The following is a 248812-nucleotide window of genomic DNA, read 5'->3' as shown; positions in this document are numbered from 1 at the left end:
AATCCCCTTAATTCCTGGTGCTCCAGGCTCAGCCCGACTGGCTCCCAGCCCCATGGAAAGGCTGGAGGCAGGGATGTGGGTGGAGGTGAAGGGTCTCGGCAGCACCCAGCCTGCAAAGGGGGTAATTTGGCGAGAAACACTAATGATTTTTAATGCAATTTGGCCACGGATGTTTTTAGCTTAGAAAGCCCCAGTTGGAAGCAACCCGTGGGAAGGCACTAGATGGCACCAAAGCCAGAGGATACGGGCTCCGGGCTGCCATCACACGCTCCACTGCATTCCCCAGAATGGGGGAAAAGTGTCCCCAAAACCAGGCAAAAAGGCCCGTGGATGTGAAAAGACCAAATTTTTTGTTTTTCCTAACCATGCTGGACTCTGTCACCTGGGCTGGATCCTGCCCATGCAGCCAGCATCCATCCCGCGGCGGGGAAACGGGCCCCAGGAGTTGCAAAAGAAATGGAACCATCCGGATGTAACGCCGAAATTAAATCACCCAGCTGTGATTTCGAAGTAATTAGCCACCGGATGGGGTCCGATGGAGAGTAATTTCTCCGGATTTCCAGCCTGGGATCTGTCAATGCGGACAGGGGTCATCGACCTTGCCTTACTTTTGGCTAGCGCAAAGCCACCTTGAAAGCCAGGAGCGGGTTTCACAGATGAAATATTGCAACGTCCTCGATTAGCGGCAGAAATCGCGGAGATTTGCAGGAAGGCTGCAGCTGAGCGTGTTGCCAGGAGAGGGTTTTCCTTTCGCCCAGACTCTCACACTGGCCACAGTCGCCTCCCAAAGCCACTGGTGTGATGCTGCAATGGGGAAAACATTGAGGGGGACCAGCAAGTAAAGTGCACCAAAACCTCTTCTCCCCCAAAATTCGGGCAGGATGGAGGAGAAAGGATGAGTTTTGGGTCATTCTTCTTGAAAAACGGCGATGTGCAATATCCTAAAGCTCAATTCTTGCCTGCTCCAGAGGGAGGCACAGAGTCAACGTTGAGGATGTGCAGTTAAAAGTATAACTCGAAGGATGCATTTAATCAACCCCAATATCCCACTCCAAACTCAGCGCAGTGAAACATTTTGCTCCCATTTGCAACAACTATCACGTGTCAGAAAAAATAACTTTATTTGGTAGGCTGCCATACCCACGCAAATGGAGAATTAAATTCCTCGAAGCAAAATAATTCAATTTTAGCAAAATAATGAGACATAAATGGGAGCATCGCAACCCCCTCTCCCCCTTGCTGCAATAAATTGTGTTCCTTTTAAACCAAAATCCCCGCTCTCAGGGGAAGAGGAAAAACTGCCTCCCGCTTTCTTCAGGAGAAAGTCCCGGACTGTATATTTGGAATCTGCTCTGGCAAAATAGGGGCACGGTGTTTTCTTACTCATCTCCCACATAGTTGACTTTGGATGTGAGGTTTTTACCTGTTTTCTTGTTTTCTCCCCATAAAACTGGAAAATTGGAATGCTGAAGAGAATGCATAATGATTTTCTCTACCTCGCCTCTCTCATTTTTGGACAAAAGGAAAAAAAGGGGGTAAAAGGCAGCAGAGAGAAAATTATGGGGAGGCAGAAAATAAAGAAGCCAAATAGATTAAGCTTCAGGGTAAATAAATCTCAAATAAAGCCCTGTCATGAACCAGGAACCCCCCACCTTCTGGCTCCCCACCTGGGTTTGGGTTGTTGTTGCTCCCAGGCACGGTACGATGCTGGAGAGATTTCTCCTCCCTCTTCACCTCTGTCCATTCTTCATTTTGCCTTTAATTTTTCCACCTTCGCTTTTCCCTGTAGGTTTTCCTCTTCAGAGCTGGTCTTCCCAAGCCCAAGAGGCTTTTTGTCTCCCCCCATCTAAGACTTGAGACCCTCAAAACCCCAGACCTGCTCTTCTTAATGGGGTTTTTGAGACCCACCACCCTTGCCCTAGAAGCACCATCACAGATCCAGCCGGGGCCACGCCGTGGTTGCATCACTGTTGACGTCAACACGTGCTCCCGAGGAAATCGCTATCCAAAATGTAGCTGAAGATCAGAAAATAATCAAAGGCTCCGATTGTCATCCAGCAAAGAGATCACGCCGTCCACATGCTTCATCCCTACCAGGAGCGAGGCATCGGATCTTTTCATGACATCAATCCCATTGCTCCCCATCAAGCTGTAAAGTGGCCTCTGGGGGTGTGAGATGTCCGTCTTGAGCAAAGCATGAAACTGGCTCTGAAACTACCAGAAAAAGTCCTTCACCAGGGTTTCTTGCTGTCCTTGGCCAAAAAACCGCGAAGTTTGAAGGATGCTGGCTCATCAGTTTTTGAGCTGGCTGATCCTATCACAATTTCCCAAAGGATTTAGGGCCACAAAGATTTTTCAGAGGATTTTTGCTGTGAGGACAGGCTGGCAGAGTTGGGGTTGTGCAGCCTGGAGAAGAGAAGGCTCCAGGGAGACCTTAGAGCCCCCTCAGAGACCCTTAAGTTTCCTTCCAGCCCAAACCATTCTATGATTTCACCCAGCTTGGTTTTGCACAGAAGGTGAAAAATCGTGTATCCCATCAAAATTACCAAGGGCTTTGAAGCGGGCGGAGGGTGAGTGCCAGGTCTGAAACAAGCTGAGAGTTACGGTCAGCCCCAGACCTGCCCGAGGATGGCGGCTAATGTTCCATATGTGCCCCAGAACTTCTCAACTGCTCTGTATCACATTTATATTTATTGAATATCCTCCGTCCCACCTTCCCCATGGGACCAAGGGGGTGAGACATCCCCAGTGCCCCGATGCCTGCAGCATCTTCCAAACATCTACTCATTAGGTACACTGGTAGCACATGTGACACCCATGAAGCTGCAGAGCACCACACTGAAGAAGAATTTATGTGTTAATATTTGAACTTGGGGCAAAAATGGAAGGATGCCCCAAACTGGGGGTGCTGGGACCCCAAAAGCTGCATTGGGGGGCACAAGCCATGTGGGTGGGAGGAAGCCAAGGCCTAATTTTAACGTCAGCCTGTGCCTGTGGCATCTGCGTGACATGCAAAGACCCAGTGATGGATCGGATGTCCCAGGGCGGGGTGGGACGGGACATGAGCGGATAAAAAGCAACGGCAGCGAGGGCTGAGCCCTGTGAAATACCCGTGACAACTGCCATGGTGGGGATGGGGGCTGCGGGAGCAGCTGCCCAAGGCAACCAGAGCCAGTGGCGGGGCTGCAGACCCCGGCCTGGGGCCAGGGGCAGCCTCAGGGGACCACGGAGGGGACACTGGGGTGATTTGCAGGGTCCATGCGCCTCCTGGGAGTCCCCCATCCTGCAGCCATGGTGGGGATGGGTGAGTGGAGGCAAGGTGGAAACCTCTCCTGGGTTGATTCACGCATGGGTTTAGCTATGTTACCCCCTGCAGTTTTTTTAAAGCTTAAAGGTAAGTCCCTTCGTAGGGTAGGCTTAGTACAGATCAAGCAAATTGCACCTTGCTACTGGAAAGGATTTCTTGCTACTGGTGGAAATGGGTGGAAAGCGGAAATTTTTCCATGCTGCACCACAAATGGGAAGCATTTTGTTACAGCCTAAGCACGGAAAAAAACCCAAACCAACCAACCAACAAGTTTGCTTCTTCATAGACTCATGGAATGGTTTGAGTTGGAAGGGACCTTAAAGACCATCCAGTTCCAACCCCCTGCCCTGGGCAGGGACACCTCCCACCAGCCCAGGTTGCTCCAAGCCCCGGCCAACCTGGCCTTGAACCCCTCCAGGGATGGGGCAGCCACAGCTTCTCTGGGCAACCTGGGCCAGGGGCTCACCACCCTCCCAGCAAAGAATTTCTTCCTCAGATCTCATCTCAATCTCCCCTCTTCCAGTTTAAAACTGTGACCCCTCATCCTATGGCTCCCCTCCCTGCTCCAGAGTCCCTCCCCAGCTTTCCTGGAGCCCCTTGAGGGACTGGAAGGGGCTGGAAGGTCTCCCCGGAGCCTTCTCTTCTCCAGGCTGAACCCCCCCAGCTCTCTCAGCCTGTCCTCCCAGCAGAGGGGCTCCAGCCCTCCCAGCATCTCCGGGGCCTCCTCTGGCCCCGCTCCAACAGCTCCGTGTCCTTCTGCTGTTGGTGCCCCAGAGCTGGAGGCAGCACTGCAGGGGGGTCTCCCCAGAGCGGGGCAGAGGGGCAGAATCCCCCCCTCGCCCTGCTGGCCACACTGCTGGGGATGCAGCCCAGGCTGCGGGGTGTTTCTGGGCTGCCAGCACACACTGTCAGAAGAACCCTTATTTAGGGACAACAGTGAAAATTTACCTAAAAATGGCCCCTTTTGCGTGGCAGTCACAGCTCTGAAGGCAGCCACGAGAGCACCTGGATCAGGTCAACCCTTCCCACTCCGCCGGCCTGTGGGGCTGGGAGGGGAAGGGTTAAACAGCCCCAGGTTGCCAAGCCCTTGTTTTAATTCCCATGAGGAAAAAAAATTAAAGTAAAAAAAAAAAACCAAAACCAACACACAAAATAAATCCAAACGCAATAATCCGGCCGAACAAATCCACTGCAGATATAGGTTAGGAGGCTGCTGAGCGCTCCAACCTGCCAGATGCAAGGGGTGGATAAACTGGGGATTAAGGGGCTCCCCAGGGCCGGTGGTGGTGGGGGGGAACTCGGCAAAGCCCTCCCCCGGCAATGGCCAGCGGGGAAAAGCCGACAAAAAATCCCTTTGCAATGGGTAAAATGCTCCCCCGAGGCCCTGTGCCATGACAGAACCCGGGGCCCGGCACCATGACAGGGCCCGGCGCCCTTGACAGAACCCGGCGCCATGACAGAACCCCTCTCCTGCACAACGGCGCCCTCCCCGCCTCATTAAAACCAATTTAAATAAATAGGGATGAGCTTTAGTTGGGTGGTTTTGTGTGGTTTTTTGTTGTGTTTTGTTTTTTTTTTTGGGGGGGGTGGGGGTGGGAGGGGTGATTGTCCTTCTTTAAGGCCCGGGGGAGGGGGGGTGTCTCTGCCCCTGGAGGAGACGGCCCCGGGCCCCGCCGGGAGCCATCTTGGGGCAGCGGGGGGCGTCTGTCAGGAGCCGGGCGGTGGGAGGGGGACGAGGAAGGACGGGGACGGGCGTGGGGCCCGACCTGACCTCTGTTCCCCGCAGGCAGTGCGGGGTGTGGGGGGGTGTGTGTATGGGGGTGTGTGTGGGTGTGTGTGTGTCCACTGTGTCTGTGTGTGTCTGCATGTGTGTGTGTGTCTGCGTGTCTCTGTGTATGTCTGTGTATCTCTGTGTGTCCCTTTATGTCTGTGTGTCCGTGTATGTCTCTGTGTCTATGTGTGTGTGAGTGTCTGTGTGTGTCTGTGTCCGTGTCTGTGTGTCTGTGTCCGTGTGTCTGAGTGTGTCTGTGTCTCTGTGTGTCTGTGTGTCTGTGTCCGTGTCTGTGTGTTTGTGTCTCTGTGTGTGTGTGTCTGTCTGTGTCTATCTGTGTCTGTGTCTGTGTCTCTGTGTGTCCGTGTGTCTGTGTCTGTGTGTTTGTGTCTGTGTGTGTCTCTGTGTGTGTCTCTGTGTATCTCTCTCTGTGTCTGTGTGTGTCTCAGTGTGTCTGTGTCTCTGTGTGTCCCTGTCTCTGTGTGTTTGTGTGTCTGTCTGTGTCTGTGTGTGTCTGAGTGTGTCTGTCTCTTTGTGTCCATGTGTGTGTGTCTGTGTCTGTGTGTTTGTGTCTCTGTGTGTCTGTGTGTGTGTGTGTCTGTCTGTGTGTGTCTTGAGTGTGTCTGTGTCTCTGTGTGTCCGTGTGTGTGTGTCTGTGTCCGTGTGTTTGTGTCTCTGTGTGTCTCTGTGTGTCCGTGTGTCTGTGTCCGTGTCTGTGTGTTTGTGTCTCTGTGTGTGTGTCTGTCTGTGTCTATCTGTGTCTGTGTCTGTGTCTCTGTGTGTCCGTGTGCGTGTCGGTGTGTTTGTGTCTGTGTGTGTCTCTGTGTGTGTCTCTGTGTATCTCTCTCTGTGTCTGTGTGTGTCTCAGTGTGTCTGTGTCTCTTTGTGTCTGTGTGTGTGTGTCTGTGTCTGTGTCTGTGTGTTTGTGTCTCTGTGTGTCTGTGTGTGTGTGTGTCTGTCTGTGTGTGTCTTGAGTGTGTCTGTGTCTCTGTGTGTCCGTGTGTGTGTGTCTGTGTCCGTGTGTTTGTGTCTCTGTGTGTCTCTGTGTCTGTGTGTGTGTGTCTGTGTCTGTGTGTGTCTGAGTGTGTCTGTGTGTGTGTGTCTGTCTGTGTCTGTGTGTGTCTGAGTGTGTCTGTGTCTCTGTGTGTCCGTGTGTGTGTGTCTGTGTCCGTGTGTTTGTGTCTCTGTGTGTCCGTGTGTGTGTGTGTCTGTGTCCGTGTGTTTGTGTCTCTGTGTGTCCCTGTCTCTGTGTGTTTGTGTGTCTGTCTGTGTCTGTGTGTGTCTGAGTGTGTCTGTCTCTTTGTGTCCGTGTGTGCGTGTCTGTGTCTGTGTGTTTGTGTCTCTGTGTCTGTGTGTGTCTTGAGTGTGTCTGTGTCTCTGTGTGTCCGTGTGTGTGTGTCTGTGTCCGTGTGTTTGTGTCTCTGTGTGTCTCTGTGTCTGTGTGTGTGTCTGTGTGCCTGTGTCTGTGTGTGTCTGTGTCTGTGTCTCTGTGTGTCCGTGTGCGTGTCGGTGTGTTTGTGTCTGTGTGTGTCTCTGTGTGTGTCTCTGTGTATCTCTCTCTGTGTCTGTGTGTGTCTCAGTGTGTCTGTGTCTCTGTGTGTCCCTGTCTCTGTGTGTGTGTCTGTGTTTGTGTGTCTCTGCCCGTGTGTCTGTGTGTCGGTGTCTGTCGGTGTCTCTGTGTGTGTGTGTGCATGCATGTGTGCCTCTGGTTGCACATGTGCACAGGACTGTGCGTGTACATGGAGTGTGCACACACGCTGACCTGCGCGCCTCTGCCGCGCACGTGTGCACACGTGTGACCGTGCTGTCACACCCGCCTGTGTGCATGGCTGTCTCTGTGTCTACACGCGCAGTGCGGGGGTGCACACGCACGTGTCTGCTTGTGCACAGTCGTGCATGCACGTCTCTGCACACATATGTACACACACACGTGAGCCTGTGTGTGCATGCTGAGTGTGCACGCGTACGTACATGCATGCACACATGTACCTGTGTGCACACATGTATGTACACGCATGCACATTGCACGCTGTGTGGGCACACGTTTTTACACACATGCAAACATACAGTGTGCGTGCATGTATGCACACACATGCACACGTTACGTATATGCATACATATGCACGCATGCACACATGTATGCACACACATGCAGGAGTATGTTGTGTGTGCACATGTATGTACACATACACGAGCGCACGTGCACACACATATGTACATGCATGCAAACGCGCATGCAGTGTGTGCACACGTCTGTACATGCCTGCAAACGCTCACCCCAGTGCGCAACCGTATGTACACGGACACACGCGTACGTGCACGCATGCACATGTGCACCCGTGTGAGCAGGCGTATGTACACGTGTGCACACATGTAACCTTTGTGCGCACGCGCATATACAGGCACGCACATGCACGTACACACATGAACACATGTGTAGCTATGCACACATGCACACACCCATGTGCACATGTATGTACATGCATGCACGCATGTATGCTGTGTGATCACATGCATGTCCATGCACGCACATGTATGTACATATATGCACGCAATATACACACACATGCACACATACGTTCACGCACCCACACATACACACACGCACATGTATGTGCATGCACACACACATATGTACATGTATGCACACGGACGCATATGTATGTACACGTATGCACACAGATGCATATGCATGCACAGGTATGTACACACACGCACACATATGTACATGCACGCATACATATGTTCACGCATGCACATATATGCATACACACACGTAGGCACACGCATGTGCACACAAGCACACACACATATATGCATGCACACACGCATGTACATATATGCACACATATGTACGTGTGCGCACATATATGTACACATATGCACATGGACACATACACACATGCATATTCATGCATGCACACGTACGTACACGCAAACACACATGCACATGCATGTGTACGTACCCAGACATGTGTACACACAGATGCATACACACGTACACGTATGTACACACACGCATGTGCATGCACACATATGTACACACACGCATACATACGCTCACACACGGACACATATGTACATGCAGGCACATGTACGTACACACAAGCATATGCACACACATGCATGCACACACATGCACACATATATACATGCAGACACACGCATGTACACATATGCACACATGCACACACACGTATGTACACACAGATGCATATGCATGCACATGTATGTACGCACATGTATGCATATGCACAGACACGTATGTATATGTATGCACACGGCTGCATACACACACACATATATTCACGCACGCAGGCATATGTACACGCACACACATATGTACACGTATGTGCATGCACACAGACGTATGTACACGGACTCACACATGCACAGACGCACACGCATGCACAGGTATGCACGTGCACTCACATGCATGTTCATGCACACACACACATATCTACATCCATGTACACATATACGCACATGCATATTCACGTACCCACACATATGTGCATGTACTTCTATGTACATGCACGCATATATACACATGCACACGGACGCACACGTATGCACATAGATGCACATGCACGCACACATATGTACACACGCATAAGTATGTTCACGCATGCACACATACGTACGTACACACACATGTATGTACAGGCAGGCACACGTATATGCATGCACATGCACACGCATGTGTGCACACAGACGCATACACATGCACACGTATATTCACACACGCACGTGTACGTACACGCACACACGTATGTACATGTATGTGCATGCATGCACACACGTATGTACACGCACACATGTATGTACACACACGCATATGTGTACATACGTGTATGTACATACACGCATACACACGCAGTCGCACGTATGTTCGCACACCCACATGTGCACGCGCACACGTGTACACGTTTATACACGCACGCACACATATGTACAGATGTGCACACAGACGCATCCGCACGCACACGTATGTACGCGCAGCCATACGTATGCTCACGCACACACACGTCTATGCACACGTATGTACACGCAGCCACACGCACGCACATGTATGTGCACACACGCACACGCATGTACACGTATGGACACATACGTACATGTATGTGCACGCAGGCACACGTACGTTCACGCACGCGCATGTACACGCGCACACACATATGTACACGTATGTGCACGCACACACACGTGTGCGCACGGACGCACACGCACGCCCCCGGCTGCACACGCACGCACGCGTATGCACACGCACAGGCACGCGCACGCCCGGTCCTCTCCGCAGGCTGCGCGCGCCCCCGCCGCCTTCCCGCGCCCGCCCCGCCCCCCGCCCTGCCCCCGCCTCTCCCATTGGCTGGGGGGCGTGTCCCTCCGCGGGCGGCGCCCCGCCATTGGCGGCCGCCGTCTTTGTGTGCCGGCGGAGCGGGCGGCCGCCACTCGCCGCCGCGTCGGAGGGGCCGGCGGGACCGGGCCGGGCCGCGCCGCTCCGCGCCACAAAGGCCGCAGCATGGTCCTGGTGCACGTCGGCTACCTGGTGCTGCCCGTCTTCGGCTCCGTGCGCAACAGAGGTACCGCGCGGGGCCGCGGGTTCGCGTCCCGGGGCGGGGGGGAAGAGTCTGTGTGGCTGGGGGCGGGGGGGAGGAATCTGTGTGGGATGGCGGCCGCCCGGCGGGCTCGGCCCGGGCTCCCTCAGGTCGGCGGTTGGGGCGAGCCCGCCTCGCGCCCCCTCAGCCCCCTCCCCAGCGCTGCCCCTTGAGGGGGGTGTGTGTGTGTGTGTATTTCCCGCCCCACCCCCCCGGGGCCGCCCCGGCGCTTGCCCCGCTCCTGCCTCCAGCAAGTGCTTCGGTAGATCCATTTTCCTTTTTGTTTATTATATATTTTTTTTAAATTTTATTTTACTTTTTGATTTAACCCCCCCCCCATCCCGTTCCCCACCCCTCCCACCCCGTCTCGCCGTGTAGCCTAGCCACCAGGCCATCTCAGCCTAGCGGTAGACGATAACAGCCATTTTTGTACCTTCATCCTGTTTAGCTGAGTACATTGCACTGTAAATTCCTGTTAAGTGGATTCATTTTGCTGTGGTCGTGGGGTCCAGAGTCTCCTGGCCCTCCCCTCACCCCCCCCCCCCCCATTCCCCAAATTGCGGCTGAACACCCCCCCCCCAAAAAAAAAAACCCACAAGGAACGGCAATTGGCCTTAATGCGAAAAACAAAATTGTGAAAGGAGTTGGGGAGTAAGAGGATGGGGGTTGAATACACCCCCCCCCACCCCCTCCCCCCAAAAAACCGCGGCCAGCAGAGGGGTGCAGCCCCCCTGTCCCCGGGGCGGTGGCAGCGCAGCGTGTCCCCGCTCGCCCGGCCGGCACCACGCTCCGTCCCGCTCCGCCACAAGTGTCCCATCCCCTTCCCGCAACGTCCAGCGTGGCCGACGTCCTTCCCCCCCCACCCCCCCCAACACACACACACACACACACACGCACCCCTCCACCCCCCAAAAATACCCGATTGCGAAAAGAGACGACTGGCAAAATGGGTTTCCATTAAACAGGGATAACATTTTTTTCTGCTGTGCTAAATTACTTCCTGTTCTTATTTTGTGGGTAATTTTCTGTATCGAATATCCTTTGGTTGTGTATCTCCACCTTTTTTCTTGTACTAAAACTAAAGCATGGTCTGTATTTTTTTACATTACCTAGTTTCTGATGTAAATCTCTCTGTAGAGACATACCCTGCTGAAATGTAATGTGCTGTAGCCTATACATCTGCTCAGTGTACGCTGCTTTTGTTCTGTTGCCCTTCCATAGCATGGTGGGCCTTGCCTTTTTGTATTGTGTGCATGATGACATTGTTACACACGATTCCACTAATACTAATATACGATCTCTCAATAAAGAAACTAGTTTTCCTATATTAACCTAGTGTGCTTTTTCTATTGCTGTTTTCCCATTTATTGTCGTATCCTGCTGTTTAGATTTTTTCCTTGCTTTCCCCCATCGTGAGGTATGAGTGAGTGGATATTTTCCCCTCTGTAGTGCAGATATGGGGGCTTTTTAGTACATTATTTTTTTTTTTTTCCTCGTATCCCATATCTACCCTCAGCATTAGTCTGTGTGTACATACTCCTTTAGACGCACGGTCCGTATTACCGTTGTGCCGATGCAGAGTTCTGTTTTACCGCAGAATAGCAAAAAAAAAAAAAGGTGTAAAAAAAAAAAAAAAAAAAAAAAAACCAAAAAACCCCAAGCCCTCATTATTAATCAACAAAAGATAAGATATTTGATGAAGGGTCTGCCGCTTATTTCATTCTAGTTACAACATTACACATTCCTTACCAGACTAATACCAAAACGAGAGGGATGACCTCCGGATGGATGGGGGGAATTATTATTTTATCTTTTTTTAAAGCTGATTAACAGGAGGTAAATTAACCTGGAGGTAAAAAAAAAAAAAATTCCTTTAATCTATTAGCTGTATATTTAAACGTATACATATATATGTGAGTGCCCTGCCCACCATCTGCTCGGCGAGAAGTTGCTGTGCCTGGGTCCTGCATGCTATAAATATCTTCACTAGACCCTTGCAAGGCAGGGCTCCTAAAACCATCCCAGCTGCTAATGTTGTAACTACACATATATATATATATTTTTATTTTTTTGTTCTCCCCTGCTTGAAGCCTCCAGGCCTAATAACCCGCTTTGGTTGAAAGAGCAAACTCTGGGGTTGGGAGAAAGTCACCGGGAACCTTAAAAATTTTGGAAGCAGAGGGGAGGGATGGACAACCCAATTGCGGTCAGCGAGCGATTTTTTTATTTTATTTTTTTTTTTTTTTTTGCTGCAGCTGCAGAGCGATAATAATAATAATACTCGGTCACCTCTCCTCGTTCCTGCACCAGACCTCCTTTCCCAGGTCTGCAAAATGGTCCTGTAAAACCTCCCAGTTTGGGCTCGGATGCCAGCAGAAACTGCTGGGGGGTGGCGGTGGGGGGGGAGTCAGGGCTCCCAAAAGTAGGAGATGGCGCTGGGGTTGGGGAGCGGAGGGGGTGGAGGAGGAGGAGTGTGGTGGAGAAGGGGGGGGCGGGGGCGGTGAGGGGGAGCATCTTGTCTTAATTCCATTTCCACAAAAGGTGGGGAGGCACAGGACTGGTGATTTGTCTTTAATGAGAGGAAGACAAATTCAGCAGGTTTCCCACCCGCCCCGCTTAAAATTTCACCAGGAGCCGCTTGCGAACAGAACCAGAAGCCAGTGGCCCCAGCAGCCCCCCCCGCAAGAGACCCATCATTTTGCAAGGCCATGCCTTTCCGCCTCCCCCTTAGCTTTACCCTCACTTTGGTTGTTGGTTGGTTTTTGTTGTTTTTTTTGTTTTTTTTTTTTAAAATTTCTTTTTAAACGTTTTTTGTTGTTGTTTATATATTTCCTTCTCCATATTTCCTTTTTTCCGTCTATCTCGATGACTGTTTGGCCACCCTGTTTTTCCCCCCCTCCTCCCCCCCCCCCCCCCCCAACCGCCTTGGATGTAGTGTATGCTGTGGCCCTTTGTTCTCGCTCCATCCTCGCCCCCCCGGGGCCAGCGAGCCCCCTGCCTGACACATGTCCCCATACGCGTCCCCAGGAGGGAGGCTGTGCTTCTCGCTTGCATGAAGGGAGACATGCATGCCTGTTGGGGCTGATCATTTTCCAATGTGATTTGTTTTTTTTTTTTCTCCTTTCCTTTATTTTATTTTGATCTTTTATTTATTTATTTATTTATTTACTTACTTATTTTAAAAATTCAACCCCCCGCAATGAGATTTTGAGTCGTGGCGTGGAAGAAAAAAAACAAAAAACAAACAAACAAACAAAAAAAAAAAACCAAAACAAAAAACCCCAACCCCCCGAATCCCTACCCCAAACCGAAACCCCGACACGGATAAACCCCTCTGAAACGTGCAGCTGCCCCCTTTGTTAGGAGCGACGGATTCACCGCAGCGAGCGGAATGCTCACCCCCTCCACTCCCCCCAGATCTTCTGCAAATTAGCGCTAATACGGAGCACAAACTGTTTGGTCAATATACTCTTGAGGATACCTCGGTAATCTAATAATAATAACACCACAGAAAAGCTGCTGGGTTAATGGCAACTCATGCTAAGCAATTTATCATCTGCATCATATTTTGACCTGTCTTGTTAGAAACAAGTTCTTACGAGAGGAAACATTCCGCCCCCCCCCCGCCCCGCAACCCCTCCACCTCCCAGCCTTAGTAACCACCAGGCTTTCATAGCTCATAATCCATCCACAGTTTAATGATTTAATTCCTTTGACGCTCCCGAGTCTTGAAAAGCCACCTGGTACGATGAAAATAATTATTTTTTCATATATATATATATATATTATTTTTTTTTTAAATTTTAGCATTGCGGGCTGAGGAAATCCAAGAGGAGTCACGTGCGCTGGGTGCGGAGGCACATGCAGTGATTTCTGTAAAGCCTCTACACCTCTCCAGCACCGACCGGTATTCCCGGGCTCCTCTCACTAACAGGGAGACAGATAATCCCAAACATGCACAAAACAGACTCTATATATTCGTTTATGTAAGGGTCGTGTGAAGGTTTTACACACCCGTGTGCATTTAATGACGCCAAATGGGAGCTGGACCCACCTGTCTCTCTCACACGGGGGTTAGGGCCGGTGTCACCATTTCCACCGTTTTTTAAGAAAAAGATAACACAAATAGCGGTCGCATTTTGCTCAGATTGGGAATTATCAGCAAAGTCTTAAGGAAAGCTGATCTGGATTTACCTTGCTGCGCGCAGATCCGGCCCCGCGGAAATGGGTTATTTAAGAACCGGTGAGTTGGTGCCCGAGCGAGAAAAGCAAACGCAGCTGCGAAGCTCGGGGCCGGGGGGGGGGGGGGGGGGACGTGGTGGGATTTGGGGGGGTGTTCGCCACAAAACCCAGGAGCTGCTCTGGTTGCTGGGGGGGACAAGGCGGTGGGGACACGATCCGGCATCACTCGGGGTGTCCCGGACAGAGCGTGGGGTGCCAAACCGGAGGGGGGCGAGAGCCGTAGGCGCCAGGACGCTGCCGTAACCACCGCGGTCCTCGCCGAGTCCTCCTCTGTGAACCTCCTGGAAGGACTTTCCTAGAGTAAGTCTGACCTTCCTTTTTTTGTTGTTGACGTTTTAAACCCTGCCGGTAATTTGGGGAGCGCCTCGTTAGCTGGAAAAGGGGAGGATGGAGCACGGCTGGGGCAGGCGCAGGAGCCCCGTCCTCCCAAACCTGTAGGAGAAATTCCCCCCGCCAAGTGCCACGGGGACATCCAAGACGGACACTCATCCCTCTCCACCCACCAGACGGAGGATGGTCGCAACCGCTGGAGGTGCAGGGGTGGAAGGAGAGGGCAGGACAGCTCTTTCTGGGGCTCTGCCAGGTTGTGAGGGCACGGGCATCCCCTCCAGCCCCTTTATGTGCTGGTTTAAACCCAAACTGTGCTGCCTCGTGTCAAAACTGGAGACACCTTATCTCTAGAGGTGTCCAAAAAGGAACACGTGCTGCAGCAGGTCAGCAGAGAAAAGCCTTTCTCACCCTTAACCTGGGAATGCTCATTTTAGGAAGCGTTAAATAAATATGCCAGAAATGCAAAGGGGGGACTTTGCAAAAGGTCTTCTCCTACACCTACATCATCTTTGATATCTGTAACCTGCAAGACCAGAGTTGGTTTGGCAGCTGGGAGAGGTGTGACAGCACCGCCAAATGTCACGTGAGACTCGGACATTTGGCGGTATTTGGGGTGTTTCTACATAAACCCGCAGCTCCCGGAGCCAGGCGATAGCTCAAGGCTTTAGTGTATAAAGTAGAGCCTCAAATTGCTGTTTATGGCAAATTTGATGCTCCAAACTCAAAAGTCAGCTACAGCGCTCTGGAGGTCGGTGGTTTGGGAAGGAGAAGGGCGATGTGCGTCTGCGGTGGGGCCAGGGCAGGGACCTGCAGGTGGGCAGCGAGAGCGGGGCCGAGCCCCAACGGGGAAAATGATAATTTTCTGCCTTTTGGGGTTCAATGTGGGGAGACGGAGTAGGTCGATCTGCAGTCGGGGTTGCAGTTTCCCGAATGGCTCCGTGTGGGACCCCATGGGAGACCCCCCCCCCAGTTTAATCCTGCCGTGGTCTTGTCTTACTCCTAAACCTTCTTAGGGAGAAACTCAGGTCTTTGGGGAGCAGCTAAATTCTCCCTCTAAAATAAAATAAACCACCTTTCAGCTGGAGTGACAGATCCTGGTGGTGGCAGGGACCAGGCTCCTGTGCCGGTCAGCTGAAGGTGGGCAGCAGCCAGGAGGAAGGGAAAGCAAACCCATGTCTGCTCCATGCCTCCCCACCGCCTTGGCTTGACCCTTCCTGCTGCTCCTCTGCTCAGTTTTGCAGTCTCCCAGGACCTTTCCTCACCCATTTTCCTGCCTGCTGGTCCTTTACATTCCCCAGCCCCAGCTGGGTTGGGCTGGTTGGCACGTGCTATGGTGGATCTCTCTTGGTAAGTGTCCTTAACCACCCTTGTTTTCTCTCCCTCCCTTTTAAGGCTGTAAAATGTGCCTGCAGGGAAGTTGCCCGTGTGTGGTCTGTAGCTCTTTAATTAAGATTATCGCTTTGGTTTGAGTGAATAAAACTCAGTGGGGTCAGGAGGAAAGCAGATGCTGGAAGCGGTGGAGATGCAGGTTATGGGGAGAGGCAATAAGGGGCGGCTTGGTACCTGTGGGCTGGGACCCTACGACGTGAGGGTGTACCTGTGGGGAGATGGTTGGATGAGGATTTCAGTAGCTCGGAGAAGGACCTGGCTGTCTCCATCTCTCACACCGCATCCCTGTGCTCCTGGTCGCTCGCAGTGTCTGCCCTGCCTGGAGGTGACACCTGGAGGTGTGAGTGACCATTGGCTTAGATGGAGCCACTGGCCATTGCTCTTTTTCCCTGGAGGGCTCAAGTGATGTTGTGGAGCTGTTACCATGTGTTCCTCCTCCACCTCCTTCCCCAGATGGTACAAGGAATGGCTGTTTCCCTAAACAAGGAGAAAGCCAGGCCATGGGTACCTTCTGGGACTTCTTTGAAGGGACCCTGAGCGGGGCTGTGGTGGAACTGGACATCCCCCCTGGCCACACGTCCAGGCACCCAACATTGGGGCTGAGTTAGGAGCTGCTCCGAAAACCTGCTCTTGTCTTTTTCTTCAGGCTTGAGAAGGTCTCTAAAAGACATTCAGAAACACGGTCCCTTGGGCATCCATCGTGCTGCGTCTGCTCCCCGCATTGGGCTCCTCCAGTGGAGGGTGGGATTGGGAAACCTCCCCATAGCAAATGTGCTTCGTGTTATGTCTCTGGGTTTTCTCATTCTCCTGGTGGCATCTGACTCTTCCTTCAGCCACACTGGTAGCTCAAGGTACTGGTGTATCCAAAGGGATCTTGGGTTTTTTAGAAGCTGTGGGTGCATGAGGAGGCACCACACATAAGCACTTGCCCAACCAACCTGTTTCCATGGTACGTCTGCTTAAAAATTGCTACAGACAAAAGGAAGCTTTCTCCTCTCTTTCTTTGGTAGCAAAGGAGGTGCCTGTTCCCCTGTGGCATTGGGTAGGACCTCATTTGTGCTCCTTGGGGCAGGATGTTTGTCTGGTCCATTCAGGGCTGATCATCATCAGCTGGTGGCAGCTGAGACTTAAATAGACTCTCCTGTGAGCCCCAACCCTCCACGAGGAGCAGCTGGAGGCAGAAATGGGCTGTGGGTTCACGGTGGAGGTGCCTATGTGTGGGATCGGACACCAAGCTGGAAAGGTCTGAGCTCGTTTATACCTGCGTAAATCCAAAATAAGTCCTCAAATTTTAAGACTTGCTTGGCTTTTACACCGGGATGAGTAAAATGGGAATCTAGTTTGACATGGGTTGTTTGTTTTGGGGTTGGTTTTTTTTTTGGAAAAAAAAAAACCCCACCATAATTGGCAGTAAATTGATCACGATCTAAAGGTATTTTGTTTGCACGAGGGTTTGGCGATGCAGTTATCTTTGCAAGACCGTCGGCGTGTTTTCTGCCCTGACGTGGCATTTGCTGGCCCGCTTGAGCAGGAGCTTTTTAAATCTGAAGGTGACAGGGCTGCTCATGCTTCGGGAGAGGTGTCTGTCAAGCCTGGCAGCTTCCACATCCTCCAGGCGGAAAATACCATGTCTCTAATTTGCCCAACAGGAAAGGAGCTGTAAATCTCGTGCAGATTACCGCACTTGTTGTTGTGGTTTTGCTTAAATCCACATTTCTCTTTCTTGTAGCCCGGCCTTTAATATTAATATCTTTAATTTCATTTATAAATTCACTTATCAGCTTTCATTAGTCATCCCGTTAATGATCCCAGGCAAGAAATTTGTCATTTGACGTCAAAAGGCAGATTAAGGGACTTCTAGAGCCTTGGGAAACGGCTTCATGCTGCACCGGAATTATAGCGGTTGGCATATGAGGCTAAATACTATGTATAATTTGCATCTGCTGCTCAGGGGATGAGTGATTATTTTATATATTTAGCAGAAAACAAGAGCGTTTCTTAATCGTGAATGGCGTTACATTTCCTGCAAACTCTGCAGTCTCATGAATCACTGGGCTACGAGCACCTCGTTTGCCGGCGTGCCTGGTCTCGCGTTACCGCGGTGGTAAACCCTGGAGGGTCGGATCCTGACAGCTCGCCTCCTCCTTGGGGGGAGTCTTACCGCACGAGCCGCTAATTGAAAGTAAGAAGTTCCCTCAGCGTTAGGAGCTGGAAGGGACGGGGAGTGGATTGAGCTTTGCTCGGCCAAGATTGAGCGCCTTTGGTCTCTGCTCTCCCTGAGACGTGAGGGTGTTGGTAGGGTTTGGAGACGGGCGTGCGTGAAAATGGCAGGGGTGGGTGGGGGGAAATCACAATATTTGCTCAAAACGTCAAGAAAAGAGTAGGGTTGGAGTGAAAACAGACGAGATGTAGCATCCCCAGGCACCGGTCCATTCAGGTCCGTCACGATGTGGCTTTATAGATGTTAGGAGCAACCAGCGTGTTGGGAGCAGCCTTATCTTGTCCAGCCGTTATTTGTGATATCCCTCAAATTTCCGGGGGCGGAGATAAGGAAGGAGGAGGCTTTCCGCGCAGCGCTAGCACGACATGAGTGGCCTTGGGGTTACAAGGGTTTTTTTTGTTAATAGTGAATGTCTTAAGTTGCGTGTAACCCTATAAAAAAGGGGTCTTCTCCCACACTGGCCACCTGCAAAGCCCCTCAGCAGCCCTCAATTCCCCCCTCTGGGCAGGGCTTCCTTTGAGATCGATGGGCTGCAGGCAGCTCTCCATGAGGCTGAACAGAGAAGACTTTACCCATCATGTACCAAAAGCACTTACCGAGCTGGTTTTGCTCAGCCCTTGTTGGCCTGAGTGGAAAATGTCGGTATGATCCCGAGGTAGTGGTTGTATCGCACGTCAAGTGCTGCGCTGGGAGGGTCTGGAGGTAAACGACCAACCTGGCCAGGGGCTGCAGACTGACCTACGCCATCTGGCATTTTGATTATCGGCGTGTGAATCTGGCCTGGGTGGGAAATGGTGGCATGGGTGAATCTAGGTGGGCCCCTCACCACAGGAAAGACCTTCAGGGGCTGGAGCGTGTCCAGAGAAGGGCAACGGAGCTGGTGAGGGGTCTGGAGCACATGCCTGGTGAGGAGCGGCTGAGGGAGCTGGGGGTGTTCAGCCTGGAGAAAAGGGGGCCGAGGGGAGACCTTCTCGCTCTCTGCAGCTCCCTGAAAGGAGGGGGTAGCCAGGGGGGGTCGGTCTCTGCTCCCAAGGAACAAGCAATAGGACAAGAGGAAACGGCCTCAAGGTGTGCCAGGGGAGGTTTAGATGGGATATTAGGAAAATTTTCTACACCGAAAGGGTTATCAGACTTTGGAAGAGGCTGCCCAGGGCAGTGGTGGAACCACCATCCCTGGAGGGATTTAAAAGCCGGGCAGACGTGGTGCTGAGGGACATGGGTTAGTGGTGGTTTCTGTCAGTCTTAGGTTGATCACTGGACTCAATGATCTGAAAGGTCCCTTCCAACCTAGATGATTCTATGATTCTGTTCTTTGGGGCTGCCAGAGGTTGTGGGGAGATGGAGCCCCTCAACCTCCTGTCTGCAAGGATGAAAGGTGACCCATGTCCCAGGGAATGAAATACCTTCCTACTCTTACCAAAACAGCAGCAAAACCTATTGTCCATCATTAATCTGTTGGTCGGCTCTCTGCCTGACTCCTTCCTGCGTTAAATTAACGAGCAGTGGCCGGACTCTTGTCTCTGAGGTAGCTCCTTGAAGCTATGAGCTGAAAAAATAGCAATTTGATTGCAATATGGAGGATTGTTGCACAGGAATCGGGCCCCAGAGCAAGGGATGTCGGGTCCCCATGGCAGCAGGGGACAGCATGGGCGAGCGGTGGGTGGTGGACCAGAAGATCAGTTGGTGGCACTTCTATTGACATGAGTTGCTGAGCACTAGAGCTACATGAAAACAGAGATATCTGCTTTGGATGATGATGATTATTTTCTGATTCACTTGCTGAAATTTTTTTTTTCCTGGTTTTATATTGTCTTTGAGGTTTTTCAGCAAAATGGGGGGTGGGGGGTGGGGCAGGCTTTTAAATGGTTCATTTGAAGTGAGATGAAATAGGCCACAGCCCCAGAAGTGAGATGCTGTCTTATGGCAGAAAACGAAACCCCGTCAACTGGATGCAGGGAATAAAACCCATTCGTCGTAATCTTTCAGTTGGGTTTTTCGTACAGAAACGTTTCACCTAAACATAATTATCTTTTTTTTTTTTTTTTCCTATCTGAGAGGTAGGTTCAGTGTTTTTCACTCACTTGGAAAGCATGCAATGGTTAGGAGGAGACTGCCCCAGTCCTCCATGTTCTTGTATGGTGAAACCACATTGTGCCTCTAGTGTGCGCAGGAATTTTTTTAATCAACAGAAAGTGCTTCAATGCCTGAGATGTGTCTTGGAGAAGCAAAGGCTGTGTTCCTGGTGCAGGAGGTGGCAAAATGTAGTTGGCCCCTTACAATGCCATGTCAGGCCCTGCCTCTCCTTCCTTCTCACCTCTCTTGGCAACAGGGGTGGGTTTCCAGGCTTGCGAAGACCGGAGGTGGTTTCCAAAATGAAAACGAGACCTGAGATCTCAAATGGGATGTGCAACCACTGCTTTGCTCCTCACCAGGCTCACCCACCTGAGTGACTTCAGCCTGCAGAGACAATTAGCGACTTCTCCGTGGCCTTGTTTGATTTGAGGAGGAAAATCTGTCTGGCACGTGTGATTACAAACTTTCCGGTGGAAATCCTGGATGTTTTGCCAAAGGAGACCACCATAGAAGTAGCCTGGAGATAAGGACATACCATCCTGCCCTGGGTCATTTGCAAGGAGAGCCCTGTATTGACAGATTCAAATGGGACGTGATGCCGTCCAGGTGCTGCTTCTATAGGGTGTGGGGGTGTTCTGGGGAAGGAAAATATTACCAGAAGGTAGTTACAAGCTTAGAAAAATCGGACGTGGACCAAAGCAGTTCCTCCTGAAAGGAGTTGGGGTGCTGCTGGGGAGGATGGACTATGTTTGTTGTGTGTCCAGCGTAACTCCGTCCTTCCTGTAGCAAGCAATTTTGAGCCCCATTAACAAAACCAAGGGCCAGACCTCAACAACATCGAGGAAGCTCATAGCAGTTTTGGGGATATGTTACACTGGCTTGTGTGTTCGTCCAAACCGTGTGTGACCAGCTGTGCTGAACCCTGTCCTTGCCCTAGGGTTCCTTATCCACAGCCCAGCATCTCTCATTGGACCTTTTTCTATTGGAAACCAAGCAATAAGGGGAGTTTTTTTCAGCCTGGACTGACCTCGATGCTGGCAGACCTAGGCTTAGACCCATCCTCTGGCTCTCTGCAGAGACACAGCATTTGCTGCTCTTCAGCAAATGCATTATGAGGCTGGTTTTATGCCACTTGAGAAGTCCTCCTGGCTAGCACTGCTGTTGGCATTACCTTCGCTTGACTTCTTCACCTTTACCTCTCTCTTTTCCCACTGTATTTTTAAATGTTTGCCATGTCTTCCCCCGTGGATATGATGGGTTTTTTTGAATTGCTCCACCCTCACGTTCATTCCCCAGGCACCAAAGTCTTCCTCAGGGCTGGTGTTGCCTCCAGGGCTCAAACCCTTGGAAACTCTTGAGATGCTCAAGCACGCTGATCTGGTGTGTGTTGGTGGAGTGGAGGGTGAGGCACTGCTGTCCATGGGATAGCATGGCCAGAAGATGGAGGACCTCCTTGGGACCTCTGTATGGGCTGAAGGTGAAGGGATGAGGAGGCTGAAGAACACTGCGTCAGGAGATGGCTGTGTCTGACGCTGTAATAACTGGTGTTGGGAAGGCAGCGATGGGGAGGTCTATCTCATAACTGGAGTACTACCTTTAAAGCATGGTCACGTTGGTCATTTGGCTGGGGGCAAGGAGCATCATGATGTGGTGGTGCTGATTGGGCTGTAGGTACACATCCCTCATCCAGCTTCACTTCTAGAAAATATTGCTTTTAGAGGGATGGTGGTTTTGTTGGATGCTTTGCAGAAAATACGTGTGCAAAATACCTGCTCAACCATCACGTTGATTGGGGAGCGCTGGTGCCTCTCCTCTCCCCCCACCTCCTGATTTTGGTGCACCGGTACAACTGGTCACAGCTTTCTGGCCCCACAGTGGGAATGGGCCCCTTCCCAATGCCCTGCAATTCAAATGGGGAAACAGGGGGATGGACATGCTTTGCAGAAACCCAACTCACTGGTAGCGTCCCTTGGGGGGAGGTGACATCCAGGCCGGCGCGAGAGCCAAAGGGCATCGAAGAAGTGCTGGGACCCTCCTGCGATCCAGGGCTGGGCAGGTGGATGGTGCAGGGGAGGAGGGATGGACCAGGGCACACAACATCTAACCCCGCTTGGAGCTGCCACCTCTGCAGAGGACTTTAGGGAGTCCTCTCCAAAAGCAGCCCATTGGAGGTAAGTTCAATGGAGTGAGTTGGCACCCTGAGCCAAAACGCTCCTCTCCAGCCCATGAACAGACCCAGCTCCTGGTCACTTTTTTTCAGCATAAAAAATAAGTCTGTTTCTAGTGATGTCATGATGCATGCACTTTTGCATCACGCCAGGGAGCTGGAGCTTTGAGAAAGTCAGCAAATATAATGAGATTTTGTGATTTAAAAAAAAAAATAATAGAAAAAAGGGATAAAAGCCCACAACAGTAACATGAAAATGCAAAATGTTTGCCAAGGTTCAGACACCAAAAGCCAATGAAAAGGTGCTTTGTTCGTATCGATGCCTGCCATGAGGGGTCTGCTCCTCACGTCTCCTGGGATTTTGGGGTTGGCGGTGGTGCAGTCCTTTAAGCTGTAGGAGTTGCTTTCTCTCTCCAAAGGGCAAGGCCTAAAATTCCTGGCAGATGCGCATCTGCGGGAGCAGTTTTAGCTGAGCTCTGGTGTGGAAATGCTGGGTGATGGTGAAGAAAGGGTGGCAGGACACAGCAGGAAGCCTGGGAGGCTCTCGGCAGCGGGTGATGGACTAGGAAGTCAAGGAAAAGCAGCAATGTACAGAAAGAGATCCTACACCGTGGGCTGGGGATGCTCGTCGGTGCAGCTTGGTTACGGCTAGGAGAACTGTGGGTCTCTCCACCGCGTCCAAGCTGGGCAGGGGCTGGGGGTGGCCATTGCCTGGTGTCCATGATATTAAGAGAAAAGGAGACCTTTGTCAAGCAAAGACTTTTGTCAGCTGCTCTGAAGGGTTGGCCACTTTGGTTGAATGAGCGACCACTTGTCATGGGGGAAATGGGACGTTCAGGAGCGTGGTGACCCTGCCAAAGCTGCACCTGTAATACCACGGCATCTCTGCTTTTAAAACGACAGGCAGGATAACGCTCGTGGGGCTCTGCACTGCTGTGCTGCTACCCCAAAACCCTGAGAGAAGAAATCCATATACTCCATTAGATCAGGAGAGCAAATGACCTGAACCCAGGGGCCCCAGGGTTTGCCATCTGTATGGCTTTTGTTGTTTCTCTAAAAAAATAAGAATAACCCCACTGTATCAGAATCAGAAATCAAGATTCCCTCACCCAGCTTTCTGTGTGGGGGCGTTCAGGGCTTGGGGACTGCCCGCAGGCATCTCTTTGGGGCTAGATGTTTGCAGATCTGCCAAGTCTTGGACATCTTCTGAGCCAGCCAGCACCTCCTAATGGGTCTTGGTTTGATTTGCTTGCCTCAAAATGCTCCGTCTGAAGGCAGGAACAGGATTAGATGCTTTGTAGTCTGTGTTTCTCAAAAACACGAGAGAAATTTTAGAAGAGGAGCGTGCAGCTCGGCCGGTGTTCTAGAGGGACCAGGCTTTAATTAACGTCGCTGAGAAGTTCAGATCCCAACTTTAATTCCTTTTTGTTTGTAAGTGGGAGCTCTGAGGAGTCAACAGATTTTGTGGCTTGAACAGATGATATTATTTTTCTTTTTTCCCCCCAGAGCTGGGTTGAATCTGAAATACGCCTTTGTAATTGCAGTTCTTCTCTCTTCTACTTGATGTCTGCCAGAACCACCATCCAACGGACATTACATGGGTTAGTGGTATTCATGCAGCATTATTTCAGCTCAGGCAGAAGTCTTCTCCTGGATTCAGCGGTTAGTGCTGTGAAAAATCTTGTAATCTTTTTCTGCTCTCTCTAGAGGTTCAGCTATGCTGTGAACTGACAATATAAATGGAAAATGCGCAGCTAGGATTATTTTCATGCCAGTCTTTGTGCGAAGTCTGTGCTCCTCGTGATGCAGAAGTGCTGTGCACTGCACCACTCTCTGCGTGTGTGCATTTACAAGCACATCCCTTGCAGGGGTAGAGGAGACTTTTCCATGTTCTTGGTGCGTTCAGAGCTGTAATGCAGAGGGACGTACCCAGCTGCCCCAGAAGATGCTCTTCTATTTTAACAGCACCTTCCACTGGTCGATAGAGTTGCAGAATAACTCATCTGGGATGAGAGACCTCTGAAGGCCTCCAGCCAAGCCTCCTGCTCAGGACAGGGCTGTCTTCACAGTTATTGGGTGTCTCAGGGTCTTGACCATTCAAGGATGGAGATAGCAGCACCTCGGTGGAGCCTGCTCTCTGGCCAGCAGTCCCTGGGTGTACACCCACTCTGGATGGGCAGTCAGATGGCATGGGCAGGGGTGCAGATGTGCTTTCCCCTGCCATAAAATTCAACATTGGACACTTCCCTTCCATTCTGCACCAGGGTCATCCCCTCCAAACAAAGGGACTTTCCCTGGCCAGGGAGATCCACTTCCATGGCCACATCTGCATGGGGAAGATCCCAGACCACCATGGGTCTGGTCCATGGCCAAGCAGCTGGGCTGTGTCCAACACCCAGAGCAGAAACAGGCTCTCCCCAAAGTGCTGGACATGCTTCTGCTTACCCAAATGGCACGTATGGGTCCAGGTGGGCAGCGGGCACAACGTGCTGACCCTCAGCTCCATAGTTCCCTTGGACCTTCTGGTCTTCCCTAAGGTTGAGTAAGTGCTTTTGGTCTCCCACCTTCATTTCTCCATCCGTACAACGCACCAGTGCCCGTCTCGCAGGTCACAAGGTGTAAAATTCAGGGAACAAGGAAAATGCGGATCATTCTGCTCCTTTATAGGTACAATTCCTGGGAAAACGTAAATGTTGCTGTGGAAAAGGGGATTTCTGGTTTTCATCCTCCTTCCTGTGGTCGCTTTTGAGGAGGTGTGTTACAGGAGATGTCTGAAGAATTGTACTCAGCCATAGAAACTTGGTCAGATGTCTCTGCTTCCTTCAAGAAATAGGTTTAGGAATTAAACAGAAAGGTGACAAAGCTGAGATTTTTTATTTTTTTTTGGATGAAAAATAAACACCTCAATTCCTTCTTTGTGTCATATATGTATATATTTAAGAATGATTTTAGCATTATTTTGTTTTAATCCCCGGGGGTGGAGGGCATTTTCCCAAGGTAGTAGCGGGAAGAGTGACTCAGAACACACCTCCTTTATCAAATATGCTTAAAAATAACGGTCTGGGGGAAAACCTGGTGCTGACACTAACTGTATGACTTCCTTATCTAGCTGCTCTGATCAATAGGTTTGCTTTCCCCGTGTAGCTGACAGATCTTGACTTTTCGAGTCCGGTAGCGACTTTTTGCAATGCCAGCTGCTTCAGGGCCGTGGAGACTTGTGGCCACTTCTCAATAGCAGGGGATTTGCCGAAGTAAATCAGATCTGGAGTCACTGAGAGGGAATTAATGAGAAATGCTTTGATGTTAGTTTCACAGTTGCTTTAATAGGCATAACTATGCTATTAAACTGATCTGCCTGTATTTAACTCTTATTTGTACTTGAGTGGAATCAATGTTTTTCTTTAGGAAGGATGAATTTTACAGAGTAAAAGAGATATTCTAAAACTCCCAAATGCCTCACCTATAATGACATGACAGCTTGCAGCCTGAAACCCAGACTCCTTATACTGCCTTAAAGTCCTATTTCATCCCCTTCCCCACCTCCTCTTCCCCCACACCCCAATTACACTTCCGAAATGGCTCTGACACGATGGTGTCGGGCACACAGCTGGTTAGACCTAGGGTGGCCACACACAACTAAAATTGTCCTCTTGCTTCAGCAGAGCAACTCCTGACTTCAACCCGAATCAGCTTCTTCTCCGTGTTGTTGTGTTACGTGGTGGAGAACACCCTCACCCTGACACCTAAATGGGACTTTGATAAATTAAGGCTCTATAAGAAGCTGCAGCTTGTACTGGGCTGGTATAGACATGAGCTGGTTGCACCCTTAGATTTGGGTTAGTTGTGCTACAGGGTAGAAAAAGCGTTTTCTGATGTCTTTTTAGTGGTAGGTCCTCCTGTAGTGGTCATACCGCTATATGACAGCCATATAGATACTGTCACGAGCGACATTAGCTAATGCCACTTTGTTGTAGAAGCAGAGAGAGAAGCTGCAGGTGAGGTGGGCCACCTGCCGTGGGGCCATGCCAGGAGGGCATGGGCAGATGATGGTTGATCACCCGCGTTGCTCGCTTTCCTGCTGTGTTGACCACCAGCTCCTCAAAGCTGCTTCCCAGCTGGGCACAGACGCCAAGGCGGAGGGGCAGTGATGGTGGCTGTTGGGCGGTGAAAAGCGGGAGGAGGGATAGACCCAACAGATCGGGGTGAGCTTGTCCAGATCCAGTGTCCATGAGTCCAGCAAGGACCTCGTAACATCTCTAAATCCGCTGCACTGTCTTTGTGGCAGGCAGTGGGATGAAAAACCTTTATTCCTGCTTATAAAGCGAGGGGTAGAAATTCACAGCTGGGGGCGAAGGCTGGAAACTGAGACAGAACTGTGTTGAAATCTGTTTCTTGCTTTTAGGATTATTTTTTTTTTGTGGATTTTTTCTTTTCTCCCCCCCCCCCCCCCCCCCCAACTTCTTGCCTCCGTCTTTCTTTACTGAAACTCCTGCAGATTTGTCACAGGTCAGAAAAACTTAAGGCACGGTTTTGTAGAAGATGAATGGACTTTTAAAATCAATTTTGCGGTCCCTGGTGTCGGTGGGGTGCCAATCACTCTGTGCTGGTGCTGCCCGGTTCCTCTGCCGGTATCATTAGGAGGCACGGGCAGCATTCGTTACAGGGAGGCTGAGTCTCGCCGCCTGTTAATGGAATTGAGCTGCCTGACCTTAACCTGTGACTGATATTTAATTTGAAGTTTCTCTGGACACCAGCAGGCTGTAACGGAAACAATACAGGCCCAGCGACGCAAAGCCTTAGCCCCGAGAAGAAAGCAAAATAAATTAAATTTAGTAATTAGTAAAAATCCTTGGGTCCTCGAGGTCACACTTGGAACTGAAAAAAAGTGTATTTTTTTTCCACTTTGCAACTCCACGGGTCCCTGGTAGTGTCTTGTGCGCTGTGTGAAGAAGTGTGGTACAGTCTATTCGTGCTGGACTGGTGGGAAATTTTGATGCACCTGCTCAGATGGGTCCATCTCCAGCCCCATAAGTCATCTCCATCACCATCTCCTTTGCTTCGCCGAGACGCACAGGAGAGAGACCCTGTACCCCTGAGACACTCATCCATGGGGTTTCTCCTGATGCACCCATCATCCCATGGGGTCACTCCTTTCAGGTGTGTTACCTGCAGTGATTGGGCTCTCTACGGTCCCCATCTGGCCTTGGGGATGGTGACCTGCTGAAAATCCATGGGTAACCAGAGTGGATGTGGTCACCCCCGTCACAGTTGCATTCCTTGCTGTGGTGGTAATTGCAGGCAGCGTGTGGATTTGATATGATATACCGGGGACTGGGGAGTTTGCACTGATTTGGGATGCTCCCTCGGTGAGGTTGTCCACTGTTGAGAACATCTGTGCAACCGGGTCAGAAGCTGGGCTGGTGGGGGCTGTTTTCCTCCTGTCCTGTGGGATTTTCGAGACTGTAGGAAGAAGTACAAACCTCTGCCCGTGACTCAGGGCTTTGGGCTCTGGCTGGGACCCAGCACTGGCCAGTTCCTGCCAAAGATAAAGGGTACAAGTAGGCGTACGGGCTGGGACCATCAACCAGGTTTATTGCCCGTTCCCCTCTCCCCGTGAGCCACACTTGCCCCTTGGTGCCACAGGGCAGGCAGGCGAGGTACAAGCAGGCGGTTCCCAGCACGGGAAAGGTAAAATTGGAGAACGAGCCCACCATCCCAGCTGTTTGGCAGGGAAGAGCGTGGTCCCATCTGTAGTCCGGAGCAGATGAAGGTGTCTCTCTGGAGCCTGAAGGAAGCTCTGAGCTGGCACGGTGCCAGCTAAAAGATTGAATTACAATTTCCTAAATGTCTCCTGAACATCTAGGGCCACAACGTTGTAAAAGGTGCTCTGTCATCCTTGGGGAAGGAAAGGTCTAAGGAAAGGAGTGATATACGCAGACAAAGCCGAGCTATCTCATGGTCTGTAAATCTGCTGCCCACCTCCCTGGGGCTGACCCATCGCCCTCTGGGATGAGCCTTCCTGCTCCTGGTCATGTGTGTCCGTGGTTTGCAGGGCAGAAAACTGCCTGCTGCTGGGAAAAATGGTTCACGTAAGGCAAAAAAGGTGTATCTAGGCTGCTGGTGGTAGAAACTCAGCCCTGTTGGTCTTCTTTGGTTCATCTTACTCGCAACGGTAACGCGCTGATCGGCATGAGAGCCCTGTGTGCAGTGGTATCTGTAAATGCCCTGCAAGCATGGGGTGATGTGGGAGACCTCGGCTGGTCACAGGGGAAAAGGGGGCTTCAGTCCCTGAAGCATCACCAAGAGGCAGTGGGGAAGGGAACAGTGTGTCAGTGACTTGCGCTTGTACAAACACCTTTTCATGGGAGACGTGCAGAGGAGAGGGTCTGGTCCTGGGTCCACCATCCACCACTTCTGCCCAGGACAGCTTTGTCCTCTGCACAGGTCCCATCTCCTCCTCTGTAAAACAGGGTGCGTATTTACCAGCCCGGTTCTCGCTGCGCTGGGTAAGTGTCCCTCCATGCCATTTAAGTACGGAAACAACTAATTTGAGTGTGCCGTGATTCACCACAGCACGAAAAGTCGGCTTGAGGGCCCTGCGGAGGAACCGAAATCAAACAGATTTCAGATGGTCGCACAAATCAAGCTGAAAGGTCATAACAACATCAAGCAGGAGGTCGTGTGTGGCACTGCAAGCCTCTGCTAAATATCAGCCAAAGATTAGTCCATCCTCTCTGAAAGGCCAAGAGCTATAAAGGCTCCTCCGAGTTCCTTCTGCCGCACGTTCAAACTCACGGCATCTAAAAATGGCACAAGCCCCCTGTGAAAGAGAGATGCAACTTCAGGAACAGCAAATTCAAAGGGAAATGTCAGGCTGGTGAGCTATAAGAGAATGAATTTAGAAAATTCTTAGATTTTATTATTTGTTTCTTTTAAAGCCAAAAGGGACTTGTAGATCGTGTGGCTAGCGCTAATTAATCTGTCGTTTTGCCAAGCATTGTCATCCCAGTTTAATCGGCAGCTGTGAAACAGAGCGTTGTCCATCTGCCAGCCTCCTGTCCCGGCTTCTGGGGATGGCCTCAATGGATGGACAACCGTTTTGAAAGATGAGTTTCCGGGGTGGGAGGAAAGCTTGAGCTAGTCTGAGATTGATTAACTGCTTGTTTAGGTCCCCCAGGAGGTGGGAATGGTCAGTCCCATGTGGTTGCATCTCCTTGGCCATGTCTGGATGTCCATTAGGTGCATCACCACATCCCGTATTTGTTTGAAAATCTGCTCTTTTAAAGGTTTCGTCTGACGTAAAAGTTGCCCATGCAGGGACTGTGCTAGAGACAAATTTCCTCTGGGAAAAGCAGAGTCAAAGCATCAGTTTAACCAGGGGATAGACTTGTGGAAAGAGCTCAACAAGGCTGCAGGCTTCTCCACAAGGCCACCAACCTTCTCCTAACAGAGTTATGCTAATTACCTGGCAAATGCCTCGGTGCTTGTGCTGACATGGATGGCTGGTCTAACTGGGTTCAGTAATTCTCCCCAGACCAACGTCTGGTGTCTGACACCGGGTCTCCCACAACCTCCAGAGGTCCAAGAGCAGCACGTGGAGGAGCACAGATGAACCTCACACCCATTAAAACCACTAAAAGCCCATACAAGACACCCTGCAAACATGAAATAACCCATCGGCATGACAGAAATTTCACCTTATATGTGGCAGACGGTGACTGATCCTGAAAACATGTGGGTGGATGCATCAGTTAAGTTAAAAAGTTCCTGGTGTGCAGAAAGCCCTGGGGACACATGCTTTCCCTACCACAGCATCCCTCCTCCTTCCTCCTCCGGTGACACCTCACCACCTCCAGTCATTGCCATTATTTGGATTTATGGGGCACTTAGCCAGCCCTATAAACAACAATTTACAGGTGATTCTGCAACTTGTAACCGAAAACCTCTTCTTTATTTTGTTGTCTCTGTTAAGAGCAGCCCCAGGAGCCGAATTCCCTCCTAAAGCCAGTTTTGTTTCTCAACGGCAAGGCTGGCTTTGGAAAGCAAGATAACGGTGGCAACCTGGTGCTGCTAATGGGCTTCTCCAAGGGGGTTTGCTGGTCCAGGGGGCTGAGGGCTGCGTAGCCTGCCCGTCCGTACCTGCTGTGCTTGCTGGCTATGCAGAATGGCAGCGTGTGGGTTTCCAAGGTGGATGCGAGAAAAACAACATCCACGTGAGAGAGGAGAAATGTTTCTGTCTGAGCGAGCTCGGCAAAACCACTGTCAGGAATGGTAAAAATCATAATGGGAGGTCAGCTCAGGTCCTCACTCTCCTTCGTGTGGTGGGAGGAGGCAATTCTCCGCAAGAAAATGGTGAAGGGAGATAAACTCAACTGTCTCTACCTTGGTAACCCTCCCTCCGGGTGTCTTAAGGCCACCTGGTTTGACTTGTCCCCTGCCAAGATGCACTTTCTTCTCCTAGCAGCTGCTCCAGGTCCCTGATGCTCTCCATCCCACGACCTGCCCATCACGTCCAACCAAGGGGTCAATACGGTGTGAGACGCAGCCCCGTTTCCCACCCTGCGATGCCCAGTTTAGGTCTGCCTGAACTAATTAGATGGGGAGCAGACTGCTGGGGGTTGTGTTTTGCTCGAAGGAGAGAGCAGACTTTGCTGCCGGGGTCCTTCTCCTCCTCCCCTGCATCCTCCTCATCTGCTCGAGCCTCCCATTCCTCCCGCAGCAGCTGGAGAAGACATGAAGCCAGGGGTTGCAGGTATGCGTATGAACTTCCCTCGTCCCCTGGCGTGGTTCATTCTGGATTTGTTGGTAGTTTCTGCATCTTTAATATTCGCATGGATTAATCTCCATTAATCTGCAACAGATTTTCTGTTTTAGTTGGGTTTGCTTCTTCAAACTAGTTTAACGACTGGTACCCCATTGCCTTTAAATCTGAAAGAAAAATAAAAGCGGGAAGACCTTGCTGTGGTTGGAGGTAGCTTTGGATGCAGCGTTGCAATTTATCCACTGAAAAATTCCTGCAATGGCCTCACTGAAGCAGGAGGATGCTTCTTCCTTGGGTGCAATTGCTATTTCATGTCAGAGAAGTTTCACATGAGTGACTTCTTGCCGAGACATCTCCTACGTGCTTTATAATGTGGCTTGTGTTGCTCAAGGACAGATGGCCCAAAATGCACCTGTATATTTAGGAGTTTTTCTTTCTTTCTTTCTTTCACTCCTTCATTCAGTAAGTCACCTGGATCCTGTGCAAATCCATACCTTATGTGGGCTGTCCCATTCCTCCTGCAGACTACACGTACGCAGGGCTGGCAGCAGGCTGGAACCTTTTGGGACAAGGGGTGGGCTCTGCCCCCTGCCTGGCTTCCAGCCAGCAAATTCCCCATATTTCTCTTGCAAGTAATTCTTCTCTGGGTCTGCTGGGATTTGGGAAGGCTGAATCATGGGATGAGCGCATGGGCAGGCTCTGTGAGTGCTGTTGGGTTGCAAGCCCGGCGCTGAGATGAAGAGCTTGGTGGGAGGCTGTTTTGGGGAAAAATTTCCAACCCTGTAGAGTTACCTTCAATCCCCCTCCCAGCAAATGGGAATGTGGTTCAGAGGGAACAATGGGTGGATCCCTGCCCCAAGGAAAGAACAGAGGGCTGGAGCACGACTCCTGTGAAGACAGGCTGAGAGAGTTGGGGTTGTTCAGCCTGGAGAAGAGAAAGCTCTGGGGAGACCTTATAGTGGCCTTCCAGTACCTGAAGGGGGCCTACAGGAAATCTGGGGAGGGACTCTGGATCAGGGAGGGGAGCCATAGGACAAGGGAGAACAGTTTTAAACTGGAAGAGGGGAGATTCAGATGAGATATTGGGAAGAAATTCTTTGGGGTGAGGGTGGTGAGACACTGGCCCAGGTTGCCCAGAGAAGCTGCGGCTGCCCCATCCCTGGAGGGGTTCAAGGCCAGGTTGGCCGGGGCTTGGAGCAACCTGGTCTGGTGGGAGGTGTCCCTGCCCAGGGCAGGGGGTGGAACTAGATGATCTTTAAGGTCCATTCCGACTCAAACCATTCTGTGATTCTATGACATTTTCCTAAAGTAACATCTGCAGATTCCTCCTCAGGCCACATTGCATGACCCTAACCCAACATCATCCCAGCTTCCTGTACCGGTGCAACGTTCCCATACCCGGCAGCTCCCCGCTGCCTCCTGCAAAAAATTCAACCCTGGAGACAAAGCATTCAGATAACGGCACAAGCTGGACAGTAGCCCGGTGTCCCACTGGGGATCCTCCGATGTCTGGAACTGACCATATGAGCAAAATCACCGCTATTTCGCTCTACTCCAGCTGAGGTAGACTTTTGAAGGGCGGCCAAGCCCTTGGGCTGGGGGTGTGGGGAGTCTCCTTGGCTTTTGGCCAGTGGAAAGTAGAGCAAAGTCTGAGTTTGGGGTAAATCTGAAAGTGCTAAAATCCCAGCAGATAGCTGAAGAAAACCAATGTTCACCCAGGGGCTGCTTAGATAGCGCTGGGCTGCAATAACTGCCTGAACTCTAGAGAAGTGGGATGTCACAGGGGCGCAATTAAAACAGCAATCCATACTCAAAACATTACCGACATTGATTAAAGAGCTCGGGGAATTTTGCCGTGTTTTAACTCTTCCTGAACAGCAAGCTTCATATGTCAAAGATCGAATAATCTGGCGCTGAGAGTCATCCCCGGAAATCTCTGGCTGCAATGCTGGCATTGTGCTGGGCGAAGGACATTGATCCTGTTAAAGAGCAGATATTTAAAAGGCAAGATATTTGAGAAATGGCATTGTGAGCTGTGTGTATCTATAAAAAAAAAACTGCCATCATTCAGTATAAGCTGCTGTTCCAAAATTATCGGAAGGTAAGAAAAAAAAAATCCCACACATTTTTCTTTTCCCATTTTACATGCTTAAGCCAAAAAAAAAAAAAAAGGCTTATGAGATTTAAGCTATTTATTACCAAATAAAACTACATCTGGGCCGTGTCTTTCTGTGCCAAGTTTTGGCCTCCTGAGAGCACAAACATAGAGAGTTACGAGCCCCTCGAAAATAAGGTTGATGATGGAAACATTGACTTAGTCTTAACTCTCTCAGGGATGCCAGACGCTTGTTGGGGTATTTCAGAAGCTGGTTACAGGGAAATGAGATGCTGCCTGTGATGTGGAGACGTACCTGCAGCATCCCACCTGGTCGCTGCCAGGCTGCCTGCAGCCCTGCAGGATATCCTTGATGGAATAAGCAGGAACCTAGTTTCCTATTCCCATTGTGGTGGAAAAGTGAGCCCCTTGCCATCAGCCTCCTTTGACTTCGGCAGGAGGGGGAAATACCCGCAAGCGGGTGGTTTTTCATGCCGGAAGGGACAGCTGTTATCACCTTCTCCATCCCAAAATTAATTCCTGCCCAAGTGAGGGGACGTCCTTTAGGAAACCATCCAGCCCGGGCTTTACCTTTCTGCTGTGGGGACACAGGTCTCCTGCAGTGCCTCCCTCCAGGGTGGTGCATGGCACCCTTGGGCTTCTCTCCAAGCCTCCATCCTGGCTTTGGCATCAATATAAGGGGCTTATTGCTCCCAAGGGACCCCGCCTCCTGCTTTTTATAGAGCAAACACTTGTGCCTTCAGATGCTGCTGGGGCTCTGGGAGCTCATGGTTTGCTGATTACCAAAAATTACTTTCCTTCGGATAGCCTGCCACCTGCAAATAGGACCTGCATGGTTTTTCTTAGATGGATGGCTTTACATTTAGCCCTATAAAATACATATTTCTTGTTCTCTGGGTAGAGTTTTCCCTTATATGTTATTACAGCAGGGCTTAGCAGCACTAACTCATGCCAGGACCTCATGCAGAAATGTAAAGAACTATTTCCACATTGAGAAACTGACGTTTTACTTGTACTTTAAACACAGCTCACTCTCTCCTGGAGTGACACATACCTATAAAGTTTGGGATATTAAGTTTAATAGGGAACAGGCTTCCAGGATCTTTGATTTTTAGCTACAGACTTCTTATTCATGGAGCATAAAAGGGTAATTGCCAGAAAGTGGCGCAGCAGGACTTGCGGTAGCTGGGGTTTTCCCAAACCTGAGTTCAAGTCAGTTCAGCCTAAAGCGCCGCTGAGCTGCCCTGACCCGTGCCAGCTCGCTGCCAGCATCTCATGCAGCTTCTCTTCAGCCTTGGTCCTTGGGATGGACCGTGGTCCCAGCTGCTGCCGCGGTGCTGGGGGTGCAAACAGGTCCCTGCACAGCACCTCCAACCAGCGCGCAGTGATGGTCTAACCTCCAAAGTCCTTTAGGTTAATTAAATGAAGAGGTCCAGTGGGGACTGGGAGCTTGCAGGAGCTCCACAGGTGCAAGCCCCCATGCTGAGGGCTGCTCTTGGACCAGCTGGTGAGCTCATGGGCTCAGGATAGGACCTTATAATGCTGTACTAGGACTTGCTAACTTTGTTGAATTTGCTGCATCCCATGGACCCACCTACCAAGACCATTTCTTCTCTCAAGAAATAATCTTAATTTTTTGTACCTTGGCATTTGTATGACGTTCCTGTATTCTGTATATTGTCACTTGGAAGAAGCGTGAACTGATGAACGGCTCCAGCCTTCTGCCTTGCGGTGTTAGGAGGGGCACTTTTTTGGTGTGGTTTTTGGGTAGTGTCTGAAAAAATGGAGGGGGGCAGAACAGTATATTGGCTTCCCTGGGCAGTGGGTACCACAGATGCTGTAGTGTTGCCCTCCTGGCCCTGCTGAGGGTCTCCTGCAGCCTGGTAAATGCTGTGCACAGCACCTGGCATGTCTCCGCAAGGTTTAGGAGGAAATCCAGAAGGTGACCTGCAACGTGGGATCAACCGATCCCTTTGTAAGCAGATGTCCCATGTCCTGACTCTCTTCCTTACCTCTCACCGCTACGAACTTTATTAGCCCTCAGCATTAACAGTGGCAGTAATGACATACCCAGCACTTGCCACCTCCCTTTCTTTAATAGCCAGCCTGACTTCTTGCTGCTCCCCAGGGCTGCACTCTCTCCGTGAGAGCAGACAGCTGGTTTTGGTGGCACATTTCTGCAGATGTTAGGAGAAACAAAACTCGGAGCTGTGCTCGGCTGTCAAAAAGTTCTGGCTTTTTGTGGTTGATTTGCCGGAGAGCCAGCAAAGAAGAAAGGCTGGACTGCAAAACATCCCCCATCCAGCCTGATGTGCTATTCCCAGAAAGGGTGAAACACTCCACCGGCTTCCCAAACCCGCCCCTCAAATCACTGCCACTCACTCTGGAGCTGTGTGGACGTGTTGGGTGGCATCTCCCACCTCCGGGCTTAAGCCGCAGGTAAATAAATCCAGCAGGAAAACCCAGCTGGTTATTACAGTCCCGTTTAAAACACGGGGTGGGGGCAAAATCAAGGCGTGCAAAATGGAGATGGATGGGATTGATGCAAGTAACCCCTCCCCAAAACATCCTCCTCTATGTTTGTAGGACAGGTTTCAAACGCTGCTCTCATCTCTCCTTAGCAGGGAGGTTTAAAGCAGCTCAGGCAAACTGTGCCCAAAAAAGCACCTTTCCCCCTCCTTGATGAGAGCGGTATGGAAATCGCTGGAAATCCCTACGGACAGGGTAGACAAGGTCCATGGAGGGGAGAGGGCTGGCACCAATGCTGCTGGTCCTCACCCCAAAGCTGCGGAGGAGGGAGGGGATGTTGGGACACAGGACTGGGGTGCTGCCGCTGCACCCCCACAGCCTTGCGGGGCAGAGCAGTCCCATCCCCTGGGCTGTGCCAGGACCGGGGATAAGCCCTGGATTCCGAATGCCTGCGGGGTACGGGTATACTGAAGGACTCTGCTCCTCTCTGAGCCGTCGTGGCGTGGAATGGGTTGACGCTGAGCAGATGCAAGTTTGAGACCCTGTGGTATCACGAAGCCATTTGCCTAAGCAGAGACAAGAAACAGCTGAGAGCATTGGCTCTTCCCATTAATGCCTTTTCCGGAGAAGGGTTACAGTTGCATTTGGATTTTAGACTCTCCAGGTCTGGCAGCATTTGGCTGCAGGGTTTTGGTTTGGGCTGTCACAGAATTAAGAGGCTTCGTGAGCGATGCAGCACAACACTTGAGAGCCTTCCAGGTCCTTGCAATATCTAGCTGGGTTTTTTCCCCCCATGGTTTTGGCTTTTTTCCCCCCATGGTTTTGGCTTTTTGCCTATTTCTGGATGTTCTGCGTATAGTTACTGGTAGGAGGGAGCTGCTGCAAGCCCCCCAGCCAGTCATTAGGAGCAGTTAAGAGTGTTTTGAGGCAGGTGTTGAGCACTTCCAAATGTCTGGGGAGGGCTTTGGACACTGTGAAAGCAAGGAAGCCTTGGAAACCCAAGTATTGAATTTCCCTTTCCAAACAACTGGCTGCAGCATATCGCTGCCTGTCAAAGTCGAAGGCTCCTGCGTGCACAAGTCAGCACGTTTTTACATTCCCAAGGGCAGGGATAGGGGTGGCTCCAAGTGCTTCCCCATTGCTCTCTGCAGGCAGAGCCAAGTAACAGACCGCTGTCACGTCAGGATTTTTTTTCTTTTTAAATTGAGGATGAATTCCTTCCCCTTGTTAATTTTCCCATTTCCAGGCTGGGGACTAATTCACGTTGCTATAACACCTTGTTAGTAATGTATAACTACAAAAAGATGAGCTTTCTTACCTCCTTTGACCAAAGGGGCCCCTGGCCCCTTCCAACGCCCTTGTCAACTTTTTTTTTTTTTAATTGGGCTAACAGTCCAAACGCTGGTGAAGAGCCGTCGAGCACAGGCACAGGTTTATTTTCCCAATAAACTGGGTAAATCTCCAACGCTGTTTGCCTTCCCCATCGTACGGCACGTAAAATGGGCTTGGGTTACACATAGGAGCTGGCTGGGGTGATGGTGGGGGAGAAGGGGTGGGTGAGCACCCCGGGATGCATGGCTGATGGGCCGAGCCCCGATAATTGCCTTCGAGTTCAGGTACCAGCCAAATCCTCTCTGCCCTTGGCAGTGCTGGCGTTTCGCTCGGGCATAAGCCCTGCGAACGGCCGAGCAGCCCAAAAATGCTGGTGAGACCTGAGATGTGACCCCTGCTTTCAGAGCAGGATTTGAGGGTATAAGCGGTTCCTGTCGACCGTTCCTTCTCCATCCTTTCCAATGCCTTCAGACCAAAAAGAGACAAAAAATATCACAGGGGGGTTTTGCAACATCTCCAAAGCTGGGTTTCCTCCAGCACCCTTTCCTGGCACACACACACAGAGCTGGGCCCAAAACCAAGAGAAACGGGACAGTTTGGGGAGGAAGAGCTGGGCTGGGTGGGAAACATCATGCCAGGCTGCAGGGGCCACCCATCCCTCCAGGCATGAGAGAGCCTGGGACGGGAGGAGTGAAACTGGGGCCATTAAATCTCAGGAAACATTTTCTTTCATCGTGATTTGGCTTTTTTTTTTGTGTGTGTGTGTGATGATCCAAAAATCATAAATACACCCTTGAATGCCGTACATGAGAATAAAGCTATAATTAAAACAGAGTGCGAAGTATAAAAGCAAAAAGACGGATTTAAGTGTAGCAACGCTGCCGAAGTGTTTCTCCTTCTTCCTCGGAAAATATTGCTGAATTCAACACATTCCTGTGAAACATCATCTTCAACAAAATTTTTTTCTTTTCCCCCCTGAAGCTAGCGGGAAAGTGTTGCAGGATAAAACCCCTCAGCCTGTATAAACAGCCGTCTCTCTCCTGAGATGGATCCAGGCTGCCCAGCCGTATGCCAGCACCAGCTCTCGCTGCTCCCCATCCCCACCGCTCAGCATCCCTTCAGCCCCGACGTAAATATGCTGATAAACGCTGGTTGTTGCCAGTTGTAAGAGGGTTTTTGTTTTTGTTGTTGTTGTTGTTGAATGCTGAGCCTAGGCTCTGGAAGGAGTCCCACCTTGGCTTTTTTTGGGTGCATCAGGGCTGCACGTGGCTTCACCCCATGGTGTGCAGGAGAGGAGATGCTCCTCTCAGTGTTAGGGACCGTGGGCGTGTGTATGGGCCTGTGCCCCAGCCATGCAGCAATTAATGAGAGGCTTCGTTAGGGTGAGAGGATGTTGAATGGGGATTGTACAAGCAGGCAGGGGCAATCTGCAGTCTCCGAGATCTGTGTTTATGTGTTTTTCAGGATGAGCTGGGCTGTGTTTTGCCGTCCATAGAGGCAGGGTGCAATAAGGGCTATTGGGTGGCAGTGACCACTGAATGGTGATGAGGGAGCCCATCTCAGCTCTGGTCCCCTAAACCCCTTTGCAGCCCTTTTCCATCAAATGTACAAAACTCTGAGCAGGAGGATGAAAAAACCTCAAAAACCTCATGTTTCCACCCAGGACCCAACCATGCTCCACCAACCACCATGGATCAGCCCTTTGCCCACCACCAGGGCTCCATCCTGACTTGGTCCCTGTCACTGCACAGCCTGGCCAAGCGAATAAGGCAAATGAAAACGCTCTTTATCCATCTCTAACGTGTGCCGGGGCTGCTCCTTGCCCGGCCACGGGCTGTTGCTGGGGTCTGCTACCCGTTGCATGGCACTAGACACGTGGGACGGGATGTCAGGCTGCACCCTGGGCTGGGTTTGAGCCGGCTGCCTATTAATTTTGGCACAGTTCTTCCCCTTTGCTAAATGAAATGAGAAAGCTGTTGGGGAAGGTGCTGAAAGCGAGACAGATTCCTTCCCGTCGGATACATTTTTCCCAAATTCTTTCCTCCTCCTCTTCCATCCTCCCTGCCCCAATCTCCTCGCCCTGCAGTTTGGTGTCTTATAATTGGAGTGAGACGGCATGTTACCTCCCTCTGTGCAAGACCGCTAGGTTTTTACGCAGCTGAATATACCATGGGTTTGGCTTGGGGGTTTATTTGTTTAATTTTTTTTTTTGTTTTCCAGGTGTGTTGTCACCCCTCATTTCCTGTTAACAAGTCAATTTAACTCATTTAGCAAGGGTATATTCACAAATAATTTGCAAAGGGTTAAGACGTGGTTGACAGCGCCAGGCAATTAGTAGCTTGTTTGTAAAACGCAGTCCTTCTCCATGTGCCACGTGAAGCAGGAGCTGCTCCCGCAATTTATACTGTATACTATCGGGGTGGATGCTAACTTCCCACCGCGCTCCTGTCTCCAAGGGGAATTTTAATGCACATCCAGGGAAACAAGCTGCAGGCGCCTGGGCTATTAAAAGCCTGGCGGGCTCTGGTTTATGGGGTTTATCTGCCATCCCAGGGCAGGAGGAGGGGTTGTGGGGGCTCTAATCAGGGCAAAACGGCCGAGAGGTCGCGGCTCCAGACCCTTGCCCCGCTCCGGCTCAAGGGGCAGATCTTCCATGCCTGCAAAATCTGTCAGTGAGTGAAGGCAGGGCTCTCCGGGAGCTGCTGTCTCGCCTCCCTCTCCGCCGTGATGGGATCGAGAGGTATAAATAGCCCCAGCCTCCCTTCTCTCCCCCTCAGCTCGCACACTGACCGCCAATGCCTCCGCAAAGCCGGCCAGGTTGCCTTACCCAGGGGAAAAATTCACATGCATCGCAGGCAGTTTAACAGCATAAGGCAGGTTTTGTTTTCTTTTCGGAGGTGGCGGCGCTCCCTGGGCTGCAGCTGTCTGCTCCAGATCCCTATCCCCAGCGCCAGCTCCGGGCCTCATCCCGTGTCCCTTCCCAGTAGCCCAATCACTTCAAAAATATCGCTGCCATGAGGAAAGGAGGTGGAAATGAATTGTTCTGCTGTCTGGGTTTTTCTTTGGATAAAGCCTCTAGCATCCCCTGTCTCTCTGCAGGGTTTACCCGGGGGCTTTGCATCTCCGATATGGGTCGGTGTTTAATGAGCACATGGATCCCTCGAGCCTTTCTGGGTGAAATAATGGTGGAGGGGTAAATTTGTATGTGCATATGCATAGTCAAATCCTGACTGATGCTAAAGGAGACTCCCCAGTGACAGAAATACCCAGTAAGTTTCTGTGACTCGGTCACATACCAACTTGCAAAAATATAAGAACTTGTCATTTACGGGGTTCACCTAGGGGAACAAAGGAATTGTGAGCATTTCGTTTAATGAAAAAAAGTCCAGGCTGCTTCAGATAATGTGTAGAAACAATAAATATAACCGTCGAACTGAGGAAAAAAAAAAAAAAACAAACCAAAAAAAACAAAAGAAAAAGGGCCAGGGCACCGCTGAGGTGTGTGGCTGTGGGCAATAGAGCAGACCCAGCTCTGTGGGGGTCCTTGGCGTTGCGGCGCGAAGCCGCAGCATCTTTCGCGGCAGCGGAGGTGAGACGGACCAGTTGGGGCAGCTGCTGACCTGCACTCGTGTTCTGGCAGTGGTAGGAATTAGTGAAGCCCCGATTCCTTCATCCCTGGTGCTGGCCTTGGCTTTGGGATGTGGCAGAAGAAGCCGAGGGGGGGTGGGTGCAGCACCTATCAGTGTCACACAAGTCAGGGAGGTGTTGCTGGTGCTCACCTGAAAGCACAAGGTGGATGGAGCTTCCCTGACCCATGGTCCTATACCATCATGCTGTGCCATAGACTCTTTTGGGGCAGGCTTGGCCCCAGGCATGTCAGGGGACCACGTCGCTCCTCTTTTCCACCCTGCAGGGAGCTTGCCCAAGACCCGTTTCACATCTCCACCGGATTCTACCTTTGCATCCATATGTTGTCACTTTTTAGAGCTGGATTAGCCAGGCTCAGGCATTAGCTGCTTTTGTGGCTTAGCAGAGGCCAGGGGGTTGTAAGGCAACAAGGGTTGTCCAAGATGGGAGCGTGGGTGGGTGGCAGGCTGAGAAAGACAGTAGACCTTGCAAATGTCTCTGGTCAACAGAAGAGCATGAGGAGCTAATATGGAGATGGAGAGGAAAGGCAAAGAAGGGGGGGAAACATGCCCCTGCTCCGTTTAGGTCCTTGCATTGGGACAGAAGTCTCTGATCAGTGTCCAAATTACATTTGGCCTCAACCAATGTGAGACTACACAAAACTGAAGTAAGCCGTCTGCTTTGCTAACACAGAAGTGACGCATTGCTCATCTCAGAGCCGCTGATCTGATGTTGCTCTGATCTGTCATCATCTGCCACAGCAACAGGATTTAAATGAAAGTAAGAAGCAACAGGACCAGAAAAGAAGTATTTCTGGCTGGTGGGCAGCCTGACAATGAGCCCAGAGAAATCAGTCCTCCGTGGCTCCAGAGATGAGCAGCTGGAGCTACTCATGCCACCCGGAGGAGCACATCAATGAGCCTCAGGCAGCAGGGCAGACCCTGTCCTCCTGACCATCAGGCTGGACATGGGAACGAGTGTTTCCAGGTCGCCCCCAGGTCAATAGCCTCTCAGGGCTGGTGAGGACTGAATTGCCTCTGCAGCAAGGACACTGGGCTTCTCCCTCCCTCTTCAGCTGGAGGAGACAAGTGTTTGCTGCAAAGACCACTGAAGCTATTGAACCTGTTAGGTGCCCTTGGGGTAGTCCATAAATAACCATCCAAGATCTGGCTGACCCCTCATCCTGCAAAATTGAAGTATAATCCTGCTGTAGGATGAAGACCAAAACTCTGGAGCTCATTGAGTGGGGAGAAGGTCTCTGCCTTGCCAATCCCAGAGCAACATCGCCTTCCTGCAGCCACCACTGGGGCAGGTGGTGGGGAATGTGGCTCATGGAGGATGCAATTAGTGGGAGCTTGATAGGCATAGTTTCCAACTTCATCGTCTTTGCTGCAGAAATGTCCTCAAAGCTTAGGTAATGAAAATGTCAGCCCTGCCCTTGCTCTGGGGAGTGAAAACAAAAGATGGAGTGGTGTACCTGGACTGGCTTTTAGTCAGGGATTGCTCTCTGCTGTGTCAGACATTACTGCCCAGGCAAAAAGCAGATTAAATCCCTGAATCATATTTTCTTGAAACATTTTATGGGCAATGCTTGTTTCTTCCAATGCAAATGTGACCTAGAACCCAACTGTGGCTTGGGAAAGAGAAAGAAGAAGTGCTAACGGAGTAATCATTAACAGACACTGCTAATGCGAGATCCTCCATCACGTTGCATAGGGTTGAGTGTCTGCGAGCCAGCTTCTGGTGCTGGTCAAGGTGAGTTACGTGGAGTGAGGGTGCTCAGCTGGTGTCAGCAGGGTGACGCTGGATTTGCCTGGTGTACGCAAGGTCAACATGCGGACTTGGAAAGTAGTCTCCACCAAGGCCCCTTGTGGCTATATCCGATGAACAGAAGAGGGTAAACTTGCAAACAGATAACTCAGAGCTTGAATGTTCTGTTGTGCACCGTTATTTGCTTGCCAGGGCTTTCTGGGCTCCAGCAGTACCATGCTTGGCAGGGACTGTCTCTTTGTTGTGCAAGCTGGTTCGGTTATGCCGGCTGTATGATTTGATGACTGCTAATAAGCAGAATTTGCTGAAGTATTCCCCAAAGTCTTTGCTTCGCTGTCAAAATCCTCATCAGCAATTGGATTAGTTGTAGGGAATGAACAATTACAGCGCAAGATAGTGAATTATGTTAAGACAAATTGATGGGGTTTGTTTAATCATATGGTCTCGGTCACATTTTGATAGCATTTTTCCTATGGAGGGAAATGCATCATTGCATCAGTAGGTACCAGGAAAAATACTAAAAAATGCTTGTTTTAATTGACTGGTGCCTCAAAATAAGGCAAATCAACTCTCTGTGCCAAAACAAAATGGCTTTTACTTTAGGTTACGTTGGCTCTGCACAGGCCCTGCAACCCTTCCTGACCAGACACCAGACACAAAGTTTGCACTTTCTGGACCTCAGGGAAGAGTATGATGAAATTCCTTGCAAGGACTGTCTTGATGTGGCAGGAAAAATTCAAGTCAAAACTTTCAAGACGATCTGCCCACCCTGTGCTCTCTAGTTCATCATGGTTTAGGCATTAAAGGTCCTTCAGACGTTTTGCTAAATCAGGCTAAGGCCTCCCAACGTACAGCAAAAGGCTGGAAATCCTTGGCCAAGGTTGCACCAGGCATCAAGAGACGAGAGATGCAGAGGACGAGAGACTGGCTTTACTTATGTGCTACAAAATCCGTTCCAGTAAATGTGGGGGAATATCACTAAGCTTCATTGTCTTGTATCCTCCTAAGCCAGTTTTGTCTGAAATACAAGCAAACTGCTGCCTGGTGGGATGGGCTGGTGTGTTTGGGTGTGCAGGAGGATTGGCACGTTGTCTTCAGGTGCCGTGAAGACCTGGAGGTGTAAAATGGCTCACCCGTGACTTGCTGCAGCTGTTTTCCATTGGGAGGACCCATGGCCATCAGAGGTTGAGCAATTCACCATGAGTCGCTCTGCAAGCACCCAGCAAACCCAGCAGTTAGGAGGCATCTCCCTGTGATTGGGGTGTTGCTCAGCTTGAGCAATGGGCAGCACAGGATCCCTATTTAATTACTCAGCCTTTACCTGTAGGTGGGGTACGGTGAACTGGGACCGATGGCAGCAAATACAACTTGCAGTACTGGGGATGGGGTACATGGACGGTTCACGGGTCTGGGTTTGCAGCTCCCTCTTTGGGGAACAGTGTATCTGATCCCACCTCCTCTGGTATTAATTAATAGGGTAGACAAATAATGCTGTTATCTGGCAGCGTGAGAAATGACCGCCTTAAAAAGTTCTGTTGGGTGGCATTTGTTACTCACTGCCTCTCAGAAGGGCTCTAGGGAGGATTAGTTGTATTTAAGAGACGTTATGTGTAACTACTTATGCACAGTTTTGAAAACTTCTCCTTTCTGTAAGGTCTTCTCCTGTTGTTTCTCTTCCTGGCATCTGGCTTTCTTTGTGCATCTCCCGTGTCCATACGGACGTGAACAGAAAGTGGTCAGGGCTCCCTGAGCTGCTGGGATGGGCTGGCCCTGCCTGCTGGGGGAAGGGAGATGTAAGCAGAAGGCATCTGGGTGAAGAAGGCATCATGGGCACGTCTGGCCTGTGTCTTGGGATGACGCTCAGTGTCTTTTGCTGCTGTTGTTCCTGGATTAAAAAAAAAAAAAAGAGGAGTTTTTAGGGAGATGAGATGTTCAAAAGACTGCATAAGAGGTTAGGTGTCCTATCCTGAAGCTAATCCTCAGCAAAAAGGTGTTTCTAATAGTCTCATTCGAGTCTCATCCTTCACCTCTGAGCTGCCTCTCTCCCTAGTTTGAGCCAAAAAATTTTCTGTGATGCCTGTAAATGCTCTGGGAATGTAGGAATTAACATGCCGGATTGGGCCAAGGCCCTATCCAAGCAAGGATCTTGAGGGAGGTGCAAGCCAGTGCCAGATGTTTTGCAAAAAGCCTCCCCTACGGATATCTTTCACACCTCATTTCTTCCTCATTCCCACCAGTTTCATGGCTGGTCTCACAGCAATCCGTGTTGTGTTTCCCGCAGCCACTCTCTGCCTGCACGCAGCTCACCAGGACCGGCTATTGAAGGGGCTCAGCAAAGACCCATGGTCTTAATCCCGGCTCTCAGAGGTGGAAGGTGTCTCATCCATGTCCTGCAGTCAGCAAGGGACACTTTCTTAGAGCAGAGATTATTTCCCTGCCTATGAAACATTTTAAGACAGGCGAAGAAATACCTTGAATTGCATGGAAAGTCTGTGAGGTTTGAAAACTTTGATGAGCTCATAACCCATGTAAACATATTTTAGAAAACACTTTTTTTTTTTCCTTTTTTAATATGTCAAGGCTTTTTCATAGAATCACAGAATGGTTAGGGTTGGAAGGGACCTTTCAAGGCCATCTAGTCCAACCCCCCTGCCATGAGCAGGGACATCTTCAACTAGACTGGGTTGCTCAGAGCCCCGTCCAACCTGGCCTGGAATGTTTCCTGGGATGGGGCATCTCCCACCTCTCTGGGCAACCTGGGCCAGTGTCTCACCACTCTCAAAGTAAAACATCGCTTCTTATATCTAGTCTGAATCTACTCTCTTTTAGTTTAAAACCATTACCCCTTGTCCCATCGCTGCAGGCCCTGCTAAAATTGTTGTTCTTTTTCTCTTTAAGACAGGCAAACCAAAACAAGCTGAAGCCGTTTTCATCAGTATACACTTCATTTTGGAGCCAAAAAGTCGCTTTGAACCCAAACCCATGTTTTGGTTCTAATGTTTTTTGGAGGAGAAAAACCACTAGTCAAAATCATCATTTTTCCATGGAATTCATATTAACTGACCTGTTTTCTTTTTTTAAATCCTTCTGGCAGAGGAGAGAAAGAACTGTTTGCCCAATTCTTGCCCTGGATGGGCAACCACCAGGCTGGGGTGCCCTGGCCACCGCTGGCCCTCGTGACGGCCGTGCTCTTCTCTTCCAGGTGCTCCTTTTCAAAGGTCTCAGCATCCCCATGCTACCTCCTGCCGGCACTTCCACCTGGGTCCCCAGCCTCAGCTCTCCGCCGACTTCACCCTGCCTCACGCGGTGCAGCCCCAGCCGGGGCTGACCCCCCACATGGCCCCCGCGCACCAGCACAGTGGTCCCCTGCACCAGCCCCTGGCGCCGGTGCCAGCCCTGCCCTTCCAGGACGTGGCCGGACCCTCCTTCCTACCTCAGGCGCTTCACCAGCAATACCTCCTCCAGCAGCAGCTCCTCGAGGCACAGCACCGCCGGCTCATGCCCCATCCCAGGTAAGGGGGTCTTACTCTTCCTAAAGGACGCTGAGAAGCTACAACAGGCTCACTTCAGCGAAGCGGTTTCTGCAAAGCCCCATCAGTATGCGCTGGTAACGTCGGGTTTTCTTCACAAGTTCATCTGTGTACCCCTAAAATGCATCCACCAGAAGGTGGTGCAGGGCAGGTTGCACCTGCAGATATGTGTTTTGCATGAGGATCCATACCGTGCTCATCTAGTATGTCCCAAGGTCGCCTATCATAAGCAGGACTAGAGCAGTGATCGTCCCCCTGTATTCGGCACTGGTGTGTTCATTTTTGGGCCCCTCATGACAAGAAAGACACACTTTGAGCGTGTCCAGAGAAGGGCAACGGAGCTGGTGAGGGGTCTGGAGCACAAGTCTGGTGAGGAGCGGCTGAGGGAGCTGGGGGTGTTCAGCCTGGAGAAAAGGAGGCTGAGGGGAGACCTTCTCGCTCTCTGCAGCTCCCTGAAAGGAGGGGGTAGCCAGGGGGGGTCGGTCTCTTCTCCCAAGGAACAGAAGATAGGACAAGAGGAAACGGCCTCAAGTTGTGCCAGGGGAGGTTTAGGATGGATATTAGGAAAAATTTTTACACTGAAAGGGTTGTCAAGCATTGGAACAGGCTGCCCAGGAAGTGGTTGAGTCACCATCCCTGGAGGTATTTAAAAGCCGGGCAGACGTGGTGCTGAGGGACACGGTTTAGTGGTGGTTTTTGTCAGTGTTAGGTTGATCGTTGGACTTGATCTGAAAGGTCCCTTCCAACCTAGGCAATTCTATGATTCTGTGATTCTATTATTGTAGGAGAATCATGGTAGTAACACCTTGGTCTTGCAGTCAACCTGTTCTGCATGGCAGAGAGAGCAATAGACTCCAAAAGTCTGCATGGCAGAGAGAGCAAATAGCACAAGCCACCTCCATGTAGCTGCTGTTTCAAAACCATGTAAAAGACGGTATCCACCTCTTCCAACAGGTTTTGCACGTGAAGAGCTTGCTCCTCTGGGTCTAGGTAGCCTTCCCAGATCTATGAGGGAAAGATGCCATTGACCTGCATCACGTTCAATCATGGAAAGTAGCCTAAATTCAGCCTGGGCTGATGACTTCAGAGAGAATTGCTGTAACTCAGCAGCGGTGGAAGTGGATGCCTGGCCTTGTCCTGATTGTGTTTCTTGAGAGAGGGGTTTAGATAGCACGTAGGAGAGGAGTGCTTTTTTTGGAAACATATGGAAGCTATTTGTGGGTTGTACCCATGGATCAAGAATCAGAGGATGAGTCTTTGCGATAATGCTTCATTTGGAAAGAATGCTATAGACGGAAAACACTTTCTTTCCATACACTTTCTGTCTGAAAATTGTGTGTTCTTATCCTTGTTTTGTTTTACATAAGCTGGATTTTAGGTGGATTTAATGATTAGTTAATAATTGGGTAGCAAATATGTGCAGGGCTGAGGCACTGATGATACAAGTGTTTATCTCTTAGTCATAAGCTGAATTAAAATAAAAGCAGGGAGCACAATTCCACACAGAAGCTGCTTTGGTAAACGCTGTCAGTGTTCCGTTTGCGAGTGGGTTGTGGTGTGGAAATGGGCAGGGACGCCTTGCCTGGTCCCACAGCCTGCCTCTGAAAGCACAGCTGCATTGGAGGAGGGTGTCAGAAACCTTACAGGTGTGGGGCATGACGTCCCAGTAATGGGATTCTGGGTTGCGCCTTTAAAAGTGAAGCCTCTGAGCTGTGGCTGCAAGAAAAATTCTTTATCTAATAGTTCCCTGCTCCATTTGCTCTAGTGTTTTCCCGTAGATTTACTTTGCCGTGGCTCCGCTGGTAAGCAGGGACTTGATAAGGAGCAAGGGGTATGAGCCTGTTTGTGGTGCGAACGCTGCTTGTGCAGCCACCTTGTCTCTCTTCAGATGTGAACGCCGATCAAGCAGGACGTGCTCTTCCCCTGAGTAGTTCAAATGGGCAATAATCACAAAAAGAGGCTCAAATCCTTAGAAAAACCTTGCTGTATTTTCTACCACTTTCCTTTCCCTGCCTGCAAAGGCAGCCGAGCCAGGGGAGAAGGAGCTGGATCCCAGCCTGGCCTGTCCATCATCCAGAGAAATGTTGGCAAAGGCCAGCGAGAGTAAATTCTGCTTTCAGTTACTCCTGAGTAATCGTGTTATGAATGAGGTTCCCCAGGAGTTTATGGACTGCACGGGGAGGCGAGACAACCTGCAGCTTCTTTACGATGATGGATAACGGCTGAACCAGGGAGACATTTTATCTTGTGTGTTGTTTATGGCGCTGACAGTGGAGAAAAAGCAAGTAGTGCAAATGGCACAATGCTTCTAAGGAAGTTGTTTGGTTTCCTCTTTTTCTCTCCGTGTTGCCACCAAAGAGCATCTCCTGTAACCTGAGCATATGTGGATGGTGCAGGGGCTGAGTTGGAGGTCTGCCTTATGTCCGTGGTGACCACGAGTAAATGACATTGCTCTGGGTTCCTCCTCCCATCATCCCTGACACCTGCCTGGGCTCTTTTCTCTTGGACACATATTCACAAGCCCAACCGTTTGGGCTTTCGCCTTGTGTATTGACACGAGCTCGGAGCAGGAGCCGAAGGTACCAGTGTCCCCTCCATGGCTAACTCTCTTGCTGGTCTCCTCCTCCCCGCAGGCGGGCTCAAGAGCGCATGTCCGTTCAGCCTCACCGCCTACACCCCAGCTTTGACTTCAGCCACCAACTGCAAACTCCACAACCCATGGGACCCCAGCCCAGGTATTTGGCAGAAGGCACAGACTGGTAAGTCTTCCACATTTCCCTTGTGCGTTGAATGAGGTGGTTAAAAAGTCCTGGGGAGGCTGCAAGGGTTGGTGAATGTCATCACGGATCAATGCTTTCATGAAAGCTAATGGTGCAGCTTAGCAGATACAGTGTGGGGAGCGTGCAAAGGGAAGACTCAACTCTGGGAGGGCCATGGGTGCGTGCTAAAGCCTTTATACATGTATATGATAACATCGAGGCATCCATATTGCCCAAAACTCTACATCCATGGATGTAGAGCGCAGACATTAGTCTTCCTCCAGGGGCTTTTCCTGCTGCAGGGCACAGCCAGGGTCTTTTTCCTGTAGACCAACGTCTCTGCCTGAACTAGATCTTCTGCTGACCACCAGGCACTCAAAAAAAAATAGCCACAACTTTTTCTGTGGTCTAAATTAGGGAGCATGGTGCGGCCCTGCCCCGCAGGGTGGCGTGAATGAATTAATAGCTGTTAATCGTTCTCCCACTGTAGTGTTCGATACCCTGGAAAAGCTGAGCAGAGAATTGATCGTTTCATTTTCAGAGCAGGTTTTGAGCTCTCATGCAGTTAATGAGGTACTGGGCACTGCTTGGAAGAATAAGAAAATAAAAACATACTTCTGAAGAGCTGCTTGTTAGCTGAGCAAAGTCCATTCTGTGCACTGAGTGGAAAAAATAGCATGTGAACATGTAATTAGAGACAATCGCAATGTGTATGCACAAGGGGACCGAAATAAAATGTCACAGGAAATCTTAATTATGGCATTTCCTAACATCTGAGCACTTCGCTCTGCAAACGGAGAGTCCTTTCAACACAGGGGGAATGTGTTCCCCCTCCGGGGTAATAACATGCAACCTAAAATATGGCCAGATCCTTCTGCCATTTTCTTCTCAGGTGTTCCCATTACTGGCACCACTGCGAGCTGAATTTGGCCGGGATGACATTGTTCAGATCAGTTTGCAAAGCGGTTCACGTACCATCTGGATAGAGCCATTCTTTCTGCCTCTCTTTCGGCGCAGAGCGTTTAATTATAATCATTAGAAGGATCTGATAAAACACTGCTTTACCTTCCCCTCCTCCTCCCTCCTTTCCCCCCATGTGTTGCTCCATCACCTTGTAAAACCTAAGGAGAGGGGATGACAGAAATCATACTCTGTGTGTATATATTTGGGTGACTCACTTCCCCTCGGGGCACACGTACAGTTTTGCCCAGTGGCAGATATAAAATCTTTCTTCTAATGTGTTACTACCGCACGAGCAGCAGCGGGGCTGGCTCGGAGGCAGTAGGTGTAGGCACCGTCGCGGGAAGTGGGGACAGAAGGAAGATCTGAGGGTGATCAGTCATCTCGGACAGCCCAACCTCGATGAAAATCTTCTGGTGAAGAAGAAGTAAACTCACATTCGGTTCCTTAAATCATCTTCTGCATATGCATTTAGTGAGCATCATCCAACCTGCTACCTGGGTCCTTAGCTTTCACTTTTTGGTTGTGTGTACCATAGGCATCCCAGCTCTTGAACCTCACATCTGAGCATGAAGATGCTGTCCATGTAGCACAGGCTAGAAGGTGATGGTTGGTTTTGGTTTTCTGCAGTTAATATGCTCTGCTTGTTCACTCACAAACCCTGAGAAAACACCGTTCCATGTGGTGTTCTGCTGTGGGCCCTTCTGTGGACCCACAGCATCACTTCGGGAGCCTCAATATCCGATTTTAAGGCGCTAGACGCACCGGTGCACAAACAGTTCCGCAGTGCTCTTATGGCAACTACTCATGCAAGTTAACAATGGATGTTCATCTTTGAGTGATCCTTTCGGTCCTTGATCTCAAAGCACTCTGTGGATTATTGCATCTGTTTTGCAGACAGGGAATATGGGAAGGCAGGGACAAACCGGTCAATGCATCAGGCCAGTGGCAGGGCTGGGAATGGACCCAGTTTCCTCGTTTCCAGTCGAGCCTTCCATCCACCTAGGAACAGTCTGCATCAATTGGATAAATATCCAAAATTGTGACACGGGAGCTGGAAAATGCCCAGTCCTGTGGATTCTCACCCTGGTTGTGCTCCTGCCAGTCGCCTGCTGTGTTTTATCTTCTGCCAAGTTTTGTCTGTCTGGCACCTGGCTAGCACAGGGCCAGCAAAGACAGTCCCTCTCTTGGTTTCAGCTTGGTGTGGGGGTCTTATTAGGGGGTTCTAGAGTACTGGAGCTGCTGCCTGGTTCACAGGCTGTTCCGGGTAAAGGATTTCTGCATTTGCTGTTCCCTCACGTTCGTTACCTGCTGTTGGGCAGAAGCAGTCCCACAGCTGCTGGAGGACACGTCTGGGTTGCTCCTAACAAGCCGTGGAGCTCGCTGCCGCTGTCCTCTGCCCAGGGGAAGGGAAGTTCGAGGCTGAAATGGGAAGCCACCCCTGTGCTCTAATTAGCTTAGCTTTGGCAAATGTGAAGACAATGGTTATTAGAGCGCCGGCTTTTGTAATTATGCTAAAGTGAATGACGTTCAAAGCACTTGTTTGCTGAGGGACCCTTTGGCTGGAGAGACGAGGGATCAGCTAATTGGATTACAGATGGAGATGTTGTGTTAGGTCTCCTCCCGCCCCCTCCACACGGCGCGGGGACGGAGTTGCAGTTTGTCTCCGTGCGCTGGATTGGGCAGAGCTGTGGCACTTGCCGGGATCTTGGTCATATGAAGTCCTGGGATTGAGCTGAGTTGTTTTTCTGGGGGGACGAAGCACCCAAACTCACCAGCTCTGTTTGCCTGGGCCAGGCTGCCTGCGGGAAGTGGCACCATCAGGGATGTCCTGCTTCATTGGCATTGGCCCGCTGGCTGTGTGACACCATTTGCTACAGCAGTCTAATCCAGAAATGTCTTAAAACCTTTACATTTTCTGTGCAAACAGCAGCTCTGGAGTTCCCTGAGGCTGGATTCAGGCAAGGTGCAGTCTCCCTTGTCACCCCAAGTCCTACCATGACCTGGGCTGGGAGACCTCCAAGGAGTGCACAGGCACATCAAAAAGCCCCCAGATGGTTCCTAGCTGGCTCCTAACAACTACCCAGAACGGTTCATCAGTGTGTCCCCTGACTAATTTGTTGTATTCCTGCAAAATATTCAAGGCAAAATGTAATTGTTTGCAGTGATGGCAGCACAGGGAGGACCTGGTCTGGTCGGGTTGAGTTACTGAGCCTGGGCATCAATTGGAGCCACCAAAATGCTCTTGCTTTGAAACTCGCAAGCTGCATCTCTGCAGCTCTTGACCCCGGCTAACACAAATGCTAACTGGCAGAAAAAACCACCCTCACACTCCTTCATGAGGGCTTGGTGGGCATTGGAGGAAACTCCCTTCCAAGCAGCAGCATCACCCCAGGCTGAGGGACCCACAGCAGCCCAGAGCCCACCAGTGGAGGTTGCCCTGTGGGCATGATCTGACTTGCTCTAAGCCATGCCATCGAAACCGTGCAGTCAAAGCCGTATCTTCATCCTCATGCCCACAGGGACCTCAGTGTCGATGCGGGGCTGACTCACGCCCAGTTCCAGGTCCGGCCGGTCCCTCAGCCCTATCAGCATTACTTAGCTACACCTCGGATGCACCATTTCCCCAGGAGCACATCCTCGACACAGATGGTAAGTGAAACGCTTTTACCGAGAAATGTTTTATGCATTGTCTGCCAGAAGGCAGTCAAAATAAAGGCTGCTATCTTTCTATCACCTGTCTTCTGCGAATCCCACTTATCTCCGGCCGTGGGAGGGAGTGTCTGAAAGGATAATGTTGCATCATTGCACTCTGGATTAGAGAAAGGAAAGAAAAGCTCAGCTGCTCTGGAAAGATTCAGTCCACCACAAGCTGGTCTGCAAAACCTGGGCAGGATGTGAGAGACTCAGCAGTCATTACAAATAACATTATTAATACTGGAACAAATTGTGGGCTCCCTGCATGAAGAAGGATCGGCCGTGTGTGGCTCCCTGTCCCTCAGCCCTGAGGACCGTCCCTCATCGCATCGTTGCCCTTGAAGCCGTCCGTAAAGGTTTTGCATGACCTTTACACAGGTGGAGGTGGGGTCTGAGGAGAAGACGGGCTGACTGGGGTCATTTGCTGGGTGCTGCGTTTGGAGCAGAGCCATGCAGAGCACCGCTAATCCTTAAAGCATCCTCAGAAACCTTGCCACGTTTTTTTTTTTTAATCTCGTGCCCATAGCCAGACCCTGACACCTGCGTACTACAGCGAGCCTTAAAGAAATCAAAGCTTGGATGAAGAGAAATCCACCCATTTAAAAATATATAAAATCCTTCTTTAAGCTAATCCATGTGGAGAGCTTGGAACCGTGGTGTTATAGCAACAGGAATTATTATAACAGATAGTTTATTCAGAAGAAGCGCATGTCTTTAAGTTATCATTTATAGGAGATCTATTTAATAAAAACTTTTTTTTTTTTTGTTATTAAAAGGCTTCCATTGGGGAAGGTGTCAGTGTGCTCTTTCACTTTGAATTTTTAAAGCACTAAATTTGAATCGGGGTACACGAGGGATTTCTATATGCAAGTAGATGCGGCTTTATTCTTCTCCCTCACTTCTCGCAGGTTGTTCACGAAATCAGAAATTACCCTTATCCTCAGCTCCAGCTACTTGCTCTTCAGGGACTGAACCCAAGCAGGCACACGTCCGCTGTGCGGGAGAGCTATGAAGTACGTCTCTTGGGAACTGGAATTGTTATTAAATTTTTAAGTGCTGGGATTCTACGCAAGCTCTAGCATAAACTTGTAAGGCTGTTTTGTGGCATGCCAGCGGCACTGAGTCTTGCAGAAATTTTAATAATAACTGGGAGGCAAAGGGGTTGGGGGTGGTGGGGGTTGGTAAAAGACGGTTTACTCCAGGGTGCCCCGTTCTGGCTCGGGTTGACCCTGTCTCCCTTCAAGTCTGTGAACAAAGTGCGCCAGTTCTACAGGGCTTTGCTTCCCAGCCTGTCAAATGGAGCTCAAATTCCTCCTTAATTTCTGAAATATTGGGTCTCCAGCTCTCTGCCTTTGAACGCTTAGTTATTGGTCCAAGAACCAGCGGTCAGATCCACCATCAAAGCACAACTGATTTGATGAGGTGGTGAGCCCCTGGCCCAGGTTGCCCAGAGAAGCTGTGGCTGCCCCATCCCTGGAGGTGTTCAAGGCCAGGTTGGACGGGGCTTGGAGCAACCTGGTGTGGTGGGAGGTGTCCCTGCCCAGGGCAGGGGGGTTGGAACTAGATGATTTTTAAAGATCCCTTCCAACCCAAGCCATTCTATGATTCCATGATTTGGGTTTGATGTGCATTTCCACTGAGGAAAAGACAGAAGGGAGCCTTGGTTCCCAGCAGGTAGGGTGAGCTGGTGGGACCTTGTGCCCCGGGAACAATGCTGATGGTGCTTTGCTGCTGTTCCTGCACTGTAGGAGCTGCTGCAGCTGGAGGACAGGCTGGGCAGCGTGAGCCGGGGTGCCGTCCAGAACACCATCGAGAGGTTCACCTTCCCCCACAAGTACAAGAAGGTGAGCACCCCAAAACCGCGGCATGGCTGCCACCCCCTCTCAGTTGGCAAAGGGTTGCGGGCACAGAGCGGACAGAAGGAAGGACTTTGGTGGGTCTCAGTCCTCAGGGTTGGCAAGCCGGCACCGTCAATATTCCCCAAAATGGGGGAAGAGTGTAAAATTCAGAATTGGTGCTTTAATATCTTGTGGGGCTCCTGGGCTGAAGCGGTGGTGTAGCTCAGCTGGCTGTTTCTCACTTCTAGGCTAGGAAGCTGCGGGCCAAATTTTCAAAAGGGTCTCAACCTTCTCCCACCCAGCGGGTGCAATTTCCCCCCTGTCCGCACCTGGTAAGAAAGTGCACACACCAAGGGGGCTTCGTGCATGCAAACCCACCCCATTCTGCATGGAAGCGGCGCTGCCCGCACGCTCTGCCGTGAGGGCGCTGGCTCCATGGCTTGGGGGAGCTTGTCCTCCCCTCCTTTTGCAAGAGGTGTCTCCTCTGTTGGAGCTGATCTCCTGCCCATAAGGAAATGGGTGCCATTTTTTTGGGTCGTGCTAAATAGAAAATGGGAAAAGTGCTTGTTTGCATATTAATTTCATATGTTGGTCATCCCTGGCTGGGCAGTAACAAGTAGGGACATTACATTGCCCAAGTTGGAAGTGAGTCAACTCCTGCTGCGCATTTCCTCTGACTGCATCTCCAGTGGATCCAGAAAAATGATATTAATAGGAATGGATGGGGGGACAGGGAGAGAAAATGGGAGAGCTGACAGACTAAGCACCGTCCCATGGCGCAGTGTGGGGCTGGGCCAGTAGCCAAGCCAGCATGGGGCACAGTGGTTGCCCTTCCCGGCAGCGGTGGCCCCCCATGCTTTGGGGTCAAGAGGAGAAGCCTCCAGAAAAGGACACTGTGGGGCCATCCCCACTGCAAGGAGGATGGAGGAGGTGGCGGGGGGCTGTGTGAGGGCAGCAGAGCACAGGCTGCTCCTTGAGGCACTACCACTAACCCCAGGAGGAGACATGCCGACCAGCAGCATGTTGGTGGCTACTTTGGCTGGGCTGTCTTCCCCAGGCTGGAGGATCTGGCTGATAGAAGAAGCTCATGTTATTTGCCTTCCTGCAACTACCCAGGCTTGGGAGAGCGTTAAAAAGCCAAGTCCTAATCAAATTATGTCTTTAACCTTGCTGCAGAGAAGACCACAGGAGGGCAAAGCTGAACCAGATGATGGAGAGGAGTCGGACACCGATGAGAAATGCACAATCTGTCTGTCCATGCTTGAAGATGGAGAAGACGTCAGGTACGATCCTTCCATCTCCTCCTCTGCCTCTCAACGCCATTTGAGTTGTGTTTACTGGGATTAATGATACCATGTGTGGTGGGTTTGTCCCTGTCCTTGTCCTGACAAACTCACTTGGGCTGTTGCAGGGTCTGGGAAACCAAATGCCATTTAGATGGATATTGATATCAGCTGTAGGTGGGAAGAGCTCTGCAGCAGCAGGAAGGTGAAGTTTTTATAGTATCTCCTGGGTGTGGTTCACCTGCTTCAAGGCTGTGCCAATGAGCCAGGTGGCAAGTGTCAGAGAAGGATGTGTCCTAGGTCTCAGACAGCCATCTGGAGCTCAGGGACGTCAACGTCTGAGCTTGACAGATAGAATGACCAAAGTACGATAAAATGAGTGTACACATGAAGTCCCAGAGAGTTTGGCTTGCAGCCAGGATGGAGCTGCTTTACTGTAGAACAAGTGAGATTACTCCACCCGCATGGTCACAGGCACCATCCTAAGCCAACAACAAAACCCCAGTTGTCCCTCACGGATGTCCCCAGGCTCTTGGCTGGGTCAAATCTCTGCTTGTGACAGAGGATGGGGACAAGCAATTGCAAGGGGTTGAGCTACCACGGCTGAAGAAGCTGCAAGTGGGCAGTGCAGCTGCACACGGTCCGTCTCCTCACCCTTTAATTGCCTTAAACCACCAAGAATATCTCCGATCCTCTTGCTGTGCGTCTTTGTGGTTCAGGGTCCCTCCAGCTTGCGAGGGTGAGCGAAGAGATGACACAGGTGATGTAGTTAAAAAGCAACAACACTCTGTGGGGCACACCAGACACACACATGGAAGCGGTGGTGACCCACCTGACTGCTGTGATCAAGAACCAAGAGGTGTTAGAGTAAAACCTAATACTCGTGAAAGGCTAAAAAGCAGCAGCCAGGGCAGTTAATAACCGGAACAACTCAAGTTAGGAGGGTGTGGAGCTTTTTAAAAGGCTTTTAGCCAAGAAGGACACTGTCTCTGACCTATTGTCCTATGTGAGCTGGCATGACTGGGGAAGGCTGTAGGACCTAGGCAGCACTGGTGTCACTACATTGGTGCTTCCCCATGTTTGAAGCAGCTCTGGCTGCTCCTTTCTGGGTCTTCTTGATCCCCTGGACCTCCTTCATCCCAATGGGGTGGTACTTCTCTCTCTGCAGGCGGTTGCCCTGTATGCATCTCTTCCATCAAGTGTGCGTGGACCAGTGGCTGGCCACCAGCAAGAAGTGCCCGATCTGCAGGGTGGACATTGAAACACAGCTCGGCTCGGACAGCTGAAAGGACTGGCTGGACACACCATTTTCCTTACCAGGTCGTATGGCCATAAACCCTTGCAGCAAAATTTTTGCCTTCTGAGCCATTTGATTGAGAGGAAAAGTCTGCAGGCACATTAGGGAGGAGGAGGCGGAGGAGGAGGAGGCGGTACAATATCTAGCGGTAGGAGATATTGCACATAACGCAGGATACGGGCCCGGTGAAAGGGAGCTGGCATTCCCGGAGCTCAGAGACCCCGTGCTGCAGAAGATTTAGTGTTGAACATGAAGGAACTAGTTGTGGTAGTCTGGCCTGTCAATCCTGCATTTCATGAGGATTGTATATATACCTCTTGAATACGTAGAAACATGTTAGGGGTCCTTTAGCTATTTCTATGGATGGCAGCTGGAGCATGTTAGCTTAAGAAATGTTGTGTTTGATGCCCTACTCATCTTGTGGTGGACATGTTGCTGTTACCTAATTTGCACCAAATATTTTTTCATAGATTCCTTATTTTGGTGCCTGATTAATACATTGCAGAGGGGGAATAAAGAGGTCAAGCTTTCCCACCCTTGGGGTGGGGGGAAGAGGCGAAAAAGCAAAATCCTGTTTACAGTCAGAAGGGTTGCGCTCTTTGCCTCAGCCGCGTGTGCTTCCTTTCCTTGCGTTTACAGTGTGTTGCAAATCTAGAGAAGCTTAAAAAAATAAAAATAAAAATTGGGAATGAAATGAATGAAGCAGTAGGGAGAAGCTTCGTTCCTGCTTATCTGCTGGTGCTGGACGCTTTCTGTTGGGGCACGATATTGGAGTAGATGCTGTTTCTTTGCTTTCCGTATCTTAACGAAGTCGCTTGGCATATCGAAATCCAAGGAAGGGCTGTCTTCATGATTGCCATTGTCCATGATGCTTTCTCCTGTGAGCTGTGAGGCTGGTTGGCTGCTGCCAGCACTGGTGCAAAATGATGGTGACTGGACTCGGGGCCTATAGCTGTGTTTTGGGGTATAATAACGCCGGAGAGGTGCTGAGAGACGCACGCTGCCGACTCCTCTTCCATGCAAAGGCCTCTCTGATAACAGGATGGGAGAAAACTCGATGCCCTCAAGGCACTGCTGAGGCCACGAGCATTTCGGCGTGGGAGGGGAAGGCAGGGGGGAAGGGGGTTTGCTGCTTTCTGGGTTGTGACCCTGCCGCAGAGCAGGTGCACCTGCACCCGCGCGTGTGTGGATGCACGTTTCAGGCTGTATCCGTACGGGAATGGAGAGGTCGTTGGAAGGAAACGTAACTGCATTAATGCTCAAAACAGAATTGGGAGGTAGTCCCCGAAGGAGCGAGCTGTTGCAATCCAAGCTCCCCCTGAAATAAAGACCTTCGCACACCAACCACAGGGACCGAGCTGAAGACGCTCTGGAGAGCCGGCCTTCACAACGAAAAACCTTTTTTTCTTTCATTTCTTTTTTTTTTTTTTTAATACTTTTTTTTTTTTGCATACTAAGGAAGCAAAAGAAAGATGCTGAGGAGCAAGGGGAATTGGTTGGGAACATTATATATTGAAAATACTGATGTGGCAAGGACGATTTCTGGCTCCCCTGAGCATCTGCTTCGCTGGAGCCAAGCGATGCTCTCCAAGAACAATCATAAATTACCATCAGAGAGATCGTGGGATTCCTGTGAGCTGTAATTGGAAAACACCAACCTCAGAGGCACCCCAGAGATTTTTTTATTCCCAGTTGGAGAGGGGAGGGAGAGAGGGGAGCCCCACAGGGTGCAAGGATGCAGGAGCCCCCTCTCTTGCTGTGCCTGTGCAGTTAGGAGGGAATAGAGGAGGACACGTGCTGGCATATAAGAAAGATTCAAGGAAGAAACTTTTTACAGTGAGGGTGGTGAAACCCTGGCCCAGGTTGCCCAGAGAAGTGGGAGATGCCCCATCCCTGGAAACATTCCAGGTGAGGTTGGACGGGGCTCTGAGCAACCTGGTCTGGTTGAAGTTGTCCCTGCCCATGGCAGGGGGGGTTGGACTAGATGGCCTTGAAAGGTCCCTTCCAACCCAAACCATTCTGTGATTCTATGATTATATGATATATTTACCACCCAGGGCAAGAGATGGCTTCTCAGGGGTTGTGGTGGTCTCAGCCCTGTTGTCCATGGGTCAAGGAGTGGTCCATCAGTACCTATGGGGTTTGCTCCAGCAGCAGCAGATTGAAGCATCATTAAAAAGAATACTAATAATATGGACAAGCAAAGCAAGGTTTTGCTGGTAAAATACACTGTAAGCTGGTCTGGTCTGTCCAGGCGTGAGCTGGGGGCAAAGCAGGGGGAGGAACGGGGCGACTGGGACCCCGGCCTGGCAGGGAGGGATGGAGAAGCGCTTCCAAACCGTGCGTTTTCTTAAAGCCTATGCGAAAGTGTTACTATTTGCCTAATGAACAAGCACAGTTTTTACAAAAAAAAAAAACAAAAAAAAAACAAACAAAAAAAAAAAAACAAAATGAAACAAAAAAACCTTGGTGAAGAAAAGCACCAAACTCCCGTGGTCTCGTGTGAGTGACTGATCCCGAGGTGCGTGCGAATTTACAGCGTCTGGAGTTGCATCGGTGTGTCAGGTTCCTTTGCGTTTAAATAATTTGTACGAGTAGGTTGCGATAATAGGGTGAGTCTAAAAAAAAACAAAAAAACCGAAACAAACAACAAAAAATCTCTAGGAACAAAACATTGATAGTTTACAGGGTTTTGTGAGTTTAAATGCCTTATATTTAACAATCATAATTTATGACTAACTTGTAGATATTGTGGGTTCTTATTTAATTATTTTTATAGTTGTTTTTTTTTGCATTTTTAATTATAATTTATTTATTTAGAAATTAATACTAATTTTTTTTATTACTCCTATTACCTCATTTTTGCATTGTTTCTGGGAATGGAATGCTTTGCATGCGTCGGTACTTTAAAAAAAAAAAAGAAAATTAAACATGGGATGTGGGGGGTAATGCTTATCTTGTCAAAAAAAAAAAAAAGAGAAAAAAATCAGGGTGTGTGATTACAAACTGTATTACTGTGGTGCTGTTACCTTGGATACATTCCATAAAAATGCAAACCTTTGATTCTGTATGCTGTGACATAGTGGAAAACTGCAATATAGTGACTGTGTTTAGCACATATATATGAATATTATTTGCACTCATAATCAAACTCTGGTGATCCTTTCCCCCGCGCCCTTGCGCATTGAAGGCGATTTGACGGCGCTCTGCCAAACCAAAACTTTTCCGGTCGATTCCCGCTGCTGCCCGGTCCCCGTCGCCGCCGGGGATGCCGCTGCCGCTCTCGCTGCATGCGTTACCCTGCGATAACACCCGGCGGGCCCCCCCCGCCACACGGCTGTGCTTGGGGACAGTGCACGCATTTAGCGCAAGGCTCTGCACGTTTGCTTCAAAAGGCATGGAAAGAAGCCCCAGGCATGGTGGTTCTGTCCGATTTTTGGTGCCGGTCGGTGCTCCGTCTGGCTCTTCTCATCCTCTGCGCGTGCACCCAGCTGGGCGCCATGGGGAGGACGAAGGGATCGATTGAGCCTGAGCTTGAAGGCAACAGAACTGAGGAGTTTATTGCAATTTTTAAGGGTTGAGCCCTGGTCCAGCTGAGAGGGGCTGGGATGGATGCGGGAGCGATTCGGCATCCTTTGTAATGCCTGGCCATGATCTTTTTCATACCCCAGCCGTGAAACGTGCCTGCAGCAGAAGCCCTTCAGCGCTGATCTTCTTGACTGATGGGTTTCATCCCCCCCCTGTTAAGGGGGAAACCTCAACTTGGAGCTTTTTAATCCTCTGTAGAGCTGGGACCTGCACCAGAGCCCTCCTGTCCTCAAGGAGGGGACCAGCCCCGAGCTGACGTCCCGCTCCTGCAGAGGTGGCCAAGCATCTCCATCCCCATCCCCAGCCACGGCCGCGCCGCTCTCGCAACGCGCTGCCCTTTCCCAAAAGGCTCTTGAATATCAAGCGCTCGAGCCTCTCAAGAGGGTCAGAGCACCCTTGATGGTATTTTAAGCTTTAAGCCATAACCACTCTTGGTCAGCGCAGATGCTCGGCCGTGTATGGACAGAAAGTGGGGTTCGATGCACATGCCCAGCCAGTCCCCCTCCCTCTACCCCGCCAAAAAGGCTTTGGGTGAATGTCTCTTTTGGGTTAGAAAGGCACAAAAAGGCTGTATCTTAACATGTTTCTCTCTGTCCCTTCAGGGTGCTGCTCTGCTTTGTTGACTTTGCCTTACCCTAGGTTGAAAACCAGCCTGTGTTGTTTTTTTCCTTGCTGCTCTGTAACACTCCTCCCCGGTAGCCCGGAGCTGTGGTTTTAAGCCATGCAGGGACAGGGGTCGGTTGTTGCCCTCCTGCCCCCCACCTCCCGCCAACAAAGACACTGCAAAAGGGATCAGTAAAACAAGGGGTGAGCGAGAAAAAAGTCCTCTCCTTTAATGACCCGGGCTGGTGAAAGGATCACCCACATTTTTGTACTCCTACTGCTGTTCTGTTGTGCTGTGCAACATTTTGCTACATAGACTATTTTATAGAAGAAAGCTAGAAAAATATTTATTATTAATATTAAAGCAATAGTGCATTGAAGAAATGAAAAGACATTAGAAATTGTGTAAATGCTTAGATTCACTTTTGGTGGATTTTTTGTACTTTATTTATAACTAATAAAACAAACTGCATTGCTAACTATAAACCTGTGCCACACAGAAGTCACCTGGCAGGGCAGTCTCCTGGTCTTTATTTACCGCTCGTTCCTTGTTTCTTTGGGTCGGAATCAATTCTCTTTTCACTGCTTACGCATTTGGCCTTTGATGTGCAAAAGAGATGCTGCTGGGGTATAAAATCCTCTGCCCAGCTGGTTTGCAGAGGCTGTTGGTGCCCGAGCTCCATGGCAGCAGCAAGGTGAGGTTCTCCACACCACGCACACCACCGTGCGTGTTCTCCTGTGGCACCAGTTTTGTGATTTGGTACCAAAATCGCCTTCTAGAACCAGGCTGGAAATCGCCTGTTAAAGAGAGATTTCTCCTCTAAACACAGCCCACGGTGCCCGTAGGATCTCTCCAGAGAATCCTGCGGAGATACCAACAGGTCCTCCAACCTCCCGGTGGAGAAGCATCTCCCTCCCTGTGGGTCTCCTGTTTAATAACTAAGGAAAGAGAAACTTAACTGGAAGAAAAACAAAAAAATCCTCCAAACTAATACAGATGTATTTGAGGGTATTTTCAATCCTTTTGCTACCTGAATCCAATGGGCCATATACCCAACTTTGCATGCTGCACAGCTCGTTTCGTAGGTCCTCTTGCACTTTTATTTTTTCTCACATTTTTGAATGGTGCCAGACTCTCCTCCTACCGACTCTCGAGTCGGCTCTTCCTCCACATGCATTCCGTGTAGAAAGGCTGAGTCCAGTCCCCAGCTTTGACTGCGTGATTAGACTAAATAAGCCTTGGAGACAGGCGGCTGCTGGTCGTACAGATTTGGCTCCTGTAGGCGAGGGGAATCGCTGGCTCCTCCAGCATCCAGCAAAGGCTGCGTAAGGGATGCTCCATATTCGGGGAGTATGAAGCTCCCATTATAGCAAGCTTTAAAAAATTCAGAAAACAGGTTAAAAATGACCCGCTGGACCAGCTGGGGAAAAATCTCAGTTGCTCGCTGAGATCTTGCTGATGTCCTTCGAGAGGGTTAACAGCTCTGAGAAGAGTTGCTTTGAGATGGCAATCGGTGTTGCTTCAAAGCTGCGTGATCTGATAACAGCCCTGCCGAGCACAGCCAGAGGAGAGGGGTTGTGCCCAGAAAGGTACAACAGCGCGGGCCAACGCGTCTTTATTCAAGTCTTTACTCGCTTCGAGCATCTGCTCTCACAGCATCTGCCCTGGGGTCGGGAAGCTTAGCCCTTATTTATGTTCTGTAGTATCTAAATCCTCAGCTGGCCCACAGGCTGCAGCTCAGAGCTGTACAACCCCATCAGTGAGTATCTTTTTGCTTGTTTGTTTGTTTGTTTGTTTGTTTTAAATAGAGCTTTTTTCTAAGTCAAAATGGACCTCTGCACATAACGATGGGGTAAGGGAGATTGTAAGTGGGATACTTACTGCCCTGTGTTATTCTGCCTTCCTGCACGTAAGGTTGGGGTAGGTGTATGATGCCATCAAAAATGTTTCACAACAGTTTCATAGAGATTTGCAAATAATTCTCTGTGTCCTGCAGCAAGAGACAACCGTTCCCTCTTAGCACCCCACACTGCAAAGGACTCCTTGGTTAGACTTGTTTTCACTGGCAGCACCCAAGCGCTTTTGTAAACACAGCACTTCATTGGGCTCCCAAAACGATGGGGACCACAGGGACGATGGGGTAGCCTGGTTTTGCAGACTCCGCCCGAGTGCTACCATCCTTGTCCTTTGCTCCTTCTTCTCTATGTTAAAGTTTTTTGGATGAAGGCATGTGCCTTAAAACCCCACCAATTAAGAAATAAAGAGCAAAAAATGGTAGAGGGCAGTGGGGGTAGCAGGAGCCGTGCATCTGCCTAACGTACAGCTTTGGGATGCTCTGCCCCATTGCCTGAGCCCTGCAAAAGGCACAGCGCTAAGACAATTTTGGCTTTTCTTCTCCCCAGTTCTCCACTTAGCCAAGAACGTGTTGGTTTTAGCAGCTTAATGCGAATCCAGCCCTTGGAAAAACTCCACTCTTGCCTTATTACTTCTGTAGCATTAGTTGTTGTAGCAACAGAACGACTCCCCAGAGCCAGGGTGGGGTTGAGTTTTGCACAAACAAGGGGCATTTTTGAAGTCTATAGAAGAAAAAAAGCAGAGTTTTTTTCATGCTTTGCCAAAGTTGCCTTCCTGGGAGGCAGCGAGGTTGCTGACCCCGTATCGGCAAACTCCCCCTTGGTCCTTTTTAGGGCAGCAATGCCTGGAGTTCAGCACAGCTCTTGGGTTAAACATGCCCATCCGGGGATGGCAGGTGGATTTGATGGCAAATCAGGAATCTGCAATCCCATCTCTCACTTATGCAGTGACTTGGTGACTCCGAAGATGTTCACTCCCGCTTCAACAGGACCTCAATCCACAGCTGCAGCTACTTGCTATATGTGATTACTCCCAGATGTGAGCCCATCTCATCAAGCAAGCTAAGGATTTCTCTTTCCTCCTTGCCCCACACAGGAACGGTGCGTGGATCCGGAGCTGCCCCACTGCTCAAGGGCTGGATGCACGGAGCAGTACAGGTCCCACATGCATCACAGTGCATTTGCTCAAGGGCTGGCAGGGGTTAAACTGCTGCCATGCAGCAATGCTGTAAAACCAGCATCTCTGGCGTCTCTGAACCAAGTGGGTGCTGACTGGAGCCAACTGGAAACTCTGTCATTAGAACATTTTAGTGGGAAAAACTCTTATTTCACTGCTGTGCACATTTGTCTAAAAATGGGACAAATCTATTGACAGGGAGGGTTTTTTCATGGCCCTGGTAGACCGGGGTGGGAAGGAAAGCGGAGAGATCGAAAGCCTGACCCTTTTTTCGTTTCACAACACCAGCTGGGGAACTGCTGCTTTGCAATATTGCTGCACAAGCGCACCAAAAGCCAATGCTCCAGACTCTGCTGATGGGAACCCCTTGGCTGTCCAGGCAGCCTGAGCCCCATGCCGGCAGGGTCCCAGGGATGGAACGTGCCTGCTGACCCCAGCACCCACCTTCAGCCCTCCCGAGGCACGTTCTGCTCCTCCTGTGAGCTCCCAGCCCTGGCTCAGTCCTCACTCAGAGCTTGGTAGCACCTGTCCGCGGCGAGGAGGGAGAATACAGCCAGTAAAGGCTGCTATTATTCTTCCCATCCGTGAGTAGTTGATCATTGATGAGGTTGATTACTGGGCTCATTTAAGTAACTTGCTCTGCTCCAAAACCATAAAGATTTCTAAAATGAATTAGTCTGAACTACCATTTGCGAGCTGGCACAGACAGCCCTGAATAAGCTCAACTCGCTTCCCTGGTGCTTGCTGTGGAAAATAAAGATGCAGGACTTCCCTCGTGGGGCTTTGGTGGGATGCAGCAGCTTTCCGATATCTAGGAGCAACCAACAGCACCTGCAATACACCCCTAACTCCTGTCTCAGCATCACTAGCCTTTGCAGGGGCCTCCTTTGCCCATGGCCAGGCAGGGACTCAGCAGTGGGACAGTCCTGCCTTATGGCCAGGCACTTCCAGGTCACAGAATCATAGAATGGATTGGGTTGGAAGGGGCTTTAAAGACCATCTAATTCCAACCCCCTGCCATGGGCAGGGACACCTCCCACTAGACCAGGTTGCTCAAAAGCTGTCTTTGTCATGTCCCAGCAGAAGCATTGTCCCCAGCCCAGGGGCTGATGCGGCGGGCGGGCTCAGCGGGTTTAACGCACTCTTGACCTATTTGATTTACATTCACACAAAGTGCTTGTTTAAAACCAGCTTCTGGAAGGGGAACAACCTCTCCTAGGACACAAGTGGGCCAGGAGGAAGGTCTTCTTCTCATGGTGGCTCAGACACCCCCCTTTCTCCTCCTGCTGCTTTGCTCCGTGAGGAGGGAGATGGGGCTCCAGAAGTAATGATTTGTAAACAAGTTTTCTTGTTGGTACCTGTAGAGTTGTGAGTAGCTGGGAAGAGCTCACCTACAGGAGCACTGGCCTCTACTGTGGCCGGGAAATTCCTTCTCCACCACAATCAAAACAGCAATCCATACTAAAAGAAAAAAATTAAAATGAATGGCAGCTGCTCTGAAACAGAGTTGGTGTTCAGGCCATATAGGGTAAGGTTATCCGGCGACAGCGCTGAGTATCATTAGCACAGCTTCCATGCAGTGGAATTATCTGGTAGGTCTTTTGCTCTGGCTGCTGTAACTGTAGATCTCAGCTCTGGGCAGACTTGGATGAATTCAGCCCAAGAGCTGGGTCTGGCTTGGGGAGGGAAAACCCATGGCTGGAAAACAGCCCCCCAGATCCCACCGCGGGAGACCCGTCTGGGTGGATAACAGGTCCTTCCCAGCCTCCCTGCAGAAAGCCCTGCTGCGCCCACAGCTTTCAACATGGTGCCTTCTGGAGGTGGGCGCATCTCTGCACGGACATGCAGTGTTTACAGTCGCCAGAAGTGGGAAAAACTGGGATCTCCAAGCTCAATTTTCCTAAATATATTGGCTCAATTCCCTTGTCATCTTTACTCATCTAAAAGGGGAGCCCGTCAGTGGTGGAGGCCAGCGGGCTTTCCCAGCCCTGGCGAAGAAAGGTGCTGAAAGCAGAAGACAACATCTGAGCTGCTAAAGGATGTTTTATGAATCTGCTGGTTGCGGCTTTTAATCATAAATAAGCGAGAAAGGTATTAATTTATTTCATTCACAATTTTATATGTGCTTTAAAAAAAGCAGCATTGCTTTTACAAAATGTTAACCCAGGAAGCACACCTTGCTACGAAAAATCTCTCAATATAAAAGGCAGCATTTTAAAAAGTAAAATGCAATATAAAACAGTATAATGACAAAAACGCACATACAGAACAGATGGAAGCTCTCCTGCAGCCCTGCCCTCCTCAGTATCTAGGAAAAAGCTCCCTCCAGATTAACCCATCGCCCCGGTTTTCATCCAGCCACTTCCCACAGGGAAATATGGTGGTCACGCCGGTCGCCGAGTTGGTGATCTCCACCCGCTCCACCAGCCAGCCCGGCGCCAGACCGCTGTTGTCATGCTCAATCCGGACTTTTTTTAGCTCCCCCATGTCCAGCGTTTCCAGGTAAAACCTGTTGGTTTTGCCCCTCTCAAAGAGGTTCCTGAACTTCTGCTTCAGCGCCCGCTTTCCCGAGTCCCCGTTCAACCCGAAGATGGTGATGAACACGTTGGCATCGGTCCCTGCGCCCTTTTCAAAGCCTGTGACCACGATGGTCTCGTATTTGACTGGCACCAAGCTCCGGGCTTTGCTGGCAAAGCTCTCGGTGACCTTGGCACACTCGAAGACTTTGTAGTCCCGCCTCTTGTAACGCAGAGGGATTTTCACGTTGCACCTGAAATAATATCTGCCAAAGGAAAATTAGCAGCATGTTAATGGTGTGGACGGCCGTGTTATTGGGTGTGATCAAGGTGTTCAAGGCCAGGTTGGCCGGGGCTTGGAGGAACCCGGTCTAGTGGGAGGTGTTCCTGCCCAGGGCAGAGGGTGGCACTGGATGGTCTTTAAGGTCCCTTCCAACCCAAACCACCCTGTGATTCTATGATTCTAAATGTTATGGACATTGCTTCTAAATTGCCATATATAAATGCTTCAGTCCTTTTCCACGTATGTGCTAGCACTAGAGTTTCTCTCTAGAAAGACAGCCCTGATTGAACATCGCAACTGCAACGGGAAAACCCAACGTCTCTCTAGACAGCCCCAGACACCCTGCTCATGGGAGGGATGGTGTGGGCCACTTGTCACCTCTTTTGCCTGCGCAATGGCATCTCCATTTACACACCCACCGAGGCAGGACCAGCAATCAATCCTGCAGCCAACGCAGCCCAGCGCTGCTGAGTTTAACTGATCTGAGAGCAGGGTCTCATCCCTGCAGCTCTCGAAGGGAGCTCAGCCAATTATCCTCACCGACAGCACAGTAAAGGTTGGGCTAGGAAATAGGGAATAGGAAAGATGGGAGGAGGAGGTTTAAATTTCCCCCTTTCCTCGTCTAGATCAGCCAGCCCATCCTTAGCGGGCAAAAAAAAAAAAAAAAAAAAAAAGCATGGAGCACAGAACTGATAGGTACCAGATGCTGAAAGCCCTTGGCTCGGCAGTGCTGCCTGTGGGGATGCGCAGGGAGCACACAGCACGTCCATAAATTACCACGTACCTGGCAGCCGGCCAGAGGCTGGAGCACTCTGCTTTTAATGATGTATTTCATTTCCAATGATGCAGATCATTTCCAAGCGAGGTTTTTTTTTTCCCCCTCCTCCCTCCCTCCCTCCCTCCCTTCCCCCTTCGCCAAGCTGCAGCAGGTTTTCCTGGAGGGAGCGTAGCTGGATTGCAGCGCGTGTGCGTAAAATAAACACCTGGAGGAAGGGTTTACTGCAGCTCCAGCAGTGTTTCCAACACTTTTGACGTTTTCCGCAGCCAAAGGAAAGCACTTCTTCCCCTGGGAAGAAGCTTTGTAAATGAGAAATGCTGGTGGGAGCAAAATTTTAGTCTCAGGGACAGAAAAACTGCATGAGGGTGGGGTGGAGGGGTTGCCCGACACTACAGTTTTATTTCCTGGGCTACGTAATATCTCATGGTCTGTAGTTATAATGGAGCGTGCCAGTTTTCAAGAGGGGCAAGAACAAAAAAAAGAGGGGCAAGAAGAAAAAAGATGACCTTTCTGGCCCTGGGATTTGCAAGAAAAAGCTCCTAAAAGCGGCCCTTTCACATACTAAGATAAACTATTAAAAGGCAAACAGCCCAGTATAATTCACAACTACTGCTGTAGCAGTCTCATAACTCTTTTAATTTGGTCCTCGGCTAGACTGGGTGGGGTTTTTTGGAATGTTTGGGATCGGGAATACCTGGAGCAAGCGCTTGCTCTCACGGCGCAGTCCGCTCCAGTTGATGGTTTGCAGAGCAAACACCGCTGAGAAGTGCTGCATCTGCAGAGCCGGAGCCCCGCTTCAGTGCAATGACAGGCTTTACCCGTATCTCCTGGCCGCCCTCTTTAATTTAATACAGCTTTAAAAAAGCTGGGGGTTTATGAGAAGACCTCTGGCCCCTTCAAAACATACTACTTGAGCAGTTTCAGAGTGCTCCCAATGAGTTTAGTGCATGGATTTGATTGCACAGCTGGACTTTTAAGGGTTCCAGGCTTTTCCCCACCAGGGGAAAAGAACATGTTTTAGTATGTAATTGACTGAGTTTTCATTCAGCAAATATTATTGTGGCTCTTCTGCTGTCTGATTAATTTGCTAGGAGAGACTCTTAGCTTCTAAAAAAACCCAACCACTTCAAGGATTTCTTCTTAAACACTCAATTGTCTCAGTTGGAACAAACTCTTTATAGTTAAATTCTTTAGCAGCAATGGAAATATCAGAGGGAAGAAAAGAAATCCACAATGAAGTGGTAGATATTTTCTCTCAAGAGGAGTTTATTTTGCAAATGGATGATCTTCTGCGGCTCCTGCCTAGTCCCTGAGCTATCTGCCCCCTGAGTTGTGAACGTCACCCCTTCAAAAGACGGGGCTCAGACCAAAGCCTGTAGGATCTGACGTTCTCAGGGTTTTTCAGACATGTTCATTCTTTAACCATGGCAGATTTCAGTCGTATTCAAACCAGAGTAGCTGAGCTGCATGACCTTTCCAGTGGGCCTTTTGGACCACACCAGAAGGATCTCTCATCCAAACTGGTGTGAAGTGGAGGTTCAGGTTTTGTCTTACTCTCAGCTTTTTTCTCAGAGCTCTTTTTACAAGACTTACCTAAAGGCCAGTGTGTGCAGAGCATCTTACAAACCCCTTAAATTTCAGTCAGTCTAAGTATTTTCCACAAGCGGAGGCATTAATTTGTCATAGCTGCAAGACTGACCCAAGCCAACTTGTTTATAAACTTATTGGCACATGCAAATTCCCTCTCTAACAACTCAGAAATCGCACAGGCGGGTCAGGCTGGGGTGTTCTGTACCCAACACACAGCTTGGCCTTAGCTTTCAGAAAGGGAATAAGATTTGGTAAGCCTTTCCACTATTGCTTAAGTCTGAAGTGCTTCAGGAGGACGCATGCAGAGCTGCTCAGCTTCCCCATGCCCTCCTGGAGCAGCTCCTTGCAGATGTGAAGGCACTTACTTGTTACAAAGCTCCATCTCCGTCACAATAATCTCTTGGACGTGCCAGAAGACATCAGCTTTTGCAGATGACTTCTTCCCATCTTTTGGGCAGTGACCAACACAGATGGCTGCAATATCACCAACGTTCTTTGAAGTAAACTGAAAAGTGTCTGTTGCTCCCCTACAGGAAAGAGGGAGCAGTTTCAGTTAGTACCTTGAAGGCTGGCAGTGACTTGTCTCCTACGGACATTAACTAACTTGCACATAGCCACGGAAGATAGAAGATAAGCCTTCATTTAAAGTCATTTGATTTAACCTACAATCATTCAACACAAAGTATAATTTCCATATTTAAATTTAGTATTTTCTCTGATTAAGGGTGACATTAAATTGTTGCCACTAGGACTTTCCAGGATAAACTTGAGCTGTTCCACACACAAAATCAATTTGCCTCATTATAGATAAAGCTAAAGAATGACTAATTTCCCCTCTGGCACTTACTCATTCATCCTTGACAGATACCGTATCTGTTACACATCTACCCACCATAGCTGTTTTAAATTTGCTAGTTCAGCCACCCTTCCTGAAGCTCAGCTTGGAAACAGTTTAGAGAAACAATAGGCCTCTGCCAAACCCTTGTCTGACTCCCTGTCATGTCCCCCGCGTATCTGTTAGGTTTGTCTCCTCGGACTGGTCCTTGTTCCAACCTGCCTCCAAGGATGGGCTGTGAGTGATGCTTTGGAGAGTGGTGTCTTTAACTCCACTGTAGACACCATCAGCTGAAGGTGAGGAGGAAGCTCCCCCCGATCGCTCATGAAATCTCAGCCATTCATACTAGAGTCTACATCAGCTGTCATTTCACCTTCCTTTACAGAGCCGCAAGAAAAACCTTTCCTCCCTGCAAAGCAGCAGAACATCAGCAGTGTCCACGACTTTGAAGAGGTTCCTGTCTCCTAAGGACGTGCTGTGTCCTTAAACAAAGTGGAAAACCCATCTCACATCCGGAGCACTTTGGTCCCGCATGAGAGAAGGAATCACCCCCACATTACATGGATGCGCCTCCAGCTCGTCTGCGCACGAGGCTGATATTCAGCTTTTCCCTCACGCGACAGTGATCTTTCAGCCTTACCCCCCGCCAAGATTCATCTGGAAAGTCAAATCTGAGCAGCTCTGACAACATTTAGCCTCCAACTATTTTTACTTTCTCTCTGATTCCCACTGCCAGTGAGATGCTGTAAAAGGAACTAAAAACACCTCCAGCTTCCTTCTGCTCCTCCCAGCTCAAAAATACACAGCCTCCCCAGGGGCTCGCCAGGAGCCCATTTGTATTTACTAATAGAAAAGGACACAAACACACACACATGCATCATCTACATTTCCTTTTACCAAATGCCTTTTTCTTATAATTTTTAAACCTGCTTTGTGTCTGCCCAGCAGAAACTAATTTTACATCTTCCTTTTGAAGTTCAACAAGACCTCACAAAGTTCAACACGACCAAGTGCAAGGTCCTCCATCTGGGAGGGGCAATCCCAAGCACCGATATGGGCTGGGCAGTGACTGGCTTGAGAGCAGCCCTGAAGAAAAGGACTTGGGGGTGCTGGTGGACGAGAGGCTCAACATGAGCCATCAGTGTGCACTAGCAGCCCAGAAAGCCAATCATATCCTCGGCTGCATCAGGAGAAGCGTGGCCAGCAGGTCGAGGGAGGTGATTCTCCCCCTCTACTCCACTCTCGTGAGACACCACCTGGAGTACTGCATCCAGTTCTGGAGCCCCTACTACAAGAGAGATATGGAGGTGCTGGAACGTGTCCAGAGAAGGGCCACGAGGATGATCAGAGGGCTGGAGCACCTCTCCTATGAGGACAGACTGAGAGAGTTGGGGTTGTTCAGTCTGGAGAAAAGAAGGCTCCGAGGACACCTTCTAGTGGCCTACCAGGATCTTAAGGGGGCCTACAAAAAAGATGGTGAGAGACTTTTTAGGATGTCAGATAATGGTAGAACTAGAGGGAATGGATCAAAACTAGAGACGGGTCGATTCAGACTGGACGTTAGGAAGAAGTTCTTCCCCATGAGGGTGGTGAGACACTGGAACAGGATGCCCAGAGAGGTGGTGGAAGCCCCATCCCTGGAAGTTTTTAAGGCCAGGCTGGATGGGGCTTTGAGCAACCTGATCTAGGGGGAGGTGTCCCTGGCCATGGCAGGGGGGTTGGAACTAGGTGATCTTTAAGGTCCCTTCCAACCCTGACAATTCTATGATTCTATGATTCTTTTACTCCAGGTGAGAAGCCATTACGCAACTCTGTAGACCATCCTGAAGAAGAGGTGGCGTTTGTGGAAGACACACCACTGGTGGGGAGTCCCTCTAGCTCACCATGCAGTCCCACTACCTTTCAAATCTCCTTTTCTTGGAGGAGTTTTCCATAAGGAATTCTTTCGAGCGGCCCATCTTTCCTTCTAAGATGATCCAGATGTTTTCCTTTGTTTCTGCATCCTCTCTGTCGCTTGTTACTGTGACAATCTCATAGGCTTTAAAGCATAATTAACACACACGTTAAACAGAAAAGGAAGAGCAGATGGCCAGAAAAATTTCTTAATTTGGCTGTCACTTTGCTTAAAAACTCTCCTCCTAATATTTATCACAGCACACAAGAAAGCATTTGCAAAATAAGGACGGAACCACACTGATATCTGTGGGACTTTTGATTTCTACGTGCTGTGGATTTCACGCAGGGATAGAGTACATGAAAAATATGAGTCCTGCTCAATCAGCTAGCAGGAGTAGATGGAGCTGCTCTTGAACAAGCAGTGTCCAGCTCCCTGCTGTGCTAGGCATCCCCTTTTTAACACAGCCCAAATCCCACGGTTTTTGTGCCACCATTCCTAACAGGAATAGTGAGGGTATCCATGTACCCCTCAGGATGTGCTCAGATGCTATGGTGGCATGTAAATACATAAAATATTAACTGAAAGGTTGTTTTTTTGCAGGGGCAGAGTGAAATCACACTGAAGTATTGTGATTATTGACTCTCCAGGACTCTCCTGAAGAAGTTCACCATGGTGCAGGAATTCTGGAGATGCGCTTTGCATATCATCAGTGCAGTTAAATAACTCCTGCTCACCTCATTAGACACCAGTGTAATTACCTTGGACTCGGTGGAATTACCCAGAGCAGGCCCAGGGCTATGGGGTGTTAAGCTTGGCCGTCGTGGTCAGCTGGGATACTTGAGCTAGTAGCCCAGAACATGTTAAGGAGGAAGCTGGAGCAACATTACTTTGAAAGCTTTAAGGACTGAACTTATTTTCCACCTCAAAGACTCAAGCCCATTATTTCTAATGAGACCATAACCACGTGTCCTTATGGCTCACTGTTGGATTGAACCGCTGCAGATGGGCCCCTCTTAAGTTTCAACCCCAAATGAGATTTTTTGCTTCCTCATAAATCCTGATTTGTTTCTTTCTTATCACAGCATTGCACTTTTGAACTAAGGAGAATCTTAAGTAATTCAACCCTTAAAGCCTGCAAATACAAACACCAATTGCTGGGGAACCCTTAGTGGAGCAGTGTGTCAACTCTAAACTCTAAACTCTTAGTCAACTCTAAACTTACCAGTCCGTTCCTTCAGTTCCAGGATGTCATTATTAGCACAAGCCAGTTCCCTTATGAGCTGCCCATCGTCTTCACCTTTAGCCAACCAGCGATCGCACTGGAAACGAAATGTCTTGTCCATGGCGGAGTCTGTAACGTCAATATATTCCAAGTGCCAACCTGGTGCGATTCCTAGTAAAACAACCAAACAAAAAATATTTTGATATTTACACATAGCTTGGGTAAGAAGGTGAGACACCTCCCCTCAGGAGCACCCGGCTGGTGCTAGAAAATATATGCTTCAGATAATGTCACCAGTGAACATGATGTTGTTCTGATACCAAAAGCAATGATGACCTGCTAAAGACCATAATCTGATCCCTCTTCTAGAGTCAGGCCATGCTTTTCAGGGACTCGCTGGCTTTTGACCAGATATAAGGAAGTTGGAGCGTGGTCCCAGATAAGCCAGATTTCAAGCTCTCTGGGCAAGGGGCCACCTCTTGTCCTTGCCCAGCACTTCACGCAAAATGGGGCTGCTGCAATACCAGTAACAGCAGCAGTGCGCAGGGAGAGATGGGTCTGGAGTGCCCCCTCTCAACACACCAACGCAGGGACCGTCCCAGACAAGCACTGGGCTTAGGGACAACAAACCCTTGTTATTAAACAAGACACAGCCGTGTATGCATGGTTTGTGGGTGTCCATCTTGGGAGTGCTAGTGGACGACCAGCTGTGGGGTTTAATGTCTTTCTCTATGGCCCCCCAAACCCTTCATATTTGGATTTGAAGGTCAGAAGGTACATTGCAACTTGCTCTTTTGACCCTGCCAGCAAGGAAATTACCTATGTTAGCCTGATCTTGCCAAGCAACCACAGTGAATTCACTAATGCTGCAACTGGCCATGAACGCAGGACAGACTAAAGGATGGATGCTCTGTCAGGGACCACCAAATCACCTAACTTATGTCTTTGACCCTTCTGAGGAGTCATAGCTTCCTTATAGTTTTCTACTTCCTTTCTTTTTTTTTATTTTCCCCAGTGGAAAAACAACTTGAAAATGAAGAAAACGGCATTTGGGAACATTTTCCTGATCTCTGTTGAAATAGAAGAAGCCCTTGTTGAGCTTGGGTGGGCAGAAGGTTCTGGCAGTTCTACTTACAAGTGCTCTTATTAGTCAAACAGAGAAAGGTTGTGTTCATGATGAGAGATCTCTGCTGACTTATTTAGATCCCAGAGACACTAAACAGCTCTTGCGCTTCCAAGAATTCACTGCCATGTGCTTACTTCCTTAGTTTGCAAATATTAATCTTCTTTAGCCCTGAAAAGAAAATGATGGCACCTTTTCGAGTTATGTCAACGAGTCACCCTGCTCCTGTGGACTGCGATCCCTCCACACCATGTGTTGGTAGCTCTCTAACAGCCTCACAGCCATTCTTGTTTTGTACTTTGGCTTCCTGAACCTTCTTCAGGCTAGGAAATCACCTGCTACAAAGCACAGACCTCAACCAAAGACACCACTTGCCCCTTAAATTCCAATTTAGGGGTCACAGAACTGCAAAATCGTTGTGGCTGAAAGACACCTCTGGAGACCTCCTAGTCCAACCCCCTGCTTAGAACAAGGTCAGCTAAAGCAGGTTTCTCAGGGCTGTGACCACTCAGGTTTTGATTATCTCCAAGGATGGACACTCCACAACTTCTCTTGGTAACCTGTGCCAGTGTTTGATTATCTGTGCAGAGAAAAAAGCTTATTTCTTGGGTTTAAATGTAATTTCCTGTATTTCAATTTGTGCCCATTGCCTCTTGTCTTATCACTGGGCACTGCTGAGGAGAGTCCGGCTCCATCTTCTTTATTCCCCCCATCAGATACTTGTACACATCAAGAAAATCCCCCTGAGCGTTGTCTTCTCCAAGGTGAACAGTCACAGCTCTCTCAGCCACTCCTCATACAACAGATGCTCCAATTCATTAGCCATCTTTGAGGCCCTTCTCCAGTACGTTCGTGTCTCTCTTGAACTGGGAGGACAGTGCCATGTGCCAGTGACAAGACCTGTGCAGGACCCAGGCAGGGGAGTTGGATGCACCACCCAAACATGTAAGACCTTCTCCAGGCTCCAGCAGCATAAGAAGGGTATGAAGGGGTTTTGGGCATGAGCTGGTGTGCCATGCCCTCATAGATCCTCACCAGTTTATTGCCTCCTGGGCAGATCTTATCAAGTTCCTCAGGCTCCCACCACTCTCTAACTGGGGCAACTCGCTCTTCGGTGCTGTTTGGAAATTTATTCTAAACATGTTGTCAGTGTCAGCCGTTAATCTTTTTGGCAGGCTCATTTCCATTTAAGTTCAATGAACGTCTCTGCAGCATATTCAGGGGGCTGCTCCGCTTCCGTCAAAACTTTAGTTAAAAAAGTACAGGATGAAAGAAAGAAAACTTCCCATCCTTCTCCAGTGAGAGTGACCAATGTCTGCAGACCAGGATAGAATAAACTGGTGATCTTAGTCCTGTTGACAGCAGTGAACAGCATGACTGGGACAGGATCAGAGCTAAGCGGTGGTATGAGGAGAGAAACTGAGTGAGACGCAGCCTCACTCCCTCTTCTCCTCCCTCTTTTCTGGCCTGGTCCCACCAGCCGCTCACCAGGAGAGCTGCTGCAAAAAATCTGCTTTTTCATTACAGGGAGAGATGGGCCAGGGCTGACTTTCCAGCACGTGTTGGAGTTGAAGGCCAAGCAAGCACAAATTGCAGCTTTTCCTGGTGTTTCCTGCAAAAGGTGCATTTATCAGCTCTGGGCTATTTAAAGACCAAGCTCTGGGCTCTGTCAGGGGCTCAACACAGGAATGCAAATACCAACAGGGTGTCCCTTTACAGCACAAGGGTACCTGAAATCAAGGAGATGGCTGGTCGCTCTTAAAAAAGCATTGCTACAGCCTCAAAGCATCCTCCTGCCTGCTTTAAGGAAAAAAATAGTTCTCCTCCCCCTCACTAGAATCGGTCTATCCTTTTTCCTGTTTTTCTTCATGATGATTAGCAATTTAAACTAGACTGGGAATCCTGGAAGCTGTAGGAGTATCCTCTATTGCTTTTCATTTCTCGAGGTAAATGATTCACCCCAGGTGAACGGTTATGTGCAGAGCAGCACATCTTCCTGCCCTGTCCATGCCCCCCAGTGCCAGGAGTGGTGTCACACCAAGGCTTTCACTGCCACAGCATTAAACTCTCTGTAAAAGCTGATATGGAATGATTGATGGATGAAACGGACGATGGATGGATGGATGGATGGATGGATGGATGGATGGATGGATGGATGGCATGGAAGGATTGGTTTGGGGCTGAAGAAAGACAAAGTATTGGTTTTCTCTTGTTTCAGTTTGGGAAAAGATATATTTAATATCTTTTTGCATTGATCTAGACAAAAGCACAAAGCCCAGTTATGCACAGAGCCTAAATGTGAGACTTTCCCTCCACTGAGCTGGCTTTGTGTGCCATGGGGGCCCATCAGCGGATGGAGAAAGAAGAAACTGTGTTTGCAGAATCCCTTTTCAGGTCATGAAATCCTGGTTTCGGGATATTACCCTGTTTCCACCTTCTGTTCCTGTGCAGCTTTTTCAGAGCAATGGTCTCAGAGATGTTACAGCACCTAAGAAACATCAGGAAAGGAAACTACATCCCATACAGATGTAACACCAGAGTCATCAAATCCTCAGCACAAGACAGTTTATGGAGTGGACATCAGTGAAGGAAGAGGAATCACAGAAGTGGTGGGGATGTAGCAGGGTGGAAGGACTTTCCTAGGTCCTGTCCACTGCTCATGGAACCTGGCCATGCTGGAGGATCTCTGCAGGGATGGCTCACCAGCCTTTTCCCTGGATGCTGTTGGATGGTGGACCCTGGTCCACTGTGAAAGCCACAGCTGCTCCATCATTTAACTTTCATTGCCTGCCGAAGAGCCAGAGCAGATCTGTCTGTATGTCTGGCACCCTGACCAACAGCACCAGGAGAACAAGGGCTTAGGCACAAATCAGCTACACAAATGCCTTGGAGGGCATCATGGGCTTTCCTGCAGTGTAGTGTACAAACCAGGACCACTACATTTGTCTCCGTTACTCTTTTGGGGCAGAAGGGAAGAAATAGCGCATATCATAGAATCATAGAATGGTTTGGGTTGGAAAGGACCTTAAAGATCATCTCGTTCCAACCCCCCTGCCATGGGCAGGATATCTGAGCCGTCCTTGCTTGATTATGCAGGTCTCTGTCTTCAAAATGGTTTGCCCGCCACTGTGCCTTTGTGGAAGATCCCTTATCACCATAACAAGTGTTCAACGTTTGTAACAAAAGGTACTTCGCTCCGGGCCTGGTTTGCTGCCACTGAAATCCCCATAAGCAAACCTGCCCTAATAAAACCCGTGGCTGTGCCATGTAGGCTCCTTAATGGTCCGCAGCTGGAAGTGACATTTTCAATAGCGTGCAAAACATTTCAAATGTAATTAGAGGAGAAGAGCTTTGGGGAAAACAGAATCACTTTGCTTGCTTGACTCTGGCAGTTGTATAATTTAGTGTCGTGTAGGGAAATGTATTCTCTTCCCCAAGTGTCCTTATCCAAAAGAGCAGTTATTTATCCCATTTATCCTCTTTTCCAAAAGGGCTGAAGCTGACAACTGGGTGATGCTGGGCGAGGACCCTCTATGTCTGTCTGCAAGGTCTTCATAGGATCATTTTCCCCTTTTCCCAGGCGATGCTAAAAGTCTGTGCTTTCCTGACATTGGGCAGACAGGTTGGAGTGTAAGCTCCTTGTCATGTATCTCTGCAGTGATTAGCACAATCGAGTCTGACTTCAGAAGCGGTAGATGTGACACAGATAATGAAGTTACTGCTTCATTTAACTAAAACCCCAATCTGCAGCACAAAAATTTCCCTTAGCCCCTCTTGGGAACAGCCACCGCTTGCCCCAGCCTATATTCACCCCTAAAATATTAAGCCGTTCTGACACATGTGGAAACGTGGGAGGATGGGAGAAAAAGAACGAGAACGAACCGAGTCTGGTGGGTTCTCAACTCACCCACCGGGCACCTGGTCACTGGCCTTGGTCTAGTGAATATTAGCTGTTCCTTGCAAAGCGAGAGCTGGTGGGATCCAATCCCTGCTGGCAGAACCACACCCAGGCTTGGATGAGCACACGTCCATGGAAGTTTAAACCGTCTCCACTCTCCAGCCATATTAATCGATTTTCCTTTCTACCCCTTGTCTATCTGCAGCAGATCTTTGGTTTGGTTTTGAAAACGGTTGATGCCTGATCAGGGATAACAGTGGTCATTACTGGTGCTTATGTTCCCACGGGAATAAAAGAAGAATCCCGCTCAGGCCATTGACTGCTGAGGGGCCAGTGAAGAATTGCTGCTGCCCAGCCATTCACAACCATCACCCAGCGCTGATCAGCACCCTAATTGCATATTTATTTTTTTTCTTATCATGTTTTCTGAAACATAAAGTAATGACCATTGCAAAGACAGTTCATCAGCCTTGTGTCTTCTGACATTACTTATCCCCTGCCTGGTTAGACTATCATCCATCCCTAAACCCCACCGCATGAGACATCACCCAGAAAGTGGTGGGAGTTTTGATAGCAGCTTCAGATTGCTAGAAACGGAGCGTTAATTGTGAGGTGTTAAAATTGTAGCATCTAGCTTTGCATCAGTACATCTCAAAACACTTTAAGAAGGTGAATAATTTTTATCCCTAATTTACATAATTGAAAATGAGGTACGGGGATGTGATTTACGCAAGGTCATTCAGCAAGCCAGTGGCAGAATAAAAATAGATCCATTTTGTATATCTCTCCTTTAGGATCATGTTAGTTCACACCGCGACCTTTCTCATCAGAGCAGACAGGCAATGCAAAACCTCTCACAACCTTTGACAAAGGAAAAGCTTAGCACTTGGGACAGTTTTAGAAAAAGGGTCCCCTGCCCCACCCCCCCACCCCCTCCGTTGGCTATGCAACTTGCTCAGTCCAGGATTTGACTCGGATCAAAACCACCCCTAAATTACTCTCAGACAAAAAACCCCACTCCCATATCTTACAGATATACTACTCCTGTGCAAAACCACTTCACAGCTCAGAGTGAAGCTATAGCAGTTTCTCAGATGATATTCTTGCGATTGAAGCACATTTTGTGTTTTAGTGAGGCACACTTCATGCAAAAGCATTTAACAAGGGTGCAGGATAATTTGTCCCCAAGAGGAGCAAAAGAGGCTTGTAGAAAAGAGAAGCTTTTACGGAATCAATAATTATACAGCTACATCTGGCCTTTTGGGCTCTTTCTACTCTGTAATGAAGGGTCTGCAGTTACAGGAGATTGGGAGGAAATGAACGACCTGCGCAACGTAAACACTCAAGTCTTCACCTTCTCTCCAAGTCTGATGTTTTGTTTGCTTACATCTTTTCTTTTTTCTACTTTATGTCAGCTCTGGACTGTGAGATCTTTGCTGCGTCTTCTGATTGTGCTGTAATGCCTGTAGCTCATCTTTGTGATAGGACGCGTGAAACAGGATGATACCATGGATACTAATTTGTTTTTTATCATAAATCTGTGAAGGTAGCGTAAGTGTTTCTTCCTGGCTCTTCTGCTATTCTCATTATGGAGTTGTTTTCCAAAACCAATAGTTGGCTTCTATTGCTCATCCTGGAGGGTTGTTACCCATGTTGGCTCTTTTAATGCTGTATTTAGTGCTTTACACAAAGTGAAGATACTTGGAACAGATTGTGATGCTTATCACCTGCAACAGACCCCATAAGTCAACTGCTCAGACTGAGGTCGCTTGGCTTGTTCAGTTTAGAGAAGAGAAGGTGCCCTCATCGCAGTCTACAACTTCCTCACCAGGGGCAGTGGAGGGGAGGATGCTGATCTCCTCTCTCTGGTGACCAGCTGTAGGACATGAGGAAACGGAATGAAGCTGCGTTAGGGGAAGTACATATTGGACATTAGGAAAAGGTTCTTCACTGAGACGGTGGTCAGTCACTGGAACAAGCTTCCCCAGGGAAGCGGTCATGGCACCAAGCCTGTCAGAGTTCAAGAGGCATCTGGACAATGCTCTTAGTTGTATGGTTTAGTTTTATGTAGTCCTGAGAGGTGCAAGGGAGTTGGACTCAATGATCCTTATGGGTTCCTTCCAACTCAAGATATTCTGTGATTCTATGACTCTGTAACTGTTGAGCATAAGGAAGAAACCTGCCATTGAAGAGAGAGGAAAATGCATGGCATGTGAGGAGGGCTCTGCAGGCTGGTGCTGGGATCTCCTGAGGGCCTGAAGCCAGATTTGGGCAATCTGAAGGACTAAGGAGCCACGGTGCAGTTGCTGGCATGCTACACCGGTCTGCAGCTTGCATGCCCATTTGTGCTTTATCTAAGGTGTTGACTTCAGTCCACCCAGAAAGATGCAGGAGTTGACGTTGTCTTCCTCTGTACTGAGCCACCAACAAAAACAGGGGGGATGATGGACTCTCCTCTCCTTGGTCAGTTTTACACATCTATTTCTCTTTCTCTCACTTTTTATTTAAAGCAGAAACTATTCAACAAACCTGCCCCACGGATCAACAGAGTTTATGAGGCAACAGTCAAGTGCAGAGAAGAGGGCTTAGAAAAGCCCTTCTCAAGTCTGATAGGTGAACAAATCCTTACAAAGGGCTAAAATGGCAGATCTTTAGGGTTTTTTAACAATTTATGGCCTACAAGTGCCCAAAAGGCTGGAATCATGCCTGCGACTTGCAGAAACATATCTCTGGAAAAGCTGTGTGCTGCAAGTTCAAGGCTTGTGCAATTTAAGATCTGATCTAAGATATTGCTCCTTAAAAAGGTAGTTCATTCAGAGAAAGGAAAGGAAAAACAAGGGTATAGTAAAGTTTTTGACTTGGGTCCGGATCAAGAAAGAGGAATAAAATACTTTCTCCACTGGAAGAGCCACCCATAAGGAGTCAGTGGGGCAGTTAGGCTACTTAAAACTCAATTAGACAATGTCATAGCAGTTGGTGTAATTGAGAGAAGGGCCCTAATGAGGCAACGAAGAAGTTGGGCTGAATAACCTTGTTATTTACTTCTGTCTTTGCTCCTATAATAACACAGAGAAGTCTAGTTTATCCATAATTAGACTCTTCCTGGCTCCCTTCGGCTGATGGCAACTGAGATAATCAAGAATCTGAAATTAATGACTTTAGAAAGATTGCTTATCATCCGGGTTCAAATCTACTCAGGCAGACGAGGGAGCTAAATCCAGATTTCCCATATCTCCTTGTTGCAAGGAGAAAAAGGCAACTACAATTAAAAAAAAAAAAAAAAGGAAAAAAAAGCTTTCTCTAGGTAAATAATTCCATTACTGAGATACTGAGAAACTTTAAGCCATTCTTCCAGAATGGTGATTTAGTCCTTAAACCGGAGAAAAAAATTGAGGCCTATATTTAGAAAGCCAGCATTTCTACAGACCTACAGATACTGATCTTGCATAAATGTAGAAGTAAATGAACTGAGATATGAGAAAATACATAGTGCCTATCTTAGATGAGGACCTGGGGAGTCTGGAAATGATTAAATTTGCTCAGGGAGTCTAAATATATTAGGTCGAAGATCAGTATCTCAAAGTAAACAGGGACAAGATAAAAAGGCATGCGGCAAAACTTAAAACTAAATTTCATTCACAGCAATTCATTGTTACCAGACTCTTGCTGGTGAGCTCTAAACATCTGAAATATCACGAACAAGTTCCTTGAAATCGCAGTTGCGTAGTCTTTAAACTGCCTGTTTTCAAATGAGCACCGACTTCCTCCATAATCAATTTTACTGAAGTCAGAGGAATTAAATGGGGGCTTCATTCCTCCTTTATACCTCATACAGAGATGCCACTCAGCAATTTTTGTGGGGAAAATGTCATTTAAAAGCACTAAAGTGGGACTATAAAACTGACATGCTTTTCCAGAGGAGGCAAATGCCGCGTGTTTGCAATTTAAAGACCTTCTGACAGTCTTTGCCATTGCAATTACTGCCTCTTCAACTCTGAACACCCCACTGCAGTCACATTTCAGTGAAAGGATAAACAAAAGTGGGATGTGAACTGGGAGCGATCCACCAGCAGCAAAACTTCACCGACGGGGATGGATGCTGAGCTGGGCTTCACGGCAAGTTGCCACCTGGGGCAAGCCATTTAAATGCATTTTATCCTGAAACAGGGGTGGGTTCGTTGACTTCTTGCTAGGACCAGGTGATGTCTGAATGGAAAGGAAGCCCTGCGATGGCTAGTAGTTCCCTTAACTAGCCCATAGGTGCTAAAAGCACCTAATGTGAGTCAAAACAGGCTGATGCCGTCATTGAGGCTACTTATTAAGAAAATTAGGAAGAGAACATCAACCATGTTCCAAGAATTCAAGTGAGGAGCAATGGGGTAGGCCAGTGTGAGGTAGAGTCTTCCACAGACCATTGGCAGAGAACCATTTAGTCCAAAAAAGAAAAAAAAACTAAGGAAAGAACGATCAACATCTGGTGCCCCAAAGTAACGGTAAATACAAGCACATTTTTATTTAATACCCAAAGTCCCCCAAGCATCTGACAAAAACCATGCACGACCCTTGACCCCTGACCCCACTACTCCTTTCCAAAAAATAGAGCCAGGAATTTCTAACCAGTGGCACAGCCAATTTATATAAATTATATAGAGAGCGCAGGCATATATGCAAAGGCTAGCTATAGCCTGGGATCCCAGCAGTAATAAATACTCTACCCACCCAACAAACTGTCAGGCTGCATTGTGTGAAGTTTGAGATAGGATATGCCTTTCACATGACTAATGCAAGAACAATGAAGACAACATATGTTATGATTTAAACTGCAGTTGTCCTTCCTTCTGGGGGGAAAACCAAGTACATTTTTGCTGAACAAAACCTGAGCACGTTGTTTGTCCAAGGCTTAACCCTGCAGTCAGCTAGGTCTGGCAAAAGCCCTATTATTTATACATGGAAACCAGTGATATTCAGGAAATAAGGAAAGAGAATATGAGGTTGCAATGTGTATGTATATTCATAAATAGGAAGTACTTTTTCAGGTTCTGGGCACATGGTTTACTATTTTAGATGACTTGTGGTAGCTATCTGTGTACATGCTCTTAGCCCCCAGCAAATTTAAACTAATTGAGCCTTTTTTACTGCTTAGCCTAAGGCTAAACTCTGTTCCTTCCCTTTGCCACTAACCAAGAGCATGCAGACAGCAATTACCATAACTCAGTTGCAACGCGGTAACTCCCCAACCTGTATCAACAACATCATCAGTGGCACGGAGAAGGTGAACCAGGATCACTTGTGCAAGAAGGAAAAGGCCGCAAAACCACCTAGATTAACAGGGTTCTCTTGCCATGCACCAATGAGCAGACCCATGGGACTCATTGCCACAGGATGCCGTGGGTGCTAAATGTCTCCTGGAGAGTTTGGACCAGCACTTGAATGAGAAAATTCACTGCGAATTACTTAACGGGCAAAAATTATACCCAGTTCAGGAGATGCCCCGAGCAAGATACCCATAGCAAGATGCAGAGGATTGGGGAAGGATTACACACGCCTGCTCAGTTCCTCCTCTCCCTCGGGCACCCAACGATGCTGCTGTTGGAAACAGCTGCTGGGCTGGACAGACCCTCGGTCTGACCCAGTTCTCATCATCCTACATCCCAGCCTGTTCACGTGCCTGAACCCTAAGGATCAGCTCCGATCTGGTGGGTGGTTTTCGTTCTGTTAGCATGACCGGGGAGCCACAATGCCCCTTGAGGAGAATGTTCTTTTCATAGAGGTTTTAGCTGGATATATATTTGAAAACAAATCTGCAAGTCCACGTTGATTTCTTGCTGCTCTCAGAAGGACACCTGAACCACCCTTCTAACTGCAGAGATGCCTGTTTGCTGAGCTAAAGCTTTAGTGGGTATTTTGATAGCCCTTTCCATTTTGGCATCTACACGGCAGATTCAAAGAATAAGTGTTTTGGCAACTAAAATCAGGTAAAAGCAGCTCCCTTACCGCATTCAGCACTGGCTATATAACACGATATTACAGAGGTTAATCAACTAAATTGTCCTGTGTTGTACAAGCGATAAATACAAGCCCAAAGCTTGCAGTGGCTGGGAATAAACAATCATGTTAGGTGGATGGTTGCATTTCCCATATTTCACAACAGGCAGAGGCTACAGTAAGATTTCTTTTGTTTTCTTTAAAAATAAAAATAAGAAGGCAAACTTCCAGTGGGAGAGTCTGACCCAGAGGTAGAGTCTTTCATTAATATTGCATGAGATGCAGCCTTCCCCAGCTGCCACAACTGGGAGAAATCAAGATGACGAAGGCCAGGACGTGTCCACGCTGACATATAACGCCAGCTCAGCCATAAACTCAGTACAACCAGGTGACCACTGGGTAGTCCTGTTGCCATTCCTCCCAGGACTTCAATAGAATCATAGAATCATAGAATCATTTAGGTTGGAAAAGACCCTTGGGGTCATCGAGTTCAACCATCAACTCCACTCTACAAAGTTCTCCCTTACATCATATCCCTTAACACCACATCTAAACGAGTCTTAAACACATCCAGGGATGGTGACTCCACCACCTCCCTGGGCAGCCTATTCCAGTGTCTAACCACTCTTTCTGTGAAGAATTTTTTCCTAATGTCCAGCCTAAACCTACCCTGCTGCAGCTTGAACCCATTCCCTCATGTTCTATCACTAATTACCTGTGAGAAGAGACCAGCATCAACCTCTCTACAATGTCCTTTCAAGTAGTTGTAGAGAGTGATGAGCTGAGGAGGCTCCCCTCAGCCTCCTCTTCCTCAAACTAAACAGTCCCAGCTCCTTCAATCGCTCCTCATCAGATTTATTCTCGGGGCCCTTCACCAGCTTCGTTGCCCTCCTCTGCACTCGCTCCAGCACCTCGAGATCTCTCTCGTATTGAGGTGCCCAGAACTGGACACAATACTCAAGGTGTGGCCTCACCAGTGCTGAGTACAGGGAGACAATCACCTCCCTCCTTCTGCTGGTCACACTATTTCTAATACAAGCCAGGATGGCATTGGCCCTCTTGGCCACCTGGGCACACTGCTGGCTCATGTTCAGCCGCGTGTCAATTAGAACCCCCAGGTCCTTTTCTGCCAGGCAGCTCTCCAGCCACACTTCCCCAAGCCTGTAGCGATGCATGGGGTTGTTGTGGCCCAAGTGCAGGACCCAGCACTTGGCCTCGTTGAAGCTCATACCGTTAGCATTGGCCCATCGATCCAATCTATCCAAGTCTCTCTGTAGAGCCTCCCTCTCCTCATGTAGATCAACACTTCCGCTTAGCTTGGTGTCATCTGCAAACTTGCTGATGATACACTCTATGTCCTTATCAAGGTCATCAATAAAGATGTTAAACAGAAATGGTCCCGACACCGAGCCCTGAGGGACACCGCTTGTGACCAGCTGCCAGCTGGATTTAACTCCATTGACCACCACTCTTTGGGACCGCCCATCCAGCCAGTGCTTGATCCAGCAGATCGTATGCTCCTCCAGGCCATGAGCAGCCAGTATTTCCATGAGAATTCTACGGGGGACAATGTCAAATCCTTTTCAAAAGTCTAGGTAGACAATGTCCACAGCCTTTCCCTCATCCAATAATTGGGTCATCTTGTCATAGAAGGAGATCAGGTTCATCAGGCAGGATCTGCCTTTCATAAACCCATGCTGACCAGGCCTGATCCCTGCTGATCAGGCCTAGTCAGCATGGGTTTATGAAATACTACTGCCCAAACCACCTGGTTTGGTGGGAACCATCAAGCTTCACCTTCAGGCTGCAGCAAGGGCCTGCCGTTAGCAAGCAAGTCATCGTTAATGCAAGGTCCTCTCTTTTAGACGAAGACACAATGGGATGCCAGTGTGAGTGATGCATTTGTTACAAGGTGCTGCACGGTGCCTGAATAACACAAATGACTACGACGGTGGTACCGAGCGCTGCCCGGCTGTTTGTGAAACCAGTCAGGGTGTCCAGCAGCAGAAAACTGTCAGAGTCTCTCTCAGCAGGGCACTGCACGCTCACCGGCTGATGTGGTGATTTAAATAAAGACGGACACAGATCTTTATTTCTATCTTCTGAAGCTCACTGTGTTATGCCAGGCTGCATTACCCCATGTGTCAGTGTCAGGCTGCTAGCATTAAATTGCGAGGAAAGTGCCATACTGTCCTGTGAAAAAGGTACTGCATTAATAGAGTCAGTGTGTTGGGATAACAGGCTGGATGGCTCTGCTTTGGAGGAGCTATCATTATCCGTGCTGCAGCCGTGGCTGTAAGGTCAGGCTGAAGCTGGGGACCCATTAGAGGAGATATTACATTAGCACAGGGGGAAAAAGGTCTCCTGCGTGAAGGGGGTATGTCTAGACAGGCAAGAAGGCTGGCTTTCCCTGAGTGAAAACATTGTCCCAACCTCTCCCACCCCCTCAAGTCACCACCCTGACCTTTGTTGTCGTGCCAGATCCGCACTTTGCAGAGATCTCCGAGGCTCAGCATGTCCGAGAAGCTGAATTCGTCCATCTGGTTCCTCTCAAACTTGTTAGATTTGTTGGACTCCTTCAGAGCCAAGGTCCCGCTGTCCCCGTTCTCCCCAAACAGGATCAAGGACACGTTGGCATCGGTGCCTGCTCCTGGAAGGAGAGAGAAAGGCACATCATCACGAGTTGACACCCAGCCCCAAATTGCATGGAAATGGAAGCAGCAAAGACAGGCTGGAAAAGGCTGTAGTGATGCTCAGGGTTCCCCAGGCACAGCCAAAGCATTTCAGAGAATTTGTTCAGGATCCTGCAAGGAGAATGCCCCATGCTAGCTAACAAGCCACCCTTCCAGCCTGTTCCCCAAATACAGCTGGAACGCTTCGCCCTTGCATTCGAGGTATGGTGACCATGGTGATAGCAGTACTAGCGGGCAGCAGGAGCATCTGCTCCTGATGGACCACTGTGCGTCGCATCGCTTTGAAGAGGGTATCAGTGTTGTGACTCCCATTTTTCTAAGGTGGTTTGGGAAGCAAAGCGACTCACTCAGCAACATCCAGCAATCTATGAAAGAGCGTTAAAGAACATATTTTAATTTTTCTAGCTATAAAGTATTAATACGCGTTGTCCTGGGCTTCCAATTGGGGCCACAGTCCCTTTTCCACACTGTGGTCTTCTCCTGCAGTCCCACAACCTCCTCCAAGCTGTCCTGTGGCACCCAGGACACTTCAGCTGGGGCTTGTCTCGTGCTGCTCTCCCTGTGTTGTATGGCACTGGGATTTGAAAGCCAAATGCAGATCATCCACCAAACCACTACGGCACCTTGTGGCCCACTTTCCCCTCCCACAGGTCTTCCTTCTGTATTCCTGTTTCTCAAAATACTGTCCATGCTGCATTTAATGGAAAAAGCCCTAGTTTCTCATACAACAGTTTGCCCCACCAACTCCCACCTCTTCTCATGTGTATGTTAGGAAAAGAATAATTTCTACGATGATCTTTATTACCTGACACTGAATTTTGCATGTCCATTACCATCCATATTTTGCTGCAGATGCTCTCTATTTTCCTGACTTTTGGAGAGTTCAAGGCCAAACCATCACCTGCAGTGACCTTACAAACATTTTAGCTGAAAGCATTACAACATTTTTACCTGGCACTATTTATAATCTGACCAAAATTATTGCTTTTTATTTTTGATGCCATAATAAAAAAGCAGATTCGTAGAAAGAAATTTGACTCCACCTGGGCAGACATTCATTGCTTTGTCAGAACAAAAGCCCTTAAATTTTGGAAAATGAAAATGAGATCATCAAACTCAAATCTGTCTTACAAAAAACCTCAGCATCTGCTGCCCTCGGTTAGATAGCCCAGCTTTGAAAACTCTAACTGCCTGCCAAGCCGTTTCTTACACAAGAGTACCGTAAATCCACTTTGTGCCACACGGACAGTACTTCCCACAGCTCCATTCACCATAAAACGCAGAGACAAAGTTGCGGGGAATGAAAACTTTTTGAGAAAGCTACCACTTCTCTGGGATAATTATTTAAACACAGTAATTAGGAATAAATCACAACTCTTCTTACAGAAGAAAAAATGTTAAAAGGAAAAAAAAAAGAGGAGAAAAAGAGTCATACAGAGAAAAGGCAAAGCAACATTTGGTGTCCACGTGAAAAAATTGCCTATGTTAAATTGGGGCTAATTTTCAGCAGTTCCCTGGGAAGGACTTAAGCAGGAAGAGAAAGCATCAGGGATTCAGGCAGTTCATCTGGCAGTACCTTTTATGACCCTAAAGCTTGCTGAGGTGAGGAACAAAGCAAACTGAAGTCCATTTCCTTACAAGGAGCAGGCTCGCAATTAATGCAAGGTCTCAAAAAAGCACAGAACCAACTGCTTCTTAGCAAAACCTTCCCTGCAGGAAGAAGCTTATGAGGGCCTCATGCCGTGACATTTCCCTCACAAGCAATTAGCAGGACATGGGAAAGAAAAGAATAGAAATTGCCAAATCAATGTACATTTCACCTATTTGGGTCTCTGATTTTTTTGTTGTTGTTGTTGTTAATTCCAGGAAACTGTCAGGCACGTTTAGGAACTGTAACAAATTTGACAAACGAAGAGATGAAGGTACTATGGTTGCACAAGTCTTAACTGGCAATGAGTGCAATAGCTCACGGGTCGATACTGGGGTCTGCAGCACTGAACTTCATCACCAACACGCTGAACAACGACAGAGTGCATCCTCAGCAGATTTCCCGATAACATCAAATTTGGGGGAGTAACTGACATGCTGAATGGCAGAATTCCAACCCAGATGGACCTTGAGAAACTTGAGGACCGGGCAAGCAGAAATCCCATGAAGTTCAGTAAGGAGAAATGCAAAGTTCTGCGTCTGGGGTGGAACAACTCCCTGCTGGGGAGTTGACAAAGACCCAGAGGTCGTAGCAGTAACATTCACATTCAGGTTGAATCTGAGCTAACAGCAAGTTCTGTGTTCAACACAAATCACGTATTTGGCTACATCAGGAGGAGCGTGGCCAGCAGCTGAAGGGAGGCTCTTATTCCCTGTACTCAGCACTGAGAAGCTCATACTTTGATCATGTTGCCAGTTTGAGTCCCTGGGTCATGTCAAGACGCTGAGGAGGGTTCAGGAGATGGTTGCCAAGATGGACAGGAGCTGGGGCATGTAACTGTGAGGAGATGCCAAGGGAGATGAGCTGGGGCAGGTGAAGAAGGGTCCCTTGACCACATGGAGGGACAGTGATAGCAATGACAGGGTGATGCACTGTGGAGATGTTAGACCATACCCCAATGACCCACAGGCACAAATTTCTGGTGAGGTTCAGGTTGGGCATCAGGAAAAAAATATTTCTTAGGAATATGGTACAGGTCTGGATCAGGTGCCTGGGGAGATGGTGGCATCACCATCCCTGGAGGTGTCCAGGACTCGGCTGGGCAGAGTCTTGGCTGGCAACAGTCCTTTGGGCAGGAAGATGGATGAAATAACCTCCAGAGGTCCCTTCCAACAAAAGTGTCTATGACTTTATGATCCTTATTGAGCAGCTGCATCATTTTTAAACAAGCTGTAGGCTTGAGTCACAGCCTTCTGAGGCCAAAGAATGTCCTTCTTTTGACTTAACAGAGACTTGGATAAAGCACTAGGAACTGACATCAACTGTCCTAAATTATGTAATTTGTAGGCTGTAGCTGAGCTGACAACATATTAATTAATCTTATAACAGCAGAGATAAAAACCTCCTGCTTCGTTAATGCTTGAAAAATGAGAAAGCAGTATTTATTATTTCCCCATCTTTCTTGCATTAGCATGTATATGATGCCTGCATACAGAATAAAGAAAGTCTGTGTAAGTCAAAATTAATGGCGAGGACATTTTTGTACAACAGAAAGAGTCAGCAGGTGGTCTGTCTCTATTGCAGGTGTGTCTGTGGGTCATACCTTGAAGAAAATGGGATTGTGAGTTATTTCTCTTATAAGATCGAAAGTAAATCAAGATTTTGGTTTTAACCAAAGATTACCCATCTGACTTGGCATGTGTCTGCCATAACGACCTCTTCTTCCCTTATCTGTGTGCACTCTGAGACCTGCCATCTGACATATTTTTGGTGGCCTCTGGATTTGACCTTTGAAAGAGAAAAGATTTGAGCTTTGCAAGAGAGGAGTCCTTCCCTCATGCAGCCTCTGTATGTTACATGATCATTCAAGTTGAATGACTTCTGGAAAGCCAAACTGTAACTCAAAGGTTTCTTTGATGAACAAGTGAAACAGGACTGTTGTTAAATATATGTGTATGGTGGGGAGGAAATGACTGATGCTTTCTAGTCTGCTGCAGGACATTTTTGGGATTCATTTTCCCTAACTTTAGCCATCTAAGCTAAGTTAATTGTGCTAGCTCTGTCTGAATCTGATGAAGACAGAGTGACAGAGACCCTCCAGAGGATCACCCAGACCACCGATTGACTCCTCTCCCAGATGAATTGACCAGGGAGAGTCTAGACTAGACTAGAAGGAGTTAATACCACAAGTATAATTTTTTTGAGCGTGACAAGTAGGTGAGATGAATCCTACCCTACATTTTCTTTTTGTTTGTTTCAATGCCTCTGGTGCACTGGAAAGTTGAAAGCTATTGCAGAGAAAAACTTTATACCTAGAAACAAACACATCTGATCCTATTCACTGTGGAGCATTGTTGTCCCGAGACAATGTCAGGGTGGCAGGAGATGATATAACATGTTTAAACTTACCGTCAAGGATAAAATGTCTCTTTTCGTGAATTGGTCCAACCAGGAGTAATCGTGGAATACATAATGATCAAAGAGGGGAGATGGTTCATGACTTGTACCCTCTTTAGATAAGCTGGATAAAGTTCAGCATTATGTCAGTGTGCTGTGTGATCTAATTATCAACAGACTCTCTGAAACTTCTCCGTAATCGGCTCTTTCCTACTGGTTGTCGCTGCTCATAATGAAATAAAATGTTTCGTCATTAATACTCGTCATCCTTCATTCAATGGGAAGGGCAGATCTGTCCGCTGTTGCTGTCATCTTCTATTCTCCTCTCGTTTCTATTTCCATTGCTTTTGTAAGTTAGGGCTGGATTTCACAAAAAGGTCACAGAAAGATCTACCCCATTATACCAGATGGATTGCCAGATATATAAACAAATCTTCCTCTTCCTTTTTTTTTTTTTTTTTTTTTTTTGTATTTCACTACATGTTTTTCAGATGAGCAGCAGGCAGAGCAGATAGATAAAAAATGGCGAGGTGGCACGAAGACACTCTGCCAGGGGAATTTTGATATTCTCGGATCAAACCTCACAAGCTGCATAAATTATCACTGGCGAATCCAGAAAAAAAAAAAAGAAAAAAGAAAAAAGAAGAAAGAAAAAAGAAAAATGAAAAAAAGAAAAAAGAAAGAGAGGAGGAGAGGTAGGGATCAGGAGGTGATTATGTGCATTGGTGTGGCAGAATCCCCTTTGAGGGTCAACCTTTCAAACAAGGTGTCTGCAAGATAATGTCTAACTTGCCCCATTTTGGCACCAGGCAGCCTGTATGCAGTTGCAGCTTTCATTCAGCAGCCTGACAGAAGTTCTCATGAAAAGAGGCAGCGATCCCAGGAAATGACATAGAAATCCCATTTCTTGGCTCTTGAAGCTCTGCAGCTTTCTTTATACTCTGTTCCACCTCTTCTATCTGGTGTGCATTTAGGGATGGTTTTTCATGGCCTGAGATAAATGGTCTCAAACTGCTTTGAAAAGGAGGGTGAAGTATTGCTCCTCTCTTGGGCCAAAGTAGATAGTGCTGACTGAAAACCTGGAGTCCACCTGCTTGGACCGTAGCCTTTTTTTCCACCCTGTGTGGATGAACCTGACCTGACCAAAAAGAAAAAGGGGGCTCCTGACCATTGCAACATGGTCTAGCAATAACTTCTGTTAAGGTGTCTTCAGAGGGAGCAACAAGCAGGCAAATCTAGGCTTTGTGTCTAAGTACTTTATGGCCAGTGCTCAGATGAGGATAAATCCCACAGCATAACAGGCATGATGAACAGCCAGCCAAACTGAAGGTCTTCCAGCATAGTAGGGATAAATTATTCTTTTTAAAATGTAATTTCAAATTAAGCAGGAGATATTTTCCATTGTTAAAAATCAAACTTCATACTAGAAAAGTCATAAAATATCCACCATGCACTTGCCTCCAACATCACTGGTTTTAACCTGAAGAGTGTATGTTGTGTCCTCCATCATCTGCTCATCATTTATCACAGCTGGCATCTCACACACAAGACTTCCCTTGGCATTTTTCAGCTTTGACAGCCATTCACCATAGGTAAATGTGGCCACTTCTTGATTAGTCAGGTTCTTCAGGATGATCTGTGAAGAGCCAAAATAAGGGAAAAAAACTTCAGCTAAACTTGAACTACCATTTGAACGAGGGCAAAGATCAAACCTATAAAGCGCAGAGTGTGGTAGGACGTGGGTAGAGCTTGGTCATAGCTTCAAAACCTGTACTGAGTCTTTCTGGGCTAAACAGAGCTCTCTGATACGGACAATATTTGCTGTGGTGACTTATCCTGAGAAATGGTCTTCATAATACTGGGCCTTTTCACTCATAGGGCAAAGCATAAGAGGAAACTTGCTCCTCTCACACAAGTTATGGATAAAGCTCATCTCTAAGAGAGTCAGACCTTTCCTGGAAGACAGTATGGAATTAAGTCTAAAGAGAGTTATTGAAAACCACACTACTTCTCCTTGAAGTACACAGTATCGTTCTTTTGCCTGCCTCCTGTGTGCAAACTCACAGCTATCATTGTAGAGATAGGCAAACCAACCCCAAACAAGTTAAAGCAACGCACAAGATAAAATTAGGCCAGCAAAACTTAATTCTTCACACTCTTCTCTGTCTGGGAAAAGGTGACAGAACAAACAGTATGCAACAGATATTAGTCACACTGTCTAATGTGTCACGGGAAGGAGCTCAGATGCTGTGGTGATAAGAACAGAATAGGAACCTATTTAGAACAAGCCAGTGAGTTCCTCCAACAAACACCTAATAAAACACCCATCCTTATATGTCCTGTTGAATGTGGGCTCTGTGGAGCATCAGCCTACTGGGAGAAAGGCATTACACTTGCCTACAGCAAAAACCTAGCAGTAAGTTCTCACTAAGCTGGGGAAGTTGGAGGGAAGGGAGGAGACAGGGCTGCAAATTACCATTTCTGTTACCATCTAACAGAAATGGAGACCGTACCTGAGTGAAGGAAGCGGTGCATCAAGAAACAGTGCCTTGCAAGGTACCTCTCTGCAAAGGCTATGGAAACACGCGCCCAGAGGCATCAGAGGAGTGTGACATGGTGTTAGGAAGAAATGAATCATGGACTCCTGGGAAATGTTAAGTTAAAAGGGACACCTGGAGGTGTCTAGTCCCACCTCCTGCTCCAAGCAGGGCTAACTGCAAGGCCATGTCCAATTGAATTTTGAAAATCCTCAAGGGTGGACATTCCCCCGGCACTGTGGGCCTCTATCCTAGTGCTGCATCACTCTCATTGGGAAGATTTTTTTCCTTATATTCGATGAGGACTTCCCTTGTTGCAACTTGTGTCCATTGCCTCATACCCTTTCACTGTTCATTTCTGAGAAGACTGTATCGATGGTCTCCGTAACCTCCCTTTAAGCAGTAGAAGACTGCAATTAGATTCCCCCTTAGCCTTTTCTTCTCAAGGCTTAAAAACTCCATTTACTTTAGCCTTTCCTAGTATGCCATTTGCTTCAGCCCCTTGACTATCTTAGTGACCTTCTGCTGCACTCTCGTATATCAGCCTCAGAAACTTATAAAACTTATCTTGAGATAAAATGCGCTCAAATCCTGTCCTCAAACTGCATGTGTCCCAGTCCATGCACTTCTGTTGACCCCAACCAAGCTTTGCTGGAGCCTTTAGCAGTTCAAAAGAAGAACATTGCTCCAGGTTATAAAAAATGATTTTAAAGAGGGCAGCAGCTACACCGAAGCTGAAGCAGGAGCTGCGCTATTCATGCATTGTACTGTTCCTTGGGTAGGACGCTCATCTGGGGTTTTCTCTCTGCCTGATGCTAAACAGGGATCTGTAACACAGCACCTTCATCCCAGAGGTACAGGACATTTTGGGCTGTTGAAGCTGTCCCACTTTTCTAAAAAGCTGCTTATTCACAGACGGTGACACTATTACTTTGTGGTCAGAAAACTGCTCTGTGAGTCAAGAGATGTTGAATCAAATCCTTGCTTTGAACCGAGCAGAAATCAGGTCTCCACCACCCCAGCTGGTGCCCTCTGTGCTGGGGCACAGACCAGAGGGAAGTCTCCTCGCTCAAGGATACGTGAACAATGTCTACGTCCTCGTAGGAGTCCAACCTAGAAACTTTGGCTAAAAATTGCCAATTTGAATTGTGAATCATCTCAGGTCGACTGAAAATGCCCTTTTTTTTTTTCTTTCCCTTTGGTGCATAAACTCTTTGCTGGAAAAGGTTCAGCCAGCTCTACCTCTTGCCCTGCTCGGGGATGACAGCGACACTGTTAGCAGCAAAAAGGCCTGAGCAAAGCTTGCAGGGAAATGTCAGGAAAGCAGCGGGGGGTAGGAGCAGATTAGAGTTGCCAGCTGGAGTGCACTCGCAGACAGAGAGATCAGACCTCTCACAAATAGCCAGCCCTTGCCCAACGCTCCAGATGCTGTCTGGGAAAAACTGTCTGGCTACTAAAACCACCGGAGCAAAATGCCCTCTCTTTCCATCCCCAGCCCCTCACCCAGGATGGGTGATTTCACCCGCATATGGCTTCGTGTAAGCAGTTTACACAGGCAGAGTGAGCAGCCTCGGCCATCTCGTTCTGGGGTGGTGCTCCAGAGAGGAGCAGACAGGAGCAAGACATTCCTTTTAGGAGCTTTGTTTGCTCGGGGGAGATCGCAGCAAGGGAGCAGGGAACCTGTGGCAAACACAAGTTGGGGACGTTGCCTACCTTACCTAGCCTGAAACGCTGGGCATCCAGCCCCAGCACATCGTGTTGGCCCTCCCACGGTCAGTGCTCAGAGCTGGCTACCACCAGGCAAGCGACGCATCCCACCCAAGCTGGGGGCCATTCAAGGCATCGCTCCCTCCCTCAGATCTATCTCTCTGCTGACTACAGAGGAGGCCCAAAGAGTTTGGTAGAAGAGGTGAAAGCCGAACGCATCTTTTTTTGCTGACTAAAATAGCACAAAATGAATCCCATCCTACAAGGAGATGTTTGTGGGTGTTGCGCACACACAGGATGATGCACGATTTTGATTTGGATCATGAGGGTCAAGAAAGTCACCTCAGGGAGCTGAGTTGAGGATATTTTTATTTTCTCTCTGTTCCCCTCAGGAAAATTATCTACTGCTTGTCAATGAGACTGCTGCTTTACATTGCTTCTAAACTATCTTTTAGGATACCTAGAACTTGCTGTGGACGTCCTGTGCACTTTTAAGCTCAAACATTATCACTAATTACACATAGATTTTAACTGGGCTGTAGAACACATGTAGAAATGAAAAGGAAGCGGGAGTGGTACCTATGAATAAAATGTTGGTAATTTGCTTTTTAGCTGAGCAAACATCGTAGCTGACAGGAACTTCAAACCAGCAACTTGAAATTAATTGTGTGCTGTACGCGGTAACAGAAAGGTTTGACACGTCCGATCATTTGATTTACCTCAACCCAGCCTTCTCCCAGCTGCAGTGTAAAACACACTCTGCAGGGGCTCACACCCCACTAACACGAAAATACATAGGTCCTGGATTGTGTCTTTAAAGACTCAACCGCAGGTTTTTATAACTCTGTTGCATGTCATTAGTCTTAAAACCAGGGTCCTCTGATTGTAAAACAAAAAGACTTTTCCCCATTGTAAAGAACAACAGTCAGCTTCAGCTATAATGAATTGTCTCAAATTCTCTTAATCTCCTTTATATAAAGAAAAAAGAAGCGAATAAAGACCAAGTCCCACATTTGGGATTACTTGTGACGTTTGAATGCAATGCAATTAGTGCTTCATTAAGAGAGCTTCTTATCTGCCTGGCTTTGACAGCACAAAGTAACATTAAAATTCTGAGGGAAGCAACTCTGCAGAATTCAACAGCTTTACCATTCCTGTTATTTCACTCAGAGAGCCCTCATCCCTTCTTATTTCCAGCTTTTCAACTTTGTATCTGAGACACTGGGCAGTGGGTGAAATCATTGTGTGGACTGAGGAACTGGCCATCCCAGGAGGAGGTTTCCAAAGCAGGCATTTAGATAAGTTTCCTAATTAGAAGTCACAATTTTTTTACACTGAGGGTGGTGAGACCTGAGCCCAGGTTGCCCAGAGAGGTGGGAGATGCCCCTTCCCTGGAGACATTCCAGGTCAGGCTGGATGGGGCTCTGAGCAACCTGATCTAGTTGAAGATGTCCCTGCTCATTGGGTTGGACTAGGTGGCCTTCAAAGGTCCCTTCCAACCCAAGCTATTCTATGATTCGATTTTTCAATTTTTCAGAAACACAGAGCAGTGTTGTGGTAGCTCGACGTGGAAGAACACGAGATTCAGCATCAGGTCAGCGGAAAATATCCAAACTCTGTGCCTCTCCCAGCAGCCGTGAGATCAGCGAGAGTTGCTCAGCTTTAGAGAGCTTTTGGTATGTCTTTCTGTGCACTGCAATAATCAATAATATTCATTCTGGCTCATCACATCACTAATCAAATTTCATCCCCTCTAGAGGCTTAAGTATCAGGGTTTAAAACTTATTGCCACTTTCAGTGCAGTTTGAATCTTTGGCTCCAAGTCCATTACTTCACCGAGATTCTGAATGAAATTTCAATGTATTTTATCTAGTCAGAAAAAAAAAAAAAAAAGACTACTTCCCTCCTTGTAAATTGAATCTGCTGGCTGTGTACAACATCATTGATAATTCATGCATTTTAATTGGTATTTATGCGCTTCTATTTCTGGTAAACTAAAAGCAGTATAAATTATGACCAGCAACGTTTTACAAAAAGACCAAAAGAGAATTAAAAAGATCATTTATTGTTATTTTAATAGAACAAGAAAACTGAGAATATCCTGTAGATAAATGGAGCAACAAATGGTTAATTACGGGGTTGATGGCTTAATCTAGCTTCTCATTTCACTGTGCTAGTTAGCACTAACTGTGAACCATCTGTCTGAGAGTTTAGCACTACCCCCACAAGTATTTCATTATGCAGTTTTAATATGCACTTTTGACAGAAATGGAAATGGGCTCAGATCAGTTTTCATGTCACACCAGGCTACATAAGTTTTCAAGGCTGGAATACAAATCAGAGAACGCAAATCCTTCCTCCCCTCTTCCGGAGCACTCCTGTCCTCCCTCTCTGCCTGGGAATGCAAATGCTATGTTTACCTTTGCAGGGAAGGTGGGAAAGAAAAGTAATAAATAAAGTTCTCTGCGTATCACTGGAGCTAGAAAATCCTCCATGCTCTGTTTCCCTAAGAAAAATAGAAACTATGGGTACATTATCCAAAAGCTTCTAAAATCCTGCTCTCAGAGTTGTGTTCATAGTCTGCCTGTTGCTTCTGTAGAACCACAAAAGGGCTATGAGCTCATCAGATGGGTCCACATGAGAGTCCTTTTTGTCTCCTTCTCTGGGAAGGCCTTGCTTTGGGTGGGACAGTCCACCAGGCTGGACTGGACAGAGCTGGCAACAGGAGCATGGGAAGGTGCTACCTGCCAATAAAGATGTCACTGTCCCTTGCCTTAAACCTATTGCTAATTCACGACTGCAAGATCTGGAACGTCTCTGGATGAATAAGCTTTATTTGATTTCATTTTATATGAATGTGATTTATAAAAGTCGTAAAAAGTATCGGGGAACTGGCAAAGGGAGTTTGACCAAGATAACTGAATCAAATCAGAGAACAGATTGAGTTATTCCTTAGGCACAGAGGGAAAAATTGTGTGTCTGTGGCATATATTCAGAAGATATATGCTGGAGGTCTAATGCTTTGGAAAGCTGCACAAAAGTTGCTGAGAAAAAACAGAAGTGACAATGCTCAAGCACAAAAAGATATTGCACCAGAGAAACACTTTTTAGACCATGCTAATGAAGGTGAAGAGCAGATCATCACTTCACTGGAAACCGGTGTCCACCTTGGACAAGTGTTTAGAAACACATTATTTATGGCAAAAAGAAGGACAGCTTCAGACTAGTCAAAAAGGATAAAGGACGCAATAAAAAAATCCTACACTGTTCTTTTTGACTGTGGGTTAAGCTACTGGGTCTTAACCTATTCTCATAAAAATGTCAAGATACAGAAATCCAGCAGGATATCTACTCCAGAAAAAGCATGCTAAATAAACATGGCAGAGATGTGTTCCTCCTTTAATGACATCTGCTGGTGTGGAATCAGCACATCACTCCACCTCTATCTTAGAAATAAAAATATAGGGACCCGCAACAGGCAAACTACATTTTACTGCCCAAATATAAGTGACGTTTACATGGGGCTGGTGGTTTGGTAGAAATAATAAAGACAAGCACTGTGCTTTTTCTGAGAGAGGACGTCAGGGAAAAATACAATCAACAGAAACGGTAGGAGTCATTCTGCATACTCTATTCAAAATGGAAGAAGAAAACACCACTTTACTTGTAGGAAGAAGAAAAGAAAGAAATCTGGCTGCGTGCTAGAGGGAGAAGGGAAGGGGGGAAGATGTGATGCTTCACCTGAAAGGATGGATTATTTGGAAATGTCCCACCCAGCCCAGGCCCACGCTAGCTGTCCCTGCCTGGCAGAGGAGGGGGGGTCCACTCTCCCATAGGGTCAGAGCATGGCAGGGGTCTGAAGGAGCTGAGGCTGCATCCTGGGGACCAGAAAATACTGCAGGTGTCCTGGGTGGCAAGCCAAGGCTCTTTTGCTGGGAGGTAGAGTGAGATCCAACAGTAAAGCTTTACAGCACAGCTTTTGCCCTTGGAAAGAGGCAAGAAATGAATAAAAGCGAGTCATACAATCATAGAATAGAACCATAGAGTGATTTGGGTTGGAAGGGATCTTTAAAGGCTGTCTGCCACGAGCAGGGACATCTTCAACTAGATCAGGTTGCTCAGAGCCCCGTCCAACCTGACCTGGAATGTTTCCAGGGATGGGGCATCTCCCACCTCTCTGGGCAACCTGAGCCAGTGTCTCATCATCCTCAGTGTAAAAAATGTCTTCCTTATATCTATTCTAAACCTACCCTTTTGTAGTTCAAAGCCATTCCCCCTTGTCCTATCACAACAGGCCCAGCGAGCTGCCTTCCTCCTCTTCCTCAAGGGCTGAGAGGCTTCAACACAAGCAGGTTGCAGAGAGACATGCAATGTGAAGTTACCCTTTCCAGGAACCAGTGCGGGCGAGACCCCTTCCCGTCCGTCCGGATCCTCATCTTCCTGAGGGGTGCGATATCGGCGATCTCCATAATGAAACTGTCCTCCTGGCCTCGCTCAAACCTGCAGCGATTGAAAGATTGAGGAGGTTTCCTGCGGCTTTACAACATCGTCGTGTCTCGATCCTCTGTCCACGCTGCAACTCGCACCTTGCCAACAGCCTCAGATTAAAAGTTTATGAGCGCACGTTATTGGACTTGAGCTTTTCTCTCCTGCAATCACTAGCTACTGTGTTTTTGGCAAGACACCTCACTGCAGGTTTGACAGGGATTCCTCCTCCCCTGGAAAATCAAGCCCATACGAGGCCCCTGGAGTTGTTCCAGGCAGCCTGTAGCATCCATTATCACTCTGTTTGTGACCAGAACAATAGAGGCTCACAGTCAGGTTTCTGCACATCGCCTTCCTCCTGGCATCTGCCCACATGCCTGCCCTTAGCCCATCCCAACTAAAAGCCAAAGCAATTTCGCTTAATCTTCTTTCGCTAAGACGCAGCACGTAACTTTGCATTTGCTGCGGTGGCAGACAGTTGCTGCAGCTCAGCTACATACGGCAACCTGACTGCAAGTCGGAGCCCAACGCCTGAGTTTAGTAAGTGCAGGCAAATTGTCTTAGAAAGGGCCTAAAACTGACTGTCCCGCACTCCCCTCCTGAATTTGGGGAATTTGGATTTGCAAATTAGCTCCATTATTCGTAAGAAGCAGGATAGGTTTGTGTAACGTCACATGAAAGATCTCACCCTATGCTTGGTTATTGTATATAGGCACAAGGATATGTTGGAACTGCTCATCCATAGCAATCAGCAGAAAGCAGGAAAAAGGGAAAAACTAACATATGCTTATCATAGAATCATAGAATGGTTTAGGTTGGAAGGGACCTTAAAGACCACCTATTTCCAACCCCATACCCTGGGCAGGGACACCTCCCACAAGACTTGGCTGCTCAAAGCCTCGTCCAACCTGACCTTGAAGAAGACATTACACCGGCTAGGACCGGAGCTACCTTGCCTCCTTCTCAGCATCAATGGTGCTAGGAAGAAAGCCTTGCTTCAGTGCTTCCTCAGGCTCAATGTTACTCTGTTTAGAGCAAGCATATCTTCTAGATTCATCCCCAAAATACTCTGGCAGACCTGCTGTGGGCTTGGAGATGGAAAGCCAACCCTTGCAGCCAAATCCAGGGGGTCTACAAAGCACCACCGTGACCATTCTGCTGCTGAGGTTCCTCCTTCGTGCAAACTTCTTTGTGTGAGTTACCTGAGTCTGCTGAGAGGTTTGGAGAGAGCTCTGCAAACTGCAGGCACTACCATAATATAGACAATCCATAATGATGATATCGCGTTCCTGGCAATGTACTACTTAGCCTCCTACAGCTGTGCAGTGCCAGGATCTGGAGAAAAAAAAACCCCACCATTTCTTTACCAACCTCTGCTCAGATTACACCCCGCAGCATGAATGTGATTATCCTCACACCATTATCTGAGCCCGCATAGCTGCAGATGTTAGCAATAGGGATTGGCTCGAGCCTCTCAGTTTTCATCCAGGCATTGCTTTCCCTGCACTCCCAGAGGCATTTGGATGGGGCGTTTTGGTCTCAGTCCATTTCTAGTTATTAAGGGTTATGTTTGCTCTTTGAAAAACTCCCCTCTCTTGTTATTTGTCTTTCTGTGGTACCGGATACCAAGACAGCCTGTCTCGCTGTGAGAAAGAGAATGTGCTTTTGTGCCTGGGCTGGATTGATTTCCACTTCTATTTAAGAAAAAGGTGTGACCCTTCCAGCTTGAATTATCCCATGATCCTCTGATCAGTTTTCATTACAATCACTATTACTTACAAAGCTTCATAGAAATCTCTCACTCTGCTCCTTTCCAGACTGAGCAGCTCTAAGCTAAACACTCAGTCAGCAAAATAAACCATTATTTATCTTCAGTAAAAGCCCTGTTTACAGTTTGTAAGGCTGATACTCACCTGCTACTTCCGAGAATTCGTTGTACTAGAAGGAAACAATTGCTAAAGTGACAAGCTGGGTGACCCAAGAGCTCTTTTCTATTCTTAATTTATGTGAACATGAACATAAGTCTGAAAAAAATTGAGAAGGGAAGAAGTACCCAGACAAGCTGACTGCTGCTATTCCTTTTCCAGGACACTGAAGCATTTATCTAAGGGATTTCATTAAGCTTTCCTACCCATGCCTGCACTTAGAAATATTTCTATTGCCCAGAGGTCTTGGCAATAACAGTAATGTAGCTAAAATTGCCTTAAATCTGCAGCAGGTTAGACAGACGGTTCTTCGTAATGCACTAAGATGCTGTGAGTGAATTGGCGCTGGATGGCCCCAATAAAGACGAAGCGCTTTTTACCATTTGGTTGCAGTGGCTCTCACCCATCCCTCGCTGTTGGCCCAAAGGCTGGCGAGATTTCCGTGCGAAACAAGAGCCTGGGGCAGCCCCTGCTGTTAGGAGCTGGATGAAGGCTGGTGGGAGTGGCGTGGAAACAGGCAACGTGTGTACGTGGGGACGTGCCTGTCCTCTGCAGAGGGTGCTAACGACAGGACGAGAGCTCTGTACAGTTGGAGGTCTGACACAGAGCGTCTCCAGCTAGCAGAGATGTGCCAGTACATCCCCAAAGAATAGCACAGCATCCTGGCGATATTAAAATATTAATAGCTGTTTATTACGTGTCCTTCTTCTTTATACAGCCCCAATGAGTTTTCATCACCTTTTGCAGATCTTCTAAAGGCCGAAGACAGCCCAAGCAACTAATAACATACAATGTGGCCTTCCTTTATTGTGTTTCCATATCCTTGTAGCAGAGGTTATCCATCCCACCCATACAGACAAATGTGATGGTTTTTTATAGGCCACATAGTTCAGGGATGTCACTTGCCTGGCCAGCTGGAGCGAAACTGCAGTCCCTCTCACGAGGGGTTGGAGATGTCTTGGTCCCCTTTAGAGATTTTTTGTTGATGTACCCTAGTGTGAATTTTGCTTTAATTTTAAATACAAACAGTCGTGGTCCATTTTCCCACCTACTAGAATTAACTGTTGGGCTTAAAACAGTGGTAGACAGATCATTTCAGGATTGCCTGGGGTCTTGGAAGGAGGATGTCACGGATAGCCAGACACGGTGGCAACCCAGGTGCATTGCCCTGCACATTGGATGTCTCTCTGATGTGGAGCAGGGCCAAGAGCTACTTCTTTCTGCATGAGTCAGGGGTGTTTCTCATGGAGAGTTTAGTCAGCAGCACCTCTGCTAACATTTCTTTTTTTCAGAGCAAACAAGGCTCGTGCTTGTTACTAACTAAACACATGAAGGTTTCAAGCTTAGCTGAACACGCTTGCCCAGACATCCGCTCTGCTATGACAGCTGCAAGTAAAACATCCCCTGAGCAAACGCCTCTACCCAGGGAGCCTTATCTTCAATTATCCAGCCCACACGTGATATACAAAGCCGCAGCGGAGGAACTGCATCGCCAGGAGGCTGGGGGAAGAGCCCAGCATCACCTCAGCAAGCTGAGGTGGAACCACATGGCCAAGTGCTCCAGCCCTCCTGACACTCCATAGATGCTTTGCTGAATAAGATCAGAAGTAGTCAATTATTTACATTTAAACCTGATGAAGCCCATCTCTAAAAGCTGGTTACTGCCATGTTCATTCTCGCCAAAGCTTTCAGTACCAAGGGAGGTGCTAGAAAGGAACAGGAAAGCTTGAGGAAACGGATCAGTGGTGTGTGGGTTTTTTTGGTTTACAGAAGTGCTGGCGTCAGACTAGGATTACAGTGTTTTCAGCTGTCCCTGCTGAAGAAAACATGAGATTTCACCTTTTTAGTAAAACCAGAGCATGCAGGGCAGCACTCCCCACATCTCTCTGCATGGTAAGGCCACATCACAGAATCACAGAATCTTCGTGGTTGGAAAGGACCCTTAAGATCATCGAGTCCAACCAAACCACCTACAATCTCTGCCACTAGAGCATGCCCTGAAGTGCCAAAGCTAGATGTTTCTTAAACACCTCCAGGGATGGTGACTCAACCACCTCCCTGGGCAGGCCGTTCCAGTGCCTGACCACTCTTTCCGTAAAGTAATTCTTCCTAATATCTAATCTAAACCTCCCCTGCCGCAACTTCAGACCATTTCCTCTGGTCCTGTCATTATTTACTTGGGAGAAGAGGCCAACACCCACCTCTCTACACCCTCCTTTCAGGTAGCACATCTGGGCAGACAGATGTCACCTTGTGTCCTTTTTGTGCCAGCTGCAGACAAGCCAGCTCCAGATACAAAACCGCACGGTTACATTAACACGGCACAGAGCCTGACCTAAGAAACCCACTTCTCAGCAGGGCCCTCTGATACCCGCTCAGGCCCTGGCATCATCCCTCCCATGGCTTCTGGACCAAGCTAGATGACATCTGGCCAGCAAAGCAAATGGGAGGAGAGTCAGCACCTTCCCATCACAGCCACTTCCCAAGGCAGGTGTGTGCAAGTTGGTTTGTCTGTCTCTCATTATGCAGTTACTCATGCATTCCCATTAAATAATGTTTAAATTAAATTACTTATTTTTCCACAATAGCAGAAATTGCACCTGTGGTTTCACGCAATGTCCACAGTTCCCCTTGGAGTGGATGCAGGACTCCACAATCCGTATTTTTGTTCGCAATGCTTATCTCCATAGCCACTGAGGAATAGGTTAAACAAAACTTCTACAAATGACAAAGGATGGTTTCCCTGGCTACACAGTGCTCTCCCGTCCTCTGCTCTGCTAAATACATTGCAATAACACTTACAAAGGCCCAGTTCTGAATCTATAAACACAATGGGAGCTTGTCTTTGTGTTTCAGTGGGAGCACGATCAAGGCCCCAAGTGCTTCTTGACTTGACGCTAGAATCTGTTATTGCTCCACTTCTGACCAACAAAAATGACAAAGTTACTATACCTGTCTCCATTTTTTTCCAGTTGCATCTCCTCAGTGTTCCCGTTGGATCCAAAGACAGTCATGAAAATACTGGCGTCGGTACCACCACTTTCGATGTCACCAGTCACAACCGTGACTTCATAGAGGATCTGGTGAGGATTTGAAACAATCAGAAGGTCTCATAAGCTGTCCTTAACCTATGCAAAAGCCTGGGCAAAGGGCTAGACAGGCTTTGCAGGAGATCTGCTTCTTTGCCAGAAATGGTTACAACACAGCTTCTTGGTTGCTCGCCACACTGTGGTTCTCATAGCCAAAGCTGGAGGTTGACACTTGCTACAGGACCTTCCTCTTTGCATGATCTATGACCTTTTCTGCAGATTTTCTCAGCCTAGAGAGACTCAGAGTGAGACATGTTCATTTTGACAACCTTATGCTTGGGGAGCGATGAAGACCAGTTGAACTGCTTCTCCATGGAGTCAAAACCCTCACGTCAATGTGCGGATCACCAACCCTCTGCTACTGCCATCTCCTCCCAGCCACCTCCCAGCACTGCAGACCTCCATACTGCACCAAATTTTTGCCTTTTTTAACAAACTGCTCCCAAAGACACAAGTTTTTCTTTCCCTTGACTTCAAAATATTTCCCCCAAGTGTTCGGTGTCCATCTGGGCAGCATGTTGTCCAACAATAGTAACAGTTTTAAAGTCTATACATCTGAACGCTCCCTACAGCAGAAGAATGCAGCTTTCCTATTTCCCAGCGGGACACACCCCGCAGCATCGAACACGGAGTGTTCCCACATCTCGCACATTAAAGGTATGCCAATTTGTGACAAGATGTTTTGCATCATTTTCACCTTATTAGCCTAACTTTGTTCTTTTCTCCTGACATGTGAATAATAAGATTCAGAATGAAACATTTCAAAAGCGTGCAAGTCCCAGCGGCTGTCAGCGGCATTAAGACTTTTAGGCCACTGAGATGCTTTCAAGATCGTACCTATGGTAACAAGACCCCTGGATGTAAGAGGTGGAAGAATACCAAGAAACAGCCCCAACAAAACATATTTCAGATAGCGCACTGCTAGGCAAGTTTTATTGGCCTGAATTGTGACTGCCACATAAATAAAGAGTGGAAAAGAATAAAGTCATAGAAAAATTATTTTCCAAGCTTGTTCCATCCTGACTAACCTGTCCATCACATATTCATCTACATACATTTTAAATCATAGCAAAGCATCATATTTGCTATAGGTAGGAGAAGAAAAACCCTTTTACCAATGCATTAATGGTTTTTAATGACCGTGGTGGACATTAACTAGTTTCTCTATGTATGGGGAGGCAAATACTCAATTTAAAGCACAAAGAGGGAATATAAAACCAAGAAGAAAATTAAACTGAAATAGGTATGTATGGCTGTGCAAGAGTCAAGCAAAAGCAAAACAAAAAAGCATTAACTTTCCCAAAGACATTAAACAGGTTAGTCTTCTTTGAACTCTAAGAAAAAAAAAAAATAAATGCGGTTTCTGACTATAGCTATTTACGAGGGAACAGTCCCAAATTCCCTCAACTGGGAGACTGATCAGAAAGTCAAATGCGCACTTCTGATTTCATGTCTCAAGCATCTCCCCTGATTTCCTTCAAACCTTTCAGCAAGTTTCTGGCCCAACATCATAGGAAAAACAATTAGTTAGATGTGTCTATTTTTGGCATGCTTATGAGAATAAATATTCAGGACTGGGCTTTTAAAGGAAGACTGAACATAAGTCTTCATTAACATCCACTTCAATCTATGGGCAAGCCATCAGCTCACCGATAGGAGTTTGGAAGCCTTATCCAGGAGGCTAAACAACTGACGGGAAGTTTTTAAGAGATTAGGTTTTAACCTTGGTATTCAGTCTGAGGGAGTTTTTTTCCCCTCTTAGGTCAATTCTACCACTGAAACCTGCGTTGAGTTGTTGAAGCCTTCACAGATGCTAAAGATGTTATCACATTTCTGTGTGTCTGGGAAACAAGAAAGATTTCAGCAGAACATCTTTAGCTTGGGAATCGAGCGGCATAAAGAAAAATTAATGTACTACGAAAGTGTAACCTCACTGTAAATAGAAACACATCTATAGAGATTTTAAATTGCCATACAGGTATTAAACACAGTATTATTGTCCCATTCATCCAGACTGTTATTTCTGTTATAAATCTTACTTCCAAAATCAGCATAGCTCAGCTTTACAATTTGTACTTGGTTGAAATATGGCATAGCACACTTTACTTCAAATTTCACATATAAGGATGAATAGACTATACAGCTTTTTTCATTGCTTATTCAACTTTAATCACTTATTAATTTCAAAGATCGAGCTTACAAATGTCTCCATGTTTCAACAACTTCCAGTTATTATTAGTTTCTAACTGAATTCAGTTTCCCTCTCCTGCATTAGAGAAGATGATATGTAGCTACTCTATGCCGAGATTAAAATATCTCCACTACTCTAATTTAATGAGTTAGAAGTATCTCCTCAAACAAAACATGACGGAGTTAGATCCCACCAAGGTGTTCACCCAGCAGCTGCTCCCACTCTATGGGGTGACGCAGTGGGTGCTCCCGGTGTGGTGACAAAATGAGGACATGCTGAACTGTGTCCCAGCTGCTCTGCCCTACCCTGTCCTTCTGCCTGGGCCACTGCTGCATCCAGCCAGTGCTCTAAGTGATAATGACACTAAACCAAGTCCTAAAGATTTTGCCAAAGAAATAACAAAGAGACCCTCTGCAAGTAAAAGGCTTAAACCACACGCAGAAGTCAAAGTAGGAGAACTGTTGACACACAACCTATATCAGCACAGGTCCGTGCAACAGCTAAAGATACAGGATGAGCCCAGAGCCTACCTTGAGGCCAATGTTAACACAGTCAGCATCCAGGATGTTGAGGATTCGTGAGGTGAGCCCATCACCTTTGTCTCTGGCCAGCCAGCACTTACAGACAAAGTTATACATGACGCCTTTGGTGGGCACGACGATGGTGAGTTCTTCCAGCAGCCAGCAGCTCTCAGGGGTAGCGCCATCATGCCCCACCTGTGAAAGTCAGCGAGAAAACGCCTGCTGGTGAAAGAGGATTTCTTCGGAGGAGAGACCCCAGCTGGGGGTTTTAACCAGTGATGAATGACTATGACAGTGATGAATGACAGGGCCACGAAGATGATCAGAGGGCTGGAGCACCTATGCTATGAGGACAGGCTGATAGAGCTGGGGTTGTTCAGCCTGGAGAAGAGAAGGCTCCGGGGAGACCTTATAGCAGCCTTCCAGTACCTAAACGGGGCTTACAGGAAGGATGGGGAGGGACTCTTTATCAGGGAGTGTTATGATAGGACACAGGGTAACGGCCTCAAGTTGAGAGAGGGTAGATTTAGATTGGATATCAGGAAAAAATTCTTTACTGTAAGGGTAGTGAGGCACTGGAACAGGTTGCCCAGGGAAGTTGTCAATGCCCCATCCCTGGAGGGGTTCAAGGCCAAGTTGGATGCGGCTTTCAGCAGCCTGGTCCAGTGGGAGGTGTCCCTGACCATGGCAGGGGTTGGAACTAGAAGATCTTTAGGGTCCCTTCCAACCCAAACCATTCTGTGATTCTGTGACTAAGGGTGTTGACTATGCACGCGCTCACATAAAACACTTGCATGGTGGAATGGAGCAAGCTGTGAAATAGTTTGTGCCATTGCTGCCCAACAGGCAAGACATCAGTGTACATGGCAGCTGACGTGGGCAGGGAAGCTCAGGTCATCGGCTGCTGAGCATGAGGGAAGTCCCCAAAATAAGCAAGGTAGACTGGACTGACCTACGTGAAAACAAGTCCAGTCTCTTACCACTCTACTTCTGCTCCATTGACTTCTATCTTCTAGATTGCTGATCTCTGTAGACACATCTCTCCAACCCCTTCCACTGCTGTTGCAACACTTAGAAGTGTCTATCCAAAGCTTCATAGCCAAGATGAACGATGCAGCTGGACAAACACCCACATGTATTATTCAAGTACTCCTTGCCTCACAAATCCACGCCCAAGTCAACTATATGTAACAGGCTGTTTCTCTGCTTCCCATCTCCTTAAACTGCAAAAGCTCCAGGTTTGCATAGGAGCCAACAGGTGAAGCTTACATCTGTAGCTGGTTGATTTTCAAGAACAATGTCCTCCAAACTCAAGAATGGTCCATCCTGGAGAGCAGGAAGTCACACAAGGGTGGTAGGAAGCCTGCATGGATGAACAAGGGCCTCCTGACAAAACTTTAATGGAAAAAGGAAGAATACTAGACGTGGCAGCAGGGAGAAGGGACCTGGAGAAATAGAGAAACACTGCCCAAGTGTGCAGAGATGAGGTTAGGAAAGCCAAAGCCCACCTGGAGCTGAACCTGGCAAGGGCCATGAAGAGCAACAAGTGATGGTCCTACAGGTATATCAGCAGCAAGTGGACGCCAATGGTGCAAACTTCTCCAAGAAACTGCATACATCCCTCTTAAAGAACATGGGTAATTCATCCTGGGGCAGACTTATAAGCATAATTATGTATCCCAGCTGCTGTACGAAACTCAGTCAGCTAGTCACGCCAATGAGCGATCTGTACATAAAAGGTTGAATAAGAGAGCTACCTACAGTTCATTACTTTCAGAGCAAGTGTTGTTTGTGTCATCACTAGGAAAATGAGGTCCTTAGCTCTCACTGGTTTTGTTTTTAAAATATTAGTATATTTAGCGTTGCTCAGAAAAGAATTTTTAATAACAGGTTCATTAAGGGCAATATATCTGTGGTATCTTTTTTTCCCCCCCAAAACAAGTGATCTTTTTCATCTGACTGTCTCAGACATCACTGCTGTTAGGAGTATTATTGCTATACTAATGTCTGTGCAGCTGCAGAAAATTAGAGTTAACCGCTGGAGAAATTCAAGTCTACAATGGATGCATTAATTCTCGGATTCCTGGGGTGTGAGGTGAATGGGAATATAACACTTGCCTTCCCATTCCCTCTCTGCCAGTTTGGCTGCCCTTCTCCCAACCCAAAGCGCCTCAGAGACCTGTTGCAGGATGGTGCAGACGAGGCGGTGGGGAAAGTTCAGGGCGACGGCTCTGCAGTGAAGCAGGGACAGAGCAGCCGGAGGAGAAATCCTGATGAGCCCATTGAAGTCTGCTGCTCTTTTGGGTTTGTTACAGCCACCTCCTAAGGCATCATTCCAAGACTTTGCTAGGTACCTGATTTTCACAGCAACCTTTAACTCCATTGGTATCAGTCACTGGCCGGGAGAACGTATCCTGCACATGCAGTTGCCTTGGGGAACCTGCACACAAGCAGATTTCCAAGGGCTCCAAGAACAATGTTGTAAAGCCTGGGATAAACTCACCAGTGCTGAGTCTTCCTTGTGGCTGGTCTTTTAGAGCAGAGCACTGGGATTTGTCTTACAATTCCAAGCAAATCTTTAGATAGAGCATGCCGATACAGTGAACGACCCAAAGCCGTGGCCACACCAGCAGTGCAGCCTGGACGTTCATACCACTATCACAACAAGTTGTTTGGGCTGAGATTTTCAAACTGGGTTAGAATGACAAAATTCCCAAGGCAGCTAGATTCTTGGGCTGTTTGAAAATCTTTGAAATTCGTTCCCATGGCCCTGAGGGACTGTTGAGTACTTCACATCCCCAAGACTAAGAAACACAATTTGCACTGTGCAACTCACAAACACGTTGAAACCCAACAAAACAACAGGGGAAAATGGGAGAGAATTTGAGTGGTAGACAGAAGGAAAAGATGCCAAAAAACGGGGTTTCTTGCTTATTCTGGAAGGTGCAGAGAACATTAGAGAGACCCAAGGGTCTTCCAGGATCAGATCCCTAGTCAGTGAGGGACTGGACTTGCAACGCTTTGCAATCCATCACGCTTTGTGCTTGCTATGGAGGAAGGCTCTGAACCAGAGGTGGTTTAGAAACGCAGACCAATGCAGGACTCTTCTGATCACACCCGTGTCCCTCTGCAGCAACAGCAGTCTAGGAACAGACATGCTCTCACTAATTAGGAGAAGAAATATTAAAACTTGCTTTCAGAACACAGTATAAAGTGCCTATACCCAACAACTTTTATTATTTATTTTCATGTCAGCGTGTCTATTAAAGTACACCAGTACAGTAGTAAATATTATATCTGTGGGCTTACAAGACAGGTATAAATGGGCCCCTTTCAATTTACTTCACGTTCCACTGTTTCTGCCTTCACTATAGCATATTTGCAGCAGGAGAATAACACCAAACTAAAAGTGGCATCACGCTGCAAATCTTACAATCCCACTAAATCCTGCAGTCTGCTGCCTGGGTTATACAGAGGGCTTCTGGAAACTTAATCCCCATGCTGTGCTGTTTTCACATGGTAACTCATATTCACAACTTCTTGCCTTCTTCCAGAAGCAGCCAAATGCCAAATCTGAGCACGAACTGTTCCTTGCTTCTCCCAAGTAGATAACTAGCAATTTTCAGCAATGTCCCTGAACACTGCAATTTTCTACAAGGAAAATATGGACTGATTCCATGGCAACTGCAGCAGACTGGCGCATCGATGTCATCGCTGGGACGTGCATCAGCCAGAAGAGACCTTCCAAGCAGAGGGCACTGCATGAAGGAAGGCAGAAGGCCAGGAGCAGATGGCTCCTCCAGCCACGAGCTGGGGGGTTACAAACTAAAAGGGAAAGATGAGCACAAGGTGAGGCAGCAGACTGGTGAGATCACTGAGGATAGGGGTGAAAGAGGGCTGAAGATCACCACCCAGCTTGAAAGCTATATGTTATTTCTTTTTCTAACTCTCTGCATTTCATTTGCAACCTTTTCTCTTCTTTCCCATTTACAATACTTTTCAAATTATTTGTTGTCCTTGCTGCTGTCTATTTCCAAGCATTTTCTTCTATTTTCTGCTATTCTCTGCCCAGCCCTCACCCTACCTACTGTCACTTTTCCAGCGACCCTCTCTATTTCTTTCTTCATCCAGCCCCTTCTGTCTCTCTGACACTGAGGGGACATACTGACTTTTTCCTCCCTCTCTATCCCAGCCCATGGCTGTTCCCATGTGCACACCGTCTGGAAGAGAAGGATTTATGTACTTGCTTCACTTTTAAAGTTTGACCTAGAGATGGCTAGATAGAACATGCCGCTAATACTCATAATATCCAGGCACTTGGAGTGCATTAAGGAAATGGCTTGATAATAAACTCAAATCTAGTATGGAGACTTTTCAAGGTGCCAGAATCCGTTGCTTGAACAAAAGCTAATGGCAGTGCCTCGGTCTATCAGCTGCTACAACAGGACATACAACTGCAAAGATTTTTTAATTAGTTATGATTTCTCTCTTTATATTTCTTTGACTCATCTCCTTCTGAATACACAAGCATGCACACCGACAGGTAGGTTTACCGCAACTCAGGGCATGGGGTGAAAATAAAATTAAATAGGCTCTTGAAGTCCTTAGATGCTGTGGGTTTCAGCTCTTGGGGGCTGGAGCAGGCTTTTTGGAGTTGAAACTGCCATATGAAATGATGTACACAAATTCACTGGAAGATTCATGTGGAGTTTAAGCTCAGTGATGGAAAGTCTATGCAAATTCCGTCTCCCCAAGCCATAGCAGGAAAAATGGCTCCTGTACTGAAATTTATTTGTGTACATTACTTATGAACGATGATTAATTTTCTTCTCTAAGCCTGGGTCCTCCAAGCTGTAAAAACAATTTTCATGTTTAACTAGAAAATTATACAAGATGTGTTTCTCACTGCAGACACAATTTATGAAAGCCAACTGGAAGCAGTGTAAAAATCAACTAGGAAAAAGACTGAGAGAGGACTGCGTCCTGGGAAGCTTCACTGCATCTGTCAATAACAGGGCTTGACTAAGAAAAACCAGTGCCAGAGATGGGACAAAACCGGGATATATTACAACTTCCTTATAATTAAAAATTATCTTCTGCCTCCTAAGGGTTTTGTGAGCTGTAAAACGTACTTATTTTCAGGTTCAGACACATGTGAAATCTCATTAGCACATCCCTCATTACATTCCTTTTAGACCCAAGTGCCTTTCCTTCACTGCTAAGAATAACAGGAACATGTGTTTTCTTCGTCCACGTATTTCATATATAGTTATGAACACAGTGCTTGCGCTGCATTCACGAAGTACCTCCACTTTTTTGATCTCTCCAACGTCTAGGCCCCAAACAGAGAATTTCTCTACGGAGCCATCTGCAAACTCGTCTTTTTCTTCTGGGAGATCCAGCCACAGCCTCTCCGTCTGCACTTTCTGAGGACCCATGATGATGATGAACACTCGGCTGTCGGTGCTGGAGTCAAACTCTGTGCCCGTCGTGACGGTGATGTGGTACGGGATCACTGCAACAAACAGGGGTTTAATCATCAGAAAACCCACACACGTACACATTCACATGAGACTTCAGAAAACCAGGGACTCATCCCATCAGAGGGAGCAGTTGCGTATGCTAAATAGGTCCACATCCCATTGGACTCATTCGGAGAAGGGATAACACCATGCTGCACTGGGCCACAAATGTGCATGGGAGACTACCTTCCCGTGCACGCTTGGGACTGAATTCATCAAGGGTTAACTTCCCTGGACAACCCTGCTGGCTGCCAGTCCACATTTCTCCCTCATAGAGAACAGAACAGCAAAGGGCTTGGATCTTTATTTACACCAGGAGACCTTCCTGAAGATGAGACCGAGCACCTAAATCTTAAATAGACTGTAAGACCAGAGCGATCTTACGCTCACTGTTCAATAAAGGCAAATAAATCTATGCTGACTCCAAGGTAAACCACCGCTGACTGAATGTCCCAGCACAACTGCAAATGTTCTTTGTGCGTCATTAAAGGATTGCTGTGATCGATGGGGCTGCTCAGGGTTTCAGCATCCCTTTGCAAATCCAGGCAAACTAGGAATAAAGGTAGGTCACACAATATTTTTATATATTGCATAGTAATAGCAATTCAGAGAAAACCCTTCAGGCCAAGGCTTGGGACTTAGCAGGTTTTTCTGTGGTTTTCAGAAATTTCAGTTCAGCTGTTAAAAGGGAGGAAGTGCCAGACTGCTTTTCAAGTGCTTTCCAAAAGCTCATTTGGGTAAGCCGAGCGGGTGGTGCAGAATTAGACGCTGAATACTCGTTTGATTTCTCAGAACATTTGTGCAGAGCTGTTCAAACCATTCTGACAAGACTCGGATCTCTGAAACTTGCCTCGTCACAGACCTGAAACTCAGCGTGGCTTCATCATCGCTCTTTTGATTTAAAAAAAAAAAAAAAAAAGTTTATAAACCTTGACAAAAAACGGTTGGCTTTCAAATCATCCGGAATTGACATCTATTTTTGCTTTATGATAACTAACAACATTTTTGGGGTGGGGGTTGTACTAGGAGCTCACATCAAGCTCAGAATGTGTGTGCAATATCAGGGAAGGCATGAATTCATGCTGACCAAATCTGTTCTTACCTCTGGAGACAGAGCAGAACCCAAAGAGATTCATTGAGCCCCAGTCTGAGGATTTTGTGTACCAGCACAACACGAACTGAAGATTAGGCAAGACTTTTTCTCCCCTTTCTGATATCATTTACATTTCAGTGTGCACATCATCATAATGATATGCAGTGCATTCTTCACAAAATAACCATTGGAGCTGCTGCTATTAGCAGGAGAAAGGGTTTAGCTGTAGGCAAGACAGATTTTACAAAAATATGTTGAGGGGTCATGCTTAGAACAGCTCCAGACTCCTCTTTTAAATAAAATATATTTTGAATGGGGGCAAAATTTTCTTTCATACGGTTTTTACCCTGTTCTCCTGTGACAGACTAAGTTCACAGAAGTACCAGCATTTTCAACCGATGTTGCATCCTCAAGCAAAGTACTTGAAACACCTACATGAAAAATGAGAACTATGAGAAATTGTTATCATTTCCCACTTTAAATAATGGATACAGAGACATAGAGTAGCTTGCTGCCAGGCGGCAGGAAACACTGTTTGCTGTTCTTTCCTTTAAAAACTAGAAAAATGATCCTTTAGTGTGTTTATCTCACCTCTTCATTGTCTCCCTCTTTCTCTGGGACTCCATAGTTCTACTTCTTCAAACATGGGAGAATGCAAAACCCGGGGTAGGTGGCCACAGCAGGACACCACAGGTCCTCCAGGCCACGTCCCTTTGCCCCCTGCTTCCTGGAGTCCCTGCTCAGAGTTCAGGCTGTTTGAGGGCATGTGTCCCCCTGACAGGGGGTTGGGTTTCGTTGGGATGTAGACCACATCATTTCCGGCACTGCCTTCCAGCATGGAGCAGGGTTGCCAGTTCGGATCCATGCAGGTACCTAGTCAACAGGACCTTCCTCTGTGCTCCATCCTCACACCACCTCCTGTCCCTCAAAGGTATTCACCATCTGAGCATGGCAGAGTCAGAACTGGGCTGCTCGAACTGTCGCTCCCTTTCCCAGGCACCTCCCAATACCACTTCCCTTAATCAAGTAATTAACAGATGGCCTTTTATCCATCTCAGGAGGTGGCTGTCTGGCTCACAGAGCCCATCTTATCTGACATTCCTTCAAGAGGCAGTTTCCTTAATGAGGCCATGTCACTGCAACAGAGATAGTGGTGATGACAAGCTCCAGGACTCAGAGAAGAAAGACCACCCTGGCACAATGGGGATGATGGGAACTATCCTAGCTCTGCTGGAGAGGGGTTCTCATGGGAGATGCTGATGTTTTACCCATTATTTGTGAAACTACATGGAATGCCAACGTGGCAGATGTTATCCATTGTCTCACCACAGAAGTAATATCAGAAGGAACATGGGAATCACTTATTTCTCGTTTGAGGACAATATGGGATTACAAAAGAAGGGTTGCCCCAAGACACATGGGTTGCAGAGCAGGTTAAGAAATGTCTACTTCACAACTTAAAGGCGTGGGACACGCAACCCAGGTATCACATCGCAACAAGCTACTGGGCCTCAGCTGAGCTGCAGTAATCATTTGTGAGTTCCCTTGGACCATGTCAGTGAAAGCTATCTAAAACTCCTAAGCCAAATTACATCATTTTACACTTGGCTTACCACGGAGGTTTAAGTGTAATTATTTTGCACTTGCTGTGGACTAAGCGCACGTATACAGACAGTGACTGTGACTCAGCTGCTGCCCAGTTACTTGTTACAACACAGTATCTTAACCATACATCCAAAATCTTAATCTAAAGCTAAAAGACCCCATGTAGGATGACAACAAACTGTAGATGCAATTTAGATGATAAGATTTTCCTGGAACACAAGGGTGGTTAATCAAAAGGCATATAAATACAGCGAAAAAAGCCCGTGTGGTAATGGAATTATAAGAAAATATCGACGGACTGGGAACGTTTTCCACAAAGGTTACTTCAGCTGATGGACATTGATCTTCCAGGCTTCCTTCACATCCAGGACAGAAATAAAACCCGCACAACGTTCCCACTTCATATCAGCAGCAGCTGAGCATGACTAGCCTCTCTGCAGGAAAGCTGGCCTTTCAGACACAGTCCGGCATGTTTCACTTTTTATAAGATGCAATCCAGAAACAGCTGTCTCAGGAACCAGAGCCTAAAGATGAAGCTCTGCACTGGAGCCACCAACCGTTTCCATCTGTTATTTGAGCGGAAAACTCAGTCCAGAGTTTATGGGCTCCCTATCTTTCAGCAGCAGCGCTCGCAGACCCTCCTCCCCTGCCCAGTTATAAGACAGACCACTTTCTAGAAAAGAACAAACTCACCTGAGCCCTCTCAGTCGAAGTTTGTTTTCTGAGAGCCGAGAGACCTATCTGTGCTCTTGCTCAGCCCCCCGTATCCCACTCTCCTCCCAACCCAACAGCTGCTGTGATGCAGCTACATGTTGTAAGGAAACAAAACCTGGAGCGTTCTAAAATAAACCATTTAAATTCATATTAAACAAATATCCTTGGTGATGAGGCACTACTAGCTTGATCCTGAAAAAGGGAGATGGCTTAAGCATGACAAATAAAGTCTCAGGAAATTCAAAGCTTTCTTTAGTAATTCAGATCCAATACGCTACATGAAACATCATCTTGAGTAGGTCAAAGAGATATAGGAGCAAAAACACAACTGATATCAGCAACAAAAGTTACTTCAAGGAATCATGTGGAAAAGAACCTCTGACAATCCAAGGGAGGCTCTTTTGGTGATAGCGTGTCTGACTACGGTCCTTCTCACTGCAAAGGGCTTTGGATCCTTTGAAGGACATTTCAGACAAAATTATACAAAACTTGCATAAATTCTTCCCTTAACTCTATCATACCCCAGCGCTCAGAGGGTACTGTCACTTCTCCCCACTCTGAAGTGCTGTCTGCAATGAAGCTGGTGGAGGAAGAGGAAGAGGGAGTATGATTCTTCAGGTCCGTGGGTTTCTGTCTGGGGAACCCCTATGTATGATGTTGACCAGCTCCTTTTCCACATTGGGTGGTGTGGATGCACTCATCTGACTTTAGGCAACATGATTTGGGTATTGCAGCTGGCTGGGAGGCCCCTGTGCCTTTCACCTCACCACAATAGAAAAGAGCGTCCCCTTGAATACCCACCCACCTAACGATATTGTCACATTGTCCAAAGCACCACACTGCCTGGAGAACGTACGTCTGCTGACAATGGAGAAGTTAATTCTGACAAGCTACAGCATCACCAATTTCCACAGGAGAGAAAGAAGAGGGTTAGAAACACTGAAGTTGATATGAACTTCATGGCTTATTTCACTGTTAGGGTCGGAGAGGTACAAGAAAAGCAACAAACACAGAAACACAAGCACCGTTCCAGCCTTTCCCAAAGCGGTCACAACACAAGGAGAAGAGAAGCAATTTGCTGTTCTGCCTCTCCTTGCTCTTCACCAGGACGAATGCAACCTCTCAAGCACTGAAAGCCAAGAGCACATGCATGCATGCAACCAAACACGGCGCTCGCTCACATGATCCTTCTTCTGCTGCCTTGACCAAGCTGGATTTTTTCTTCTCCTTTAGGTTTGCATTGCTATCCTGACTCGACAGGCTGAGAGACGAGCCATCCAGGCTGTTTCGCTCACCATCATAGCTCTAGTTGGAAGGCACGTATGGGAAGGTAATGAGGTTGGGTGCTCAAGTGTCGTCAGCTCTTCCTAAGTGCCTCCAAGAACAACATGAGAAGAAATCCCTGTAGTTCCCCAGGTAGCTTTTTGTTCAGTGTAGCTCAAATAAATGTGGCTTGTGATTTACTGCAGGTCATTCATTTACTTCATTGGTAACCTTGACAGGCCATTTTGGATGCGTGTTATAATAAAAGAAAATATAGTGGACCTAATGGACTTTAATAGTGTGTTGTAACTTTCCTCTACTACCTGTGCGAGCAATAGCCACAGAAAATTCAGATGGGTGGGACAGTGCCGGATTTGCTTATCAAGGCACAGACTGCGGTGTCAGACTAATTAACCTATTACAGGTCAAAGCGCGTAAGAGGGAGAGTACTGCAAAGGTGAATGATACAGAACATCTATTATATTTGAGGAGTTAGTGCAGATGCATTCGGTGTCATTGTCCAATAAATGTGAGGCTCTTACCATACAGCCACGTAATTAAAAAAAGAAGAAAAGTGATTAGGTTTTCCTCATTTTGAATTAATACGAGCAACAGGGTAAGTGTGACCACAAGAATTCCTAGCATTGTCTGCTGCAATTTTATGAGGGAGCATATGGTAATACTCATCCATGGTGTAACTCTTGTTACGTCCATTCTGTTGTATTCAGGATGAGTCTGGCCCAAGTTCATTGATGATAATTTTAGTGGTAACTGTCAATTAAAATGTCACTGCATTTTGCAAAGTGGACTCCTTAAATAAAATGGACTTATAATCAGCTGCTTTATTATGCCTCACTGTATAGAAGCAAGAGGGGTCTATTAATCTTGTTTGATAATTTTAATTAGTGTATGTACCTTGAATTCCAATTAGCTATATTAGCCTGATAAAGCCACAGCAAATGTGCAAGCAGAAAGTGCATTTCACTAAAAAACATTTGGTGCTTCGAGTGGTAGCAAGGAAACTAGACTTTTTATGTTTGGCATTGGTAGAAGAAGTTGCTGAAAGATAAACCCATCCAGCCCAGCAAGGATGAAGTCAAAGGACCCAATATTTTGACCTGAGGACTTTGAATAGTGGGACCCATATCTAACCTACTTTGTGGGCACTGCGAGGACAGCAGCAGGGAAATAGACTCTACTGTGCATCAGCAAGGTATTTGACTCTCAGCTGAAGAGTTTCTCTTAGGCTCCTAGATTTTCCTGTTGAAATTGCATATTAGAGAGCTAGTGATACTGGGCTAAGAGTGGCCATACCTTCGGCGCTTGTCTGAAAATCACAAATTCATTTTGGACAAGCGAAAAAGTTTAAGTCCCTAATGATGTGTCTTGGACTTCAAGCAGATATTCAATCATTTTATGTTTATTACTAGCAGGGGATTGGGATCACAGTGGGTTTGACCCGTAACCGTACCTGTTCATAAAGTGTACGCTCTATCTTTTTGTCCTCTTTCTTTTTAGAGAGCCAGCGCTCACACAGGAAAACAAACGACTCCTCCGTGGTCTCATCCAGGATCTCTACTTTTTCCAGGAACCAGTCAGGGCTGAACATGCTATTGTCGTGACGAATCTTGATCTTGTACAAAATGCCAAGGTCCACAGCCTGTATAGTAAATGTGTCCTCCTGCAGAGTGTTCAATAGCAGTAGCTTCTGTTAACGAGCTCGCAACAGATCATCTACCAGACAAAAGCAAACGGAGACTACAGAGCACAATATGTGTTTAAATTCCGTCTCACGTGATGGTGTTTGGTACACTGAAACTGTTCTGCAGGGAAGTGTTTTGAAGCCTGATTCTGCTATGAGGGGAGCTGCACAAAATGTCACTTTCACAACCGATTACAATATTGAATGCCCGGAATTTTACATCCTGTTTTTTAAGTCTAAGTAAGATTTCTCTTTCTAATTGTGCTGGTTTTGGCTGGGGTAGAGTTAGTTTTCTTCATAGTAGCTAGTGTGGGGCTATGTTTTGGATTTGCGCTGGAAATAGTGTTGATAACACAGGGGTGGTTTAGCTGTTGCTGAGCGGTGCTTACACAGAGCCAAGGCCTTTTCTGCTCCTCACACCACCCCACCAGTGAGCAGGCTGGGGGTGCACAAGGAGTTGGGAGGGGACACAGCTGGGACAGCTGACCCCAGCTGACCAAAGGGATATTGCATACCATATGGCATCATGCTCAGCATATAAAGGTGGGGAAGAAGAAGGAAGGGGGGGACATTTGGAGACACAGCATTTGTCTTCCCAAGTCACTATTACGTGTGATGGAGCCCTGCTTTCCTGGAGATGGCTGAACGCCTGCCTGCCCATGGGAAGCAGCGAATGAATTCCTTGCTTTGATTTACTTGCACCCACAGATTTTGCTTTACTTATTAAACTGTTTTTATCTCATCACACAATTTTTATAACTTTTACTCTTCTGATTCTCTCCCCATCCCACTGGGGGGCAGTGAGTGAGTGGCTGTGTGGTGCTTAGTTGCTAGCTGGTGTTAAACCATGACACTAATCCAGTTAGATCTGCACGGACAACGCAGATAAAACAATTTTTGCCATCATTATATCTGAGTATGTCCATATGGGGCTGTGAATATGACTCATGGACTGAGTACAGATTACAACTTTCGGAGTTATTTTTCCAAACACAGCCATAGTTTAGGTCACATCAGTTTATCATGCTCTGCAGTGAATTGTGGTATATACTATGTACGTGCAAATCAGTTGCACAGAGGCTACGGGAATGAGAAACCTCAGGTTTTGTGCACTCTCAAATCTGCAGCTAACAATTCAAGCCAGTTTATATGGAGCAAGCTCATAATTTGTCTATCAGTGACTTCACAGAAACATCTACCCCATTTGCTGCAGTGCCGGTCGGTTGTAATACCCAGTTGACAATCCATACAAAGCACTTTAAGAGGTAATGAACATGGTAAATGGAATCAATCAATTCATCCCTCATAGGAAAACTCAGCCTATAAAGACAGTCATGGACTTGTTAGGTTAAAGACTGCGAAATGGAAAGTGTTATTAACCCATTGCATCTGTACCTTTCCTCTTTCAAACTTGTTGAAGTTTGTTTCAGATTTGCTGAGTTTTCTCTCTCCTGTGTCCCCCAGGTCTCCGTAGATATTTAGGAAAACATTAGCATCTGTTCCAGCACCGTAGATATCTCCGGTGAACACGCTGATCTTGTACGTGTGAACTGCAGAAAGAAACGGAGACGCGATTTCCCACCAGGTGAATTATCAAGGTCTATCTTGTATACTGAATTTACCTAAGAAAATGGTCCCCAAACTTTCTGCTCATCACTCAGTTCTTGTAGGTCTAAAATCCCATATGCTTTATCCTCCCAGGTTTCTGGTAAGGATCCACAGATTGGAGAATCACTGGGCTGAAACTTGCTGACCATCCTTTTCTCCATCTAATCAATGCCTGTGTACTGCTTTGATCACATAGTTCACAGTTAAAAATGCAAGGAACCATTATGGTGATTACTGGATGCAAAGTCGATAGAGGTGAGGGAACTCGGCACCTTTTCATACAGAGGCTCAAGGGACCTACATCTGAGAACAAGTGATTCAGTGTTGTGAATTCTTAATACTCCACTTTCCATAAACAAACTCCAGGGATTCAGATACGCAATTACTACCAGAGTTAATGGCATGTATCTCTATAAATTCCCCAAACAGAAAGAGAACAGGTTTGTGGGTCCTTTTGCTGAGACAGTATTTAATTAAGGAAGTTTTGGAGCTGTACTGTTTAAGTACCCTTTCTCTTTAGCTTGCTCAATGATGATCCAATAAAACCTCATCAAATCTTTAGTAATGTGCTTTACTAAACCTGTTAAATACTCCTATTTTGCTGCTCTTTTCCCAATTACATAAGGAAAACAAACAGTTACTGAAAGCATCCTCACCAGGAAAACAATTAGGGGCTGATTACCCTGGTGGCATAGGAGCCTTGGAGAATGCCTCCTTGGAAATACCAGGGCAATGCAAATGAGGAAGAGGCACAAAGTCTTAGTTAGGATTCTTCTTTGTATGTTAACAGCATCAAAGAAAATGTCTATATTGTCTTTTTCTTCTGTACCTATCTTTCCCAGTAAAACAGGGCCTATTCCGCTTCATCGTCCATGACAGATTTCCATTGATTTCCCTAAGAAATGGATCAGGATCATCACCTGAGACCATTCACCAGTCTAGGTGCAATGCCGGGTTTTCTGGTTTACCTCTCCACATTATGTCCTGCAGTGTTACAGCTTCATATTTGAGAGAAAACTGCTACATTAATAATGAAGGAGGCAATGCATATAGTCTAATTAGTCAATGAATCCCTCTTTGGTTTTTGCCTGCCGGTTCTAGAGACCTTCAGGACTGAAATGTAGTTTACTACTTGAAAGACGATCCTCAGAACACCACAACCTGATTTTCCATTGCTGTCACTTACGCTGTGTCACTGCCCAAGATGTATGAGGACTCAGGGAGATGCAGAAGACAAAATTCCCATCCCAGATATTTTATATCTAAAGCAGAAGTTCCCAAACTCTGGCCCTAGCTCCCAGCCAAAAGAAACCTTCAGTTATCCAAAAATCCTGTTCCGTAGATTGTAAAACTTGTTTTAAGGCTTTTCCATTAGAAGGAAAAAATGAGTCATCCAGGTTAGTTAACACATGGTAACTAATGCAAGGCAAAGCAACAGAAGTTAGTAAGTTAAAGAAAATGTCATGCAGGCATCTAGCAGCCATGCCACTGACTAATTGGTATTAAAACTCTCTTTGCCTCTGCGGGAAAAAAATCTCCCATGAGCTACCATGTAGTTCCTAACAGGAGGAAAGAGCACAACTCTCTCCTCTAAGGGCACAGTGCAAAGGCTGTAGCCTTCCTTACAGCAAGGCACCTCTTCCCTTGGCGATGGAAAACACAATAGATATAAATCCCACCCTGATAATGGTGCACTGTAAATGCAAATCAGACTCTGAGAGAAAAGAAACAGGGAGAGAAATTATTTTCTCTGTTGAATCATCTTGTTGCCAGATGTAAAAACCAAGGATGAAAATGGCATCTGAATTCAGTTTGCTCTGCTGAGGAGGTAGGGAGGTTCACGACTTCTCTCAAGGGCAGAAGGAGCTTGGGTGGGAAAAGGAGTCCTAGAGGAAAAAGAGTTAGGAACAGCTGGGCATACAAAGAATCAACGAGTTTAGGATGAAACTTCCGTTCTTAGAACCACAGAATCATAGAATTGTTTAGGTTGGAAGGACCTTTCAGATCATCGAGTCCAACCATCAGCCTAACACTGACAAAACCACCACCAAACCGTGTCGCTCAGCACCAAGTCCACACATCTTTTAAATATCTCCAGGGATGGTGACTCAACCACTGCCCTGGGCAGCCTGTTCCAATGTTTGAGAACCCTTTTGTTGAAGAAATTTTTCCTAATATCCATCCTAAACGTCTCCTGGCACAATTTGAGGCCTTTTCCTCTTGTCCTATCTCCTGTTCCTTGGGAGCAGAGGCTGACCCCCCCTGGCTACATCATCCTTTCAGGGAGTTGTAGAGAGCGAGGAGGTCTCCTCTCAGCCTCCCTTTCTCCAGGTTCTTGTTCAGTTGCTTTGGTCACCAGGAGGGCCAAGCACTGAATGTGAACGCTTTATAAGATGGGCTTAGAGCTGCATAAGTATTTATTCTCCTCCCCAGAGACACTTTAATGAGGTGACGGTGGCTGCCTACAACCAAATTTTTAGAGGATGTCCATATGTACCTGAAGAGCAGCAGGAAAAAAAACTTTGACAGTAAAGAGGAGCATAAATCAGACCGGTAGGGTAGGAAGGGAAGGTGAAGTTGGGCAAAGAAGTAAAGATGTTTGCAGAGCCTGGAAGACAAGATGGAAGAATTTTGTTAGGCATCAGCGGAGACATGCAAACTATATCTGTGTGAAAGGGTGGCTGTGACAGTTTTGTAAATGCCCTATGGGAAAATAATGGCATTATTGCACAGAAGTGCTTCAGGTATAAAAGAGGCCAGAGAACAAGAAGGGAAAGAAATGTGAACAGTCGTATCAGCATTGCATTTGCCTGAACCACACATCCACATGTTTTATTTGAAAAAATCAGATTAATAGGTCCCTACCTACTCCTAGGACTATGTTACCTTCTAATGGGTCTTCAACTTCTTCCTCTATCTGCTTGAGTGTCCCGTCCTTCATGAGTTTTTCAGTAAAAATATCAGATGGTACCAGTTCTCTGATAATCTCGCCGTCGTCTTCAGACTTTGCAAGCCATCTTTCACATGGAAATGTGATGGTTTCTGAGCCCTGAAGTAAACAGGACAGAGAAAATCTCTTCAAGACAACATGAACACATGTCAGCATTTCTCCTTTGAAAATACTCTGACTTACAGGCGAGGATTTTTCAACTCATGTATGTATGCATGTGTATGTAGATGCAGAGCTGAAATACTGTACAGAAATATATTTCCTCCAGAAAGAGGACATCTGAGGACTCTGAGAAGAAGCACTGAAAGTGTAGAAGAGAACAGTATTCCCACTGGCTGCGTGAGACTGGCTGCAAGATCCAGTAGATCTCTGCCCTTCCCAGTTTTCGATCTTGCAAATTCCTAATCAGGACCGCACCATTCCCGCCGAAGCCGTGTTTTACTGAGACTCCACAATCCCTCTTCAATCCTTATCCAGGCAGCATTCCCTTTGAAGTCAGTAGGGTTTTTTTTTCTGAGTCAATACTTCAGGATTTTGCCCTATAATTCTGTGACTCAGGCCGGTTTCCAGGCAATTCCCATACGTGCATTAAGAGGAGAAAAACAGTGATTTAATTTTTGATCTTTTGTTTTTATTTCACTTTGGTGGAAACAAATATGATTTCTATCATCAAACAAACAAAAACAATAGAACATGTGTTTTCCACTTGGTAAACAAAATCAATCCCAGACTACTCATTAAGAACAGACTCCTGTGAGGCCTCCAAGATGGTAAGAGGCAGGCGGCTTTCTGAGTCCTGGGCACCCCAGGCTATGTCTCCATAAAGAAAGGGGCATGAGCCATCATGCAACTTGCAGAGCCCACAGATGAACTGAAGAAAAAAAAAAAAAAGTTAGTTTTAATCTCACAGTAACTAAATAAAGGAAGAAAAAGACGGCACTGTCCTTAATGTCAGCTTCATCATTTCTCTCCCAAGTATCACAGGGGCTTTCTTTCTGCTGCTTCCAGTACTCTGTGTGCCACCACTTTCATGTATAACTTAGACATTAATATTGTCCACCTTAATTATTCTCATGTAATTATTTACCAAAGCAATACAGTGTCCTTTCTTCATGATTTTTACTACTTAAATGGCAAAATACTAATACATAGTGAAAGAAGGAAATTGCTCTCACTGTAGCAATATTGAATATAGTTATCGCTGTGTACTGCAGCACTGTTCTGCCCTAAGCTGCCGGATCCTGCCCTCCCTGACGCCGTCACCGGGGAGGAACAGGTTCTGCACCTACCATCAGAGGTGCACTCCAGTCACGGCTAACCTGGAACGAACAGGTCATCGTCCCACCGTGCACAGATCACAGACAAGCTGATCTGCAGGAGCCAAACCCCTCCAAGGATCTTGTGTGATCCAGTGTCTTCGGTCTGCAGCAGAACCATCCTTCGAACCCACATAGCACAAACCTTCTGCTGTCAATAAAACACCATTTCTCCTCCTCTTCGCTGCTCCCTGCGGTGCTGCCGTTTTACCGCAGGCTTGCAACACTTAACTCCATAAGGCGGTTTGGAGCATGACTTGTACAACACAGTGTGAAACAAAACCTGCAGCACTTTAGATCACAGAATCATAGAATCACAGAATGGTTTGGGTTGGAAGGGACCTTAAAGACCACCTCGTTCCAACCCCCCTGCCCTGGGCAGGGACACCTCCCACCAGCCCAGGTTGCTCCAAGCCCCGGCCAACCTGGCCTTGAACCCCTCCAGGGATGGGGCAGCCACAGCTTCTCTGGGCAACCTGGGCCAGGGGCTCACCACCCTCAGAGTGAAAAATTTCTTCCTAATATCTAAGCTAAACCTCCTCTGTCCCAGTTTGAAGCCATTACCCCTCATCCTATCACTACATGCCCTTGCAAAAAGTCCCTCTCCAGACAATTTCAAGTATTTTACTTTCAAGTGTTATTTGTGCTGTACAAGCAAAACACAGCACCTAATGATTGGCCACATGCCTATTTCTGCCTCCTCACTTCTGCCCGGGCTGTCTGACCACGTAACCTGTATAATCTCACTGTAGCTGAGCCGATTAATAGTGCTTATCAACCCCACCTACGTTCTGGGAAGAGAGGGCTCTCCAGAACGACGCTTCCGTGCTGAAACTCTCTCCTCCCGGCAGAGATCCCACTTCAATCATGTCTCTCGCTGAAGCTTTTAACTGCTCCTAAACATTCATAATGTTGTCTGTACGTGTCATTGATATGAACACTGTTTATTTGGTAATAGGATGTCTAGGGACTTGAGTGCCTGCACAGCGGGGCATAATATGCAGTTACCGCAAGAGTTAATTGTATCATTATTGTTAATCACCATGTCATTGCCACAGTTTTTATTGGAGTTTCCTTGTTAGTGATTGCATTAAGTGACGTAAAGTGCACTATTTTATGTTACCCATGGCAAAATCCTCTTGCAGCTCCGAACAGAATTTGTTTCATTAGAGTCTGAGTCTGGCCCTAAGCTGAAGCAGGGGAAGACAGTGTGCTAAAAGTCAGTGCTTTGCCCTTCTCCGAGTTGTAACAAATGAAATATAATTATCAGATATAATTGGCGTGCCAAGACAGAGCTTTATTGGCACGCAACAATCCTAGTTGCCTACCCAAGTGCTTTCAATTTAATCTGAAAAGTTACTGACCTCATTTTTCTTTTGCAGCATTACAGTTACATCTAGACACATCTTAGCAGTCTGATCAGGTAGCACAGCTTTTAGAAGCGTTGGCAGCATATTGCTATCCTGTGGCAGGTCATAATATCCTGCGGCTGATCAGCGGCATCATGCAGTGCTCTACTTTCTTCTTTTTTCCCATGCCATAATCAAAAGATCAGCAGAATTGTAAATCTCTCCGTTTTTAAGTTGTTCATGGTTTTCCTCCCTCCACCTTCCTGGGTTTCTCGCTGCCTGTCCTTCAAAGCTGCTGTAATGACTGCAGGGGGCACAGCCCTGAGACCCTTTCTAGGCTAATGGAAGAGTACCCAACATGGAGCTCTCGGGAGCTCCCCAAAGTGCTCCCAAAGTTAAGGGTAGATGTAGAAAGAGGCAGCTCAGGAATCTCTTTTCCCTTGGTTTCCATACCTTTGTGCATCCCTCTCTTCATCTTCCCTAGTCTATGACCAACAATATCTCTCAAAACAACGTCATCTTGTTCATTAACTTAATGAAGCTGTATGAGGCAAGGGTTGGTCAATACACAGATAGAGGGTCTGAAAATAAGAGACTGGCAAAAAGACGATAACGAGAAACAAGCAAAAGGCTTGTGAAGAGGCTTGTACAGGAGGGTACAGGCTTGAGCATGATGAGGAAGGTTCAAGGCAGGCCTTTGATTTATCATGAGGCAGAGAGACGAAAACATATCCTGGAAATTTTGAAGGAGGAAGCAAGATGAGAAGTAGGTTCACCATGACTGAGCAAGCTGTGTTTACACCAACACTTGATATTAGAAGTCAATTCAGGAGGTGGAAGACCTGAGCATTGAGGTGGAGATGAAAGCTGACATCCCTTCAGAATAAGTGTAGAAAGGACAAGAGCTACTGCTCCAATTCTGAACTGATCCTGAAGAGGTAATCTTCTTCTGATCTTCCCTGCAGCCACACTCATTCCTGTTCCTACAACCAGCATGGCTGAGGAACAGTTTCTTATGTGGACAAGATCAAGATGACCAAGCTGGCTGCAGTGCCTTAATCCTGTTGACATGAGCAACCAAAAGTCCTAGGACCTACTTGATGGTTTTTATATGAGAGAGACTTGCACTGACAGGCATTTTTCATGTCTTAATTGTACTGGCTCCCTGCATTTATTCTTCCAGAATTAAGAGACTGATGAAGTGATTTCTTGTCCATGTTTAGCAACAATCCATTTTATTTTAAAATGGTACACCCACTTCCTTCCCTGTGATTGTTCAAAACAAAACTACACATGAAAATACGAAACTTTCGCCTCTCATGTCACCCAAACCCACCATTATCTAAGTTAGCCTTGGGCACTCTGGTGCAGTGCAGCACAGGGACATCTGCTCAGCCCTGTAATTCTTAGAAATGGGTACAAACTCCGGAATTTCCCCTCTCAGTCCAGCAAGCAAGTCATGACAATGTTGCCTCCAAACCCAGCAGGCAGATTCCTCCTTCACGCAAAAGATAAAGGGTTGCAAAGGCCTCCAAAAGGTTGAGGAGCAACACCACTGCTTTGCTCCCCTCCACTGCCAGGAGGAAATAACTCTATTCTAGTCAAAAGGTACAACGAGAACAGCATTTTTTAAAAAGCATTGATTGCAGAGTCTTATAGTCAACATTTGGAGAATAAAACATGGTAATACATGTTTGTTGTCCCCAGGTCCCCAAGCTCTAGCAAGTTCATTAGTGTGCATTGTTCTTTAGGGAATAATTTTTCACTGTTAATCACAATTTGTATACAGAAGATGCGCTTTGGGAAATGGAAGCGGCTGCTAATGGAAACATATTGCAGAGTGCTGGGATTCGTAGCATACCTTTCCATTTGGCAACAGTCTCCGAATGGCCACACGGTCCAGATGCCATCCCGAGTTCAGTCCTCCACCCTTGTGTCCTATGCGAATCTTTTCAATAATGTCACCAACATCCTCCAGCTACAGAAAAACGACCAAAAAAAATAGCATGAACAACAGGTGGCTTCTGAGACACCACCTCTTTAGCTTCTTCCCTATTTTTCCAGTCTGTATGAAGTCCCACAGGAGCAACTATTAGTGTTGATAACAATTACACCCTAACTTGCATTTTGGCTAAAGGGTTTCCCTGAACTTCTGTTCCAAAAATTGAAAGAATCTGGCTCTACACAAATTACCCACCATATGAGATAGATTTGGTTGCACAGCAGCAATCCTGCATCTCAGGCTTCTCTGTATGAGTGGGAATGAAGGTAATTTTTTAGAAATTGCAATGCTGCTGCATCTTAAATTGTTCTTTTGATATCCCTTTCCTTTTTAAACACTTATGTGCATTCTTATAACGCTGCAAGAATAGCTTTGAGGTCAAAATACAGTATTAACTGCCTGGCTTTTTATATTATTTCTCTCCTGTTCCTCTACAGCATCCCAATGCTATTCTGAGCAAGTCAACAGGATCACTATCTTACGAAGTAGTTACTGGGTTTTTATGCCTCACCTTACTATTTGAGTGATTTGTTACTAGTTCATTACTCTTAAGTCACCTTTCTTCCAAAGGCTTGGACAGGAAAAATGATATTTGCTCCTAAGTTCCCGATAGCTTTTGGTTATTTCAGTGCAAGCGTTTATATAGTTGGCCTTTAAAAAAACAAGGCTGGCTGCAAACCTCCGTTTCATCAGGAGAAGCACACTGAGCTGTCTCTGTCCACAGGGTCTTGGAGTCTTTTTTTCCTGGAAACATGAGGAAACTGAACATCTCAATTTGCACCACTGGAGACTACTCCCTTCTTCTCTTCCCAGCTGACAGGATTGCCCCATACCGAAGCAAAGACATTCACAATTTTAGGAGACTCCCCAACTCAGTAAGACTGACTGCACTATTCAAGGAGTTCACACTCCGAACAAATGGGGTTTGACTTCACCAGCCCTGTCCTGACTTTAGACAGCATAAGCGTCATTGCGAAATAATAAAACGATCCAAGCTCATTTCTAAAGCTCATGCATGCACACAAGTATACACCAGGGGGAAATTATTTTCTCCTCTTTTGTCCTGTCCAAATACTCATCTTTCAATGAGGCTTTTAGTCAATACATAGCAATAAAGTGTCGCTGGACCAGTAAAGATCCGTGTTAAAGAAGTGGTCCGTACCCTGCTGTAGGCATCTCCAGTAAATCATCACTTGGGACCATAGCTGAGACCAGTCTCTAATCTTTTTTGTCGCTTTTGTAAAATACAAAAAGGTAAGGGCACTTAAAAACACTAAAACAAACGGGCAATTCTCAGTTGGTGTTTCCTGAGATCCCCAAATGTTTTTTAAGGTCTGCTGAAGTCCAAATTATGGCTCTACACAAGTAGGTGAAAGAAGAATATATTTTGCTTCATCCCCACCTCCTGCAGCAAGAGGAACTGGTGAAGAGAGAATGAAGTTTGGGGACAGGTTAATATGATGTAAATCTGGAGAACAAACTGCATTTTCACTCACTTCCTTTAGGAAAAGCACTGATGCTTCAGATTCTACCAAACCTAAAATAAATCTTACGGAATAGAGAAATAACAATAACACTCAGTTTAAGATTTATACCTATGGATTAATGGAACCTCTGTTATGAAGAACTGTGTGGAAACTCCCCCAAAATAAATCTTATTCTTTGTTTTTAAGGAATCACGCTGGGGATTTATTTTATGATTCATGCCATATAACAACAATGTGGGCTGGGAGCATTTTAACTTGTTTAAAAGTTTGGTTTAAGATTTGCCTTCAATTATTTTACAAAACCAAACCAAACTCAAAACACAGAGAGGTTCTGTGGTCGTCTACAAAGTCAGTGTTGCTGTTGCATCCAGGGAGGGAAGCTGAGGACATGAGGCAGTTCCAAAAGGTACTGCCTATATATTTTTTGCCTCTCACAAATTCTCAGCAATAAGAATATATTATGAATAGGAACTGCTGAATACCGTAGATGTAAATGAGCTCACTCGTTGATGTGCACTGGTTTACTATTTGCATATAGTTGTGCAAACACTTCAGGAAATACTTCATAAGATCTTTCAAATAGTTAGCCTTGGGTATTCAAAAATCATGGAGTCTGCAGCAAAATAATGGTCTCTCTGTTCCAGGATACAGAGAAAGAGAACACGATGCTTAGGTTGCCATAAAGTTAGAATAAATGAAGAGACTTTTCACCCCAAAAGTGCTATGTTAGTAATGAGCACCATGGACCAGCCCCTTCAACATAATCTGCTCAAGTAGGAATATGAAATGGTGCAAAGGGACTTGAAACTCAAGGCAACTAGTTTCAGCAGTACTGCAAGCCTTTGGATCCTGTTACCTTTCAAAGTATTGCAAACTGCAAGAGAAAGCAAATATGCAAATAAATAAGATGAGGGGAGGTGCACATATTGGATCCAGCATGCATGGACACTGATAGCTTCTCTTTCATAGAATCATAGAATGGCTTGGGTTGGGAGGGACCTTAAAGACCACCCAGTGCCACCCCCCTGCCATGGGCAGGGACACCTCCCACCACAACAGGTTGCTCCAAGCCCCATCCAGCCTGGCCTTGAACCCCTCCAGGGATGGGGCAGCCACAGCTTCTCTGGGCAACCTGGGCCAGGGGCTCACCACCTTCACAGCAAAGAATTTCTTCCTGATATCTCATCTAAATCTCCCCTCTTCCAGTTTGAGGCCGTTACCCTATGTCCTATCATTACACTCCCTGATAAAGAGTCCCTCCCCATCCTTCCTGTAGGCCCCCTTTAGGTACTGAAAGGCTGCTATAAGGTCTCCCCAGAGCCTTCTCTTCTCCAGGCTGAACAATCCCAACTCTCTCAGCCTGTCCTCACAGCAGAGGGGCTCCAGCCCTCTGATCATCTTCATGGCCCTTCGCTGCACCCACTCCAACAGGTCCATGTCCTTCTTGTGTCGAGGACTCCAAAGCTGGATGCAGTACTCCAGGTGAGGTCTCACCAGACTGGAGTACAGGGGCAGAATCACCTCCCTCGACATGCTGCCCACACTTCTTTTGATGCAGCCCAGGATGCGGTTGGCTTTCTGGGCTGCCAGCGCACATTGCCGGCTCGTGTTGAGCTTCTCGTCCACCAGCACCCCCAAGTCCTTCTCCTCAGGGCTGCTCTCAAGCCATTTACCAAGTATGGTCTAGGAAATGGAAAATGTAAAGACCTTCCAAAGTGTCTCTCAACTTTACCTAGAAGGGCAAGGTTCCATATGCACGTATTGGTACATCTCAGCTCCATGACAAAATTGCATCAGCCTTTACAAGGCTCAACATGGGCCACAGGGACACTGCATGTTGATACCTTTGAGCTGCTACTAAGTGGAGGTCAGAGAGAAAAGATTTGATCCAGTCCACAGTAAGTCTGTTGCAGAACAGAGCTCTGAACCCACATTCTTCAAGTAAAAGAGCTGAATAGCTTTCCCTAAAAGAGGAAAAGTTCCCACTTCACTCCATTTTCTCTTCTTAATCCCCGTAGGGCAACCTAAGATGACAGCAAGCGTCTTTGATCTTACCTCCACAATGAACTGATTCACCGAGTTCCTTTCAAAATACATCCTTTGCTCTCTCTTGTTGAGGCACAGGGATTTCTGCTGAGTGCAGATCCCATCACTTCCATAGAGAACAATGAAGACATCTGCATCTGTGCCAGCTCCAAAGATATCGCTGGTGTAGACCGTGATCTCGTAAGGAACAACTGATTTGGGAAACAGCAGAAAATTAAAACAAACCAACAGAAGCTAGTAAGCAGCATACCAATGCTCCTGAGAAAATTTTAATGAAGCAAAATTTGTATTAGAAAACTCAACGGTTAAAGAGGACAGGGTAGGAAGCACACACTTGTGGTCATTTATATATCAACCCAGTCAGTACTATGAGAATCGAGAGGAATTGCCTTTAACCCTATAAGGCCAATTGACCTCGATGCGTGTTCGTTTACTGAGATTTTGGGGTTAATCACATGGTCAGAAAGCACTCGGTATATTTATACCTGCCATCTAAAGTTATTGAAACAGGATTTACTTCAGCAGCTCATGTCTTAAAGGAAAACATGAATTGACAATTTTTTGAGCAACTAGGCAGATGGATGACATTAAGCCAACTGGAAGCAGTATATAAATATTCAAGATAGTCTAACTGATAAAAAAATCTCCTATTATTTTCATTACTAAACAAGTGACAAAAATCAACAGTTAGGAAAAGAAATAAAACCCTCTGCTGTCCACGCTGATCTAGTTTTCTCTTAGTACCACCTTCTCCGTAACACCAAGGCAAACAGGATAATTACTACCAGATCAACAGTGAATGCAGAACAGTAAGGATCACACCCCCAAATACTTTCTTATTCTATTTCCTTGGTTTCTCTAGAATGTCCTACGACCCCAGAATCTGATGCCATCTTTTGTTCTTTTCTGCCTTCACAGATTCCCAGTCCTGAGTCCTGATGGTGGAGCATGACTCGGACTTGCTCAGGAATAAGACTGACCCAGGAACAAGACTGGGGCTCTGTTCCTGGCTCTGCCACAGATTTGCGGAATATCCTGTTTCCAAGGTGAGATGGTGTTTAGCTCACAGAGTGAAAAACCCATGTTCAGATGTCTGCACGTCAAATAGGTGTGTGTACATCTCCAGATGTAATGACTACAGTCAATGCAGCTTGAAGAAAGAGTCAGACAAGCGAAAGCAGGCATCTTCCTCAGGGTTAGCTGAATCATTCTCCAAATCCACCCTCTGTGAATGACCAAATATTTATTGATCATCATAGAATCACAGAATCATAGAATCAAGGCCAGGGATGGGGACAGGGCTCGGAGCAACCTGGTCTAGTGGGAGGTGTCCCTGCCCAGGGCAGGGGGTTGGAACTAGATGATCTTTAAGGTCCCTTCCAACCCAAACCATTCTATGATTCTGTGATAATGGGAATTCAGACACGCCACTGTCATGAGGACACGTAAATTCAGGCGGGGCCATTTGGTAAACCAAATCCTGTCCCTACCTCCTTTAAATCCTTTCTGAAACCTATAGATGAAAAATACTGGGTAAGGCTTGGGCACCCCTAATTAGCTGCAGGGACTTCTGCTGCCGCAAGCAGACACAATCCCTGTAGTCCACCCCGCGACCCGTAAGCACAGCCTTTGTCACCCAGCGCTGTCACCGGGATCTGCTCCTGGCCATCCCTCTCCCAAACACCACCCACCCAACTTCCATCGTTTCCCATCCCTTGCCACAATCTTCTCAGCCGCTTGTCATCTGCTTCCTCCTACACTGCAGCGACTTCAGTCATCTTTGCTATTTACACTACAGCACTTTGTGCTGTATTTCAGATTCAACATCTCTGCTAGGGTAGAGAGAAACTTTCTGGCACCATATCTGGAGTAACTCTGATTATGCGTATCGGAGACTAATCATTCATTAAAAACCCAGGCTCTCTAAATACAGTTCTCAGGAGAACAGAGATGAAGAAGTTTTCTTCTACAGAGAGTCAGCCTGGAGGTACTTAATATTCCTTCTGTCCAACCCAATGAAATCTGCTCTGCTGTGCTGCAAGTAAACTGGAATAGCTTCTCCAGTATGTAAGAGGGGGGTGAAAAAATCCCGGAGACCAAAAATCACACGCTACGCATTTTGAATTAAAAATTATCTTCTCTGCTGAGGTCCGCGGCGCTTGCTCTTGTTACTTGAATATTAACGTCAGCTTAGAACTGAATCAGCAAAGCGGCACCGTGACAAGGTCACTGGCAGCCCAACTTTCAGCTGTCAGACGCCCATTTCATGTACACGGCACTTTTAAAGTTGTGTCCCTACAGGGATGATTTTAATTGGACTGACGATGACATGTTATCATCGTTTGTTCGGCATGAAACAATTCTGGCACGAGTCATCATAAAACAAATCAAACCGCTTTAGTTACCTCTGGCAAACCGAAACCCCCAGGTTAGCAGTTAGGAAGCCAGAACGCAGTAAATAGCACAGCGGGAATGGTTTAAACGGTGAAAGAGCCTAAGCTGACACCGAGCCTGGTGCAACCTTTTTGCCAGGGAGGCCTGAACTATTTTCCAAGGCTGAAGGTAGACTGATGATGAAACTCAGGTCTACACAAACTATGTACTCAAAGGCACAGTATGCCAGGAACTCTTACATCATTGTAATATACGGGGACATTAATAAATTATATAGTCAACATCTGCACCAAAATATATATTGACTGGGATAACGTGGAAAAACCTGATGAGAAGCACGTACAAGGTCTCTGGGTTATATTCACTCCTATGAACACATTTGCTATTATCTATCTACCAATATATTTTTTCAGACACAAGGACTATTACTTCTTCCAGTTGACTGACAAAAGCGAGGAAGGGAGCAAAGAGTAACTGTTCTTCTGCTCTGGACAGTTTAGGTAAAGAAAGTAAGACAGGAGAAATAAAAAATAGTTTGGTCAAAGCCAAGAGGGAGGCACAAAAAGATGACCTTGGCAGATCCTGAGAGAAGAAAGATGATTTTAGCTTACAGACTGCAGGATATGAGGATCTGGACGTTGCGGGGTCAGCCAGCCAGTGTGAAGGAGACCTTCAACAGGAACCACAGTGTTGACAATAAAAAAGGAGCTGATCGTCTTCTGCGTGGTTATACTCACAACTACTTACAGAGAAGGAAACTGAGGCAGAAGAAGAGAGATTGGGCAGCTCTAACTTTTGATGTCTAAATAAGGCACTGCAGGAGATAAGGCTGTTGATACCATCGATGCATACAATGAGGGATGCAATGAGACAGGAGGCAGCTTTGGTGCGAACAACTCATCACTTGTTCAGAGCGACCTAGGAAGCATCTGGCAGGGCATGGGGTGGAAATCACAGAATCATAGAATCAATTCTCAGATTCCAGACCTCATCCCTCATCATTGTGGCATCCAAGCTAATGAAGGGAAAAGGCAATTTTGATAAGTCTCCTGAAGGTGGGACAGGAACTATTTGTCGACAACTTGAAATGAAGCAGGTCAGGGAGGGACAAGTCATACAAAGTCCCAGGGCTGTGAGTTCCCTGCACACAGTCAAGGATGCACATGTGAAAAGGGAAAGAGAGGGCTGCAAGATAAGCAAAATAATGTTTCCAGTCATTTATTTCAGGAAAGCAGTGTTATCTGATTCTCGATATTCTGGAGACGGGAAAAGAAGTTGCCTGAATAGCAGAGTTTGATGTGTCATAGCAGACTTGAAAATTATAAACTTAATACTCAGCAGGAGCTCCCGAAAGACACTGAGTTTACCCCAAACATTTATTTAGAGGGTGTGAAGTGAAGAGTAAGAAAAAATTGGAGAACGCTAAAAGAGGCAATCTCGAGCAACACTAGCAGAAAAACACCACCCTGAAGACACTCTGGAAGAGAGACTTTCAGCAAGAGAGGGGTGTGCAATGCCAAAGGCACTGGGGGAACCAAGGCTTGGAAGCAAGACCAAAGTGTCTGCTTCGACAACAGAAACAGCAACATTAGAGTGGAGCAAGATCAAAGGGAAACTGGAGACAAGGAAGACATCTTGGAATGGGCTGAGGACTCGGAGATGACAGGGTGAGAGGCAGCAAAAAGACGATCATACACAGCCACATGGCTTCTAGTGACGCTTTGATTTGGCAAATACAGGAAACGTTAGTCTAGAGCACCCTGAGGAACCCTTTGTAGTAATTGGAATAGCTGGCATGTGATTGTTTATAAATATTCCAAAGCCCGTTCAAGGGAGAGGCCAAGCCTATAAAGCTGCATGACCTAGTGAGATTTTATCTTCTGTAATGATGGGTGTATCCTGGGGAAACGGCATTCTGCTCACATGGGATATATTCTGTTGTCTGCAGTTCTGCAGGGAAGATAATTCTCTCAATGGCTCCATCGTCCTCCGATTTATCCAGCCAACGGCCACAAGGGAACTTGAGGCACTGTCCCAGCGACGGGGCATCAATCTCCACCCATTCCAGAAACCAGCCAGTTGAATTACCTGTGGTTGGAGAGATAACAGTGAATAACCCACAAAGCCTCTACAGAAAACAGCAAATGAATCATTGCATTCCAGACCGCTGAGAAATAAATCATCCTCTCTTTTGCCAATGGAAAAACAGAATAGACACCATAAAGATGATTGCAAGCGACTGTTCAGGTTTGAGCTAATGTGCTTTACATTTCTATATGTGTCGGGTTAAAGGTGTGCACGTAGAAGTGATAATTACTCGATCACTTGGATTTATTTGCCTTTGTAATAAGACAGAGGAGTTATCAACAGCTACATCTCTTGGTGCCCCATAGGGAAGGAATCCATGTGTCCTTCCACTGCTTCCCTTGTTAGTAGTAGAGACACAGCCATGTCTAAAAAGCAGCCAAGACTTGATGAACAAAACAACAAAAATAGTGATAGAGAAATGAGACAAGTCTATAGGTCCCATGCGTGATGAGAAAAAAATCCAAGGTCTGGTGATGTATGAGAAATCTCTCTAAAGACGTGGCTGCAAAACTAAAGAGCCTCTTACAGAGAGAGCGCTTGCAAAGCTACCTGCAAGTTGCCACCACTGTGCTCTTATTGCCACAGCCATGGGAAGGGTATTTGCAGCAAAGACAGGAGCAGCAACAGCCAAAGTGACAGTAAGGATCCGTCACCAAAAGGTAAATTACGTTTGGGGTATCGGAGGCAGGTCATTTTATCCAGCAACGTGCCTAATGCATTAGAAATACTACATTACAAAGCAGGCTATCTTACCTTTATTGTCATGGCCTATCTTGATTTTTTTCAGGTCTCCAATGTCCACAGACTCCACTGTAAACTCATCTACCTTCCCACGCTCAAATTTGTTCTTGTTAATCTTTGAGGCCTTTAGGCTGACTATCCCTGTTGTGGCGATGCAAAAGGACATTGTTCAGCATGTGAAACAAATCCTCTGGGAATGTCAACAGTGGAACAGGGGAAGTGGCTAAAACGCGAAAAATGGCTTTTCATTTCAAGATCTGAGCTTTCTCTCTCCCTCCCTCCCTCCCCCCTGCACCCAAATCTGTATCAACACCCAAAAGATACAGAATTCCTTTCTTGAGTGATCCTCTGGCAGCGCCACAGGGATGATGCCGTTGTGCTGTGTTCACAGCTGAAGAAATTGGTCCTACCCCTCACTTCCCTGTCACTCTCACAGGCATCCGAGTCACGGCACACACAGCTCCGCTGCTTCCAAGAGGATTTGCTCATCAGCTGATTAAATACTTGTGGGCCACTCAAAGAGGCAGAGGAGAGCCGGGTTTCAGGAGCATGCTGATTCATTGCTGAGGAAAGCAAATCATTCACCGCATTCACTACCCGGTAATGTAGTCCCAGTCAACTGTGCTGTTTCTATAATTGAAATTAAAGCCTTTGGATCGGCAGCTGGTGCAAATCAGCATCGCAAAGTTCGACAGTGATTTACAGCAGCTGGTGGTATGCTGCCAGTCATCACGAGGTATGCAGAGACAGGGAGAATGTGAAGTTGTACTAAAAAGGAGTACTAAGGGGTACTAAGGAAACAAAAGGAAACCATGACCTGTCTTCTCAAGTATCCAGCAGTGAGGTGCTATCCTGTTCCACCATGTGAAGCCATACCTGTATCGTCTTTACTTCCATAGAGAGTGATGAAGACGTTGGCATCTGTCCCAGCGTTCTTCTTGTCCCCGGTTTTCACTTTCACGGTGTATGTTGTTGATTTAGCTGTCAGATAAAATATCTTAATTTAAGAGTGTGAAGTCTGAGCAGGAATTAACGCTACTTTTCATTGCATATGTGTGTTTGGTTTGGGTTTTGTTTTGACCGATTACAGCCACGCTGTAATCTCTAATTCCTGTTGTATGCTGTGGTAGCTCCTGGGGCGAGCTGGGCTATCTGGTTGCAGAGTCTTCTACTGCTCCAGTCATTCAGTACATTCTCTGCATATCTACAGATAAGAAATGCGCTCAAGCCTTCCCATTTGCTTCCTGGGAATCTGTAAGGCTCTTCAAATCTGTTTCTGCCTATTATGCTATTTCATTTAAAAAAAAAACAACCCGCAACACTCCCCCCGCCCCCGCCCTTTATTCTAATGGCACCAAATAACATATGTGCATATAACACATACCAGAAAGTATGTGCACATTGACATATACCATTCATATTCATGAACACGCCCTTCACAATGGTGTCATTAGGGAGGTTTCTATTGCACCATCGTCTAGCAAGCGCAGTAAACTCGTAAAAATTGTGCTAAAGACAAATATAGTCTTCACTGCGCTGCAAAAACCTACTCAAGATTTCCAAGCCGGCACCTTTCTTCCATAGTTAGACATATGTTTCCAAGACGCTGCTCAGCCAGAAGGTCCTCCTGAACTGAAGGGCTATCCAATATGCGGAAATTTGTTGGCTGTACAATTTGTGGAAATTGTTCATGTATCCAAAAGCATCTGAGGGGGGAGTTTGAGACCTTTCACTGGCAGTGAAGCCAATGCTGGGCACTTCAGCATCAGACCCAGGAGTCTGTCATTGCTCTGCCGTTACCACGCAAAATTATCTACAAGGCAGACAAAGTTATTTCGGAGGACAACGGACACAAGCAGCAAGATGGAAAGAGAGACAAATTTAGGTCCCTTCCCTTTCTCTGGTCATGTTTGCTCTCTGCTTGGTTTCACATTGAAATGTTCAACCATTCCAGTCCACGATGTGAAATGGCTGGGATTTATGCCTTAGGTATTAGCAATGAATGTGCATTTCAGTTGAGAGGTGGTGACTGAACACGTTATCCGTCTTCCTAGCTTTCTCACTTTGGGTCCAATCTTGCAAGACGATTAAATCACCTAAAAATGAGTGTGCGCTCCTCTCTGGCTGACACGCACTTCACACTTCATTCACACCTGAAAACTTGATGGTTGGGGCAGAATTCCAGCCCAGTGAACGCTAACTGCTAATGCCCTCAGCAGCGCTAATAACTTGGTTCCTTTTCAACCCCACACTGGAAGAAATACAAGGCTAACATAAACCTTTCTGTTCCAGGCCCAGCGTTGCAAGAGACTGGCCATCATTTTCCGAATCTTTCTTTACAAACGCTTCGTCCACTGGGACCAGCTCCCTGACAATCTGACCGTCATCTTCCTCAACCGCTAACCACCGCTGGCATGGAAAATAATACCTACAAGAATGACAGCAGCACCCAGCGCTTACACAGGACTTCGCAAGCTTTAATAACATAAACAAGCACAGATCAGAGGTTACTTAAAAAAAAACCAAACAAGATTACTCAAAGCTGAACAATACACCAGTTTTCATCCTCAAGTACTGGTATTGTTTGTGGGAACTAAATTCATAAATAGGGGAGTGAGCACTTACTGAAAAGTGCTGTTTCTGAGCTGTCAGACCGATATGATTGATTCCTTTTAGTTTTCACTCCCAGAAAAAGTTAAATAACTCGAGGGAACCTCCAGTCCCTCAGGCATTTTATGGTCATGAAGAGTGGACCCATCTTGGGGTCCTTATGAGCAGTCCCACCCACCAGAGCAGTGCGCAACTTTTAGGCATGTGACGTCCAGCATGTTCCAGCTCAAAGGCAAGCCTGCGTTTCAGGTTTCTAACAGCCTAGGCTTTGCTCATCCAGCTGCCTGTGAAAATCAGGGCAGTCTGCTTAGATCAGGACCTGCTTTTGGCCCAGATCTTTACATTAGGTGCAAAAGACAAAGGAAATGTGAGGTCAGGGACTTCCAGAGTGGAGCCTTGCAAAGAAATGCCTAAGTGCAGGCTCTGCAAGGAGACCTCTTCAGGAAGGAGTCCCTCCCTGGAGAAACAGAGAAAAGCTGAGGTTGCCTTCCAAACACCGCTGGTCCCCGAACTGCAGAGATGCTGGGACAGCAAAACCCCCCACAGAGGTACCCCAGAATGGCCCCACACTCAGTATAACACCACAACCATCACAAGGCTCCCAAAGGATGCCTGTGAGTTGGTGAGGAGCTGCGACGATGCCCTTCTGCATCTCCTCTGCCTTCCCACGGTTCTGCAGGCTCCTGAGAACGTGGTCCCCTTTTCTGACCGTGTGAAAAGCGTGCGACAGGCTGCTCACGTGGTGCTCTCCTTCAGGTCAACAATCTCTACCCTCTCCAGGAACCAGCTTGGGCTAGCACCAGAGTTATCGTGGCGGATCCGCAGCTTCTTCAGCTCACCCAGGTCAACGGCTTTGATGGTGAACACATCCACCTGCACAGGAGGCAACAGGCAAATGACTGTGTTTCCCACAAAGGGGGACAGGCAGGCAGTAAATGGCCAAGGGTAGCCTTTTTTCCCATTAAAACAAAAGGTGTTTGTACGTCCCCCTTGCATTCTTTGGGTGGATGTACTAAAATAACTACAGAGCTGTGAGCTCTCCCATTAACAGTCATGCTTGGCTCCTACAAGGCAGTATCAGCCATGGAGCTGCTCAATCCTTCACTCCTTTCTTTACCTCATCCGCATTTCAGCTTCCTCTAGGTTTAACTCATCTCTCCTAAATCTCTTTCGCTTCACGCTTAGCATTTTCCTATCTGGAACTGGACGCGAACTCCACGGAAACTCTCCTGTGCACCTCCATGTGCTTTATTTCAAACCAGAGAATTTTTTCCTGTTGTCATTTACTACAACCATGAGGTTCATTTATTAGCTCTATTAGTGTGACAGGACGGACCTTGTTGTCGTAACACTTTAAACGTCTTAATGTGATTAACTTGTTGGTAGACTTTGGGTTTCTACTCCCAAGAGCAGAGACTGTTACATTTGCAGCTTGGAGCTCTTCCCACTGAATGAAGAACCATGTGCAGGTTGCAGTTTCACCGGTGCCAAGCTCATAAATCACAGCTAACAGCTTATTTAACAACCTGAAGCTCTTTTTTTGTGATTGCGAGTTTTCAACAGCTGCTTATTGTTTCCTCAATTTTTCGTTATTCAAAATCATGCCTTGAATAATTCCTGGCTGTAATAGTAGCTTGCTAATTGTTCATAAACATTTTTATGGCAAATATTCAATCTACAAGAGATGCTGTTTAATTGGATTGGATTATAATGTAATTATAGCACACTGTGTAATATTGCTTTTATTCCCTGACTGGTTCAGTGGAACATTTAAAATTGTATTTGCAATCTAAATGCTGACATACTTGAGCTGCCTCACAAATACTCTCCAATATTAATTTAAAGTTTGTGGTTTTCAAGTATTCCTGGAAGGGAATGCTGTTACCAGAATGCATACAGGAAGCCGATGCAGGAGGTGGCTCCGATGTAGGATTGGTGTTCAGCTTATTATTCAAATGAATTTCCCTTGGAAAACGTTCTGGGGCATTTTGCTTTAAATAATATATTTAAGAAATAAAACACATTTGAGCTTTAAGTTGAAAGAAGCATCCGAGCCTCGCAGAGAAGAGACTTGTAATGAATGGCCGGCATGATAACCGAGAGAGCTCTGCCAGCCTTCTGCTCGCGTGAGTGAGTTGAGTTCATGCATTACCTGGCCCTTTTCAAACTTGTTGAGGTTATTCGACCTTTTCAGCTGGCGCTCACCCGTGTCTCCTCTTTCTATGCCATAGATGCTCAAGAAGACATTAGCATCTGTCCCAGCCCCCCACACATTCCCAGTGAGAACATGGACTTCGTACGTATTCTCTGCAAATAAAATTGCAAAGGCAGATCAGGAGGAGCCCAGAAATAGCCATATTTCATCAGATCCATGGCTCACCATGAAAGCACGTAGCCCAAAAATGCCGGCATGGTCAGCTTTAAGAAAGATTTTGTCTGGACCTTGTTTGCATCTATCTTAAAACCTGAGCAGCTCCACCTTTCTCTAGCTTTTGTCATTAACCATATAAATAGTTAGAGCTTGCTAAACTCCCAGGCACAGTAGTAACCTGTGGGACTCATGACACAAGTGCCCCAGACAAGCCTTGGAGAATCCTACCGAAGTCCTTTAAGGTACTCCCATTTCAGGCTGCTTCCTCCACCCTCTGACTTAGTTTAACCATTGTCCTCTTCCTCCCCACAGCTGATCAACCAAACCACAGTGTGAGCCACATCACAGGCCTGGGGCAATGGGATGGCTGGGGGGGGCCATAAATGGTCCTGCAAAGCACCACAGCATGGTTATCATCCTTCACGCAACTGCAGTATACACACACACACAAACACACACATATTCTTTCTGATATTTACCCTCCAGGGCAGACTCTTCATCAGGCACCAGCTCCACCACAATCTCCTTATCTCCTTCATCTTTAGCCAACCAGCGGTGTGCCACAAATGTATAGACATCCATTCCTTCTTCCTCCTTGGTTTCCTCTTCTTCCTCCTCATCAGACTTCTTCTTTTTCTTCTTCTTCTTCTTATCGGACTCCTTCGTCTTTGTGGCAAGTCGCTTCAGTGTGACACTCTCCAGGAACCAGCCATCCCCAATGCCTGTCCCATCGTGGCCTATCCGAATCTTATAAATCTTGCCAACATCTGCAGCCTCTCTCTACCACCAAGGGAAAGTCAGCACCCAGGAGGTTATAAGACATCTTAACTTCATAAAGTACATTCTTAAAAATGAGGAGCATCACCTCTATCACCCAAAATCATCTAAGCAAGGATAAGATCAATTTTTTATGCAAGTTTACCTTCACTTTTTCTTTCTTGCTTTATTCTTTCATAACTCCCATCACCAAATCTCATCTGAACAGACTGAGCCGAAGACATTCAGAACAACCATGGCAAGGACAGGAGCTGAATTCGTATTTACTGTGCTCTCTACTTCTCCATTGCTCTCCTCACTAGTATTGTCTCTATGTTGGCATTAAAGGTGAATATGCCAAAATATCATACTAGTTTATGAGATTCCCAGTGCCCGAGTTCTTTTTTAAATGAATAGGACTACAAGGATGTTGTGAGATTATGCAGGGAGAAAATGAGAAGGCCCAAAGATGAACTAGGGCCCAAAACTTAATCTGGCTACTGCAGTAAAAGACAATAAAGAATGTTTCTATAAGTACATTAGCAACAAAAGGAGAGCCAAGAGAATCTTCATCCTTTATTGGATTTGGGGGGAAACATAGTGACAAAGGCTGAGGAAAAAGCAGAGGTACTTAATGCCACCTTTGCCTCAGCCTTTAATAGTAAGACCAGTTTTTCTCTGGGTACCCAGCCCGCTGAGCTGGACAACATGGACAGGGAGCAGAATGAAGCCCCCATAATCCAAGGGGAAATGGCTAGCAACCTGCTACACCACTTAGACACACACAAGTCTGTGTGTCTGGATGGCATCCACTGGGTACCCACCACCAAGGGTACTGAGGGAGTTGGTGGAAGTGCTCACCGAGCCGCTTTCCATAATTTATCAGCAGTCCTGGCTAACTGGGGAGATCCCAGTTGAGTGGTGTCTAGCAAATGTGACGCAGATCTACAAGAAGGGACAGAAGGAGGATCTGGGGAACTACAGGCGTGTCAGTCTGACCTCATGTCAGGGAAGGTTATGGAGCAGATCATCTTGAGACCCATCACGCTGTACATACAGGAGAACCAGATGATCGGGCCCAGTCAGCATGGGTTTATGAAAGGCAGGTCCTGCTTGACTAACTTAATCTCCTTCTATGACTAGGTGACCCTCTTAGTGGATGAGGTAAAGGTTGTGGATGTTGCCTACATTGACTTTAGTAAAGCCTTTGACACCATTTCCAAAAGCATTCTCCTGGAGAAAGTGGCTGCTTATGGCTTGGACGAGAGTACTCTTGCCTGGGTAAAAAACTGGCTGGATGACCAGGCCCAAAGAATTGCGGTGAATAGAGTTAAATTCCAGTTGGTGGCTGGTCACAAGTGGTGTTCCCCAGGGCTCAGTACTGGGGCCAGTTCTATTTAATATCTTTATCAATGACCTGGATGAGGGGATCGAGTGCACCCTCAGTAAGTTTGCAGACAACACCAAGTTGGGCAGAAGTGTTGATCTGCTTGAGGGTAGGAAGGCTTTGCAGAGGGATCTGGACAGCCTGGGGCAATGGGCTGAGGCCAATGGCGTGAGGTTCACCGAGGCCAAGTGCCAGGTCCTGCACTTGGGTCACACCAGCTCCATGGATGCTACAGGCCTGGGGCAGAGCAGCTGGAGAGCGGCCTGGCGGACAAGGACCCTGGGGGTGTTGGTCGACAGCGGCTGAATATGAGCCAGCAGTGTGCCCAGGTGGCCAAGGAGGCCACCAGCATCCTGGCCTGTATCAGCAGGATGGGTGTGTGTGGCCAGCAGGACTGGGGCAGTGACCATCCCCCTGTACTCAGCACTGGTGAGGCCCCACCTCGAGTGCTGTGTCCAGTTTTGGGCCCCTCACCACAGGAAAGACCTTGAGGTGCTGGAGCGTGTCCAGAGAAGGGCAACGGAGCTGGTGAGGGGTCTGGAGCACAAGTCTGGTGAGGAGCGGCTGAGGGAGCTGGGGGTGTTCAGCCTGGAGAAAAGGAGGCTGAGGGGAGACCTTCTCGCTCTCTGCAGCTCCCTGAAAGGAGGTTGTAGAGAAGTGGGGCTGGGTCTCTTCCCCCAAGTAACAGGCAACAGGACAAGAGGAAACAGCCTCAAGGTGCGCCAGGGGAGGTTTAGGATGGATATCAGGAAAAATTTCTTCAAGCAAAAATTGTCAAACATTGGAAGAGGCTGCCCAGGGAAGTGGTGGAATCACCATCCCTGGAGGTATTTAAAAGCCGGGCAGACGTGGTGCTGAGGGACATGGTTTAGTGGTGGTTTTGGCAGTGTTACATTAACGGTTGGACTCGATGATCTTAACGGTCTTTTCCAATCTAAACAATTCTATGATTCTAAATGAGTAATAAGATACATTTAATGCTTAGCATGAGATATGAACCAAGGAAGAATCAATAATGGTATGGCAAAAAGGCAGTAAACTTGGACTCAGATAACCTGATCTCTGACAGGGACCATGGGATTGGACTGCCATTCTCCTTACTTCTCATCTGGAAAATTAGAAGAGTATCTTCTCACTTTGCTAGTGAGCAGAGAAGATACAATCACTAGCGATTACGATGCATCAGTGGCAGAAGGCTGTATCAGGAAGATTTCCATCTCTCTAGTCAATACAGCAAATACGAAACCTTGTTGGTTGAGATTATTTGTCTGGATTACTACCTAATGAAGTAGGATAGAAGGTTTTACTCCATGCAACCCTTCAACAACCAATGACATGTTTCTGATGATTGCTTATGCTATTAGGCAGTGTTTATGTTATAAAACTTGCAAACATTTGCTTCAGGCTGAAATCTGGCAACTTGGCGTGTAAGGTTTCAGTCTAGAAGCATTTTTTTCTATAGTAGATTAGAACAAAATCAATTGCACACAAGATGCTTATCAGAAAACTAAAATTGATCCAGCTGCCCTGGCATAAAGAATGTGTCTTTCCTTACACCGCTTTATCCTTAGATTTGCTATAATCATCCTGCATGCCCTGTCTATATCTGATGGCATTTCCTATTAGTATGTAGCTCACAGAATCTTATTCTCGCCCATATCTTTCTGTAAATATTAATATCATGAAAGAGATAGAGGATCTGCCTGTTCATGCTTCACAGCTTCTGCCTTGTGTGCTTATGAAAAAAAATCACAGAAAATGGGCAGAACTTTAAAGCCCAGCAATAAACATCTGAGAGAGGGCATAAACATGGCTATGTAAACAGAACACTGTACATATGACTTTATCATAAATCTGATATTGGCTAATGGCTTTCACTCGTAAATTTTGGAAAAGTTATTTCATTTAAAATCAGAGAAACCTAATCTTAAAATTATGAAGTCTTAAAAAAGCAAGCATTTATAAAGTGCTTGTCATCTTAAATCCCAAGGAACTCATTAAAAATGGATAAACATCACTAACTCCATTCTGTAAAGCAAGAAACTGAGGCAGGAGGAGGTGAACTGATCTCAAAAATACACGTTACAAAACTGCAGTAAAGCTGTGGATAAAGGCACCTCCGTTTGGCCAGTGACACCGGGAAGGATTCCCCAATCTTTATGATTCCCCAGTCTTGATGATTCAGGGGAGCTTCCACAGCTAGGTCCAAGTAGGTTCTTAACTATGATGAGATGGATCCCACCTCTGTGGGACTGCAAATTCACAAGGAAACCTAGACACCACTGTGCTGAGCCTTGTGCTGTGAGCCCATACTACAGATGTGCCGTAAATCCTGCTTCCATCTGGACTCTGTGCTTTACCGTCCAGATGCTGGTGTCTCCTGAGGTTACTTCCATACACAAGTATGTGGATCTGACATGCACCGTGATTGTGAAGTGCTCACCAGACTAGTGCTACAGGCAGTAAAAAATCCATGGGGCACTCACACATTCACAGAAATTACAGCGGCAAACCTCTGCAGGGTTGGGCTGACAACATGTACCCGCGGCAAAAGGTATGTGTGACCACAGGCTAAGCCAGGATTCCTTATGTTCTGTATGGGGTTTCTTTTTCCCCAACTGGATAAAGAAAAGGGACAATAACATGTGGTCAGGCCCAAAATATAAGTTTAAGGTCTCTTGAGATCTAACACAAGTATCTCCTTTTGAAAATAAAGGTAAACAAATGCTGCTATTAGACCATATTCTTCCATGACACTTTTGCTACCAGTACCTCAGAAGATGAAAGTCACTCTGCAAAACACAGAACCTCCCAAAAGAAATGCAACACCTCCCAAAAATACAGAGAGAGGACAGCAGACACCAACAGACCTGGCAATTTTGTTAAGACATGAATTGTTTTTTGTGATTGGGCCAATTAGCCTATTGAGGTCTCAGTTTTGGCTGGTCCTTTCTTTCCCCTCATAGAAGCAGAAACGACTGCCCTCATCATACCTTGAAGACGTCTGTGGCTCCCCGTTCAAAGTTGTTCGATCTGTTTTCTAAGATGATCAATTCGGTTTTGCCCGTCTCGCCATAAATCTGCATGAAGACTTTGGCATTGGTGCCTGCGGCCCGCACGTCTCCGGTGACTACAGACACCTCGTAGTTTATCACTAGTCCAAAAATAAAGGCATTAAATCAGCAGACGAGCTCAGATAACAACATTCCCGAGGGCTCAGGTTCAAAATTAAATTACCTTGTCTTAACAAATGACCATGTAGCCGACCATTTGCTCTTATCCAACCCAAATGTGAGATAACACAGCACTTCACTGAGGAATAACCTAACAGTTTTCCCTTTTACAAGTATTAAGCCAGTGTCAGAGGGGTGCAACATAGAGCCTTAAAAGGGAATTTCATTTCAATATTAACCATAGAGCGGTTAAGTGATCTCCTTAATGTAATAGAAGGGAGGGAGTTACACAGAGCAGGGGAAAACCACAGCATCCTTTCTCAGGATCCCAAGGCAAATTTTAACTGTAGCCTTAAAAGAAAATTAATCTACTGATAAAAGTCAAATAGACAGTAGGGATTTGGTCCTTATTTATCAAACAGCCTCTCTCTTCCAGATAATGGGGTAATACAAGCAGGATGGGACATGCTTGTGCAGGACTGGGGCAGGTAAATGTGAAAAAAGCAGAACCCACTGATATGAAGAAGCACCTTGTGCTGTGTTACACTGCCCAGGACGTCAATTTTTCATACAATTTCAGGAAACTTAAATGGAAAACTCAGTAATGTTTTTCCAGTTGTTTTAAAAAAACAAACAAACAAAAAAAACCCCCCAACAAACAGCAGAATAATCTACTTTCCTCACCAACATAAGCTCTTTGGGACAGGGAATTTTTTGTTTTGTTGTCTGACACAGTGGTGTCCTGGTCCTTTAAGAATGCTGGTAATACAAATTTAGTCCTAGCTATAAGAAAAGCACAAGTTTCTCAATGTGTTTTATCTCACATTTCTCAATAGGCACAATCTCGCTTGGGTAGACCTCCACCTCCACCCTGCCATCAGCCTCATCTTTGTCGAGCCATCGGTTGCAGGGGAACATGTACTGCCTTCCCTGGACCGGAACCGTGATCTGGACACTGGCCAGGAACCAGCCAGACCGGAGACCCACGTTATCGTGTCCGATCAGTATTCGGTTGATCTTTAAAAAAGCAAACAAAAACCGAGAGGGCAGGAAAAAAAACCCCAACACAACAGAATTTACTTAATGTATAAAAATCTCCTTCCCCCGGCACCCTGTTCTTAGACCATGTTCATGTAAATCATGCATATATGTATTTAACTACAAACTTAAAACACATTCTTCACATGCCAGCATGCACGCTAGACTGCCGACGTAATAGCCTGTATAAAATGTATTCCTTAATCTCCAATGCAAAGGTCAAAGATTCTCACATCACATTTAATCCTTAGCTATGTATTGATTCTGAATTCATCTGCTTGCACGACGCACAGAGCCACCTGCAATTAATTCTTACCTTCCCAATATCCATCGTATCTAGGGTAAACTCATCCACTCGACCACGTTCAAAATAATTGCCTAGATCATTATCAGAGACTAAGAGAGGCTCTTTGCTGGAGTCTGCTTTTTCACCGTAGAGTTTGATGAAAACTTTGGAGTCTGAGCTGGCACCTGGGATATCTCCTGTCTTCACACTGATGTGATAACTGACATCTGAAGTGAGATCAACATACAAAATGCAGAGACGTGAGTGGCATTTCCAGTGCTCAGCCAGGCTATTGCCTTCAAAGAGATATCGAGGAGGGTGACTCCAGCTACAGACACAGAAAGAACTTTGCTCCTCCGTTCATCCATCCAGATCTTAGGACCACATTGTCACACCTTGGAATTATTTACCAAAACATAAGAGATGCAACAGTTACACTAATAAGCAGAAAATGTCCTGTACTCCTCCCTCGCACCATAAAAATGAGTTTAGGCAAGTGAGGTGATTTCACTTTTTTTATACTTACAATTTAATTCAATAGCTTTTGACTTTTTTTGCTAAAACAAAACAAAAAGCATCTCAACCTGTGCTGTTTTCTAAAGAAAATTATAGTATTGGAACCCTGGTTCTCCAGAAAAGGACAGTGTAACCTTTTTGGTGATTTTCTTCTGGCAACACAAAGTTATTCACCAGAATCTACTCTATTAAAGCAGTGGCGATTCAAGATCCCTCAGAGAAAGCTATACAAGAAAGCAATTCTTAAACAATGACGTTAAAAATCAAAGTTTCTTTCTACATATATAATGTTGCAATTATTCTCTTTTATGCAAATTAATCCCTTACATAAACTAGGATTTAAGGGTCAGAGGCTTTTCTCCCCCAAGTGACCTACTGCAGCTTCTTGCATAACAATGGCAAGAAAAAGCCTGGTAGATTTACTGTGAACTGCCTGAATTTGTAAGTAGAATAAAGCGAGTAAATATGTGCGTAACAGCTCAAACCCAGACTTTATTTTTTTCCAAGCTAAACTCACTTTTTAGCATTGGTGACTCCCCAGCAGGCACTAATTCTCGGACAATCTGACCATCGTCCTCATTTTTGTCAAGCCATCTGGTTTACAAAGAGAAGTAAGTTATCTTTGAATAATTAGGACCTATTAGACCTTTCAAAATCTAGGCTGGCTCCACACATAGTAATAATTCCCACCACAGTCATAAAGATATTTTTACATGGCTCTGTGTCTCTGTTATGTTTGCAGGAGCTTGACCAGACCCTACGGCAGTCACACTTTAAACCTCCAGTTTTGCAAGAAGAGAGACCACGAGAGCCTTGTGTGTAGCACAGCAGGTAAGCATCTGCTGTGATGTCCATCTGTCCGGAAAGCACAGACTCCATAGGCACAAGTTATTCCTGGAAAGAGGTGATCTCAGTCTCTTGAAAGCATTGACCTTCATTGACCAGAGATGCTTGTAGCCTTTATTACTAACCACCTTGATTACAAACTTCAGGACACTGAAGTTACTAAAACTCCCTTTTTTCTGTGTGTTTCTTACACTGGTTCATCATCTCTTTTCCCCTCTTTACAAATGAGTGTGTAACCTTTTTGCCTCCACCAAGGAAGGGCTGAATGGCGTTGTTCCCCATTTCAGGACTGGGTATACATGGAGGCAGCTGGCACCAGCAAAAGGAAGGATTTCCATTGTTTCTCAACATTAATCTAATGATCCAACTAGACTAATTTGCCAGTCACAAAGCAAAATGTAGCGTGATCTCAAGGGAAAAAGAATCTGAAAGGAAAATGGAGGGGAACAAATTGCTAATCTGGTAGCCTTCACAGCTGCTCCTTGAGCCTCAGGGATGAAGGAATTACAACCCCAAGCCCATCATACGCTGTACAGCAATCGTCGTATGACAACAGCAAGGGCCCTGGCAGAGGTTTCGCACTTTCTACTTCAAACCCCAGATGCTGCATCATTCAGGACATTCCTGTAAGCATCTGCTTAGGGTCAGGTTTCCCACAGCCGAGCACTTCAGTCCCTGAACATCGTGTCGTAAGAGCAGGTTCCTAGAAAGCCCCTTGTTCCCAGGTACGCAGCAACCTGCAGGAGCATCTTTTGCAGTTAAAAATACTGCTTGAAACCAGCGGGGCTGAACAAAGGACAAGTGAGCAAGCTCTGGCAGGTCATGCAGGATATTTAAATTGCTATAATTAATCCCAGAACTAGAAAGAGAAAAACAAACCCCCAGAAACTGTTTCTTCTTAAAGAAGGCCACACAGCTATGTGAATGACACCAGGCCGCAGAAGACCTGCTTCTGCACAAACACATGCAGCGCAGATGTACGGCAAGCTTCCTGCAACGTCACCATGCCACGTGTGTCCTCCTTGGCCAATCCTCAACCCAAAAAAAGGAGGGGAGCTCACTTCCCAGTTAAACTTTCACCTTTGATTTTGCTGAGGAGCCGGCACACACGGCAACCAGCAAACGACCCTCACAACAGGGTCTTTGGGACATGAATAAGTGCCCACTGACAGCAGGATCAAACCGATGGTGTCTCACCGGTAATAAGCCAGCACAGTTTACAGTCATGACCAGTTGGACTCGCCATGGTGACCAAGAGGTAACCAGGCATTTTGGAACACCAAGGACAACAGGTCTCCATTTCATCCATCTGAAGGAACGTTATCTTTTTAGTATCCTCCTCTCCCTTCCCACCCAGAGGAAAACAATAAGCACAAAGAAACCATGCGAAAAACCAGCACGTGGAAAGGAATCCAAACGTGAGCTAGAGCCAGCCGGTCCCAGAAGCACTTAGCAGCAAAGTCCCCATGCAAAAGAGGTGCATGCAGCCCCACCACACAGACACACATCTTCACTCCCAGCTCCCCTCTAAGCTTTGGCGGGTTTTCGGGTATGCAGTCTACCCCGTATTCTTCCCTTTCACTCTGTAAAGCGGGTGGCCATGTGCAGGTGGCTTGAGAAGGGCTAAAAGCTAAGGGGGTCAGCATGAAGGTGGTGAACACGCGGACATGTGATGACCACACAAACACCATGTGAGGGCATCAGGTGCGGTGTTGTGCCTCAGTGGAGGCTGAGCGGTGTAGAGGGGATAAAGGAGAAGAAAAATCTGTGGGGAAGACCGTGAAATTGGTGTCAAGAATTGAGCAAGGGGGGAGTGCAAGAAGGGCAGAAGAGGAGCATGCCAAGACATCGCGTTGTCTTAAGAAAGAAAGCATTTATTGATGTTTTGGGGTTGGGGGATTATTTTTTTTTTTTACCTGTTAGAACTGGTCCTTAATACCTTTGTATCTTGTAGTTCTTGATGCTGGCTCAGGATTCACGTCCTTGGACAGGTATCCAATGGCTAAGGGATCACACCATCCCAAAAGTCAAGATGCTTCTGCATACATGGATGTTAACTGGGAGGACCCACAAAATTCCAGCCTGAATTCCACCACCCCGGGACCACTGAATGCAGGAAGGCAGAAGCCCACAAAGCAGATACACCTCTGCTCTGTTGCTGGGGTTGTTTTTTTTCCTGCTGCTTCTGTTGCCAGTGCACATGCTGTTGTTTTCTGTCACCTTCACCATTACTGATGTTTTAGAGAAATGTGGAGTTTATCTGGGTGAACCGCTTCTGTGTCAAGGTGTCAGGATGAAAATACGTCCCACAAGAAACAGATCTCTGCGTGCGGCGCGGCAAATGCTAACTGCTTCGGCAGTGAGGATGGACAAGAAAAATTAATCCAAAAAGGAGGACGCACCCCTGTATAAAGGAATTCCCTCTATCAATGTTGGTAGCTACTGATAACAAGGAAGGGAGTGTGTCTTGGACTGGAAAAGGAGGAGGGAGGTTTATCAGCAGAAGTGGCTTAAGGCTCCTTACTTTGTTTCAGCCAAGAAAATATCTAGAAGTGGCAGAAGCACTATTTTCTCAAGAAGATGACTTTAACTAGTGACAGAGGAAGTATTTGGATGAGCGATGCCATTGCATTCCTTCCCTTCAGCACATATGCTGCCATATCCTAATTTTACTTCAATGTAATTCCAATCGCGTATCACTGAGCAGCAGATTGCAACCAGGGGTTTATAGTCTTACACTGAACGCAAATGGATCGACACATTATAAACACATCAGGCTGCGGAAAATAGAAATTTTCAGCATAATGCCATCATATTCCTAGCACAAAAGACCTGTCAAAATCTTTTATTTTACCAGGGCTTCCGCGCAATTTCAGTGCATGTAATTCATGTGCCACTGTGGGGTTTCAGGGGTGTCATCATGTCCTGTATCAGATACTTAATTCTAAAGAGATACCGTACGTCCAATAACCCAAAATGATCATAAATATGACATGAAAGCCACTTCAGAGAGAATTTCTAGAAGATCAGAGTGTCAGGGAAACAGTGTAAAAAAATATGGTATGACATCATATTTAGCATTTGAAATCCTGCAGATGATAGCCTGTGTGCAATTAGAATGATTAGCCCATCCGTTAGATTCAGATACATATGTATTTGTGTGTCTTTAAATACAACCTATATATATAAATATGTGTAAAACAGATAGACATTTCAGTCTATTTTTAGGCAGCAAAAGGAGGTTTCTCTGGATCCTTTGTATGATGAACACTTTTGGCATTTGGTTGAATAAATGTTCTTTCACAGGAACCTCCTGGTGCATCATCCCATTCATGTTCTGTCTGTTGTTCTTCAGAGAATTACCGATATTCCCTTATGCTTGTGCTGGAGAAAAATTAGGATGGTGCAGTCCATATGCTTAGAAAAAAATGTAACGAAGTATCATTGAAGATTTCAGTGGAGCTATAATGATTTATAGCATATAGAATTCTATCCTGTCACGAACTCACGACTTTGCCTGATTGAAAATTCATTTCTGTCTGGGATATAAATATTATTAAAAATAGACTATTTTAGAGAATGTCAGCTAGTCCACGCCTGGACTTCCACTGAGCCTTGAGGAGAAAATGGAATCTGAAGAACTCAGTTCTGAGCTTCAGAAAGGTTCAGCTCCAGTTCTGGGGCGAAAGGTGAACTCCTTCATTTTGAACTTTCTAGCAGTATTCATAATCACGTACGTAAACCACATCAGGTGTTATAAAGTATCAATTGTTCAGTTGTGCCACTGAATGATTTGGTGTTCAGTCCCTAAAAGCACGGATGTTCTAATGTCCTGTGGTCATAAGGGAGGAATAACACTGCAGTGCATCCGAGTGACCTACTAGTAATTCTGCAAATAATGCTCTGAGAAGTTACTCGTATTTACTTCTTGCAAGCACAGATCAAATGACCGCTTTAAAAACCACTGACTCTAGGAAGAGCTACAAGCCATTCCCTCTACAGCCAACTGCTTTAAGAGTTGAAAGCACAGGCCTGGGACTCATTATTCCTCGATGCTTTTCCTGAATCTGACACCAACTCACAATTAATCCACTTAGCTTCTCTTTATCTCTGCTGGCTCCCTTGCACAACAAAGACAGTCCTTCTCATTGAGCTCTCATGACTATTAGGTAATAGATGTTCCTGTAGAGTCATAAAAAGGCTTTCAAGTTAAAAGACAAAACATAGCCATGTGTATGAGTATGTAAACAAGAACAGAGACTTCAAGGAGTTATATGCAATGAAGATCTATAAGGATATCCTACAGAGCTTAGTTACAGTGGATGATGGTTAGCCACCTCTTTGCTGTAATATCTGACCTCCACATGGTGGCACAGCCTGGTTTTTACAGAGGGAAGACGCCTGTGAAGCTTCCTGCATGGGTGAGATGTGTTTCTGCGGGAAGGCATTTTGTCCTCTAGCTGTCTCACAGTAGAAGCTAAGCAGCAGAAAGTCAATGGAGTAGCTTTCAGTAAGGACACAGCAGCAGAAGTTTTTTTCTCCAGACCATGCAATCGTGCTGTGTAGAAGAGTGGAAGTTAATCAGGTCTTGGAGATGAAGGCAACGAGAACATCAGCACGGCCACTGGCTGGCCACAGATTGGCCAAGCAGAAACAGAAGCTTCCCTGTTGTCCCCCAGATGGAGTCTATAACTACCCTCGCTTGCATTGGCTCACAAAAAGAAGGCCTCTCTTCTTGGCCAAGTCTTCTTCAACATCTTGACTCTGAAGAAACAGGTGAAGCAGGCCTCTCTGAGCGCCTGCCCATGCAGAGAGGACATAAGCTGTCCTTGGCCTACAGGACTGGAGGGGAACATCCAAACGCTGCAGGTCATGGAAACGTTTATCCCTCACACGGAGGATGCAGTGGGTGAGCACCTTCGCCCTCAGATATCTCCAGACTCCATGACGACACCCGTATACTGCGATGATGCCCCCGTCTCTCAAGAGACACAGGCACCAAAGATAGTGAGAGGGAGCAGCTGTCCCTGTGTTTGGAGGTGATCAGTCATGTTACCTTCTCAATCTGAGAGGAAGAGATAATGCTGGCACAAGGACAGCAAACAAAGCTGCACGAGCAACACTGATTTCACTCGGAAAAAGAGACATTAAGAAAGGCAAGAAGAGTGGAATTCCATCACTTGTGTCTTGAAGCCTGAATGCACCCCATTAATATTTTGGGCATAAGAGGCTTCGGGGGTTTTTTCTCCTTCCTTTTTCAGTCCCTGGCCTGAGGGGAAATGCCCCAAGGACTCTGATGCTTCTGACCCAGAGTGCGAACCTCAGGGGCAGGGGGTCATCACTCCCAGCTGAGGGAAGACACCCAGTTATACAGTCAAGCAAAGAGACAATTCAAAAAGAAATCTTTTCCATGAGCCAGCTGCACGGTGCAGTCAGACACAGAAGTGTCTCTGAGGAGTCTGAGCAAAACAGCTCTTCACGTGGACACTCCATGTCCAAGTGAAAACCCATCTCGCTTGCCTGCCTAACTCAGTAAAGCATATGGTCGTTAAATATGTATCAAAAGGCAGCAACGACAACACGGTGGTTTGTTCTTTGAGAAGGGAGAGACTGGCTTGTGCAATGTGGCGGCACATTGCATCTGCCGCTCCGAGCTGTCTCCCCGGTGGGTTTGCTCTCTGATGTGACGGGGCTTTAGCAAGGCAGAGAGGCTGGGGCTGGCTCCTGGCATGTACTTGGCTGACTCCCCTCATTACAGTGGAATTCTTCCCGATTTGCAGTGACAGGAGACAAATAACCAGCTCTAGTGCTTTTACCTTTGTTTGCAGTTTTAAAATAATTGTGTCTGCATTTTACAATTCCACTTGTTCCCCGGGAGATGAGTTTTTAGAACAGGTACTTGGTGTTAAGTGGAGCTCGGTGGACTTCCATCTTACAGGGTGGACACCTTGAGAGGGCAAGTGGGGCTTGAGAGGACACTGAGCTACGCTGAAGTTTGTCTCTTTATGTTTTCACCCAGTTCTCTCTGGTTTGTGCTGTGATGCTGAGGCAGGCCCTAATTAGTGCCAGGACAGATGGGGCATCTTATTCCCCATGGGAATGGGGCAGCCTTAGTACAGCACATTTCTTTTGGCCACTTGAGTGTCTAGGAAAGAGAAGAATACATTTATAACTCGCCCACAGGGGTGAGCTACAGCCCTCTGCTCTACCGCTGTCTCTGCTGCATGATGTGCGTTTCCCTGCATGCAAGGAGCTCTCAAGATGGCAACGTAGCAATTTTGCATTCTCCCAACACAAAAATAGCATCCCATTGCTCCTGGAAAGATGGGATGTGCATGTGAGGGACCAGAACCCCATCCCACACATGCAATAAAACTAGCAGATTGCAGAGCGTGTTCCTGCAGCAGGCAATTGCAGCGGCACTGGATGTGGTACTGGAAGGTTGCATTTTAGCCTTTTGGAAATTGTCTGTATTACTGAGCTAATTGCGGGGAAGTTCACAATTCATATGGCTGTTCATTTGGTAAGGGGAGTTAGAAGTCTTAAACCTCCCAATCCACACTCTTTGCTTTCCGGCTTAGCAAAAAGAAAAAAAAAGAAAAAAAAAAAAAAAAGAAGGATTAAGCTGCGCTCAGAAAATTCCAATCTTGGAAGAACAGCTAGGCTCTTCAAAGTTTGGCAAACACATAGATGGAGGCATCATTTGCAAGCATTTTTTCCAGTACCTGTAGCAGGGGAATTCCACAGCCTCACTTTCTGGCTGTCCTTCTTCCCTCACTATCACTTTGGCAAGGTACCAGCCACTGCTTCCTCCTTTGCCATCATGCCCTATCCTCACCCTCCTCACCTGCTTCAGCGTTACTGCTTCCACGAAGAATTCATCAGCCTTTGAGAAGGAAAAGGAAAAAGGTAAGGCAATAATTCTCCCTAAAAACAAACAGACCAACCAAATTTATTGTGGCAATCAAACCAACATCATCAGCGTGCTGCAAGATAATTCTTCACAAGATGAAGGAGAAAGTACGAATTAATTTACCAAGGAATGAAAGCTTGAATATTTGTGCTAGATGTATAACGTTAGATTTAGAAATATATGATCTGCCAGCATTTTAAATCTCCCATGTCATTGCATGCCCTCCGCAGCTGTAAAAAAAGAAAAGTAATTTGATTATTAAGAAGTTCATACAGAGAGGCAGGAAATCCAAGTTCAAACCCCTGCTCAAATATCAGCTTTCTGGGAAACCTGGGGCAGGTCACTTCACACCACGTCCACAGAAGAATTTAGAGTTACAGTTCAAAGACATTACTGCACGTTAAATTCAGACAACATGGACTACTGAGCACAATTTGACCCCAGCCATCTCCTGGCATGCAAACATCAGGCATGGTTGCACAAGGGCGTTCCCAGCTGCTCCATGAGTTGTGTTCAGAGGTTGGTGTGTACCCAACCCAGCAGCTAAATACCCTTAATACCCTACAAGAGACATGAATTTTATGTCTTTTCTCTTTTTTAGAGTCTGGAAAAAGGCTCAAATCACCAACGTACAGATTAGCCCAAGTGATGGCCCCTCAGGAGCAGAGCTCTGTTACCCAAGAGCTAATGGGAACAGCAGTTCCTGATGGCTGAAGGAAGAGAGATGTATTAAAAGAGCAAATTACCCCTCTAGGAAGTAATACCAGATACCAGACAAGTATCTATGGTACATGTAAAGCCACACACCCATGTATGGTAAATACCGTGTGTAAACATGCAGCATATCTGAAGCGTATAGCCCACCAAACAGACATGACTGCTGTGGCTACCATCAGGCCGAGATACCTCTCTAGGTAAGAGCAAGCTCATTCTTCATCTCCCAAAAGCCTGTGAAATACATATGGTGGTAGCATATATCCAGCTAGCTCCCAGAAATCGTGGTGGCGAGGCAATATTTACTTAAATATTTAAGTTTATTAAAACAATCTTAATTTTTCCAGCATTCAGGACTCCAAACTGACCTTTAAAATAAAGACAACTGAACATATTACCACTGATTGAAGTGTTAATGATGGGTTTACACACATGAACAAGCGTTACTTACATACTCAAAACTGCCGAATTGGGGTTTTAAGGTATCAAAACCTCACTGAGTCAGTCTAAGTCAATGAAGTCTAATTCATTAGGCCTGATGTTCATCTTATGTATTAAAGGCTGATGTAAATTAATGAGTAAGTAACTAACTGGAACCACAGCAGGGCAAACACCTAATTTAGAGGCGTCTTTAAATGTTACCCTCTCTACAGGCTGTTAGTTTGCATCTGCGAGCAAACTTTTCAAGTTAAATTGGTAATCAAAGTACTACTGGTTTAAGTGGCTGTAGATCAGAGACCGCACTGACTTTGCTACATTTCTTTTTAACAAGGTGTCTGAGTTAATCAGTGTAGATACACTCATTCAGTCACTTGGATATATGAGGTCTAAGTTCGTCAGGATCAGTCCTTAAACAGCTTCCAATTCATTCACCAGCTTTCAGCTCCTCATGCCCAGACAGCAGTTTTCCATTAACAGGTTCTAGTTTGGTTTATATCATCTGGACACTATTAATCACATGAATTGGTTTCCAAAATTATTTCTTCTTCCCCCCGCCCCCAGTCATGCAAGTTACCCTATAACTCATTTTTGGGTGTAATAATAAAATAGCCATCATCTGTATTCAAAATATTGGTATCTTCTGTGAACCAAGCATCTTTCTTTGGAACTCCATTGAAATAGTCTTCAAACCACCACCAAGACATAACTCATTTTGCTACCATTTTGGCAAAACTAGACTTCGCCAAATGACAAAATGCTATCCTTTACTGTTTGGACCTAACTTTTAAAAATAAAAAAAAATCTATAATGTAATGTATAAGTGCATAGGCAAAAGGATGATGCTTGCAATGTCCATGTCTGCAAACATTTATATCATTTAGAAGTAGAACAAACTTTCACACTGTGTAAATCACACGTTTCCACGGATGGGTCTTACAGGCACAAGAAAACCTTGATGAAAGTTCTTTTAAAGTCTAACAACCTCAATGATTTCAGTGAAGAATTGGAAATTCTGGAGACTCAAAGGCAAATGAAACTTGTTAATGCATATTTCAGAAGCCTCAATTCAATGGTCAGTTTTGAAAACGTGACTTCCTTTTATCATTTTCTTTCCATTCCAACTCTTCAATCAAATAATGGCACAAAAGAGGGGAAATCTGCAGAGTTCTGTGATCAGATTCTCAAAATCTCCTCCAGGAGATACTGATTACATTTTACCAGTCTAAGCTGGACCCCAGAGATCCAAAATGTGCCTCATAATTGAATACATATTAAGTAGGTTGACCCCATAGATCAGATCAGCACACTATTTGCTTGTTAATGCTGCAGGGGCTTTAACTACAGTTTGACCTCTTCGTTATCTCCAGCTTTCCAGGGAACAAGCTCTGTCTTCAGTTCAGGCCATTTCCACCCCGCTCCATTCAGGACACGAGCATACAAAAAACATATTGAAAATAAGACACAAAAATTGAGTGCAGCATGGTTGAGGGGAGACTGGATGAAACAGAAAGGAAACACGTTAGGCTTTCGGTTCTGATTTTCACATTAAATAAGACACTTTTTCTTCCTTTGCCCCAGAAGCCAAATTTTTGCCAGATTACATGGAGGGGGAAAGGTTTCCTCTTGTTCTTGGAAGATGGACAGATTTTCTGGAAGCCTGGCCCAATCTGAAGATGCAATTTCAACAGTCAGGACGTAGCTGGGGAGCAAACCAGGAGACTCTTCTATGAATAGACCAATGTCAAGCAAGACCACACTGACCCTGACCTAAACCTCCCTCCAACTGCAACCTCTTATGATGCTCTGTGGACATGATTTATTTCTCCCTAATGCCCTTGCCCAAACAGGCAAGGAAATCAGCACAGTTTACAAATATACATCTCAAAAAAACCTCAAACCAACCTACAAACTGTCACACGCTTTAAAACCCATCTTAAGGAGCTGCTGTGTGAACTTACATTGCCTTTTTCAAATTTATTGACAGTGTTGATGCAGTTGTAGAGAACGCGGTCTCCCGTGTCTCCCTGGTCGCCGATGAGGCAGACAAAGACGTTGGCATCCGTGCCGCTCCCACTTACCGTCCCAGTGCAAACCGTCACCCGGTATTTTATCACTGTGGAGACATAAATTAATAAAAAAATTTCAGCAACACGATTAATTGTCATTTAAATTTACTGCATTTTCCACAGACTTGCAATTAATTTTAAGTGCTCGTACTTCCAGTTGGTACTTCTGCTGATGTATTGACTTTTACACTTAGGAAAAAAAAAAAGATAAAAAACAAAACAAAACAGAACAAAAAAAAATCCCTCCAAAGAAGGAGACAAAAATGCTATTCCCTTCAGGTAAAACCTTATGAATTGGAGTGTACAGCCTCCACGGGGCCCCAGCCCTCCTACCTCCCTTCCTGCCTTCCTGAGAGTGTCCTGGTGATGGGGGACCTTGTAACGATGTGTTTGGGGAAGACATCATTTTCAGCATCCAGGGGCATGGCAGGCAGACAAAAAGAGTTAAAAGGGGCTGAGCGCTCAGGGACCTGAGGAACGGGCTCTTCGTGTTGGCTTTCTGGGGCAGGACAAGCCCACTTGGTCCATCGCCTTGGGACCCTTACAGTGCAGGAGGTTGGGTGGTGTCTTGTCTCCTTGTCACCTTTGAGATCTTTATTTAGGATTTTGTCATATGGATTTTGAGCTGCCACCTCCTCCCCCTACCCTGCCCTCATCTCTGCCCTCCCATCCCATTGAGTGAAGGACTTCCAGAAGAAATTTCTCAAGGAAGAACCAGCCCACAGACCAACCTTCGAGAGAGAGAGACCTGTCTTCTCCAGCATCGGGAAGGGACAAGAAGCAATGATCCCACCCTCCCTTCCCAAAACCCCCTGCAAGCCCAACACACAGATGCTGTGTCTTGCCTCTGCTCGGCACAACTGCTCCGCACGGGAAAGTGCCTGCATTTGAACTCAAGCAGCTCTCTCCACAGTTGATTAAAAATACATTTCAAAACCAGGTTTATTTACATTTTAATAACATCTGCAATTACAATTACTCTTCCTCTTCTGAGGAACTGCTCAGCTGCATGCAGATCACTGAGTTCATCAGAAGTTTCACAAAACAGGGCACTCGTGGTCTACAGAGTGCGGAGCCCCATTGAGTGCTTCGGTGGAAATTAGAGAAATCCCAATGGCCACCTTGAGGTATTCTGCTCTCCAAAATTCCCCCTCCAAGGACGCTTGATTCTTGTCACACAAGGTCAAGACAGGAGTAACCACTCCAGGAAGCCAACGCAAAGGTCTGTGGCTTTCCTTAATTAAATCACCAGTTAAAGCATAGTAAACCAAATAAACGGTTCGTATTGCTCACACATACTGAGAGGTGCCTATACTCTTGGACAACTGTCCTGTGCAACTTCCTATACATTTATACATATAGCTGCATAAATGTGCGTATAATTATATAAAACATTAAAGCTCAAAAATGATCATTAAATTTTAGATTGCATTCCAGCTAAGCTTGCTTTCCGTGAACATCCCTTCAAACCTGGCATTTCACATTTTAAGGGAGACTGGAAAAAATACAAGTTTGAAAAAAAAATAAAATATAGATATAGCTCTGGAAACAATTGTGCTGTGGCCAGATCTCTCCCATCTCCCACCACAGAGAAATCTGCTCAGAATAAGAGCCTGGGATTTCTGAGGCTTCATGCAGCTAATGATGCACACAGAAAAGACTGCAGAGAGAAAGTGCCAGAAAGAGAAGCTAATTGAATTGCCTTGGTCTGCCTGTACATCCCTTATACAAAGAGGGTTTCTTTCCATTCAGGTCCTAAGCAAGCCCCTGCACGGAGCCCGTGGCTCTCACCTGGCATGACTTCAGTCACTAGAGATCCCTCCGCAGGGAGCTCCCGCACGATCTCATTGTCGTCTTCATTTATATCTAGCCAACGGCCACAGTTGAATGAGTATTTTTCTTTCGTCAGCGTTTTCAGCAGAGTTACCTTCATTAAACCAAAACACTGCGTGAGTTCAGAGTCTTAAAGACAAAAAAGCAACAGGCTCCTGACAGGTTTTTGGGGGTTTTTTGGTTTGGTTTTGGTTTGGGGTTTTTTTTTTGTGCCTGGGAAGGAAGAGTAGGTAGCAGTAGAGAAATAACACACATTAATAACGAGATCGTCATTCCGACTCGTGCACCGCACTGATGCATGGAGAAAATTCTGTCATAGCTGATGGCTTTTCATTCCTCCTTTCTCCATTCGCTCCATGATGTTGTGAAAATTTTGATGGACACCGTGGCTCTTAGTAGTTGCTTTTCATATGCCACTGTACAAATCCCAAGAGCAAATCCTGGATGGCGCTTGCACTGCTGGTTCTCGCAGCTTAAAGTCAGTGCATGGCACATTGAGAAAACACCCAGAAAACGGCAGCAAGAATGATCAAAGATTCTGCAGTACCTTCCAAAGGGGTAATGAGCAAATAAGCTCTGCAGATGACTGTCGAAGCAGGTGAAGGGAGGGTATGATGAAGGTCTACAAAATCACAGGTGGCATGGAGAAGGCAGAGGGGGGTCACCTATTCACTCTTTTGCTACAAGAAATACAGGGCATCAAATGATGCTTGTAGAGCAAAGTTCAAAGCAAACAAAAGGACACAATCAACCTGTGAAGTTCTTGCCAAAAGCTATTATGGTTGCTAAAAGTGTAAGTGTTTGAGGGGAGACTGAAGCCTTTGAGCAAATAAAAGGAAGAGAAACCTGCTCAGTGCTCCATGATTAGTAGATCTGTTCAAGAAGTAAGTCTCCAACTGGAAATAAGAAAAACTAGAAGAATGCTAGAGGTAAGTATCATAAATACTTATCCTTTTTGTTACAGCTCTCTAATCATGCACTTATGTGACACAAGAGAGAGGATGTTGGGCTAGATGGACTTTTGGCCGGACCACTATGGCTGTTCTTGCGTTCTTCTAGTAGAAAATGGAAGCCTGCCCCGACATGAAGCAAGCCTCGCATGAAATGTGTGAGGACTGGAACAAAGCATCATTAAGGCTTCATCTTAAGTTCCTAGGTGCTTAAATGGATGCACAAGTGATGGGATTCATGTACCGTGAGCCTGATGCATCCAGAAAACTTCAGACTGGCTGTATACTGGCAGATTTATTTCACTTCACTGGGTTTGCTTAGACAGTTTGGCCCAAAGTGAATCCTAGACATCCTATCAGATCCCTCTTATCCTCCCTGAACACAATTTCTGGGATGGGAAAGAGGATACCCCAGGGAAATGTATGGCTATAGAAGGTCCAAGCATTCTTGCTCATCATCTGTGAACAAACCAATAAAGACAATTGCAGTGGCCCCAAAGTCTGACCAGCTCCTTCTTTTTGATAAAGACCACCTTCTCCCACCATATGGTAGAACACAGCAGTACTTCACGCCCTCTCCCCACTGGAGAGGTGTTTGGCCACGTATGCTTTCACAGCTCCCCAACGGTGCAGGAGGGCAGGATCTGTCAAAGCACATTAGAGGCACGCAAGAAAAATCGCTTAGCGGTAAATTGTGATTTATCATCGCAGCTATTTATGGCTGCAGAGCAAAGTGTATGTTTTGTTAAGCACAGAGAACCTCTTCCAAGCTCTGCAGAAGGAGTATGGGTGAAGCTTAGGGATGAACTTGCTGCCTTGCAGACCCAGGAGAGGGCTGACAGCACGGTAATCATTGCTGGTGGAACAAAGGACGTGTGACTGAAGATCAAGAAGATCACCCTTTTTATTTCTCATACAGCACAGTGCTGTTCTCTTCCGCACAGCCTCCAGTCTGCAAATGTCAACCTCCTGCAATGGGCTGTCAGCACTTCAGGGCAGGTTATGCTCCATTGTACAACAGGTCTCTACCATAATCAGTTTTTTTTTGTTATGACCAGCCTACATAAGCCGTAGAAGGAGTGGGTTTACCTCTCTGCCTAAGAGTAGGAAGCTTTATGAAGAATAAGGAACCCCCCCACCAGCAGCATTGAGGGGGAACTACAGTGGTGTGACACTGTAAGGATGGGGAAACGTGATTTTCACCATCGATCTGGGCTGTTGGTAGCTGCCATTTCCCATCGCTCTCATTTCCCATGCATAGCTTGCCTGAACTGAGAGGGACAGAAAGGAGAAGGAATTTCCTCCAAAAAAATAGGCAATGAATCCTTCTCTCCCCGCATATTTTTGCAAAAGTTACGATGTGCTCTCTTCACATCCCATTTTCATGTAGGATTTCCACTTCCACCCCTCGGCCAGCAAAGGGCGGCACCTCTGGCCACAGCAGCTCACACTCAGCTGCCAGCTGGGGAACACAGTGACCCAGGACCGACAGTGCAGACCTTTGTGACCAATCTGGCTTTTCAGGTCTACATTCCCTTGCTGTTCCCTCACCTTATTCAGATGCCAGCCAGCAAAGGGATTTCTTTTCTCGTGCCATATCCGAAGCTTATAAAACGTGCCCAGATCAGGGAGTTCGATCTATAGTGGGGAAAAAAAGTCCATTAGCCATTTCTGTAAGTCAGCAAAGCATGCCCACAAAGGACATCTCTGAACATCTTTTAAGAGCCAAATCAGAGAGAAGTCAAAAGCTAAAGTAAAAAAAATATTGTGTCCTTTAAAAGTAAACCTTACTCTGCAAAGATTCATAGAATTCATAGAATGGTTTAGGTTGGAACGGACCTTAAAGATCATCCAGTTCCAACTCCCCTGCCCTGGGCAGGGACACCTCCCACTAGATCAGGTTGCTCAGAGCCCCATCCAACCTGGTCTTGAACACTTCCAGGGATGGGGCAGCCACAGCTTCTCTGGGCAACCTGGGCCGGTGTCTCACCACCCTCAGAGTGAAAAATTTCTTCCTAATATCTAATCAAAATCCACACTCTTCCATCACTGCTCGTCCTATCATGACATGCCCTTGGAAAAAGTCCCTCCCCATCTTTCCTGTAGGCACCCTGTAAGTACTGGAAGGGGCTCTAAGGTCTCCCTGGTGCCTTCTCTTCTCCAGGCTGAACACCCCGAACTCTCTCAGCCTATCTTCATAGCTTGATGCCTCTCTTTTCAGGAGAGGAGAACATATAAGTTGAATCCATACACTTTTGATCATGAGATTTCCTTGAAACCACTCTTCCCAGTAGGACCTAAGGCCTGTTAGCCTTAGCTAGAAGTTCTCTAGCTTCAGCTTTTTCTCAAACAGGGCCTGCAAAGCACAGCCACGCTTCCTTCAGAAGGCATCTACAGCTGTTGATGCAAAGGGGGTAAATGTTTTGGCTACAGCCATGCATTAAGATGATTTTGTTTCTCAATTTTGTTCTGACCAGTCCCCAGTTAACGTTTAAAAATATTTGTTTCTAAACAGAAGACCCCCCACAGAAAGCGTGGTCAGACACTGGAATAGGCTGCCCAGGGAGGTGGTGGAGTCACCATCCCTGGATGTGTTTAAGACTCGTTTAGATGTGGTGTTAAGGGAGAACTTTGTAGAGTGGAGTTGGTGGTTGGACTCGATGATCCCAAGGGTCTTTTCCAACCTAAATGATTCTATGATTCTATGATTCTCCAAACTCAACATGCTGTTGAGCTCAGTCCTGAACATTCACGGAGGCTCACATCTAGGAGGCTGAAAGACCAGATCACCAAGGAGAGGAAACACCACTGCTAATTCTCCTGCAAATAGCCAATGACCACTTAGGCACTGGGGGAAAAATACATAAATTAATAGCTTTGGAGAAGCATGGTCTAAATGGGTCTATAACATGAGTAGGGCTGTGCCTCATGGGAAGAATATCTGCTTCAGGAGCCACAGAGGAATACGACTTGAAGTCATCACCACCTGAGCACCCAGGAACACCAGCCTAAGCCCAGTTTGGAGAAGACAAGCCATATCCCTAGGTGGGGAAATCATTTGCGTCATCAGCAAACTGAATGGCTTCACCTCCACTTCTGAAGGATCTACTGAGGTCAAGACCTCATGCTGATGATTTTCTATGCAGAGCTGAAGCTAATGTGTTGGAAAGCGATACCAAGCCAAATTTACCACTTCCACAAGAGCCATACCATGAACTTGTCAGTCTGTCCAGTTTCAAAGTTGTCTGAATTGTTGTCCAGTTTCATCTCGTCTGACTTCCCCTTGTCTCCATAAATCTGGAAGAAGATGGTGGCATCTGTCCCCGCATTCTTAATGTCACTTGTCCAGATCCATAAAGACCAGGGGTTTTCTACAAAGAAAGGTTTGAGGGGTTTTGTTTAAAAAGTAAGTTTTAAAGGTGTCCTGGTAAAAAACATAATAATTCTTTGCCCTGGGTGGTAGAGAGGGCAGGATGGTACAAAAGAAGACCAGGACATTTTATCCTTTTCTGCACAAACATAATCAGCTGCTTCAGGACATACAAGAATGAGATTGCCTGGAAATATAGCTCTGTGTTTTCATTTAAAATAAAATGATAAAAAACATAAATCACCACTTTCCAGGTGAACCATATTCTTCTATATGTCATGCATAGAAGGTAATATATACATAAGAACACACATACAGACAGGGTAATCCAGGGATGTGCTCCATGCAGTTTCAATATACTTCTCCAACACCCACAACTCTAGCTTCGAAGACCATTTGAAAGCCAGGCAAACACTGTCAGCTTTCTTTTTGTTAATGAGAAAGTGCCCAGTTACTCGTGTATGGTGCAATGCAGCCCCAGGTAGCTCCTAAAACTTGCTCCAGGTGATCTGTGTCTGGAACAGGGAGAATGGATACAACCACGTATCACTTCATCCTGAGCTAATGAGCCTTCCTGAGGTTGGAATTACCCCAGTTACCCCAGATATGCCTTTTGCAGGACAGGCTGTCTCGAAGCCCGTTCAGGTGTCTCTAGCCAGGCTGCACCACGTGGGGCGAACATGCTCAGAGCAACGTAAAGGTATTTTTCAAAAGTGTTTAGAATTATTGAGACGCCTAAATCCCACCCAACTTCAGTTTGCACCTGTGTTACTCTAAGTGGCGTGCCCAAAGATCATGGCAAAGCTACAAAATTTTTATCTCTTAAGTCTTCACCCCACATTTTAACTGTAAGAGCAGTCCACCTGCAGCAACTTCACAGTGGTTTTCATACCAGAGGACAGTTGCGTATATAATGGTGACGTTATTCCCTCTAGAGAGCCCCTCATCTGCATTCTTTATTCATAATAATGTGTTTCACTTCTGCAGGCCTTGCAGCACCTGCAGGAGAGGGAACAGGTTTCTTTCCTGGACTCAGACATCAGCTGAATTATTAACAAATCCTAACGAAAGAATTGCTAACCCTTTCGGTACGCTTGAGCCCACATGAGTACGGCTTGACCTTCAGAGCCCAGAATGGAATAGAAAAATACAATGACATGCATATAAATTAGATTTTTACTGATCTCCTCAGCATTTGACTGTCAAAAAGAGGTGACAGCTACTCAAAAAATGAGGGGGGGTGGGGAGAGGGGACTCTCTTGTAGAAAAAGTTCTGCCCTTATTTTAATAATATGCAAAACGTTGATGGCCACTCCCTTCTGAAAAGCACCAGCAAGTCTTATCTGAGCAGAAATGAAGCAAAGGCAAGTTTGCGTACGGCATGCGATGCAGCAGCCCCGCTCTCCCCGGGGAAAAGGGCAAGGGCGATTCAGCCGCCAGAGACTTCCCTCATCGGTCTGTCTCGGCCTCCCCGACCTCTTGCTGAAGGAAAGGAGGAGCGATGCACGCAGGGAGGGGGGAAAGGGAACTTGTACCAGGATTAAATGCTGACAGAAGGCTCTCAGGGAGAAACCACCCAGGGAGAAACGTGGGTGAGATAGGTCTGCAGCTGCTGGAGGAGACCAGGCATTTCCCCAAATACCCATCATCATCATCATCATCCTCCTCCCGGGGCCCGCTGGGCACACTCCCCTGCTTCCTACCCCTTCACATCAAGGGATCCAGGCAGTTTGGGAATTCTCAGAGCCAGAGCAACTATTCCCCGGGGCACGAACACCAGGGAGGGCTAGACCTGACACATCACTTTCCGGGATAACATTCGAGATAAGAGTGGTGGTGGAAATAATTTAAAAAAAATAAATAAAAAGACTGAGAATTAATACAAGCTACACGTCGAGCTGCAATCCGCTGCGGGAACAGCTTGCAAACGCTGCGCAGGGAGCCATTTCACCATGGATACCCAAAGTGAGGTTGAACCAAGCTTTGATCAGCTCTAGAGAAAGGGACAGTCCTGCGTGCAGGGGGAGAGAGGCGAGATGACATAATAGGTCTTTTCTAACTCCAAGTCTTACGCTTCTATAATCTGGCAGCTAAAGGTCACAGATTTCTCAAGGCTAATGCTCTCTGTCTATCTCCTGCACTGCGGCAGCAGGGGAATTAGCCCGTCAATAACAATCAGAGCTGATAATAGAGGGTTAAAGGTTGCAGATGCTTTAGCTAAACGGTCCGAGTCAGAGGCGCAGAGGTGGTTACAGCACCGACTAACATTTAGATAAAGCTTATTTAAATGAACTGCTGTTTAAGCAGGAGCCCACCCGAAGCATTCGGATTAGACTGTATCTTATTATCCTAATTAAAACATTCTGCTTACACATACACACTGGCGCAGGCGAGACGGCAGCGATCCGTTCGGCTCAGTAGGAAAGCAGCCAGCGAGGCCGGGTGCTGGAGCCATGGGCGGATGGATGAACGCCCCCGCACCGCACAGAGCAGCATCTCCCAGCAAACCTCTGCCATTGCCTCCCTCTAGAGAAGAGGCTTCAAAAGCAGCGCTCGTGTGCCTCCTCAGGCACGTTCGGCGGCTGGACACGACTAAGAGCTGTTTTTTCTTTAAGGCCAAGAATAAAAAAGATGAACTTAGTAGGAAGAGTTTGGTTTTTCTTCCTGCTTTTCCCCAGGTTTGTCTTTTTATTTTATTTAGGTTTTCTTTCCATCTGGAACCAGAACTTTGTTTTTGTAGTGATAAGAAACATAGCCTCGCTTTTCTGCAAAGAAGTGGTGGCTGAGACAGCCCTAAAGTCCGGTGGACCGAGGAAGGCTGCCAGGTCCAGTTCCTTCCCTTAAGAAAATGAGTGCAATTCTTCAAGGGTATTTTAAAAGTTTCATTTTAAACTCCCCAAACCACGATGTTCAAAGCTGAAACTCATGCAGGACTCAATTCACTTGAGCCTCTACCCGACCATGCCCCATCCCTGGAGGTGTTCAAGGCCAGGTTGGATGGGGCTTTGAGCAACCTGGTCTGGTGGGAGGTGTCCCTGCCCAGGGCAGGCGGTTGGAACTGGATGGTCTTTAAGGCCCCTTCCCACCCAAACCATTCTATGGGCCTACCCATGTTGTATTGCATGGGTGACACTCAGGGTGCTGTTGCATAGCGGGGTGGGGTGGGGGGGTCACAGGAGGCTCCTGGACACTTGTACCTACTTTTCAGTCTTCTCTGGCGCAGGGAAACCATTTCGTAGAGCTCCCTCTCTATAAGACCATCTCCTTCATCTTCATCCAGCCATTTCCCACACGGGAAGGTTTGTTCAATACCAGTGAATGGGCAGTAAACCACCACCTAGGAAAAGAGACTGGGAAGGTGAGTTCGAATATTCTGTTACTGCAAGCCCACAGGGCCTTGATACTGAAAACTTAAGTAACTGAAGCAAAGACAGAGCTGGAGTGTTGGGGGCGGCTAGCAGAAAAGTACAAGTATGCAAGAAATTCGAGGGTATGCCGACCTTGCAGACCTGAGACAAATAAATCTGAGGAGCCAGGGAACAACTGGCCTTGCAGGTCTGAGATAAATAACCTTGAAGAAGTAGGGAGTAGGCAACAAGTTATCACTGTAGCTTTTAGCACATTCCAAAACTGTAGCTTCTAGCATGTAGCGAAACCGCAGGTAGGAGGGATTATTGTAATGAAACATTTAGAGCTAAGCCAATTAGAAATGATAGAATTTGTGTAATTTATGTAACTGTTAAGTAGCTGTATAAAAGCTTTCCGACGCCTCTAATAAACCGACATCTTGCTTGCATCAAGCAGCGTCCCGTCTCTCAATCGCGGCACTGGAGATCTTGGTGCTGCTCTCAAAAGCAGGTTTTCTGGACCAACATGAACGGGATGGGTCGCACAATTCCCAATTTGGAGTATACCTAGGACCCTTCTGTCCTTTTATTCCCACTTTTCCAGAAGTACATTAAAATGAGTCAACCAAGAGGAGATAAAACACCATCAGGGCAAGGGAATGGGAACAGGCAGTGTGGCTGCAGGAGTCAGCGTTGTGTCAGTGTGCGGCACATAATAGAATCGTAGAACCATAGGATGGTTTGGGTTGGAAGGGACCTTTAAAGGCCACCTAGTCCAACCCCCCTGCCCTGGGCAGGGACACCTCCCACTAGATCAGGTTGCTCAGAGCCTCGTCCAACCTGGCCTTGAACACCTCCAGGGATGGGGCATCTGCCACCTCTCTGGGCAGCCTGCGCCAGGGGCTCACCACCCTCAATGTAAACAATTTCTTCGTTACACCTCATCTAAATCTCCCCTCTTTTATTTTAAAGCCATTACCCTTTGTCCTATCACTACAGGCCCTACTAAAAACTTTTTCCCCATCTTTCCTGTATGCCCCCTTTAAGGACTGAAAGGCTGGTATAAAGTCTCCCCGGAGCCTTCTCTTCTCCAGGCTGAACCCCCCCAGCTCTCTCAGCCTGTCCTCCCAGCAGAGGGGCTCCAGCCCTCCCAGCATCTCCGGGGCCTCCTCTGGCCCCGCTCCAACAGCTCCGTGTCCTTCTGCTGTTGGTGCCCCAGAGCTGGAGGCAGCGCTGCAGGGGGGTCTCCCCCGAGCGGAGCAGAGGGGCAGAATCTCCCCCGAGCGGAGCAGAGGGGCAGAATCCCCCCCTCGCCCTGCTGCCCACGCTGCTGGGGATGTAGCCCACATGTCCTGCACCACACACCAGCGCACAGTAGGGTTTTGCAAGAAACACAAGATACAAAAAGCCCTCAAACACATCCTAAGCTGATTTTGCTTTCCAGGAAAACTGCATTTCCTCCCAGTTTCAGGTTAGGCAGCTGCTGCCTCCTCCACCCTCCCATTAGCTCCTGCTGATCTTGTACATGATCTCACATCACATATTTCTCCACTACCTCCCAGTGACAGCGGTGGTCAGCCACTTTGTAGATGATAACTTCAAAATGCTCAGCACAAACCGAGACTATTTCTGTCCGGCCCCTTGGGCGAATATCTGAAGGTGCTTTTGGCGCTGAGCAAAAAATAATCTCTATCTTTGTGACTGCAAAGGGGCAATCAACCCAATTAGCGAGTGATTGACTTATGCATCTAATGTGCCTTTGAGGCAATCAGCTACTACCATGCATTATGTATAATATTGACTTGTTAAACCGGAGATATTGTCATCCAAATAAAAGCAGGGGGGCTTTATTATTTTTTTTAAACTGCATTTGGTTGTTGGGGTCAGATTATGAATAGGGAAACAGTCTGAGAGCTACCTACAGACAAACAACTTGGTCTCACCTTCTCACAAAACCAGCCAGAGCTGACACCGCAGTTATCATGCCCAATGGTGACCCTGCTGAGAGGGCTGAGAAGAGCCGCTATCTCCACGTTAAAGAGATCTGTCCTGGCACGCTCAAATTCACCTCCTTCCAAAAAAATCTTCCCACTGTTCTTTAAGCCTTTGGAGCCGTGGAGAATTACGTGGATCTTGGAGTTTGTGCCAGCCCCTCTGATGTCGCCTGTCACTACAGCAACGTTGTACACAATACCTGAAGGAATCAGGAATTTGGTTAGAAAGAAAAGAAGGGAGGAAAAAAGGCTGAGAGTAATATTTTTGATTGGATGTACGTTGGGCTCTACTGGTTTCCCACCGGCCTTTTTAAGCTTTCGACTTACACAGTGCAATGCTTCATTTGTTTTTGTCCCACGCATACCTCTGAGAAATGCACAGCTACCTTCAGACTGTCGGAATTTTGTGACGACAAACTTCCCGTCGCATGGCCCAATGGGGTTTTTATCACCATGTGGTGATAATTAGGTGAAGAAAAGCAAAAATATTGAATTGGCAACTAAGTTGCTTGGTTTTGAGAGGTACCAAGCACTAAACACGTCCGAGGATGCTGAGAGGATGGACAAGTGTCACTTTAAGCTGTGGCGGCAAGATCTGTGGCACCACAGAACTCTGAAAACTCGGGATCAGCAGCTTCTAATGCTGCTGAAGCCAGCAGGACCTTCACTGTAACTGTGAGATCCCAAAGATCTCAGTGAAATAAGGCTTGGGAGAGGTATTAGCCCAGCTGGAAGAAAGGAAAATATTTCTGAAAAGAAGTCAATATGCATGAAAGTTTACATATATTTTTTTTTCCAAGCTCCGACTGTTGGTCTAAGAAAGATAACACTTCTTTCTGCAAGCCCTTCTTGCTCACTTGCATCTCTCAGACCTGTGTCATGGCACCAAATAAAGAGACGCTTCTATAACTATAACAGTGTTTTGGGGAGCCTGAATAAAACAATTGGAGCCCAAGCTAAGTTCTTCCTTTGCTTAAATCACCCACAAAATTCCAATAGGGACTTTGGATGAAGTAGAAACATCAGGACTTGCTCTCTTTAAACAATCCTCTCTTTGAAGTTTATGTTAAAAATGGTATTCAAGCATGGTTGACTGTGCATACGTCTTTAAAACAAACTCACGAGAGAAGGGGAAAAAATGCACAGTCATGAATGGTAAAAAATAAGGGAACCTTTTAGTAAATGAATTGATTTTTTTCCAGATTTCCTGCAGTCAGGACTCTGCATGCAGACCACTCTCCTCCTGCACATGCAGGGGGGAGTACAAGGACTGCAGATGTTGAAAACCATACAATGAAGTGAAGACCAGCTGTTATGTGCATAGTCGAAGTGTTGCCTTTACGCTAACAAATAAATACAGGCAGAACGCGATCCAAATAATCTTCTGCCTCTTGGTAAGTTCTTTTATCCACCTTTCTTTTGACAGAGGCATAACTTTCGATTGTTAAAAAAAACCTTTCATTTTTGTCTCTAGCCATGCTGGATAATAAATAAAAAAAAAAAAAAAAAAAAGGAAAACAAAACAGTTTTAGGGCTCGGCACTGCCTTTCTTGTTTTGTAAAAGGATGTGTAGTTCCCTAGGCAAGAACCTGAAGTACAATATGCACTGTGGAAATTGCAATCCACTTTCAGAAAGCTGGTGAGCGACTTGCTGAAGTACAAGCTGGATCTTTCATCCTCAGCCCCTCATCCAGGTGCATCAGGTGATAAATCAGCACGTAGGTCCAGCGCAGCTTCACCAGTGAGATATGGAGGTGGGAAATGCAATGGTTGTTGAGGGACCCTCACACAAAACAGCCTCTGACCAGCAGATGCTCCACTGCAGGTCTCCCTAAGCATAAGGTGTTCAATCTTTAAAGAAAACACAGCTAGAAGCATTAATTAGGCCTTTGTATCATCACATTTCCCACCATGGATTCAGCCCATGACTTTACCTGTGGCTTCAGTGCCCCCAACAAGAATGTCCCTCTGGATTTTTCCATCATCTTCATCTAAAGCAAACCAGCGTCCAACTGGGAATTGGTACACACATTTATTGCCAATGTCTTCAATGATCACCTAAGAGAAAAGAAACGCCACTTTGCAAAATAATGTGGAAAAAGCAAAGGTGTTACACAGGGGGTGACAGAGGAGCAGAAGCTTAATGTACACACTCTCACCTGGTATTTAATACATTCAATACTCGAGCAGATCCCTCTCCGCTCCCTAATTAGTACTGACAGAATCTCAGACAATCAGTGAGTAAAAACCCAGGCTTTTTTCTTTTCTTTTTTTCTCCAGTGAACTCAATCTGCATCTCTCGCCGCGTATGAGACCAGATGTCTCTGCTAGCAAGACCAGCTGGCTGGCCTGTCTTCCTTCTCTCCAGAGCCCCTTTGCTGGCTACTCTTCTCCATCAGCTGAATGGCAGCTCTTTGTTCTGCTCTGGGAACAGGCTGTCTTCTTTCTCTCTCAGTTTTAGAGCCTTTTTATAAAATAATACTAAGGAGTTTCAGGACAAATCAAGACCATCGCATCAGCTTGTGCGACCTAGTAATATCGTGTTATCCCACTCAGTTACTCCAGGATGGAACCATTGCAAATACAGCCATGAAACCATGTGGTATGAATAATTTCTAATTTGGAAGGATTTGACTCTTGGACCTATTACATACATCTTTTACTGAAACAAGCCAGGGAACAGTCTTGCCTTTAATAGTAGATTAAGCCAATGTTACCCACTTGGAGTTTCTTGCACCTCACAGAATCACAGAATGGTCGGGGTTGGAAGGGACCTGTGGAGATCATCTAGTCCAACCCCCCTGCCAGAGCAGGGTCACCTAAAGCAGGTGGTTTCTCTGGTTTCTCTTCAGATCGTATAAATCTTTTGCCTTTACCTCCTGATGAGGCATTTTTTACCAACATCTTCTTCTGGGTTCCTGAAGCTTGCGATAGAGTTACTGCAACGTTTTAAACAAGCAGTGAAGAGTACAGAAGAGTTTCGGCCAGAAGAGAAGAAATCAAAGTTTCTACTCGCCTGCATGGCTTATATCTCAGAGAAAGAAAATCACTGTTAGGGATAGAAAGGCATTGCCACTTTTCTCTGCCTTCTCAGCAAACAAGAAGAATCTGAAATCTGTCCTTTCTGATAGATTTGTGAAACCGTTCTTCGGGAACCAGAGCTTCCTCTCCTGTCACTCATCCCACACTGTGCTGTTGCCTCCAGCATTACCGATTCTCGTTGTACCTCTGTAGACACGGACAGCAGTGTCTTCCAGGGCTGGGATTGTCACCATGAGAGAGCAGTGCTGGAATGTCCAACTAAAATATATGAGGTTCAGGAGAAATATCAACACTCAGCTTCCCCTCTACCAGCTGATTCTCTTTGGGTTCCTGTTAATATCTTTATTCATAGATCTAGGGGTAGAGAAAACCAGCTCTGAGTATAAGGCACACGGAAAACTAGGAAACACAAGAAGAACTTGTAATGATGTTTAGGAAGTTCATCCAGGAGTGACAATGCTAGAGTCCCCAGATATTGGAGCAAATTAGAGAAAAACATCTACCAACAGCAGAAGATAACTGGGCCATGTTTTAGCTTATTCCTCCAAGCTTCCAGTTGAACTTGGAAGGCAAAAGTTGCCTTTTACTACTTAATCACAAACATCTCGGAGGTTCCTGTGGCAGAACATGGGATTAGTGTGTTGGATGCAACTAGTCACTACTTTGGGCTTTGAGACTAAAGCAACCCAACCAACATCAAAACTCCCGTCATGCACATCTGCAGTGTGAGAATGATGTTCCTTTTCTGTGGGTTTTTCCCCCCCAAATTATTACAGGCAGCACAACAGCTCTGTTTTTCATCTTCTGTATTATTCAAGGACAACCGACATAATAACTTTTAGTGCAGCGTATGGTGATGGCGGAAAAGAATGTGCTAATATTTGCATTTGTAATATGTCAAACCACCCTGTTATCTAGGATTTACAAATTTGGGGTCGGCTCTTCAGTGGATTAAAGCCAGCTGTGTTAAACTACACCAGCAGAGGAAAGAAAATCAGATTAGAGGAAAGAGTCATGGATTTCTCCTCTTAAAATATTCCTTCAACCATTTCACTAAAAGCTGCAATACCTTCACGCCTTAGAGCAGGAGATTAAACCGAGGAGAAAAGTGGAAGTGGAAGAAAAGGATCTTTGTGGCAGGTATATCTCTTTTGCTCTACCCATGATAAATCACTTAAATTTGGCCAAGCTATAAGTCTTTGCAAATTTCCAGTATGAACAGACCCCACAGGTATTTCTTAGACTGTGGTATCTTTACCATCTTGGTAATGAGTTAAGTCAAGAGAGTTGGGGCGGGGGGTTGGAAGCCCCAGCTGAGAGAATTCCCTCTCATCTGTCAAAGAAACCACAGGGACTGAGGCAGAAGAAATCCTGTTAGAGCAGGCAAACTCAAGTCTTAACAACTGGATTTTCTCACTGCCACAAAGCTCCCTGAGATGCCCGACAATTTACCTAAACCCAGAGTGTCCCTCATTGTCTACCCACCCAACCTGAAGCTGCTGCAGCTGATTTTAGATGCCCCACACTGGCATTCACCGGGCGGCTGCCAGCGCTTCATCAGCCCCCCTTTGCTCTGCAGAAAAAGCAAGTGCTGGAGAAGACACTTCTGGAAAGGCAAAAACTTGATTTGTGCCTCTCTTAGTAAGCAGGACCTGTACCACCAGCAAACATCTTTGCATTTCTTGGCATCAGACCGCCGAGAGGGTAAAAAGCGAGACATTTTGATCCTGCACCATGCTTATGTTAAACATCTCAGGAGCAACTAACCTTTGCGAGGAACCAGCCAGCAGAGCCACCCTTGTTATTATGCCCTATATTAATTTTCCTTAACCTTCCCAAATTTGGAGCATCGAGTGTGAATTTGTCCTCTGCTCCCTTTTCAAAGTTGTCTTTGTCATTGTCAAGTTTCCTCACACCTGAGAAAAAAAAATAGAGAAGAAAAAGCAGGGAGGAAAGGGTTACTGGCATACGCGTGTTTTTAAGTGAAGAAATATTTAGGAATGTCACCACTGACTGAATCAAATATTCTCCAGGTACCAGCTCTCTGCAACCAGGATTCAAAGTAAAGGCAGAGGACTTTATATTCTAATAAAAACGGTACCTTTTCTTGAGCACACAAAAGACCAGGATTTTCACTCTAATGTCACAGTTACTTAGAGCTTCCAGAGTTTTCAGAAATATATATCCAGATGGCTTTTGCATCTTTTTTTTTTTTCATACCACCACATTTCCCTTTTATTTTTAATGTCTTTAAAAACCTCCAAACTGTTTAAAAAAAGCCTTCAGTCACAAACTGCAAATTTTGACATTTCAGGGCATAGGATTCTTTGCTGCATCACACAGGAAGGATTTATTTTCAAATTAGGACCCAACCAAGGGTATATTGCCTTTTCCTGATCTCACAGGACCTTGCCTTTATGAAAAATATTAAAGCACTGACCCCGGTTGCAACCAAGGCTGTTCCTGTGCCGGTGGGACTGAACCTGCCGAAGATACCAGCGCAGGGAAACGTCTCAGAGGGCAATTCATCCCATTTACCGGAGAAGGGGATGAATCGTTTTCCAGAGGTGTTATTTCTCTGTGCAGATATGACAGAGTGCCCGGGCAACCAGCTTAGATTTAGACTCCCACTTTCAGATGTCTCCAGTGAGATCAGATGAATCCCCTTGTAAAAGTCTGGAGAATTAATCAAGGATGAGACCCATCCACTAGGTTTCGTAATCTGTTCAAGGACACTTGGCAGACATCATGTCATTATTTCTTGAATTTGACAGGATAGGTGCAGTATAGAAGAGAGAGAATATTTGCTCTTTGGGTCTCCAGGAATTTCTGCCCACTCCTCTCCGTGGCGTGACATAGTGGTCCGGGGACACCTTTTATTATTATTCCATTAAAAATATTAAAAAAAAATAAAATAAACTTGCTAGACCACTGTTGTGGTACAATCTGCATTGAAAAAAGCTACCACCATTAATTCAAAGCCAGCTGATACAAACCTTGGTTAGAATATCTTTCTAAAAGGCCAGGAAGGCTCAGCCACAACCTGTGCCACACTGAGAGGACAGCATTACCCGTCCGGGGCCACAGAAAGGTGGGACATGCAGCTCCCACTGCATGATGCCCGCAGATACACATTGGTGTTGGATCCCTCAGCGGGCTGCCACTTGCTGCACTGGTTTACGCTGGTGGTTTATGCTGCATTTTCCCAGGGTTTGGGTTTTTTGGTGGTAGGTGACTTGGGTCACGCTCACAGCCCAGCTACGACTGCTGCTCTGCAGACGCGGCTTCCAGAAGCAGTGGATGCGAGAAACCCCAGAGCTAACGCCACCATTTGTTGTGCCTTTCGCTCAGCCAAATTATCCTGCATTTGCCAGATTGCGGCTGTGTGTTGTTCAGATCGCAGGCCCGCAGAGCTGGAAGAAATATTTTAGGAAATGATTTGCATTTGAATACCTGTGTCTCCTTTCTCACCGAAGATATTAATGAAGACATCCGCATCTGTTCCACTGCCGCTAACTTCACCCGTAAAAACTCGGACCACGTATTTGTTGACTGCAAGGAGAGAGGCAGAAATCCCAATTCGTTAGTAACTCAGTGGTTTGACAAAAAACATGATAGTACAAACCAATTCAGCCTCTGCTGATGCTACCTTGAAAGCATGTCTGAACCATGGCTCCTGGTACACTGACCCTCTTCTCCATAAGAGGAATAAAATCCATAGGCAGGGCTCCGACCCTGGGCATTCACTGCCCAGGGCAAGAGGAACAGATCGCTCAGGTCCCAGCCTTGACATTGAAAGTTGAAATAGATGAGAGGAAAGCGCAAATTTTGATGTTGATAGACGGCCATTAAATGAACGCAGACCTACATAGCTGCCTTGCTTTTTCAAAACATCCATGAGTTACAGAGCCAGCCATCCGCCCAAGCTCAGATCTGACCCCGCTGGTCCAAGTGCTATCCTAGAGCTATTTTTGCAGCTTAGCTCATATTAAACCTAGCTGGTGACAAGTATTTTGAGGAAAGGTCAGTCACACTACACAAGCACAAAAATTTGAAGGTGACCACCCTGCTACTTTGCCCAGTTTAAGAAAAAATAAAATCCAGTCCTTCCCATTTAATGGAGAAACAGGAGTAAAGCCCTCGAGCTGTGCCACTGTGAAGCTACATCATGTGTGGCACCAAGAAATGCAAAAATCGCGTGGGTGAGCCACACCACAGATGTTTTGCGTGTGTTGTATCAGTGAGTTTGAGAAGCAAGTTCTTCAGAGGGATCAGAGTGGTTCTAACTTGTCTCCAAAGGGCAGCAAAGGGTGAGCTCAGCATCTTCTGAAACCAATGAGAAAATTCCCATGGCGTTCGGTGTGACTACATTTGGGGCAAACGTGAGCAACTTTCAAAAACTGCCGCTGAAGTCTACCTGAGTACCTCCAAGCGAACTCAACAAGGACAGACTTCTAGTACCGTATCCTCTGCGCAGAACCAGTGCTGGAGACAGGCAGCAAGACACAAAACAAAACCGATCAAGATTAATGCAAAATCTACTACCGAACAGTACGTGATGTCATATATGTGCTCAACAAAGTATCTGTTATACCCTGTATCGCTGGGCCCTGGCTACCTGATAGTCCAAGCCCTGTGCTACATCACCTCTTTATTCCTGACTCCTGGGCAGGCAAAAGGGACAACTGCACAGGCCACATCGCACGTACCTCCCTTGCAAAAATAACATTTTTTGCACCATGATCCATGGTGAGCAACTTTTTCCCCTTTGCCAGGCGCAAAGTTAGTGGAGAAGCTCGTCTGGGCTTTCCAGCCAACAGCAGAAATAAATTCCCTCAGGAGCTACAGACTGTCACAAACCCTGGGTCACCTGCGTCCTCCACGATAATCAGGGTGTATTAAAAATTATTCTAAAAGACAGCAGACACTTTGGTACACATGCTCCCCCTGAGGCAGAGGATGTGAGAGCAAGCGTATGAGAAGCAGTTGTCGGTCCATCCCCTGAATTATAAAGATGCGCTCAGCTCCCAGGATGAGGATTACAAGGGCAGAGCCCAAACAGAAGGGAAAATCACCTGTCACGGTTTAATGAACGTGCTCCGAAAAGGCTAGAAATCAGGCTGACGGTCTTGGCGCCCCGTCACAAAACATGCCACTACAAATAAAATAATAATGATAAAAGTGCAATAAACACTAAATAACAAGAAAGAGGAGGGCAGAACCGGGCTCAGACTAGGGAGAAAATGCTTTAATGTCTCTAACTCTTTTGCTTCAGTTCGTAGAGAACTTGCAACCTGCTAGCGATAATGCCGACACCAAAGGATTTCATTTGCATTAGCCAAGGATGGAGGTGGTGCAATTTACAGCTCCCATTTGGCCACTAAGCTGCGCTAACTAAAAGTGACCCATTGTACGTCTTTAATCACGGCCCACATTTTTCAAGAAGCTTTGCTCCTTGCACCTCCTCTAGAACATTTATTCTGATGTCAGTGATTAATTTTCCACTCCACTTTTCAGGTGCCAGAAGGACCTGGTGGGATAAGAGGATCCACAAAAGGACAAGCATCAGCAGCTGAAGTTAGATTACCCTTGTAGGATCAGGCTTTATGCTTCTTAGGTATAGACCAGAAGGATGCCTGAACACATGCAGAGCACCGAGAAGGACAGGTAGAGAACAAGTCAATGAAGAGCAACCAGCAGCAGTGACCAAAAACAGGGCAGGAAGGGCATCTTGTTGAAGTTCTGCAGAAATACATCTGGCCAGCAAGAAAAACCCTGGTAACGTTATTTACCGGATCTAACGCCTTGAAAGATTTTTCAACATCACTATATTTCAAATCTAAGGTATATAATGACATCATTTGACAACCTGCTCAGGACGCCAAGTGCTCCCAAGGGCTCTTTACGCACACGCCATCGCTGGCCGTGTCAGACCCCATTGACGGAGCTGGTTCCTGAGCCCGCGGAGATGGGCGGTGCGTGGGGTAACCGCTGTGGGCTGGCGGCAAGGCTTTTATGTTGTCCCCTAAAATATAAGCAAAGCTGGCGTGCGTGGTATGTACTTGCGTGTCCCTTCTCCGTGCTCCTTGCAGATGTGTTTCCACAGGCAAAGCTGCTCCAAGAACGTTAGAGGTCCTTGGCTCAGCTCACAGCACATCTTTGCTTCATGGACCACAGGCACATGATGAGTTTGTGCTCACCAGGTTTTCCCATTAATTTTTTTGGTATGTTCCCAACTGTGAAGCTGTGTGCGCCCAAGCCAGTCCCTATACCTGCCCCACTCATCTCTGCCTACAGGACAATTTTAGTTCCTGCATCTCCAGGGAACGAACGGGATCAATCCTGATCCACGCTGAGTTTTTGCCAGTGCCCTCTCCCTCTCTGAGCAATTCAACACTCAGCTGCAGCAGAGAGAGTAGCTCTTCATTCTGCTCAGGGGTCCTTCTGTGCTTCACACATCAGCACATCTTACAAAATTACATGGGGGGATGTGCAAATTTAGATAGAAAGGGAGGCCGCATCTCAAAAAGTCATCGAGGATTCAGCTGCGAGAAGCATGCAGGGAAAGGCTCTCACTGCAGCCAGGCAGAGATCTGGCTGAAGTCAAGCACCCTTCATTTTAGGCATGGGTGGATGTTGTGCCCTGTTCTGTAAGCCCTTAATCATGCATTATTTAAAACAGTAACATCATCTTTTCAAAAATACCCACTCGGCTATTTTTTAATCTCAATACATGGCTCTGAATTCATCTGCAAAGCAGAGCAAGATGTTGCCTAGATTTTTTTTTTCTTTTTTTTCTTTTTTTCTTTTTTTTCCCTTTTTTCTTTTTCTTCCTTTCCTTTTTTTTCTTTTCTTTTTTTTTTCTTTTCTTTTCCTTTTTTTTTTTCCCCCCCCCGAATGCTGCTTCTAGCACCGGGAACATGCAAGATGCTAATGTACGGCTGGTAAAAGCTGTGACTCCATCTAGCAGCGCAGGCAGGGAGAGGGGAGCTTTCCTAGAGGCGAAATTAGCAGCTTCAGAGGCACGAACTGCACGATGCCAAGAGCGAACAAAAATTTAGTCGCAAGTGCGGTGACTATTTTCTGCTTTCTTTCCTCTCCCCGTTGCAACACAGGAGTGCAAATGTCACGTACGGTTACAGCACCTTCCTTTTCCTTACAGCTCTGTGAGAGGCGGTCCAGCTCCTCACCCAACACGCCGACACACACAAAGCTGTCCCAGGAAGGCATTCGGAGATGTTGCCAAGATGCCATCCCAGGGCAGCAGCGGGGTGGCACTAACTGATATGACCCTGCCCCCCCCCACAACATTAATTCAGCGGAGGTGTGAGAGTCGGGCAGCTTGTCTGTTACTGAGTCAACTCAGCCCGAGCTTTCAACAGCTGAAAGGGAAGATTAATACTGCAGCGTCAGCGCCAGGCTCTTTCCACTGAGAGCCCAGGGGTTTATTTTGGTGACGGGCTGTGATGCCATGGGCACTGCCAGCACTGATCCCAGGGGATGGTGGGCATGGGGATGGAGCCCTCCTACCCCCCATGTAGCCCTTCGAGGCTGGCCCCGCTGCCACCTCCATCCCAAGGAGCCAGCACTAGCCCAACACCTTGCCCAGCATTTTTCCATCCAGCCCCAGCACCCCTGGGTGCTCTCGTGCAACCTCTCTCCCTGCCTCCAACCATGGAAAACACATGGACACATCCCAGCCAAATCCTTCCACCTGCAACCTGCAGCTGGCTGCTCAGACATGCAATATGCACCTGTTAGTGCCATTTATTTAGCAATATGGTCACCTGAAATGCCATAGGGTGGAATTACCTAAGGAAATCTTGTAGCTAATATTATCTGGGGCAATGGATAGGGTGTTTAAGCTCAAGCTGCTGAGTTCGTAGCAGCAGGAGCGCCGGATTTAGGCAGGGAAACAAAGTCAACCCTATTTCTTTACCTAGATTTACCAGGGCACGTTGGATTCCCTGCTAGACATCCCTGCCTTGTGCGTGACCTGCGGTGGTGCAGGGCAGCGGCACAGCGTCCAACAACTAACAAATGTCACAGCCTTCAGAAGCAAAACACGCTGGGTTAGAAGCAGGGAGCTAAGTCGTAGGCAGCGATGGATTCTTCTCATGAGGCACCTTTTAGCAATTATCCTTCTGTTTTCACAGTGCTCCCAAGGGTGGCAATGTTTAAGATCCATCCTGTTCTGCTCAGCAGTGGAGGCAACGCTACTGTCTCTGAATCGCTGCTGGCAAAGAAATACATTTGTGGTAAGCACGAGAAGTGAAAAGAACTGTTGCCGGAGGCAGAGGGCTGGATCTGCAGGCAAGGTGCGGTTTCAACCCGAGTCTGCCACAGCCTTTTTGCAGGCGCTCAGGAAGGTGGTTCCACGTCCATATGCCTCGGTTCCTCGCTGTCAGAACGAGTCAGGCATTCCAGCCCAACAGAAATTGTCTGACAAAACCTCTTCTTGATGGAAAGCACTGGCTTGTCAAAATGGAAGCTCCTTTATGCCACTTCTGACAAGCATATTCCTCAGTGACAGCTAGACTTCTTGGTCAGAGCAACCTTAAAATGTCAGACAGCCGATGGTTAGGGCATGAAGCTGGGATCTGGCATCCCAACATGCTTGATTCAGAGCAAGCGTCTGAATTTAGTTCTTGTCTGTCCTGGGAAAGAGCTCATCCCACCAGGCTACCACCTCTTCCTAGATCAGCTTCTCCCGACCTTCTGGTGGAGATGCCTTACTGCATTTTCATACGCAGCCCTACCTCAAATACTGTGTTCAGTTTTGGGCCCCTCACGACAAGAAACACACTGAGGTGCTGGAGCATGTCCAGAGAAGGGCAACAGCACTGGTGAGGGGTCTGGAGCACAAGTCTGGTGAGGAGCGGCTGAGGGAGCTGGGGGTGTTCAGCCTGGAGAAAAGGAGGCTGAGGGGAGACCTTCTCGCTCTCTGCAGCTCCCTGAAAGGAGGGGGTAGCCAGGGGGGGTCGGTCTCTTCTCCCAAGGAACAGGCGATAGGACAAGAGGAAACAGCCTCAGGTTGCACCAGGGGAGGTTTAGATGGGATATTAGGAAAAAGTTCTTCACTGAAAGGGTTATCAAGCGTTGGAAGAGGCTGCCCAGGGAAGTGGTGGAATCACCATCCCTGGAGGTATTTAAAAGCCGGGCAGACGTGGTGCTGAGGGACATGGTTTAGTGGTGGTTTTGTCAGTGTCAGGTTGATGATTGGACTTGATGATCTGAAAGGTCCTTCCAACCTAGGTAATTCTGTGATTCTATCTCTGGAGTCTCTGCAAACACTGCAGAGAAGAAAACTCGCCCAGCCCTAATCATTACGCCTCTCTCTACTGCAGTATCAGGGACCCTGGAGATAGCTATGCAGAGCAAAACATAATGAGAACCTAAAGCAACTCCTGTAAAAGCGGAGGAGCCCTGCTGAGTTCATCAGGAGATAGCTCTGTCTCAAAAGCATGGCCTGTTCTTGCACAAAGAACTGCACAGTTAAGGAAGACATTTTTTCTCCCCGTCCAGGAAAGGGTTGAGTTCAAAGGGCTGGTTTAGGGCTTGAGAATGATTAATCTCTGTCAAGAGTAGTTGACAACTATCTTTCTTAATCAGCTGCCCCTTCAGAGGGGTGAACACCTCCTTAAACCAAGGGTTCAAACTGGAAATGCAGATTATAAGCATGCTTGGAGTGCAGGGGATGGTGATGAAGAAAGAACTTCACATTGCCTTCAGCCAAAAACACCGAAAAACCTTTGCATGGCTTTGGGGTGTGCGTCATCAGAGGCAGCACCAAGGATGCAAGGCTGGTGCGATCCCGGATCGGCATTTCGTCAGTCTCGGAAGACCTCTCTAAAAGTGCGTGCTTAAGAAAGAGATATTATTGCTACCACCCAAGGAGGCATAACGCATGGAAAAAGGAAACAATTATGTTTGCTCTGCTGAATATTGCATTATCCTCAACTGCTGCCTCACGCCTCCTATAATGAACTCGACCCCTTGGATGGGGATCCAGTCCAGGGACCACGAGATTCAGCCCATTTTTGGGTGGGTTTTATGTGAAATCAAAGTACGCATCAAAACAGTTAATATATTAGGATTCAGCCCAGATTGTCCCTCTGCAAAGCCTGTGAGAGGCAATCTACCACATGCAGGAGTCTTTGCTTGTAGGATATGCTAAACTGATGTTCCTACTGTGACTTCAAAGTGATGATGACATTTTGAAGTGAGCTTTAAACGACCTTGCCCAAGAGACAATAGCGGTTTAGTTGCAGAAGCAGGGAGCTTAGCACAGAGCAACTCACCTTGTGACAGCGGCACGGAAATCCTTGTTCATCTAATTCTCCAAGATTTCTCATTATTTTTCATTAGTTCAGCCCCAAGGTGGGAGCCCACAAAAAAAAAAAAAAAAAAAAAAAAAAAAAAGAAAAAAAAAGAAAGGCAGACATTTCACAAAAGAAATATCCGCTTCCTGCTTTCCCCAGACCTGCTATTATCAAAATTGAAGAAATAACTGAAAATAACCTCTTGGGTAAAACATCTCTGCTCTGAACAAAGAGTGAAATAATTTTACAGTGTTGTTTATAACCATATTCTTATCACTGTACATCAGTCCCGCTTTGTATAAATAAGATATTTAAATAAAGTTACTTTTATTTCAAAACTGATTGTTGACTTAATTAAAATATCCAGACATAATTGGTGAAAATTATCCCCCATCTTCACAAACACGCTACACTGTTTTGTGTTGGATGTACGTAGATCTGTGTACCAGCCACACACAGAGATGTCTCATGCCTCTCTAAAACGTTTTCTCTTGAAACACGAGGCCCTTTATATAAATTACAAATCTCTTATTTCCATCCCATTTCCGAGGTCCGTGCATCTTGTCTTCTTTGTGGTTTACAATTGACCAGTGTTTCTTTTTATGTCTACATTTCAGTTTCTCACTGCCCATCTTCAGAAACAAAACAACAGGCAAAAAACGTGCTGTAAGTAAAATGCCCACAGCTGACTTGTTTTAGACATGGTGATATAAGATGGGCAAAGTCTGCAGGGAGAATAAAATCTGTATTAGACCAACTCAAGTGTTTCTGGAAAAAAAAAGACATTTTTGGATATTCAGCGTGCCAGATAGATAGCCTGACAGTTTTTTTCCAGTGACATCAGCTGGGTAGTAAAAGATATTACTCCTTCCGCAAACCTTGTTTATTGAATATCTCAGCATGCAGCAAGGCCTCATCCTTAATACAGGGTATTCACCATTATTCAAAAGTAAACAACTCATATTTACTTCATAAATATATTTAGCTGCATTTTCCTGTGCTGATTATACACTTCCAGTTCTCAATGTAAATAAAGATGAGTTTTGATGAGCAGGTAATATCTATTAATATTTCATTCCCCCACCCCTTCTACATCCTCAGAAATATTTTTTTTTTTTTTTAGTTTTTTTGACTGTGGAAGTTTCCAAAATGTGACACCTCCTTTTGAATCACGACCCAGGGGAGACAGGAGAGAGACCAGTCCCACTCTCCAGACCTGGCGCTTTATAAAATGAGGCTGCAAAGCCCACAGGGCATCATCGACCGGTGCCTCACGTCCAAAATTCTGCTCCTTATCAGAGCTTCCAGCGCCGGTACATTATTGAGAAATATTGGCCACAGCTTCAGTTCGGATCCAGTCCAGCCCTGAGGGACATGCGTATCCCGCTGGGACAGGAAGAATTTAGCTACCGACTCAAAGCCAAGCAAGTGCATCAACACCTGCTGCCCCAAGTGTTTGCTCGAGCCACAGCCATGCCAGTGCCTCATAAGCCTTAAGTCAGCCAACATTAAAACTCTGGACAACGGACTGTGAAGTCTTAACAGAAGCTTCTCTCGCAGAGGAAAGAAATAACACAGCTTACATTCCCAGCTCAAATATATGAGTTTTAGGTCCTAGTGGATCATAGAATCGATCATAGAATCATAGGGTTGGAAGGGACCTCTGGAGATCATCAACTCCAACCCCCTGCCATAGCAGGGTCCCCTAGGGCAGGTTGCACAGGAACGCTTCCAGGCGGATTTAAATCTAAAGACCTCAGAGAGTACCTAGGGCACTTTAACTCTACGTGTACTTGCACAGATGCCATCAAAGGCACACCAGGCAGGGAAGTCCAGCACAGGGTGCTTCTGGGTAAAAAACTGGCTGGATGGCCGTGCCCAGAGACTTGTGATTAATGGGGTGAAATCTTCTTGGCAGCTGGTCACCAGCGGTGTCCCTCAGGGCTCAGTTTTGGGGCCAGTTTTGTTTAATATCTTTATCAATGATTTGGATGAGGGGATTGAGTGCACCCTCAGTAAGTTTGCAGACGACGCCAAACTAGGTGGGAGTGTTCATCTGCTTGAGGGAAGGAAGGCTCTGCAGAGGGACCTGGACAGGCTGGGTCAATGGGCCAAGGCCAATGGTGTGAGGTTCACCAAGGCCAAGTGCCAGGTCCTGCATTTCGGTCACAACAGCCCCAAGCAACGCTACAGGCTTGGGGAAGAGTGGCTGGAAAGCTGCCCGGCAGAAAAGGACCTGGGGGTGCTGGTGGCCGGCCAGCTTAACATGAGCCAGCAGTGTGCCCAGGTGGCCAAGAGGGCCAACAGCATTCTGGCTTGTATCAGGAATAGCGTGGCCAGCAGGAGCAGGGAAGTGATGGTGCCTCTGTACTGGGCACTGGTGAGGCCTCACCTCGAGTGCTGTGTTCAGTTCTGGGCCCCTCTGTACAAGAGGGACATTGAGGTGCTGGACTGTGTCCAGAGGAGAGCTACCAGGCTGGTGAGGGGTCTGGAGACCAGGGCATATGAGGAGAGGCTGAGGGAGCTGGGCATGTTTAGTTTGGAGAAGAGGAGGCCGAGGGGAGACCTCATTGCCCTCTACAACTACCTAAAAGGAGGTTGTACAGAGGTGGGTGCTGGCCTCTTCTCCCAGGTGAATAATGACAGGACCAGAGGAAATGGTCTGAAGCTGCGGCAGGGGAGGTTTAGATTAGATTAGATGTTAGGAAGAATGACTTTACTGAAAGAGTGGTCAGGCACTGGAACAGCCTGCCCAGGGAGGGGGTTGAGTCACCATCCCTAGAGGTGTTTAAGAAATGTCTAGATTTGGCACTTCAGGGCATGCTCTAGTGGCAGAGACGGTAGGGGTTTTTTTGTGTGTGTATGGTTGGACTCGATGATCTCAAAGGTCCTTTCCAACCATGAAGATTCTATGATTCTATGATTCCTGTGCACAGGCTGCCTTCATAATACCAGCACCGACTGCCTGTCCTGCCTTCAAAGGAAAGTCTTCTGTAGCTCTCTCCGCCCACAGTGTTCTCCTCTGACCCACCATGAACACAAACTGTCCAAGTCTCCTCAGGTGACCTCATTAACTCTGCCCCAGACGAGGACAGACCAATGATTCAAAGAAAGTTGTGAAAGACTAATGGATTGGGGCTGACCTGCAACTTGCTCAGCTGAACTTCTCTCATTTGTAACTATAATAAATATTGCTCTCCTTTTTTAAAGGCCAGAGTACCCTCTGCATGCACAAGCACATGGACACATTTCACCACTCATCTGCCTTTACAGCAATCCAGTTGCCAATCACTCAGTGTGACCTCACAGCCATTATCCTTCAGGGCGTATCCATGCAAACTCCCAGATGCACCACCCAAATCACGACAGAATTGACACAACCACTGACCTTCCATTTCAAAGCTGATTCTTGTCACAGCGAGGCAGAAAACTCATGTCTGCCTGCAAAAGACCATGCAGACTTAGCCCAAGATACAGCACAGCTGCACCTGATCCGGTCTTGCGATCCATTTTTGACATAATATTAATAAAAAAAAGCAATAAGTGATGAATGCCCAGCAGTTGTATGTATGGAAAAAATAAATGCAACGCAACTGTTGGATGCTCCCATCCTCAAGGTGTGTCTTGCGTTGGGACTGCCCTGCTCCTCAGTGCTGAGCTGTGTAATGCACCCATTATAAACACGTTCATTACTAATAGACCAAATAAGACTCAACTTTACCCAGAAAAGGCAGAGAATGGAGGAGTTTTACAGTTTGAGATCACCCACATGGTTCTGTCCTACCATGAATATGCAACCTTGAAACAGTGTGACACAAGCTGCTGTTCCCATCCACATCTGTAGCCCATTGTGTCCAATCCTAAACAATTTTGGAGTACTGATGGCCAGCTGGAAATCAGTCCTTGGCTCTCAGTCTCATTTGCAACAGGCAGGTTGGCAAGACTTGACCAAAATTTGTCAGGTTAGCATAAATTGCGATCACACAGAAGACTGAATTATTTTTCGGGTATATGTGCTGTTGAACATGGTTTTAAGGACCAAGTGAGTAAATGCTCCCCTTTCAAATGAATGTTCCTGCTTTCTCTCAGTAAAAGAGCAAGTACAGATAATTGTTTTGATTCGGGAGAGATTTCAAGAGTAATCAAGAACAGCCAATATGTGTCAGTGGTACTTAACCACACTTGTTTCCCTCGTTCTTAGGAAAACTGGAGGTCACACTGTGGAGCGCCTAGACTAACCTCGACCAACTAAACAGTGACAACAGCCTGTTGTTACCCCAGGGAGAAGGCGACTCATGGATAATTAATATATCATCTAACCCTACCGAACTTCAGCTTCTTTTATGAATTAAGACAAAATGTAGCCTTGCAAAAAGTATTCCAGTATTACGTCTTGAGACACCCTTCAATCCACCTGAAGACCACATCTCAGGACTCCCTGCTTTCCGGCTGGGTGATAAGAGCTGTACCCATCACAGGGGTGGAGAAAGACACGGCCCTGGTGTGCCACCGGGGACCTGCGGCGGGTGCAGAGCAGCTCTGGGGCTGCAAACCCCCAGGGAAAGGGGAGTAAATCCAACTAAATGAAGGTCCCCATGGGGTGGAAGACACAAGGGCCTGTCCACAGAGTGGCATGAGTGATTCATTACCAGTCGGTAGATATCAGACAATGGGCTCGGAACAAGCTCCAAAATTTCATTTACTTTTGCATCTCCATTGAGTCAGTAGTTCTAATTAGTGTAGCTACAAGATATGGTCTCCTCCTCCACCGCGTTGGTAGGACATCAGACACCCTCAGAGTGATCCAAAACCCACAACACTCAAAGGAAAACCAGCACCCGAGTCCAGCTTTGAGCCCGTCCCTTGCATAAAGGCTCAGCCACAGTCATACAATTCTAAGGCTTCATAAACTCAAGTGAAGCAGCATAAGACCGAACAATAGACCTTCCTTGTAATTAATACCTGTAATGTAAATTAATCCAGGCTGCCAATAGCGGCTGTTGGGTAAATAAGAATCTGTGGCACTATCACTGTCAAAGGGTCATGGGCATACGATGCTGTGGATGTGAATACAGGGCACAGAGGATCATTCAAGCAGGAACACTTAAAGCGTAACCTGTTCTCCTTGAGAAATGTGTGACATTCAACAGAGAACCTGACAGGAGCCATTTTATTCAGATAAGTAAATGCAATTACTCAGGCGTCTGCAATCACTAAGTATTCCTGCCATCCTCGGAAACTCTGTTTGGATCATGAAAAGAACTCTACTTTTGTTTTCTGTGCATGTCCAATATTTCAATTATATGTTGACTATTTTTTGGAACATACTCTTTTCTACATTTTTTAATAATGCCTTTAGGGTATTTTTTTCCCTTTAAAGCTCTCAGCCCTGCAGGGATTCTCTCGCTGGCCTGTGCTTTGCACCAAGAAAGAGGCTGAGTCTCCCCATGACTTGGTAGGTTTTGGTCCAAGCACCAACAGTCCCCTTCAGATATGCTTCAAATGCCTCTAGAGAGCTTCAACAGAGCAAAAATATGACCAAAAAATCATTTAATTTTTCTCCAGTCCACATACCACACGTATCACAGAGAAGATGAAGGCCCCAGCAGTTCAAGAGAGGAAGGTGAATCCTCATGACAAAGATGGGAAAGCTCTACAGGAGAAGATCAAAAGCTGAAGATGTTGCAGGAGAGGGAACATGGTGGAAACTTGTTTGGTTACCTCCAAAAACATACCTGACTGTGGCAGCAAAAGGAGCATGAAAGCAAAGCACAAGTCTAAGGTCTGTAACAACAGTGCCCAGGTGTTTTACAAAGAAGAACTAAAGGAAAAAAGGGAACAGGGATTGAAGAGACATGACCAACAAGGAGAAGAGAATGGCACTGAACACTGCTAATGATGGGAACATGGACTTTAAGAGGGAGCAACTAATGTTTCTTTCAAGGCACATAAAATCACCAAACCACATAATTATTCATTTGCCTAGTAGCCTAGAAAATGTTAATATTCAAAGAGTAAACCCCACTGTTTAATCCATTTGAAAGAAAAAAAAAAAAAACGCACCCAAATTTAGGGCAAATGACTGGTTTGTACAAAGAAAATCATATCACAATCTTGTTTCAGACCTTTACTGATCCAGAGGGAGCCAAATGAATTCGGGTAAATTTACGTTTTCAGTTGACAGTTCACCTCAGCAGCCTGGGAATGTTTATCTTGCATTAATTATGGTTCAAGGGGAACTGCAACCTGAGATAGCTGAGCTAACCCTCTCCTCTTACAGATTCAGACCTGCCACCTGGAAGGCATCCAACCCTTCACCCGTGCTTCTGGCCTCAGCCCAGCTCCCTGCATTTATACGGACGGCCACAGAGCATCCAGCCTGTGCCACTCAAAAGTGGGCTTTTCTATCTGATAATGGTGATGAGAGCAGACGCATTTCTGACAAACGCCTGGTTAAAGCTCTTCTTTCATATTCTTAAGGCAGGAGACAACCTTATTTGTACTTGTCCTGGACCAAGCACATGGTGAGCAGTTGATCTATAACCCAAAACCACTTCTCTGGGAGAGCGAGCGCTCGGGACTAGCTTTTCGTCTGGTGAAACGCAAAGTTGCTGCAGCAATTTCATTGGAGCTGCACTGATTTTTACCAGCTGAAGGTTTAGCCCACAAATCTTTTCCTGCTGAGAGGCAGGTGTGGAACAGGATGGAGAAAATCACATACATTCCTATGAAACAGCTTTCCCAGGCAGGGGCAATAATAGATTCAGGGAAACTGTTGTGTCATTTAAAGATCTATTAAGATTGAATGGCTGACTTTCTCTCGTTAATTGTGTATTGCTTTGACTCATCCACTACCTTCTTCAGTCACCTCCTGCCCCCTCAAGTGTCCTTAACTTTTCCATTTTACAAACTGAACAGATAAAAGAGCAGCAAAGGACTTTGGCACACGCAGCCCCAGCAGTAACTGGGTGGGTTTTTGGCAGAGCATCTCCAGACGTTATCTCATTCCCCTGTGGCATCCACCCTGGAGAGGTCTGCATTTATAAAATGCTCCCACACACATTTCTTGTCAATGGCTATTATTTGTGCATGCTAACTCACACACAGTATCCCTTAATACTTATATCGTCAACGTACTGAAACGGTTTTAGGACGTCACATCTCAATAGAGCATAATTATTTACCAATTCAGGAACAAACAGTGTCACGATGTACTGTTTCACTTCAAACAGGATCTCAATGAAAACAACAATACTTTGCCCTTCTAGAGCACCTATCAATGCTCAAAGCATTGTATTAAGGCTGGCAATAAACTGTTTTTACCAAAAAAAGAACCCGCTCCTAAGTGTTAACATCAACAACCCTAGTGCAAGACTCAAGGGGCTGGGTGGCAGTGGGGGTTGGACTAGATGATCTCTGAAGGTCCCTTCCAACCCCTACAATTCTATGATTCTGCGAAATCTACTACTTATTTTCAAAAAGATGTGATACTAATTAAAAACACAAGTTCTCCCTCTTGTGCACCAAACTATACCTGTCCTTTCCCTCAAGCCTGTGGCTAGAGGTGGGTATACTTCACTTTCCTTGCCCAAAATTAAGCTCCCAGAAAGGAGTGGTGCATTGGTGAGGTCATCAGGAAAACACAGTTCGGTTTCCTCATTAGCACTTGCAGATAAACTGCAGACATACCACCTGAGGCTGGTTTGCTGGCTCCACTTTCACATCTCGATCGTCTTCCCACTCACGTTACATGCACTATACATCACCACATGGCCTACACACCGATATCAATTTGGGAGTACATGTCTGGTTTGCAAGCTGTCCTGGCTTCGTTTCAACATCATTAGCTTAAAACCACTCTGAAAAATAGGCACTGGTTCAATATGGATATCATACGCATCCAGTAAACCGGCGTAGAATTACAGCGAGAGGGTTGGCTTGTTTATGGAAATTTCCTGCAGGTCACCACCAGAGGCTGGAAACACTTTATACACAGGACTGCAACCACGCTGCCTCTTCGGATAGCACACAACGATACCGGCTACATCTTCTGGGGTAGGATGCCTCTCATCTACACGTAGCCATTTAATCTAATTTTAAGTAGTAATCGTGGATCCTTCAGTACTCAACCAATGAGCAGAGCTTCTCCAAACAGTGATTTATCCCACCCTAAGACGTCAGGTCTAACACCGGAAGAAGGAATTACCCTCTGGAGGTATCTTGCATCTTCCTCTCCACTGACTACAAAAAAACCCTCTCAAATTAGCGTAGACTATGCGATTACATTTTATGTGCCTGAAGTCATCTGAAAGCAACCCTCTCCTTTCTGACAAGGCACCAGACACCAGAGAACCGAGCTTTTTGGAAAACCCTTACTTTTGGGCACGTCCATGGGATTCAGGCTGCCGATGAGGTCTCTGACGTACAGTCCGTCCCCGTCCTCCTTGCTCAGCCAGTTGTTGCAGGGGAAGTAAAACCGGAGGTGAGGCCTGTTCATGTCAGTCACGATCACGCGGTCGAGGAACCAGCCCGCGTTCAGCCCGGTGTTATCGTGCTCAATCCTAGAGGAAGAACAACGCTAAACTTGATATTTTGATTAAGACTGGCCAATAGCACTGTAATTTTGTGGAATATGTTATATTAGGCAAGGCTAGAGCAACTATACACAAAATGCCTGGCTATCCAAAGTGGTTTGTAGGATTTCTGGGTTTTTACAGAGTATTTTGTAAATAACAACATTCCTACATATATATATATATGTACACTGATATCATAGATGCATATGTGGGCTATTGTCTGCAAGGGGATGCACACAGATGTACACACACCTGTATGTTCATACAACATATGCATTCATTCACCTTACCCTGCATATCCAAAACATAAGTGACTCTCCTCCTGCCCTGTATCCCTCCTGCTCTTTTTTCTTCTTACTTTGTTTTATCCACCTCTTCCCATTTTCCCAGCTTCCTTTGTACTGCTTACTAATTTTTAATTTTATATAGGTCAGTCAGATGGTGGTTAAACATAATAATTATCATTTACATTACACTAATTTAGCAAAAGAGGATAGCAAACCTCCATTGGAACATAAAAACAGTCCTAAACGCCTTACTCCATGATTGCATGTGACAGAAATACAATTCTTGGTGGGGAACGTGGATAGTTATAAGCAATACCGTAGGTGATTTCATGCTTCAGTTCAAATCTTAGTCAGTAAACAAGCTTTTACCACCCCTTAACTTCACCTTGATAAGAGCACGTTAACGAATAATGAATAAAACATAGCAACGCTAAAACCTCTACAGCCTGTCGTTCGATTAGCACCTCGCGGAGCCAGTTGTGGCAGTAACATTGTGCGGGTACCTGATTTTCTTTATTTGTCCGACGTTGTTGGTTTTCACTCGGAACACATCTGTTTTGCTCCTCTCAAAGGCCGTGCTGCTCCTGTAATACACACGCATCAAAAGCTATGGTAAAAAACCAGCAACCTTGTCAGCAAGCACGCGTGGTGGCCTGACAGAGCGCTAGTGTTTAAGGAAGGATGAAGAAAAGTCATTCCTAGCACTGGAAAGACCTATTTTTCAATGCCCACTTTCCTGTGACAAGTTTCAGGTGCTCTAAGTACTGACATTTAAGAGACTTTTTCCCTTCTTGAGGTCTAAGAATCCTTCCAGAAGCTGAGATGGAAGCTTTGGGGGAAATGCAATGCTGGCCCAAGCAGATGCAAACCTTGGATCACATTCCATATCGCCTCCAAGAGTTAAACATGACAAAGGTTTTTCAAAATCCTCAACTAAATCACCCATAGAGGTAAGAGCTGGGGCAGCGTGTAAGACTTTCCTATCAGCGAGTGGCTTTCAGTGGTGTCTAAAAATAATCTTCAGCTAAGATATTTCAAGGCAGCGCCAATGAAGCAAAAATTTCATGAAGAACTCCAACTCTTTGGTAACACCTCATCTGTGGTTCCTCAACTCTGCTAGCCCACCCATCGGTTGCTAAAACATAGAGGTAACAGCAAAAGACACGGGGATGTTTTCAGCTGCTTCCCTCCAGGGTGGCTGGAAAGTGCTCATTTGTAGCGTCAAGTCAGAGCTTTGTTTCACCCTTATCAACCAGCCAACTACTGTGGAAGACCCTGGTGAATCTGGCCCCCTGCATGTCCACCTCAGTTGCTTTACAGGGCCTCAATATGCTTTTCGTCCCTTTCCCGCTCCCAGACGTGCCCTCTCCTGCCATCCTACCTCCCAGGCATTGCGTGGACCCACCCTTGGTGATGGAGCGAAGGGGCTCCATAGCCCAGCAAGTTCCCTGAGGAGCCACAGATCTGCCCAGAGTTCAGCCAGAGATAAAAGCATCCAACCGTATCAAAGGTTTTTCTCCATGCCCATCTTCCAACATTTTTTTAATGATCACTGAAACTTCCTTTGCAGCTTTCTCCTACGATTTGTATCTCACTCAAAGCACAATGACTGTAGGACAGGGACTAGTTTGATTTTTTTTTTGTGAAATGTTAAATGTATGGTTTGCTTTTCACAGGTGTGAGTGGAAGGCAATACTGGCCCAGGTCAGGGCACGTAGAATTTAATTCCCAGTTCTGGCTCTAGGCTGCAGTGTGATCTTTGGCAAGCACCTCCATCCTTTTTGAGCTTGTTTTTTCCACAAAAACGCTATGAATAACATCAAGGCAAAACCCATCCTTGCTCTGGAGACACAGCCTGTCCCACCTGCCCTCCCTGAGGGGCCCCCATTTCACCTGGGGGGTGATGATGCCTAAACACAGCAAAATCCAGAAGTCATATTAAAGTGAACGAGAAACCACAGCACTTCAGCAGCACAAAGCCCCAGTGACAAGCAGCTTGTACTCAGAAAGTTAATGAATATTAATAATCGATCAAGGGGGTTCAGTTTTCTCGGCTCTCTTCTCCATGCCGTTGAAGGATCTGCGCGCACCTCTGTTTAAAGGTTATTTTGTGTGTTCTGCAAATGCACGCGCAGCCCTCCCCCTGCGTCCTGCCATTCCAGATGTCGTGCCAGGAGCATCGCCGCTATACGAAAAGGCTAAAATGGTTAACCTTGCCGTGAAGACAAGAGACAACTCCAGCCCAGCCTCCCCCAACCTGGCTGTCGGAGAGAAAACAGTCAGCGAGCGCCAGGCAATTAGTTTGTCAGGCTTGAGAGAGCATCGTAATGACAGCAGCTTCTCCTCGCTTTGGGTCCGGAGATGGATGCAGTGCTGCAGACTGCTACGGAGATGGCACAAAAGTATTAAGTGAGACTAATTAGCCCAAAAGCTTTCTGTGCACCAGTCCCAGTGGCTGCTGGTTTACGGCAGTCCCACCACTCTGCGGGGCTGGTTTGGTTTGAGAGAGACGGGGAGGAAACCTGCTGTTGGAGGGGCACCAAGTGGGCATCCCAAAGTGCCTGTCGAGCAGATGCTTCGTGCATCTTGAAAGAGCTTGGGGAAGCATTGGGAAACGTGACTGAGGTCCAGGAGTCAAAAACAGGGGAAGTCTTGCTGTTGAAAGGTAGGAAGAACTTGAGTCTCTTCCCTTGAGGTGGATATGCAGCATTGACAGCGCAAAAAAGGGGAATGTTTTAAGGAAAAATATAATCCTTCCTTCTAGTATTGTTCTAGCTTCTCCAATTACAAGGAAACAGGGAAAGTGAGGGAATATCCCACAGTGAATGTCTACACTGAACTTTATCCAAAAAAAAAAAGAAAGAAAGAGAGAGAGAGATGAATAAATTACAGCTGGGCTTTGTCAGAATCTGGTCCAGGCTGGGGCTGGGGTAAGAAATTCACAGCCTGATTACCATAAGGAACTCGTTACCCTGAACAATGCGGCACGCTGGCTTGCACAGCTCCGGTGACAAATAAAGCAGGGAAAAATCTGACTTGGAAATTGCAGCAGTAAATTTCTAATGCTCAGGCTTGACTGGATTCAGACCCAGGGACTGGGCATGGATAGCCATAAGTTTGGTCTAAAGATCAGCAGAATTTCACTTGGAGCTCTGTCTTTCAGCTGGGATATCAGGCTAGAGTAACTTCAGAAACAGATTTGAATCAGCTTTTGTATTTCACATCTTTAATTGGCTTTGGCAGCTCTATTTTTTATAGTCCGTTGTGGTATTTTACCCAATTGCTTTTTAAGAAACCTCCAAGGAACTTCACCAAAGATTAGTATATGATATTCTCAGATTTTTTTTGTATGTGAAGCTGTTTTCAGATTCTTTCGGTTGAATGATTGCCTGCAGGTTGCAGTGCTCGTAACACAGATGTACAGTGATTTAGAGCACTGTGTCCCCTAGTTGGGTAAGTCATGTTGCTAAAAAACACCACAAGAACTGGTGCATATTCGAGCATAGTATTTATACATCCCTGCGTGTATCTCTTCTGTAGGACACTGGCGCAGAGAACAGAGCCGGTGCCATGAGAGTTTCACTACTACTTGGTGCGTTGACAACAAGAAACTATCAATGATGCAGTTTTAAACGCAAAAGTACATAAAATAAACATCTTCACTAGTAAATAACTTTTTTTTTTTTAATAAAGGGGAATTAACAGTTAGAGATAATCCCACCACCTAAATGAAAGTCACATTTTAAATGGAAATTTTGAATATTTGTAGAAAATAATCTTCGCTTCTGATCAGCTAACAGCACCCTTTCCAGAGCTGAGCTCTTAGAAAGAGAGGGGAAACCTGGGTGCTGATGACAGCAGAGGCATAAAAATAATAACTTTAGCAGTGACGGAATAACCTGAACCGATTTCGCTTTGAGTCACTGCATTAATGATCATTAAAAATTTTAAAGATGCTCCGTTAAATCATCAGGAAGAGTCGGTTCTTGGTGGCATCTCCCCGCCATCTCTCCTCGTCTACCTGCTTCTGCCATGGATGTGTAGCAGGAGTTGGGCACCAGGGGCCATTTCAGAAGGTCCCACAGCAAAGACCGTCCTACAGCCTGTCACTCTCCAGGGAAAAAAATAACGCTGTTTGAATCACCTGCTATCTCATGGGAGGCCAGTTTCTAATGGACTAGGGGTGGACACCATAGTTTTGACATATAGAGGTGTCAGGGATGAGCACTGGTCTATCCCTATTGTTCTCCTGGCTTGAAAGTACAAACAGCTTTGCTCATCCTCAGATTATCCAATATACATTATGGGCTGGGTGAATCTGTGTTATCAGCCTTCTGGCTGTGACGGCGGCTTGCCACAAGATGCAAAAAAGATATTGGAAAAATGTTTCTTCCTACACATCCACTATGGATCACTTCTGGAGAGAGAACACTGGCCTGGATGGATTTAGGGACAGCCAAACTGCAAAAAAAAAAAATAAAAAACGTATGTTCAAACATATTTACTCTTAACATGGAGCTCCAATAGCAGCATCGTTAACATCCTTCTTGGAGCAGCAAATACTCCAGGGAGTACGGTCTGCAAATATTTTGCCAAGACTGTTGTCATGAAGCTGACAACATCAGTCGGCGGGTGGCTGGAAATACCCCATAAGGCAGCGCACATCCAGAAATACTCCAGATGGAAAAGAAACCAGCCGAAAAGCACAGCGACTGCAGATGTGTCTGTATCAAGGACATTATTTTCTTTTTCTACAAACAGCCAGTACAGATAACCAGATAGTGCCGTTGGTAACGGTGCAAAGGTTGCTCAGCATTTCCCAGTATTAAATTACATTTTGAATTGCATCCGCTTTGCCAAAATCTGGGGGCAAATTTTACTTCGCTGAAAATTTCTACCCCAGTCCCGTGGAGAAATATTTTTTGAAAATTTTAATGAGAATGAGCTCAGACCTTTTTAAGACTGAGAGTAACAAGCTGGGGGTAGGGGCAGAAAGGGTTTTTGGCAGAAAGGTATTTTAAGCAAGGCAGAAATGTTGAGTTTGTTCCAGGAAGGCACCTTATACTCATCCCATGGGAAAACTGGCCAGGTTTTACAGTCGGAAAAACGCTGCTGGCAATTATCAGCAGGGATCTGGTCTAGAAGCTGAATTCCCTTAGAAGTCTGCCTGTTTGGAGTAAATTGCTGTTTCTCCCTCTAAGGCTTGACCTTCCTTGTAGTTGGTACCGCCAGCTGTTACATGCGTAGCTGCAGGTGGATTATAATTTATACATACACCAGTTCTACCAGCTCTTCCCTTTATCTTGCCCAACACCGCTGCCTAAGCACCCTCTCAGGTGGTTTTGTTCCTGAAATGCTAAACACAGGCTAGCCAATAGGCCCTGGAGTAAGAGAGAGAAGAAATTTCCCACTTTATTTCTTTTTCAGAAGCTAATACAGACTCCAAAGTGTGCCATCACTTAACGCTGCCCCGGATCATTAAGTCTTCAGAGTGCGGTGTAAGTGCTGCAGATTTGTACGGGCATAAATCAGAGTACGGTTAGACACATAAGCAGCTTTAAAATAGGAAACAACCCGTGTCATTAAAGGAAAAGTATTGCAACTCATCTGTGAAGAAGAGCTTCAGCAGTGATGCAAGAAGTCTTCCTCCACTGCACTTGGGGTTTGTTTCCTTCCTAGCCTCAACAGCCCCTTCTATACCTACTTTCTAGCAGTTTCTAACTTATTATATTAACCATTCAGAGCAAACAACCTTGCTTCCCTGTATTTGTTTATGTATTCCAGAGCAGTTAAACAACAAAATCAGATCTTCTGCAACTCGGTAAGGCTCAGCCGTACTAGAGCTACAAACGTTAACATCATCTAAAGACCATCACATACGTACTCTGCAATTCATGTGTATTTGTTGGCATTAGGAACAGGAAAAGCTCTGTATAGCAACCCAAGGCCAGGTAGAAGGGACTGCCAATTAAAGGCATTCAGCATAGGAAATAAAGATTCAAAAATTCCTCAAACGCAGTTAGAAGCCGGCTGTCACCTACCAATTATTTCATCTTTCTTTCAGATTGCTGTGGCTGCTGCTTTTTTTTTTTTTTTTCTTTTTTAAAGGAAAACTCTCCCCATGAATATTTATTGCGGTTGTCACAAGCTGGACTGGGTAAGCCTGACACAGAAAAGTGGATTCCTTTGTACTAACAACAAACAAATAAATTTGCTACTAAACACTGTGAATGAGCTGGCAGCTGAGTTTCGCAACTGGTCCTTTCCTACCTCTGCCCCAGCGTGGTGGAAGGCACGTGAGCTAGGAGAAATAAAACGCTATGGAGGGTCAGCGCCGTCTGGTCAGCGTTGGACCATGGAGAAGAAGCTTGTGCCTGTAGGAAAGGTCTCGGCCGCTGCCAAAATGCCACCAAGCAATCCCTTGGTGTCCACCCATGTGCCCGTGATGGAGTCTATGGAAAGAAGCTTATTTGTGGTAGGGCTTTTAGCTTCTGGCTGAGCTGTAGCTGGTGCAGGATGGCAGGTGGGGATCTGGAGAGTTTCTGAGCTGGGTTTTTAAGCAGGATTTTGCCTGGGCTGAGCAGCGTTTTGTCAGCACCCATCCACCACCTCCGGCACTGGCAGGGAGGTGTTACCGTCCCCCAAACTGGCAGACAGAAAATGCAAAGGAGGATTCATTCCAGTCCCTCCTGGACCCAAACACTACTACCTTGGCTAAACCTCCTGGCCTAAATAAATGCATCTTTTGGGGAAGAATATGGGTCCTGCCACTTCCAGAACTGATGTTCCTCCTGACAAGTCACGATGAAAATTTGTGTCTGTTTTTCACAGTTACCTTATTGTTGGCCAATGTTAAAAACACATGATATTTCATCAGCTTGCCATGCCTTCCCTTTACCGCACATGACAAAAAGATCTGAAATGTCATGTATTTCACTACCAGCACACAATCACAAAAGAAATAAGAAAAATCTATTGTAACCAGAAGCTGAAACGGTAGTACCGTCTTTAGGCAATGCATGATATTTTAGCTTTCTGTCATACACAGGGAAACGTAAACACCTATAAAATGTCATGCATCTGCAGTCATAAATGAACTCGTGTAAACATTTAGTTGAAAGATGCATGAGATTCCATCCTTTTGCCATATTCACAAAGCTGCATAATAAATTTAGGGGCTAACTGACTAGTTCATGGTTTGCTTCGTATTTAGGAGACAAGACTATCAATTAAACAGATCCGCAGACAACTCCTACGCTAGGACTAGCTTTTCCCTCTCTGTTCCTCGACGAAGCTCTGTAATGCACCAGACTTTGCTTAGAGATGCAGAAATTTCCCTGATGCTTGGGAAATCCCCAGTGGAAAGTTGTAGTTGCAGTTCTAGCGGTCACCTCCTACGGGGCTGGTTCTAAGAGCCCTGAACTCCAGAAGGTTGGCTTCCCATGCCTTTCATCCTTGCTTACCAACACCTCAGCCATCTGCTCTCTGCAGCAGCAGGGACCAAGCCCAAAATGCCAACCCGGGTCTGAACAAGCTCAAATTGCTCCTGCTGCAACTTAAAATCATCCCTGCGTGTCCCTTCTTGAGGCTTTGAGCAGCCTGGTCTAGTGAGAGGTGTCCCTGCCCAGGGCAGGGGAGTTGGAACTAGATAATCTTTAAGGTGCCTTCCAACCTGAATCATTCTGTGTGATTCTTTCCTTCTTTCACAAAAAAAAAAAAAGCAGTGAGGAAAGAGCAGGCATTCACCAGTGCCAGCAAGGATGACTTGTGCAACCAGTCACAGCTGATTAAGAAATCTGTTATAGGGATCTCATGACTTCTTCTTTAAAGAACACGCGGTTTTGGTGTTCTCTTTTGGAAGGTAATATTTGGATTCTTTCCATAGCCACATGCAGAAGAGCGCTTGCACAGTGAAATGGCTCTCTATGTAAATGCTGACCACAAGAAAACTCCCTGGAAAGCAGATGTTGCCTTGATGGCTTTGCCAAATACTACAAGGCAGGTTTGGGTGCTAGAAGCAATTCCTCCAGCAGAGCTGCTGCTGCTCCCACCTCTGCCACTGACCTGCTATGGGACCATGTCATCTTTTACCTCCTTGCCTCGGTTTCCATCTCTGTTAAATCAAGAGAAATGGTATTCAGCTTTATAAGTTCATTGGGTTGTCTGGATGAAAATCACAGAACAGAGACAAAGCACTTTTGTATAGATGTATGATGACATACAATCAGCAGGTTCTCGCTGGTGTTTCTGGAGATGCCAGGATAATAAAACACCTTTGCCTTGCTCTGATTTCTGAATTTCAAATATGGCAAACAGGGCTGAAATTTCATGTATTTTCTTTACCATTCCCATATCATTTTCTTTACAGACTCTCATGTTTGAGTTGCTTCACTGGGAAGAGAAGCTCTTTTGAGGGTAAAATTTAAAATAGCTGCAGGTACCTCTTGTCGGTGCTGTAGAAATGGAGAAAATGTGAAGTTACCGTGTGACATTAGCACAGGATTAATAATTTCTGAAGCACATTTTCAAGAAAACCAAAACAATAAGAACACCGAAAAACAGAGACACACAGCCTCTCCTAGACCCCACGGAGAAGGGATTTCTGCTCTTAGTGCAATTGTCTGGCTAAGGGAAAATTAGTACATGCAGAGCTGGGACTTTGTTAAAAGTCACCTTGCTTTAACGGGAGTTGAGCACCTGCTGGCCCTGATGCTTGCTTTTTCTTTTTTTTAAAAAAAGCTATGGAGAGAGTCAAAAGTTTAATAGTAGCTTGTTAAATTATAAAATATGGTTTCCACTAAGTTCAACATAGTCATAAGAACTGAGAAGTTGCACCCAGAGGGTGGCATTGGCATCAGCTGGAGGAAAACGGAGCAGTGCCACCACAACGGTGTGCGACCAAGCACACAGCAGATAGGGTGGAAACAGCCTAAATTAGGAAACAGCTTAAATTCTTCCATTTCTGCTTGCCTCAGATTTCCTATGGCTGAGTGTGGGTGTTTACCCATCAACAACATTGCTTCAAACCCACTGAGTTACTCTTCAGAAACGTTCAAGGACACTTATCTCGGTACCTGACTTAGCATGGAGACCTCAGTGGGATTCAGGCATGCGAACATGGCCCATCATGCCCACTCCAACAAGCGATGGATATTCTCAGCTCCTAAATTGGGAGCTCCTAATTTAAGCTTTAAGAAAAGCACGTATCCCCACACCTTGCAAGTGTGAGCCTTATATAATATGGATCTGAACACATATTTCCACCTACAGAAAGGAATGCAGGTTTGCAAGGGGTTTGGTAAGGAACATGCAACAGCAAAAACTCAGATTTCCCTGGTGATCTCAAAACACCTTTTAGATTTATCCCCTCTGCATCCATCAGCACAATATTACGTTTCATCAAAATGCAATAAAAGTTACTGAAGAGCAGGCCTCAAAGATAGAGATTTCCTTCCAGATACTCACTTGCTTGTGAGATGAGTCTTGGGAGTAATCCCATGCTCTCCAAAGAGAGTAACGAAGACGTTGGCGTCAGTTCCTGCTCCCCGGACATCTCCCGTCACTGTCACCACCTCGTAAACTGTGGAAGGAGAAAAGAAAGATCAGGACAACAGGAGAAATCCCTCACCCGATAAGTTATAGATCCAAGTCATCCCCAAACCTGAGCTGAAGACCCCAGAGACAGATCTCTGCATCCACCACTGAAACAAACCCATCTCCGGGGCAAGGCATGATCAGTGCTAAGGGTCAAGAGAACTGGTGAAAAACTTCACATCAGACGAAAACTGCTGGAGACGCTTTACATGGGCAGAGAGGGACTGAGTTAGGAAGGATTTTGCTGAAAATAAAGCACTTCTCTGTGAATACATCACCTCCCCTACCATAACGCATGTGCATGTCTTATGTATAACAGATGAATTTATGTGAAGTGTTAGAGTAAAGCTGTTGAGCCATTTTTCGTGTATGCACGTGTCAGTGCAATGCACGCATCAGTGCAATATACGCTTTCCTGTTTGTTCTGGTAAGACATTTGTACAAAGCTGAGAAATCACTACAGCTAGAAAGTTTGCATTTCGGTTGTTCTGGAGACTTTACCAGAGACCAAATGTAAAATCACGAGGAGAATAAGGTAGGAAGATGCTTAAATTAGAGTCTCAAAGCTCTATCAATTGATCTTTCCAAGCAGTAGATTGAGCGGTGACTTTATTACCACACATCGATATCTGCTTGGGAGAGACACGAGTTAAAAAGAGCCTTTTACTCAAGTGGAGAAAGGTATGACAAGACCCGATGTCCAGAAGGTAAAGCTAGATAAATTCAAATTACAGTCAGACACGCAGTTCTTAAGCAGGATGACGAGTGGAGTTTGAACAGGACTTAAGGCTTGGGAAGAGGTTACCTTTCTGAAGGACATGTCTCGGTTGTCTCAATACAGAAGGAATTGGAGGAAATTATAAAACTTTGCCTTTGGCCACACCAAGCATCCTGATGGCCCCTTTTGGCTTTAGAACACACAATGGTCATTAGTTAGTGACAATATTTCAGTCTCAGACCTATAAGTGGGAGGAAACGCTAAACTTTCATCATTTCATCTTACCCAGCCTGACTAAGTACATGATTTCTCAGAATTAATGCTGTAAAACCGCCCTTCTTCACAGGTGCATCAGGACTCATGTATTTTGTTAGCGTCCGTCTTTCCCCCACTACACCTCAAATATATTCAAAAGAGACAAAAACTGTATTGGGACTCCTTACTCAAAGCACCAAAGTTTTTCCCCACTAACACTCTTCCCTCAAAGCATGACGGAGAAGAAATTAAATCCACGTTTTAACTGAAAAGGATGTAGACAGAGTGCTAGAGCAAAACCCAGGCCACTCATGTAAAACTGATTAGAAAGCACTCCTCATTTCCAGCGGCTCTATTGCACTGAGACAGAAAAACATACCACAATATTCTCCTAACCTCACCTTTCCATTCATGTAAATAGGACAGGAAGGGTACATTATTATAATAAATACAGTAAGTTTGATCTGTGCTCGGCTAAATTTTAAGAATCCCTTGGCTTGGCGTATTTCATTTATGGGCTGAAAGGAAGAGAAGGTTTCTTTGCAAAAAAGAATATATGAAATCCACAGCTTGCATATGAGTAATATGTAGGAACAATGTTTTCATTTCACCTTCCTCCTGTTAGCGTTCGCACATGCCAACGGGAGATGCTTGGCATAGAACGGAGAGACAGACGACGTCCTCGCATTAGCCATTAACAGGAGGAAGACTCGTAAGCCACCCTGCCCCAGTGATTCACCACTGATTGCTTCGTGGCTTTCCAGCGCCGACTCGACTCTGCTTTGGAAACAGCGAGCTTACGTCATTAAGTTATAATATTGCTGCACCCGTTTATGCCTGGCCATCTCAAAGCGTATGACAACTTACCTGTACCATGGATGTACTTATCACTGCCAGAGCACCCTACAGGCACTGCCTGTGGCCACACCAAGCATCCTGGTGGCCCCTTTTGGTTTTAGACCACACAACGGTCATTAGCTAGTGACAATATTTCAGTCTCAGATCTATAAGCTGGAGGAAAGGTTAAACGTTCATCATTTCATCTTGCCCAGCCTGCCTGCTAAGTACTTGAGTTCTCAGAATTACTGCTGTAAATTGGCAGTTACAGCTGAGCATCCCTCTCCAAGCTTTCATTGGATGTAAGGTCCTTTAATGCACCGACCCCCCTCTCCCCACAGAAGCTCCGGAAAATTTGACCCTGTTCCTCCTTTCAGGGGGTGAGGTCAAGTTGTGCCCTGCTTCTTGCTGGCAGGCAGGTGGCTGAAGGCATTTTCCCCATGAAAAAGGAGGGAAAAAAAGGGTCATCACAACAATCCGTAAGTTCACAGGTTTTCTAGTAAGTGGGTGTTTTTTCTTTTCATTGTTAGACAAGTGCTAGGACTAATAAGTTACGTGTGGCAGGCAGAGTCTGTCGTGTTACATCCACTCATGTTACATCAAGTGAAACCCATTCCTGAACCAGTCTGTTGCACCACTCTGGGTATTGACATCCCCTCATCTATACATCTAACCTTAATTTCCTCACAGAAGGTGTAAGTCAGGCAGATCTACTTTCACTTTCCCACTCCTAACAAATGAGATGATGGGATACAAGGAAATTAAGTGTCTAAGACAACACCATCAACAAGCCACAATACTCCCCCCGCCCAACTTAAAAATCAAAACCCTTCTCTAATTCCCGCAATGGGAGTCTCACAGTTGCAAGAAAACACAAGCCATGAACACGTACAAATTTGTACGTCGGGTTCACAACCCTACATTCACCTTACACACACTGGAGTGCGCACGGAGCACGTGGATGAGCAGTTTTTACCAGGACAGATGTGCTGAGCCTTGCCCAAGTAGCACAGGTCATTACTGAGCATATGCTGCAGTTAACATCATTTTCATTTCGTACCCCAAGCCTCTTTGCTGGGAACAGGGTCCATGATATAAGACGACAAGAACTGTAGACTAATGACATTTCTTAACCACCCCAGGAGTTTGCTCCTGAATAATCGGATATTCTGACTTTGAGAGAACGCGTCCAACCTTAGCAAATCCCAAGCGTAAACATCTTGTACTTTATGACTTGGGACAATAAAGCTGAAATAGCCGAAAAGCTTGAAATTGGATTTCTGGGGAAGTCACGCTTCTGGAATCTGGGCTGGAATCTGGTGGAATCTGGGCTAGAAAGATCAATTTTGCCACTTCAGTGCTGCAGCTGTGAAGGCGAAGATTAAGAAAAGACAGAAGTTAAATATCTCAAGTATTCCATGTATTTCATCATGCAAGTTAGGTCTTCCCTTCCCACAAAGTTCCTTTTTTTCTGGATGGTCTCATGGGATTTCCAATCTTCTCCTCATTTTGAGTCCCCATGTTTCAAACCCCTCTCCACCACTCGAGAGGTCTGAATTACCTGCTGAGGCTTCACCTCCATCACTGCTGTGAATATTCTTAGGATTGTGGGCAGCAGTATTCACCAAAGATTTACCTCTATGGTGCAAAGGTGCCAGCCCTTAAAACCCTTCCACTGATGGAAAATAGCTGCCCAAATTCTCCAGAATCTCCCAATTCATTTAACAGGAGCAGTGTGTAAATAAGTTTGGCCAACTGTTTATTCACTTTGCTTATCCTCCACCTGCATCAGTCTTGTAAGGAATATATGCTTATCACCAGGCAAAGTTAAAAAAAAAAAAATCCATCCAGTTTATATTGTTATATTGAAAGGTTTAAAAAAAAGAAAAAAAAAAGCCAACAAAACTGCAATATTTCTTTGAAAACTAATGAAGTTCAAAGGTTGCTCTTTTCCCATCCTTTGACACTGATGCACACAGTCAGTTCAAGATTTCTTTCAGGGCTGTTGCTTGGTCCAACAGCTAAATAGAAATTATAGCAAGTTTTTTCAGGATAGAATGAGGTTTTGGTATATCACTCCAGATTTGGCTGTATCTTACTATTTAGACTCCTCCTCAATGGAAGCAGTCACTGAATGCAAATAAAGAGACCATCTGCAGGGATTTTACGGTTACCCTTGAAGTTTCCAAGTGCATCCACGGTCTTCCTCTTCCCTTACTAATTTATGAGATGCGAGTATGTACGTGGCTTTGCTTTTAGCTGTCTGACATCAGCGAGAGACATACTGGGGAACCTTTGAGCTCCTCAAAGAGATCTGCTCTCGAAGTGGAGTTTGGGATGGCTGGTTCAACCCCACTGACATCTCCTCCACTGAGTCAGTTGAGAGACCAGTTCCAAACAGACACTGCATTGTTTTACCAGCTGCTCACCTCAAGAGTTTCTGGTTTTCCCATCTTAGTCAGCAGGACTTGAAACAAGAACTTTCTTCAGAGCTTTGCAATAAATTTCGGCTTCCATAGTGTGAAAAACAGCGCCTTATATTCATTCCTGCTGATCTTACACAAAGAATCATAGAACAGAATCACAGAATCATTTAGGTTGTAAAAGACCTCTAAGATCAAGTCCAACCATTAACCTAGCACTGCCATGTCCATCACTAAATCACCTCCCTCAGCACCACATCTACCCATCTTTTAAACACTCCAGGGATGGTGACTCAACCACTGCCCTGGGCAGCCTCTTCCAATTCAGTGAAGAATTTTTTCGTAATATCCAATCTAAACCTCCCCTGGCACAACTTGAAGTAACTTGAGTACATCAAGATGTGCTTTGGCAGAAATCTCTTAGCCTCTCCATGAGTGGATGGCTTCACACCCACCATATCCCTATTTCCTTCTTGGTCAAACATAAGGTGTAAACCATGACATTCCCCTGCCCCTTGTCAAATATTGGCACTGATCATCCGCCTTCCTCCAAATATGTACAGGGTGCCCCAAAAGTCCATGCCTCTTCACCTAAGCTACTGCTCAGTCATTAAGCCAGTGTTAAGGTGCTTCTGCCCATCTCTGCTACTCCTTAATGCTTTTCCTACCAGTGTTGGCTGAGTTCATCGCACACCATGAGTATAGGAGCCCCAAAAAGATCATGAAAGTAAAAGGTAGAGTACAGGATCCCAGCTTGAACATAGGCACGCTGCGTGGGCCACTGCTCCCAGGAAGACACCTACATTTAGGTGCTTTTAATTGGCAAACAATCTCACCCTCAAGGTCAAGGTAAGTCTATTCTGTGTGCCCAGAACATGGCCAGGTTACAGTAATCTAGAGTGTTAATATAGGAATGCTTGACTTTCAGGCCAGTCTCCAAATCCTCCTTTTCTCCCACTGGGCTAGGCAGAGTCAATATAAAGCTTTTAATACAGCCACTGATACAGACTCTTTTGTTCCAAGTATTGTCTCAATCAAGTGGAATTTTGTTCACTTATCTCATCTGGTAGATATTGAATCTTCAGCTGACTCCAGTGTTCAGCTATCTGCCATGAAGTCTTCGGAAACCAGGGAAAGTTTCTGCAAGCTAAACAGAACTGATTTGCTGTGGACTGCAAACCCATTACCGCTTTTCATGGGCATATACAAACTCAATAAAGTAAATAATAGACACGAGTTTCTTTTTGCTGAAAATAATCATTCCAAAATGGTCATTTCAAGCACAAGACACAGCAAAATCAGTATCGGGTTACATTGAAGCATCGCTGGAAGAACTTACATCCATTTCTCTGTCTTGCAGGAAGAGCTGATACTATAAACCCATCCATCCAATGGCCAGAGTAGAGAAACACTCACTTCAAAATGGTCGCTAAAATGACTGTAAAGCTGTAAAGACTGACAAGTCTAGCTAAAGACTGACAATCCTCTAGCAAAATTCCCTTAGCTCCACAAGGAAGGAATATCTTCAGGGCAGAAGAGTGCTTTGGCTGATAAATTCAGCTTTTTCTGACTCCAACGACGTGGGACTGCTTAGCACCAATTATGGCAGTGGCTGCAGATCCCTTCAGGTCACATTCTCATACAATGAATATGGAGAACCGGGCTGAAGATCATGCCGGCGCCTAACTGTTTTCTAGCAAGAGTGGCCCTTGGTAGAAAAAAAATTAAGGGCTATGCCACAAGAGTGATTAAACAAGTGGAATAAGACAGCAAAGCTGGTGAGGAGTCATCAAAGAGTTTGAGTAAGGAAGAGGGAAAGCAGAAACAAGAGCTGAGCCATGGATAGCGGGTGAAACAGAACGGGTGAAAGTCCCAAAGTGTCTGCAGGCACGAAACTTCCCAGTGTGGACAGAAGCACTGGTGTCCTGGAGGCAGCCTGCAGTGCACTGACACCCTCCAGTATCTCTGCCTTTTACACAGAATCGTAGAATGGTATGGGTTGGAAGGGACCTTCGGCGATCATCTAGTCCAACACCCCTGCCAAAAGAGGTTGGACAGGAACGCATCCAGGAGGGTTTGGAATATCACCAGAGAAGGAGATTCCACAGCTTCTCTGGGCAGCCTCTTCCAGGGCTCTGGCAGCCTCAAAGGAAAGAAATTGTTCCTCATGTTCAGATGGAATTTTCCATGTTCCAGTTTGTGCCCGTTGTCCCTTCTGCTGTCACTGAGCATCACTGAGAAGAGTCTGGCCCCATCCTCTTGACACCCACCCTTTAGATACTGATCAGCATTGATGGGATCCCCTCTCAGTCTTCTCCTCTCCAGGCTGAACAGCCCCAGGGCTCTCAGCCTTTCCTCATCAGAGAGATGCTCCAGTCCCTGGGTCATCTTCATAGTCCTCTACTGGACACTCTCCGGCAGTTCCTTGTCTTTCTTGAACTGGGAAGCCTAGAACTGGACCCAGTGCTCCAGATGTGGCCTCACCAGGGCAGAGTAGAGGGGGAGGATTTACGTCTCTCTGAGCCGATCTACCACATACCAACACTGCACCCATGGCAAACCTTATCTCCCTCAGCACCACAGGCTTCCTCGAAGAGATCTGCAAATCCGTACCTCCAGGTTGCACGCACAAGGTGGGCAAGAACTAAACCCTCCTAGACCAAGGCAGTAGAAGAAACGGGCAAGATGCCATCTGGATCTTGAATATAAACCCAAACCAACACACACTCCTTTGAAGCTGTCTATCAGAGCTACCTTCGGATGCATCGGTTTAGCAGGACGCATTTACCTCGGCAGTGGTAATGGTTGTTTGCACTTCACCGTATTTCCAGTTGGGAATTCACTGATTATTCTCAATATTCACTTAACGTTGATTCAAGCAAAGCACTAATCACTCTGGCTCCTACTGAAGCACTTCAGCGTATGTTTGTCTTGGAGCACCTGAAGAGTACCTTGACATTGATGCAAAATACTTGGAAGTTTTTAAGGGTCTGTGCTGACTGTTACAGGTTATGTTTGCTTAAATGATGTTCTACGCACATGAACACAGCAGTTAAATACTTACTATGGTTACAGTTTTATCAGGACCATCCTTTACCCACGGGCCTTTAAAGTCAGCACTTGTTTGTTTTTATCAAGCCACAATTTGAGTAATAATCTTTTTTCATACACAAAATGAGTCAAATTCTTCTCTCATTCACTCTGGGGCAAATCATGACTAACTCCATTGACTTGAGCACAATGACTTTGGATTCATATTGGCAAAACTGTGAACAGATTTGGGCCTCACACGCTATGAGAGGTTGCTGCTCTTTATATGCTTTAGCGAAAGCAGCTTTCGAGTCCGGCATGGATGCCAAATTAATTATTCAAAGCAAAAGAGAGGGATTTTTTCCATGAATATTTGGACTGTCTGCACACCATTATACATTCTGTTATTCATAGATTATATAAAGAATTGCAGAATTAGTAGTATCTTGCATTCTGAGACACTTCATGGACATGAATTAGGGAAGTTCCCTGCAAACTTACCACTAGTAGACACAGATAGCATCATCTTTAACTGAAACGTCATTTATCTCCGAAAATATAAGTCCAAAGCTGAATACTGTCCTGTCTGTTCCCACAGGCAGAGTAATTGTGGTTTGGAGTTTGTTTTACTTCATCAGCTATTGCAAAATCAACATTTCATTCTCACGCACCGTAGGAAGCCAAACTCGATTCATCTGGTGCTCCGGCTATCACTTAAAAGTGCTTTTGCCTTAGCACCACCAGGAAAAACATCTCAGTTCTTTGCTGGAACAGCAAAGTAGAATTAGCTTAGCAATCGACATCTTTGTTATTCAAGTTGAAATTGCGCTGGAGGAAAACACTGCCTCGGGGAAGGGAAACATTTGCGAGAAAAACCTGTTCCATTTCTTTCATTATCTTCTGGAGACAAGGAGGGCCTGGGTGTCTCTGAATCACAACTGTGGACAAGAACATTAGACACTGCTGTCCAGTGGGAAGCGTATAATGCAGCCTGGGTAAAATACGATATTGATTTTCCCTGCAGTCTGTGGGAGAGCAAACTGTCTGCAGAACGCAACTGAAAGTAATTCCCTGCTGTCTATCACGTCCCCAGGTTCAAACAAGAGCCCCACTTTCCTCTAGTTGTCCAGGCAGCAGGACAACCAAGACCAAGGAGAGACGCTCTCGCTGCCTGCTCTGACCCCCAGCACCCGGGTAGCAGGAAGAGCAATTTCACCAAAGATCACATTTTTGCTGACTCCCCCCCGGCCCCAGCAGCCTCGGCCCAGAGGCATTGCAGCTGTTGGATGCTGGATGCTCCCTCTTCTCCCCAGGGAACAGCTGAGTTGTTTTTGCAGAGAAAAACACACCGACAGTGACATGTTTCAACACTGCCTGGCCTGAGGCAGTGAATCCAACAGGACCATATTCAGGAGCCAACGGCTGGCAAAGCCACCAAGGCAACAGCTGGCAAAGCCACCGCAGGAGAGGACGGGATGATGCCATGAGCAGGGGCAGTCGCCCCACGGCTGGCACATCGGAAGGCGACACTGCGCCCTTGGCAGCTCTCAGCTGAGGAACCAAGACCTGATTTCCAGCCACGCTTCAGGCCAATGCTTGGCATGAGCAGGGACTGACACCTGTCAGAAGCTCGTTATAAATACAAGTTACGTGTGTTACCTATATTTACACGCACATTGTTAGATGTCATTATGAATCAAGCATAACATGACGACGTAATCATTCACAACAGACAGCTATTACTATCCAACCAGCACCTTAGAAAGGATTTTAAAAAAAAAAAAAAAACAAACACAAAATACCCAAGTATGAACGGATACAAACTATGACCTTCCCACCTCCTACCTCTTCCTTCTTTGCAAATATCTCCTGATTAAGACTTGCAGCTGACAGAGCAAGTCTGATAGAGTTACTACCATGATATAAAACGGAGGACACCAAACTGATGTGGAAAAATAAAGCAGATCTGAACATCAGGGGGTGAAGTGCCGGAAAGACCAAGAGTTTTTAGACAGCCACATCCAGTTACAGCAACGATGGACAACTGCCTTGTGATATGTGTCCAGTGAGTCTTGCAATGCACATAAATCCATCAACAAAAGCCACAATTATTGTTTTCAGGCTGCTTGCTTTTTAAGTGTTGCCACTCAGGTGTTTGTGACATTGTGTTGCAGAGCAGTGTCCAGCAAGGAAGAAAAACCAAAGGCAGAAGAAAAGCTCCTCTGGACAATGCCTGGGGAAACATCTGTGCCCACAAGGCACTGAGAATAAACGACTATTTGTTGGGGCGGCAATAGTCAGCCAAGAGGAGACCATAACCAGACAAAAAAATATCTTGTGAATCTGGAAGTTACGTCCTGGTCACATCCTCAACAGCTGACACAGAAACCCCTGGTAAATCATAGCATGCCGGCAGCAGTCAGATGTTCTCAACACCAACCCCACCGGGACTCTTTGCTTTCCTGGGGCTCAGACAGGTAAACCGCCTCACCTGAGGCTGTGCAGGGGATTGACTCAAGCTGGAATAAAAATCGGACTTTCCCCAGTTCCCTGTCTGTGCTTAGTCCCTTGTAGCTCGGTACGGTTTTCTGCCCAGGCTTCCCATCCAGCAATCCTGCTGTTTAGTGGCACAGTATTCAGATACTTGTCCAAATACCCAGGGACATGGTGATAAACAGCTTCACGGAGAGCCTGGGAGATGTTTATTTAACAAAGTATAATGGGAACGGAACTCATGATCCTTAAATTACCAATGCAATCCCGAAATTTGATGCACCAGTGGAGGGGACTGCTGTACCTGGGAGCAAAAGCAGCTCCTCAGTCTTCTTTCTGCAACCAGAGAATGAAAAAACTACCCAGGCAGAGTTTGGAATTTCTGAAAAAACTTAGGAATCACAATTAGTGCCTTAAGACTTCAAAAACATTGTAAAAATAAAAATTTTTTACACTGAAAGGGTTCTTAAGCATTGGAACAGGCTGCCTAGGGAAGCGTTTGGGGCACCATCCCTGGTTGTATTTAAAAGACAGGTAGACATAGTGCTTAGAGATATGGTTTAGTGATATTTTTTGTCAGAGTTAGGTTGGTGGTTGGACTCGATGGTCTTAAAGGTCCCTTCCAACCTAGGTGATTCTATGATTCTATGAAAAGAAAAAGTGAAAAACACCAAATCTTCTTGAAGCAGTCCACTATGATCAAGTTCGAGTCCTGCATCCTCTAAAGGTCACCTTCTTCAGAAAGGACACTTTGCCCTATGCCTTGGATGCTACAGAACATTAAATCCAGGGTGATGGGACACACGGGTTGGGGGGAACACATCTAGAACTGAATATATAGATCTGCATTTAACATCTGCTTCTCAGCAAGATCTTGTACAGATTCTCTTCAGGAACTCTCAGATATTTTCTGTTAAAGTCCAGAACCCAACATTCAGTCTAAAAAGTAGCCACAGGAAATTAAAGATATAAAACTGAACTTTCCATTCCATTCAGATTTAAGTATTTTGGGTGAGAGGAGAGCAGCAATGCTGGAAAACTGCAGTCCTTACTGGTGTGAGCATCAGCCACACTGTGGGTTTGGCAGCCTGGTGCCTACAGCTGTTCCTCGATGCTGGTTTTGGTGCTGCCAGCTGGGCTGAGCCATCCCAAATGGATCATGTGTGCCTAACAAGGATGGATTCTTCCAGTGCTTGGGGCTGCTAGGTCCTGCCCGGGCAGAGGGAGAGGTGGGAGATACACAAGCTGCCCCCTGCCCCGTGCCTGAACTTGGCTCAGCACACACCTGCCAATGAAAGGAGACACCTGCAAGGGCCTAAATCTTCCAATCTCAGCTAGGGCTTGCTCCAAAAGGTTTATTTGCACTCATCTGCTTTACTGTACCGATTTTCTGTACCAATGACTAGCGGCAGCCCTCCTGCAGGTCACAGAATCACAGGATGATGGCCAGCTATAGTTGATCATATAGTTGATGGTCATAGGTCATAGATGGTCGATGGCCAACTACGGAGGTCAAAGATGAAGAGCCGCTGTGATTCCTTGCAAAGCCCCATCCACAGCATTTTGACGACTCATTTCCAATTTGTAAGAACTCATTTCAGCAGGACACCTCCAGGCAACTTTAACTCTCCAATGGGACTACACAGGTGTGTAGTGAGGGGTGTCTAATAGCCAGGCCCAAAGGTTTTTCGGTGCCTACGTAAAAATATTAGCAAGTGCTCCTGCAACTTAATCAACACTTGGAGGTCACAATTAGTTTAGTGTTGGCTTGTTCAATCACACAAGCTAATAGTTCCTGTATACACCCATCTAACAAACTCTAAAAGTGATCTAAACTTCTCAAAATTCTTATTTCATCAGTCATTTGTAACTACGGAAAATTGCAGTATGGTGCGATCCACATCTCCAAGGCAGGTGCAGCACCACCTTCTCTTGGTAGCGTGTTTTGCACGTCCCTCTACATCACAAGACATAAAATTGCCACTGGTACAAAACTCTTCCCTGAATGTTTTAAGCTTAAAACCAAAGCTCATTTTAGCAGTAAGGAGGAAAAAAAAAATCTTTCTTCCAAAGAGGAGTCTTTGTTCCTTCTGATCTGGAATATTAATCAAAGCCTCGGTTCGGGAAGATCAGTAGGAACAGGGCTAAGACGAGGTGATTTTGCAATTGATGATCATCTGTCATAAAAGTATGTGATACATCTCTCCAGTTCTGTATATAGCACAGGAAGAGAGCTGGCGACCACACAGCACTTGCTCTCCTCCTCCATTCTGCTGCTAAATTACATTAAGCAGAATTTAGCCATGAACTCAGCATGTCCTGAATGCTTTTTCTGTGTAACCCTTTGCTGCAGTCGCTAAAGGAACATGATAAACGTAGCACAATCAAACGGATGGTGCTCATCAAAAGGAACGAGTGGCTTGTATACCTATTTACAAATCAACAGTGGAGATTCCACCCCTCCCATCACCATTTGAGACAATGTGTTAACAAAAAACATGCATTTCTTGAGTAGCTTTCTTCATTTTACAATTGTCAGCACTGCCAAGATCACTGAAGTCCACCTTCACCCATTGTTCCATATGGATAAACCAGCGGTTTCATGCAAAGTACTCGGCATATGTCCCTGGAAAAGATGACTGCAGCCTCAAAGTACTGCATCTCCCGGGAGCTAATCCAAGCTTTGCTGCCTTGCATGGGAGTGTACGTTCCTCATGGACCTCTACAGTGTCTTGATGATCGTGAGTCACCCAAGCTTTCCTAGCCATTTACTGTCACACACACCTGCCATTTAAGAGACTGCATGTATGGAAGTGCCTTATCCTTCATCCTCTACAAAATATCCTGGGAATCCTGGCCCTGGAGATGACGAGCACCTGAGTATAGTGCGGCACGTGTGACTGCATGCTACAGTAAAACTTCCAAGAGACAAGAAAAACCTACTACAGGGTTTGCTTCTCTTTAAAGGAAAGATAGCCGCTTCTTAATATCCAGATCTGAAATTTGGGAGGAAAAAAAAGAGGGGAGAAATTTAAAAAGAGGTTTCTATCATCAATAGGACCCCCAAAAGACTGTTTTCTTCTGAAATAAGATACACCTCTTGATGAGCTACAGCTGTGCAAAGAGGGATAACCCAATATCTGCTGAGCCAGCAGCACTTTACTGTGACACAGGAGGGACGCCATCTCCCACAGCCCCTGGATGTCGGGGGGCTGGAGTCACTAAGCCAGCAGCTATCAACTCGGCCAGAGGGAAGCCTCCATTAATGGCATAAAAGCAAATTTGGGGAAAGTAACATTTTCTTTCTTCCTACCAACCCAGAGATACCCATGGCTTTGGCAGAGGCAACCCAGAAAACATATAGTGACTCTTGGTCCCTTCCTCCCTGGTTCTCTGACCCCAGACCCGAGCAGGAGGATAAATAACCGTGCCACACTCCATAAATAACCATGCCAGGTTGGAAGGGACCTTGAAGACCATCTAGTTCCACCCCCCCCTGCCCTGGGCAGGGACACCTCCCACCACACCAGGTTGCTCCAAGCCCCGTCCAACCTGGCCTTGAACCCCTCCAGGGATGGGGCAGCCACAGCTTCTCTGGGCAACCTGGGCCAGGGGCTCACCACCCTCATCATAAAAATTTTCCTCCTCGTGTCCAATCTAAACCTACTGTCTTGCGGTTTAAAACCATTGCCCCTTGTCACGTCGCTACAGGCCTTGGTAAAAAGTCTCTCTCCATCTTTCTTATAAGCCCCCTTTAAGTATTGAAAGGCTGCAATAACATCTCCCCAGAGCCTTCAGTACTGTACTGTGGAAGTAACTTTGCAAATACTTATTAATAAATAACTAATCTTGTTAACACCAGGATCACAGGAATGGACAACAGCTGCAATTTAGTTAAAAATGCCTGCTATCTCTGCTATAATTTTGTCAGATACCCTATCACCGAGTCACTTGATATCTTTTGTTTTCCTGTCCCCAGGAGCCGGGATTGCCTTGTTCTTCAGTCATCGATCGAATGTGGTGGTGGGGGGGATCCCTTCTCCTGTTTGCTAATACAATAAGATAAAGAGGACATCAGATGACACAGGCACCATCAGCTCCCTGCTCATAAAACATTTACAGCGGCTCTCTTTTCTTTTTACCGCAAAAGGAATCACGTCTTGCAGACTGAAATGTCTCTCTACTGAATATTCACCATTACCGAAGGCAGCTGACATGCCCAATGCTTCTGGGAGGCTTTTTGCAGAGGTCACACGTTTCTCAAAAGCCTGACCAACAACAGTCCCTTCACTCAATGGTCCTTTGGAATAAAAGCAGCGGTGGCCTCCAACTAAGTTACACACACACAAAAAAAATCTACTGTTTTGAATCAAAATACGAAGAGCGCAGTGGATGGAGAGGGAATAGCTGAAACTCAAGCGAGAGGATATGGCAGTCAGGGTTTTCTCCTGAGCCTTTGCTTTTTGATGCCAAATGGCCCAGTAAGAGGTTTTCACTGGTGGAAAACCTCCATGGCTCATTGGTTGCATATGTCCTACCTCACATCCTCCTCTTCTCGCTTGCCCACCATTTCTTCTCTCACATACGTGTGCACTCACTTCCATAAATATATGGAAATTGAGGGTGCAAAATACTGAGCCACAGATCAAAGAGGAGAATCCATGATCTAAGGGAACAACCAGTGTTTTGCCCTGGGGACTTTCGGCCACATGACAGGTTTCTTGGAGGTCCTGGTGCTGTCATGGTAGTAAACATTGTGAGTTTTGGACCCAAGATTTTCTATTTCTGACAGGGACTAGAAGAATCAAGTCCTGGCTTAATTCATTCCCCAGTGTTTCAACCACAAGCTAGTACCTTCTCTTGCAGAAACTCTTGAGAAATTAAGCAGAAGACCGCGTAGAGATTATTATAAATGTTTGCTGGAAATTCTCTCTTTAAAAGTGCAACAGTTATTATTCCTCTACTATAAAAAAAAAAACGTAGTATAGGGGGTGATAACCTCCCTCCCCCAGAAGAGCCATCACAAATGAAGTAGGTTTTGTGCATGATCTAAATACAGCATATATGGGAGGGCCCCGCTTCTCCTGCGGAGCAGTTGGATCATTTTTCTTTTCCCGGTACAGCCATATGGCACCATTACAGAAGGCATCAGTTATAGTTAACCTATAACCACACCGCAAGCGTGAGATGCTTTACAAGGTTCCTTAGGCACGCTCAGTTCTCCAAATTGCCACATGCAAGACGTGTTCTTACTCTAATTAACCGATGGGGAAACCACAGTGCCGAGAGGTTAAGTGTCTTACCCCAGTCACGCCAAGACCCAGTTTCACAGGTAATGGGCCGCTGGTGTCACCCCTCGGTGGTCCATTGCCTCTTTGCTGCCCATCCCTCTGATAAGGAGATAACCTCGCTGTGCTTGGGAGCATCCTCCTACCTATTGAGGGCTTTTTTTTTCAGTCGTGGAGCTACACCATGGGTCTCCGCTGTTCGCCTTGCAGTTTCCTCACCTCTCTGCCACAGCGCTGCAGGTTTGCTGGGGAGGTGGGGGGAACGACTAGCTGCCACCCAGCAGATAAATGCTAAAGTACAACCTTTTTCCACAAGCTGTCTAGACGTTGCCAGGCTGATGGCTGCAATCATTCTCCAGACCATGGCCTTCTAATGATACCACCTAAGACTTGAAGTCACTGTGCGACTCACAATGCTTTGAACTAAAGCACCCTGTGCAAACAGAGAGAGTGGACTATTTATTGTACCGACACAATATTAAGTTCAGAGATGGCTAGCAATATTTCCCCGGCTCTATTTGGTTACTTACAATGGCCAGAGAGAGGTGGCGTGCTGGACCTCCTGCTTCTACATCAATCCTAGATGGTCCACTGCCTGCCCATCCGATTGCTGAAGCCACCGGCACGTTCCTGCTGCCTACGCTCGAGCAGGACCACGCATCTTTGCTACGTATCCTGCTTACAACAAGGGGAGTCTGCCGACTGCAGCTTCTGAACAGCACCACAATGCAGATATTAATTAGGAGAATGTAATTACAGCAGAACCATGCACACGGCAAAGCAACTTCATAAACTGGAAAGCTCGTACAGAAGCAGTCTGTCAGTGCCACCTCACATAGTAAAAATCCTTATTTAATTAGAAATATTCCCCACATAGGAAAGACAGAGCACCTACACCCCCAGGAAGGGTCCCCAGATGGGCATCCGCAGGGCCGGCAGCGTAACTGCCTGCCCAGGAGGGGAGATGAGAAACGATGGAGCTGACCTTTTTTTTTGTTGTACTCATCTTCTGTCGCATTGGAGGAGTCCGAATGATAGTCCCGAAGCTCCTGTTCGTACATCTCCAAAAAATTATCGTCCGTCTTTCCTTTCTTGGACTTGTCACCTTTCTTCTTCTTCTTTTCTTTGCCTTTTTTGCCTTTTTTCTTCTTTTTTTTTCTGCGCTCATAGTCGTCCTCATCCTCACTGCTATACTCTCTTCGCTTGGTTTTTTTCTTTTTCTTTTTCTTTACATCTCCATCATTCTCTGAGTCCTCGGACTTTGATTTCTTTTTGCTTTTTCTCTTCTGGCTTTCATCTTCCCCGTCTTCCTCAGCTACCTCCTCAACTACCTCTTCCACTACCTCCTCTTCCTCCTCCTCCTCTTCCTTCTCTTCTACTTTGTTCTTTTCGTTTTTTTCTTTCATGTCATTGTTTTTCACCCCTACACTTTTAACAACAGAATGATTGCCTTTATCTGACTTCTGCCACCAACCCTGGATCCTTCTCCAAGTGCCGAAGTCCTTTAGTCCTCCCCTCTCCCTGCCTGAGGCTGACCTCGTTTCACAGTGTCCTTCCTCCCCACCGGCTCAGCGTAGGTATGTCCTGGAGTCCCTTGTCCTTCCCAGCCCACAGGTGCCAACAGCTCACCTCCTTCTGACTCTTCCTTCACCTCCTTGACTGAGGCACCTTCCTCTCTCTTCTGTCTCTCCTGGTCTTTGGGTTTTCTCCTTTTCGTTATTATTATTTATTCATTGGTCCGTGCTGAGAACTTTCTCTTTTTTTCAGTGCCACCTCAGCCTCCGCTCAGGGTCAGTTGACAATCTGGGTCTACAGTATCAGGACATGCCAATCAAGGTTCTAGCTCCCTGGAAAATCAGTCAGATGAGGGCACATGGTCAAGTCGCTTCTTGTCCTTCACATGCCAGCTCAAGACAGGATAAAACAGAGGCATTTCTCCTCCTCATAACATGTACCAGCTTCAGAAACCTCATGAAAAATTACTTAGTGCTATGCAGTCATGTGGTTATAAGACAGATGGGCAGGTGAAAAAGGAGACCCACCAAGCAACCATATCGCACTGGTCTGCATTTCCTCTCCATTATTCATGGTGTCAGGATCACCTTACTGATAACAAAGGTCTCAACTTTACATGGATTTTTTTTTTTTTTGACCAGCCAAGCCAGTGACCAGAGAAGCAAACACCTTCAGGATCTCTGCCTGGAGACCTTCAGCATCAGCAACGCATTCCTGCATCCAGCTCCTCCGTCCCCCAATTATTGCGCTGCACTTTGAACCAAATGAAAAATCAATGCTCAATAAATAAATACAACAGTCAGAAGATGATACTGAACACGCTTTGCACAAGGTGCCTTTACAACAGCCCATCTTGGCCAACGAAACAGAAATAAACCTTATATTAATAACTGAGCACAAGCACAAATACACCCATCGGGCAGCTCTCATGGGCAAATACTGAGGTGAGATAGGTGGAGGATGGGAAAAATAAATATGTAACATCATGGTTGGAAGGACAGCACAGCATGAAGCATGCCCAGCACCCCGCTTGTGCCCAGGGATGTCAGCATGGGGCTCACCTAGCATCTAGTACCTGCAACAGGGGTTTCATTCCCATGCCCCGAGGTAGATATGCCAGTGGGACATAGGACGGGACTGAGGGTCCTTCAACCTCTCTGCTCCCACCTGAGCCACCAGCACAGCCATGGTCCAAACCCCAAGATGGCGTATGTGTACAACCCCAACTGTTGAGCCTGGGTGGGCACACAGCCCTGCAGAGGCTCCGGCGGGCAAGGGAAGGACAAGCACCACGAGACCAGGTCAAACTCAGCTGAGGTCAGGAGCAGATGATTTAAAGTCTGACTGCACAGGGGAAGAGAAAAAGAAGAAAAATGATTTCTTCTCACTCAAAGGTGCTGTTATGGGTTTTGTCATAGAAAATGAAGTTTAATTAAAAATTGCAATATGGAAAACCACACCGAATTTCTCTGGTGTAACTCAAGCGTATGTAAACCAAGCAGGGCAGTCAGCCTGGCACTAAATCACACTAACGGAAGAAGTGAGAGCTGAATTTATGGCAGGGTGGTAGGATGATGATACAGAGCCTCCTGCTACCGCCCGCCCTGCCTGAGGGATAACTCAGCCCACAGCTTCCTCGAATGATGAATTAAGTGCGATTTTCTTGACAGTGTGCTGCCCAAGTTAATGATACCGTAAGTATTGTGTGGTACATCAGAGGGTTCAGCCGTGCTAAGTCCTTAATGCACATGATCTAAAACTCTTCCCAGCTAAATTTGGGGGTTTCCAGCAGCCAGCCTGGCAGGGGAGGATGGCATCAGTGGTGGGTTATCAGGAACACAAGGAACAGATCATAGAATAGTTTGGGTTGGAAGGGACCTTTAAAGGCCATCTAGTCCGACCCCCCTGCCATGGGGAGGGACATCTTCAACTCGACCAGGCTGCTCAGTGCCCCATCCAACCTGACCTGGAATGTCTCCAGGGATGGCAGGATGGCAGTGGCATCAGCTGCTCCATCTGATGTGGAGCAGATGAGGAGCACCAAGCCCAGAGGATTCAGGGTTGGAGAGGGTCTGTCCCACCCTCCTTAGCAGGTTTTTGGCACCAGTCTCCAACAATTTCATGTGAATAATAATATTTTTAAAAGCACTGTATTTTTATGGCTTCTGATGCTGAACGGAAATCTTTCTATTAAGCATCATAAAGTGAATTATTCAGGGACGGCTTCCAAGTAGGTTAAAGCACAAGTCTGGGATGAAACAGAAGAATGGCTTTTCCAAAATTTTAAAAGTATAAAGAAAAAGAAAATAAAAATCGCTGCCCTTCCTCATGATACAGCTCTCACCTGCCAAACTCCTGGGACATCAGCACCACGGGACCTGCACGACGCCTGAAATCCCGTTTACTTTTAGGTCTTAATTTTCTGGAAAGCGGCAGAAAGGCACGTTTCTGCATGGCACTTCTGAGAGCGAGCAGGGGATGGTTGGCTCAGCAAGCACCAAGGGCACACTGATCCAAAGGGAACCATCCAAACACGTGGATGCTGCCGGTCCCGAGGAGCTCGGGAATCCTGCAGAGATATTTGATGATGCAGCACATTTTCTCAGACAGATGCTGCTTTGCAGCGCACTACATTCATAACTGTTACCTCTCCCCTCTCTGGTACAGCCATCAGTCCACAGCAGAAATCACAGGCACAGACATTTCAGCTTAAAGCTGGATTTAGATTTTTGCAGCAGAAAAGCCAGCCCTTTCCACAAAAAAAATTAAAAAAAAAAAAAAAAAATCCCACATAACAGGACAAAAACACGCCTTCAGAAAAAGAAAAATCATGGGACCTCTCAGAAAAGCAGAGCTCACATCTTTGTTATGCTTTCAGAAGGTAAACTCTTCATCAGACTGAGTTCCCTGAGTGCTGCTGCTCCGAACGACTCCAGCTCGGTGCAGCAAAATGCTGACGGCATCGACATCTGAGGCCAAAAGGCAGCATCACGACTACCCAGGACGAGTCATCCGGGTGCAAGATGGGTCCCTTCTAGCCCTAAAATAGTTTTCCTAATATCTCCTTACCCCCACACCCGTAGCACGTTACCTGCCTTTGGCAGCAGAGCTGTTGGGGTACAAGAAATGCCTTTTCCTCCCCCACACTGTGAGACTCAGTTTTAGGATGCTCAGGGCACCCCTGGGAGAAACCTGGTGCAGCCCCAGTGAGGGCTGAGACCATGCGTTGGCCCCAGACACATTTGAGAAATACCCCAATTAATAAGCCATGCGTCGAGAAGAAAGATCTGAGGCCATAAAAGCACCAGTGGGACACTCCAGTAGTTGAGAACCACCCCTCTGAGCTACCTCTGGCCTTGCGCTTCGCTTTCTGCTGGGGCAGCAGAGCTGGACCTCGGGTATAAGCCAGAAATAAATCACCCCTATCAAACGAGCTCAAATGATGGGGGAGAAGAGATATTTACCACGACTCATTCAAACGTTGCTCCACACGCTTCCTTCGTCTGCTGTTTTAATTAAAAAGAAATGTGCCGAGAACGCTCCAGCTCGCTTTTGTTCTTTTTGTGAATAACAGCTGGGAGAAGAACAATGGGGTTTATTGGTGCATAAAGAACTACCGGGAAAGCAACCAAGCTATTGGTGAGAACCATTAGTTAAAACTGTCGACAGTATTTATATGGGTTTATATTCTTACCCTGCATTCAGCAAGAGATTCCCCCAAATCCTCCTTCCCAAAAAGGCTTGGGCCAGAACCTACCAGAGCACTGTGAGTCCGTGGTGACTTCTTGAATTATAACAGATTTGGTGGAGTACAAGAGGTCAGAATTTGGCTCTTTGGGGTCCCATCTCACCTGTAATCATTTTTTCCTGGGATGCTAAAACCTGTACAGTGCTTAACCTGGAATTATCACATTATTGCATCCTGGGATGCATCAAGAAGAGTGTGGCCAGCAGATGGAGGGAGGTCATCCTCCCCCTCTACTCTGCCGTGGTGAGGCCGCACCTGGAGTACTGCGTCCAGTTCTGGGCTCCCTGGCTCAAGAGGGAGAGGGAACTGCTGGAGAGGGGACAGCAAAGGGCTACCAACATGATGAGGGAACTGGAGCACCTCTCTTATGAAGAAAGGCTGAGGGATTTGGGTCTTTTTAGTCTGGAAAAAAGACGACTGAGGGGGGACTTTATCGACACTTATAAATACTTAAAGGGTGGGTGTCAGGAGGATGGGGCCAGGCTCTTCTTAGTGGTGCCCGGCAACAGGACAAGAGGTAACGGGCACAAACTTGAACATAGGAAGTTCCACCTAAAAATGAGGAGGAACTTCTTTCCTTTGAGGGTGGCAGAGCACTGGAAGAGGCTGCCCAGAGAGGTGGTGGAGTCTCCGTCTCTGGAGACATTCCAAACCCGCCTGGACGCGTTCCTGTGCCACCTGCTCTGGGTGACCCTGCTCTGGCAGGGGTTGGACTAGATGATCTCCAGAGGGCCCTTCCAACCCTATGATTCTATGATTAGGTAGAATCACAGAATGGTTTGGGTTGGAAGGGACCTTAAAGATCATCCAGTTCCAACCGCCCTGCCCTGGGCAGGGACACCTCCCACCAGCCCAGGTTGCTCAAAGTCCTGTCCAACCTGGCCTTGAACCCCTCCAGGGATGGGGCAGCCACAGCTTCTCTGGGCAACCTGGGCCAGGGGCTCACCGCCCTCACACCAAAGAATTTCTTCCCAATATCTCATCTAAATCTCCCCTCCTTCAGTTTAAAACCGTTCCCCCTCATCCCATGGCTCCCCTCCCTGCTCCAGAGTCCCTCCCCAGCTTTCCTGGAGCTCCTTTAGGGACTGGAAGGGGCTGGAAGGTCTCCCTGGAGCCTTCTCTTCTCCGGGCTGAACCCACCCAGCTCTCTCAGCCTGTCCCCACAGCAGAGGGGCTCCAGCCCTCCCAGCATCTCCGGGGCCTCCTCTGGCCCCAGTCCAACAGGTCCATGTCCTTCTTGTGCTGAGATAGTGAGATTATTATTAATAATAATTTTTAGGTCAATATTAGGCAAGGCATGAAGACATCTTTTCTTTAGTTCATTCTCTTCTATTTGGTTCCTATTTTGCACCTATTACCATAAAATCCAGATGTCCTGTACCCAGGCGCCAAGCAACACAGCTGACACATCCCAGAGAAACATTTGTTCTAGTCTCCTTCCCAAGGCAGATGCAGCGAAGCCTCTTGTTTCGGGAGAGGTTATTTTTCAATACACGCTGCTCTGCACTTATGCTTAGAGGAATCTGTCATCCTCTTTGCACCGTCTGGGGGTAATTTTAAAAAAAAGTTGGTGTCTGCATTTAGATGCTCTTTTGGTGACCAACATAACCCACGGAGATGAGGGTAAAGAAACTGGCTGTGAAGGACAGACAGCAAGACATAGGTCAGATATAGGCGAAGCAGTTTTCCAGATGTTTTATGAACCAGCTGGTTTAGTCTGCCTCCCTTACTGCTCTTCTGGGGTTCAGGTTGGGGTGCAATCCAGAAAGAAGAAAAAAAAAAAAAAAAAAAAAAGGGAATCCTTGAATTCTAGCTGAATTACCACAGGTAGCCGAGCTTCAGGGGGCTTTGAAGCACGCGATGCTCTGCCCAGGGCACCTCCCAGCCCCAGGGGCTCAGCCTCTGCTTTAGTACTGCAGGATTTCATATATTTTTTCCTGTGCACATACTTGGCAGCAGGGCAGGGTCTACCCCCATCTCTGGATAGCTTCTTGAAAATACTCCCTGCAGCCCAGCACGCCGCGTACTTCTAATACATGGATACACATAGTCCATCACCTTCAGAAAATAACTGTATTTAACGCCACAGAAATAAATACCAAAGGATTCCTTTAATGGAGCTATTTCGTTTCTCTCCCACGTACACGAGGAACCACACAAGACCGCTCCAGGCTGGGCCGAGGAGGTGCCGGGGGAGCCGCTTGCCGGTGGTGCGGCACCAGTCATTAAAGATTTAATCAGACCTCACGGTGCCTACTACGAGCTTTGCTTTTTCTTCCAGCCCCAGTCGGCCACTCGTTACTCTTTATTTATTTATTAACTCGAATAACAAAAAATCTGCATCTGCATTACAATCCCATCAGCCCAAACAGCTCAGCGAGAGGCGGTTGGGGATGCTGGGGTACGGAGCCCAATCCATCTCAAAAGACAGGCTGGAAAGGTTTTAATATGTCCGTGGGCTTCAGTGGGAGCTCGCTGCCTTCAAGCGTATGGGCATGACGGCCTCTGCTGGTAAAATGGGGTTTAGCCAAGGGAAATATTTCAAAATATGCAAAATGCAGCGAGAGATGCTGAGTGGTCCCGCGAGGAGAAGGGGCAGCAGTTCTTGGTCCCTGGGAGCTGCAGGCATCCGCCAGCAGGGACACGCTGGTAGACCCCGAGCCCTCAAAAGCCTCGGAACAGCAGCTCCTGCAGCCAGCTCAGACTCAGGACTGGGGAAACTGCCGTACTCAAGGTCGTAAAAAAAAAAAAAAAAAAAAAAAAAAAAAGCTTGAGAATAGGAAAAAAGCACGAGGGCTCTCAACAGAATTTGCCCAGAAATAAAACCCGTATATACAAGCTCTTATGAGAACAGATGGTTGAAGCTGGGGGTCTTAAATCCATGTCAAGATGTGGAGTCGTCACACAAATCCCTAAGGCCAGCACCAGAGCACAGACCCCACCTGCAGCATCCCTGCTGGCACCTCCTGGGACACGGCCGAGCGGGCCCTGAACATTCCCTACCCACCTTCAGGGGCCAGAGGAGCTGCAGGAGCACAGAACTCAATGTGGATTCGACACCCAAACATTTTCCAGAGCTTTTTTACCCTGATGACACTTCTGATTGAAATAAGGAGGTGTGGGGAGAGTGCCATGTCCTTACCTACTTTTTCCTTGGGGCTGTGGTACCTCTGATTTTGGGGCTCTTGTCAGACATTTAGGAACTGCTTCAGATACCCACAGCTGGCGAGTTATATATGCAGTAATCCATTAAGGTTTAATCACAGCCATGCGTTGTTTTAAAAGCCACGAGCCTGAGAAGAAACAGCATCTTAATGCTGCTAGTATAAAACAGAGCCCTTGCAAGAACAAGCGTGTAAGGCTGGAGAAAGACGTGCTCTTTTTTTTTATTAATTTAATAACTCACAAGGATTAAGCACTGCTAAGAATCAATTAGCAACAATTAAATATAGATTGAGCTGTGATTATGGCTGTGATGATGTGTCCTTAGAAAGTCAAGCTGAGCCTACATGTACTCAGCAAGTACAAGCTCAAAAAATTATCTCTATTTGCAGCTTTTTTTTTTTTTGCGTATGCGAATCTGAGAAGTCAAACTCTGTCACCAAAGGAGTTGTGCAACATGGGTTTGGGAAGAACGCAGTCCAGGCCTTGTTCAAGGGAGTATTGCAACATGAGAAAAATGGGAAAGGAGCTTATTGCATTTTCACCTGCTTCTCCCACTGCCCTTTAGCAAAGTGATAAGAAAGTAAAACCCACAGAGATCAAGAATTTCAAGCGTACATAGATAAACTCCAACACGTAAGGGACTAGACTATCAGCTAAACAACTTAAAGGACTTTATTTCTATTTAAAGCAGCTGTGCAGACAGCCCTAACTAAGGCATTAGCTACAATTACTAGTATTGCACGTGGCTTCCTTATTTCAGAGACTTTTTCCTTAAAGACTAACAACTCAAGACCTGCGGATTCCAAGAGAATGAGAGATTCAGCCCCGAGACTGTAATTCATCTATTCCTTTTGATCATAATATACATTAACCCAACCACCGAAAGCGGGAAGAGGGATTCAGAGCACCGGCCACTTCTGTACCAAGTGCTGAGCATCCCCTAAGATGGTGAGGCTCCTTCATCGTCTTGTGCAGGAGCTATTTTAAGTTTCCCCAAGGTGGGATCAACCTACCTCCTTGCATCCTGAAACTTTCTGACATATCTGTTCTGCCAGAAGGCTACAAAATCCAGAGTTTCTTAAAGAGACTGTGACTCACATCAGCTCTGAGTATTTCAAAGGACACAAAGGTTCTCTCCCTGCCCATGAAGAACATCACAGATCACAACAAGAGGCATCAGCGCAAGTGGCTAAGTGGCAGGGACACGAGGAGAAAAGGAGCTATCTTCAAGCACTGCAGCAAGGGTAAAGAACCAAAAGTGTTCAGTTTTGCAAGGCATGGAGCACGGCGAGGTTTAAAGCATGAATAGAAACACCAAAGTCAGTGGGAGCAATCGACGCTTGAAGCGTCACCTGAATCAGAGGAGATCCAAGTAAACCCGAGAGCTTTGCTCCTATCCCAGTGACACGCAGCATGTCACCGCCGCCTGCGTTGCTGTGGCTGCCTCTCTCTGCAGAGCCCAAGCACAACTTTGCTCACTCCTGCCCAGCTCCCAGCACCCACGGCCCAAGAAACCAGCTGCAGCCCCAGGTCCTACTCAGCCAAGGCACAGAAGCAGGAATTTAAGCCCATATCAAGTCATTCCATACCATCCTGTTGAACCTACTGTCTGCGGTGGAGGCCAGGCACCATCCCAACCCAACATCCCCAACACCCCAATCTTCCCCCTTCTCACCCATTACCATCTTTAGCAAGATGAGACAGATGGAGAGAGACAGATGGACACTGCAACCATCCTAGCCCTGATATTCTTCATCCCTAGCTCAGGGCCTTTTTCTCCACCCAGAAGAACCATCAAAGCCATCCCTGATCTCCAAGGCGCATGCATTTCACACCTCTCCCCAGCGTGGGTTTACAACCCCATATCCATCTGTACACAGAGCTGACAATTCCACCGGACAGAAGAGATTTAAAGAGGAAAAAAAGGGAAGGAGGGCGTCAGATCCACGCTCTCCTGCTAATTCCTACCAAAGGACCAGGCTGCATTTCCAGACATCTTCTAGCTGCATCATGAGCAGCACATCTTTTCTACTTTGGTCCACCACCTGCAGAGATAATCATCCTTTTCATTAACGTGACTGCTCCTGGGACTAGACAGTCCCCTGAAAAGTGCTATAAAACAAGTTACCAGCCAAAAGGCATGCTTGAGGTGGACAAGCCTGCAAATGGTTTCACCTGAACTTAGCCTTCTCTCTTAAAGGCTTGAGGAAGACCTAAGAGCATATGGTGACTGCACTGTGTAGCAGCATCAGCCTAAGATGCACAAAAAGAGGATTTTAAGGATGGCTATGGGAAACACTAAGGTGAAGTCGGCATTTCCCTGGGGAACGGAGCCCTGTGCACAAGCCAACGGGACGTAGCGGGGCAGAGCCAACCGCAGAGGGACCGACCTGCTCCCATGTGTGCAAACACCCTGCTCATGGGTGGCCAAGGAAAGAGATTCTCCCATGGATTAAAACTAAAAACACCTCCTCCTTTGAAAAACATATTAATTAATGGCATTCATTAGGGAGCTAGCCAGGAAACTAGGTAATTTAATTTCTCAAGTACACAATGTTAAGAAAGATAAAGGGCCAAAAGCCAGTGCTGCCATCAAGGTGAAACCTCTTTCATTTATTATCTGAGAGGTGGGGAAGTCAAGCATGAACGTCAGAGTGTCGCTCGAGAAACCAGATACACTGAGCCAGTACTAAATTCTCCAAATGAGTCCATTATATCCATTGCTGTCACACACCACCCGAGGGAGATGGGAGAAGTCTCCCGGCTCACCAGTGATGCTGTGGGCCAGTGCTCTCCCGCAGGTGAGAGCTTTGCTGGGCTAGACACCACGCCGGGCGAGTCAATCATTTGAGAGAGAAATAAAAAGAAAAACCCACCAGCCAGCAATTTGCCATGGGAAATCATGAGCAAAGAAAAATTCAAATAGCATTCCTCTAAAAGATGTTGATGCCCGTGAAATGCTGATTTAACCAAGAGCTACAAATTTTCTTTTAAATCCCCAGACTAGTTTGCAGCGTTTAACACACACAGAGGCCGGGTCAGTTGTCCCTGCCAAGAGATATCCCATCTGGACTGTGTTTGGGGCAACAATAGAAAAAAAATGACTTTCTTGCCATCATCTACATAAAAAGTGATGGAAACAATCAAACTTAGTCATTTTGTTGTGTGTGTCTGGTTTTCTTCCAAACACATCAGAGAAACACAAATCAACCCCTACAGCAAGCAGTCAAGCCAGAAAGCTCAGCCACCCTCCAAACAGGTAATTTGGGGTTTGGGGCTCGGAGAGATAAGGTATTTGTTTTTATTACAGCACTTGCCCAAGCTGATTTAGCACAGCAGGGCCAGAGACGTGAGCAGAGGAGCCCAGTCTCACTCCTTCCCTCAGCACAAGGGTTGAGTGTTTCCACCTTGGGCTGCCATCGTTTTTCCTTTCCAGGGAGCTCCAGGTAACCCCAAAGCACCAAAATTCAGCACAGGGAGGCACCTGGCCAGAGCGAGGAGGCTCGTTTTGACTTAGCAAGGCACGGCGGTCTCAGCTCCAGAAGTGCTTTATGGGAAGAGATTTATATGATTTTATTTTTTTTTTTTTTTAGTTTTATTTAATTATTTTAAAATACAAAATTAGAAATGGCAAGAGACGACACCAGGACAATCAGCCTAGGACGCCATGATTCTTTAAAAAGACTTGAGGCTCTGGGGGAGAAGAAAAAAGCCACACCACCACCACCACCCCACCCCACCCCCAATTTTAGAAGGTAAAACAGTATAAATATACCCATCTACTGGTTCCCAGTCCACCCTGAGGAGTCCAAGACGATGCTCTCAGCACACCCCACAGCGGTCAGTGGAAGGGAGACTGCCTCAACACACGCAATTACAGGGCAGTTCCCACTCCTTTCCCACCCCTAGAGAAATGTAAACACTTTTTTTCCCCCCCACCCCCTTAAAGATCAGCCACGTCAGCACGTTATTTTTGGTAATTAACACCATTACAGCGCCCCGTTAAATTATCCTAAATTCATAAATAGGACTGCACTGTAACACTGAATCCCACGGGGGAAATATATTCTTTCATTTAGGACAGGTTTGAAATTACTTTTGGATACATCTAACCCCTTTACAATTGGAACTCAAGCAATTTCACTGAAACCCCGTTCGGTTTTTGTATTCAGGAACAGAAACCCTACCCCGTACACACCTCCAAGGGAAAACATTATCGCGATCCAAAATGGCATTAAGATTTAATCCAAACACCACAGTAATTCAGCCATTTAAAATTCAATAATGGTTCCTCCGATTTGACACATAGTGAAGCTGATTGCAGAACTACCATTAACTTCAGTGATTTGGCTGCGAGCTTCCTGACAAATTCAAAATTACATCCAAATCACACAACATCATTTATTATGATGCAAGCTATTATACAGTAAATTAAAAATCAAGGCTGACAGATGTTTCTACAGCTCTGTTTACTTAAAAGTTACGCAACTAAAGAACACCGTTTTTAATTTTTTTTTTATTTAAACCTATACACAGGTTACCGAATCAAAGTACGCTTAATATTTAAGGCAAACAGGATGATCCCTATGAGAATTTAGCGAAGCCAGTGCCACTGTTGACATTAGATAGCAGGAGTAAGTGTTTGCCGAGTTCAGACCCATAATTGTTGTAATGACAGTAAATACGCAGACCCCGATGCGTGTCCTCCAACAGACTTAAGCTTCCAGGAGGACTTCTATATCAGATCCACGTATCAGAGACCAGAAGAGCAGCAGTGATTAAGGCCCGCAGCAGACAGCTTGTTGTTGAATTTGGGGACATTTGCAGCAAACGTGCCAACTCTGTAAGCTGCCCTCGCCTCCCTCGCTCGAAGATAAGGATCTGATTCAATAAACCCAGAAGGGCTCGGACGCTCGGCTCTTCAGATGCTGCCAAATTGGCTCTGCAACGGTCATTGGTTTCCTCTCCTGCACACCCACAGCCTCCTCGAAGTCAAAAATATCGCTCAGCATCCCCACGCTGCCTCCGTCCCTGGGGGACGGACAGGTTGGGTGGCCCAACAGCATCCCCGCGCATCCGTGGGGAGAAATTTCCCAGCAGCGACGCCCAGACACACCTGTGTGTTATACCTTAAACCCCTTCCTGCGCTGGAAAGGTTGTTTTACGTTTTAAGACAGTTGTTAGCAATGCAATCATCACGGGAGAAGCCTCTGCGTACTCTGTTCCCAGATAATGGCGGGGGAGGGCGGAAATTGGTTTTATTTGTTATTTTTTATCTGCTCTGGAGCGACATTAGCGTTCCCAGCTGAGACTGGGTCCCTGCTGTGCTGAACACTGCAATAACCACATGGAGGTGGAGAGCCCCAAAGGCTCTGTGCAAACAGGAGAGACGCAGAGCTAATAGGAAGAGGGCAGGAGCACGGCCACGATCACCGAGCAGGTCACCACAGCCGAGCTGGGAGCACCCCCTGACTCCATTACCTGCCCTGCTCCGGTAATCACTGAGTCACCACCAACAACATGCTCCAAAAACCCAAAGTTTACTGTCTTCACGTGTTTCTTGCTGTGTGTAGCCACCTGCAGGTAGGGAAGAGGGCTCGGGGCTAATACGTGCTCTTCACAAACAACTAAAGAACTATCAAGGCAGTGGTGGGTCCCGAACAAGCTGATCATGAGCAATTTTAAGTCTCCCAACATCAGAGCAGGGAGGTTCTCAAACAGCTCCCCCAAAACCAGTAGTGGGCACAAACCCACAGATGGATCTGTCAGGGGCTTGGGGCCTTCATGGATTAAGTGCTCCATGGGTTAATCTGAGACTAGACTTGGTGACACACGTGGTCCCTTGCAACCCTGCATCCTCCAAAATAATCACATTGTGAGCAAGTGACGTTACAGTGGCATGTCACAAAATAAATACTTCATAGATGATCCAGGGCTCATCATCCTGGCATTGACTTATCAGTATTGTCCATCTTGGTGGCACTTCACCATTCCTGGGGCCTGATCCAGCAATTATTTACACCAGTTACAATATAGCAGCACTTGCCTCACCGGTGGACTTGTCCCCACCACGGGCACGTGGTCATGGAATCAGAGAATGGTTTGGGTTGGAAGGGACCTTTCAAGGCCATCCAGTCCAACCCCCCTGCCATGAGCAGAGACGTCTTCAACTAGACCAGGTTGCTCAGAGCCCCATCCAGCTTGGCCTGGAATGTTTCCTGGTGACGAAGTCAGGCAGTCAGACAGAAGGTCACGGCTCCAGCTCACCCACTGTCAGGGCAAGCCTTGCAGATGAACACTTTGATGCAAAGGCAGGTCCTTCACATCAGCAGCTCAGCTACCAAGCTGTAAGTCCTGCTCCTCCTGCAGCCCCAGATGCTGCTGCCCTGTAACACACAGGGCTGCCCAGGTGGGGCTCATCTCAACCAAATGTGTGCTGTAGGTGTCCACACCCCAGCGACCCACCCCAGGCCTCTGCCAGGGTTGATGGGTGACTGCTAAGACAAGGTGTCACCATGCGCAGGGATGAATCCCGCCCAAGAAAACACAAGAGTGGTCCTGGCTTTTCTGAATCCAGATGTAGAAGTGCTAATGAAGAGACTGTCATACTGTGGCCACCTGCTGCCCACACACTGTTCGCACACACCTTCACGCTGTTCTGCAACCCACCAGAGGGCTTCTGCTATTGCTATACAGATTGGCTCCCTTCTTCCTTTTCCTCATGGACAGGGTGAGGTCCCATCACCGATTCGAGGCAGGCAGATTGCAGTAACAGCTCTGATCACAGCCAGCCACAGCCATCGAACATGTTCTACAGAGAAAGTCAAAAACCCTACAAATACTTTACAAACATCTCCCAGCTGGAGGACCCGGCGCGAGACAGCTCCTTTCATCTCTAAATCCCAGAAAACATAATTAACAGCTCTTTGCAGACAGGCCCTCAAAGAGGGAAGGTCAAACGTTTTGCCAAAAATCTGGGCTAAAGATGGGGTCCTTTTTCAGTGCATGGCACCGTCTCAGCCATTACAAACCAATCACGTCCTTGCACGGCACCTTGGAAGTGAAGCACACTAAACATGCGGCAGCTTTTCCTTCAGTTCTGGGCGTTCAGCGCAATGCATCAGCCCTCGATCGACCACGGCTGAAAATCCCGTGCGTTAGCCCTGCTCTAGGAGAGATCAGGGAGGATGGAGAGCTGAGAGCAGCTGCAGAACTGCTGGGTTTTTCTTTCCTTTTAAAATGAAAAAAAAAAAAAAAAAAAAAAAGAAAGCGAAAAAGCAAGCTTCGTTTTTGCAGTCCCGCACAAAGATGCGCGCTCTCTTCAGCTTTTTGCCCTTTCAAACACTAATCATCCCCGGAAAGTTTATGGCACAGGTAAGGGCTGAATTTCCAAGACCTGCTGTTAGGAAGGAACCAAAGAAAGGCTTTTGTGGTTCTTTCACAGACTGGGAATGCTACCAGTCCTACAAAACCCCTCCAAATTATGACATGGGATTTTAAGGGGTACCTGTGAGTCTGCTTACCCACGCGTGGGCTGAGTGGGTTTACTTCTCTCTTTTAATTCACGCCAAATCTCTGAGTCACCCCGGTAGCATTGCCTACCTCTCATAACACCCCCCTCCTCCTCCTCCCAAGGATCCTTATATCTTGAAGAAGAACCAAGGCTTTGCAGCACACAAACTACTCAAGAGAGAAAGTCAACTTTTGGCCAAAGTTTCTTCACCCAGCTATTTTTTCACCTCCTTTCTTGCATCAGCGACAAAATTATCGCCAACAAGAATTTCTTTGCTAAGAGAATTAGTCTAGAAGATTTCTGCGCCAAGGAGGATTAGCGCCATTGTTACAAGCTGCCAAGAAACAAGAGTGCAAGTCTATATACGTGTGCCTGGGAAAGGGTAAAAGTAAAATAATTGCAGCTGAACTTGCCCAGATAACACCAAATAAATAAAAGAAAAAACTTTCTCTTAAGCTGACGTAAAAATAGAAAAGCTCTCAGAGTTACAGGGATCCAGACCAAACCCAAGAAATATTAATACCCCTTATCTGTCTGTGCCATGGATTTACTGTCAGGCTGTCAGAGTTGATCTAGTTATTTCCTGCAGGACTTGCTGCTTGCTATACCTTATCTGAACACAGCTGGAAGTAGCTGTAAGCACACACACAAAAAAAATCTTCTCCAAAATGCGCTACACGCGTTCCCTCCCCAGGTATCCTCTGTATTAATTGTCCATGGGTGACTCCATCACAGCTGCACCAGCGGCCTCCATCCCAAGAAGGTGAGCAAGATGCAAGCGCTCAGGTCCACGCGTAACCTGAAGGAACCAGAGAACCAGCCTGCCCTGAACTTTATTTCTGAGCCCCCTCTGACATCAAACCGCCCTCCACCATCACCAACCTAATGGGCCACCCGGAGATCAAGCTCTGCTTCGAGACGAACCATGCTTGGCTGCCTCCTGCCAGCAGAAGGACTAATAAATTATATTAGAGCAGGGGTGAACAGCAACCCAAGTTTAACACCTATTGGCACTGATGCTTCTACCTCTCATGGTAAACAGTTGGATTTTGGTCTGGTGATCCCAGGTCCTGCTTCTCCTACAGCATTGAGACTGGTCAGATTGGTATAACATATATACTTGTAGTTAATGATTTTTGTAAAAAAAAAAAAACAACCCAAAGCTTCCCATATTGGAGAATTCAGCATATTCACAATAATGGTTCATCATCTCCCCTGGTGAATATCTCCCATGTCTGACTTCAGCTTCCAGCAACATCTTCTGTACTGATGCCTACTAGACTGAAGCAAGGCCAACTTTGGGCGCCCAGGAAGGCACCGGTGCACAGATACCACGGTGAGATAAACTAAAGTGCTTGACTTGTTAGTTTTCAGGCACATGTCCAAGCTTTTCACCATTCTCATTTGAACTCTAACATTTGGCATGCTTGGCATTGAGACTATTGCAGGGGTGCTGTGTCCGAGCCACACGGGGAGGTGTTCCCGCACAGGGACCCGTGTTTCCACAGGGACGCTTCCCTCTGCAGTAGGAGTTCATGGAAAACCTGCTTTAGAGTCACAGAACGGTTTGGGTTGGAAGGGATTTTTAAAGGCGATCTAGTCCAAGCCCCCACCATGAGCGGGGACATATTCAACTAGATCAGGTTGCTCAGAGCCCCGTCCAACCTGACCTGGAATGTTTCATACCTATGGACTTATTTCACATCACTGCATGTATTGAACATCAGCAGAGAGATTATATTTCCTGCCTGTAAAAATGCAGATTAAGAGCCAAAACCTAAACTGAGAGTGTGACTCAAAACCCAACGCCCCGAGCCTTCTGAGAAGGTTTTGCACCAGCCCTGGCGTACTTCACACGCAGAAGTAGCTGGGCAAAAATCCCCACTGCTCTGCATTGTAGCACCAGCTACACAGCTGTCAGGAAGCAAACAAGCGACGATATTTTTCCATGCTGTTAGCTTTGAAATTACGTTCCTGGAAGCAATTTAGGTTTAAGGGCCCGAGCCCCAATATCTACTGAAATGATCCTAAATAAGCACTGTGACACAGCTAAACTCCAGAAACAAGAGGAGAATGACAGTTTCTTGCATTTGCTTTCTGCTAGGAGAAAGGGACAACATGGCAGGAGCAAAGAGAGCTTGTATATGTGCATATATATATATATGTATATACACACATATATAAAAGTACAGAGAGAGAATACAAGGACCAACAGCAACTGAAGCACACACATAAATAGAAAGGAGAGAGAAAAGTAACCCAGCTCAGCCAGCGCTGTCCTTGCAATGGACTATGGCATACGAAGGAGGAATGTGAACGAGCAAGGCAGATGTACACAGAATCCCAGACTGGCAGGGGTCGGAAGGGACCTCTGGAGATCATCTAGTCCAACCCCCTGCCAGAGCAGGGTCACCCAGAGCAGGTGGCACAGGAACGCGTCCAGGCGGGTTTTGAACATCTCCAGAGAAGGAGACTCCACCGCCTCTCTGGGCAGCCTCTTCCAGTGCTCTGCCACCGTCACAGGAAAGAAGTTCCTTCTCATTTTTAGGTGGAACTTCTTATGTTCAAGTTTGTGCCCATTAACTCTTGTGCTGTCGCTGGGCACCACTAAGAAGAGCCTGGCCCCATCCTCCTGACACCCACCCTTTAAGTATTTATAAGTGTCGATAAGATCCCCCCTCAGTCGTCTTTTTTCCAGACTAAAAAGACCCAAATCCCTCAGCTTTTCTTCATAAGAGAGGTGTTCTAGTCCCCTAATCATCTTGGTAGCCTACAATATCAAACAGGTGAAATAATCCACTAAAAAAAAAACCCAACCACCAACATAGAGGGCACCTTTATGAGAAGGGACGAAGTAACGGTGTTACTGCACGTTCCTGCTCTGGGAGTCATAAGTAAGTCATAACCCACGCCGAGATCAGCTCTGCCAACTAATTGAACTGAAAACCAACTGAAAGCAATCTAATTCCCAGCAATTTCTAGGGGGCAAAGGCTCAGTTCAGAAAATCCTGGCCTTCGTGGCAAATTGTTACTGAACCGGATCAAGGCAGGATTTTGTTAGACTTTGTGAGTGCCTGGGGGCTTCCCTGAATCCAGACGGGAATTTCAACTCTTCACAGAGAAAGCGTTTATGCAATTTCTTTCTGTTCCCTTCACAAAGAAGTTGCCCAAGTCCAAAATTTCCAAATTTGGTGTCCTAAACCAAGGCAGTTTTTGCCCTGTTTTCACCGGGGCTGGGCAACTGCAGCTCCCATCTTCTCAGACCCATCCTGCCATAAGCCAGCACCTTGCAACCAGCTGTGGTTCCCAGCCTTAGCATCTCAGGGGGGACTTTCTGAGACTTAATTTCATCAACCCATCAAAATATTTATTATTTCCTTCACTGTAAACCCATCAGCAGTCTCACTCGAGCCAGCACATGCCGAATTAAACTGCCCTCAAAGTGTAATGGTGGATGAACTTCACTCTTGCCTCCTTCGTGGGCAGCGTGATGCTCTTTGCAGCACATAATAGCGTTGGATGTGCAGCCGGTTAATGCATCCAGCTGCTCAAGCGGAAGACAAACAATTTTTTCCCCTTTGTGTAAATTCTTCAAGTCATAAGGTTTTCTGGAAGAATTCCCCAGGATGTCTCTGATTGGCTGGTGTTTTCTTCAGACAAAGGCCACCAGTGCTTGCTGGTGTCACTACAAGAGCAGCCTACGCACTCTGGGCAGAGCTTAGGACATACCTTCCCCTCGCTGTCTCTTCCCACAGCATGAATCAGTCTCCAAGACATTTAAAACCCCTCAAAAAAAAAAAACAAAACACCCTGCCTTGGAGGTGACAAACAACGTATGATATTTTGTGGGCTTCTTAACGTTGAGCTATCAAAAAACGCTCATAACCTGCATACTTCAGCCGTAACGTTTTTGCAACACACTTAACCAAGGACCATGGTCAAAGTGTAAGTTTACTCAACCTTGACCATGGCATCCCACCCACCGTGGGAGGTCAGCGATTAAGAACCATGCAACACTCTGCCTCTTCCATCCCCTGCTTGGGTTCCAGGCCAGCAGCGTACCTGAGATGTGCTTAAAATTCAGCCTCAGACCCCAGAGTCCAAATTAGGGATTTCAGTGGTGACATTAGAGTTGTTCAAAGAACAGGGCAGTGCTCCAAAATTCCACCTTACGTTGTCTCCGACACATAAAGAACAAGTCATACCTCTATTTGAAAGGCACACATCGTTTCATGAGAAGCTACAAAGCAGAATAATTCAAATATACGTTTAATAAAGGGCTTGTGAAAGTGTAAGTCGTCTTGGTCTTTTGACAGAGACTTTTCAGATTTACCAGCACACCATTTCACATGCAAATAAAGAGAAACAAAGCAGGGAAAGCACAAAAGGCTCCTCACCCTTTATCGTTTTACCATCATGATTTTCAAGACAGTTCAGCCCTCATTCCCAGGGTCCCATCATAGAACGGTTCGGGTTGGAAGGGACCTTCACAGTTTAACTAGTCCAAGCCCCCTAGATCTTCAAGGCTGTATTAGTCTGCATTATTTCATTTGAAGTATTAAACAATAAACCTCTTATTTCATATTGCAACAGCCTAGCCTATGCACCCCCCAATCACATGGATTTGGGGAAGCTTACTATAATCATAAGCTATCAAGTCATCACATAAGCTTTTATTTCCCCGTCATTAACTTATGTAAATTCAGCTTCTTTGGGGGTGAAGCTGTGGCAGGGGAGTGAACAGGGCACTCTGCTACTCTTTTTCCCGATTTACACATACTCTTGCAGATGCCCTCCACCTGTGCTAAGGAGCAGCACCCATTTTTGATCTCACCTGCTTTCTCCTGAAGAGGACAAAGCGGTGAAGCTTTGAAAAAATAGTGCCAGTTTAGGTTTTCTACCTGACTGCAAAATATTGGCATCAGGCTCAAGATAAACAGAAGCTGTTACTGCATTCCTTTGCATACCTCCAGCCTCAAGACTTCTCATCTCCGTATTTTTAACTATTTTCTCCTTACAGAGATAAAAGATTCTTAATTTATTTTTTTTTCACCCTCTGTAATTATGGCAGGTAATTATACCTCAAATTGATTTTGTTGAGGCTCACTTTCTGGAGGGAGGGGAAAAAGGGGTCTGTGTGCATCTAGAGTTTAGGGTATAAAAGACAGAAAGATGAAAATCATTACCCTACCGGCACACCCAAACCAGGCCATCTTCCCCCACCACTTCACTCCAGTGGTGCTCCACCCGTTCCCTTCTTCAGCTGTTGGTTGCAGATGGTTAAATGAAGCCACCTAGGAGAGGGGAAAAGTTCTTCCTGAGGTCTCAGGTGTCCTCAGCAGAGGAACCGGCCAAGGCAGGGGGAGGGGAGTTCGGTGGGTATTTATGTGCCAAAAGCAGACAGCTGAGAGCCCTGTCAGAGTTAATGAGGGCTTTAAAAAAATATGAAGCCATCAAGGACCTATTGGCCTCTGAGAGATGGTGGGGAGATGATAACAAGAGGTGGGGGGAAAGGAGGAATAACTAACTGCACAGTAACCAGATATTCTGCCGTTGCAGGCTTCACCCATAATGTCATTTCTCCCATTTAACTCACCTTGACTTTCCCCATATGCTACGAACTAGATCCATTTTATCGTTTCGTACAAAGGACGAAAAAACCTCCAGTTTCTGACTTTTAACATCAACACAAAGAACAGCACAATCCCCTTCTCGAGGCACAGACCAGCTTTGTTTGATGGAGTCTGTCCTATATAACTGAGAATATCTTCAGCCCTGGAGTTAAACGGACCTTAAGGTATTTTCTTGCTTTTCAGTATTCAGACTTGAGCACAGATATCTTCCCTCTTTCCCAAGTATTTTCTACGTGGGTAAGGGAACAAAGGATGGCCAGCTTCTCCTGCGCTCGACCAAAGGGCAGGTCATCACCGGTTCGCAACAGAAACAAAATTAGGTCAGTGCAGAAGCCTTAAGAAAATCCGATGCAGAAACCCTGCGTTGAAGACACCATCTGCTGTTCTTCCTCAGGTCACAACTCACCAGATGCACTTCCTTTTGCAAAAGGCAAAGTTTTCACTGTAATTAAAATACTACATTAAGATTTACGGAGCTGGTTTCATCAAGATCTGGCCAACACTGCAGGCCAACACCAAACAAGTGATGTCTCACGATGTCTCTTTGGAAGAGCAACCTTTAAGGTTCAATATTGAATTTTGAAGGCGTTGAACATATCAACCCTGCCACAGGGTGCTGTGGGGGGTGTTTCTGCTCCAGCACTGTCTGGGGTGGCAATGCCAGCCTGCGAGGCAGCATGGACCAGCAGGTCCCAGCCGGGCATGTTCAGCAGACCATGCCTCAGAGAGAAAATATTGAATTTAGGCCTTGTTTCGGTTTACTTATAATGATGGCAAAGCACTTTCCCACAAATGGTTGTTTATGAACTTGCCCCAGTTTTCTAAGCCTGTGTATAAGTGAGCACATATTGAAGTATTCTCTGCTTTACTGGCTTTTTTTAAACTCGAAAAGACAAACCTTGAAACAAATAATGGAGCCAGTCAGTGAATTCAACTGCTTCAAAGAGCTAAAGGACCAAAGCTTGGAGGCAGCTGGGAAATTTTTTGAGTCAGCAGTTCAAAGCCTATTATTTCAGATATAAACCATAAATTAAGGGGGTGATGGGAGACATACTCCAAAAGTCAGCCTGAGTTAGACGTTGGAGTTTAATAAAGAATAAGATATTGCAACATGGATTTTCTAAACAGAGAGGGTGCCTGACTAACCTGAATTCTCTCTCTGATTATTGAGTTTTTTAAGAAGCAAAAACGTGCCAGCTGTCTCATGTTTGCAAGTTAGTCTGTTATGGAATAAGTTGCGAAGTGGAAAATAATTGAATTCAAGCTGATTCAAGCGTCACTGGGCAGTGAAGAGGAGACAAGGAGTTTTTGCTGAAAGGAGAACAAATGAGCCAGAGCTTATCAAATGGAAACCCGGGGTGTGGGTATGTGTGACTGAGAGGTATGGAGCTAATTAAAAAAAAGAAAAAAAAGGTTAGAAGAATAATCAATATGAAGGAAAATGTCGTTTCATTCCGTTGAATCAAAATATGCTCCAAGCACACGGAGGAGCTCCAAGCACATGGGACCAGCTCCCAGTGCCAGCCTGCCCACCTCACCCTTCTCACCTTGGGCTTCCTATCGGGCAGCTAACCCTTGGGTTGGGTCCTTTTGCTCTTTTAGGTGTTTTTCATGTCATTCCCATTGAATGGGATAATGAGAGGGAAAATGCTACTCAGGTGCCGCATCGATATCCTCATTGAATGATAAAATTTATGCTTGGGAAATTTTTCAATTTTTAAATGTGGTTCACTTGGCATCCCTTCGATCTGGCAACAGTTACCCCTTCTAGGTATACATACATGACCAGAGAAAACTCCCCCAAAAGAAAGGAACGTGGGAAAACTTGCAGACTACACTCGCTCAAACCAGAGAGCAAGATAATGGTGGGGTGAAGATGATGGTTCATGGCACAAGCAGCAAGGACATTGCAATCTTGAGCTGTTGAATTCAGCAAAGAGCAGAGGAACTGTGCTGCACCACCCTCATTTACACATTTACACCCACCTAAATCCAGTACAGCTGACTGCCTTCTCGACAATATCTCAGATATTTTGCCATGAAAGCCAGACTTGTTGCATGGTTGTGAGCTAATGACCACGGGAGCCAAGCTCTCTGCCTGCACATCTAGGACGGGTGGCCCAGCAACCACAATGATGGACCCACAAATGCCATGAGAGGGTACTGACATCCCAAACTGTCTGGCATTCAGCCAGAACTGGGATTTTTTTTGAGTAGCCTCCATCCGACACAAGCATCAGTTACCTCAAACTATAGTCAAATATCTCAAATGGTGGTAGAGGTGATTGCCCTTGTGTGCCTTAGGGCTTCCCAAGTGCTACAGGTGGAGATAAAGAAAGGTGAAGGACGTGTCCTTGGAAAGATAAAGACAGGAAAGATATGCTTATAGCAAGGAGAGCAATGTATGGGTGGTGAGGTGGGACACAATCAGCCTTAAACATGCACAGAGCATGTTACAAATGGTGACCAGAAACCTCTCTGCACGGCGCTCCCCTGCCTTCCTTCCCTGGGCTTTTCTTTGCCCAGGCTGGCCCTGCCTCCTCTCGCCAGAGGCCATGGAGAGCTGAGTACATCCATATTTTGAGTTACGTTTTAAGCCAATGAAGCTCCTATGCTCCCCCCCGGCCCATTCCAGTCTGTAATTTCACTTTGAAGAAAATCGGAGTAATCTGAAATCTCACGCCAACAGTTTTCTGCAGGGTGATATTTTTATACAGACAATCTCTGGGCTGTGGATCGCAAAAGTATTAACTGAAGCTAGTGAGAGTTTGAAGAGTAACGTTGCCTCAGTCACTGTTGATCAGATCATCTTTGGTGTGCACGTCTTGCTCTGTTGTCCCTTCAAGCCCTTCTCCTGAACAAATACCTATGAAACATGTAAGACATATCTCTGTGTTATAAATAAAGCAGCAGCATTAATACTTAAAGTACTTAGTAACCACCTATCAAGATATGGCCATAAAGTAAATTAATACTGCAAAGTCCTGATTTGGATCTCACTTACATTGGTGTCCCAGGACTAAAACTATTGGTTTCAGCTGGGTCATCTACAGACGAATAACTGGGGTTAGCCTGACCTTGCATTGCTTTAATAAATACATTAGAGTAACAACAGATCCGGAGCCGAAAGGACTTCGCCACTGGTTGCAACCGTAGCATAGCGTAAATAATACATGGATATTAGAAAAGCAATTACGTCCCAATATCAGAGCCCAGACCACGAGGCGCGTACTGCTCTGCAACACAAGCTGGCTCTCTCGGGCTGAATGCCCTTTCTAAATTACAGCGCTACACATCAGCTAGATGTTCGCTTTGTTTCTCTAGTTACGCAAAACAGGAGACTGCTCCAAGTCTAAGGTCAGCCCGTATTTTATTTTTTTTTTATTATTTTTTATTTAAATAGATCTCTTTAAGGACATGAGTTCATCTTTCAGAGAAAACAAACCCCAACCTTGGCCTTAGGACGGGCGCAGGGTGATGTCTCCGTTTAGCTCTAGTGCCTCCGGGGTGACGCAGAGGAGGGAGAGGAAAGGCAGGATGAGGGATGCTCAGGAAAACTGGGATCATTCTGATGCCTTTTTGGAGGAACAAAACCAACACCTGGACAACGCTTGTAAATCTGGGGCGTGTTTCTACAAACAGAGCCCTGGCAAAGAGCTCACCCATAGGCTCTACACTGGAGATGCCTAAAATTAGGAGACATTAATTTCACGCTAAATATTGTTGTTTTCTATTTGCAGGAGGTGCAGACTCAACTCTTCTCTGTCGCTGTGCTTCCATCTATACACCAAGAATACGAATAAGACAGAGTTAAATTCATTAGTGCTACTCAGGCTGTTGGAGATCAATGGCCAAAGAGACAAGACAAGTTCTCACCTCTTCCTTTGTCAGGGTCTCACCACGGTGGGGTTGCGTCCCAAATGGTCAACAAGCGAGACCTTGACCTCAGCTTTGGACAAAAGCCATTTGCTACTTGGCTGAGATCTCATTTGCCACTCAAAAAGGATGAAACTGAACGCTCTGAGATGAGGCACCTTCAGTCTTCTTGTGCAAAGAGCATGACTGGCCTTAAAAAGAGCCAGTCAAGGCTCACAACCCAGCCAGACCCATCTAAGTCTGTATGATTTATGGTTGGATTTCCGGGAGACTAACAAATATTTCATAGCAAGCCCCTTTAAATAGACATAATCATGGTATAAAATTATGCAGCAGCAAACAATAATTTTAAAAATCAAAATAATATTGGCTAGGATAAGAGGGCAGGGACAATTTAATGTCTTCTGAAGCTCTGTAAAAACATATATTTGATATTCACTCAATAAATGCATCTTGTTTGCTTTTGCTGCTGGTTATTATTATAAAATAAACAACCAAAGGCTAATAGATGAAAAAGTTGTTAAGGTATAGGTTAATTAATCCCCAGCAATGAAATCTTTTTCTCAGTCAGCAACAAAGTTTGCTAACCATAAAAAAGAAATACCTTTTCCAAGCAAAAGTGTGGCAATGCTTACTAAAAAGTCGCACTAGGGGTGGTCAAAAAGACTCGGCGCAGAAGATGGAAATGAGCTGTGCCGCAAAGACCCGCAGCTGATGAGAGCTCGGCGCATTAAAGCCCCTGCGGAGGACAGTCAGCATGTGGGGAACTGGTTGAAAACTCCCCCAAAAGCTTCAATAATAAGAGCTTATAAAGACGCAAATGCTTGCCGCTTTCCCAAGAGAATCGCCCAGTTCCATTTGCATCGCGCCTTATCAGCCTCTTCTCTTGTGACAAGCAGTTTAGCATCAGCCCGGCAAAGCATCTGCAAATTCACTGGGATAAAAAAATGTTGAGATAGCAGAGCAGTTGTCCGGCAAGCACTTAATATTTTGGGGTCAATATTGCCTGTTGACACCATTTCTTAGAGAACGGGTTGTGTAAGCCTGTGTCTATCTCTCCGTCCTTCCCCCCTGCCTTCCAACTCCTGTGCTAAACTTCAACCAAGGCTGAGAGCAAAGTGCTCCCAGAGACGGTCTCTTCCTAGATGGTTTACAGAATATTTTAGGGAAATAAAGAGCTTTTGTGGCCGGTGCACCTATACTTGTGCCTTCATTATACGGGAAAACTTGCAAAGCGGAGAAATCCCAACCAAGGAGGAGGATCTCCGCGGTCTAACATGTCAGAAAATCTGGTTTAATCTCTTCTGTTCATTCATAACATCTCTTCTGCTGGGTCAGGCCTCCAAGGTCTAATATGGGATAAACCCACTGCTGCACTTATTTAAAAAAAAAAAATAATTTGCCCACCGTGATCCATAAATCCAGAGGGAGACAATTTGCCTCAGCTCCACTGCTCGCAAAACTGGTTCGGATGTGGTTCAGATGTTTTCAGCTTGTGGACACGCACGGTTCCTCCTGCGGTGATGTGTAAACGTCCAATTCTCCTAACAGGCTAAATAAAGTGATGCCAGCAGGTTTGTTTTACAGAATAAGAGGCCTCTGCAGACACAAAGTCAAGATCTGCTCTCTGTAAAATACTGTATAAATTGATTTTTATTAATTATTCTTTATTCTGATGAGCGAGGCAACGCACTGATCAGATATAATCATCTAAACAGAACCAGATAGTCTGAATGTAGCAGTGGATAAAGAAATACCGAGAGGCAAAAGATGTCGTTCTGCCAGTGTTAACAGGTCTGTGATTTGAGATGAAGCAACTCCAAACTTTAAACGATTAAAGCAGCGACTACTGAGCTAGTCATTATGGTTGTCCTTCTTTATCCCTAAGAGTTTATAATAAATAAGAGTGTCAAATTAGCGTATAGCTCGAGGAGAAGTGAGTGGTTTGGGGGGAAATACAGAGTGTTTGTGCCTGGGTGAGCTGGAGGTTGGGCTGTAGCCCTGCAGCCTGCCTGGCCCCAGCAAGCAAGGGGACAACCCTTACATTCACCAATAAATATATAGTACTGGCTTACGTACTGCTGTCGCAGCTGGCCCTGAAGCAGCAGGAGGACAGCAGGGCTTCTCTGCTCCGACGAGGAAAGTCCATCTAATCCCAACATCTGCGTTGCTGCGTACAAGCCATTGTACAGGGCTGCGAGGCAAGAGAGATGCAAGAACCGTAAATCTGTGAGTGTTAAGGAGAAGAAGAAACGCATTAAAAAAAACCCCCGCCTCTTCATTAGAAAAGAAGGCAGCTCAAGCAAGACCAGGAACATCCTGAGGCAGGTTGCAAAGGTGCCAGGTGAGATTGGCTTTTAAGTTTTCTCCGTGGCATGCAGCAAGGCAGAAGGTCAGACCAAGTCTGGCCCTGGGGCTGGTCTGAAGCTGGCGCAGTGACCCGCAGAGGTTCTGCAGCATCCTGCCGCCTTCCTTTTCATAACCGCTTCCGTATTACCTTGTCGTAGGGTGTTATGGTTTGAGGAACCCACAACAATTTATTGTTATTTAGACAGTTATTCTGCCACCTGATGAGCCCAGGAAGGGGAATCGGGGAAAAAACAAGGAAACCCGAAGGTTGAAATAGAAATGGATTTAACAGGATAAGACTAAATAATGAACATTAATAACACTAAAGAACCAGTATTGATCCTGATGCCAATATAAAATATACGAGGACTATACTCAGCCCATTCCATCAGCAGAAGCCGTGCACTCCCCGCAGGGACAGCCAATGTGGGACACTGCGAGCACTGCGGCTTCGGGAGGAAGGGAAGGGCTCAGGGCCCCGGCAGCGGGGTGAGAAGTTCTCAGGATCGCAGCCATCAAGGAAGAGAGAGCACTATGCAGCAAACTTTCTATTTTATATTGAATTTAATGTTCACGGTATGAAATAACCCTGTCGGCAGCTTGGGTCAAGTGCCCGGGTCTCACTCCTCCTCATCCCTGCACCTGGAGAGCTCGGAAACACTGAGACCTTGAAACCTCTATGCTTGGCTATAGAGTAAATATTTTCATTAATTCAGACACTAAAGTCTTCTAGTGTCCCCCCCGGGGATCTCCTCCCGCAGGTGGCAAATCTGTGTCCCACCATCCATGGGACCTTCAGTGGAGGCGAGCCAGTCACAAAATGGGCATGACAGGTAAACAGAGAAGGATATTCAGCTAAATTCCCTCACTGCTCCAGAGACACGGCTGTTCTTTCTCCAAAATATGTTGATTTTAACCAGTTTTATCTCCAGGATACTTGGACCATCAGCATTGGAGGGGCAAAGGAGACCACCTACTCCGGTTGCAAGGACAGCACCGGTTCTGCATAATTAATTGATACTCCATTAAAGGAGAAAGAGGAATATCTGATGGCGGTTAAATTTCACTTTTGCCATCATTCAAAGAGCCTATTCAATCAGTTTTCCACGTAGTGCAATGCTGAAATCCATCACTGTTCCATCAACCTTTCCCAAATGTTGCCATGTGAAGCAAAGTTTCTGAGAGATTTATTAAAGACGCAATTGAGGAGACACTTCTGAAGCAACAAAAACCATTCTCAATACACAGTGCTTCATGAAACACCTACGTGGGGAGTCAAAAATGCCATTAATCTTTTCAACTGCAAGGGACATATATTCCGTATTTATCATCCTGCACCACACGCCCACGGAAACATCCGAAGAGCACGGCATTAGGGACTCAAGTATTTTATTTTATCGCCCGACGGCATTCGCCTCGAGCAGCAAAGATGGCAAATTATTGGCGGAATTATCAGACTCCCTCAGTGCCTCAGCACTTCTCAAGGGAAATAACGTGCTTAGAAACACGGATGTTGCCACGATTGACTTCCCCTGCCTGAAAGGCATTTGCCTGCCTGACCTGACGGCAGCCTGAGGTTTTATCGAGTGCTGCTAAGCAAACAGGCAGTGAGACGAAAACGCTCCTGCGAAGCTCCAGGCGTCATCTCCGAGGCCTCGACGGCATTTCATTGGCCTCGTCTGGGAAAAGGATGAACTTCATTTTCCAAAAAGACGTGAGTCTAAGTCCAGCAAGGCAGGAAGACTGCTAAAACTGACAGTGTGACAGCCCTGGCCGCTCGTACACCTGACAGGATTTATTCTGTGTTCTCCCTTCCTTGCAAAAATAAATAAAAAAGATGCCCTGTGAAAGGAAAACAGTGGATTTGAGCCCTTTTTTTCTTTCCAAAGATGCAAAGAAGCCCAGAGAAAGCTTTTTTTTGTTGTTGTTGATGAATTTTATCATTCATACCTGGCCTGGCAGCAAACCTTATGTCTGGGAGATCCTTCATACATTGACATGTCTGGCGGTCTCAAAAGGCAGCACTGAATCCCAGGAACCAGGATGGATGGGGGTCCAAGGGCCCCTTGTCCTTCTCCTGCAGGGCCAGCTAGTCCAACAGCAAGGACATCCCTACAGCCTGATTTCTGACGCACCGGTGACAGAGAATTCAGGAAACCTTTTCAGAGAATCACAGAATGGTCAGTGTTGTAAGGGACCTCTGGAGATCATCTAGTCCAACCCCCTGCCAGAGCAGGGTCACCCAGAGCAGGTTGCACAGGAACATATCCAAGGCGGGTTTGGAATATCTCTGGAGAAGAAGACTCCACAGCCTCTCTGGGCAGCCTCTTCCAGGGCTCTGGCAGCCTCAAAGGAAAGAAGTTTTTCCCTCATGTTCAGATGGAATTTCCCGTGTTCCAGTTTGTGCCCATTGCCCCTTGTCCTGTCCCTGGACACCACTGAGAAGAGCCTGGCCCCATCTTCTTGACACCCACCCTTTAGATACTGATCACCATTGATGAGATCCCCTCTGTCTGCTCTTCTCCAGGCTGACCAGCCCCAGGGCTCTCAGCCTTTCCTCAGCAGAGAGGTGCTCCAG

At 46.6% G+C, this 248812-nt stretch overlaps 2 protein-coding genes across 3 annotated transcripts; one reads left to right on the top strand and one right to left on the bottom strand.

Moving 5' to 3' along the window:
• The first annotated feature begins 9514 nt into the window (after positions 1 to 9514).
• ARK2C (arkadia (RNF111) C-terminal like ring finger ubiquitin ligase 2C) lies at positions 9515 to 57200 on the top strand. Of its 2 annotated transcripts, none has more exons than XM_074570428.1 (8): positions 9515 to 9661; positions 45376 to 45685; positions 48337 to 48462; positions 51945 to 52074; positions 53028 to 53132; positions 53868 to 53963; positions 55134 to 55240; positions 56409 to 57200. In XM_074570428.1, exons 1-8 carry the CDS (start codon positions 9601 to 9603, stop codon positions 56524 to 56526), a joined length of 1053 nt encoding a protein of 350 aa, XP_074426529.1. In that variant the 5' UTR covers positions 9515 to 9600; the 3' UTR covers positions 56527 to 57200. The 2 variants fall into 2 exon arrangements, with proteins under 2 accessions (XP_074426529.1, XP_074426530.1); XM_074570429.1 differs by lacking the exon at positions 9515 to 9661 and adding an exon at positions 13829 to 13919 and having other exon boundaries at positions 56409 to 57198.
• An 8596-nt stretch (positions 57201 to 65796) lies between these two features.
• LOXHD1 (lipoxygenase homology PLAT domains 1) lies at positions 65797 to 222919 on the bottom strand. Its single transcript, XM_074570573.1, has 43 exons — positions 222810 to 222919; positions 222295 to 222411; positions 221118 to 221294; positions 219622 to 219863; positions 203263 to 203377; positions 194301 to 194381; positions 193311 to 193495; positions 178066 to 178164; positions 176380 to 176528; positions 173505 to 173628; positions 171520 to 171770; positions 169431 to 169566; positions 166070 to 166230; positions 164411 to 164497; positions 161868 to 162003; positions 159969 to 160123; positions 156668 to 156828; positions 149614 to 149690; positions 148611 to 148807; positions 148081 to 148273; positions 147077 to 147237; positions 142420 to 142720; positions 141722 to 141876; positions 140309 to 140442; positions 139239 to 139387; positions 137836 to 137940; positions 136972 to 137100; positions 131746 to 131927; positions 128063 to 128179; positions 123473 to 123635; positions 120374 to 120528; positions 118748 to 118957; positions 117195 to 117318; positions 112386 to 112594; positions 107089 to 107274; positions 104231 to 104358; positions 99251 to 99368; positions 92083 to 92260; positions 86351 to 86536; positions 72881 to 73051; positions 71661 to 71799; positions 69292 to 69453; positions 65797 to 66541 (listed from the first exon to the last, which is right to left on the bottom strand). Exons 1-43 carry the CDS (start codon positions 222917 to 222919, stop codon positions 66061 to 66063), a joined length of 6996 nt encoding a protein of 2331 aa, XP_074426674.1. The 3' UTR covers positions 65797 to 66060.
• Between the last annotated feature and the right edge of the window lie 25893 nt (positions 222920 to 248812).

Source organism: Larus michahellis, chromosome Z (genome assembly GCF_964199755.1).
Source record: "Larus michahellis chromosome Z, bLarMic1.1, whole genome shotgun sequence".
Taxonomy (NCBI): domain Eukaryota; kingdom Metazoa; phylum Chordata; class Aves; order Charadriiformes; family Laridae; genus Larus; species Larus michahellis.
The sequence above is the reverse complement of the archived record's forward strand: the minus strand, read 5'-3'. Positions and strand labels throughout refer to the sequence as shown.

Coding starts and splice junctions, on each gene's coding strand:
- ARK2C (XM_074570428.1), top strand. CDS start 9,601: ATGGTCCTGGTGCACGTCGGCTACCTGGTGCTGCCCGTCTTCGGCTCC. Junction 9,662..45,375: donor CGGCTCCGTGCGCAACAGAG/GTACCGCGCGGG, acceptor CTTCTCTTCCAG/GTGCTCCTTTTCAAAGGTCT. Junction 48,463..51,944: donor TTGGCAGAAGGCACAGACTG/GTAAGTCTTCCA, acceptor TCATGCCCACAG/GGACCTCAGTGTCGATGCGG.
- LOXHD1 (XM_074570573.1), bottom strand. CDS start 222,919: ATGTCGATGCCGTCAGCATTTTGCTGCACCGAGCTGGAGTCGTTCGGA. Junction 149,691..156,667: donor GTGGAATTCCCCTGCTACAG/GTACTGGAAAAA, acceptor TTTGTAAACCAG/ATGGCTTGACAAAAATGAGG. Junction 148,274..148,610: donor ATACGATGGATATTGGGAAG/GTAAGAATTAAT, acceptor GCTTTTTTAAAG/ATCAACCGAATACTGATCGG.